This window comes from Tachyglossus aculeatus, chromosome 11, assembly GCF_015852505.1.
Source record: "Tachyglossus aculeatus isolate mTacAcu1 chromosome 11, mTacAcu1.pri, whole genome shotgun sequence".
Classification (NCBI taxonomy): domain Eukaryota; kingdom Metazoa; phylum Chordata; class Mammalia; order Monotremata; family Tachyglossidae; genus Tachyglossus; species Tachyglossus aculeatus.
Window position 1 is genome coordinate 4759791 of NC_052076.1, and position 288358 is coordinate 5048148.

Below are 288358 nucleotides of genomic sequence, written 5' to 3' on the forward strand. Positions count from 1 at the left end.
GTGCACAGCACTGGACTAAACGCTTGGGAAGTCCAAGTTGGCAACATATAGAGACGGTCCTCTACCCAGCAGCGGGCTCACAGTCTAGAAGAGTATATACGTTTGTACAGATCTATTACTCTATTTATTTTACTGGTACATATTTACTATTCTATTTATTTTGTTCATGATGTGCATCTAGCTTTAATTTCATTTGTTCTGACGACTTGACACCCGTCCACATGTTTTGTTTTGTCGTGTGTCTCCCCCTTCTAGACTGTGAGCCCGTTGGTGGGTAGGGACCGTCTCTATATGTTGCCGACTTGGACTTCCCAAGCGCTTAGTCCAGTTCTCTGCACACAGTAAGCGCTCAATAAATACGATTGAATGAATGAACCCCAAGGCGGCTCCTCCTCCTCCTCCCTCTCTCCTTCCCCTTCCTCCTCCCCCGATCTGGGTCAGGGACCAGAGCTATCAGGACCAGGAGAGGCCCCTGCCCTGCTCCCAGCAGACCAGACTGGAGAGGCTCCTAGGGTTCAAGAGAAGCAGCGTGGCTCAGTGGAAAGAGCCCGGGCTTGGGAGCCAGAAGTCATGGGTTCCAATTCCGGCTCCGCCACCTGTCAGCTGTGTGACTTTGGACAAGTCACTTCACTTCTCCGGGCCTCAGTTCCCTCATCTGTAAAATGGGGATTAAAACTGTGAGCCCCACGTGGGACAACCTGATCACTTTGTATCCCCCCCTGCGCTTAGAACAGTGCTTCGCACATAATAGGTGCTTAACAAATGCCATTATTATTATTATTATTAAATCCCACCAGACTCAAGGGCCGGGCTGCCAGGGACAAGGGTGGACCGCCCCAGGGGATTGGCTCTAGGGCAGGGGGAAGGATGAAGGGAAGATTCAGGGTGGCACGGAGCCACTAGGTCGGTTCTCTCCTGCTCCATCCCAAAGGATAATTCCCTGGAATCAGAACCAAATGCACGGCTCTGGCTCCCACAGGGACCACCCGGAGCTGGTGGCCCTGATATACGTCGGCCAGCACAGTCCTACGGTAACTTCACAGTGGAGCCGCACAACCCCGGAGAAGCAGCGTGGCTTACTGGATAGATCACGGTCCTGGGAGTGAGAAGGAACTGTGTTCTAATCCTGCTGCGTGAACTTGGACCAATCACTTCACTTCTCTGTGCCTCGGTTACCTCCTCTGTAAAATGGGGATTGAGACTGGGAGCCCCAAGTGGGTCAGGGACTGTGTCCAACCTGATTAACTTGTACCTATCTCAGGGCTTAGTACGGTGCCTGGCACATAGTAAGCGCTTAACAAATACCATTAAAAACAAACAAAAAACAATCTCTAGGGTAACAACACACCCAGAGAGTAGCATCACAATCCATATTTTAAACTAGTAACAGCAACTCTACAATAACACAACACGGGCTCCAATCCTATGATAACACAAGACGACCCTATGGAAACAGCCAACCCATTATCATCGACTTCGGCATCGCGGTGGTATTTATTGAAAGCCTGCAATGTGCAGAGCGCTGTACTAAGGGCTTGGGAGTGGACAAAAAGAGTTGGAAGACCCGTGACTTTGGGCGATTTTTTGGATACTTCTTGGTCTCAGTTTCTCCCTCCGGGAAAAGGAGACAGTGCCACTATCCACCCCTTCTGAGGTGGGCTGTGAGAATCCCTGCTTAGGCGGTAGATGAGGAATATCAACTGGGGAGAATCGAGATTAATCGGGGAAGGCTTCTTGGAGATGCGATTTCACTGAGACTTTGAGGATGGGGAGGACGGTGGTCTGTCTGATGTGAAGGAGCAGTTCCAGGAGGATGTGAGCCAGGGGTTGGTAGGGGAAGAGACAAGAAATAGGTGCAGGGTGAGGTGGGCTTGTGAGGAAGAAAGATAATGAGCTGGGATGGAGGAGGAGAAAAGTAGGAAAGAGACAGATGGTCTTACACGCAAAGCACAATGGGCTACGGAGTAGAGAATACAATGCAAGTAAAAGATGCAATTCCTGCCTTCAAGGAGCTTACAGTGAAAGGAAGAGTCAATTGAACCCCAATTGCAAACACAAGAGTAGGAACCTAAAACCTAGGACCATCTCCCCACAGGCCCTTCTGGAATAGCATCCAATATAGGAACTCTGTCAAGGCCAAGGGCACCATGGGGCTCTCAAGGGCTCAAGATCAGTCATTCCATCGTTCGTATTTATTGACCACTTACTTTATGCAGAGCACTGTACTAAGTGCTTGTACAATGTAACAAATCACAGAGTCGCCTAACCCCGACTCCTCTCCCGATCTAGAAGGGACCATTCTGAAACTGTCTCCTGGCTGGTCTCCTGGAGTCTCCAATCTAAGGGGATCAAGCCGAAGGAGACTCGAACTGAAAAAAAAATGACTTTTTTTGGATTGGGATGAAGTCACTGGGGATCTTCCCGAAGGAAACTCTGAGAAAAAAAATGACGTTTTTTGGATTGGGATGAAATCACTGCAGAAGCAGCAGCTCCCCGGGGAACTCGTCCAGAAAGGGGATTTTCTTCCTCTCAAATCCGTGAATAGCTTTTTTCCATTCAGAAAGAGAAAAATCACACACAAACACAGCCCCAGAAGCCGCCCTCCGCCCCCCAACGCACACAAACACACAAGTACACATACCCTCAGTCACACAACCACCCAAGCACGCAGCACATCTCAGCACAGATAATACAAGCACAGCGTAAGAAGCAGCTCGGCCTAGGGGACAGAGCACGGGCCTAAGGGTCAGAAGGACCTGGGTTCTAATTCTGACTTCGCCACTTGGCGTCTGGGTGATCTCGGACAAGTCACTTCACTTCTCTGGGCCTCGGTTACCTCATCTGTAAAATGGGAATTAATACCGCGAACCCCACTTGGGACACAGACTCTGTACAACCCGATTAGCTTGTATCCGCCCCAGCATTTAGTACAGTGCCTGACACATAGGAAGCACTTAATACCATAAAAATAGAAAAAAAAAGCACATCTACTTTCACCCTTTATGGCCCTTCACAGGGAGAGTTGCGATTTTTAAGCCTTAAGGGTTTGAATCGAATTGCTTCCCAAAGCTGGCTTTATCATCTTTCTAAAAAGCAAATCACCCTGAGTTCCGCTTTATAATTGTAATATAAATGTATAAATGTACAATATTGTATAATTGTAATATAGCGCTTAGTACAGTGCTCTGAGCACAGTAAGCTCCTAATAAGTACTATTACTACTACAGCAAGTCCCTTGGGAATCAAAGCTGAAAAAGCACAAAGTTTTACTACTAAGCGCAGTTGTTCACTTTAAGAATTTATTTAAGAACACGATTCCCTCATAGAAAGGGAGACATCAGCTTTAATTCAGTCCTGAAATCGGGCCTTCGCTTTCAAATTTACTGCTGATTGTTCTCTCTCTGTGTAATTTAAGGAAAAATGGGCTATTCGGTCTTTCCACTTGGGAATCTGGGGCTTTGGAAATCTCCAAGATTAGCAGGCCTATGGCAGATGTATGTCTCTCCTTTCCAACCAACAGCAAGAGCCTTCGGCATGAGGGTCACGATGTTCCAACTGTCATTACTCAGAGGGTGCTCTGTGCTCTGGAATTCTCCCGGAATTTAGTTTGGAAAACAGTCTTTTAGACTGTGAGCCCACTGTTGGGTAGGGACTGTCTCTATACGTTGCCAACTTGTACTTCCCAAGCGCTTAGTACAGTGCTCTGCACACAGTAAGCGCTCAATAAATACGATTGATGGATTGATTTGGAAAAGACGAGGGAGAGAAGGGAGATGGGGCTTGGGAGGAGGTAGAGAAATGAAAATGTCGTGGGATTCCCATATTTCTAGGAGGCAATGGTCTTTTCGGCCGATACAGACTATAAGCTCATCGTGGGCAGGGAAAGGTGTCTGCTAACTCTTTCACTGAACTCTCCCAAGCACTGTTGAAGCAGCGTGGCTCGACGGAAAGAGCCCGGGCTTTGGAGTCAGAGGTCATGGGTTCAAATCCCGGCTCTGCCAATTGTCAGCTGTGTGACTTTGGACAAGTCACTTCACTTCTCTGGCCTCAGTTCCCTCATCTGTAAAATGGGGATTAAGACTGTGAGCCTCCCGGGGGACAACCCGTTCACCTTGTAAGTGCCCCAGCGCTTAGAACAGTGCTTTGCACATAGTAAGCGGCCCACCTCCTCCCCCTGGCCTGGAATGCCCTCCCTCTGCACATCCTCCAAGCTCGCTCTCTTCCTCCCTTCAAAGCCCTACTGAGAGCTCACCTCCTCCAGGAGGCCTTCCCACACTCAGCCCCCTTTTTCCTCTCCTCCTCCCCATCCCCCCCGCCCTACCTCCTTCCCCTCACTACAGCACTTGTATATATATTTGTACGGATTTATTATTCTATTTATTTTACTTGTACATATTTACTGTTCTACTTATTTTATTTTGTTAATGATGTGCATCTAGCTTTAATTCTATTTGTTCTGACGACTTTGACACCCGTCCACATATTTTGTTTTGTTGTCTGTCTCCCCCTTCTAGACTGTGAGGCCGTGGTTGGGTAGGGACCGTCTCTAGATGTGGCCGACTTGGAGTTCCCAAGCGCTTAGTCCAGTGCTCTGCATGCAGTAAGCGCTCAATAAATACGATTGTATGAATTCATTCCCCTTTAGATTGTAAGCCATTTGTGGGCAGGAAACGAGTCTGTTTTGTTGTCTGTCTTCCCCTTCTAGACTGTGAGCCCGTGGTTGTGTAGGGACCGCCTCTAGATGTGGCCAACTTGGACTTCCCAAGCGCTTAGTCCAGTGCTCTGCACGCTGTAAGCACTCAATAAATACGATTGAATGAATTCCCCTTTAGACTGTAAGCCATTTGTGGGCAGGAAACGAGTCTGTTTTGTTGTCTGTCTCCCCCTTCTAGACTGTGAGCCCGTGGTTGGGTAGGGACCATCTCTAGATGTGGCCGACTTGGCCTTCCCAAGCGCTTAGTCCAGTGCTCTGCACACAGTAAGTGCTCAATAAATACGACTGAATGAATAAGAAAGCGTGCGTAGCCCGGTCCGGTAAGCGGAGCCCAATCCAGTGAGCGAGCGCTTAGTGCAGTGCTCTGCACACAGTAAGCGCTCAGTAAATACGATTGAATGAATGAATGAGTGACCATCCCCCCCGCCCTACCTCCTTCCCCCCTCACAGCACCTGTATATATGTTTGTACAGATTGATTACTCTACTTATTTTACTTGTACATATTTACTATTCTATTTTATTTTGTTAATATGTTTGGTTTTGTTGTCCATCTCCCCCTTCTAGATTGTGAGCCCGCTGTTGGGTAGGGACTGTCTCTAGATGGTGCCAGCTTGGACTTCCCAAGCGCTTAGTACAGTGCTCTGCATACAGTAAGCGCTCAATAAATACGATTGAATGAATGAATGAATGAGTGGCCCTCGGAGAGCAGAGCCTATAGGGGCCTATAGGGGCCGGTTGGCGAGGCCCAGTCTGGGGTGGGAAGCCCAGTGAGTAGAGCCCAGTGAGTAGAGCCCAGTGAGGGCATTCGGTGCCCACCCCCCGTGCCCCCGGGGGTTGGGTTGGGGGTCTGGGGGGATGGAGGGGTAAAGGGGGGTCGGGGGCTCCTTCATTCATTCAATCGTATTTATTGAGCGCTTACTGTGTGCAGAGCACTGTACTAAGCGCTTGGGAAGTCCAAGTCGGCCACATCTAGAGACGGTCCCTACCCACCAACGGGCTCACAGCCTAGAAGGGGGAGACAGACAACAAAACACAACGTGTAGACAGGTGTCATTCATTCAATCGTATTTATTGAGCGCTTACTGTGTGCAGAACACTGTACTAAGCGCTTGGGAACTCCAAGTCGGCCACATCTAGAGACGGTCCCTACCCACCAACGGGCTCACAGCCTAGAAGGGGGAGACAGACAACAAAACACAACGCATAGACAGGTGTCAAAATCGTCAGAACAAATAAAATTAAAGCTAGATGCACATCATTAACAAAATAAAAAGAATAGTAAATATGTCCCGAACGTTTTCCAATGGCTGTTAACACTGTCCAAGTAGTTCTTAACAATCAATCAATCAATCGTATTTATGGAGCGCTTACTGTGTGCAGAGCACTGGACTAAGCGCTTGGGAAGTCCAAGTTGGCAACATCTAGAGACGGTCCCCACCCAACAGTGGGCTCACAGTCTAGAAGAGGGAGACAGAGAACAAAACCAAATCAATCAATCAATCAATTGTATTTATTGAGCGCTTACTGTGTGCAGAGCACTGGACTAAGCGCTTGGGAAGCAAAAGTTGGCAACATCTAGAGACGGTTCCCACCCAACAGTGGGCTCACGGTCTAGAAGGGGGAGAAAGACAACAAAACCCAACACAGTAACAAAATGAAATAGAGTAGATAGGCACAGTGTTGTGATGACCCAGCCAGGAGGAAAAAGTGTCACTAACACCGTCTTATCAATTGTATTTATTGAGTGCTTACTGTGTGCAAAGCACTGTACTAAGCGCTTGGGAAGCACAAGTTGGCAACATCTAGAGACGGTCCCCACCCAACAGTGGGCTCATGGTCTAGAAGGGGGAGACGGACAACAAAACCAAACACATTAACAAAATAAAATAAATAGAATAGATAGGTACAGTGTTGTGATGACCCAGCCAAGAGGAAAAAGTGTCAATAACACCGTCTTATCAATCGTATTTATTGAGCGCTTACTGTGTGCAGAGCACTGGACTAAGCGCTTGGGAAGTCCAAGTTGGCAACATCTAGAGACGGTCCCCACCCAACAGTGGGCTCACGGTCTAGAAGGGGGAGACAGCCAACAAAACCAAACACATTAACAAAATAAAATAGAGTAGATAGGCACAGTGTTGTGATGACCCAGCCAGGAGGAAAAAGTGTCACTAACACCGTCTTATCAATCGTATCTATTGAGCGCTTACTGTGTGCAGAGCACTGGACTAAGCGCTTGGGAAGTCCAAGTTGGCAACATATGGCTGTCTTTTAAATATCTGATGGCGAAAGCCAGGTTTGCTCCCGCCAGGCTCGGAATGTTCCTTGCCCCCTAGCAGGGCCCTAGCAGGGCCGGAGCAGGGCACTGGAGAATTTCATTGTTTGGCTCACCGTCCGGGGCCGCCTTTCCCGCTGAGCCCCTGGCCCTCTCGCTCCGGGCCGAGGCCGCCGGCTCCTTCGTCCTCCTCCTCCTCCTCCTCCTCGGGATGGGTGGGGTGGAATGGGATGGGATGGGATGGGATGGATGGGATGGGATGGGATGGGATGGGTGGGCTGCGGGGCCCCCTCCTCCCTCGTCCCGGGCCGGCCCCCGGCCCCCAGCCCCTAGGCCCCAAACCCTTCTCCTCCAGGACCAGCCCCCGGGCCCCTCCTCCAGGACCACCCCCAGGCCAATCCCCCAGCCCCTTCCTCCACCCCCTTCCTCCACCCCCCCTCCTCCAGCCCCCTCCCCACCCTCCACCCCCTCCTCCATCCTCCATCCTCCTCCCCACCCTCCATCCCCCTCCTCCTCCATCGCCCTCCTCCAGGCCCCTCCCCATCCTCCTCCCTCCCCCAGCCCTTCCCCCCTCCTTCAGGACCATCCCCTCCCCCCTCCTGCAGCCCCCTCCCCATCCCCCATCCCCCCCCCCCCCGCCCAGGACAAACCCAGGCTCCGCCACTTCCCAGCTGTGTGACTTTGGGCAAGTCACTCAACTTCTCTGCGCCTCAGTAACCTCATCTGGAAAATGGGGATGAAGACTGGGAGCCCCCCGGGGGACCACCTGATCACCTTGTAACCTCCCCAGCGCTTAGAACAGTGCTTTCCCACATAGTAAGCGCCTAATAAATGCCATTATTATTATTATTATTATTATCCCCCTCCCCCCCTCCTCCAGCCCCTCCCCATCCTCCAGGCCCCTCCTCCATCCCCCTCCTCCAGCCCCCTCCCCATCCTGCAGGCCCCTCCTCCAGGCCCCTCCTCCAGGACAGTGCTCTGCACATAGTAAGCGCTTAACAAATTCCATCATTATTATTATTATTATCCCCCTCCCCCCTCAATCAATCAATCGTATTTATTGAGCGCTTATCTTGTGTGCAGCCCCCTCCCCCTCCTCCAGGCCCCTCCCCCAGCCCCCTCCTCCATCCCCCCCTTCAGGACAAATCCCGGCTCCGCCACTTGTCAGCTGGGTGACATTGGGCAAGTCGCTCCACTTCTCTGGGCCTCAGCTCCCTCATCTGGAAAATGGGGATGAAGACTGGGAGCCCCCCCCGTGGGACAACCTGATCACCTTGTAACCTCCCCCAGCGCTTAGAACAGGGCTTTGCACATAAGCGCTTAATAAATGCTACCGTTATTATGATCCCACTGTTGCGTAGGGACCGCCTCTAGATGTTGCCAACTTGTACTTCCCAAGCGCTTAGTACAGTGCTCTGCACACAGTAAGCGCTCAATAAATACGATTGATTGATTATTATTATTATTATTATCCCCTTCCCCCCTCCAGCCCCCTCCCCCTCCTCCATCCCCCTCCTCCATCCCCCTCCAGGCCCACCCCCCCCCCCTTCAGGAAAAATCCCGGCTGCACCACTTCTCAGCTGTGTGACTTTGGGCAAGTCACTCAACTTCTCTGTGCCTCAGTCACCTCACCTGTAAAATGGGGATTAATCAACCAATCGATCGTATTTATTGAGCGCTTACTGTGTGCAGAGCACTGCGCTAAGCGCTGGGGAAGTCCAAGTTGGCAACATCTAGAGACAGGCCCTACCCAACAGTGGGCTCACAGGCTAGAAGGGGGACTGATGAAGACTGTGAGCCCCACGTGGGCCAACCTGATCACCTTGTAACCTCCCCAGCGCTTAGAACAGTGCTTGGCACATAGTAAGCGCTTAATAAATGCTATCATTATTATTATTATCCCCCTCCCCCCTCCCCTAGTCCCCTCCCTTCTCCTCCAGGCCCCTCCTCCAGGACCCTCCCTCCTCCTCTATCAATCAATCAATCAATCAATCCCCCCTCCTCCAGGACCCTCCCCCCTCCTCTATCAATCAATCAATCAATCAATCCCCCCCTCCTCCAGGACCCTCCCCCTCCCCCAGGACTGTGAGCCCCCCGTGGGACAACCTGACCACCTTGTATCCCCCCCAGCGCTTAGAACAGTGCTTGGCACATAGTAAGCGCTAAACAAATCCAGCGCTTAGAACAGTGCTTTCCACATAGTAAGCTCTAAACAAACCCAGCGCTTAGAACAGTGCTTTCCACATAGTAAGCGCTTAACAAATACCATCATTATTTTTATTATTACCATGGAGAAGCAGCGTGGCTCAGTGGAAAGAGCCCGGGCTTTGGAGTCAGAGGTCAGGGGTTCAAATCCCGGCTCCACCACAAGTCTGCTGTGTGACCTTGGGCAAGTCACTTCACTTCTCTGAGCCTCAGTTCCCTCATCTGTAAAAATGGGGATTAAGACTGTGAGCCCCACGTGGGACAACTTGATCACATTGTATCCCCCCCCCAGCGCTTAGAACAGTGCTTTGCACATAGTAAGCGCTTAACAAATGCCATTATTATTATTATTATTATTATTATTATTGTCAGCTGTGTGGCTTTGGGCAAGTCACTTGACTTCTCTGGGCCCCAGTTCCCTCATCTGTAAAATGGGGATGAAGACTGTGAGCCCCACGTGGGACAACTTGATCACATTGCATCCCCCCAGCGCTTAGAACAGTGCTTTGCACATAGTAAGCGCTTAACAAATGCCATTATTATTATTATTATTATTATTATTGTCAGCTGTGTGGCTTTGGGCAAGTCACTTGACTTCTCTGGGCCCCAGTTCCCTCATCTGTAAAAATGGGGATGAAGACTGTGAGCCCCACGTGGGACAACTTGATCACATTGTATCCCCCCCCAGCGCTTAGAACAGTGCTTTGCACATAGTAAGCGCTTAACAAATGCCATTATTATTATTATTATTATTATTATTATTATTGTCAGCTGTGTGGCTTTGGGCAAGTCACTTGACTTCTCTGGGCCCCAGTTCCCTCATCTGTAAAATGGGGATGAAGACTGGGAGCCCCCCGTGGGACAACCTGATCACCTTGTAACCTCCCCAGCGCTTAGAACAGTGCTTTGCACATAGTAAGCGCTTAATAAATGCCATTATTATTATTATTATTCTCTGGGCCTCAGTTACCTCATCTGGAAAATGGGGATGAAGACTGTGAGCCCCCCGTGGGACAACCTGATCGCCTTGTAACCTCCCCAGCGCTTAGAACGGTGCTTTGCACATAGTAAGCGCTTAGCAAATACCATTATTATTATTATTATTATTATTATTAGGATGCTGTGAAGGCCCCTGGTGCCAGGGCCCAGGGCTGCAGCTGGCCAGCAGGGGGCGGCATAGCTCCACCAGGACGTACTGGACGCCCCCAACCCCGGGGAGGCCCAACCGATCCCGGGGCTGGAGGACGGTCGGGGTCACTGCCCCCCAGGTTGGGGGGTTGCCTAGGCCCTGGCATTCATTCATTCATCCATTCAATCGTATTTATTGAGCGCTTACTGTGTGCAGAGCACTGTACTAAGCGCTTGGGAAGTCCAAGTCGGCCACATCTAGAGACGGCCCCTACCCACCAACGGGCTCACAGCCTAGAAGGGGGAGACGGACAACAAAACAAAACACATGGGCAGGTGTCAAAACCGTCAGAATAAATAGAATTAGAGCTATATTCAATCAATCAATCGTATTTATTGAGCGCTTACAGTGTGCAGAGCACTGGACTAAGCGCTTGGGAAGTACAAGTTGGCAACATATAGAGACAGTCCCTACCCAACAGTGGGCTCACAGTCTCATTCATTCAATCGTATTTATTGAGTGCTTACTACATATCTATTCTATTTATTTTATTTTGTTAGTGTGTCTGGATTTGTTCTCTGTCTCCCCCTTTTAGACTGTGAGCCCACTGTTGGGTAGGGACTGTCTCTATATGTTGCCAATTTGTACTTCCCAAGCGCTTAGTACAGTGCTCTGCACATAGTGAGCACTCAATAAATACGATTGATGATGATGATGCGTGCAGAGCACTTGGGAAGTACAGGTCTGCCAGTTGTCAGCTGTGTGACTCCGGGCAAGTCACTTAATAATAATAATGTTGGTATTTGTTAAGCGCTTACTATGTGCAAAGCACTGTTCTAAGCGCTGGGGGGAATACAAGGAGATGAGGTTGTCCCATGTGGGGCTCACGGTCTTCATCCCCATTTTACAGATGAGGGAACTGAGGCACAGAGAAGTGAAGTGACTTGCCCAAGGTCACACAGCAGACATGTGGGGGAGGCAGGATTCGAACCCATGACCTGTGACTCCCAAGCCCGTGCTCTTTCCACTGAGCCACGCTGCTTCTCTAACTTAACTTCTCTGTGCCTCAGTTCCCTCATCTGTAAAATGGGGATGAAGACTGTGAGCCCCACCGTGGGACAACCCGATCAACTTGTAACCTCCCCAGCGCTTAGAACAGTGCTTTCCCACATAGTAAGCGCTTAATAAATGCCATCATTATTATTATTATTATGACAAGTCGGCAACATAGAGAGATGGTCCCGACCCACCAACGGGCTCACAGTCTAGAAGGGGGAGACGGACAACAAAGCAAAACATGGAGACAGGGGTCAAAACCGTCAGAACAAATAGAATTAAAGCTAGATGCATATAATAATAATGATGGCATTTATTAAGCGCTTACTATGTGCAAAGCAGTGTTCAAGCACTGGGGAGGTTACAAGGTGATCAGGTTGTCCCACGGTGGGGGGGGGGGTTCACAGTCTTCATCCCCATTTGACAGATGAGGTAACTGAGGCCCAGAGAAATTAAGCGACTTGCCCAAAGTCACACAGCTGACAGTTGGCAGAGCTGGAATTTGAACTCATGACCTCTGACTCCAAAGCCCGGGCTCTTTCCACTGAGCCACGCTGCTTCTCATCGTTAACAAAAGAAATGTCCACCGTGGCTAGGCCATCACCGGTGAAGGCTTCTCACCCAGGAAATTCCTAGGCTTCTCTCTTCCTTTCCTTCTCTTTCTCTCTCTTTTTATTTCTCAACCCCAGAGCTTAGAACAGGGCGTGGCACATAGTAAGCACTTTTAACAAATACTATTATTATTATTATTTCTCTCTTTCTCTCTCTCACACACAGACACCTACCCACCTACCCCCGCCACAGTGGTGAAGTCTTCTGACCCAAGAAATTCCTAGGGCTGGAGAGGGTTACCGATGTGGACAGATGGAGGGACTGGGTTTTCTTTCTTTTTCTTTCTCAATCTTATCTTCTTAACCCCCAGTGCTTAGAACAGTGCTTGGAACATAGTAAGCGCTTAATACCACTATTATTATTATTATTTCTCTCTCTCACACTCAATACCCACACAAAAAAAAAACCCACCATCCCCCTACCTCCTCCACACTGGTGAAGTCTTCTGATCCCAAAAATTCCTACAGCTGGAGAGGGTTACTGATGTGGACAGATGGTGGGGGGGGGACCGGGTTTTCTCTCCCTTTTTCTTTTAACCTGCATCTACCCCAGCGCTTAGAACAGTGCTTGGCACATAGTAAGTGCTTAGCAAATACCATTATTATTATTATTTCTCTCTCTCTCTCTCACACACACACACAAAACCCACCCTCCACCTATTTCCTCCACACTGGTGAAGTCTTCTGACCCCCCAAATTCCTGGAGCTGGAGAGGGTTACTGATGTGGACCGTCTCTATATGTTACCAACTTGTACTTCCCAAGCGCTTATTACAGTGCTCTGCACACAGTAAGCGCTCAGTAAATACGATTGAATGAATGAATGAATGAATGTGGACAGATGGGGGGAACTGGGTTTTCTCTCCCTTTTTCTTTCTCAACCTCTATCTTCTTAACCTGTATCTTACCCCAGCGCTTAGAACAGTGCTTGGCACATAGTAAGCACTTAACAAATACCATAATTATTATTATTATTTCTCTCTCTCACACACACACACACACACACACCAAAAAAAACCCACCCTCCACCTACCTCCTCCACACTGGTGAAGTCTTCTGACCGAAAAAATTCCTAGAGCTAGAGAGGGTTACTGGGGGGGGGGGGGGGGGGGGGGGGACTGGGTTTTCTCTCCCTTTTTCTTTCTCAGCCTCTATCTTCTTAACCTGTATCTAGCCCAGTGCTTAGAACAGTGCTTGGCACATAGTAAGCGCTTAACAAATACCATTATTATTATTATTATTATTTCTCTCTCTCTCTCTCTCTCTCTCTCTCTCTCTCACACACACACACACAAAACCCACCCCCCACCTACCTCCTCCACACTGGTGAAGTCTTCTGACCGCCAAAATTCCTAGAGCTGGAGAGGTTTACTGATGTGGACCGTCTCTATATGTTACCAACTTGTACTTCCCAAGCACTTATTACAGCGCTCTGAACACAGTAAGCGCTCAATAAATACAATTGAATGAATGAATGAATGAATGAATGAATGAATGTGGACAGATGGGGGGGACTGGGTTTTCTCTCCCTTTTTCTTTCTCAACCTCTATCTCCTTAACCTGTATCTTACCCCAGCGCTTAGAACAGTGCTTGGCACATAGTAAGCGCTTAACAAATACCATTATTATTATTATTATTTCTCTCTCTCTCACACACACACCCACCAAAAAAAACCCACCCTCCACCTACCTCCTCCACACTGGTGAAGTCTTCTGACCCCCAAAATTCCTAGAGCTGGAGGGGGTTACTGATGTGGACAGATTGGGGGGACTGGGTTTTCTCTCCCTTTTTCTTTCTCAACCTCTATCTTTTTAACCTGTATCTACCCCAGTGCTTAGAACAGTGCTTGGCACATAGTAAGTGCTTAACAAATACCATAATTATTATTATTATTATTTCTCTCTCTTTCTCACACACAAACACACACACACACACACAAAACCCACCCTCCACCTACCTCCTCCACACTGGTGAAGTCTTCTGACCCCCAAAATTCCTAGAGCTGGAGAGGGTTACTGATGTGGACAGATGGCGGGGACTGGGTTTTCTCGCTCTTTTTCTTTCTCAACCTCTATCTTCTTAACCTGTATCTACCCCAGTGCTTAGAACAGTGCTTGGCACATAGTAAGCGCTTAACAAATACCCTAATTATTATTATTATTATTTCTCTCTCCCACACACACACACACACACACACACACAAAACCCACCCTCCACCTACCTCCTCCACATTGAAGAAGTCTTCTGACCCCAAAAATTCCTGGGGCTGGAGGGGGTTACCCCCTTTTTCCTCTCCTCCTCCCCATCCCCCCCACGCTACCTCCTTTCCCTCCCCACAGCACCTGTATATATATTTGTACAGATTTATCACTCTATTTTACTTGTACATATTTACTATTTATTTTGTTAATGGTGTGCAGCTAGCTTTAATTCTCTTTGTTCTGACAATTTTGACACCTGTCTACGTTTTGTTTTGTTGTCTATCTCCCCCTCCTAGACTGTGAGCCCGTTGTTGGGTAGGGACCGTCTCTAGATGTCGCCGACTTGTACTTCCCAAGCGCTTAGTACAGTGCTCTGCACGCAGTAAGCGCTCAATAAATACGATTGAATGAATATGGACAGATGCGGGGGACTGGGTTTTCTCTCTCTTTCTCAACCTCTATCTTCTTAACCTGTATCTACCCCACAGCTTAGAACAGTGCTTGGCACATAGTAAGCACTTAACAAATACCATTATTATTATTATTTCCCTCTCTCTCTCTCTCCCTCTCTCTCTCACACACACACACACACACACACACACACACACACACACACACACACACACACACAAACCAACCCACCCCCCGACCTACCTCCTCCACACTGGTGAAGTCTTCTGACCCAAAAAATTCCTAGGGCTGGAGGGGGTTACTGATGTGGACAGATAATAATAATAATAATGTTGGTATTTGTTAAGCGCTTACTATGTGCCAAGCACTGTTCTAAGCGCTGGGGGGATACAAGGTAATCAAGGTTGTCCCACGTGGGGCTCATTAATCCCCATTTGACAGATGAGGGAACTGAGGCCCAGAGAAGTGAAGTGACTTGCCCAAAGTCACCCAGCTGACAGTTGGTGGAGTGGGATTTGAACCCATGACCCCTGACTCCAAAGCCCGGGCTCTTTCCATCGAGCCACGCTGCTTCTCTTGCAGATGGGGGTGGACTGGGTTTCTTTCTTTCTTTCTTTTTCTTTTTCTTTCTTTCTTTCCTTCTTTCTTTCTTTCTTTCTCTCTTTCTTTTTCTTTCTTTCTCTCTTTTTCTTTCTTTTTCTCTCTCTCTTTCTCTCTTTCTCCCTTCCTTCCTTCCTTCCTTCCTTCCTTCTCTTTCTTTTTTCTTTCTTTCTTTCTTTCTCTCTTCCCTTTCTCTTTCTTTCTCTTTCTCTTTCTTTCTTTCTCTCTCCTCTTTCTCTTTCTCCCTTCCTTCTCTCTTTCTCTCTCTCTTTTTTCTTTTTTCTTTCTCTTTCTTTCTCTCTCTTTCTCCCTTTCTTTCTCTCTCTTTCTTTTTCTTTCTCTCTTTTTTTACTTTCTCTCTTTCTCCCTTCCTTCCTTCCCTTTCTTTCTCTTTTTCTTTCTTTCCTTCTTTCTTTCTCTTTCTTTCTTTCTTTTTCTTTCTTTTCTCTTCCTTCCCTTTCTTTCTTTCTTCCCTTTCTTTCCTTGCTTTCTTCCCTTTTTTCCTTCCTTTCTTCCCTTCCTTTCCTTTCTTTCTCTCTCTCTCTCTCTCACACACACACACACCCCACACACACTCCCGCCCCCAGATGAAAAAGCACCCAGTCGGGACTCAGGAGACCCGAGTTTTATTCTGACTTCATCACTTGCCTGCCACGTGACCTTGGGTAAGTCACTGCATTTCTCTGCACTTCTGTTTCCTTGTTGGAGAAGTAGGATTTCAACACCCGTTCTCCCTCCCCCTAAGACTGTGAGCCCCTTGTGGGACGGGGATTGTGTCCAACCTGATTATCTTTTATCTATCCCAGCATCTAGTACGGTGCCTGGCACGTAGTAAGCACTTAATAATAATAATAATGATGGTATTTGTTAAGCGCTTACTCTGTGCGAAACACTGTTCTAAACGCCGAGGGCATACAAGGTGATCAGGTTGTCCCACGCGGAGCGCACAATCTTAATCCCCATTTTACAGATGAGGGAACTGAGGCCCCGTGAAGTGACTTGCCCAAAGTCACACAGCTAAGTGGCGGAGCTGGGATAACACATACCAAATAACATAAAATAACAAATAACAGAGTTATTATTTGGGGGGGGGGGGAGGGTAATTGCAGGAGAAATAGAAACGGAGCTCCCTGCCTTCAAGGAGCTTGCAGTCTAATGGGGGAGACGGCAGGGAGGGCAGGACTTGATGAGCTAAATAAAATCTCAATGGATGAGGCCAGCAATCCTCCGGGGCTGTCCTTGTGCCCAGGATTCGGAAATGTCTGGAGACCAAGAGGAAGAAATAGAAAGCTGTTTAGGACAGCTTTATTACTCTATTTATTTATCTTACTTGTACATATCTATTCTATTTATTTTATTTTGTTAGTACGTTTGGTTTTGTTCTCTGTCTCCCCCTTCTAGACTGTGAGCCCGCTGTTGGGTAGGGACTGTCTCTATGTGTTGCCAACTTGTACTTCCCAAGTGCTTAGTACAGTGCTCTGCACACAGTAAGCGCTCAATAAATACGATTGATTGATTGATTGACAGGGATGGCCTTTCTGGAGGCCCAGGGCTGAAGGGACTGTTGATTAGAGAAGCAGCGTGGCTCAGTGGAAAGAGCCCGGGCTTTGGAGTCAGAGGTCGTGGGTTCAAATCCCGGCTCCGCCGCTTGTCCGCTGGGTGACTTTGGGCAAGTCACTTCACTTCTCTGGACCTCGGTTCCCTCATCTGTCAAATGGGGATGAAGACTGTGAGCCCCCAGCGGGACAACCTGATCACCTTGTAACCTCCACCGGGGCTTAGAACAGTGCTTTGCACATAGGAAGCTCTTTACAAATGCCATTATTATTACGAGTCGCAGCGTGGCTCAGTGGAAAGAGCCCGGGCTTTGGAGTCAGAGGTCATGGGTTCAAATCCTGCCTCTGCCAACCATCAGCTGTGTGACTTTGGGCCAGTCACGTAACTTCTCTGGGCCTCAGTTCCCTCTTCTGGAAAATGGGGGTGAAGACTGCAAGCCCCCCGGGGGACAGCCTGATCACCTTGTAACCTCCCCAGCACTTAGAATGGTGCTTTGCACATAGTAAGCGCTTAATAAATGCCATCATTATTAATATTATTCTCCAGGATCCTTCTCTCAGCGCTGCAGTCACTTGTTCTACTCAAAGGGACACACCATGTCCACCCAACGTACGTACCGCCGAGGCTCCGAGAAGCAGCGGGGCCTCCTGGAAAAAGAGCACGGGGCCGCGAGTCCCGAGACCTGGGTTCTAATCCCGGCATGGCCACCTGTCTGTTGTGTGACCTTTCACAAGTCGCTTGCCTTCTCTGGATCCGTTTCCTCATCTGTAAAATGAGGGTGAAATCCTCCCTCCCACTTAGATTTGGAGTCCCAGGTGGGGCGGGGACTGTGTCCGATCGGATCCTAGATCTACCCCATTGCTGAGCACAAAACAGCACTTAAGAGTGGCTAGAGCCTGGGCCTGGGAGTTGGAAGGACCTGGGTTCTAATTCCGGCTCTGCCACTGGTCCGCTGTGTGACTTTGGGCAAGTCACTTCTCTGTGCCTCAGTTACCTCAACTGTAAAATGGGGATGAAGACTGTGAGCCTCCCACGGGACAACCTGATCACCTTGTAACCTCCCCAGCGCTTAGAACAGTGCTTTGCACATAGTAAGCACTTAATAAATGCCATCGTCATTATTATTAAATGCCATCATCATCATCACCACAATTATTATTGCTATTATCATTTCTGGCTAGTGGTGTTTAGGCTGATCACTGGTCAACTCTTCAAGCCTCCCTGGATATCATCCGTTGAGGATCCTTGCTCCCCTGCCCTGTAGAGGGGACCCCCTGCCAAAAGAGCCCGGGCTTGGGAGTCAGAGGTCATGGGTTCTAATCCCGGCTCCACCGCTTGTCAGCTGTGTGACTTTGGGCAAGTCAACTTCTCTGTGCCTCGGTTCCCTCATCTGTAAAATGGGGATGAAGACTGTGAGCCCCACGTGGGACAACCTGATCATCCTGTATCCTCTCGAGCGCTTAGAACAGTGCTTTGCACATAGTAAAGCAGCATGGCTCAGTGGAAAGAGCCCGGGCTTTGGAGTCAGAGGTCAAGGGTTCAAATCCCAGCTCCGCCAATCGTCAGCTGTGTGACTTCAGGTAAGTCACAACTTCTCTGTGCCTCGGTTCACTCATCTGTAAAATGGGGATTAAGACTGTGAGCCCCATGTGGGACAACCTGATCACCTTGTATCCCCCCAGTGCTTAGAACAATGCTTTGCACAGAGTAAGCGCTTAACAAATCCCATCATTATTATTATTAGTAGTAAGCACTTAACAAATACCATCAGTATTATTATTAGTAGTAGTAAGCGCTTAACAAATGCCATCATTATTATTATTACCAAAAACAAATTTCTCCTCGTTCCTGGCCACGTAAACCTTGGCAATTGGCATGGGCTCAAAGGACTCTACGTAGCCCCTACTTGACTTCCCCAGAGACTCCCCCGATTTCCACCAGGCCCCAAACAGTGCCGGCCTCTCTGGAGGAACTTGAACTTGTACTTCCCAAGCGCTTAGTACAGTGCTCTGCACACAGTAAGCACTAAATAAATACAATTGAATGAATGAATGGAATGGCAGGGGTTTCAGTGCTTAGAACAGTGCTTGGCACACAGTAAGTGCTTAACAAATACTGTCATCATCCTTTCTTCTTGTCGCGTCCCCGGCCCTCTGGACTTCCGTCCGGACAATCTGGGCTGCAGACGGACGGCTTGGCCGGCATTACCCGTCAATCCGCCTCGACTACCTCCACGGGCCTCCCCCCGCCAACGCTCGTCATCCTCGAAACAGGAAAAAAACACACCCTAAGGTCATTTGTACAAATACGCCTAATCTCATCTTAGTTCTGGCAAACAACTGTTCTGTTACCACCCCCCTCCCACCGCCTCAGTGAAACGAACCACGTTCTCGCTCTCAGTTTTATTATAAAAATCAACATTTCATTAGTTACAACTCCGCGTACGGCGATGATCCAAAAGGGGTTTGTACAGGGTGGCTTTTTTTTTATACAGTTGACAAGTAAAGCACTTTATTTTACAACAACAACAACAACAAAAAAGTGTTAGTGGATAAACGAGTCGGGCCTGACCAAATGTTGGCCATTATAACATAAATACATCCTTGCAAAGCACGATCGTACCGAAGTCGATGACCGAGAGACACCGGCCGGTTCGAAGACGACGACAGAGATTAAAGCTTACGTGACGTAAAAAACAAAACACAAACCACCGAGGAGAGACAACCCCAGAGCGGCCCCCGGGCTTGGCTTGCACTCAGGTTGGTCCGGCCTAAATTCTCAAAAACCTCCCCCAACCTCCTCAGAAACTTCCATTTTCCCCCCTATTTCACTCCCTGCCTTCCTATCTCGGCTCAGAGGAGCCCCCACCCCTGCCTGGTTCTGATTTCTCTCTCACCGGTTCCCCGGACCAGACATCGATGTCGAGCGTTACGCCCGCCACTCCGGGCCGGAATTCCCGTCCGCTTCCTAGCATCTGGTCTTTTGGGAAAAGGCCCCTTTGAGGACAACAGCTCGCTTCGGATCCCTCCTGGACGGCGCCGTTTTGGGAGCCAGAGTCGGGAGACCGAGGACCGACGCGTCCGTGAGCCTCGGTAGGGATAAAAACCCGCCCGCCCGGACTGAAGGGGGATCGTTCACGTCCTCGAGCTCCAGAGCTGACGTCCCCCTAAACCGGACCTTGGTTCCCCCTAAACTCTTCCTGAACAACAACAGTCAACTCCAATTCTCTTCAAATCCATCCAAGTTTCCAGCTCAGACAGATCCGGAAACCGCTCACGCTACACCGTTCAAAAGCGGGAGGGTACGAGAGTGAGAAGACCTCATCCCTGCCCTCGAGGAGCTCGCGGTCTCCATGGAAGATTGACCAAGAAGCGTCAGGGTCTCGCCAAGAGAGCCGAGCCAACCGGATTCCTTCCCGGGTCGCTGTTTGGGCTCCCCCCGTCAGATCACATCGCCGGCCACCTGCCCCCCAAAAGCAGTCTCGGCCCAGAGAGCCAGCCGGGGTCCGGGTATCTTTCCCAACCATTCAGCGCACCAAAAATGAAAAAGATCTCCGCTGAATTCAGCCATCTAAAGCCCTCCCGAGGCCTGCTCACCCTGGCTTCCTCAACCTGGACGTGACCGTCCGACTATTTCGGATCATCCGTCTGGGATCTCTTGGACGCCACGCAACAGGCTCCCGAAGCATCATGACGCTATCCCTTCCGCCCTCTTCCCTACATCCCAACCATCGGTCCACGGTAGATGAGGAAGCGCTCGGACCCAAGCCCAACAACCAAGCCTTCGGGAGGCTTTTGCGTGCGCGGAGCAGCAGGGTGGATTTGTTCGGAAGTTTTCCCGAACCTGACCTGAAAATCGGGGTCTCATCTGATTTCAAACCCCGTTCTGAAACCGCTGGCTAACCTCCGCTGACTGCTTTCTTCAGGCTGGCCAGCCCTATCCTTGCCCCGACATGAACTGTCAGGGGTGGGGGTTGTAGTGTTGTCAGTAACTGATACGTAGCAGTTGTTTGGGGTGGAGGGTGATGGCTAGTGGGTTTACTCCTGCTCCAACATCCTGGTAGCCCCCCGAGCTGGTTCCTTGCCCCGCTTTTCAGAAAAGTCCCACCTCCAAATCAAGAACCTTTCACAGATCTCATCAACTTCCCCTAGCAAGAGGACAACGGCCCCAAGCCAAGTCACCATCAAATCCCCTGCGGCACCGGAGGGCTCGGAGACCCAGAACCGAGTTCACGGTCCTGGAACGAACCTGCCCTCTGAGCTCACGTGTCCCTGGAAGACTCCCACAGTCCAACGGCCTGACGTCAGAGGAAAACGCACGTGAGGCCTAGTTCTTGCTCGATTCCCAACTCCCCCCTGAAGCCCTCCCGGATGAGGCCCCGAGCTGGTTTCCCGGCGTCAGAGCCAGCGGGGAAAAGGGGACGTAAACCGGCGCGCCACCCCAACAATCCCAGAACCGGCCCGAGATCCCGACTGCTTTCCCTTTTAAAGCTTCCCCTGCTCCACTCCTGCTAACACCCGCCTCCGATTCCTCTCTGGAAAAGTCCGGGGCTCGGCGTCCCGGAAGGCGGCACGGATGCAACGAGGGTGGGGGTTCTGTCCCTCTCCCCCAGCCCCACGGTGGCAGACGGATTCAAACAGACGGGTCCCCCCCGGTCCGTTTGGGCCGAGCACGGTGGCCTTCCGGGCGACCGGGTCACCCGGCTCGGTCACTGGCGGGAGGGTCACACGAGGGAACGCATCACGACACGTGGGGAAATGAACAGAAAAACCACGTGGCTAAGAGCAGCCGGCCCAACGCCTGCAGCTTACGGGGGCCCACGCGACCACGCTACCTTATTCAACTCGCGCCCAGAAAACTGGCCAACTTTAACGCGAACATAGCACGAGTTGGATCGCTGGAGAAACTCGAGCGGTAAAAATGGTCTTCCTTCACCATCATCTCCGAGTGGAAAATGTTTAAATGCTTTTTACTAGGAAAAAAAAAAAAATATATATATATATTTATATAAAAATGACTTTATACTGTGATATACACTTGGAAGTACTGCAAGGATATATGATTCATTTACAATAAACTAACATAAATGGTTAAATTTATGATCCATAAATATATCGTCTATAGTATAAGTCGTAAAAAACATTTTTTTTTTTTAACCTAGTTCTGTGGGCACTGAGAGGTGAAAACATTTCGAAAAGGGACAGTCTTTCTACCCCACCCGGGATGTAGAACTGAGGTTGTCGGGCCGCTGAACCCTCCTGGGGGTGGACGGAGAGGGAGGAGAGGGGAGCAGAAGCCCTCAGACTATGCTCTGTTGTCCCGAGGGAAGCAAGAATCGAGGCCACCGCACATATCCCCGTGCCCCCGGTCCAAACTGAGGCCTGGATCCGAACTCTGGGCAACTGACAGTGCTGGGCTCCGTGTTCCCGAGACTGGAATGGGAAATGGAGGGGAGAGAGAGGGAGGGAGGGATGGAGAGACTGACAGAGATGGGGGGGACTCAGTGTCTCCAGACTGGAATGGGAGGGGAAGGAGGGAGGAGGACAGAGAGGGGAGATGGAGGGATCACCCCCAGGGGTAGAAGCTGAGGGAGACGGGGAAAGGGCAACAAAAAGGCACACACGTAACCCCACAGCAGATCCACCGTGCCCCCTCGGCCCCACCGAACGGAAGCCCCCGCTCTGGCGGCCGGCCTGGAAATGGGCCGGGCATCTCTCCTGCCCGGGCATCTCTCCCTCTCCGCCCTCCTCACCGAGGGCCGGACCCCCGCCGCCTCCTTGGTATCGCCGGGGGCCCCGGCCTCACCTCGCCGGGCCCGCGCCTCTGCCCTCCTCCTCCTCCCCGGGCGCTTCTTCGCTTCACTGGAGCTAAGGCATGTTTACTAGGTGTTCTGTTTGGCAAAAATAAAAACTTTGTGTACAAATTCCTTTGTTTTTTTTTTAAGACAACTTTTATGGCACAAGCAGCAGATTTGCCGTTTTAAGAAAATATATAAATATCCTTTTCTTCTGTACAAATATCTCCAGTATCCCCCCCCCCCGCCCCCCCGCCCATTTAATAACTTTTAACTGTACATGGCCTGCCTCGTCCTTCTCCGGTCGCCCCCTCCCCCCCTCCAGGTCTCCGCCCGTCGGCCTTTCCCGGCGGGCGTTGGAGGCAGGCAGAGGAGGGGGGCCGCTCCTCAGGAGGAGTCCGTGCACGGGGACGGGGGAGGCGGGTAGAGGTGGTGAGAGTAACTCCTCTCTGTGTAGGGGGACGGCGGGCAGCTCTCGTAGTTCTCCTCCGCCGACAGGTACTGGCTGCGGGGGGTGGGGGGCGGGGGCACGGGCTCCGAGTCGTAGTTGAGGTCGCTGGCGTACCCCTTGGCGGCCCCCCCGGCTGTGACCCTGCGGCTGGGCGCGTAGTCGCTGTCGCACACGTCCGTGCTGCAGGGGGTCGTGGGGGGCGCGAAGTGCCGGTAACTGTACGGCCGGTAGCTGCCGGGGAAGGAGGCGGGAGAGCCGAGGGGCGGAAGGGTCAGGCTGCGGCCCCCGGGGGAGCGCCCGAGTCCGGCCCGACGCTCCATCCCGCCAGGAAGCCGGGCTGACCCGTCCGGACGCGCCCGTTCGTATTTATTGAGCGCTTACTGTGTGCAGAGCGCTGGACTAAGCGCCCCGTTAGGACGGGGCGTAACGGGGGGCAGGCGGGGAGGGGCCGGCTAAGCCACTTTGGGGGGCTGACCCGCCCATCCCACCCCTCGCTTCCTGGCGGCTTCCGGCCCGCCCCGCGTCGTATTACCTGTACGACCTGTGAGTGGAAGGGCTGTTGGACGAGTAGCCAAACTCCATGGTGTAATGGGAACGCTCCGTGGCCGGAGACGGAGGCGGGTTCAAAATCTGCAAGGAAAGGAACGCCGCCGATGAGGCACCGCCCGACTCTTCCAACTGGACGCCCCGGACCCCGTGCCTTCTGGCCAGGCCCGTCCCCTCCTCCGGCCCCAAGCCGGCCCCCGTCCATCATTTCCGCAAGTCGCTCTATGACGACCGGAGCTCCTCCGCTTCCGCCGCGGCCTTCCCGGACCAGAGGGATCGCCAAGGCGCCAAGAGCCCTCGGGGGCGTCAACCGGTCACTAAGGGGGCGCGGACGAAAACTCAGAAACTGAGAAGCTTTGGCTGCCCTGTGTTACGGAACGAAGGCCGGGGCCTTCAGGGAGGTCAAATGGGCACTTCCGAGAGGCCCAGATTCCCTTTTGCTAGGCAGTGATTTCTCCTCCCGTCAGTGATTTCCCCATTTTGCACGTACACCGAAGCAGGCCCCCAGGATACGGGATCGCCTCCTGCCTCCTCTCCCAGCCGGAATCCCACCCCTTTAACTCCCTCAGTCTGGGCCCTGGGCCGAGGCGGGATCATCCTGGGGGGTGTTCCTGCTCCTGGAAGAGCAGGGCGGGTGGGTGGGGGGCCGGGGAGAAGGGTGCTCACCGCCGGGAAGTACGTGCCCTTGGTACTCGAGGAGCTGCTGGAGGAGGCCCCGGTGACGTGGGCTCTGTCGTAGGGAGGTCCGCTGCTTCCCCCCATGATGCTGAGGGAGCTGATCACCGATTTCCCCCGGGACATTCCTAGAGGGGGCCGACGGACAGAGAGAGAGAGAGAGACAGACGGATGGCGAGACGTTTAAACGCGTGGAGAGCCAGGGGTAGAAAACCAGTGGGATGATATCTGGCCACCACAGGAACGCAATATCTACTCCCCGGGGCGAAAGAACCAAAGCCTTTACAACTCCTTACTCCTCACCATCTGCCGAGCAAAGCCCCCGCCCAGGAGAGCAGGATGGAATCAGTGGGCCGAGACGTGCCGCCGGGAAGGACGGCCTGGGCGCTTCCTGCGGTAGCCCGGGCTAGAAGTAGTCTAATCTGGGGCGGAGCTGGCTCATTCGCCCATCTGGGGGGACCGAGGACAGGCTACTAACTTTAAACACACAAGGGTGAGATTTCCGCTCTAGAGCAGATGCCAAACACACTTGGACAAAGTCCCGCTGGGGTGGCTAAGGAAATGGCTTTCTCCATTCTTGTTTTTTCTTAGCCCTGAAGCTGGTGGGGGTCGGGGGACTCTTCGGGGCTCCCGCCCAGTGCTCCCCCGGCCACGGAGCGGTCTGCCCCCAAACAGGTCCCGGGTTTACCCCACGGTACCATTTTCGGGCCGCGAGGCACGAGGGACCCCGGCCGACAGGAACAGAGGGTGCCGGGGAACGGGCACGAAACCAGAGGACTACAAGTCCAGACCACTCGGCCAAAACAAACCAACCGAAGACTTGCGCTTCGAAGGGCGGGGATGCCCGCAAGGCTCAAAGGAAAGAGCCCGGGCTTTGGAGTCAGAGGTCACGGGTTCAAACCCCGGCTCCGCCACTTGTCAGCTGTGTGACTTGGGGCGAGTCGCTTAACTTCTCTGGGCCTCAGTGACCTCATCCGTAAAATGGGGATGAAGACTGTGAGCCCGCTTGGGACAACCTGATCGCCTTGTAACCTCCTCAGCGCTTAATAAATGCCATTATTATGATGATGATGATGATGATGGCCATAGGGGCTTCAACTGTCGAGCGCGGGGTGGGTTTCTCGCCCGGGGGGCGGGGGTGGTCCTCAGCAACTCACCCGGCAGAGAGCCGGACAGAGAACTGGGGTGGGGCACGTAGCCGAGGGGCACCGAGGCCGAGCCGTGGACCACGTAGTCGTTGGTCATCGTCTCCCCGTCTCCTTTCATGCGTGGACAAAGCACCCTCTGGCAGATGAAATACATGGCTCCGAACACGAAGATGGTGAGGATGACTCCGATGACCGAGCCGACGGTGTTGGTGGCCTGGGGCGCCGGCTCCTCCGTGGGGTCTGAGACGGGGGACGAGACACCACAGGACGGTTACTGAACAATCCCCAACTGGAGGTCCCCGGGGGACCTGAATTCCAGTTCTTGGCAAAATGCTTAACTCAAACACTTTCGGACGATAACCCGTGAACCAGTAATCTCTCCGGAGGCACGCTCCACAGTGGAGAATAATGACGACGGCACTGACTAAGCGCTTACTATGTGCAAAGCACTGTTCTAAGCACTGGGGAGGTTACAAGGTAATCAGATTGTCCCACGGGGGGCTCACGGTCTTAATCCCTATTTTACAGATGAGGTAACTGAGGCCCAGAGAAGTATTTTATTTTATTAGTATGTTTGGTTTTGTTCTCTGTCTCCCCCTTTTAGACTGTGAGCCCACTGTTGGGTAGGGACTGTCTCTATATGTTGCCAATTTGTACTTCCCAAGCGCTTAGTACAGTGCTCTGCACATAGTAAGCGCTCAATAAATACGATTGATGATGATGATGATGAAGTGACTTGCCCAAAGTCACACAGCTGGCAACTGGTGGAGCCGGGATCTGAACCCAGGACCTCAGACTCCAGAGCCCAGGCTCTTCCCACTGAGCCACGCTGCTTTTCTGGATGCCCTGGGTTCCAATCCCGGCTCCGCCACTTGTCTGCCGGGTGACCTTGGGTGAGTCACTTCGCTTCTCTGAGGCTCGGTTACCTCACCTGTAAAATGGGGATTAAGACCGTGAGGCCTACTTGGGGCAGGGACTGTGTTCAACCTGATTACTTTATACCTACCCAGTGTATAGTACAATGCCCGGCATATAGTAAGCGCTTAAACGCCGTAAAAACATGCCCTGTGGAAGCACTGTAAAGAACGCAAGGCAAACGTTTCCCTTTTTCTGCACAATCTACCTCCATCCCCACCCCAGTCCCTTGCAAAAGACTCGCAGATACAGAAGCACGAGAAGCAGCGTGGCTCAGTGGAAAGAGCCTGGGCTTGGGAGCCAGAGATTGTGGGTTCAAATCCCGGCTCTGCCGCTTGTCGGCTGCGTGACTTTGGGCAAGTCACTTCACTTCTCTGTGCCTCAGTTCCCTCATCTGTCAAATGGGGATGAAGACTGTGAGCCCCATGTGGGACAACCTGATCACCTTATAACCTCCCCAGCGCTTAGAACAGTGCTTGGCACATAGTAAGCGCTTAACAAATGCCATTATTATTTATTATTAGATATAGCAGAAGAAAGAGTTGGGGCCTTATAAATGCAACTAGATCATTGCACATAAAACAGCTATTCATTCATTCAATCAATTGTATTTATTGAGCGCTTACTGTATGCAGAGCACTGTACTAAGCGCTTGGGAAATACAAGTCGGCAACATCTAGAGACAGTCCCTACCCAACAACGGGCTCACAGTCTAGAAGGGGGAGACGGACAACAAAACAACAAAACATGTGGACAGGTGTCAAGTCGTCAGAATAAATAGACTTTTAGATTGTGAGCCCACTGTTGGGTAGGGACCGTCTCTATATGCTGCCAACTTGTACTTCCCAAGCGCTTAGTACAGTGCTCTGCACACAGTAAGTGCTCAATCAATCAATCAATCGTATTTATTGAGCGCTTACTGTGTGCAGAGCACTGTACTAAGCGCTTGGGAAGTCCAAGTTGGCAACATAGAGAGACAGTCCCTACCCAACAGTGGGCTCACAGTCTAAAAGGGGGAGACAGACAACAAAACCAAACATACTAACAAAATAAAATAAATAGGATAGATATGTACAAGTAAAATAAATCAATAAATAGATGAAACAGAAGTAAAGCTAGATGTACATCATTAACAAAATAAATAGAATAGTAAATATGTACAAGGAAAATAGAGTAATAAATCGGTACAAACATATATACAGGTGCAGTGGGGAGGGGAAGGAGGTAGGGTGGGGGGTATGGGGAGGAGGAGAGGAAAAAGGGGGCTCAGTCTGGGGGCGATGGACACACAGGTCTGGAATCCCCGCAGCTCATCAACTAAGCTCAAAAAGCGCTTAGTACAGTGTTCTGCACCCAGTAAGCGCTCAATATGTATGACTGAATGAATCAACCCTCCTTGTTCGTCACCGGCAAACACAGCCACCGAGTGGATTTTGTTCTTTCCAGGTCAAGGAATGGAGAAGGCAGAAAAGAGCTAAGTGTGAGTCTAAGGTAAATGACTCATCCACCGCTCCAGGCCTCCCCGCCACGCCACGGTAAAAAGCAGCGTAGCTCAGTGGAAAGAGCCCAGAGGTCATGGGTTCAAATCCTGGCTGCGCCACTTGTCAGCTGTGTGACTTTGGGAAAGTCACTTCACTTCCCTCATCTGGAAAATGGGGGTGAAGGCTGTGAGCCCCCCCGCGGGACAACCTGATCACCCTGTAACCTCCCCAGCGCTTAGAACAGTGCTTTGCACATAGTAAGCGGTTAATAAATGCCATTATTATTATTATTATTCCCGGGTAATCTCACACTTAGGTCTGGTTGGGGAGTGGGGGCCGTGGGCCCGTCTAGCTTGAGCGCTGTGACTCTCGGCCAAGAGCTTGGGTCAGCGGGGCCCTCGGCACCTGTCGGTCTGGCCGGCTTCCCGTGACCTCCCGGTAATGAGATGCCAAAATCCCTGTATTATTTTTAGCTCCAAGAGCTTTGGAAGTGGAGCGGGGACAGGCCCGGGCGGAGCGGAGAGGGGACCGGTAACGCGTGCGCGCTGGCCGGGGGGGGTTGATTTCTGTTGGGGATTTGGGGCACAATAGGGGGGATGCAGGGGGAGAAAATGGCATCCAGGGCAGGGGCTGACCATCGATCCCCGGGCCTGATCACCTCAGAAAGTCCACCCTGTTGGAGTGTCACGTGCAACTTGGTCCCGGCCAAAGACCCTGAGATGTAGAGTTCTACCAGCTCGCTCTCTTCCCCCCTTCAAAGCCCTACTGAGAGCTCACCTCCTCCAGGAGGCCTTCCCACACTCAGCCCCCTCCTTCCTCTCCCCCACCCTCCCTCCTTCCCCTCCCCACAGCACCTGCATACATGTTTGTACAGATTTATTACTCTATTGATTTTACTTGTACATATTTATTCTACGTATTTTATTTTGTTAATATGTTTCGTTTTGTTGTCTGTCTCCCCCTTCTAGACTGTGAGCCCGCTTTTGGGTAGGGACCGTCTCTATATGTTGCCAACTTGGACTTCCCGAGCGCTTAGTCCAGTGCTCTGCACACAGTAAGTGCTCAATAAATATGATTGAATGAATGAATACTGAGAGCTCACCTCCTCCAGGAGGCCTGCCCACACTGAGCCCCCCTTTTTCCCTCTCCTCCTCCCCATCCCCCCACCCTACCTCCTTCCCCTCCCCACAGCACCTGTACATATGTATATATGTTTGTACAGATTTATTACTCTATTTATTGATTTATTTTACTTGTACATATTTATTCTATGTATTTTATTTTGTTAATATGTTTTGTTTTGTTGTCCGTCTTCCCCTTCTAGACTGTGAGCCCGCTGTTGGGTAGGGACCGTCTCTATATGTTGCCAACTTGTACTTCCTGAGCACTTAGTCCAGTGCTCTGCACATAGTAAGTGCTCAATAAATATGATTGAATGAATGAATGAATACTGAGAGCTCACCTCCTTCAGGAGGCCTTCCCAGACTGAGCCCCCTTTTTCCTCTCCTCCTCCCCATCCCCTCCCGCCCTACCTCCTTCCCCTCCCCACAGCACCTGTATATATGTTTGTACCGATTTATTACTCTATTTATTTTCCTTGTACATATTTACTATTCTATTTATTTTGTTAATGATGTGCATTTAGCTTTAATTCTATTTATCCTGACAACCTGACGCCTGTCCACATGTTTTCTCTTGTCGTCCGTCTCCCCCTTCTAGAGGGTGAGCCCGTTGGTGGGTAGGGACTGTCTCTAGATGTCGCCGACTTGGACTTCCCAAGCGCTCAGTCCAGTGCTCTGCACACAGTAAGCGCTCGATAAATACGACTGAATGAATGACTGTCAGCTCGGTGGCGGGGGAAGGGGTGTCAATCAATCAATTGTACTTATTGAGCGCTTACTGTGTGCAGAGCACTGTACTAAGCGCTTGGGAAGTACAAGTTGGCAACATATAGAGGCAGTCCCTACCCAACAGTGGGCTTCCTACCGATTCCCCTTGAAGCATCATAATTTTCCTGGTCCCTTCATCCTCTGATCGCGGCCCGGCGGCCCACCCCACTGGCAAGGCTCATCTCGATGGAGGAGCGCTTTCTGACTTCCGACTGCAGCCTCGTTCTATTCCGCTCAAGGCACTGAGCAGTCTCTCCCCCACACCACCAATCAATCAATCAATCAATCGTATTTATTGAGCGCTTACTGTGTGCAGAGCACTGTACTAAGCACTTGGGAAGTCCAAGTTGGCAGCGTCTAGAGATGGTCCCTACCCAACAGCAGGTTCACAGTCTAGAAGGGGGGAGACGAACAACAAAACCAAACATATTGACAAAATAAAATAAATAGAATCTAGAATAGAATGGAGGAGCAGTGTGACTCAGTGGAAAGAGCCCGGGCTTTGGAGTCAGAGATCATGGGTTCGAATCCCGGCTCTGCCACACGTCTGCTGTGTGACCTTGGGTAAGTCACTTAACTTCTCTGAGCCTCAGTTCCCTCATCTGCAAAATGGGGGTGAAGACTGTGAGTCCCACATGGGACGACCTCATTACCTTGTTTCCCCTCCCCAGCGCTTAGAACAGTGCTTTGCACATAGCAAGCGCTTAACAAATGCCACTGTTATTATTACTAGAATAGATATGTACAAGTACAATAAATAGAGTAAGAAATATGTACAAACATATATACATATATACAGGACATATACACATATATACTCTGAGAGGAAAAAATAAAACCCCCAAGAAAACCCCCAATCAAAGCAACAGCCCTCCATTTCCACAGGTCTCTCGGCAGACACCGACGATGAGAGCGGTGCGAACACTGAGCTGATGGATCACCGCAAAGCCCACGTGAGGCCTTGAAAGATCTCTTAAAGGGTCTCCCGTGTTGCTCTCACGTTTTTTTTTACAATGGCATTTGTTGCAGTACTTTGTGCCAGACACTGTACTAAGCGCCGTGATAGATACAAACTAACCAGGTTGGACCCAATCCTCATCCCACGTGGGGCTCATAGGCTTAACCCCCGTTTTACAGACGAGAAGCAGCGTGGCTCAGTGGAAAGGGCCCGGGCTTTGGAGTCAGAGGTCATGGGTTCAAATTCCGGCTCCGCCGACTGTCAGCTGGGTGACTCTGGGCAAGTCACTTCACTTCTCTGGGCCTCAGTTCCCTCATCAGTAAAATGTAGAGGCAGCGTGGCTCAGTAGAAAGAGCACGGGCTTTGGAGTCAGGGGTCAGGGGTTGCCAACTTGTACTTCCCAAGCGCTTAGTCCAGTGCTCTGCACACAGTAAGCGCTCAATAAATACGACTGAATGAATGAATGAATGAATCCCAGCTCTGCCAATTGTCAGCTGTGTGACTTTGGGCCAGTCATTTCACTTCCCTGGGCCTCAGTTCCCTCATCTGTAAAAATGGGGATGAAGACTGGGAGCCCCCCGTGCGACAACCTGATCACCTTGTAACCTCCCCAGTGCTTAGAACAGTGCTTTGCACATAGTAAGTGCTTAAAAAATGCCATCATCATTATTATTATTATACAGATGAGATCACTGAGACACAGAGACGTTCGTGTGATTCGTCCAAGGTCACACGGCAGACGGGTGGCAGCTCTCAGGTGCAAAAAAAAAAAGGCGTTCGCCCTCCCTACGGCCCCAGGGTGAGCCGGGATTAGAACCCAGGCCTGCACTCTAACCACTAGTCCATGCTACTGCTTGCAATGCACTCTCCCAAGCCCTTAGTACCCTGCAACTGGTAAGCACTCAGCAAGTACCATTGGCTGATTACTCTCCCATGTGCTTCGCACAGCACTCTGCGCCCAGTACGCATGGATAGTGGTTACAGCACAGGCTTGGGAGTCGGAAGGCCATGGGTTCTAATCCCGGCCCCGCCACTTGTCTGCTGTGCGACCTCGGGCAAGTCACTTTACGCCTGTTACTGCATCTGCAAAATGGGGATTTTTTATTTTGATGGCATTTATTAAGCGCTTACTATGTGCAAAGCACTGTTCTAAACACTGGGTACAAGGTGATCAGGTTGTCCCACGGGGGGCTCAAAGTCTTCATCCCCATTTTTGCAGATGAGGGAAAGCGCTTAGAACAGTGCTTTGCACATAGTAAGCGCTTAATAAATGCCATTATTATTAACGGAGGCCCAGAGAAGCGAAGTGACTGGCCCAAAGCCACACAGCTGACAACTGGCAGAGCTGGGATTCATTCAGACTTTCATTCATTCAGTCGTATTTATTGAGCGCTTACTGTGTGCTGAGCACTGTGCTAAGCGCTTGGGAAGTACAAGTTGGCAACCCATGACCTCTGACTCCAAAGCCCGGGCTCTTTCTACTGAGCCACGCTGTTTTCTTGGGGGTTTTATTGGGGGTTTAGTTTGTGAGCCCTGCGTGGGACAGGAACTGTGTCCAACCTGATTAACTTGTATATATGCCGATGCTTAGTGCCTGGCACATAGTAAGCGCTTAACAAATACCATTATTATTATTATTATTATTATTATTAATAATAAGCACTCAATAAATACCACTGAAGGATTGATAAGATACAGCAATTATCCACCCGGAGCCATCCCGGGCAGGAAACCTCTATCTTGCCCAGAGCACACGCTGCTTGATCAGGGAAACCAAACGGTCCCGAATGAACGTCCCGAGCGGCAGGAAGCTACACGCGAGTTTTTGTTCTCGCCTCGGACGCTGAACTTACAACAATCCAGCTCGTCTGACTTGTCGCTACAGTCCATGTTGTGATCGCATTTCTTGTGTTTGCCGATGCACTGTCCGTTGGCACAGCGGAACTGATCCATTAGGCAGAGCACTGGAAAACAAAGCGAACGTCATTGTCACTCGTCGGGAACCGGGAACAAATCAGGACAACGGTCCCCAACGGGGGGAGGGATAGGGAAGGGAGGGGTGAGGTGAGAGGAATTCTGTGGCGGTTCCACGTGCTTAAGGCGCTGTACTAAGCGCTTGGGAGGGTACACTACAACAACAGACGGACACGTTCCCCGCCCGCAACGAGCTGACCGTCTACAGTGGCTCTAACGCAATGCTCGGCTTGGGGCTTCAGCTTCTGTACACGGGATTTGTTAATAACGACGACGATGATGTTACTTGTTAAGCGCTTACTATGTGCTGGGGTGGCTACAAGCACGAAGCAGCGTGGCTCAATGGAAAGAGCCCGGGCTCGGGAGTCAGAGGTCATGAGTTCAAATCCCGGCTCCACCAATTGTCAGCCGTGTGACTTTGGGCATGTCACTTCTCTGGGCCTCAGTTCCCTGATCTGTAAAATGGGGATTAAGACTGTGAGCCCATGTGGGATAACCTTGCCCACCTTGTACTTCCCAAGCGCTTAGTACAGTGCTCTGCACACAGTAAGCGCTCAATAAATATGATTGACTGATTGATAACCTGATCACCTTGTATCCTCCCCAGCGCTTAGAACAGTGCTTTGCACACAGTATGCGCTTAACAATTGCTATCATTATTATTATTATAAATCAAGTCCCTGTCCCTCGTGGGGCTCACAGTCTCGATCCCCATTTTCCAGATGAGGGAACTGAGGCCCAGAGAAGTGAAGTGAGCCCACTGTTGGGTAGGGACCGTCTCTATATGTTGCCAACTTGTACTTCCCAAGCGCTTAGGACAGTGCTCTGCACACAGTAAGCGCTCAATAAGTACGATTGAATGAATGAATGAATGAAGTCACTTGCCCCGGGTCACAGAGCAGACATGTGGCAGAGCCAGGATGCAAACACATGACCTCTGACTCCAAAGCCCGTGCTCTTTCCACTGAGCCACGCTGCTTCAGTACGGTGCTAATAATAATAATAATTATTATTATGATATTTGTTCAGCACTATGTGCCAAGCATTCATTCATTCAATCGTATTTATTGAGCGCCTACTGTGTGCAGAGCACTGGACTAAGTGCTTGGGAAGTCCAAGTCGGCAACATCTAGAGACAGTCCCTACCCAACAACGGGCTCACAGTCTAGAAGGGGGAGACGGACAACAGACAAAACATGTGGACAGGTGTCAGGTCATCAGAATAAATAAAAATAAAAGCTAGATGCACATTATTAACAAAACAAATAGAATAGCAAGTATGTACAAGTAAAATAAATAGAGTAATAAATCTGTACAAACACATATACAGGTGCTGTGGGGAGGGGAAGGAGGTAGGGCTCTCTCCATCCCCCCCATCCTCTCCATCCCCACCATCTTACCTCCTTCCCTTCCCCACAGCACCTGTATATATGTATATATGTTTGTACGTATTTATTACTCTACTTATTTATTTATTTTACTTGTCCATATCTATTCTATTTATTTTATTTTGTTAGTATGTTTGGTTTTGTTCTCTGTCTCCCCCTTTTAGACTGTGAGCCCACTGCTGGGTAGGGACTGTCTCTAGATGCTGCCAATTTGTACTTCCCAAGCGCTTAGTACGGTGCTCTGCACATAGTAAGCGCTCAATAAATACGATTGATGATGATGATGATGATGTTGGGTAGGGACTGTCTCTATATGCGGCCAATTTGTACTTCCCAAGCGCTTAGTACAGTGCTCTGCACATAGTAAGCGCTCAATAAATACGATTGATGATGATGATGATGATGTTGGGTAGGGACTGTCTCTATATGTGGCCAATTTGTACTTCCCAAGCGCTTAGTACAGTGCTCTGCACATACTAAGTGCTCAATAAATATGATTGATGATGATGATAGGGCGGGGGGGATGGGGAGGAGGGGAGGAAAAAGGGGGCTCAGTCTATCCTAAAGCTCTATCCACTTGGCAATTTCTTTCATCGCTCTGGAGGAAAAGGAATCCTTCCCTCTGGAAAAAAAGGGGGACCTAATAAAGGCAGGGCCCCGGCTCGGCGGGCCACCCGGGCGGTACCTTCGCAGTTCTTCTCGTCCGACTTGTCCTGGCAGTTGGCGTCGGCGTTGCAGCGGAGGGAGCCGTCGATGCACTGGCCGCTGGCGCACTGGAACTCGGCCTCGGAGCACACGGGGCAGTTGAGCTCGTCGCTCTGGTCTTCGCACTCCGTGAAGCCGTCGCACCGCCAGGCGACGGGGATGCAGTCGATCTCCCCCGTGAAGCACGTGAACTGCTGCGGGGAGCACGTCGGGGGCTCTGCAATCAATCGGACCGGCCAGCGATTAGTCATTTGCATTTTTCATCGAATTCACTGAGCGCCGACTGTGTGCGGAGCACTGGACTACGCGCTTGGGAAGTCCAGGTCGGCAACATAGAGAGACGGTCCCTACCCAACATCGGGCTCACAGTCTAGAAGGGGGAGATGGACAACAAAAAAAAACATGTGGACAGGTGTCAAAATCGTCAGAATAAACAGAATTATAGCTATATTCATTCATTCATTCAATCGTATTTATTGAGCGCTTACTGTGTGCAGAGCACTGGACTAAGTGCTTGGGAAGTACAAGTCGGCAACATCTAGAGACGGTCCCTACCCAACAACGGGCTCACAGTCTAGAAGGGGGAGACGGACAACAAAAAAAACCATGTGGACAGGTGTCAAAATTGTCAGAATAAACAGAATTATAGCTATATTCATTCATTCATATTTATTGAGTGCTTACTGTGTGCAGAGCACTGTACTAAGAGCTTGGGAAGTACAAGTCGGCAACATCTAGAGACAGTCCCTACCCAACAATGGGCTCACAGTCTAGAAAGGGGAGACGGGCAACAAAACAAAACATGTGGACAGATGTCAAAATCGTCAGAATAAATAGAATTATAGCTATATTCATTCATTCATTCAATCGTATTTATTAAGCGCTGACTGTGTGCAGAGCACTGGACTAAGCGCTTGGGAAGTATAGAGAGACGGTCCCTACCCAAGAACGGGCTCACAGTCTGGAAGGGGGAGACGGACAACAAAACAAAACATGTGGACAGATGTCAAAATCGTCAGAATAAATAGAATTACAGCTATATTCATTCATTCATTCAATCGTATTTATTGAGCGCTTACTGTGTGCACAGCACTGGACTAAGCGCTTGGGAAGTACAAGTCGGCAACATCTAGAGACGGTCCCTACCCAACAACGGGCTCACAGTCTAGAAGGGGGAGACAGGTAACAAAACAAAACATGTGGACAGATGTCAAAATCGTCAGAATAAGTAGAATTATAGCTATATTCATTCATTCATTCAATCGTATTTATTAAGCGCTGACTGTGTGCAGAGCACTGGACTAAGCGCTTGGGAAGTATAGAGAGACGGTCCCTACCCAACAACGGGCTCACAGTCTAGAAGGGGGAGACGGACAACAAAACAAAACAAGTGGACAGGTGTCAAAATCGTCAGAATAAATAGAATTAAAGCTATATTCATTCATTCATTCAATCGTATTAAGCGCTGACTGTGTGCAGAGCACTGGACTAAGCGCTTGGGAAGTACAAGTCGGCAACATCTAGAGACGGTCCCTCCCCAACAACGGGCTCACAGTCTAGAAAGGGGAGATGGACAACAAAACAAAACATGTGGACAGGTGTCAAAATCGTCAGAATAAATAGAATTATAGCTATATTCATTCATTCAATCATATTTATTAAGCGCTGACTGTGTGCAGAGCACTGTACTAAGCACTTGGGAAGTATAGAGAGACGGTCCCTACCCAACAACGGGCTCACAGTCTAGAAGGGGGAGACGGACAACAAAACAAAACACGTGGACGGGTGTCAACTCAGTAAAATACTGAGAACAGACTCAGTAAAATAAGATCCCTGATCAGAATCAATAACAGCAGGTGGCCCGAGCCGGGGACTGACTTCCCGCAAGAGACATTTCGCCAGCGTAAGAGCAGTTGCTCGAGATGAAGGGAAAGACTTCTAGACCGTGAGCCCGCTGTTGGGTAGGGACCGTATCTATATGTTGCCGACTTGGACTTCCCAAGCGCTTAGTACGGTGCTCTGCACACAGTAAGCGCTCAATAAATACGATTGATTGATTGATTACTATTCTATTTATTTTATTCTATTCTATTCTAAGTGCTCAATAAATACGACTGATTGAAAGCCTCAATCCACCCAGTCAGACGATCGACAACAACCAGCAGGTATCGAGAACGGCCAGCCCTGGGAAGCGTCACAGAATCAAAATGCATTCCCTCGAAGGGGGAATAGACCCAAGGGCGTCCCCGCAAGGGAACCCGACGACTGGGATGAGCATTAAAGCTCTGGAAAGTAGCGCAACCGGCTGCAACACGTTTGGCGACGGGATGGATATGCGGGGCAAACCAGACTCCGACGACAGTGGCTGCCAAAGCACCTGCCCAAAGTGGCTCTCCTCATAAAGATTCAGGAAAACTGGTCGCAGAGCGGCAGCGGGAAGTATAGGGCGTCCATCAGGGACCCCAAAGAGTCCGTCCCGTTCCAGCGCTTCGTAATGCCAAGGCCACTCGGCTCTTTCCTTCTCGGAAATCAGGGAGAGCATCAGACTGCCAGGCATAAACGTAGGGGCCAGGGCCATAACAGGAGCTACATGAACGGGGGGCATATTTGCGGAGCGCTTCCTATGTGAAAAGCACTATTCCAGCGCTTGGAACAGTTCTTTGCACGTAGTAAGCGCTTAACAAATGCCATCATTATTATTATTATTATTATTATTTTTATTCCAAGCGCTTGGGAGAGGACGATACAAATTAGGAAGCGAGGGTGACATGGAAGAGAAACTGATGGAGCAGGCTCGAATCCCCAGAGCACCTAACCTTTAGAAGGGAGGGGAGAATTAGCCCACCTAATGACAGCAACAATAATAATAATAATAATGGGATTTATTAAGCGCTTACTATGTGCAGAGCATTGTTCGAAGCGCTGGGGAGGTTACAAGGTGATCGGGTTGTCCCACGGGGGGCTCACAGTCTTAATACCCATTTTACAGATGAGGTACCTGAGGCCCAATCAATCAATCAATCATATTGATTGAGCGCTTACTATGTGCAGAGCACTGTACTAAGCGCTTGGGAAGTACAAATTGGCAACATATAGAGACAGTCCCTACCCAACATTGGGCTCACAGTCTAAAAGATTGGGCTCACAGTCTAAGAGAAGTGACTTGTCCAAAGTAACCCAGCTGACAAGTGGCGGAGCCGGGACTTGAACCCATGACCTCTGACTCCAGAGCCCAGGCTTTTCCCACTGAGCCATGCCAGTAATGGTATTTATTAAGCACTTACTGTGTGTCAAACACGGCTCTCGGCACTGAGATAGATGATAATAATGATTGTGGTATTTGTTAAGCACTTCTTATGTGCCAGGCTCTGGACTGAACAGCCTAAGCAGGAGGGCGAACAGGCAGTGAACATCCGTTTTACGGATGAGGAGACTGAGGCCCAGAAGTGAAGTGACTTGCCCGAGGTCACCCGGCAGGCCGGTGGCAGAGCCGGGATTAGAATACAGGTCCTCGGTCTCCCAAGCCCAGGCTATTTTCGACTAGTGCGTGCCACAACGGCCCCCACCTCGCCCCAGTCATTCACTCAACCCTAACCCTTGAGCTCTCAAGTTTAACTTGTACATATTTACTATTCTGTTGATTTTATTCACATGTTTGACCCCCATCTTACCTCCTTCCCTTCCCCACAGCACCTGTATATATGTATAAATGCCTGTACATATTTATTACTCTATTTATTTTACTTGTACAAATCTATTCTATTTATTTTGTTTTGTTAGTATGTTTGGTTTTGTTCTCTGTCTCCCCCTTTTAGACTGTGAGCCCACTGCTGGGTAGGGACTATCTCCCAAGCGCTTAGTCCAGTGCTCTGCACACAGTAAGCGCTCAATAAATACGATTGATTGATTGATGTTGCCACTTTAATGCTGTTGGTAGAGAAGCAGCGTGGCTCAGTGGAAAGAGCCCGGGTTTGGAGCCTGTATATGTTTGTACGTATTTATTACTCTAGTTTACTTGTACATATTTATTCTATTTATTTTGTTAATATGTTTTGTTTTGTTCTCTGTCTCCCCCTTCTAGACTGTGAGCCCGCTGCTGGGTGGGGACCATCTCTGTATGTTGCCAACTTGTACTTCCCAAGCACTTAGTACAGTGCTCTGCACAAAGTAAGCGCTCAATAAATACGATTGAATGAATGAATGAACTTGTACTTCCCAAGCGCTTAGTACAGTGCTCTGCACACAGTAAGCGCTCAATAAATACGATTGATTGATTGTTGGGTAGGGACTATCTATATGTTGCCATCTTGTACTTCCCAAGCACTTAGTACAGTGCTCTGCACACAGTAAGCGCTCAATAAATACGATTGATTGATTGATTGATTGATTGACTAGGGCGTGCTGCTTCTGCGCTGCCTGGCTCTCGTCCTGGAGAGATGATCCGGAGGAAAAACAGGGACTGAGGTCAACCTGATTATCCTGTATCTACCCCAGGGCTTAGTACAGTGCTTGCCACTCAGTAAACACTTAATAAATGCCACAATTATCATTACTTTTATTAATGATACTACTAATAATATTATTAGTAGATACTACTACTACTGCTAGTAATATTAGTAGTAGTTGTAGCGGCATTACTGAGACACATTAAACAGGGAGCATGGCCCTCTCCAAAGCCCTATTCAGGCCATTTTCAGAGTGGAAAAAAGAGACAGCAGAAGCAGGGGTGAACTCTACTGAACCGGCGAAAACCATCTCGACGTTAGCGCCGAGCTTCCTGCGGGAATCATCTCGATTTATCCAGGTTGGGCCTCTGAGCCACTTGGAATTTCAACCAAGGAAAACGCAGAACTTCTGGTTTTCCTTTCGGGAGCCTCTCTTTCATGGCCAGGGTGACGCCCTTTTAAGTCCCATGGCCGCATACCACATACAAAGCCTTACCTGGGTTTACGTTTATTCTTATCATGGATCTTGGAGAAAATGGAGCCCAGGGCCTCAAAGTGGCCCCGGTGCCTCAGCTTGGTGCTGGGAAAGGGCGGGGAGAAGTTGGTCGGGGGAGGAAGAGTAGCGGCCCCGAGAGCTGGCATCTGTACAGCGCTCTGCACACAGTAAGCGCTCAATAAATACGATCGATTGATTGATCTGTGACGCTCGGGCGCGTGACCTCCCTCCCCGCCCGCCGATTCCGGTCCGGGCGAAGGTGGAGCCGGGACGGGACCTACCTCCACACGACAGTTCATCCTGCAGCAGAACCAGCTGCACCGGGCAGGAGCAGCGAGTGGTGCCGTCCCCTTTGACGATGCAGATGTGCGAGCAGCCGCCGTTGTCCTGGGAGCAAGGGTGGTGCCCTGGGGAATGAAAAGCGACTCGGATGCAACTTCGTTCATTCAATCGTATTTACAGAGCGCTTGGAAAGTACAACTCGGCAACAATACGTAACTTCCGATGAACTCGCGACTGGAATGCCCCCGTGCCCTGTCGCACCACCCCCCGACTCTTGGGTCCTTCCACTCGCCGCCTCCGGACCCCTCCTGTAAACGTTTCCCGCCCGCCCGGCCGGTCCTTACTGTATTCCTGGACGTTCAGCTCCTTCACGGCGTGGATGTCGCTGAGCTGGGAGATGCGGGCCTGGACCTTGGTCCTCCCTTCGCGGCCCGTCATGTCTATCTTCTCGATCATCTGCTGCTGCTTGTCGATCCAGTACAGCCAGTTTTCGAACACAGTCAGCCCCACCGGCTGCAGGATGTTGGAGTCTTCCAGCACGATCCGATTGGCACCTGGGGCGGGGGAGAGGGCGATGCCAACGGAGCCGGAACCGGGCCTCGCCCACACCTTGCTCCCCACCCCCCTGCAAACCGGAGCTCGGGCGCAAGGGAACGATGGCGTTTCCGTGGCTCTGTCCTGTCCTCCGGAAGGCCCCAAGACCATTTACGGTATCGATTCCATTTGAACCACGGGGAAAATGGTGTTGCTTGGAGGCGGGAGTGGGGCCTGTGACTTCTAGCTGGTGGCCCCGTCTTCTTTCCCCCGGACCCTCCCGCCCACCCAATTTGCTTTCCCCATATCGGCGTCCAAACCCTATTCCGTTTCAACTGGCTTCTCCGGGGGGATGATGCGCAGAAGGTAGGCTAACCAAGGTGAGGAAGGAGAACCCCAGCGGTTCCGTCTCGCCGATCGTGGGCCGGACTTTGGCTCGCCTGACCGCACAGAGGGCCTCCAGGGCCCCTCTGCCACTGGCCAGATGCAGATGGACAAGAGAAGCCAACGCAAGGCAAGCGAAACCTTGAGACTGTGGGCCTCAGTCACCTCGTCTATAAAATGGGGATTAAGACCGTAAGCCCCATTTGGGACCTGGACTGTGTCCGACCCGATTAGCTTGTATCTACCCCAGCGCTTAATACAGCGCTTGGCACATAGGGACCACTTAATACCGTTAAAAAAAACAGATTGTAAGGTGGGCATGAAGCAAAAACGTTATCGTCAGAGCGAGGGGAAACAGACGCCTCCCTGATTTACAGCGGACCACGGAGGCTCGCCCACAGCCTTCTCCAAAGTCCACCAGCCTCTGCCGTTACTGACCTTCCAGTAATGTTACTAAGGTGGGGGGGCTGAGGGGAGGGGACGGGGGGTCGTTAGGGCCATGAAACTGAGAACAAGGTTTCAGCCTAATGGCGGGCCTCTGCAGCTCAGGTTCACTGAGTCCCCTGAGCACATCCAGGTCTGGCCTCTACTTCAGCCCTAAAGGCTAAAGAAGCAAGAGGAAAAAGGCAGGCGAAGGATGTGTGGGTTCAAAAGGGGGACTGAAATGCACCAGGCCAGAGAGGAGAGCAGAGAGGGGGCGATTCAATCCTTCCGGAAGGATCGGGGACCTCTTCCCTCTCCCCACCAGACTCCAACTCCCCCTCCTCCACCGCCAAGCTAAATGCCTTCTCCGTCTCCAGTTTCCAGCCGCCATCGCCGTTCTGCTTGCTGCGGGGGGTTTTCTGCATCTGCCTCTGTCTATTTGCTCTGAAGGCGATCAATTCAGAGCGAGGAAAAGGTCGCAGAACAAGCGGCAAGCCTGCTAACCCGCGCGTTCCCGAGAGACCCCCTCGGCCACAGCCCGTCGTTTGGCCCGAGTCTGGCCGGGGAAGATCGGGGGTTGGGGAGAGGGCCACAACTCCAACCTAGGAATTAGGAGGCGAGGAGGCCGGACAAGAACTCTCGCCCAACAAGACCGTTTTGGGGGGAAAAGATTTCTCGGGTCAGTCTACAGTCAATCCTACCCAAGTAACTGGTGAGGCACAAAGAGTCTTCCTTGGAAGGTACAGAACCTCATCCCAGAAAAATGTGTGTTCTCACTGCCTTGAGGCAGAACCACAAGGGACACTGAGTGGGGAAGATCATCACATGCATGACACGCTACCTAAAAAGCATTCCTTTTTAAAAAATTATATTTAAGTGCTTACTATGTGTCAGGCATTGTAGTTAGCACTGGGGCAGACACAAGGTAATTGGGTCGGACCGACATTCGGCTGCCCGACACGGGGCCCGGAGTCTTAACTGCCATTTTACAGATGAGGTAACCGAGGGCCAGAAGTGAAGGGATTTGCCCAAGGTCACAGAGCTGACAAGCAGTGGAGCCGGGATTAGAACCCGGGTCCTTCTTGACTCCCAGGCTCCAGCCATGCTGCTTCTTGGGCTGAGAAATCACTCCCCCCGAGAGATGGGTGGCACGCTGCCTGACTGTCCACACGGAAGCCAGGGTGCTCCCCTGGGCCCGTGGCCGGACAGAACCGATAGGAGATCTGCCTCCAGGGAGCCCGGAGAAGGGCACGTTAATTCTGTTGTCCTGTCCTCTCCTAAGCACTTAGTCCAGTGCTCTGCACATAGTAAGCGCTCAATAGATACCACTGATTGATTGATTGAGCCTGGGTAGGGAGAGACGTCATCCTTTCTAGACACCTCCCCGACGTCCCAAGCTCCGGTACCTGAGAGATCGCTGCTTTCGATCCTTCGGAGATCGGAGTCGGCCCAGAACAGCTTGCCCAGCTGGCTGTCTAGGGCCAGCGCTACGGGTTTGCTGAGACCGCTGAAAAAGAGGACCTCTCGCTCCGTCCCGTCCAGAGCTGCCCTTTCAATCTTGGGAGACCTTTCCTGGAGGTTGGTGAAGTACATGTACCTGCAGGGTGAGAGGTGAGTCGGGGGGAGAGAAGGGAGAAGAGAGTCTTTACTAATAGCGCTCAGCCAACTAGGTATCGAGTGCCATGCTACGAAGATAATCAGGTCGGACAGCCTCTGTCTCACACGGGGCTCACAAACTGAAAGTGGGGAGGGAGGAGGTTTTAATTCCCATTTTACAGATGAGGAAACTGAGGCCCAGTGAAGTCAAGTGACTCACATGGCAGAGCCGGGAGCAAACCTGAGGATCCTCTAACTCCGAGGCCCGGGCTCTTTCCGACAGCCCCGCCCGGCTTCCCAGATTGGAGCCGGCCCCTGTCCCACACGGCATGTACCACAAAGGCAGAGGCAGGCAAATCTGGGAACGCTGTTCCGTCCGGTAGCTGAAGGTTTACCCCTCCCCGTCGCCCTAGAGCTAATTCCAGTCCTGATCGTTTCTGATCCTTCAGCACCAAAATGCAAGTCGCCTCGTCACGTTCCTCTCCCTTGCCCGGCGCCTTGCCTCATTCATTCAGTCAGTCGTATTTATTGAGCGCATACTGTGTGCAGAGCGCTTGGGAAGTACAAGTCGGCAACATAGAGAGACGGTCCTTACCCAACAACGGGCTCACAGTCTAGTAGGGGGAGACGGACAACAAAATGAAACATGTAGACAGGTGTCAAAATCCTCAGAACAAATAGAATTAAAGCCATATGCACATCAGTAACAAAATAAATAGTAAATATGTACAAGTAAAATAGAGTAATAAATCTGTACAAATATATACACAGGTGCTGTGGGGAGGGGAAGCAGGTAGGGTGGGGGAGAGGAAAAAGGGGGCTCAGTGTGGGAAGGCCTCCTGGAGGAGGTGAGCTCTCAGTAGGGCTTTGAAGGGAGGAAGAGAGCGAGCTTGGCGGATGTGCGGAGGGAGGGCGTTCCGGGCCAGGGGGAGGACGTGGGCTGGGGGTCGACGGCGGGACAGGCGAGAACGAGGTAGAGAGAGGAGGTTAGCAGCGGCTGAGGTGCAGAGGGTGCGGGCTGGGCTGGAGAAGGAGAGAAGGGAGGTGAGGTAGGAGGGGGCGAGGTGATGGATGGACAGCCTTGAAGCCGAGAGTGAGGAGTTTTTGCCTGATTCGTAGGTTGACAAGCAGCCACTGGAGATTTTTGAGGAGGGGAGTAACATACCCAGAGCGTTTCTGCACAAAGATAATCCGGGCAGCAGAGTAAAGTATAGACTGAAGTGGGGAGAGGCAGGAGGATGGGAGATCAGAGAGGAGGCTGATGCGGTAATCCTCCTAACCCCCATTCTCCAGCAACCTTTTATTGGCTCCGGTCGGTCTCTGGGGGGACTCACCCCTTCTCCGGATTCACCACGATGGCCCGGGGCCGGTCCTGCTCCCCTTTCAGCACCACTCCGACCGGCCGCCCGTCCAGCCGGGTGACGTTGATGACGTTGGTGGCCTCGCAGGTCCAGTATATGTAGCGGCTGTAGATGTCGATGCTGAGGTCATAGGGCTGCATATCCAGGTTCTGATTTGGGACTGAGCTCACCACCACCGTCAGGCTCTGGAGAGCGAAGGCGAAAAGACACGGGCCCCCACGGCGTTAACCCGGAGGCCTGCTCCTCTGGGACACAGCGAGGTGGCCTTATCCCAGCCGGGTGCCTCGCTCCGACAAGTTGTCGCCGCCAAGGGAAAGAGCAGGAGCGCAGCGGGAAGCGCGACAGAAGCCAAGACGGGCAGAGCACAGAACGCAGATGCTACTGGCTTGGAAGGACATAACCAGTGCCCTACCTGGGTCATCATCATCATCAATCGTATTTATTGAGCGCTTACTGTGTGCAGAGCACTGTACTAAGCGCTTGGGAAGTACAAGACGGCAACAGGAAGAGGTCCCTCCAGGCTGGGATTCTGTGCCCAGCAGGAGAAATTGGGAACACCAGGAGGCCTGGGAGCTGAAACCCATCACCCTGGCTAGGGAAGGGACCAGCAAACACCCCTATGATTCCCTCCAGTGGGGACCGCTGGGGACCACTTGCCCCTAATCTACCCCCATCCCTCCTGAGAATCGCGGACGCGATTTAGCGATTATTATGTGTCAAGCACTGTACTATGCAATGGGGTAGATACGAGGAAATCAGGTCCCACCAGCTGAGTAAGAAGGAGAACAGGGACTGAATCCCCATTCCACAGATGAGGGAACTGAGGCAAGTTAAAGTGACTTGCTCAAGATCACAGAGCAGAAAAGTGATGTGGGCCAGGACCAGAACCTAGATCAACACTCATATTCGTCTTGGGGGAACAAATTCCAAATCCTTAGAAATGTCCCTTTCATTTGTCCGGAACCCACCACCGCCAAGCTCTGATCTTTCATCCTAAAACGGTCTCAGAAAGTTTTCAGTTTTAGCTGGGGGCAGCGGGGGCCGGCCGGCTGTACCTGACTGCCATCTTCCTGCGCTTTCCTGATGATGTTCTGTCGCGAGTCAATCCAGTAGAGCTGCTTGTCCAGCGGGTCGTAGTCGATGGCCCGGACGTTGCGCAGGCTGTGGATGGGGAGGATGATGTCGGGGCTCTGCTGCTCGTCGATCACCATGCGGTTGATGGCGTTCTTCTGGCTGAACAGCAGGAACATCGTAGGCGCTTAAGGAAACAAAAAAGGCCGATCCATGAGACTCGTCAGGGTCCCCGGGGCTGCCTTGTACATATTTACTATTCTATTTATTTTGTTGATAATGCGCATCTAGCTTTATTTTTATTTATTCTGACGACCTGACACCTGTCCACATGTTTTGTTGTCTGTATGTTTGGTTTTGTTCTCTGTCTCCCCCTTTTAGACTGTGAGCCCACTGTTGGGTAGGGACTGTCTCTATATGTTGCCAATTTGTACTTCCCAAGCGCTTAGTACAGTGCTCTGCACATAGTAAGCGCTCAATAAACACGATTGATGATGATGATGATAGACTGTGAGCCTGTTGTTGGGGAGGGACCGTCTCTATATGTTGCCAACTTGTCCTTCCCAAGCGCTTAGTACAGTGCTTTGCACGCAGTAAGCGCTCAATAAATACGATTGAATGAATGAATGATAGAGTCCGGGGCTGGGATTCCAAAGGACCTGGGTTCTAATCCCCACTCCGCTACTTGCCTGCTGGGTGACCTCGGGCAAGTCACTGCACTTCTCTGGGTCCCAGATATCTCATCTGTAAAATGGGGACCGAGACTGAGAGCCCCACGTGGGACATGTACTGTGACCAACTTGATTAGCTTGTATCTACCCCAGCGCTTAGTACGGTGCCTGTTACATAGTAAGCACTTCATCATCATCATCATCAATCGTATTTATTGAGCGCTTACTGTGTGCACAGCACTGTACTAAGCGCTTGGGAAGTACAAGTTGGCAACATACAGAGACGGTCCCTACCGAACAGTGGGCTCACAGTCTAGAAGAACTTGCGGAAGGTCAAATTCAGAATTTCTTACCATTTAATTAAAAAAAAAAAAAGCCTCTCGCCTTTGGGTTTGCCTCCTTTTGGATCCGAGCTAGTGCCTCGGATGGATCGGCCCAGCCCGACCCAGGCGACCGCTTCCTCGGTGCAGGGAAGAGAGAGAAAAGCCAGAGTGTTCCTCACATTGGGATTCTCGAGGCAGAGAGCTCCGTTTCCAGGCCCAGAAATTCTCCAGTCGGCTGGCGACGGCCCGAGGGATCATCGGATACTTTGCTGCGTGTTCAGCTGTTTTTGATTCTGCCTCCGAGTAACCCAACCTCCCCGAGGCCTCCGCTGGCGCGGTCCGCCATTCCTGACTTGGGGCCCCGTGCTGGCCTGTTGGCCCCGGTGTCTCCTCCCGGAGCTAACTGGGGCCTTCTGAGGACCGGAGCGGGAACTGGAGGGAGGGAGGGGGAGCCTCTGCCGTGCGAGCAGCGCCAGGCTTCGAGAGTGGAACTGGTGCCAAACTTGATTTTGCGCACACCCGATTTGGTGGATTTTACACTTTTTCCTCTAGCCCCTCAGGCAGCGTCCTTTGACTTACAGAATATATCAACTCTGCTCTCAAGGAAGCCCCCAGGACCCCCAGATTTTCCTTTGAGAGCTTCAGGGCCTGGAAGGTCTACTATCTCACTCAGAACCCGCCAGAGAAAAGTGCCGAAGACACGAAGATCAAGATCAGACTCTGGAACCCCTACGGCCCCCCAAAACACACCCGGGCTGAACTCAGACATGCCCAATCACCCTGTTTCCCCACCGAGGTACCCCGGCCCATTGGCGTGCTCTATCATCCAATCAATTAATTAATGAATATAATTTATTGAGCAATTACTGGGTGCAGAGCCCTGTACTAAGCGTTTAATACAGTAGATTTGGTAGACACAATCCCTGCCCTTAAGGAATCTACAGGTGAATGGAAGGCAGACATTAAAATAAAGTACAGATAGGGGAAGCAGCCTAGGACGGGGAAAGGTACATAATTTCTGCCTCCCTTAGCGCTATTGTATATATACCTATTCAATTATACGCTCAATCGTTTCATTTAACGACTCCACGTGTAAATATTTTTGTGTCTGTGTCCCCCCAATTGGAATGTAAGTCCCTTTAAGAAAATGGCATTTGTTAAGCGCTTTCCATAAGCCAGGCACCATACTAAGCGCTGGAACAGATACAAGCTAATAAAGCTGGACACGGTCCATTTTCCCAGCCGGGACTCACAGTCTTCATCCCCATTTTGCTGACGAGGGAACCGAGGCACTGAGAAATGAAGCGGCTTGCCCAAGGTCTCACAGCGGACACGTGGCCGAGCCAGAATTAGAACCCGGGTCCTTCGGACTCTCAAGCTCTTTCCACTGGGCCACGTTGCTTCTCTTACTCCTAATGGCCCGGCAATTTATTTACCAATCCTACTCTATTTTTTTCTCCCAAATGCTTAGTCTGGTGCCCAAGACTTTACAGACAGTGTCCTTTTGGAAAAACAGGGTAAGCAGAAAAATAATATAGTTAAAAACTGAGCTCTTACTGTAAATAGTGAGCTCCTACTGAGAGCTCACCTCCTCCGGGAGGCCTTCCCAGACTGAACCCCCTTTTTCCTCTCCCCCCTCCACCCCCCGACCCTACAGCACCTGTATATATGTTTGTACAGATTTATTACTCTATTTCTTTTACTTGGACATATTTACTCTTCTATTTTGTTAATGATGTGCATCTAGCTTTACTTCTATTGATGCTGATGACTCGACACCCGCCCACATGTTTTGTTTTGTCGTCCGTCTCCCCCTTCTAGACTGTGAGCCCGCTGTTGGGTAGGGACCGTCTCTATCTGTTGCCGACTTGTACTTCCCAAGCGCTTAGTACAGTGCTCTGCACACAGTAAGCGCTCAATAAATACGATTGATGATGATGATGATGATGATTGAATGAATAAATTGAATGAATGAATGAAATACGATGGCAGACTGCTGATCATCTGGGAAAGAAACGGTGAAAACCGTCCTAAATAAGGCAAGCAGAGGTTCGAACCTGACAATTTTTTTTAATGCACGATTTTTTCCCAACACGAATCTTGAGAAATCCTAGCCCTTCTTTTTTAAAATGGTATTTGTTAAGTGCTTACTATGTACCAGGCACCGTTCGAAGCGCTGGGGTAGATACAAGCTCACCCAGTTGGGCACAGTCCATGTCCCACATGGGGCTCACAGTCTTCATCCCCATTTTACAGATGAGGTAACTGAGGCACAGAAGTTAAATGACGTACGCAAGGTCACACGGCAGTCAAGCAGCGGAGCTGGGATTAGAACTCAGGACCTTCTGACACCCAGGCCTGTGCTCTAGCCACTATTTTTAGTATGTTTGGTTTTGTTCTCTGTCTCCCCCTTTTAGACTGTGAGCCCACTGTTGGGTAGGGACCGTCTCTATATGTTGCCAACTTGTACTTCCCAAGCGCTTAGTACAGTGCTCTGCACACAGTAAGCGCTCAATAAATACGGTTGATTGATTGATTGATTGCTTCTCATGGCTCCTTCGCCCTCTTCCCCTCCCCACCAATCTCATCCTATTAGAAGCAGCATGGCTCAGTGGAAAGAGCCCAGGCTTGGGAGTCAGAGGTCATGGGTTCTAATCTCGGCTCCACCACATGTCTGCTGTGTGACCTTGGGGAAGTCACTTCACTTCTCTGAGCCTCAGTTCCCTCATCTGTAAAATGGGGATGAAGACTGTGAGCCCCACGTGGGACAACCCGATCACCTCGCATCTCCCCCAGCGCTTAGATCAGTGCTTTACACATAGTAAGTGCTTAACAAATGCCATCATCATCATCATCATCATCATTATTATTATTATTATTACTGTTTTATTATAACCGAATCTCGGATCGTTACCGAGAGATCTTCTGGAAATAAAAAACTGAAATGAAAATATGGCCTGGGGCATGTTGAACAGCTGGCCTCTGCAGCCCTGGTTTTGCAGTGGGCAACTCATTACAGAGTTAACAGGGAGGAAAAAATTCAGGCTTGGACAAATCTCCTTTGGGGATAAAGCTTCCCCAGCTCTCCCAGCCGGAGTAACGTGTGCTCCCTGTCATCTTCCCATTTGGGAGGATAAGGGATACCATTTAAAGGAAGACCCACTCCTCCGATCGCCCCGGACCCCGAACGGCGAGTGCTTCGGGACTGCATTTTATCAAGTTGCCCGCGACTTTCAGAAGGAAAGACTCGGAAAGCGAGCTGAGTGGCAACTAAGATGAGCACTCTGCAACTACGATAAGATAATGAACGAAGATGCCCCATCACGAGCCAAAGAATTCAATGATCCAGTAGATCAGAAGCCAGAAAGTACTCTCGATAAGCCGAAAAGCCAATACGGAAGCCCTTCGCGACACTCTACAGAGTCCTTAAGTGACTTGTAAAAGCGGCAGTCCTCTCACTACCAGCTCACCACCCGTTTCTGCTTTTCCCTTGTGCCTTTTCACCCGGCAATTTTTAGGAGGAAGAAATTCCCGGGGCCAGTTGCTTTCTCCCCAACAGATAAGAATCTACTGCTTAGGACACAATTATCCCCCACAATAGCCAACTGTGAAGGCACTGAGGACCATTTTTTTCCTCTGGCACATTCACAAGCAGGCGGTCCCCTCGGATCCCCAAATAAGGACCTCTCCTGCAGGGTCTGAGGGTCGCTTAAAACAAGTGATTCCACGTTCAACGAGGAGTGTCCTTCCGGCATTAAATCAGATGCATTAGTGATCAGTTTGCCATCTTGCACTGGCTTCTAGTCAGAGCTGATTTCTGTCTTGTTCCTGTTCTATTTGAACCCCAAACCTCTGAGGTTTAGCCACAGTGGCACCAGTCATGGGAAATTAGGCACCAACTTGGCAGTTGGCCGTGTCCCCCTTTAAGTATTTTGATGCCCACCCCCGTCCTATAGCATTTGTTGGACTTGTATGAAATCCTTATCCTATACTACATGCCCCTCTCTGAAATTGATTTTCATGTCCATCTCCCCCGTAGACTGTGGACCCTGATCACGCCTAGTATCGTACCTTCTCAAACAGTCAGTAAAGTGCTCCGCATGAAGAAAGCGCTCAATAAATACCAAGGGTTCGTTGACTTGATTCACCTGGACTGATACACAGTTCCGAGCCAACCGATTCTCACACCTGGCAGGACGGCTGGGTTTTTGACATACGTCATCTCCACAATCATAAACGTGTCCCTGCTTTTTGAAATAATTAACTTTCATATGCGGCCTTCTAAATGATGACTGACGGTCATAGTCATCCCTTTCCACCGAGGAAAACTTAGGGACAAATGAGAATCCGCCCCGGCTTGATTTAGGGTAAAACCCACTGAGTAGTTCCGGGGAATATCATCCGAGTGAAAAAACTAAATGGAAAATGACTTTGCTGCACAATTAGATTGGGCCGCTCTTACCCGTAAGCCAAAGAGATAGGTGCTCTTTATGGAAAATCTGGGATGCTAGGAAAACCCAGACCAGTCCTGCCTCATTGGCTCAGCTACGCCCATTCATTCAACCGTATTTATGGAGCGCTTACTGTGTGCAGAGCACTGTACTAAGCGCTTGGGAAGTACAAGTTGGTGACATATAGAGACGATCCCTACCCAACAGTGGGCTCACAGTCTAGAAGGAATTTGCTCCACAGTGCAAATTCCTCTGCTGAGGACGAGGACCGGATGAAACTTCGGCACAACCAGCTCTGTGTGCCAAAACACCGGGGGCCGGGTCTGAACCCGGGGCGTTCCCGGCACCCCAACTAGCTCGGAAAGCAGTAGAGTCGGGGGTGCGAGCAGGATGGGCGGGAGTCCCGCGAGGGCCCGGAGGCGACACCAAGCCAAGCCGAGAAGGAATGACAATAATAACCGTGGTAACTGTCGAGTGTTTACTACGGATCAGGCAGTGTTCTAAGCGCTGGGGCAGATACCAACAATCGGGTTGGACAAAATCCCTATCCCACATAGGATTCGCAGTCTTAATCTCCATTTTCCAGATGAGGAACCGAGGTCCAGAGAAGTGACTCACCCAAGGTCACCCGGCAAGCAAGTGGCAGAGCTGGAATTAGAACCCAGGTCTTTCTGAGTCCCAGGCCCGGGCTCTATCCACTAGACCACGGCTACTTATGATCGGACCGCAGACTCGGACCAGGAGCTCTGAGACAAGTAGGATGGAGCTGGAAGAAGACGAGCCCAAACTATCCTTCCTTCCAGTTGAGCAGCAACTATTCCCCGGGGCAGGCACCCTCAATTCTCTCAAGCGGGGAATGAACCCAAAGCAACGGACCGGATCTACCGCATTGGTGGCTGCGGGGGCGTCAGGGATGTGGGGGGTGGCACCTGCAGGTTGAGGGGGCAACTATGGAAACTGGGACTAAGTCAGTAGGTTGTTTCGGGGGCTCCAGGTCTACTGGCCCTAGTTTAATTTTGCGACTGGCACTCCTCCGTGATGGCTAAAAGGCACCGCATCTTGCGCGGGCAGCGTGGGCACCCGTGGATTTGCCACTCGTGGATACCTTTGCGCCCCGAGCATCCCCTGGGCTCCACATCTTCCAAACCCCTATCCCGGTCTGGGGTTCGCTCCAGCGGGGGTGGTCTCCCCCGATGGAGGAACTCGGGTCAGCCCCTCGCGCCCTCCCGCCGCGGTTCATTCATTCATTCATTCAATCGTATTTATTGAGCGCTTACTGTGTGCAGAGCACTGTACTAAGCGTCTGGGAAGTCCAAGTTGGCAACATATAGAGACGGTCCCCACCCAACAGCGGGCTCACAGTCTAGAAGACTGGGGTTCCCTCCGGGGCCCAAGCCAAGCCCATCCCGCTGTCCCCCGAAAACGGCCGTGCCTTGTTTTACCTCCTCCCCGCTGGAACCGACTGTCTTCTCGCTCTTGGGAAACCCAAGGAGCTCCTTCCATCTTTCCCAGCGAGAAGTACCACCATCGCCACCACTCAGGGTCCCCCCCCCCTCGACCCCCAGGAGGCCTTCCCGCGCCAGCTGGCCCTCGGGGAGCTCCGGCTTACCCCGGCACGTCCTGTTGTCCGGGTTCAGGGAGAAGTGGGCTGGGCAGCTGCAGACGAAGCCGCCGACGGGCACGGCCAGGCAGAGGTGGGAGCAGTGCCCGTTGCTGGCCGCGCACTCGTTCCAGCCCGCCTGGCGCGAGGAATGGAAGACCAGGATGTCCATCACGTAGTCCAGGTGGCCCTGGATGATGGTGCGGTTCTGGCCGCTGGTCTTGTTGGCCCGCTCGATGCTGCGGCGGCTCCAGTCCGTCCAGTAGATGTAATCCTGGTACTGAGTCAGGCCGAAGGGGTGAGGCAGGTCGTCGGCTATAACTTCCCGGTTGAGGCCTGGGCGGAGGGGGGAGGGGGAGAAGGGTGGGAGAGAAACGGAGCGCCGCATTGGCCGCGGAAAGAATTTATCGCTCGGGAAACGCCGCGCATCTGCAGACAATTACGAGGGGGGAAAGGAACCTTCTTTAAAAACAACTCGAAAACTAGGCCAGACGGTGGAATCTGCCCATCTGCAGCCTTGACCCCAGGCACCTCGGCTCCGCATTCCTGCTTCACGTCCCCGGGTTTGTTTAAACTCTTGGAAAGTCTATTTTGATAGCGATAATCATTCTTCCCTGGCACCCAGAAGCCTCGATTACTCTTTTTTTGGCTGGGTCAGCTTCCCCGGCTCCCTTCCAGAAAAAGGTGAGACGCGGGACACCGTTCTGCCAGCATTGTTCTCGGTAACAAAACAGGCCACCTCAGGAGCGTGAACGAATCGTGGCCTTTGGCTTCCGTGTCGAGGGAAGGAACGGGCAACTCGCGCCCAGTGAAAACCGGGGCTCGGCTAATTCGCTCGTCTGGGCTGCGGCGGGTTCAGTGCCACGGAGGGAGAGCGGAACCACGCGAGGTTCCCGGCCGCCGCGGACAAATGCCAATTTTGGATGGCTCCGACAAGTCCTGGTTTAGAAAAACTCCATTTTCTGTCCTAAGGGATCTTTAGAGAATGAAACAGTCATCAGGACTGTAAGCTCGCTGTGGGCAGGGAATGTGTCTGTTTCTTGCCGTACTGGACTCACCCAAGCGCTTAGTACAGCGCTCTGCTTACAGTAAGTGCTCAATCAATAGGATTTCAATCATTCATTCAATCGTATTTACTGAGCGCTTACTGTGTGCAGAGCGCTGTACTAAGCGCTTGGGAAGTACAGGTCGGCAACAGATAGAGACGGTCCCGACCCAACAACGGGCTCACAGTCTAGAAATTGAATGAGTGAATACTGTACTATCCCATCTGCTTTTTATGGTATTTTTAAAATGCCAGGCACTATTCTAAGTACTGGGGTAGATACAAGACAATCAGGTTGGACACAGTCCATGTCCCACAATCCTATTTACTGAGCGCTTACTATGTGCACAGCACTGTACTAAACAGTTGGGAAAGGACAGTACAACAATAAACAGACACATTCCCTGCTCCCAGTGAGCTGTATCTACCCCAGCACTTAGTACAATACCTGGTAAGGGCTTTACAAATACCATAAAAAAACTGAAAAAACAATAACTACGATTGATTTTTCCCTCCTCTGTAATTTATTTCATGTCTCCCTCCCCTGTAAATAACAACGATAATAACAACTATGGTATTTGTCAGGCGCTTACTATGTGTCCACATGTTTTGTTTTGTTGCCTGTCTCCCCCTTCTAGACTGTGAGCCCGTTGTTGGGTAGGGACCGTCTCTATATGTCGCCAGCTTGTACTTCCCAAGCGCTTAGTACAGTGCTTGGCACACAGTAAGCGCTCAGTAAATATGATTGAATGAATGAATGAATATGCCAGGCACCGTTCTAAGCGCTGGGGTAGGTACAAGATAACTGGGTTGGACACAATCTCTGTCCTACATAGGGCTCACAGTCTTAATTAATCAATCAATCAATCTTATTTATTGAGCGCTTACTGTGTGCAGAGCACTGTACTAAGCACTTGGGAAGTCCAAGTTGGCAACATATAGAGACGGTCCCTACCCAACGGTGGGCTCACAGTCTAGAAGGACCCCCATTTTACAGATGAGGGAACTGAGGCACAGATAAGTTAAAGGGACGTCCCCAGGGTCACACAGCAGGTAAGTAAACTGCAAACCGTAAGCACCTCGTGAGCAGGGATGGTGTCTACCACCTCCACCGTGTGGTAATAACAATAATGATGGCATTTATTAAGCGCTTACTATGTGCAAAGCACTGTTCTAAGCGCTGGGGAGGATACAAGATTATCAGGTTGTCCCACGTGGGGCTCACTGTCTTCCCATTTTCCAGATGAGGGAACTGAGGCACAGAGAAGTCAAGCCACTTGCCCAAGGTCACACAGCTGCCAAGCGGCGGAGCCGGGATTAGAACCCATGACCCCTGACTCCCAAGCCCGGACTCTTTCCACTGAGCCACGCTGCTTCTCTGCGCTTGGTAGTTTCCCAAGCATTTAGCCCAGGGCTCTGCACAAAATACGCACCTATTAGATGCCACCGAGTAACTGAATGAATGGCCGGGATGGGAACGCGAATTCATCGGCCACCTCCGCGGGCTGCCCTCCCGATTCTCCCGACTCAACTACTGCCCGTGGGCCTCTGGCTAGCGCCTCCGCCTACCGAGCATATTGGACGATTCGATCAGGTTGGTGTCCAGATCCGTCCAGTACAGCCTTCTCTTTGCGTAGTCGATCGTCAGCCCGTTGGCCCGGCCCACATTTGGAACCAACGTGGTGCGCTCGCTTCCGTCCATGGCCGCCCTGTCGATCTTCGGCTTTCCTCCCCACTCGGTCCAGTACATGAATCTGAATGAAAACGCCCGAGGGTTAACGGGAGGCCCTCGAGGAGACGCGGCTGGGTTTTCCGACCGCCACGTGGGGTCACGGGAGTCGGCTGAACGCCGGCCGGCCCGCGGGATCCGTCAAGGAGCGGTCTTTCCGAAACACGGGGTCGTTATGGATGCGATCCCCGCGTCCTAGGCGAATCAGACAAGTGGAGCTGGCCTAATAATGATAATAATTTGCAGGAGGGTCGAATTCCCGGGGATACCCTTGGCCAGAGAACTGCAAACGGCGATGAAATCCTACTCAAAAGACGGGAAGTAAGGATGGGCCTTACTTCCTCCTGGAGCCCGGCCAAATTTGGGGCAGGAGACCCTCCCCCCTAACCAGGGTCCATCTCTGTCCATCTTCCCAGCGACCTCTCTGACAACTACTTTTAGGGGGTCGGACGTTCTCCGGGGATCACATCCCCTCAAGGAAACGAAACCCCCCACCAGAGAACCAGAAAACCAGGAACGGGTCGTCGTCCGCGGGCAAGAACCGAGACTGGGGAGCCGGCCAACGGCTAATAAATCTATACGGAGAATGTGTTCCCTGCGGTCTTTCCGCGTCTGCGAAATGTTTCGCAGCGGAATTTGGGGAAAACAAAGAATCGTGGCCACAAGCGCGTTCGTTTCAGCGCCCTCCACTAAATATTTTTCTCCAGTTCCAGAAAGGAAGTGAGTCAGCTTTCCTTACGGTCTTTCCAGTGATATTCGTTCCACCCAAAACCTCGCAATTGGACCCACACCAACCATTTCCTTCCTCTCGCTCTTGGGACCTAGGTTCCCTACTGGGTGGTTGGGGCCCTCGGATCCAACTGGATCGTGGGCGTCCAGCTCCTGGCTCGGGCCGAATCCCCGGGGCCCGGAGGGGAAAGGTGGAGGCGGGCCAGCACGGTTGTCCCACTGAGGTCCCGTGCCTCGGTCGCCACGGCTACCTGTCTTGGAGCATCTCGCGGGCTGACCGTACAGGCAACTGCCGGGCGATTGCCCAGTTTGCCCAGAAGACACTTGTGTCTACAAACTGTCGGTCTCTTCTGTGAAGACGGGCAGAGTGGGACCCCGGGCGGGAGGAGGATCTCCCGCCCTTCCAAATCTGTCTGGGTCTCGGGAGGAAGCGAGGCCCCTCCTCGTCCCCTCGTCTTACCAGTCGCATTTCATCGCTCGCCGTTGGCAGTTCTCTGGCCGGGGCATCCCCGGGAACTCGGCCTCCCACAGAGGGCCTGGGCCACTGGTTCGCCCAGGGCTGCTGGAGATTTTGAAAACGTCCCTTGGCGCTCAGAGACTCCGCCTTAAGACCCCTGCCCTCTATTCGGAGACCCAGAAATGATCTGGGGACTGCCCGCGGACAGGCCTCACCGTACTCCGTCGCACCCAAGCTTCTCGCCAGTTCGAAGACCTCCCAAATCAAGTTGTGAATCAGTCATCCCCCCCATCCCTAGCAGCTCACGCTCCTACATTTCTGGGCTAAGGCGCCGCCGGGCCCACGTGCCCCGCCGAAAACATCCCTTCCCGGTGGCGAGAATGAAAGGACAGAACGTTTACCCCTCGGCGGGATCGAGCGCCAGGGCTCTCGGGCTGTCCAGATCCTTCCACACCAGAACCTGGCGGTGCTGCCCGTCCAGCTTGGACACTTCGATGCGGTTGGTTCCCGTGTCGGCCCAATACAGGTTCTTCCCCAGCCAGTCCACTGCCATTCCTTCTGGATAATCCAGGCCAAACTCGACCACGTGTTCCAGGGCGCTGCCGTTCATGAACGCTCTGCTGATGGTCTGCGGAAACACAACCGCGCGGAGGAGGCCCCAATGAGCCCGCGCGGGTCACCCCCAAGAACAATGCCTTCTGTTTCGTGGGTGCCGGTTCGTTCAGAAAGGAAGGAAGAAAAGGGACGAGATTTTTACAGACAGGGAAAACGCTTGGTATTGATCCACGATGGCATTCCTGGTGCACAGGGAGAGATGATTCATGCCTGGTTTTAATTAAATCCTTCACTTGCAACAGCGGCCTCAGCAATTTACTGCCAGTTTGGAGGGGAACCCTGTGGCCATGCTAATTCGAACGAGCCAGATGGGAGAATGATATTTCACCGGGCCTATGCATCGTACACTCGTGGCTAATCACCAAATGCTAAACGGCATGAATAACTGCTTGCCCACAGTGAGCCTTCAATTTTTGTTTCTTCATCTCTCCAGGCCAGATAGGCTGAGAATTCTCAATACTCTCCTCTTCGGCCGAGGCATTGGGTTTTGGGTTTTTTTAAAACCAAATCTCACGGTGCCATCACCTTGTTTGCGACGTACAACGCAAATGTTGTACGTTTCCTTCTTCATGGTCCAAAACCCGGGCTCTTTCCGCTGAGCCACGCTGCTTCTCTAGTAGTAATCCCCATTTTACAGATGAGGTAACTGAAGCACAGAGAAGTTAAATAATAATAATAATGATGGCATTTGTTAAGCGCTTACTATGGCTCAGTGGAAAGAGCCCGGGTTTTGGAGCCAGAGGTCATGGGTTCAAATGCTGGCTCTGCCAATTGTCAGCTGTGTGACTTTGGGCAAGTCACTTAACTGCTCTGGGCCTCAGCTCCCTCATCTGTAAAATGGGGATTAAGACTGGGAGCCCCCCGTGGGACAACCTGATCACCTTGTAACCTCCCCAGTGCTTAGAACAGTACTTTGCACATAGTAAGCGCTTAATAAAAGCCATCATTATTATTATGATTATTATTCTCTGGGCCTCAGTTCCCTCATCTGGAAAATGGAGATGAAGAATGGGAGCCCCTCGTGGGACAACCTGATCACCTTGTAACCTCCCCAGCGCTTAGAACAGTGCTTTGCACATATTAAGTGCTTAATAAATGCCATTATTATTCTCTGGGCCTCAGTTCCCTCATCTGGAAAAAGAGGATGAAGACTGAGAGCCCCACGTGGGATATTCTGATCACCTCGTATCCTCCTCAGTGCCTAGAACAGTGCTTGGCACATAGTAAGCGCTTAATAAATGCCGTCATTATTATTATTCTTCTCTGGGCCTCAGTTCCCTCATCTGTAAAATGCGGATGAAGACTGGGAGCCCCCCGTGGGCCAACCTGATCATCTTGTAAGCTCCCCAGCGCTTAGAACAGTGCTTTGTACATAGTAAGCGCTTAATAAATGCTATCATTATTATCCTCTGGGCCCCAGTTCCCTCATCTGGAAAATGGGGATGAAGACGGGGAGCCCCCCGTGGGACAACCTGATCATCTTGTAAGCTCCCCAGCGCTTAGAACAGTGCTTTGTACATAGTAAGCGCTTAATAAATGCTATCATTATTATTCTCTGGGCCCCAGTTCCCTCATCTGGAAAATGGGGATGAAGACGGGGAGCCCCCCGTGGGACAACCTGATCACCTTGTAAGCTCCCCGGCGCTTAGAACAGTGCTTTGCACATAGTAAGCGCTTAATAAATGCTATCATTATTATTCTCTGGGCCCCAGTTCCCTCATCTGGAAAATGGGGATGAAGACAGGGAGCCCCCCGTGGGACAACCTGATCACCTTGTAAGCTCCCCGGCGCTTAGAACAGTGCTTTGCACATAGTAAGTGCTTAATAAATGCTATCATTATTATTCTCTGGGCCCCAGTTCCCTCATCTGGAAAATGGGGGTGAAGACGGGGAGCCCCACGTGGGACATTCTGATCACCTCGTGTCCTCCCCAGCGCCTAGAACAGTGCTTGGCGCTTACCAAATGCCATCCTTCCGGTTAAAGCCGGAGGCCAAATCACGACGGCGCCTGATAAAGCGCCCGGCGGCCCCTCGCTTTCTCTTTTACCTTGAGGGAGATGTCCGTCCAGTAGATCCGGTTGTCCGTCACGTCGAAGTCCAGGGCGGACGCCTCCTTGACCCCGGTGAGGGGGATGGCCACGTTGTTGTTGTTGGTCTCTAGAGAGATGCGCCTGATGTCCGCTCGGCGGGAGAACAGGAGGAAGGCCTCGGGGACGATGCAGGTCTTCATGTCGCTGATGAGCTCCAGGCCGATGGGGCAGGCGCAGCGGAGCCCTTGGGGCCGGTACAGGCACAGGTGGCTACAGCCGCCGTTCTCCTCCGCGCACGGGTTGGAGCCTGCAAGCCAAAACAACGGTGCCGTTTCGGCCGTCTGGGATAGGAAATCCGCGGCGGACCCTCGGCGCCCAATTTGGGCCACTTGCCCGCACTGTGACCGTGGCCAAGTCACTTCTCTGGGCCTCAGTTCCCTCATCTGTAAAATGCGGATGAAGACTGAGCCCCACGTGGGGCAATGTGATCGCCCCTCAGCGCTTAGAACAGTGCTTGGCACACAGTAAGCACTTTACAAATACCAGAGAAGCAGCGTGGCACGGTGGAAAGAGCCCGGGCTTGGGAGTCAGAGGGCATGGACTCTGAGCATTAGACTGTGAGCCCACTGTTGGGTAGGGACTGTCTCTGTATGTTGCCAACTTGTACTTCCCAAGCTCTTAGTACAGTGCTCTGCACACAGTAAGCGCTCAATAAATACGACTGATGATGATGATGATGATGGGTTCAAATCCCGGCTCTGCCCATTGTCAGCTGGGTGACTTTGGGCAAGGCACTTCACTTCTCTGGGCCTCAGTTCCCTCATCTGTAAAACGCGGGTGAAGACTGAGCCCCACGTGGGACAACGTGATCGACCCTCAGTGCTTAGAACAGTGCTCGGCACCTAGTAAGCGCTTTATAAATACCAGAGAAGCAGCGGGGCTCGGTGGAAAGAGCCCGGGCTTGGGAGTCGGAGGGCATGGACTCTGAGCATTAGACTGTGAGCCCACTGTTGGGTAGGGACCGTCTCTATATGTTGCCAACTTGTACTTCCCAAGCGCTTAGTACAGTGCTCTGCACACAGTAAGCACTCAATAAATACAATTGATGATGATGATGATGGGTTCAAATCCCGGCTCTGCCCATTGTCAGCTGGGTGACTTTGGGCAAGTCACTTCACTTCTCTGGGCCTCAGTTCCCTCATCTGTAAAATGCGGATGAAGACTGAGCCCCACGTGGGACAAAGTGGTCGCCCCTCAGCGCTTAGAACAGTGCTCGGCACATAGTAAGCGCTTTATAAGGCCCTGCTGAGAGCTTCAAGGCCCTGCTGAGAGCTCACCTCCTCCAGGAGGCCTTCCCAGACTGAGCCCCTTCTTTCCTCTCCCCCTCGTCCCCCTCTCCATCCTCCCGTCTTACCTCCTTCCCTTCCCCACAGCACCTGTATATATGTATATATGGTTGTACATATTTATTACTCTATTTATCTATTTATTTATTTATTTTACTTGTACATTTCTATCCTACTTATTTTATTTTGTTGGTATGTTTGGTTCTGTTCTCTGTCTCCCCCTTTTAGACTGTGAGCCCACTGTTGGGTAGGGACTGTCTCTATGTGATGCCAATTTGTACTTCCCAAGCGCTTAGTACAGTGCTCTGCACATAGTAAGCGCTCAATAAATACGATTGATTGATTGATTGATTGATTTATAAATACCAGAGAAGCAGCGGGGCTCGGTGGAAAGAGCCCGGGCTTGGGAGTCGGAGGGCATGGACTCTGAGCATTAGACTGTGAGCCCACTGTTGGGTAGGGACCGTCTCTATATGTTGCCAACTTGTACTTCCCAAGCGCTTAGTACAGTGCTCTGCACACAGTAAGCGCTCAATAAATACGATTGATGATGATGGGTTCAAATCCCGGCTCTGCCCATTGTCAGCTGGGTGACTTTGGGCAAGGCCCTTCACTTCTCTGGGCCTCAGTTCTCTCACCTGTAAAATGCAGATGAAGACTGAGCCCCACGTGGGAAAGCGTGATCGCCTTGTAGCTCCCTCAGCGCTTGGCACATAGTAAGCGCTTTACAAATACCAGAGAAGCAGCGGAGCTCAGTGGAAAGAGCCCGGGCTTGTCCAGTGCTAGTCCAGTGCTCTGCACACATTAAGCGCTCACTAAATACAACTGAATGAATTCCTCGAGATCTTCCTACTCCGCTCTCAGGAGAGAACTGGGAAGCACCGAAAGGCTCCAAGAGCTTAGTCTGGTGCTCTGCACACAGTAAGCCCTCACTAAATATGACTGAATGAATTCCTCGAGATCTTCCTACTCTGCTCTCAGGATAGAACTGGGAAGCGCCGAAAGGCCCCAAGTGCTTAGTCCAGTGCTCTGCACACATTAAGCGCTCACTAAATACGACTGAATGAGTTCCTTGAGATCTTCCTACTCCGCTCTCAGGAGAGAATTGGGAAGCCCTGAAAGGCTCCAAGCGCTTAGTCCGGTGCTCTGCACACATTAAGCGCTCACTAAATATGATTGAATGAATTCCTCGAGATCTTCCTACTCTGCTCTCAGGATAGAACTGGGAAGCGCCGAAAGGCCCCAAGTGCTTAGTCCAGTGCTCTGCACACATTAAGCGCTCACTAAATACGACTGAATGAGTTCCTCGAGATCTTCCTACTCCGCTCTCAGGAGAGAACTAGGAAGCGCCGAAAGGCCCCAAGCGCTTAGTCCGGTGCTTTGCACACATTAAGCGCTCACTAAATACGATTGAATGAATTCCTTGAGATCTTCCTACTACACTCTCAGGAGAGAACTGGGAAGCACCAAAAGGCCCCAAGCGCTTAGTGCGGTGCTCTGCAAACATTAAGCGCTCACTAAATACGACTGAATGAATTCCTCGAGATCTTCCTACTCCACTCTCAGGAGAGGACTGGGAAGCGCCAAAAGGGCCCCGGTTCTCCGGCTCGGGCTTTCCCGGGGTCCGCGGCTTCCCACCCCATCCCCGCCAAGGGAGAGCAGCCCGCCGGGCCTCCTGACCGATGATCCGGTGGACGTTGGTGGCTTTCAGGCCCATGAGGTCCGGCAACTGATCGATGATGATCTCCCGCTCGGCGTTCTGCTTGTGCACCCGTTCGATGCTGCGCCGCTGCCAGTCGGTCCAGTAGACGTAGTCTCCGAGCAGCGTGAACCCGAAGATGTGGGGGATCTTGTCCTCCACCAGTACCCGCCGGCCCGAACCATCGGCATTCATCACCTTTGGCGTTTAAAAAAAAAAGGAGGGTGGGGGGAAAGCACAATGGTCAGCCCACGGCCCCTGGGACGGAGGAAAGCCTTTCTCCACGTGACCGCCGGACCTGATACTGATAAAGACGATGGTGTTTGTTAAGCTCTGATCTATGCGTCAATCTTCTAAGAGAGAAGACAAACAGCGTGGCTCAGCAGAAAGAGCCCTGAGGTCATGGTTTCAAATCCTGCCTCTGCCACTTGTCTGCACTGTGACCTTGGGCAAGTCACTTCACTTCTCTGGCCCTCAGTTCCCTCATCTGTAAAACGCGCATGAAGACTGTGAGCCCCACGTGGGACAACGTGATGACCTTGTATCTCCCTCAGTGCTTAGAACAGTGCTCGGCACATAGTCAGCGCTTTACAAATACCAGAGAAGCAGCGGGGCTCGGTGGAAAGAGCCCCGGCTTGGGAGTCAGAGGGCATGGGTTCAAATCCCGGCTCCGCCAACTGTCGGCTGTGTGACTTTGGGCAAGTCACTTCACTTCTCTGTGCCTCAGTTCCCTCATCTGTAAAATGGGGATTAAGATTGTGAGCCCCATGTGGGACAACCTGACCACCTTGTATCCTCCCCAGCGCTTAGAACAGTGCTTTGCACATAGTAAGTGCTTAACAAATACCAAAATTAGTATTATTATTATTACCAGAATTATTATTATTATTATTATTCTAAGCACTGGGGTAGATCCAAGCTTAATCAGCCTGGACACAGTTCCTGTTCCACACGGGGCTCACAGTTTTTAATGGCCATTTGACAGATGAGGTAACTGAGGCCCGGAGAAGTGAAGTGACTTTCCCCAGGTCACAGAGCAGACAAGTGGCAGAGCCGGGATGAGAGTCCTTCTGATTCCCAGGCCCGGACTCAATCCACTATACCACGCTGCTTCAGAGGAATCCAGGCAAGCTTCCCCTCGGAAACTCTCCCGCTCGTCTAGGCAGAACCAACCACCCACAGTGCTTCGGAACCACCGATTCGGGTTGGGATTTCATTCATTCATTCATTCACTCATTCAATCGTATTTATTGAGCGCTTACTGTGTGCAGAGCACTGTACTATGCGCTTCGGAAGTACAAGTTGGCAACATACAGAGACAGTCCCTACCCAACAGTGGGCTCACAGTCTAGAAGGGGGAGACAGAGAACCAAACAAAACATATTAACAAAATAAAATAAATAGAATAAATATGTACAAATAAAATAGAGTAATAAATCTGTACGAACATATATACATATATACAGGTGCTGTGGGGAGGGGAAGGAGGTAAGGCAGGGAGGAGGGGGGATTTAGGCGCTAATTCCCTCCCCTCTGACCCCGAGGCGCCTGGGGCACTCTGGATCGGTTCTGCCCCATCGCTGTCATGAATCAAAAACATAACCCAGAGTCATTTCTCTATCCGATCACGCTTCACTCAGCGGCCCCGATAAACAGCGGAATAAGCGGCCGATAAAAAAGAAGGCTCTCAAACATCCTCCCTCCGCCACGGGCAAAGTTATGGTCCAGGGGTCCCTGGAATTCTGCGCGTGACGCTCTCCCACAAAATGAAAAAGTTTCTGAGCCACTTCCGAGGACCTTTAGGGGAAGAAAAATTAAAAAGGGAAACCAGAGCCTCCCAATTTGAGATCAGCAAATATATACTGAATCTCTAAACCAGGTGGGTTCTTTGAATCCAAGGGAAAACGTGAGACCTTCGGCTTCGGGGACTAATATCCCTTTTCTTCTTGAAGGGACTAATGCAAAGTTTTTTTAGGTTGTCCTGCTGGGCATTTTCCTCCCTCTCCACACCTCACCCTAGGATGCTGTTGGGGGGTAACTCTCATATTGGCTTATTTGTCTGCTAATTCCGTTTTATTGTACTCTCCCAAGTGTTTAGTAGAGTGCTCTGCACACGGTAAGCGCTCGATAAATATAACTCATTGATCGACTGATATGCTCCCTGCCCAAAAAGAGCTCAGTCCAGTCCAGAGATCATCAGTCTCCAAGCTGGCCCCGGGTTCGGGGCAGAAAACCATGAAAAGAGCCCCGAAAATGCAGTAGAAGCTCATGTCTGTGACAGATGACCAAGCCAACCAAAAAATCTGCATTTACAAATGAGCTGAATCCCAGGGCTTAATCTAATGCCTGGAATGCAGTAAGAGCTTAGAAAACACCATTTAGGGAAAGAAAAACAAGAGAAAAAGTGAATCCTAATTTCAATAAGCTTGTGCTAATTTAGTGGATACCCCATCTGCCCAGAGCATTTCGGGGCCCTGGGAAAGTCAGGAGACTCAGAAGGCTCCCAGATGCTGGGAAAAGCAAATTAACTTGAGGAAAAGATGGTGGAATAAGGCAAGGACCCGTTTCAACAGAAAAGGGGTCACCCACTCTCCCTCAACGCGATGATGCTTTTCCTTTTCGTTTTATGGCATTTGTTAAGCGCTTACTATGTGTCAAACACTGTTCTAAGCACCGGAGTAGATCCAAGTTAATCAGGTTGGACACCGTCTCTGTGCCGCATGGGGTTCACAGTCTAAGCAGGAGGGAGAACAGCAGGAGGACTGAGGAACGAAGAAGTTAAGTGGCTTGTCTACAGGCCACAAAGCAAGCAACTGGCAGAGCGGGGATTAGAATACGGGTCCTCTGACTCCCGGGCCGCTTCCTCTTTCCAGAAGCAGCCTGGCGTAGTGGAAAGAGCTCGGGCTTTGGAGTCAGAGGTCATGGGTCTCCCCCTTTTAGACTCTGAGCTCACTGTTGGGTAGGGACTGTCTCTATATGTTGCCAACTTGTACTTCCCAAGTGCTTAGTACAGTGCTCTGCACACAGTAAGCACTCAATAAATACGACTGATGATGATGATGGGTTAGAATCCCAGCTCCTCCACATATCTGCTGTGTGACCTTGGGCAAGTCACTTCACTTCTCTGAGCCTCAGTTCCCTCATCTGGAAAATGGGGATTAAGACTGGGACCCCCCCACATGGGACAACCTGATCACCTTGTATCCCCCCAGTGCTTAAAACAGTGCTTTGCACATAGTAAGCGCTTAACATATGTCATCATTATCATTATTATTATTATTATTATAGAACACGGGAGTCAGAAGGTCATGGGTTCTAACCCTGGCTCCACCACTTGTCTGCTGTGTGTCCCTGGGCAAGTCACTTCACTTCTCTGTGCCTCAGTTGCCTCATGTGCAAAATGGGGATTGAGACTGGGGGCCCCGTGCGGGGCAGGGACTGCGTCCAACCCGATTCGCTTCTGTCCACACCAGTGCTTAGTACAGTGCCTGGCACACAATAAGCACTTAACCGATACCACCAGGCCATGCTTGGTATTGGAGAGGGGACTGGAGGTTTCTGGGCCTCCTACCTGATCACCTTGTAACCTCCCCAGCGCTTAGAACAGTGCTTTGCACATAGTAAGCGCTCAATAAATGCCGTTATTATTATTATTATTACCTTCAGAAAAGGAAGACAGCTGTGGCCGGGGGGGGCGTGTGGCGTGACAGGAATACGTACACCATTTTCAAGGAAACTCGGGTCAGGAGAACGTGGGAAAACAACCCAGTGCTGGTGGGCCGCCATCACACCGGTTCACCCGCCTCAAAATTTTTCTCACAGCAACCACGGTTCGTTAGCCTGTTGCCCGGCTCAGATGTCCAGGCTGTTCTTTGTTGGAGATGACGCAAATCCCAGGAGCTGTCTTGTCCGACGACAACTCAATAGGCAACGAGTTGGGAGAAGCATTCGGGAGAATGGTAAAGATAAGGACGGTAGAGATTCGGCCTGGTCGCTGAAGAGGTGCAACTCAATAGGCAACGAGTTGGGAGAAACATTCGGGAGGATGGTAAAGATAAGGACAGTAGAGATTCGGCCTGGTCGCTGAAGAGGTGCAACTCAATAGGCAACGAGTTGGGAGAAACATTCGGGAGGATGGTAAAGATAAGGACGGTAGATATTTGGCCTGGTCGCTGAAGAGGTGCAACTCAATAGGCAACTAGTTGGGAGAAACATTCGGGAGGATGGTAAAGATAAGGATGGTAGAGATTCGGCCTGGTCGCTGAAGAGGTGCAACTCAATAGGCAACGAGTTGGGAGAAGCAGTCGGGAGGATGGTAAAGATAAGGACGGTAGAGATTCGGCCTGGTCGCTGAAGAGGTGCAAATCAATAGGCAACTAGTTGGGAGAAACATTCGGGAGGATGGTAAAGATAAGGACGGTAGAGATTCGGCCTGGTCGCTGAAGAGGTGCAATTCAATAGGCAACGAGTTGGGAGAAGCAGTCGGGAGGATGGTAAATATAAGGATGGCAGAGATTCGGCCTGGTCGCTGAAGAGGTACAACTCAATAGGCAACGAGTTGGGAGAAGCAGTCGGGAGGATGGTAAAGATAAGGACGGTAGAGATTCGGCCTGGTGCACTCTCAATAGGCAACGAGTTGGGAGAAGCAGTCGGGAGGGTGGTAAAGATAAGGACGGTAGAGATTCGGCCTGGTCGCTGAAGAGGTGCAACTCAATAGGCAACTAGTTGGGAGAAACATTCGGGAGGATGGTAAAGATAAGGACGGTAGAGATTCGGCCTGGTCGCTGAAGAGGTGCAACTCAATAGGCAACGAGTTGGGAGACACATTCGGGAGGATGGTAAAGATAAGGACGGTAGAGATTCGGCCTGGTCGATGAAGAGGTGAAAGAAAGAGCCTGCTTGTACAGAGACAACAGTGGGAAAGCTGCAGTGAGAGGAGGGGGCTAGACTGAGGCTTCTCTGCTGGGCCGAAGAGGCCGAGGAAACCGAAGACCAAGGGGCCCGGGGAGGCTTCTCGAGTTCTCTCCCCTCTACCTTTACCAAAAAAATGCAGATCATACGAGTACAGTCGCCCTGGGCCCTATACTTTCAACAGAAAACTGAGCACCCAAACTAGGAAGTGAAAAAAAAAAGACTATAAGAGAAACAGCGGCAGCTTTGAACTCAGCAAGCACCTTGTTAATGAGCTGCAGTAACAAGTCCTGCCCGCGTCTGACCCGATCCTCTCGCATTCATTCATTCATTCAATCGTATTTATTGAGCGCTTACTGTGTGCAGAGCGCTGTACTAAGCGCTTGGGAAGTCCAAGTTGGCAACATCTAGAGACGGTCCCTACCCAACAGTGGGCTCACAGTCTCGCATCTACCTCGGTGCTTTGCGTAGGAAGTGCCTAACGAATTCCACGGCTATTATTAGTACGAGGAAAAGGGGTCACCCACTCTCCCTCAGCTCGATGACGTTGTCCCTTTTTGTTTTATGGCATTTGTTAAGCACTTACTATGTGTCACACACGGAGTAGATCCAAGTTCTACTTGGAGAACTTGCGGAAGGCAAACAAGTTCCCTCCGGCCCGGACCCGGGACGAACGGGCTCAGGCTATAGCAGGGGAAATTTCGGTCGGACTCGAAGAAGAGCTTCTTGACTACCAAATTAATAAAATAAAAAGGTGGGTGTGGAGTCTCTGAGGAGCTGGGGGACTTTTAAAGAAGGAAACAGACACCACCTGCTCTGGAGAGTTTAATCCTTCATCTGCCTGGAGGCAGGGGCTCACCTAGATGATCCCGAGGTCGCTTCCAGCGCAGACATTTTAGGACTCCTCTTATTGGGTGCTTTTCTCCATCTTCTGTCTTTAAGCACCTGATAGTCACCCTACCCTCAATCTCACCGCGCTTATTTACACATCTGTAATTTATTTATATTAACATCGGTCTCCCTGCCTAGACTGTAAGCTCTCTGAGGAGGGACTGTGCCCACCAACTCTGTTGGTACCTCCCCAAGCGCTTAGTACACACAATAGGAGATCGATAAATACTGCTGACTGGTTGTCTCAGTTTCGATCAATGGCATTCTCAACGGATGGTATTTTAGTTTCCCTTGAAAAACACGACTAGAACCACTGTTGGGTAGGGACCGTCTCTATATGTTGCCAACTTGTATTTCCCAAGCGCTTAGTACAGTGCTCTGCACACAGTAAGTGCTCAATAAATACGACTGAATGAAAGCAAGAGTTCTCAATGGGTTCCTGTCGATTTCCATCCGGAAAATGTAAGCAAACAACCGGGCTGGGCTCTTGATTTAATTCTATTTAGTGCCCATCACAAGGCCCACGCTGCAAATTCCAGGTCTCGCTCATTTAACTCCAAAAGCCGGATCTCCCGGTGAGATTGTTTTTGCTGGGCACAGAATCCAGAATCACTGCCCGATTTGGGAGGGAGGGGTTTTTTTTCCTTGTTTGAAGTAACCCTGCAAGCTCTACTTCAGAAGTGTTACGGGCCTGCCTGACTCCTCCCATTTCTGGATGCACCGTTCCTTCACATTTTTCCTTTTTTGACAAACGAGGTGCTCGAATGCGAGCGAGACGGCCCGCTGGGAACTTGGAAAACTGTTCTGAAAGGAATGTAGAAAATCATAGTGGGGGGGGGGGGGGGAAACCACAAACCTTTCCAAAAGGCCCCTTTGTTTATGCAACATTGGGTTTTGGGTTTTTTTTACTGCCAACTTAAGAGTGCTCCTCACCCCCACTCTCCAACTCTTCCTCAGGGCTAGCAAAAATGTCTTCTGGCCACCAGTGGGGGAAGGTGGGAACCCGGCCAAACTTTGCTGCTTCCGGAAAGGTCGCTCCCGATTTAACACAATAACTCAATTCTCCCACTGACCCCGGGAGTCGGCTCAACCAACACTTTCCAAAGAGCATCAATCCTTTCAGCCCACAAGGAGACCAATCAGCCTAACAACGGTACTTACTGGGTGCAGAGCACTGCGCTAAGTGCTCGGGAGAGTCCACTATGACACTATTGGTAGGCGCTATCTCTGCCCACAAGGAGCTTACGTGATCGGAGAGTGCACTGGCCTAATCCAACCTATTCCTCCCCTCCCCACAGCACCTGTATATATGTTTGTACATATTTATTACTCTATTTATTTATTTATTTTACTTGTACATACTTATTCTATTTATTTTATTTTGTTAATATGTTTTGCTTTGTTGTCCGTCTCCCCCTTCTAGACTCTGAGCCTGCTGTTGGGTAGGGACCGTCTCTATATGTTGCCAACTTGTACTTCCCAAGCGCTTAGTCCAGTGCTCTGCACACAGTAAGCGCTCAATAAATACAATTGAATTGAATGAATGAATGAACCTCCCCTGAACCACCCGGTGCTTTATTTATTCTGGTGACTTGACACCTGTCCACATGTTTTGTTTTATTGTCCGTCTCCCCGTTCTAGACTGTGAGCCCGCTGTTGGGTAGGGACTGTCTCTATATGTTGCCAACTTGTACTTCCCAAGCGCTTAGTACAGTGCTCTGCACACAGTAAGCACTCAATAAATACGATTAAATGAAAGAATGAATGAATGAATGAATCTGTAAAGTGGGGATTAAGTATGAGCCCCACGTGGGACAAGGATTGTGTCCCAGCACTTAGTACAGTGCCTGGCACATAGTAAGTACTTCACAAATCCCATTTAAAAAATGATAAAGTACAAGCACTATAAAAAATTCACAGTATCTCAGTATCGATCGAAGGTCTCCCTTCCTGGATAATAATAATAATAATAATGGCATTTATTAAGCGCTTACTATGTGCAAAGCACTGTTCTAAGTGCTGGGGAGGTTACAAGGTGATCAGGTTGTCCCACAGGGGGCTCACAGTCTTCATCCCCATTTTAATAATAATAATAATAATCATGGCATTTGTTAAGCACTTACTATGTGCAAAGCACTGTTCTAAGCACTGAGGGGGATACAAGGTGATCAGGTTGTCCCACGTGGGGCTCCCAGCCTTAATCCCCATTTTACAGATGAGGGAACTGAGGTAATACTTTATTGAGACTCTACAAACCACAGCTTCGGGCTGAAGCCAAAGGTCGGCTTTCTTCACATGTGCACCCTGTGGAAGGGACCGTGGGTCCCCCATTCGTGTCTGCCGTCACACCCACCCAGATTCATTCATTCAATCGTATTTATTGAGCGCTTACCGTGTGCAGAGCACTGTACTGAGCGCTTGGGAAGTACAAGACGGCAACCTATAGAGACGGTCCCTACCCAACAGTGGGTTCACGGCACGGGGATGGCCATCTTCAAATACCCGTTGGGGTCTCCGGGGCAGAAGGGCCTGGGGAGGCTGAGCAGATGCGGAAAACGAATCAACCCCTGCTTCCCGCAGCCGAGCTCTCTTTGGGAAAGCCGGGGATGGCGCTTTCATTTGGCGACGGCTCCCGGGGTGAGTGGATCTGCTGAGGTGCGGGGGCAGAGTTTGTGTGGAATTGGGAAAAATTCCCAACCCGCGGAACACCACAGGCCGCTTCCTTTAAAACCGAAGACGGCTCGGGCCCGGAGAAGTTGGGCGGGGGTGGGATAGGGCTCTCAATAACCTGATCCCCTGTTCGGTGTGGTGGGGGGCAGATGCGAGGTGCTCGTTTAGACACCCCCCGTCCCATTACTTATATTTTTAGACTGTGAGCCCACTGTAGGGTAGGGACTGTCTCTATATGTTGCCAACTTGTACTTCCCAAGCGCTTAGTACAGTGCTCTGCACACAGGAAGCGCTCAATAAATACGATTGATGATTTTTCTAAGCTAGGAGTCAGTTGGGCAGGAAGGGATTTGTTCACCGGCTCAAAGCAAGTTCGGCTTTCAGCTAATCACGCCAATCCGCCGGGCGGTACTCCGGACCTCGGGGCTAGCAGAGTGGCTAGTGGCACGGGACCGGGAGGCAGAAGGATCTGGGTTCTAACCCCAGCTCCACCACGTGTCCGCTGTGTGATCGTGGGCAAATCACTTCACTTCTCTGTGCCTCAGTTCCCTCACCTGTAAAATGGGGATTAATACCGTGAGCCCCATGTGGGACGAGGACGGCGTCCAACCTCATCGGCTTGTATTCACCCCGAGCGCTTAGAACAGTACCTGGCACAGAGAAAGCGCTCAACGAAAACCACAAATATTATCATTAAGTTGCGACCCACAACGTCACACCTTGAAATTCCCCCATCGAATGAGGTGGGGTCCCGTCATGTTCAATGGGACGTGGTCAAACTGGGGGCTGTCACGGGGGAGAGATTATTTAGGCGGGTCCCCGGCGTGGGGGTGATTTCACGCGTAATGGGATGGGTCGGTGCTTAAACCATTAGTGCCGGGGCCAACCCCGGCATAAAGTCAATTATCCCAACTGGTTCCACATGCCCTGCGCCTTGCAGAAACCCGGGCTTTCATTAGACACCGCTTCAGTCGAGAAGGTGGGGTCCTCGTGGATCCTTATCACAAAATTAAGAGGTGGTTATCGGCGCGAAAGATCACTTTAATGGGCTTGGCCGCGGCCCATTTCGTTACAGTGTGGGTGAAGACCAGACGAACCTGAGAAAGAGACTGATGAGGCTAATATTAATGACGTGCGCCTGGCTGTCTTGCACAATACACTGGCTAAAACTGCCAGACAAGGAACTGCTTTTCCCAAATATGAACGCCTGCGAAGACAAACTTCCTTATTAGGGTCCCGGAGAGAAGGACCCGACACCCGACAGAAACGTAGGCCCGTCCGCGTGGGGACTGGCCTCGGAAACGGACCGTTCGCCAGGTGCCCGGCTTTTCTCGTTCTCGCCCCTCGGTCCCGTCCGTTTGCAATCTGGGGAGCCAAACCTGCTAACACCTTCCACTTCCGTGGTGCCGTGGATTAACACTACGTGATAATAATAATAATAATGACGGCATTTATTAAGCGCTTACTATGTGCAAAGCACTGTTCTAAGCGCTGGGGAGGTTACAAGGTGATCAGGTTGTCCCACGGGGGGGCTCACAGTCTTCATCCCCATTTTACAGACGAGGTAAGTGAGGCCCAGAGAAGTGAAGTGACTTGCCCCAAGTCGCACAGCTGGCAATTGGCGGAGCGGGGATTTGAACCCATGACCTCTGACTCCCAAGTCTGGGCTCTTTCCACTGAGCCACGCTGCTTCTCATGATGATGATGATGGTATTTGTTAGGCACTTACTACGCGCCAGGCACTGTTCTAAGTGCCGGGGGAGATACCAGCTACTCAGGTTGGGCACGGTCCCTGTCCCACGTGGTGCTCAGTCTCTATCCCCATTTTCCAGGTGAGGTATCCGAGGCACAGAGAAAGGAAGTGACTTGCCCAAGGTCACACAGCTGGCTCGTGAATCCATGTTCTACCCACTCCGCCGTGCCGCTTCTCTCCCAGGGGCTTAAAACAGCACTCTGCACACCGTAAGACTTGGTAAATATGATTTGACTCTTCAGCGGACTTGGCTCTGTGGCAGTGCGGCAATCGGTTCCTCCGGGCCCTGTCCGGACTCAGGGTCGCCCTCAGCGTGCCTCAATGGAAAGAGCTCGGGCTTTGGAGTCAGAGGTCATGGGTTCGAATGCTGGCTCCACCACTTGTCAGCTGGGTGACTTTGGGCAAGTCATTTCACCTCTCTGGGCTTCAGTTCCCTCATCTGTAAAATGGGGATGAAGACTGTGAGCCCCATGGGGGACAACTTCATCCCCTTATATCCCCCCCAGCGCTTAGAACAATGCTTTGCACATAGTAAGCGCTTAATAAATGCCATTATTATTATTATTATCGCTCAGACCGGGTTCCCTGATGAAGGGTATTCTTCCGGGTGGAGCCCGAAAGAGCCAATCCACCGCTTGCTCCCAGACAATCCTGGGACTTGCCCTGGGAATGCCTAGCAGACCAAGGACTCCTGGGAGGTTCATTCATTCAGTCGTATTTATCGAGCGCTTACTGTGTGCGGAGCACTGTACTAAGCGCTTGGGAAATACAAGTTGGCAACATATAGAGACGGTCCCGACCCAACAGCGGGCTCACAGTCTAGAAGGGGAGATGACTGGAGCTTGCCAAAGGCCGGCTGCCTCTGAATTACTCTCACGTCGGCCCCCTTCGGGGCTCCCTTGGGCCAAGTTCAAAGGCAGAAGGCACCGGGCAGCCACCCAGATGGAGTGGTCCTCGGGGCTCTCATTTTATACGCGGAGGAACGGAGATCCAGGCTGCCGGATAACGTGAAGGAACACGTGGAACTTTTCGGCACACGGAATGACCTCCCTTGCCCAGCTCTAAGAGGTGAGTGTTACAGAGGGGACTCAGAAGAAAAACAACGAAGAAAGAGTCACGGAGACCAGAACTAAAGGCCCACGATTAAAAAAGAAATGGGGGGGAATTAGCTGCCCGCTGATGCTTTGTCTAGGTGAGAAGCAGGGTGGCCTAGTGGAAAGAGCCCCGGCTCGGATGTCGGAGGATCTGGGTTCTAATGCCGGCTCCGCACTGACCTGCTGTGTGACCATGGGCGAGCCGCTTAACATCTCTGTGCCTCAGTTCCCTCATCCGCAGAATGGCGATCCGATACCTATTCCGCCTCCGACCCGGACTGCGAGCCCCATGTGGGCTCTGATGATCCTGAACCTACCCAAGCATATAGTCCAATGCTCGGACATAAATACTGCTATTATTAGTATTAGAATTCCCTTCAAGGTGTAGGGTGTCTTCCAGAAAGAAAGGAGGAAAATGGGAACCACCTCAAGAGAGTCGATTATCCATTTTCACTTCCCAGGAGGGAGAGGCAGGATCACGGAGGTCAGAGAAAAGCCTTCCCCCGCGGCTGAGCACAATGGGAGCCATCCATTTCTACAGACATTTATCAGCAGTGAAACCTGACCAAGATAAATGCGGGAGCTTTTGAGGCCCAGCCTGCTTCGGCCTGCTGCAGGCTGCCGGAGAAAATGGAAACAAAAGCTCCCTGCTGCATCTCCTGCCAGTCTCTATTAACCTCCGAGGAGCCCCTTTCATTAACGCTGGAGATTCTGGAATAGTGCTGCGAACCTCAAATGTTGGTGGGGGTGGGCGGGGCGGGGGGAGGCGGAGGAATAAAGAAAAATAAGACAAAAGCGGAAGAAGCCGCAAGTCTGACCCCCCAACAAGGGAGTGGGGTTATTTGGGCATAAAATCGAAGGGGAGGGGAAAAGTCCCCATGTAGGGGTCCCAGTGGCCACTGAAATCGGGGTCGGCACGAATAGGCGGAGCCCCCGTCTGATCCGTAGTCACGGCGGTCGCGCATCTTCCAGATGCCAGCTTTGCCACCCCTGTCCTTCTGTCCACCGTTCGCTGTCCCTCTAAGCCCGAGGGGACGGGAGGAGGCTTCCAGCAAACCGCGGGCGCCTTGCTGAAGCTCTCCGCCACTTGCCCCCCAGCCGAATCGGGCCCAGTCCTGGCTGACCATCCCCAGCCCGAAAGGCTCCGATCCCAAACCTGCCAGGGCTGGCCGGAGATCTCGGCAACCGAGTCCAACGGGCGGTATCGGAAACGAGCCATTATTATTATTACTGGGTGCTGGTAGCTCTGGATGCTGCAGTGAGTGATTACTTTTGTTTTTCCAATTCCAAATTGGCAAAATCTCCCTCTTATAATCACTTTTTTTAGAGAAGCAGCGCGGCTCAGTGGAAAAAGCACGGGCTTTGAAGTCAGAGGTCATGGGCTCAAATCCCGGCTCCGCCACTTGTCAACTGTGTGACTTTGGGCAAGTCACTTCACTTCTCTGGGCCTCAGTTCCCTCATCTGGAAAATGGGGATGAAGACTGTGAGCCCCACGTGGGACAACCCGATCACCTTGTAAATTCCCCAGCGCTTAGAACAGTGCTCTGCACATAGTAAGTGCTTAATAAATGCCATTATTATTATTATTATTATTATGAGGACATCACGGTGGGTGTGCCACTGCTGCCCTGCTTCTCTAGCTGGCGGGATGGGGCTTAAAACGATGGGTCCTAACGATGTCCACTCAGCGCGGTCTTCATCGGATCGGGTGCGGCTGGACACCCGCGGGCCGACCTGAGCTTCCGACGGCAGCAGGCAAACTCCAGGACGGTCGGAGTTTGGGCCTCCTGGGCTCCCGAGACCCGCCCTAGACTGTCAGTTCGTTGTGGGCAGGGAATGTGTCTGTTTTATCGTCCTATCCCAATCGTTTAGAACAGTGCTCTTCACACAGCAAGCGCTCAATAAATACAACTGACTGGCTGATGGACCGTCTGCTCCCCGGCTCCCCTAATTCTCAAGGCCCGCCTGGCTCACCACTCAGTAGCTGAGACATCTCTGCTTCTGAACCCGGATAATAATAATAATAATGATGACATGTATTAAGCGCTTACTATGTGCAAAGCACCGTTCTAAGCGCTGGGGAGGTTACAAGGCGATCAGGTTGTCCCACGTGGGGGGCGGTGGGGGGGTTCACAGTCTTAATCCCCACTTTACAGATGAGGTAACTGAGGCCCAGAGAAGTGAAGTGACTTGCCCAAAGTCACACAGCTGACAACTGGTGGAGCTGGGATTGGAACCCAGGACCTCTGACTCCAAAGCTCGGGCTCCTTCCACTGAGCCACGCTGCTGGGGCTCTTCCTAGAAGCGGGGTCGTGTCTTGCGCTTTATTGATGTAGCCAGGTCCGCTGCTCCAGGGCAGCTGGGAGTTACACGTGCCTGGCATCCCTTCCCTGACCGGGCCTGGACTGAGCGAAGGTGGGCAGAAACGAGGGCATTAAGCCCCACTAAAACGACGTCTCCTCCACGAGGCCTTCCCCAACTTAACCTTCATTTCCCCCACTCCCTTCTCCCACGCGTCGCTGATCCGCTTGGATCCGTCCCCATTAAACAACTGATAGTCACCCCACCCTCATTCCCTCAGCCCTTACTGAACTGATTTTCACGACTGCCTCCCTTTTAAGCTCCTTGTTATCTCTCAAGAGTTCAGTATAGTGCTCTGCACACAGTAAGCGCTCAGTAAATACCACCAATTGATCGACTGAGCACCGAGGATTCCGGGGACCAGATGTGCCCATGGGTGGATCCCGGCAGATGTCTGCGACCTGCCGGGAAAATTCCGAGGCGATTTTCTACTTCGGGAAAACGTCTCGGTGAAACCAGCCGCACAGGCCAGAAGGGCAGGTCTCCGGACTCCTAGGTCGAAGCACAGCAGAACCCAAAAGGGATTTCTTCCATTCTAACTTCTCTGACGGACAGAATTCCTTCTTTTCGATTTCAACTCATAATACTCTAACCTAATCCACTCTTCCCACGGGAAATGGCCACACGGTCCAGATTACACAGCCGGGTCGTCTAAAGGAGGGGAAGGGAGAGCGGTCGTGTGGGGAAATCTCCCCGGGTGACTTGGGATCTTTCTTCCGATCACCGGGTGTGGCCACGGCCTGGGGGTCAGAGGGTCTGGGATCTAATCACGCCTCTGCCAACTACTTACTGGGCTACCTTGGGCAAGCCACTTCACTCCCCTGGGCTTCGGTGACCTCATCTGTCTAATGGGGCTTAAATCCTCCTCCCTCCAACGTGAAGATTGTGAGCCCCATGTGGGACAGGGACTGTTTCCAACCTGAAAGACTTAGAGAAGCAGCAGCGTGGCTCAGTGAGAAGAGCACGGGCTCTGGAGTCAGAGGTCATGGGTTCAAATCCCAGCTCAGCCAACTGCCAGCTGTGTGACTTTGGGCAAGTCACTTAACTTCTCTGGGCCTCAGTTACCTCGTCTGTAAAATGGGGACTGACTGTGAGCCCCCCGTGGGACAACCTGATCACCTTGTAACCTCCCCAGCGCTTAGAACAGTGCTTTGCACATAGTAAGTGCTTAATAAATACCATCATTATTATTATTATTGTATCTATCCCAGCATTTAGAACAGTGCTTGATATATAATATGCGCTTAACATATACCACGTTAAAAAAAATAAGCGATTCAAGCCAGAGGACTTGCAATTCAAGGTCTAATTCAAGAGAACTGAACGCTGCCCACTTACCCGGATCGCCCGGCCACTCTGGCCGGGAGGGGCCAGTTGAAAGCGGCCCTGCCATTTCAGGCTAAACTGTGCTCCGACTCCCACAGATCTGCTTGGGCCATTTGGTAATCATTTTGATTCTTTGGCCCGTTATAATTCTTCCTCCCACCCAGACCCCAGACTATTGAAACCAGCTGATCTCCCTGAGGAGAGGACCACCGAGGGGGCCGCTGGCAAATCTTGGAGCTGGCAAATCTAGTCAACCGAAGAGAAATAGCCGGGTTCTCTCGGCCCGAGTGGGCAGGCTGGGCCGCCGGGCTGTTACTGCAGCGGCAGGGATTCGGCACAAAGGAAACTCATCACCTGGCCTTTCCATTCATTCATTCATTCATTCAGTCGTATTGATCGAGCGCTTACTGTGTGCAGAGCACCGTACTACGCATTTCCAGCAGAGACCTAAACGAGGGAACGAGTGGCTGACCCGCTCTCCCCGACAAGTTCTATCCTACTTATTTTACTTTGTTGGTATGTTTGGTTCTGTTCTCTGTCTCCCCCTTTTAGACTGTGAGCCCACTGTTGGGTAGGGACTGTCTCTATGTGATGCCAATTTGTACTTCCCAAGCGCTTAGTACAGTGCTCTGCACATAGTAAGCGCTCAATAAATACGACTGATTGATTGATTGATTGATTGACAAATTCCCATACACACCCGGAGTCTAAGAGGCTCATCACCGTGGCCACTCGGGGAAGGCTTCCGGAAGCGTCCGGCTCGGCCAGCAACTCGGGCCAACCGCGGCCTCCCTCGCTTCTCGAAACGGGGGGCGGTGGCGTGGGGGGACGTTCCCTTCTGGTCCCCCCGCGCCTCCTGAAGCCGGCCTGAAAAGGAGAGCGAGAAGGTGCCACCAACCTCGATCTTGTCCGTTTTGGCATCGCCCCAGTAGATCTTGCCCTCGTCGTAGTCCAGGGCCAGGCCGTTGGGCCAGCCCAGGGAAGTGTTCACCAGCACCATCCGGTCGGACCCGTCCAGAGCCGCGCGCTCGATCTTGGGGTTCTCTCCCCAGTCGGTCCAATACATGTACCTGGGAGGGGAGGGAGAGGGCGGAAGGGTGAGGACCGAAAGGCCGCTTCAAGGCCTCCGCCCCTGAACTCGCCCAGCGGTGGCGGGAGTCTCCCCAGTCGCGGGCCGCGCCCTCGTAACGGAGCCTGCCCGCCTCGGGGGGGGTGAGGCGGAGGTGGGGGTGCCCCGGTATTAACGGCAAATGGGGCCTGTAGGAGCCTGCGCTTAGAGGAAATTGAGCTGAGGCAGAGGGCCGGAACGCCTCGGCGCCGCCAAGCCCTTGGCAAGGCCGTGAGCGGCGGGAGATGGGGAGGGTGAGAAACCGGAGCTCGGACTGCCAGAGCAGACACACCGAGGGACAGCGGGGCGGGGGACGGGAATTAGAGAGTGCGGCAAACTGGGTCAAGCGGGGGGACAGCCATTAGAGGAGCAACCAAAGAAAACAAAGAGAGGGAGGCCGCGGAGGAATGCCCAAGGGAGGGCCCGGAGTCGGGATCCCGAAGCGGGACACCGTCGGGGCGCGTCAAACGTCCACGGGCGAGAGAGGGCCGGTCCTGAGGCCGAGAGACACCGGCGTCCTTTGGAAATCGGAGACACGCACGGGGATGAGAGAACACACACAGTCACACCAGAGACTGAGACACCACTACAGCAGGGAGCCAGACCCATCAGAGCCCTCGTGGAGACTGGAAGAGGCATGGCCTTGATAATAATAATGATAATTAAAAAAATGCAACCAGTAACAGACCCCATCCAAACAGAGAGGGAACAAATGACAGAGCCGAGAATTTCTGGAAAACCCGGCAGGACCAGGGTGCTGTGAGGGATGGGAAAGCCGGCCTCATGAGGCTCTTATGAGAAGCAGCGTGGCTCAGGGGAAAGAGCGTGGGCTTTGGAGTCAGAGGTCACGGGTTCAAATCCCGGCTCCGCCGCTTGTCAGCTGTGTCAGAGGTCACGGGTTCAAATCCCGGCTCCGCCACTTGTCAGCTGTGTGACTTTGGGCAAGTCACTTAACTGCTCTGGGCCTCAGTTCCCTCATCTGTAAAATGGGGATGAAGACTGTGAGCCCCCCGTGAGACAACCTGATCACCTGGTAACCTCCCCGACGCTTAGAACAGTGCTTGGCACATAGTAAGCACTTAATTCTATTTATTCTATTTATTTTAATTTGTTAATATGTTTTGTTTTGTTGTCTGTCTCCTCCTTCTAGACTGTGAGCCCGCTGTTGGGTAGGGACCATCTCTACATGCTGTCAACTTGGACTTCCCAAGCGCTTAGTACAGTGCTCTGCACACAGTAAGCGCTCAATAAATATGCTTGAATGACTAAATGCTATTATTATCAGTGCTTAGAACAGTGCTTTGCACATAGTAAGCACTTAATTCTATTTATTTTATTTTGTTAATATGTTTTGTTTTGTTGTCTGTCTCCCCCTTCTAGATTGCGAGCCCGCTGTTGGGTAGGGAATGTCTCTACATGCTGCCAACTTGTACTTCCCAAGCGCCTAGTACAGTGCTCTGCACACAGTAAGCGCTCAATACGATTGAATGACTAAATGCTATTATTATCAGTGCTTAGAACAGTGCTTTGCACATACTAAACACTTAATTCTATTTATTCTATTTATTTTATTTTGTTAATATGTTTTGTTTTGTTGTCTGTCTCCCCCTTCTAGACTGTGAACCCGCTGTTGTGTAGGGACCGGCTCTAGATGTTGCCAACTTGGACTTCCCCAGCGCTTAGAACAGTGCTTTGCACATAGCGCAGTGGACCTGCGTTCTAATCCCGGCTCTGCCACTTCATCATCATCATCAATCGTATTTATTGAGCGCTTACTATGTGCAGAGCACTGTACTAAGCGCTTGGGAAGTACAAATTGGCAACATATAGAGACAGTCCCTACCCAACAGTGGGCTCACAATCTAAAAGGGGAAGACAGAGAACAAAACCAAACATACTAACAAAATAAAATAAATAGAATAGATATGTACAAGTAAAATGGATGGAGAGGAAAGGCCACTTGTCTGCCGTGTGACCTTGGGCAAGTCGCTTCACGTCTCTGTGCCTCAGTTCCCTCATCTCTAAAATGGGGATTGAGCCTGTGAGTCCTCTGTGGGACCGGGAGTGGATCCAACCTTGTATCTGTCCCAGTAAGGTGGCTGGCACACAGTCGGCGCTTAACAAACACCATAAAAAGAGAGCACTAAATTCATTCAATCGTATTTAATAATAATAATGGCATTTGTTAAGCGCTTACTATGTGCAAAGCGCTGTTCTAAGCACTGGGAAGGTTACAAGGTGATCAGGTTGTCCCACGGGGGGCTCACAGTCTTAATCCCCATTTTACAGATGAGGGAACTGAGGCACAGAGAAGTGAAGTGACTTGCCCAAAGTCACCCAGCTGACAATTGGCGGAGCCGGGATTTGAACCCATGACCTCTGACTCCAAAGCCCGGGCTCGTTCGTTTAGACTGTGAGCCCACTGTTGGGTAGGGACTGTCTCTATATGTTGCCAACTTGTACTTCCCAAGCGCTTAGTACAGTGCTCTGCACACAGTAAGTGCTCAATAAATACGATTGATTGATTTCCGCTGAGCCACGCTGCTTCTGCTTCTCTTATTGAGCGCTTACTGTGCGCACAGCACTTTACTAAGCGCTCCATTTCTGTACTAAGCTCCATTTTCTCTACCTGAGATCCAGTAAGTGGTGGTGGGGAGGTAATGGATAGACTGTGAGCCGACTGTTGGGTAGGGACTGTCTCTATATGTTGCCAACTTGTACTTCCCAAGCGCTTAGTACAGTGCTCTGCACACAGTAAGCGCTCAATAAATACGACTGATTGATTGATTTATGGATGGCTTTTCTTTTGGTGCTTTGTGATTTCCAATACTGGGGTACTCGATGGCACATCAAGGCGAGGGTGAAAGGGTGGTTATGCAAGGGGAGAATGGACAGTGGGAAGAGATAAAAGGACATGGAATACATGATAAATGATGGTTCCTCCTATTTTTCAGTTGATTTATTGTACATCGGGGGAAAAGAATCCCGGTACCGAATCCATTCAAGTAATGTAAGGGTCAACTCTGGTGCCCTCCACGTGGAAGTGGAGCGAGAAGAGTGGACGGTGCTGAAAATTTGGGGGGTGAGAAATTTTGGAAAGCGGCTTCCAGAGCCGGGGGGGAAGAAAAAAGATCCAACTATTCATGTGAGCCGACTTCCTTTTCCTCGAAGATAACGACGAAGTGCGAGCCCCTATTACTTTCCGTAATTACGGCTTGCGGAATGCTGCGAAAGGAATGCAACTCCCCAAAGAGCCACGCTCCGTATTTTGCCTAAGGTCTATCACCTGAGCATTCATTCATTCAGTCAAATGTATTTATTGAGCGCCTACTGTGTGCAGAGCACTGTACTAAGCGCTTGGGAAGTACAAGTGGGCAACATATAGAGACGGTCCCTACCCACAGCGGGCTCACAGTCTAGAAGAGCAAAATTTGCAAGCGCATCATTTAGACGGAGGGACACCAGACGCAGTTCTTCACCTCGAATGATAATAATTACGGTCCTCGTTGAGCACTTACGATGCGCCAAGCTCTTCTCTAAGCATCATCATCATCAATCGTATTTATTGAGCGCTTACTGTGTGCAGAGCACTGTACTAAGCGCCGGGGTAGACACAAGTGAATCAGGTTGGAGACAGTCTTTGTCCCATATGGGGCTCCCAATCTTAATCCCCATTTTTACAGACGAGGTAACTGCGGCCCAGAGGTGTGAGGTGACTTGTCCAAGGTCACGCAGCCGAAAAGTAGCGGAGTCGGGATTAGAACCCAGGTCCTTCTGACCCCCGGGCCTGTGCTCTATTCACTGAGCCAGTCCGCTCTCCCCTCCTCCCATCCCGAGTAGGCTGTACACAGATGTGGCTGCAGTGTTGTCTAAAGGGCCACAACTGCATTTCTGACCACCCGCTTGGCTCTCTGGTCCAAGCGCCTACCGTGGGCGCCCCGGAGAGGGTCCAAAAGGGCAAGACGGGCGTCCAAACCCCGCGGCCGCTCCTTACCCGGCCGTAGGGTCCAGCACTATGGCCCGCGGCTCCTCCAAGTCTTCCGAGATCAGGATCTTCCTCAGCGTCCCGTTGAGCCGGGTCACCTCGATGCGGTCCGTGCCCGTGTCGGTCCAGTAGAGGTTCCGGGCCACCCAGTCCACGGCGATCCCATCGGGGTGGGCGATCTGGGCTGTGACCACGAACTGACTGCCCGACCCGTCCAAGAACGAGCGGCGGATGGCCCTCACTTCGTCGTCGGTCCAGTAGATGTACCCTTCCACGGGGTCGTAGTCGATGGCGATGGCGTGGCGGATGTCCTCCAGCTGCAAGACTATGTCCGTGAAATCGGGGGTGTCCAAGGAAATCCGCCTCAAGTCTGTCCGTCGGGCCAGGAGCAACAGCTCGGTAGCACCTAGATTGAAAAAGACAAACAAAAGCGGGGAGGAAGGACGGCAGAGCATGAAACCACTGCTTAACCGAGTGGGTAGAGCACTTAAATGCATATTTAGCATAAGCCCCAAATTACAACTTTGAGGACCGTTTCATGAAAAACAAATCATTCAAATCTGTCCCGAACTCTTCTGAGATTTATTTTTACAGGATTCGCCTTTGCCTGCTCCCTCAAGAGAGGTGCAGGTCTGTTTGGAAATGATTTAGGAATTCGAGTCTAAGTTTCTTTCCGAGTGCTCTTTCCGAACTCTCCATGGCCTATAACCCCGGTCTTTACGCCCTCAGCTTTCGGTCTGAGAAAGATAAAGATGCTAAGAAAAATAATGTTGGTATTTGTTAAGCGCTTACTATGTGCCAAGCACTGTTGGAAGCGCTGGGGGAGATACAAGGTCAACAGGTCGTCCCACGTGGGGCTCACGGTCTTCCTCCCCATTTCACAGATGAGGTCACTGAGGCACAGAGGAGTTAAGTGAGGCGCGTTTGGGGTGATGGGCCTGATTAGGAACTCGGAGGGGTTCCGTGCTAAAGCTCTAAAAAGGAAGGCCCCGGATCGTCGTGGGCTACTGGTCATTCTGGTTGGACGGACTGGGGTTAGAGCGGCGTGAGGCTCAATGTTCTTAGCCCCGCTCGGCCTATTCATTCATTCGTTCAATCGTACGCTCGGCCTATTCATTCATTCATTCATTCAATCGTATTTATTAAGCATGAGCCCCCTCTTTCCTCTCCCCCTCCCCATCTCCCCCGTCTTACCTCCTTCCCCTCCCCCTACCACCTGTATATATGTTTGTACGGATTTATTACTCTATTTATTGATTTCTTTTATTTGTACATATTTAGTCTATTTATTTTATTTTGTTAATATGTTTTGTTTTATTCTCTGTCTCCCCCTTCTAGACTGTGAGCCCACTGTTGGGTAGGGACCGTCTCTAGATGTTGCCAACTTGGATTTCCCAAGCGCTCAGTCCAGTGCTCTGCACACAGTCAGCGCTCAATAAATACGACTGAATGTATGAATGCACACAGTAAGTGCTCAATAAATATCGATTGAATGAATGAATGAATGCACACAGTAAGCGCTCAATAAATACGATTGAATGAATGAATAAATGAATGCAGAGCACTGTACTAAGCACTTGAGAAGTCCAAGTTGGCAACACAGAGAGACAGTCCCTACCCAGCAGTGGGCTCACAGTCTAGAAGGGGGAGACAGACAACAAAACAAAACATATTTACAAAATGAAAAAAATAGAATAAATATGTACAAATAAAATAAATAAATAAATACGGTAATAAATCCGTACAAACATATATACATATATACAGGTGCTGTTGGGAGGGGATACTGGTAAGGCGGGGGGGGGATGGGGGAAGGAAGGGGCTCAGTTTGTGCCTATGGGGCACGGCAGACCTTAGCACCCCCATTTTTTGCCCCAGTCCTACCACCTGTTTGGGTCCGGGCACCCCAACATCCCTTAGATAGATGGGCTATCCTCAGGGAGACGCAGAGACGCAGATTTGGGTCGGGGCACCCCAACAGCCCTTAGATAAATGGGCTACCCTCAGGGAGACGCAGAGAAGCAGATGTGGGTCGGGGCACCCCAACAGCCCTCAGATAAATGAGCTACCCTCAGGGAGATGCAGAGAAGCAGATTTGGGTCAGGGCACCCCAACATCCCTTAGATGGATGGGCTATCCTCAGGGAGACGCAGAGAAGCAGATTTGGGTCGGGGCACCCCAACAGCCCTTAGATAGATGGGCTATCCTCAGGGAGACAAAGAGAAGCAAATTTGGGTCAGGGCACCCCAACATCCCTTAGATAGATGGGCTATCCTCAGGGAGATGCAGAGAAGCAGATTTGGGTTGGGGCACCCCAACAGCCCTTAGATAGATGGGCTATCCTCAGGGAGACGCAGAGAAGCAGATTTGGGTCGGGGCACCCCAACAGCCCATAGATAAATGGGCTATCCTCAGGGAGGTGCAGATTTGGGTCGGGGCACCCCAACATCCCTTAGATAGATAGGCTATCCTCAGAGAGACGCAGAGAAGCAGATTTGGGTCGGGGCACCCCAACATCCCTTAGATAGATGGGCTATCCTCAGGGAGATGCAGATTTGGGTCGGGGCACCCCAACAGCCCTTAGATAGATGGGCTATCCTCAGGGAGGCACAGCGAAGCAGAATGACATCAGGCATGTTTTAACATGGCCGTGCATGCCACAGGACACGCTGGGGCACGGAGCTGTATGCTCCAACTGTTGTGTGGGTGTGAGCACGCGCAACCCCCCCCCCGCCCCCAGCCCCCGTATGTATACAAACACACGGCTTCCCACGAAATACAATGGCTTTACAGCGCTTGGCTTCAAGCAGGGGTAGGAAAGGTTGCTGATCAGGTCCTAAATGTTTCAGCTCCAGGACAGTCCCCTGGACTGAATCAGACTCAGAAATTCATTCATTCATTCAATCGCATTTATTGAGTGCTTACTGTGTGCGGAGCACTGGACTAAGCGCTTGGGAAGTACAAGTTGGCAACTTCCTCCCTTCAAGGCCCTACTGAGAGCTCACCTCCTCCAGGAGGCCTTCCCAGACTGAGCCCCGTCCTTATCCCCCCTGCCTTACCTCCTTCCCCTCCCCACAGCACCTGTATATATGCATATATGCTTGTATGTATTTATTATTCTATTTGTTTATTTTATTTGTACATATTTATTCTATTTATTTTATTTTGTTAATATGTTGTCTGTCTCCCGCTTCTAGACTGTGAGCACACTGTTGGGAGGGGACCGTCTCTAGATGTTGCCAGCTTGTACTTCCCAAGCGCTTAGTCCAGTGCTCTGCACACAGTAAGCGCTCAATACGATTGAATGAATGAATGAATGAATGACGGTCCCTACCCAACTGCGGGCTCACAGTCTAGAGGGGGGAGACAGACAACAATACAAAACACATTAACAGAATGAAATACATAGAATAAATATGTACAAAGAAAATGAATACATAAATAAATAAATCTGACTGCACCATTCACCCAATTCAATTCAATCGTATTTATTGAGCGCTTACTGTGTGCAGAGCACTGGACTAAGCGCTTGGGAAGCCCAAGTTGGCAACATATAGAGACGGTAACTACCCAACAGTGGGCTCACAGTCTAGAAGGGGGAGACAGACAACAAAGCAAAACACATTAACAAAATGAAATAAATAGAATAAATACGCACAAAGAAAATAAATAAATAAATAAATAAATAAATCTGACTGCACCACTCACCCAATTCAAGTCAATCGTATTTATGGAGTGCTGACTGTGTGCAGAGCACTGGACTAAGCGCTTGGGAAGCCCAAGTTGGCAACATATAGAGATGGTAACTACCCAACAGTGGGCTCACAGTCTAGAAGGGGGAGACAGACAACAAAACAAAACACATTAACAAAATGAAATAAATAGAATAAATACGCACAAAGAAAATAAATAAATAAATAAATAAATAAATAAATCTGACTGCACCACTCACCCAATTCAAGTCAATCGTATTTATGGAGCGCTTACTGTGTGCAGAGCACTGGACTAAGCGCTTGGGAAGCCCAAGTTGGCAACATATAGAGATGGTAACTACCCAACAGTGGGCTCACAGTCTACAAGGGGGAGACAGACAACAAAACAAAACACATTAACAAAATGAAATAAATAGAATAAATACGCACAAAGAAAATAAATAAATAAATAAATAAATAAATAAATAAATAAATAAATAAATAAATAAATCTGGCTGCACCACTCACCCGATTCAGTTCAATTGTATTTATGGAGCGCTTACTGTGTGCAGAGCACGGGACTAAGCGCTTGGGAAGTCCAAGATGGCAACATATAGAGACGGTCCCTACCCAACAGTGGGCTCACAGTCTAGAAGCCTCAGTAGGGCTTCCCTGGGGGGGCTGTCCTGCCCTGGCAGCTCCTGAACAGCAGAATGCCCCAAACGGGCGGGTGGGCGGCCCGGCCCTGGCTCTCCCTGTCCCTTTCCCCACTCAGTGGAACAACTTTCATCTCCTTGTGGGCAGGGAATGTGCCTATTTGTTCATTCATTCATTCAATCGCATTTATTGAGCACTTACTGTGTGCAGAGCACGCACTAAGCGCTTGGGAAGTCCAAGTTGGCAACATAGAGAGACAGTCCCTACCCAACAGCGGGCTCACAGTCTAGAAGGGGTAGGCAGACAACAAAACCAAACATATTAACAAAATAAATAGAATATGTACAAGTAAAATAGAGTACTAAATCCGTACAAACATATATACATATATACAGGTGCTGTGGGGAGAGGAAGGAGGTAAGATGGGGGGGGTGGAGAGGGGGATGAGGGGGAGAGGAAGGAAGGGGCTCAGTGTGGGAAGGCCTCCTGGAGGAGGTGAGCTCTCAGCAGGGCCTGGAAGGGAGGAAGAGAGCTAGCTTGGCAGATGGGCAGAGGGACTGGGGGCATTTCAGGCCCGGGGGAGGACGTGGGCCGGGGGTCGATGGCGGGACAGGCGAGAACGAGGTACGGTGAGGAAATTAGCGGCAGAGGAGCGGAGCATGCGGGCTGGGCTGGAGAAGGAGAGAAGGGAGGTGAGGTAGGAGGGGGCCAGGGGATGGATGGACAGCCTTGAAGCCCAGGGTGAGGAGTTTGTTGTTATACTATACTCTCCCAAGCGCTTAGGGCAGTGCTCTGCACACAGTAATTCATTCATTCAACTGTATTTATTGAGCGCTTACTGTGTGCAGAACACTGGACTAAGCACTTAATGATGGTATCTGTTAAGCTCTTACTATGTGTCAAGTTATATTGCCAACTTGTACTTCCCAAGCACTCACACAGTAAGTGCTCGATAAGTACGACAATGAATGAATGAATAAAGAGCTGTTCTAACTCCTGGGGTAGTGTATATATGTATAGCTCCAGAGCTTAGAACAGTGCTTGCACATAGTAAGCGCTTAACAAATGCTATTATTATTATTATATGTTTGTACATATTTATTACTCTATCTATTTTATTTGTGCATATTTAGTCTATTTTATTCAGTTTATATGTTTTGTTCTGTTGTCTGTCTCCCCCTTCTAGCCTGTGAGCCCGCTGTTGGGTAGAGACCATCTCTATATGTTGCCGACTTGTACTTCCCAAGCGCTTAGTACAGTGCTCTGCACACAGTAAGCGCTCAATAAATATGATTGAATGAATGAATGAAGAGCTGTTCTAACTCCTGGGGTAGTGTATATATGTATATATCCAGAGCTTAGAATAGTGCTTTGCACGTAGTAAGCGCTTAACAAATGCCATTATTATTATTATATGTCATTTTTATGTGCTAGTGATAGGTTTTTATATCAATATCACTTCAATTTACCTTATAAATACACTAATGGGATTGAGTATATATATACACAGTATATATATATATATATATATGTTTGTACATATTTATTACCCTATTTATTTATTTATTTTGCTTGTACATATTTAGTCTATTTTATTCGGTTTATATGTTTTGTTCTGTTGTCTGTCTCCCCCTTCTAGACTGTGAGCCCGCTGTTGGGTAGGGACCATCTTTATATGTTGCCGACTTGTACTTCTCAAGCGCTTAGTATAGTGCTCTGCACACAGTAAGCGCTCAATAAATACGACTGAATGAATGAATATGAGTTAATCAGGTTGGACGCAGTCCCTGTCCCACATGAGGCTCCCACTCTTAATCCCCGTTTTACAGATGAGGTAACTGAGGCCCAGAGAAGTGAAGTGACTTGCCCAGCAGACAAGTGGCGGAGCCGTGATTAGAACCCAAGTCCTCCCGGCCCCCGGGCCTTGCTCTATCCACTAGGCCACACTACTTCTCAGGTTACTGCCTGGACGTCCCCGCCATCCCGGCCCCACCTCTGTGTCCGCATCAAAGCCGAAACTCCTGACAGTTAACTTGAAGGCCCTCGTACAGAAGCAGCGTGGCTCAGTGGAAAGAGCCCGGGCATTTGAGCCGGAGGTCATGGGTTCAAATCCCAGCTCCGCCACTTGTCAGCTGGGTGACTTTGGGCAAGTCACTTCACTTCTCTGGGCCTCAGTTACCTCATCTGGAAAACGGGGATTAAGTGTGTGAGCCCCACGTGGAACAACTTGATTAGTTAGTGCTTTGCACGTAGTAAGCGCTTAATAAATGCCATTATTATTATTAATTCGCCCCAAAACTCTGTGTGGGCAGGGGCACGCTGGCATTTCATTCATTCATTCGTTCAATTGTATTTAGAGAAGCAGTGTGGCTCAGTGGAAAGAGCCCGGGCTTTGGAGCCGGAGGTCATGGGTTCAAATCCCAGCTCCGCCACTTGTCAGCTGGTTGACTTTGGGCAAGTCACTTCACTTCTCTGGGCCTCAGTTACCTCATCTGGAAAACGGGGATTAAGTGAAAACGGGGATTAAGTGTGGGAGCCCCACGTGGGACAACTTGATTAGTTAGAACAGTGCTTTGCACGTAGTAAGTGCTTAATAAGTGCCATTATTATTATTAATTCCCCCCAAAACTCTGTGTGGGCAGGGGCACGCTGGCATTTCATTCATTCATTCATTCAATCGTATTTAGAGAAGCAGCGTGGCTCAGTGGAAAGAGCCCGGGCTTTGGAGTCAGAGGTCATGGGTTCGAATGCCGACTCCGCCACATGTCTGCTGTGTGATCTTGGGCAAGTCACTTCTCTGGGCCTCAGTTCCCTCATCCGTATAATGGGGATTAAGGCTGTGAGCCCCACGTGGGACAATCTGATGACCCTGTATCCTTCCCAGCACTTAGAACAGTGCTTTGCACAGAGTAAGCGCTTAACAAATGCCAATTATTATTATTATTGAGCACTTACTGTGTGCCGAGCACTGTACTAAGCGCTTGGGAAGTCCAAGTTCGCAACATATAGAGATGGTCCCTGCCCAACAGTGGGCTCACAGTCGCTCCACTGCCTTCAGCGTCGTGGACAAGTAATCTGTGGCAGCGACGCTACCTCTGAGGGCAGCTGTAAGAGACGACTTATTGATAACAGGGGTGCGGTCTCCTTGCTCCGGGAGCAGAGAGGCCGTCCCATCTCCTCCCCGGGAGACTTCTGGAAATCAAATAAACAACCATCTGTCTTGGATCGGACAGGCACGGTGCTATGTGGACGCGACGGGCTAGACTCAATGGCCTCTTAAGGTTACTTCCAGCTCCTTGATTTATGGCTGCTGATTTCCAAAAAAACAGAAGCCGTGCCAGCGGAGTTTCTGGGAAAAAGATTGTGAAACAGAAACGGCCGGGGCCGGGCCCCGGGATGAGCCGCAGTGGGCCGTTCTAGAGCTTGGGGCGAGAAGGGGGTCTGCGGCAGGGCCCGCCCAAGTCGGACGGTCCACCCGGGGTCTGCCCGGCCCACTGCGGGAGTCCTGTACATCGTCCCTCTGGCCCACGGTCACTCCCCCATCTCCAAAATCCGGTTCAAATCACCCCACCTCCAAGCGGCCTTCCCTGACTAAGCCCTCGCTCCCCAAGACTGGAAGCTTGTTGTGGGCAGGGATCACGTCTACCTCGTGGAAAGACCACGGGCCTGGGGCTCAGATGCACCGGGTTTCTAATCCCGGCTTCGCCACGTGTCTGCTGGGGGACTGCGTGGCTGCAAGCCCACTGTTGGGTAGGGACCGTCTCTATATGTTACCGACTTCTACGTCCCAAGCGCTCAGTACAGTGCTCTGCACACGGTAAGCGCCCGATGAACACGACTGAATGAGTGAAAGTCACTTCACTGGGCCTCAGTTACCTCATCTGTAAAACGGGGATTAAGACTGTGATCTCCAGGTGGGACACGGGACTGTGCCCAACCTGAGTAGCCTCTATCTACTCGAGTGCTTAGAACAGTGCTTGGCACATAGTAAGCGCTTGATAAGTACTGCTCAGTCCAGTGCTCTGCACACAGTAAGCGCTCAATCAATCAATCAATCAATCAATCAATCGTATTTATTGAGCGCTTACTATGTGCAGAGCACTGTACTAAGCGCTTGGGAAGTACAAATTGGCAACACATAGAGACAGTCCCTACCCAACAGTGGGCTCACAGTCTAAAAGGGGGAGAGGGGGAATAATAAATAATAATGTTGGCATTTGTTAAGTGCTTACTATGTGCAAAGCACTGTTCTAAGCGCTGGGGGGGGGATACAAAGTGATCAGGTTGTCCCATGTGGGGTTCACAGTCTTAATCCCCATTTTACAGATGAGGTAACTGAGGCTCAGAGAAGTTAAGTGACTTGCCCAAGGTCACACAGCAGACATGTGGCGGAGCCGGGATTCGAACCCATGACCTCTGACTCCAAAGCCCGTGCTCTTTCCACTGAGCCACGCTGCTTCTCTACGATTGAATGAATGAATGACAGCTGGGGGGACGGGGCAAGCAGGCTGGAGGCTACGGGCTATTGATGATGATAACAACAATGATGGTATTTCAATCAATCAATCAACGATGGCATTTATTAATGCCCCCTCCCCATCCCCCCCGCCTTACCTCCTTCCCCTCCCCACAGCACCTGTATATATGTATATATGTTTGTACAGATTTATTACTCTATTTATTTTACTTGTACATATTTATTCTATTTATTTTATTTGGTTAATATGTTTTGTTTTGTAGTCTGTTTCCCCCTTCTAGACCGCGAGCCCGCTGTTGGGTAGGGACTGTCTCTATATGTTGCCAACTTGGACTTCCCAAGCGCTTAGTCCAGTGCTCTGCACAGAGTAAGCGCTCAATAAATACGATTGAATGAATGAATGAATGAATGAATGAATGATTATTCTCTCCAAGAGCTTAGTACAGATGCTCCGCACACAGCAAACACTCAATACCACTGGTTGATTCAATACGATTAATTGTCTACTTGCCCTCAATTCTGAGTCACCTAAGCACTTGTTTTTGAATTCCTTTAAGCGTTTTGATTTTCGCCCCAATCCCAGAGCACTTACATATATATCCACCTGTAATCTACTTTATTGTCCCCTTCGCTCTCTAAGTCTGTAAGCTCCTTGGGAGCAGGGACTGTGTATACTTTCCCAGCGCTTAGAACAGTGCTTTGCACATAGTAAGCGCTTAATAAATGCCATTATTATTATTATTATCTTTGCTATCAAACTGCATCCTCCCAAATGCTCAGTCCAGGGGTCTGCACACAGTAAGCATTAGAGAGGCGGCGTGGCTCAGTGGAAGGAGCCCGGGCTTTGGAGTCCGAGGTCAGGGGTTCAAATCCCGGCTCCGCCTCTTGTCAGCTGTGTGACTTCGGGCAAGTCGCTGCACTTCTCTGGGCCTCAGTTACCTCATCTGGAAAATGGGGATTAAGACTGTGAGCCCCATGTGGGACAACCTGATCACCTTGTAGCCTCCCCGGCACTCAGAACAGTGCTTTGCACATAGTAAGCGCTTAATAAATGCCATCATTAATTAATTAATTAATTAATGCCATTGATTGACTGAGTTTTCTCAGGTTTTTTTTTCCCCCTTTGCCTCTCTGGATTCCCCAAACGGAAAAAAAAACCCAAGAGGGACCGAAAGAAATGGCTCTTCCCACGGGGGACAAGGACAAACAACATTTTAACGGTTGGTCTTTCCTGCTTTTTTCCTTTCCACTTGTCCGGTTATTTTCTTATCTGGTTATTTGAGGTTGTTTTTTTTTTCTTCCTATGGTATTTGTCAAGTGCTTAGGAGGTGCCAGGCGCTGTTTTCACCGCCCCTCTCTTGTTTTCCTGATCATTTTCCCCTCAAAGATGAGCAGGAGAAGCATCATGGCCTAGTGGATAAAGCCCAGGCCCGGGAGTCTGAAGGACCTGACCCCATCACGTCACCTGCTGTTTAACCCTGCTTTTCTGGCCCACAGTCACCTCATCTGTAAAATGGGGATTAAAACCGTGAACCCCACACGTGGGACGGGGACTACGTCTAACCTGATTAGCCTGTATCTAGCCCAGCGCTTAGAACGGTGCCTGGCACACAGTAAGCACTTGACAAATACCATAAAAAGAAGAAAACCTCCCAGAATTAATGGACATATTCCCTGCCCCTAATGAGTTTACAGTCTAGAGGGTTTACTGGAAGCGGGACGTCAGAAGGGCTTTGACTGTGGGGAAAGCTGTACAGCCTTTGGCACATACGAAGGGCTTAACGAATACAATTACTGTTATTATGATTATTAGGCAATCTGGGAGCAGCGTGGCACCGTTCCACCTCTCCCCAAACTGCATTTCTCTATTTTTCTCTCCGTCCCCCAGATCGTGGCTCCCGTGGGCCGAACCAGGCCGGGAATCCCTCCAGGGCCGGGGGCTGACCAGGAGAATGATAACAGTAATAATAATAATAATAATAATTGTGGGATCTGTTCAGCGTTCCACCTCTCCCCAAACTGCATTTTTCTATTTTTCCTTCCGTCCCCCAGATCGTGGCTCCCATGGGCCGAACCAGGCCCGGAATCCCTCCAGGGCCGGGGGGCTGATCGGGAACATGATAACAGTAATAATAATAATTGGGGGATCTGTTATGCGTTCCACCTCTCCCCAAACTGCATTTCTCTATTTTTCCCTCCGTCCCCCAGATCGTGGCTCCCGTGGGCCGAACCAGGCCCGGAATCCCTCCAGGGCCAGGGGGCTGACCGGGAGAATGATATCAGTAATAATAATAATTGCGGGATCTGTTAAGCGGGGCTGCTTACATCCGGAAAGTCGCCCGACGACTACTTCTACCCCCAAGAAATAATAATAATAATGACGATGGCATTTGTTAAGCGCTTACTATGTTCAAAGCACTATTCTAAGCGCTCTGGGGGATACAAAGTGGTCAGGTTGTCCTGCATGGGGTTCACAGTTATCATCCCCATTTTACAGATGAGGTAACTGAGGCTCCGAGAAGTTAAGTGACTTACCATGTATATATGTTTGTACATATTTATTACTCTATTTATTTATTTATTTATTTTACCTGTACGGGTCTATTCTATTTATTTTATTTTGTTAGTATGTTTGGTTTTGTTCTCTGCCTCCCCCTTTTAGACTGTGAGCCCACTGTTGGGTAGGGCCTGTCTCTATATGTTGCCCACTTGTACTTCCCAAGCGCTTCGTACAGTGCTCTGCACACAGTAAGCGCTCAATAAATACGATTGATTGATTGATTGATTGATTACCCAAGGTCATCATCATCATCAATCGTATTTATTGGGCGCTTACTATGTGCAGAGCACTGTACTAAGCGCTTGGGAAGTACAAACTGGCAACACATAGAGACAGTCCCTACCCAACAGTGGGCTCACAGTCTAAAAGAGTGGGCTCACAGTCTAAAAGGTCTAAAAGGTCACAGTCTAAAAGGTCACACAGCAGACCTACCCAAAGCTGTCATGCCCCCCGCCTCGCTGGGATCCAACCCATCAGAATCTCCTTTGCCCGCCGGCCTCCGTCAGTGGGAGGACCTCGTCCACCTCCATCCCGATCGCCAACACCCCACCCAGTCGCTAGGCGCCCCGGGGGCTCCTCGATTTGTTCTGAGCTCAGCCCAAGCCCTCTTCTTGGCCACCCAAGACTCCAGCCCCAAATGTTCCAGGCTCGGTCCGCGGCTCTTTCCGAATCACGCGCGGCGAGCAAGTCCCAGGCCCCGCCGAGGAGGAGGCCGGCTGCTTCGACCGGACACTGACTCCTCGCCCTGCCCTGCAAGTCTCTCACTCCCCCGCTACTTTAAGCCCACTTTCCTTTCAAATGACCCTTCTGTTGGACTCTGAGCCCTCGGCCCCGGGAGAGAGAATTATTCAGTAACTGTGACACCACGCGGATTTTTCATCAGGGCGATACCAAAGGTCAAGAGATAAGAGAACCATATTCCGAGCGTCTTTAGGGCAGAGGTCCACCAGTTGGGGCCCCTCACCGGCTGAAGATGGGAAACGGAGCGGGCAAACACGCTGCCCGTGCCAACACGGCCCGGTCCTGGGAGTCAGAGGATCTGGGTTCTAATCCCGGCTCTGCCAATTGTCAGCTGTGTGACTTTGGGCAAGTCACTTAACTTCTCTGGGCCTCAGTTCCCTCATCTGTAAAAGGGGGATGAAGACTGTGAGCCCCCGTGGGACAACCTGATCACCTTGTAACCTCCCCAGCGCTTAGAACAGTGCTTTGCACATAGTAAGCGCTTAATAAATGCCATCATTATTATTAATCCGGGTGACCTTGGGCCAGTCACTTCCCTTCTCTGGGCATGTTTCCTCATGTGTAAAATGGGGGTTCAATACCGGTTCTCCTTCCAACTTAGACTGTGAGCCCCATGGGAGACAGGGACTGTGCCACCCTGATTTACTTGTATCGACTTCATTCATTCAATTGTATTTATTGAGCGCTTACTGTGTGCAGAGCACTGTACTAAGCGCTTGGGAAGTACAAGTTGGCAACCTATTCATTCATTCAATCGTATTTATTGAGCCCTTACTGTGTGCAGAGCGCTGTACTAAGCGCTTGGGAAGTCCAAGTTGGCAACATATAGAGACGGTCCCTACCCAACAGTGGGCTCACAGTCTAGAAGACTGCAGTGCTTAGAACAGCGCTTGAGACGTAATAAGCGTGGAACAAATATTCTAGACTGTGAGCCCACTGTTGGGTAGGGACCGTCTCTAGATGTTGCCAACTTGGACTTCCCAAGCGCTTAGTCCAGTGCTCTGCACACAGTAAGCGCTCAAGAAATGAATGAATGATAATGATAGTAGTAGACACTACTGCTCGTAATGATAAAACTGAAGCGGAAGCCCCCTGAAGGGTGTCCACTGTGGTTATCTAAGACGCGATTCCAAAGAACGGCCCTAGCCAGCAGAACTGGTGGCCCCGGGGGGACAATCTGCTGCCCCTTTCCCACGGCAGCTGGGGGGGCTTCTATGTTCAAATTTCGGTGGGCTGGGAGACGGAGGGAGGCAGGGGAGAGAGAGAAAGAGAGACTACCCACCTAAGAATCCCTGGGCCAAAAAATGCATCTCTTCTAGACTGTGAGCCCACTGTTGGGTAGGGACCGCCTCTCTATGTTGCCAACTTGTACTTCCCAAGCGCTTAGTCCAGTGCTCTGCACACAGTAAGCGCTCAATAAATACGACTGAATGAATGAATGAATGAAAATGCAGGGAGACTGAAAATGGCGCCCCAACGAGAGTAACCTGGGAGCTCTCCGTGCCCCTCCACCTCCCCCCCCAACCCCCACATCGTAATAAAGCTTCTCCTTTCGGGGACCAAGTTCAGTACGGGAAGGGGAGGAGGGCCGCGGCCTCCGAGGGAGGGTTATGGGTGGAGGAATTTCAGGCGGAGGTTCAATTTTTTTCCCCCCTCCTTTCATTTGCATTCCTGAGATCTTGTGAGGGGGCCGGGAGCCAGTGAGGGGATAAGGCCGAGTTGCCGGAGGAGGAGAGGAAAACGAGTCGGCGGCGGGGGGAGCGGGGAGGACGGACAGAGGGCCGGGGATGCAGTGGGGCGAGAGTGCAGGCCGAGAAGGTTTATGGGGGTGGGCCGGGATATCGGGCCAGCTGCAATCTCTCCTGGGCCGGCGGGCCAGTGGCCTTGTGGCCGCCGTTGCCGTCGATTCCGCCTCAGCCCTTCCCGTTCTTGGCTGCCGCTCCACCCCCTCCCAGCAACCCGATCCTGGGCTCCTCCAGGAGGAGAAAGGGCAGGAGGACAAAGTGAAGGGGGAAGGAACCGAAGCGGGCTGCTCAAGCGGAGGCGCCCAGTTTGCGGCCGCCCTGGGCGCCTGGGCCTCCGCACCGCCCTGCCCAAGGTTCCTCTTCCCTGCCGGACTCCGGTCCGTAGAATCACGTCCGCCACCAAAGGAGAGCGAGCCTGCTTTTGCTAAACTTGGGAGTTTTTCGCCACCAAATCACCGCGGCTATCTGGGATGTAAAGTGAGACCTCAGGCCCGGACAAAATACAACCCGGCAATCCCTCTAAGTTTTGGCCGGCCACCATCGCGGCAGAATAAGGTTGCCCCTTCGGGGGTCATGGCGGGAGAAATCATCAATCGTATTTATTGAGCGCTTACTGTGTGCAGAGCACTGTACTAAGTGTCGGTAACACCTCTTCTGGGCCCCAACCCGCTGGCGGGGGGAGAGTGCTCGGGATCAATGGCGCTTTTGGAGAGGAAGGAAGGGATCGGAGGGAGGGAGGGAGACTGGGAGGCACCCAGGGAAGCAGCAGCAGGAATTTCACTCATTAACTCCAAAATTCCCTGCAGTCCCTCCAGTGGGGGAATTCCCACCTAGACTGCTTTCTGGATCAGAGGAAGAGGGGTCGCTTCTTCTCCTGGCTCTCTCCCTTCTCGGGGACACTCGAAAGATCGGCTACTTAGGTTGTGGTCCCAGTAACGCCTGCTGGGCCGTCTTGGCAACGGTTTGGGCCCCAAGGGTTCCTCCCCAGGGTGCTCTCCGAGGGGTGACGGGCACCCGGAGAAACTGTTGGCTAAGGAAGATGGCAAACACCATGGGGTCACCAAGGCCTGCTCATTTGTGGCACTCGGGCCGCTTGGAGAAAACCCTCCGTGCGCTCGTCACAAAGTGTCGTGCCCGGGCCCCGGAGGGAAGCCGACTGGCAAGGAAGAGAGGGGTTGGGGGGCACGGCACAATCCGCCAGCACTCTAATCGATCCGCCTGCGATGCCCGCTTGTCATTCCCAAATTGGAGGGGGCCCCGACATCACCTTCAAGGCAATAATAACTGTGGTACTTAAGTGCTTACTAAGTGCCAAGCGCTGTACTAAGCGCTGGGGTAGATAGGAGGGTTGGACACAGTCCCTGTCCCACAGAGGGCTTCCAGCCTTAATTCCCATTTTTCAGATGAGGTAGCTGAGGTCCGGAGAAGTAAATAATAATAATAATAATGGCATTTATTAAGCACTTACTATGTGCAAAGCACTGTTCTAAGCGCTGGGGAGTCTACAAGGTGATTAGGCTGCCCCACAGGGGGCTCACGGTCTTAAGAGAAGCAGCGTGACTCAATGGAAAAGAGCCCGGGCTTTGGAGTCAGAGGTCATGGGTTCAAATCCCGGCTCCACCAATTGTCAGCTGTGTGACTTTGGGCAAGTCACTTCACTTCTCTGGGCCTCAGTTACCTCATCTGTAAAATGGGGATTAAGACTGTGAGCCCCCCGTGGGACAACCCGATCACCTTGTAACCTCCCCAGCGCTTAGAACAGTGCTTTGCACATAGTAAGCACTTAATAAATGCCATTATTACTATTATTATTATTAATCCCCATTTTACAGATGAGGTAACCGAGGCCCAGAGAAGTGAAGTGACTTGGCCAAAGTCACACAGCTGACAAGTGGCGGAGCTGGGATTTGAACCCATGACCTCTGACTCCGAAGCCCGGACTCTTTCCACTGAGCCACGCTGCTTCTCTAGGTAAAGTGACTGGCCAAGGTCACAGAGCAAACAAGTGACAGAGCCAGGATTAGAATCCAGGTCCTTCCAACTCCCAGGCCTGGGCTGGGCCGCAGAAGGAGAACCGCAATTCCTTCTCTCTACCGTTTCTCCTTCCTCCATCAAAGACACAACCTCTCTCTCCTTTATTTCGGACAGACCGCTCTTCCAAATCTCTCCACCCAAGATCTCCCCGGCCGGTCGATTACTGAGGGCTGGGAGGCACTTGAAATCATCCACTCACGAGAAGCAGCGTGGCTCTGTGGAAAGAGCCCGGGCTTTGGAGTCAGAGGTCATGGGTTCAAATCCCGGCTCCGCCACGTGTCAGGTGTGTGACTTTGGACAAGTCACTTCACTGCTCTGTGCCTCAGTTCCCTCATCTGTAAAATGGGGATTAAGACTGTGACCCCCAGTGGGACAACCTGATCACCTTGTGTCCCCCCAGTGCGCACATAGTAAGCACTTAACACTCCTTCCTCTCCCCCTCGTCCCCCTCTCCATCCCCCCGTCTTACCTCCTTCCCTTCCGGACAGCACCTGTATATATGTATATATGTTTGTACATATTTATTACTCTATTTATTTATTTTACTTGTACATATCTATCCTCTTTATTTTATTTTGTTAATATGTTTAGTTTCGTTCTCTGTCTCCCCCTTCTAGACTGTGAGCCCACTGTTGGGTAGGGACCGTCTCTATATGTTGCCAACTTGTACTTCCCAAGCACTTAGTGCAGTGCTCTGCACACAGTAAGCGCTCAATAAATACGATTGATTGATTGACTAATAATAATAATAATAATGGCATTTGTTAAGCGCTTACTATGTGCAAAGCAATGTTCGAAGCGCTGGGGGGGATACAAGGTGATCAGGTTGTCCCACGTCTTAATCCCCAATCCCCAATTGATTAACAAATACCATCATTATAGAGCCCGGGCCTGGGAGTAAGACGGATCTGGGTTCTAATCCCAGCCCTGCCACCTGTCTGCTACGTATGACCCTGGGCAAATCACTTCACTTCCCTGGTACTTCCCAAGCGCTTAGTACAGTGCTCTGCACACAGTAAGCGCTCAATAAATACGATTGATGATGATGATGACCTGGGTTTCCACATCGGTAAAATGGGGGTTAAGACTCTGAGCCCCACGTGGGACGCGTACCGTGTCTAACCTGCTTACCTTGGATCTACCCCAGCGCCCAGTACAGCGCCCGGTGCACAGGAGATGCTTAGCAAATACGGCACCAAAAATAAACCAAGAGAAAGTTCACTGCCCTTTCTCCTTTCGGGGGCATCGCCAGTTTCACATTTCGGTTGAAGCTGACGGCCTTTCCATCAAGCTCTTCCCGACACCTCACCTACACGTGCTCATGAGCCCACTGTTGGGTAGGGACTGTCTCTATATGTTGCCAATTTGTACTTCCCAAGCGCTTAGTACAGTGCTCTGCACACAGTAAGCGCTCAATAAATACGATTGATGATGATGATGATGACCGATGGCCGTCAGTGGCCGTCCGGTCGCTAGCCGTTCCATCTCCAGACCCTACCCCCTGGACTGCCCTTCGCCCCGGCCCCAACCCCGACCTTGGCTTTGCTTTTTGGTGCGGAGGCCGCCGAGATGCGTCAGCCGGTCGACTTTTCATCTGGGAAACGTTGGAAGGCCGGGACTTTTGGACAACGGAATGGGAGGCATCAGACGGTCAGTGATTTGTAGCTTCACGGCACATCCAGCTGGGTAAACAGGTTCCGAGCCATGACTCTCCTCCGATCCCACTGCCTCCCGTGACCCGGGAGTCCTTCGGAGGACTAGGCGATTGCTTTGCCACGGGGAAAGGTCCCTTCCTGCTCTGCGTGCAAGCCTGCGTTTGTAGTGTGTGTGTTTATGTATATATATTTGTATGTATTTAGAGTATTTAAATACTCTATTTTATTTGTACATATTTATTCTATTTATTTTATTTTGTTAATATGTTTTGTTTTGTTATCTGTCTCCCCCTTCTAGACCGTGAGCCCGCTGTTGGGTAGGGACCGTCTCTATACGTTGCCAACTTGTACCTCCCAAGCGCTTAGTACAGTAAGCGTTCAATAAACATGACTGAATGAATGAATGAATGTTTCATCCCTCCCTCCCTCTCCTTCCCTATGCATTACTCGAGTCCTTTACGGGGCAGACTTTAGCACACTTTAGCCCGGACTTTAGCAAACCGAACGTCCAGCTATCCCAAGTTCTCTGGGGTCCACGATCCACTTCTCGGCCCGAAGCTTCGGAGCCTCTTAGCCAGGGTCCCCAACCAGGCCAGGAATCCATCCTTTTATGTCTTCCGGAGAGTGGGGCCGGAACGCTGGCCTCCCCTCTGCCGCTGCGTGCCCGCAACTGACATTTTTATCTAATGCCAACCTACTCACTGGATCTCTATCTCGCCACCGAACTCTCGCCCACGACCTACCTCCTATCCGACAGACGACCACTCTCCCCCCTCTTCAAAGCCTTACTAAAGGCACATCTCTTCCAAGAGGCCTTCCCCGCCTAAGCGCTCTTTACCTTTTCTTCCACTCCCTTCTGCGTCTCCCTAACTTGTTCCCAGTATCCGTGCCCCCTCCCAGCCCCACAGCACTTATGTCCATATCCGTAATTTATTTATGTATATTAATGTCTGTCTCTCCCTCTAGCTCATCGTGGGCAGGGAATGTGTCTATTATATTGTACTCTCCCAAGCGCTTGGTACAGTGCTCTGCACACAGTAAGTGCCCATTACACACGATTGATTGATTTTCTTCTCCTAATGGTGGGATCTTTTTCCCCCTGCTTAAACATTTCCGTTCTTTCTATGGAAAGCACTTCCTGAGGGCTACGCGCTGAGGGAGAGCCAAAATAATCAGGTCGAGTGCCCAACGCTGTGCTAAATCCTGGAGTCAACTCGGGACAACGAGATAGGACCCAATGCCTGTATCCCGCAGGGCACTGCAGAATTTCCGACCCTTCATGATCCCATCTAGGCCAGATGGCAGCCCCAACATGAGGGAAGCCTCCTGGGCAGTCCAACTTCCTCAAAACTTAGAGGGGGGCTCTACTTTTTTGTGGCATTTAAGCGCTTACTATGTGTCAAATACTGTCCTAAGCGCTGGCTAATTAAGTTGGACATCGTCCCTGTCTCTTACGGAGCTCACAATCTAAGAAGGGGGGAGAGAATGCGTATCCCCATTTTAGAGTTGAGGAAACTGAGGCCCAGAGAAGTGACTTGCCCAAGATCGCACAGCAGACAAAAGGCAGAGCCAGGATAAGAACCGAGGCCTATGCTCTATCCATTAGCCCACGCTGCTTCAGATTTGCAAATATTCTTTCATCATCATCATCATCGATCGTACTTATTGAGCGCTTACTGTGTGCAGAGCACTGTACTAAGCGCTTGGGAAGTACAAGTTGGTAACATATAGAGACAGTCCCTACCCAGCAGTGGGCTCACAGTCTAAAAGGGGGAGACAGAGAACAAAACCAAGCATACTAAGAAAATAAAATAAATAGAATAGATATGTACAAGTAAAACAAATAAATAAATAGAGTAATAAATATGTACAAACATCTATACATATATACAGGTGCTGTGGGGAAGGGAAGGAGGTAAGATGGGGGGGATGGAGAGGGGGATGAGGGAGAGAGGAAGGAAGGGGCTCAGTCTGGGAGCCCCTTCTTTCCTCCGGGAGCAAGTTTGCCAACAATCTCCTGTCTGGTGGGATCAGGCCTTTGATTCTTCTTCCATTTTCCCCCCCTTGTGAATGGAAATGGACCTTGGGGAAGGGGCTTCCAGGCCCCCAGGGGTGGGGGGGTCAGAGGAGGAGGAGGGAAGAAGTGGCTGCTCCTACTGCCGGGCCAGCTCTGGACTAGTTGCTTTCCAGTTTGGGGATTTGTCTTGGGAGCCGTTAGGCTGGTCACTGCCTTCCAAATGAACGAACGAGAAGCGGCGTGGCTCAGTGGAAAAAGCCCGGGCTTTGGAGTCGGAGGTCATGGGTTCAAATCCCGGCTCCGCCAACTGTCAGCTGGGTGACTTTGGGCAAGTCACTTCACTTCTCTGGGCCTCAGTTCCCTCATCTGTAAAATGGGGATCAGGTCTGCGAGCTCCCTGTGGGACAACCTGATCGCCTTATAACTTCCCCAGCGCTTAGAACAGAGCTTTGCGCATGGTAAGCGCTTAATAAATGCCATCATTATTATTCTTCTAGACTGTGAGCCCGCTGTTGGGTAAGGACCGTCTCTCTATGTTGCCAACTTGGACTTCCCAGGTGCTTAGTACAGTGCTCCGCACAGTAAGCGCTCAATAAATACGACTGAATGAATGATTAGCAATACCCAGGAACATCATCCTGGACTGTTTGAAAACTTCCTTCCTTCCTTCATCATCATCATCAATCGTATTTATTGAGCGCTTACTATGCGCAGAGCACTGTACTAAGCGCGTGGGAAGTACAAATTGGCACCGAATGCTTACCCGCCCCCTGCCCGGATTTCATGGCAAAGCCCACGGAACCATTCTGGCACTGCCACGGCACTATGGCCAAAAACCCACACACAGACGCCGAAGATCGACAAAGTGTAACTGATCCTTGCCCTGTGTTCTTGGCCAACAGGAGCACACTCTTAGAGGGAGGAAGAAAACAGCTAAAGCCTGACCAGTTGAGGACCACAAAAAAATCTAGTGAAATCAGAGGTGCCAACAAAATACTGAGAATCTTTCATTAAATTCCCAAGCAGCACTTTGAAAAAAGAACCATCGAAGCCAAAGTGAACTCGGTTTGGCTCGGCAATACAAAAACCCCCTCGGGAAATCGCTCATTTCAAAATCAGCCCATCCGCACACAGCCTCATTTCCACACACCTCTTTTTGGTTAAAAAAATATCCGCGCTCGCCCCACGCAAAGCCATAACCGCCCCGACCGCCACCGATCCCGCCGTCGCAACCGGAACCTTGGAGGAGAGAAAACCGTGGCCGGTCCTTTCCGAACAACCCTCCTAAGAAAAATCAACGTTCGTTCCGTAACTCTTCCCATCAGCCGGGCACCTTGAAACCGTTAAACAAGCCTCCTTGGCAAAAATCATCGCTTGTTCTGTAATTCTGCCCAGCGACCGGGCACCTCGAAACCGATTCCTTTGCTAAGAGCGGCCAAAGGCGGAGTGCAATCTGGGGGGCAGCTCACCTTAGGAAGGAGTTTAAATGGGGGGAGGGATTTCAGCCAAGGGGGGTCCTACGGGGTCTTACCGTCTTTGCAGGTCTTCCCATCCTCAAGGAGTCTCACCCCCGTGGCACAGGCACACTGATAGAAAGGCTTGCTGGGAGCCATCAGGCAGAGATGGGAGCACCCTCCGTTGTTCGTCCCGCACGGGTTGGTCGCTGTCGAAAGGAAATAATAATAATAATAATAATAATAATAATGGCATTTATTAAGCGCTTACTATGTACAAAGCACTGTTCTAAGCGCTGGGGGATACAAGGTGATGAGGTTGTCCCACGTGGGGCTCACAGTCTTAATCCCATTTTACAGATGAGGGAACTGAGGCACAGAGAAGTTAAGCGGCTTGCCCAAGTCCCCACAGCTGACAAGTGGCGGAGTCAGGATTCGAACCCATGACCTCTGACTCCAAAGCCCGTGCTCTTTCCATTGTGCCACGCTGCCGTCGGTACCGCTCACGACGGGCGGCCCGCGATCGCCACACGCGCTGCTCTCACCAACTCGACTGCGGGGGCAGAGAACGTGTCTAGTCTACTCACTCCGCTGTCTGACCTTCTCCCAGGCGCTTAGTACAGTGGGCCAGGAACTTATCTACCAACTCTGTTATACCCTACTCTCCCAGGCGCTGAGTACAGCGCTCTTCACAGGCACAGTAAGCGCTCAGTAAATACAATGGACTGATTGACTGCTCTTCTCATAGACAGCACTGACTAATGGAGGGGAGGAGGGCTGGGAGCCTCCCAGCGTTTTGTTTTGTTGTCTGTCTCCCCCTTCTAGACTGTGAGCCCGTTGTTGGGTAGGGACCGTCTCTAGATGCTGCCGACTTGGACTTCCCAAGCGCTTAGTACAGTGCTCTGCACACAGTAAGTGCTTAATAATACTACTACTAATAATAATAATAATAATAATGGCATTTGTTAAGCGCTTACTATGTGCAAAGCACTGTTCTAAGTGCAGGGGAGGTTACAAGGTGAGCAGGTTGTCCCACAGGGGGCTAGCAGTCTTAATCCCCATTTTCCAGATGAGGTAACTGAGGCACAGAGAATAATAATAATGATAATAATAATAATAATAATAATAATAATAATAATAATGGCATTTAAGCGCTTACTATGTGCAAAGTACTTCTAAGCGATGGGGAGGTTACAAGGGGATCAGGTTGTCCCATGGGGGGGCTCATAGTCTTAATCCCCATTTTACAGATGAGATAACTGAGGCCCAGAGAAGTTAAATGACTTGCCCAAAGTCACACAGCTGACAATTGGCAGAGCAGGGATTTGAACCCACGACCTCTGACTCCAAAGCCCGGGCTCTTTCCACTGAGCCATGCTGCTTCTCAATACGATTGAATGAATGAATGGATGGACGGTTCCTTATTGATTTAGATTAATGTCCGTCTACCCCGCTAGACGGGAAGCTTGTTGTGGGCAGGGATTGTGTCTGTTTATTGTTGTATTATACTCTCCCGAGCGCTTAGTACAGTGCTCAGCACACAGTAAGAGCTCTTTAAATACAACTCCCCCTTCTAGACTGTGAGCCCACTGTTGGGTAGGGACTGTCCCTATGTGTTGCCAACTTGTACTTCCCAAGAGCTTGGTGCAGTGCTCTGCACACAGTAATTGCTCAATAAATACGATTGATTGATTACCTCCTTCCCTTCCCCACAGCACCTGTATATATGTATATATGTCTGTACATATTTATTACTCTATTTATTTATTAATTTTACTTGTACATTACCTAGTCTATTTATTTTATTTTGTTAATATGTTTGGTTTTGTTCTCTGCCCCCCCCCTTCTAGACTGTGAGCCCACTGTTGGGTAGGGACTGTCTCTATATGTTGCCAACTTGGACTTCCCAAGCGCTCAGTCCAGTGCTCTGCACACAGTAAGCGCTCAATAAATATGATTGATTGACTGACCGTCTCTATATGTTGCCAACTTGTACTTCCCAAGCGCTTAGTCCAGTGCTCGGCACACAGTAAGCACTCAATAAATACGATCGATTGATTTATTGACCGTCTCTATATGCTGCCAACTTGGACTTCCCAAGCGCTTAGTCCAGTGCTCGGCACACAGTAAGCACTCAATAAATACGATCGATTGATTTATTGACCGTCTCTATATGCTGCCAACTTGGACTTCCCAAGCGCTTAGTCCAGTGCTCGGCACACAGTAAGCGCTCAACAAATACGATTGACTGATTGATTGACCGTCTCTATATGTTGCCAACTTCCCAAGCGCTTAGTCCAGTGCTCGGCACACAGTAAGCGCTCAATAAATACGATCGATTGATCGATTGACCGTCTCTATATGTTGCCAACTTGTACTTCCCAAGCGCTTAGTCCAGTGCTCGGCACACAGTAAGCGCTCAATAAATACGATCGATTGATCGATTGACCGCCTCTATATGTTGCCAACTTGTACTTCCCAAGCGCTTAGTCCAGTGCTCGGCACACAGTAAGCGCTCAATAAATACGATCGATTGATTGATTGACCGTCTCTATATGTTGCAATACGACTGCATGAATGAATGAACAACTGGATGGCTGAATGAACGAACGAAAGGGGAGAGAGCGGCGGGTAAGCAGAAAAGGGGCTCTTCCGAGGTTCTCAATCACCTAGACGGAAGACAAGTCCCGGAACTGGGACAAACCGGAGGACGAGTTACGGCTGGCGTTCGGTTCGGCGGGGTGCCCTACTTCCTCCGCCGCCCGGGTGAACAGCGGCTGCCATTCAAGAATAATACCTAGAAAAACCCCACCTTAACAGAAACGAGAGACACAAGCGATCCATTGTCTAACGGCTTGGCAGAAGGCCTCTCCTCTCCTTCCCTCCCCGCTTTTTGAAGCCCGAGACCCAGGGCGCGCGGCGGAAGGGAGCAGGCTCGATGGGTTCCGAGGCGGGGAACGTGCCGGCCGCCCCGCGCGCCCCTCCGGGTCTTCCTGAAGCTTCCCCAGGAGCGCTCCAGGAGGAGCAACCGGAGCCTTCCTCCCTCTCCTCCTCGCTGAAACACCGGTCGGAGCGCGGCAAATCCGTTCCAACTTGCGGGCTGAGAGGGGAGCGGGGTCGCTTACCATTTGGCTGCCTCTTCTGGCTGAAAGCGTGGATATCCATGGGGGAGAAGATGTTGGAATGGATTTCGCGCAGGCCTTCCCCGGTGTACTTGTTGCACGCCAAGATGGAGTGCGTGTTCCAGTCGGTCCAGTACAGCGTGTCCTCAAACAACGTCAAGGCGAACGGGTGGGGAAGGGAACCTTTAACCACCGCTTGCCTGCGAAGACAAACCGGGGAAATTCACCCGAGTGAACCCGGCGGGTTTCTCTACCCCCGCTTCGGCCGGATTTCGCGGCCACACAGCCCACGCAGGGCGCAAGCGCCATAGAAGATACACGCCAAAGGAACGACTTTGGTTCTCTCCATTTTCAAAAAAGCGCCCACGGAGAAAGATGCATTTACAACTTGGGATTCCAAGGTGCTGTATTCTCCCGAGCGCTTAGTACAGTGCTCATTCAATCAATCGATCGATAAAGCTGATTTACCTTTCTGGGATGAAGGGCTGGCAGTCCATTTTAGCCCCACAGCAGGCAGCACCGATACACATTCCTTTCTTTCTTTTTTTTTAAAGGCATTTGTTCATTCATTTAATCGTATTTATTGAGCGCTTACTGTGTGCACAGCACTGTACTAAGCGCTTGGGAAGTACACGTTGGCAACATACAGAGATGGCCGCTACCCAACAACGGGCTCACAGTCTACCACGGGGAGACAGACAACAAAACAAAACATATGTTGCCAACTTGTACTTCCCAAGCGCTTAGTACAGTGCTCTGCACACAGTAAGCGCTCAATAAATATGATTGAATAAATGAGGCCAGGTGTCAAGCCGTCAGAACAACCGCACTTGTTGTTACGCACTTACTACGTACCAGGAACTGTACTACGCGTTGTACATGCAGGATAACTACTTGGATACAGTCCATGTCCCACAAGGGGCTCACAGTCTTAACCCCCATTTTGCAGATGAAGTAACCGAGGCCCAGAGAACTGCAAGGGCTCGCCCCTGGCCACCCAGCAGACAAGAAGCGGAGGCAGGATTAGAACTCAGACCCTTCTGACTCCCAAGCCTGTACACTCTACATTAGGCCCCACTGCTTGGGGCTGAGTATCGGGGCGCGAGATGGGGGAGAGCTTCTGATACGCCAGGCTCCCTGGAGGCGGTTCCCTCCGGAATCGAGAGAAGCAGCGTGGCTCAGTGGAAAGAGCGTGGGCTTTGAGGTCATGGGTTCAAATCCCGGCTCCGCCAGCTGTCAGCTGTGTGACTTTGGGCAAGTCACTTCACTTCTCCGGGCCTCGGTTACCTCAACTGTAAAATGGGGATTAGGACTGTGGGACAACCTGATCACCTTGTAACCTCCCCGGCGCTTAGAACAGTGCTTTGTACATAGTAAGCGCTTTATAAATGCCATTATTATTATTATTTTTAGTATTAATCCCAATGCCCCCGTGTCAGCTAAGAGAAGAGCAACGACACCACTTTTACGTATATATGTTTGTACATATTTATTACTCTATTTATTACTTATTTATTTAATTATTATTTATTTATTACTCCATTTATTTATTTATTTTACTTGTACATGTCTATTCTATTTATTTTATTTTGTTAGTATGTTTGGTTTTGTTCTCTGTCTCCCCCTTTTAGACTGTGAGCCCACTGTTGGGTAGGGACTGTCTCTATATGTTGTCAATTTGTACTTCCCAAGCGCTTAGTACAGTGCTCTGCACATAGTCAGCGCTCAATAAATACGATTGATGATGATGATTTATGGCAAGTCTATATTTGGCCAATAAAGCAACTCTGGGCCCGAGGACGACTTCTCTGGCTCTGTTATCTGCGGAGCATTCGTGCAAGCTGCCCACGCAAAACTCGGAGGACTTTAAACCAATCTAGATTGATCGAGGGGTGATTTAAAACTACCTCACTGAACACCGGCACTGGCGTTTATTTCCTGGCCGTGGACCCTGGCCGGAAACCGGAGGTGAAGCGGGGCGGAGAGGGCGGGATGCAGAGGGAAGGGCCTTGAGGGAACAGGGAAACGAAAGGGAGAGAGAGGAAGGATTTGAGGAAGGAAAAGGTTTTCGCTTTTGCTGCTGCTGCTCTTCCCTCCCTTCCTCTGCGGTCTTCCCCAGGCCTTCGGGGCTGGGTGCGAGAGGTTGCTCCCACCCCGACTCCAAAGCCCCACGAGGAGGGGATGTTCCGTCCCGGCTGGGGAACGGGCCGCGGCCCCCGAGTAGCGTGGGCGGCCCCCATCGCCACCCCATCCTCGAGGGGACCCGCGTCGGGTGGGGTGAGAGACGTGGCGGGGGACGGCCCCTTTGGCCAGGGAACCGCTGGTGGCTGGCCCGGTGCTTATATAATAATAATAATGATAATGGCATTTATTAAGCGCTTACTATGTGCAGAGAACTGTTCTAAGCGCTGGGGAATTTACAAGGTGATCAGGTTGTCCCACGTGGGGCTCACAGTCTTCATCCCCATTTTACAGATGAGGGAACTGAGGCCCAGAGAAGTGAAGTGCCTTGCCCCAAGTCACACAGCTGACAAGTGGTGGAGCCGGGACTTGAACCCATGACCTCTGACTCCAAAGCCCGTGCTTTTTCCACTGAGCCACGCTGCTTCTCTATGTATATGTATATAATGTATACATATATAATATATATGTACACACATACACCTATACGCATGTATTACATTCTATTATACATAGATAATATATATGTATGTGTACACATGCATGTGTATATATGTGCATATCACGTAAATATTATATATTCAATTCAATTGTATTTATTGAGCGCTTACTGTGTGCAGAGCACTGGACTAAGCGCTTGGGAAGTCCAAGTTGGCAACATATAGAGATGGTCCCCACCCAACAGTGGGCTCACAGTCTAGAAGGGGGAGACAGACAACAAAACAAAACATACACTGTTTGAACCCATGACCTCCGAATCACAAGCCCGGGCTCTTTCCACTGAGCCACGCTGCTTCTCCAACCCCCATTTTACAGATGAGCTAACTAAGGGACAGAGAAGTGAAGTGACTTGCCCAAGTGGCGCAGCCGGGATGAGGAACCAGTAAGCGCTCAGTCTGTGCGACTGACAATGAATGTAATCTTTTTCTCCAGGGGGACAAGGTGGGCATTGGCCTCCATGGGTGTAATCGGTCGGTCGTATTTATTGAGCATACAATTGAACAATATTTAATACACAGTCCCCACCCACAAAGAGTTTACACTCCTTCCTCTCCCTCCCCTCCTTCCTCTCCCTCTCCATCCCCCTCACCTTACCTCCTTCCCCTCCCCACAGCACCTGTATTTATGTATATATGTTTGTATGTATTTATTACTCTATTTTACTTGTACATATTTATTCTATTTATTTCATTTTGTTAATATGTCTTGTTTTGTTGTCTGTCTCCCCCTTCTAGACTGCGAGCCCGCTGGTGGGTAGGGACCGTCTCTATATGTCGCCGACCTGTAGTTTCCAAGCGCTTAGTACAGTGCCCTGCACACAGTAAGCGCTCAATAAATACGATTGAATGAATGAATGAATGAATGAATGAATTGCCAGGTGAAACCTCCCCTGGTTTGGCCCCCCGGCACAGCTGGGGCTGGGACTCCATCGAACCTCCAGGCTCTCCCGTTCGGATCATCCGCCCGGGACCCTCGCACCCCGGCTGGGCGGTCCCTCCGGACACCCGTCTGGACGCTATTTTCCGATCTGAAAGAGGAGAGCCCATGTTCTCCTCAACAGCCTCTGTACTGGGCTGGTGGCACCTGCTGCTTCTCGACAGTCCAAATGCCGCTGATGTTGATTTTTGCTGTAAGCCCTTCGGGGCCAAACCGCGTATCAGAGAGAACAGCGGGTTTCCTGCTCAGGTCGGACCCCTAATAAAGCTCTTTTGTTCAGGCTCTTCTACGGGGGTGGTCCTCATGCCTTCCTCGACATTAAATCAATCGTCGGGCCCCACTGCACCTCGGCGGAAAGTGGAAAGCTGGCAGACAACTGCGGCTGACCGAATGGCTGCCATCTTTTCTTTATTATTTAAATGGTATTTGTTAAGCGCTTACTACGTGGGCTGTAATAATAATAATAATGGCATTTATAAAGCGCTTACTATGTGCAGAGCACTCTTCAAAGCGCTGGGGAGGTTACAAGGTGATCAGGCTGTCCCATGTGGGGCTCACCGTCCTAACCCCCATTTTCCAGATGAGGCAACTGAGGCCCGGAGAAGTGAAGTGACTTGCCCAAAGTCACACGGCTGGCAATTGGCGGAGCCGGGATTTGAACCCATGAACGCTGACTCCTTCCAGTGAGCCACGCTGCTTCTCGGCTGTACTAAGCGCGGGGGTAAGACGCAAGCTAATCGGGTTGGGTGCAGTCCATGTCCCACATGGGGCTCACAGGCTTAATCCCCCTTGTCACAGATAACAGGCCCAGAGATGTGAAGTGACTTGTCCAAGGTCACTCAGCAGGTAAAGTGGCAGAGACGGGATTAGAACCCAGGTTCTTCTGACGCTCAGGCCTGGGCTCCGTCTGCTAGACCACGCTGCCTTCTCTTCGAGAGAAATCAAGAAAGGGGAAGGCCTTTTGGGGACGGGGCTTAGAGAGGATGAGAACGAGACAAAGTGACAATAATGCCAAGCCCTGCGGTCAACAACCACAACAGCACAACGAAGGATGGCACTTGAGTTTCTGTGAACCTTTTTGTCTTTTGGGGATTTTTTTTTATGGCATTTGTTTAGCCCGTACTATGTGCCAGGCACTGTCTTAAGCACTGGGGTAGATCCAATGTGTCTGCTTATTGTTGTATTGTACTTTCCCAAGCTCTTAATATAGTGCTCTGCACATGGTAAGCACTCAGTAAGTACTAATGAATGAATTAATTGAAACTAATCAGGTTGGACACCATGCAAGTCCAATAATAATAATAACAATAATAATAATGTCATTTATTTTATTTTTATGGCATTTATTAAGCGCTTACTATGTGCCAAGCACTGTTTTAAAGCGCTTACTATGTGCACAGCCCTGTTCTAAGCGCTGGGGAGGTTACAAGGTGGTCAGGTTATCCCACGGGGGGGCTCACAGTCTTCATCCCCATTTTACAGATGAGGGAACTGAGGCCCAGAGAAGTTAAGTGATTAGCCCAAAGTCACACAGCTGATTAGTGGCAGAGCTGGGATTTGAACTCATGTCCTCTGATTCCCAGGCTTTAAACACTAGGCCCTACGGCCCCTTCGCTGTCCTTCCAGCCACACCCTCCCACGCTCCCCAAAGGCGAATGTCCCCCTCAGTGGCACTGTCCTTGAGTATAAAGGGCAGCTCTATACATCAACGATGCCAAGGCCAAAGAGGAACTGGTCTAGAAATCCCAATTTAGACCTACTGGGATCTTCTGTGTTCTCATTTTTTGTCCAGCTGGGGACTTTCCATCTTGGTGTGCATTTTGCAAGACGCCTCAGAGTCCCTGCCTTCCTCTTATTTTGTCCAGGGCGGCGGACAAATTCAGACCAGTTTTCCCCGCCAAGTCTTGATTTCCCACCGCCGCCGCCTCCCGGGCTGGGCGGCGCGGAGGGGGAGAGGAAAGGGGGAGGCCGCTCCGGGAGACCACAGAAGCCGGGAGGCCCAGCAGCTGTCGGGGTTCAGCTGTCGCCGAGGTCAGCCCTCATCCCCCCACCCGGCTTTCAGAAGTACAGTGCTCTGCACACAGTAAGCGCTCAATAAATACGATTGACGATCCTGACGATCACGCCACGGTGGGCGCTTCCCACCGCCCGGGACCCTAGGCTTCAGGAGTAATTCTGTGGAGGGTGACTTCCAGTGGGTTATTTCGCGACAGGATTGTAGGATAGTACAGTGCTCTGCACATAGTAAGCGCTCAATAAATACGATTGATTGATTGACTGATTGATGGAAGAGGTCCTAAGGGTGAGCCAAAATCCCAGGAGGTGGAGCAGAACCCAGTGGGCACGGGATGGGGGAGAAAAGTGGCTTCGTCAAAGCAAATCTTCTGAGGAAGAAAGCAGATTAACAGCTTGGTAAGAGGCTCGGGGTGAGGCTTTGAGAGGGTGGTTGTCCGGTACAGTGCTCTGCACATAGTAAGCGCTCAATAAATACGATTGATGATGATGCTCCCCACGACAACGAGGTCACGACGTGTCGACGACACAGAGGAGGCCCACGGGCACGGGATTCCCGCCCCCCGGTAAGCCCGAGGGGTCTGTTCACGGGCCGTCACGGGAGACCAGCCCACCCCTGGCCGTCTTCCCTCCCAACAGACAGCGAGCTGGGAAAGCTGAGCTCCTGGTAACCGAGACAGTGGCCTGGAGCGGTGAGGCTCCTGAGGATTCCCTGCTCCAAGAACCGCTTTCCCATGTAATGGTCTTAATTTTGGAATTGTGTTTTAATAGCTGCCATTGTTTGCCATTTATTTCTTTTTCTATGAGTCTGACCTCCCCCACAGAGGCTGTGAGGGCCTCATGCAGGACAGGATCCAAGTCGGAGAAACGATGTCGCCTACCGGAAAGAGCCGGGGCTGGGGAGCCGGAGGTCCTGGGTTCGAACCCTGGCTTTGCCACCTGTCTGCTGTGTGATCTAGGGCAAGTGACTTAACTCCTCTGGACCTCCATTATTCTCATCTGTAAAATCGGGATTAAGACTGTGAGAAGCAGCGTGGCTCAGTGGAAAGAGCCCGGGCTTTGGAGTCAGAGGTCAGGGGTTCAAATCCCGGCTCCGCCAATTGTCGGCTGTGTGACTTTGGGCAAGTCACTTCACTTCTCTGGGCCTCAGTTCCCTCATCTGTAAAATGGGGATTAAAACTGTGAGCCCCCCGTGGGACAACCTGATCACCTTGTATCCCCCCAGCACTTAGAACAGTGCTTTGCACATAGTAAGCGCTTAATAAATACCATTATTATTATTATTATATGGACTGTGTCCAACCTGATTATCTTACCTCTACCCTGAGCTTAATGCAGTGCCTGGCACATAGTAAGAACTTAACAAATACCAATTTACAGAAAAATCTGAGCCATCCCCTTGGACTGGACTGAAAGCTGTAAGTTCCTTGGAGTCAGGGATTGTGTCTGCCAACTGCAGTACACTCTCCCAAGTGCTTAATAAGTGCTCTGCACAAAAGATGCTCTCGATAAGTACCACAGATTGACTGTTTATTTATCTCTACCCCAGCACTCCACACAAGTCTAATCACTTTATACTCATCCTGAGCACTTCTGAAGGGCTGCTGGAAACTACTTTTTAACCCACTGCGTGACTGAGAAGAGCGGTCATCCAACCCCAACCCCAAGGGCAACATCAAGAAGAGTGGATTCCCCCGCAGAGGACCACTTAGTCCAGCACCGAACCTCCACCTCCCAGCCTCTCTAACTGGCACAGTGCAAGCACTGCCTAACGCCAGACTGAATCGCCGCCCACGGAGAACCAACCGGTCTGAATAACTGAACTCTCCCGGGGGGCACGCTAAAAAACTCTTAGACTGAGAGTCCCACGTGGAACGGGGACTGTGTCCGATCTCCCCACAGCGTATATACTTCCACGCTTAGCACAGGCTTAAACCACAAGAGAAAGCCTGGTCCCAATCTCCTACGGTTGACTTTTGTATCGGTCAAGGCCACCACCGAGAGCGAATCCCTCGTGGGTAGCTCCTGTGGCCCAAAGAACCCCACTGGTGGCCCCCTGGTCCTTTTCGCGTTGGGCACCTGTGACTTCTGCCTTGCAGCATGTGGTTATGGCTTGTGCTCGCAACCTGGAGTTTTTTTCGACTCTGCCTCCTTGCCACGCTGTCCTGCCTTCGAGACATCTCTACTTGGATACCCTGTCACCACCCCACCCAAACCCTGGCCTTCCCCTGACTTTCCCATCACTGTAGACAGCACGTCCACCCTTCCTGTCTCACAACCCCATTACCTTGGCATTATCTGTGACTCCTCTCTCTCATTCAACCCACGTATTAAACCTATCACTAAATCCTCCCGGTTCAACCTTCACAACCAAAATCCCTCATTCATTCATATTTATTGAGCCCTTACTGTGTGCAGAGCACTGTACTAAGCTCTTGCAAAGTACAATTCAGCAATAGAAAGAGATAAACGCTGCCCACACCGGACTTAAAGTATAGAAGCGGGGAGACAGACAGACATCAAATATACGTTTGACACGTATTTGACATCAAATACACGTTCCCTGCCCACAACCAGCTTACAGCCCAGAGCGGCTGATGTGAATAAAGAAATTACGGGTCTGTATGTAAGTGCTGTGGGGACCTGTGGGCTGGAACTTATCAGCATCGATAGTTCTAAAAGGTTTCCATTCCTGCATTTCCTTTTCCAAAAAAGATGAGGGCCAAGGATCTCTGGGCCCCCCAGGTTTGCCGGCGCCGATCAAAACGCGGAGGCGGGAGCCTGAAATGGGCCAACCTTGGGTGGGAAATTCGGTCAAAAGGTGAAAATTGGGCCTGTCGCATTCTGCATGCAGTTAAGCGCCCAACAAATCTCACTGACTGACCGCTCGGTTGATCGATTCCACGGTCCCAGGGGCGGGAACCTATCTGACCCCGAGGATTTCCCAGCACGGTGGGACCCGGAATTTGGTTTCCAAAGAGGACAGATGAAAATCCCTCTGGGTTTCAGAAAATGACACCGATTTCTTCTCCGGAGGATTTAGCTGTTCATGGCAAATTTTCTTACCGGTCAGTTCCATCCAGGTTCGACTTATGGATGAAGTTAAGTTTAGCATCTGCCCAGTAGAGTTTCCGCTCCTTGTAATCTAAGGTGAGGCCATTTGGCCAGTAAATGTCCGTGTTGATTATGACGTGGCGGCTGGAACCATCCATGCCGGCCCGTTCTATCTTGGGCACTTCTCCCCAGTCAGTCCAGTACATGTACCTAAAATCACAAAGAGAACAAAACACTAAGATAACAAGCAACTCTCTGGTACATTGCAATCACAACGACTTAGCCGGGCTTTTTTTAGACTGGAGGGGCAGTCGCCGGCGCTATATTTTCTCCCGTAATTACATATTCCAGCGAGAAATAAAATAAAAGCATCCAGCTTTTTGGGTCAGGCCCTTCGCTTGTGCCTGACTTTTGGTCAAGGCGCTTGAGAGGGGATTTGGAAAAAATCTGAGCAGGCCTCGAAGAAGCAGCGTGGTTCAGTGGGACGGGCACGGGCTTTGGAGTCAGAGGTCATGGGTTCAAATCCCGGCTCCGCCGACTGTCAGCTGGGTGACTTTGGGCAAGTCGCTTCACTTCTCTGGGCCTCAGTTACCTCATCTGTAAAATGGGGATTAAAACTGTGAGCCCCCTGTGGGACAACCTGATCACCTTGCAATCTACCCAGCGCTTAGAACAGTGCTTTGCACATAGTAAGCGCTTAATAAATGCCATTATTATTATTAGAACAGTGCTTTGCACATAGTAAGCACATAACAAATACCATCATTATTATCATTAAGAGCAGCAGACGGACGATACATCCTAGAGAAAAACGTCCAGCAATCAACTGATCGGTGGTATTTATTCATTCATTCATTCGAAAGTATTTATTGAGCGCTTACTGTGGGCAGAGCACTGGACTAAGCGCTTGGGAAGTCCAATTTGGCAACAGATAGAGATAATCCCTACCCAACAACAGGCTCACTGTCTAGAAGGGGGAGACAGACAACAAAACAAGTAGACAGGTGTCTACGTTTAGAATTATATTTAGTATTGTATAGTATATATATACTGTATGTTTATATTATATGGTATTATATTTAGTGAGCGCTTATTGCGTGCAGAGCACTGTACTAAGCGCTTGAGAGTACGATATGACGGAGTTGGGAGACACTTTCCCTTGCCCATGACGAGCTTACAGTCTAGAGGGTTAAAGGTCGGTATGAGTGTCCTGGCTTGGAGAGTGATTCATCAGCAATTCGCCCTCTTGGTACAACTTCAATCCATTTGTGATCTGTGCCCATCATGGGCCAACTTTCCTTTCATCCTTGATAATAATAATAATAATAATGGCATTTGTTAAGTGCTTATTATGTGCCAAGCACTGTTCTAAGCGCTGGGGGGGATACAAAGTGATCAGGTTGTCCCGCGTGGGGCTCCCAGTCTTCATCCCCATTGTACAGACGAGGTAACTGAGTCTCAGAGGAGTTATGTGACTTGCCCAAGGTCACACAGCAGACATGTGGTGGAGCCGAGATTCAAACCCATGACCTCTGGCTCCAAAGCCCGGGCTCTTTCCACTGAGCCACGCTGCTTCTCTTGATCTGGCTCCTGCCCCACTCCCTCCTCCTCACCCTCACCACGACTTGGCTCTGGCCCGATGAATGTTATCTTCCAACTCCGCTGTAATAATAATAACAATGATGGTATTTGTTAAGTGTTTACTATGTTTCAAGCACTGAGAAGTGAAATGACTTGCCCAGGGTCACCCAGCAGACAAGTTGGAGAAGCAGCATGGCTCAGTGAAAAGGGCATGGGCTTTGGAGTCAGAGGTCATGGGTTCAAATCCCGGCTCCGCCACTTGTCAGCTGTGTGACTTTGGGCAAGTCACTTAGCTTCTCTGTGCCTCAGTTTCCTCATCTGTAAAATGGGGATTAAGACTGTGAGCCCCATGTGGGACAACCTGATCACCTTGTAACCTCCCCAGTGCTTAGAATAGTGCTTTGCACATAGTAAGCGCTTAATAAATGCCATTATTATTATTATTATTATTATTATTGTTATTATTATGCGGCAGAGCGGCATTAGAACCCAGGTCCTTCTGACCCCCGGGCCCAGCTCTATCCACTAAGCCACCCTGCTCCCAAGCTTCTTCCCTGCATCTGTATATATGTATATATGTTTGTACATATTTATTACTCTATTTATTTATTTTACTTGTACATACCTATTCTATTTATTCTATTTATTTTATTTTGTTAGTATGTTTGGTTTTGTTCTCTGTCTCCCCCTTTTAGACTGTGAGCCCACTGTTGGGTAGGGAATGTCTCTATATATTGCCAACTTGTACTTCCCAAGCGCTTAGTACAGTGCTCTGCACACAGTAAGCGCTCAATAAATACAATTGATTGATTGATTGATCTGTCAGATATCTGTATCTGTAGTTGAGGGATTTGTATTTTGTTTCGTAAACAAGGTCTCTTAACAAGAGAGGTTCAGGAAAGAAAAGAAAAGAAGCCCCATCAGCCAAAAAACAAAAACCAAACAAACAAACAAAAAAACCTCAAAAGTTTCTCTCAGGGCGCTGGCCAAAGAGTATGAGATAGAAGATGAGGGGAGAAGGCAGAGGAAAATTAGAAAGGGTAAGGAAGAGGCCCAGTAAGGGGAGGAATGGTGAAAAAAGAGGAAAAGAAGTTGCAGAGAACGGAGAAGGGAGCGGAGCCAAAACAGGGGAGGGAAAGGGAAAAGTAGAGAAACAATGGAGAGAAGAAGAAAGCAAAGGGATAGAGTGAGGAGACGAAGGGAAGAGAAGCAAAAAAAAAAAAAGCCTAGAGTTTACAGGCAACCCACCGACAAATTGCAAATTAAGGCTCCGGATGTCGGAAAACCAAGTGGCAATCACCGATCTGGTTTGGCCACACCACATCTACGGGCAGGCGGCCTTAAACAGCCTTTGAAAAGCAGCGGGGCCTAGTGGAAAAAGCCTGGGCATCAGAGGATCTGGGTTCTAATCCCAGCTCTGCCCATTCCTTGCTGTGTGGCCTTTGGCAAGTCAGTTCACTTCAGTGAGCCTCAGTTTCCTTACCTGTAAAATGGGGATTCAATACCTGTCCTCCCTCCTACTCAGATGGAGAGCCTCATGTAGGACAGGGACGGTGTCCAACCTAATTAACATGTACCTGCCCCAATGCTTACAAAAGAGTTTAACACACGGTAAGCGCTTAATAGATACCATGAATAAAAGAAAGAAAAAAAAAATTCCAAGGAAATCACCTCTGCACCTCCCCTCCCTCCCAACCTTCTCTGCCTTCATTCATTCATTCAATTGTATTTATTGAGCGCTTACTGTGTGCAGAGCACTGGACTAAGCGCTTGGGAACTACAACTTGGCAACATATAGAGACGGTCCCTACCCAACAGCGGGCTCACAGTCTGGAAGCGGGAGACAGACAACAAAACAAAACGTATTAACAAAATAAAATAAATAAAATAAAAATAAGTGCCTTCCTCTGGGGTCCCTACCCAACAATGGGCTCACAGTCCAGAACAGGGAGACAGACAACAAAACAAAACATGTAGACGGGTGCCTACATTTAGTATTATAAGTTTCTCCACTTCCTTGAAGGCAGCGAACGTCTTATTTACTTTCATCATCATCATCATCAATCGTATTTATTGAGCGCTTACTATGTGCAGAGCACTGTACTAAGCGCTTGGGAAGTACAAATTGGCAACATATAGAGACAGTCCCTACCCAACAGTGAGCTCACAGTCTAAAAGGGGGAGACAGAGAACAAAACCAAACATACTAACAAAATAAATAGAATAGATATGTATTCACTCTACTCTCCCCCAATAACTTCAGTCCAGGTCTCGGCACCCAGTAGGTGTTCAATAAATACCGCTGTTGGACGGATTGCTAGATAAAAACGATCCCAGAGATGGGGCAGCCTTCCACACTAAGGAGAAGACTAGGATTCCTCCAACTAGAAAGCAGGCCGAGTGGGGTCACGACGGACGTTTCCCACACGCCGGAGGGTGTAGAAAGGGCCCCCACACAACTGTGGTTCACCGAATCCCACAACGGGCGAGGGGAGGCCGTGTGGAGCTTGACTGTGGTATGGACGGTGACAAACGCACGGATGCACTCTTTCACCCTGTGGCTGGCGAGCAGGTGGAAGCTGTTCGTCATCAGAAATTGTGTCGACTGAATGTGTTCGGAGATCCCGGAAGGGTTTCGACAAACTCATGAGTGATACGTCCATAACGGACCACTTACCATGATCCACTAAGATGAACATCACACATCGCCTTCAAACATCCCGTCACTACGGCCCAACGTGGAATCGTGGGCTGGATGGACTCTTGGTCTGAGTCAATACTGGCATTTCTAAATTTCCCACATTCTCAACCCCTCCTATAACTGGAAGACCCGTTTATTTCTGACTACAGATTTCTCTAGGATGCATGGGGCGGGGCCTGAAAATATATTTCCCAGCAAAAAAAGGTATAGCGTATTCCAGGATATCCGCTGCTATGTACGATCAATAGCATTCATTGTTTAAAAACAAAAGACAGGCTGAAAACTGGAAGTGTGGGAAAAGTACATAGTTTTGCATCCTTTTTTTCAGCTCAGAGTCTATCTCTCGTAACAGTCTCCCGGTGATGCAAATATCCTCTCTCGAAAGGTATGTGGGTATACACACCTACACACTTCAAGATAAGTGTTTCGGGAAGGCTAGCAGGAAACGATGAAGGACGGGGCCTCCTGATAGAATTGGAGGCTACTTCTGTATCTCCGAGATGCTTCCCCCGGGATCTCCTCAGAGACAGGTTGACAAAAGCACATCCATAATGTTTGAGGACTATTCAAATTGAGAGTGCAACCCACCAATTAATCAACTGTATTTATTGCGTGCTTACTGTGTGCAGGGCGCTGTAGTAAGCGCTGGGGAGAGTACGACACACTGAAACACGTAAGTGCCTATTAGAACCACCGCACTATACTGTTACAGATTATAACAACCACACTAGTCTTGTCCCCAAGTGAATCCCACACTGCAGATTAAGAAATCCCAAAAAACTCTATGGCTACGCTGCCAGAATGATTGCAGGTGGAGAGTGGGGCGTTCTGGGAGAGAGGTCATGGGTTCCAATCCCGGCTCCGTCAATTGTCAGCTGTGTGACTCTGGGCAAGTCACTTCACTTCTCTGTGCCTCAGTTACCTCATCTGCAAAATGGGGATTAAGACTGTGTGCCCCCCGTGGGACAACCTGATCACCTTGTAACCACCCTGGCGCTTAGGACAGTGCTTTGCACAAAGTAAGCGCTTAATAAATGCCATCATCATTATTACAATTATTATTAGATGTGTCCGAGGTGTCTCTATGAGGCAGAAATGACAACGGCATAAAACTAGATACTCTTCCAAGTGCTTAGTACACTGCTCTGCACGCAGTAAGCATGCAATAGGATGGATGGATTGATTGACTTCCCCTGGCTGTAATCTACTGTAAAGTCGATATCCCCTGAAGACTGTGAGTTCCTTGTGGGCAAAGGATCGTTTCTACCAACTCTGCTGAACTGTACTCTCCCAAGCGTTTAGTAAAGTGTTCTGCACACAGTAAGCGCTTAATAAATGCAATCAATTGATGAGGACGTGGGATCCACTGACCTTGTTCGCGTATAAGCTGAAATGACTACCTCTCTCACTAGCTCTGGTTCACTCATTCAATCGTATTTATTGAGCACTTACTGTGTGCAGAGCACTGTACTAAGCACTTGAAAGGTGTCCGTATCCTGTTTGAGGGCTGCAGAATGCAGCCTCTAGATGGTTATTTATGTTAATGTCTGCCTCCCCCTCTAGACTGTAGGTGTCTTGTGGGCAGGGAGCATTTCTACCATCTCTAATAATAATAATAATAATAATAATAATAATAATAATGGCATTTATTAAGCACTTACTATGTGCAAAGCACTGTTCTAAGCGCTGGGGAGGTTACAAGGTCATCAGGTGGTCTCACAATCTCTGTCGTGTGGTTGTTTCCCAAGCACACAGTAAGCGCTCAATAAACACCACTGATAGACTGATGCCAAGCTCTTTGTGGGTGGGGAATATGTCTATCAACTCTGTTGTGCTGCACTCTCCATAATAATAATAATAATAATAATAATGGCACTTATTAAGCACTATGTGCAAAGCACTGTTCTAAGCGCTGGGGAGGTTACACGGTGATCAGGTTGTCCCCCGGGGGGGCTCACAGTCTTAATCCCCATTTTACAAATGTGGGAACTGAGGCCCAGAGAAGTTAAGTGACTTGCCCAAAGTCACCCAGCTGACAACTGGGGGAGCCGGAATTTGAACCCATGACCTCTGACTCCAAAGCCCGGGCTCCTTCCACTGAGCCACGCTGCTTCCCGATACGCGCTCAAATACCACTGACAGACTGACTGAATGACTGAATTAGGGGGAGGTGTCTGCTGGGGCCTCAGACCGGCTGCAGGAAGAACGGCCAAGGACAAAGACGAGGAACCGACAGGAATTTTTGTGGAACAGAAAGAAAAAGGGCAGAGCGGAGCCTGTCGGGATTTGAGTCCAAAAACAAAGGAAAGGAATTTCAGCCCTGGAACGCTTCCCACGGGCCAAAGCCAGACGCGGGGAACCACTCCCTCTCCCCCACTAGCCCTTATTCTTAGATTGGGAGCCTCCTGGGGACCAGAGATCGTGTATAATTCTCACCCGTGTGTTTTTCTCCCCTAGTATAGGGTTTTGCACATGGTAGGACCCTGAATGAGTCACGGTCCCTAAGCAGCTTCCCCAGAACAGTGATTCTGCTGCCACTTATTGTTTTCAGCCCTTGCATCACTGAGGTAATAGCAATAATTAATAATTGTGATATTTATTAAGCACTTGTAACGTGCCAGGCACTGTACTAAGCACTGGGGCAGATAAAAGGTAAACGGGTTGGACACAGTCCCTGCCCACAAAGAGCTCAGAGTCTTAATCTCCATTTTACAGATGAGGGAACTGAGGCAGGGAGAAGCGAAGTGACTTGCCCAAAGTCACACAGAAGACACGTGGCAGAGCCGGAATTTGAATCCAGGCCCTTTTGACTCCAAGGCCCGTGCTCTAGCCGCTGGGTTGCACTGCTTCTCTGATATCATCATCATCATCATCATCATCAATCGTATTTATTGAGCGCTTACTGTGTGCAGAGTATGCACGTAGTAAGCGCTCAATAAATACGATTGATGATGATGATGATGCACAGCACTGTACTAAGCGCTTGGGAAGTACAAGTTGGCAACATATAGAGACAGTCCCTACCCAACAGTCTAAAAGGGGGAGACAGAGACAAAACCAAACATACTAACAAAATAAAATAAATAGAATAGATATGTACAAGTAAAATAAATAAATAAATAAACAAATAAACAAACAAACAAATAAATAAATAAATAAATAAATAAATGAATGAATAAATAAATAAAATAAATAGGTAGGTAGGTAGGGCATCCAATTGACTCGGATGGCAACAAAAATCTGCTCTGCCGACGTCGAAGGAGAGTCAGCCGGAAATCCAAACCTATGTAAATCAGATGGAGTGGTTTTCTTTCTTTTTTCTCAAGAACACGAAAACGTTTCTTTCCCCTCACAAGGGTTTAGAAGGCATTCCCTCTGATGGATTACAAAGGCTGCACTTTGGGGAGCACAAGCTAGTGATTAGTTATGTCACACCCTTCATTTAAGAACACTGAAGCTTATAGGCTGCCTAAGGTAAGACAAGTTTGGTTGGATTTTTGTTTCCTGGAACATGTTTAACAATATTGTGTGGTTTTGTACAGTTTTCCCTAGTTCCTTTTAAATCCCAGTGGGTCTATGGCTTTCGGGAGAAATCCGAGTGAAGTTCTGCAGTACCCTAACGTCCACAAAGGCAATGAAGGAAACTGTTTTGAAGTCATGTATGGGGTGCTGTAAATAGTACGTTCACTGTGGGCAGGGACCATCTACCAACTCGGCTGTCACTGTGTTCTCTCGAGCGCTTAATAAAGTGCCCTGCACATGGTAAGCGCTCAATAAATTCCACCGATTGCACCGTGCTACCACCCAGCTTGCCCATTTCGTTCCCTTAATGCCACCCTTCTCAGTGTACCTCCATCTCGTCTATCTCGCCGCCGACCTCTCGCACCCGTCCTGCCTTTGGTCCAAAATGCCTTTTTTCTTCCTCTCCGACAGACAATTACTCTCCCCACTCTTCAAAGCCTTATGGAAGGCCCATCTCCTCCAAGAGGCCTTCCCTGACTAAGCCCTCCTTTCCTCTTCTCCCACTCCCTTCTGTGTCCCCTTGACTCGCTCTCTTTATTCATCCCCCTTTTCCAGCCCCACTTCACTTATGCACATACCTGTAATCTTATTTATTTCTATTAATGCCTGTCTACCCTCTCGGGGTCGCACCTGGAGACTTTCCAGTCCCCTACCAGTCTCGGCTACGGGAGGGAGAGCCAAGCAGAGGCCTACCCATTCCATTCCTAGCTTGGGAAGTGGCTGGCGAGTGGAAGGCGATCAGCTACAAGTCAAGCAGCGCCATGGGAGAAAATCGAGGGCGGAGACTCAAATTTACCACGTGGAAGGCGGCAAGGGTAAACCACTTCTGCATTTTTACCAAGAAAACTTTACGGATATACTAGCAGAATGATTGCAGAGGGAGAGCGGGGCGTTCTGGGAGGGATGTGTCCGTGGTGTCGCTATGGGTCGGAAACGACTCGACGGCATAAGATGAGACAATGCTTGCTGTGAGCAGGGAATGTGTCTGTTATACTGTACTCTCTCAAGATCTTGGTACACTGCTCTGCAAGCAGTAAGCGTTCAATTAATACGACTGACTGACTAATGGTCCTTCAGGACGTCTGGCATCACGATCGCCACATCCTCAAATCTTCATCCGGTGTTTCACACAGGTTCCGTGACCCCTCCGGTGCTGCACGCGCCCCAACGGAACAGACGTGGTCCCTACCCTCAAGAACAGGGGTCAGCAACCTTTTTGGGCAAAAGAGCCTGACAAAATGAAACCCTTTTAGCAGCGGCTTCTCAAAGAGCCAATCACTCGACTTATACCTCAAAACAGCTCGCTCTGTACCTCAAAACAGCTTGCTTTGTGTGTGTGGGGGGGTACAATTATGAAATCACTGAAAGGTAATTTTATATGAACTTTTAAACGGAGGTTTGGAGAGGGAAAGGGGGAAAAATGAAGGGAAAAGGGAGGAGGGGAAAGAAAGAACTTCCCAAGCGCTTAGTACAGTGCTCTGCACACAGTAAGCGCTTAATAAATACGATTGAATGAATGAATGGAAGAAGGAAAGTCGGGGAATAATAATAATAATAATAATGTTGGCATTTGTTAAGCGCTTACTATGTGCAAAGCACTGTTCTAAGCGCTGGGGGGAAACAAAGTGATCAGGTTGTCCCATGTGGGGTTCACAGTCTTAATCCCCATTTTCCAGATGAGGCAACTGAGGCTCAGAGAAGTTAAGTGACTTGCCCAAGGTCACACAGCAGACGTGGCGGAGCCGGGATTCGAACCCAAAGGTAAAGGGGAAAGGGGGAACTCTTGGTTGCTTTCAAAGCACATAAATATTGTGGTTTTTCACATTCAACCAACTTGCTAAAAAACCAACAGTTATTTTAGATAGTACCACCATCCACCCTCTAGATTGTAAGCTTGTGTGGGCAGGGAATGTCCCTGTTTACTGTTGCACTGTACTTTCCCTAGAGCTTAGTACAGTGCTCTGCACATAGTAAGTGCTCAATAAACACGACTAAATGAATGAACGTATTTTAGTTGTTCTCTCTTGAGCCTGAATGGAGACTCTGCCTGTTTCAACTCTCAACTGTGGGGCTTGAGAGCAGGGCCGACGGGGAACAGGGGGGATCGGTGGGGTGAGGTGGGGAGGGGGAAACAGGGTGAAGGGAAGCTGGCTGCTCTCCATCCTCACTACCACTAACCGGTCCAGACTCGGTTTGGACCCCGGGTCCCCCCGGGGCAGCCCAGCGGGCGGTGACGATAGGGAGAGGGCAGAAAGAGTCTGAAATACTGCTGGATCAAGCGGGCGGGCATGCTGCTCTCCATCATCATCATCATCAATCGTATTTATTGAGCGCTTACTGTGTGAAAAGCACTGCACTAAGCGCTTGGGAAGTACAAATTGGCAACATATAGAGACAGTCCCTACCCAACAGTGGGCTCACAGTCTAAAAGGGGGAGACAGAGAACAAAACCAAACGTACTAACAAAATAAAATAAATAGAAACAGTCTCCCCGAGCCACCTTCTACGGAAGCTACTATTACTAGAGAAGCAGCGTGGCTCGGTGGAAAGAGCCCGGGCTTTGGAGTCAGAGGTCATGGGTTCAAATCCCAGCTCCATGTGACTTTGGCCAAGTCACTTCACTTCTCTGGGCCTCGGTTCCCTCATCTGCAAAATGGGGACTGTGAGACCCGTGTGGGACAACCTGATCACCTTGTAATCTCCCCAGTGCTTAGAACAGTCCTGTATGTATGTGTATATGTTTGTACGTATTTATTGCTCTATTTATTTATTTATTTTACTTGTACATATTTATTCTATTTATTTTATTTTGTTAATATGTTTTGTTCTGTTCTCTGTCTCCCCCTTCTAGACTGTGAGCCCACTGTTGGGTAGGGATCGTCTCTATATGTTGCCAACTTGTACTTCCCAAGCGCTTAGTACACTGCTCTGCACACAGTAAGCGCTCAATAAATACGATTGAGTGAATGAATGAATGCTTTGCACATAGTAAGCACTTAATAAATGCCATCATTATTATTATTATTATTAGAGAAGCAGGGTGACCTAGTGGATAGAGCAAAGACCTGGGAGTTAGAAGGACCTGTATTTAATCCTGCCTCCGTCACTTGTCTGCTGGGGGACCTTGGCAAAGTCACTTCACTTCTCTGGGCTTCAGTAACCTCATCTGTAAAATAGGGATTAAGACTACAAGCCCTCTGTGGGAGAGGGACTGTGTCCAACTGGATTAGCTTGTATCTCTCCCAGCGCTTAGAACAGTGGCTGGCACATAGTAAGCGCCTAACAAATACCACAATTATTATTAGTAGTAGTATTAACATTATTATTACAGTCGGGGCCATGGGACTGCAAAAAATTAGTACTCTCTGAAAGGAAGAGGACCCCACCCGGTCTTGGCTTTTCATGCTGAGGCTGTCATGCCCAAATTCAGGATATCAGCAAGTTTTTCTTCTGCACAGAGCTCTTCCCCAAAATGGGTGGCCCCAGTCTGACACCTCTAAAAAAACCAACTGATTTTCTTCCACCATGAATCACTGATTCCACCGATTTTTCAAACAAACCCATACATCGATCGGCAACCGGAAAGTGGTTTCTTAATGGGGTCTTTTCTCGCATGGAGTTAAAGAAGGCAATTCAACACAACCATCGGGAGGAATAATTCCTTAAGCCCATTTTGTTCCAATGGAAAACAGAAGATAAGTGCCCTGCCTTCAAGGAGTTCCCAATCTAAAGGGGAGGGGAGACTCTCAACACAAAGAGATAATACAACTTTGGAGTAAAGAAATAAAAAAACTTCCAAAAATAGAGCAATCACAGGTGAAAAAACTTCAAACAGCTCGAAGGTGAATCGCTCCTCCCTGGATTGAAGGTTTCTGTAGGCCCAGAGTCCTAAATTTTCCCAGCATTTTATTCCAACTTCTCCTAACTTCCAGTTCGAGGGGCAGTTCTGGTTCGTATTTATTGAGTGCCTACTGTGAGACGGCACCATACTAAGTGCTTAGGGAAGTACAATACGACAATAAAAAGTGACATTCCCTGCCCACAACGAGCTTCCAGCCTAGAGGGAGGACCGTAGTGCTGTCTAAAATAACAAAAATAGCTCTTGATTTTTTAATGAGTTGGTTTAATAAGAAAAACCATGAGGCTGGCTTGTCTCCTGTTGCTGCTGATTCTCTACTGCCCTTATCTCTGCCACGTTGTTTTAGATTTCTGCGTTCTGAAAAGTTTTCTTTTTTCCCTGTGTTATCTATGGTTTCTCTTCCTCAGGTCATAAGGAGTAGCTTTTCAGGTTTCCTCCTGATATTCAATTTCCTCCTATGCCCCATCTAGTAGAGGGGGTAGGAGCTGTAAGTAACTGCTTCCATTGTGCGTGGCGGTGGAGCAGTTTTCCGGGTTTCTTCCCTGTTATTCATTCATTCATTCAATCGTATTTATTGAGCGCTTACTGTGTGCAGAGCCCGTCATCCAACCTCCTCGTGTGCCCCATTCGACAGAAGGCGTGGGTGCTGTAAGCACTGCTTCCATCCTGGTGGCAAGACTGTTCTCCCCTTCGTAACTGTGAGCTCGTTGTGGGCAGGGAATGTGACTGTTATACTGTTAAGCTGTACTCTCCAAAGTGCTTAGTACAGTGCTCTGCACACGGTAAGTGCTCAATAAACATGAATGATTGCCGGATTGAGCTTTTCATGTATCTTCTTGTTACCCAACCTTCTCATACCCCCCATCCGAAGCAGCGTGGCTCAGTGGAAAAGAGCCCGGGCTTTGGAGTCGGAGGTCATGGGTTCAAATCTCGGCTCCACCAACTCCCAGCTGTGTGACTTTGGGCAAGCCCCTTAATTTCTCTGTGCCTCAGTTACCTCATCTGTAAAATGGGGATTAAAACTGTGAGCCCCCCGTGGGACAACCTGATCACCTTGTAACCTCCCCAGCACTTAAAACAGTGCTTTGCACACAGTAAGCACTTAACAAATACCATTATTATTATTATTATTATCCGACAAAAGGCAGTAAGCACAGTTTCCTTCCTGGTGGTCTCACTGCATTCCCGGACCTCGTTGTCTGTGACCCTTTTGTTCGGTGCTAAATATGGCACCTAGATGGCCAGCTAAGGTCTTTGGGTCTGGGCTGAACGCACAAGTGATGACCACCTAGCACATTTTTGCCAGGTCACATTTTCGTCTGTCTCCCCCCACCACTAACAAGAAGGGGGCGGGAAGTGGTGGGGGGAAGAGGCGGACAGAAGCAGCCTGGGCTACTGGAAAGAGCACAGGCCTGGGAATCAGAGGACCTGGGTTCTAATCCCGGCTCCGTCGCTTGCTTTCTGGGTGACCTTGGGCAAGTCACTTCTTTGTGCCTCAGTTCCCTCCTTCACAAAAGGGGAGAGTCAACAGCTGTTCTCCCTCCTACTTGGCCTGGGAGCCCCACTTGGGACAGGGACTGTTTCTGACCTGATTATCTTGGATCTCCCCTATAATAATAATGATGGCATTTATTAAGCGCTTAAAGCACTGTTCTAAGCACTGGGGAGGTTACAAGGTGATCTGGTTGTCCCACAGGGGGCTCACAGTCTTCATCCCCATTTTCCAGGTGAGGGAACTGAGGCCTGGAGAAGCGAAGTGACTTGCCCAAAGTCACACAGCTGACAAGTGGCGGAGCTGGGATTTGAACCCACGACCTCCGACTCCCAAGCCCGTGCTCTTTCCACTGAGCCACGCTGCTTCTCAAGTGCTTAGCACATGAAAAGCACTTAACAAATACCACAATTATTATTATTACCGATGACACAGATGTTTACTAAACCCTCGGTTCTCTGCCAAGAACTGTGCTAAGACCCGGGGACCTTCTAGACTGTGAGCTCACTGTTGGGTAGGGACCGTCTCTATATCATCATCAATCGTATTTATTGAACGCTTACTGTGTGCAGAGCACTGTACTAAGCGCTTGGAAAGTACAAGTTGGCAACATATAGAGACAGTCCCTACCCAACAGTGGGCTCACAGTCTAAAAGGGGGAGAATTGTACGTTGCCAACTTCTACTTCCCAAGCGCTTAGTACAGTGCTCTGCACACAGTAAGCGCTCAATAAATATGATTGACTGATTGGGTGGATGCACGATAATCAGGTTGGACACAGTCCCTGTCCCACATGAGGTGGCAAAGTCCAGGAGGGAGGGAGAACAAATATCTGATCCCTGTTTTACAGATGAGGAAACTGAAGCCCAGAGAAATAGAGTGACTTGCTCAAGGTCTCACACCAAGAAAGTGCCACAGTTGGGACTAGGCTGCAGGCTTGCTGATTCCCCGTCCAATGCTCCTTCCGTAAGAGCCCGCGGCCGCTTCCTTGCACGAGTGGGCAAGAGAAGCTTTTCTCAAAAACGCTCGCCCTCAGGAATGGAAGTGTCACCGTCAGACACAGCAGCTAAGAACCGAAGGGCAACTCTACTCTAAAACAGAAAGAAAAAAACACCGACCCACATCAAATTCTGTTCAAAGTTCTCTCAAGGTGGTGGGCAACCCCGGCACTCGAAAAACAGATCTGGGGGAAATCGGCTGACGGAGCCGATCCCAGCCCAGAGCACGGGCCTGGGAGTGAGAATGACCTGGGTTCTAATGCCAGCTCCGCCACTCGTTGGCTGTGTGACCCTGGGCAAGTCATTTCGCTTCTCTGGGCCTCAGTTACGTCATCTGGAAAATGGGGATTAATGCTGTGAGCCCCATCTGGGATATGGACGGTGGCCAACCTAATTAGCTCGCATCTACCCCGGCTCTTAGAAAGATGCCTGGCACATAGTAAGCACTTAGCAAATACCATCGTCGTCATCATCATCATCCTTCCGTTTCTGAAGCGGTTCCCAACCGGCCTATCCCACGGAAAGCTGAGGTGAAACCAGTTTGCTCGACATCAAAATGGAATGATTCGCCTTCCGGGCTCAACACTGCCTGCCACGCAAACAACAACATTCACACCCAAAGACACTGTGCTCTCTCAGCGGGTAAATTTGCCACCCACATCCAGTGAAACCGGGAGCATGTTTTATTGCCCATTATCAGCATTCAGGTAAAGGGCTGGCAGAGAGTTTCCAGCCAAATCATGTGAGTAACCTGTCCTCGGCCTGCCTGTCCGGACAAGCCGCTTCAGCCAACCCTTCGCCGATGTTCTGATAAGGAAGACATCACCTGTGGAACAAACCCAAGTGAACGGCTTGTTTTCGTCTAGTTGTCCCTGACTGCGTTACACACTTGGAGAGCTTCGGGAGGCCGGCTGGCTGAGCATCCACTTTGGCCGGTTCCCAATTCGGTGTGGTCACGGTGATGAAGGCTGGCGTGCAGAACACACCCAGAGGATCCCAAACTCTCGTTTTTATCATCAGTGCTCTTTTGAGCACTGACTTGGAACACAACAAGCTGAAAATTCTCCCTCACCAAACCTTTATTCAGAATTACTGAGCAGGGTCTCTGAGTGACTTGGAGTCTCTCGGGCTCTCTCTTTCCTTCCTTCTCTCTCTCTTTCTTCACCGCCTCCCACTCCCTTCTCCCTCTCAACCAGGTCATACTCAGCAGGGATATGGCCAAAAGGCAGGCAGCAGAGGAAAGGAAAGAACAGTAACCAAGGAGGCCGGGTAATCAAAAAAATAAGATGATCGACTGTGTAAAATGGGGATTAAACCTCTGAGCCCCCCGTGGGACAACCTGATCACCTTGTATCCTCCCCAGCGCTTAGAACAGTGTTTTGCACATAGTAAGCGCTTAACAAATACCATCATCATTATCATTATTATTATTAAAGAACTGAGTTTGAAGCACAGAGTAGTAAATGATTTGAAAGTCTTGGGAAACAAGACTTGGGAAACAAGAAACAGGAATTAAACACAGCCCCCCCCCCCCCCAAAAAAAAAAAAAAAACCCAAAACCCTGCTTACCCATGCTGTTATTTTCTGGTCATAAAGGTGAAAGGGCAAGTTTTAGTCTTAAAAAACATTTAACCCTAAATAGCATTATCCAGGCACTAGCCCCAGGCTGCACTTAGTCCTTCTTTACCTTCAACCTGACAGTTTGGACACAGGTGACGAAGCACCAATTACATTCCCCGGCCACACAACTGCCCTTCAAATATTTCCTTCCAAAAAACTGAAGGACTGAGAGAAAACCAGGCTATGACCACAACCCAATAATTAGGAAGCTTTCTTACTAAAGTCCTGCCCTTTATTAAAATTAAAAGGCCTGAAGTCAAAGCTCCCTACCGACTCTCCATTTAATTTCTCACTTACTAGACAGCATTGTATTTGGGTTGTTCAGTACAAGAAATGGATTTAAAAAGTCACTGAAACAAGATTGCAAGAAACAGATTACTGGACACTGCTCTTCTGCAAGTATTTTGGTTTGGGTTGTTTGTTTTTGTCACTTTAAGGTGTCCCAGAAAGAAAGGAGACTAAGGAAGGAGAATAGTTAGAGCACAAGGTCTATCCCAGAGATATGAAAATGCACAGTACGTAACAGTTCCGATACCCGGACGGGTTTTCTGACAGTGATAATTCAAGCGCTAAAATCCATCCCCTATTAGCCCAAAGACAGTTTTATTAATATCAGAGGAGAAAAACATCCCCAACCTTAACAGCTTGTCACCTAAAGAGACACAATGAACACCCCCCCACACTGCCCACCCCCTACACGTCCATACAGAATCCCACAGTTAGTTGATTGGCAGCATTCCTGGGTTCACTTGCCCTGCTTTTCCCTTCCAGTTCCTGGGGCCAGATCTGCCCCAGCGCTTAGTACAGTGCTTAACACATGGTAAGCCCTTAACACATGCCAATTTTTAAGAAATGGTCAGCTAGAAATGGTTCGAATTTGCAGGGGGGGGGGGGCGGTGAGTGAGAGAGCATCCACGACTGCCAGTCCAGATCTGGGATCAGGTCCGAATGAAGACGGCCACCAAAATACACCGTTTGCCTCAAGCGAGAGTATAAACTCTAGGAGTGATCGGTAAAAAAAATAAAATAAAATAAAGATACTTACAGTCTTGGGAAAGTATTGAAATTCCACGTATTCCCCCTCCTGTTCACCCATCAAAAAATTAAAAACTCCAGCAGCTGGAAAAATATATTCTGCATATCTCCCTCCGGTCATTTTGACTCGGGGCACACTGAAGGAACACCACCGAAAGTAAATGGAGATCAGGCTCCAAACTAAGCCTGTATTGACCAAACTCCGGCCATGACGTGGGAGTCCAAGACCAGTCGGAGTTTGGGCACGGTATGCTGTCCGATGAAGCTATTGCTGTGTCTCATCTGATGGACAATACGTGTGGCGTGGACACAGATTTCCTTCCCACAAGGTTCCATGAAAATCTAGTTCTCTGTTTTGGGAAAACCGGGTATGCTTTAAGCTCTGGACAGGACCACCGTGGTCAAAACTTAAACCGCAAAAGAAGCGCTGACCATGTTGTGATAAGATAACGGTATTTATTGAGCACTTACTGTGTGCAGAACACTGTACTGAGCGCTTGGGAGAGTACGATATAACAGGGTAGGTAGACACGTTTCCCTGCCCACAAGGTGCTTACAGCCCAGAGGGGCAGAAATTAAAATATATTACGGATATGGACAATAAGTGCTGTGGGGCTTGGGTAGGGGGGAGCGTGAATAAAGGCGACAAATCATCATCATCAATCGTATTTATTGAGCGCTTACTGTGTGCAGAGCACTGTACTAAGCGCTTGGGAAGTACAAATTGGCAACATATAGACACAGTCCCTACCCAACAGTGGGCTCACAGTCTAAAAGGGGGAGACAGAGAACAAAACTAAACATACTGACAAAATAAAATAATAGAATAGTGAAATGCGTTTTAATTTTTCCTCAAAGTCACTGTAAGAGTTCTCTCATTTCCCCCTTTGTGGATGGAGGTACTATACCTGAGGTGTGGCAGTTGAAGGAAGGTTGTGGTCAGCACGGGCCACGGGCCCGAAAACTGGGATTCTAATCCCACCCCTGCTAAAATACTTGCTGTGTAACATTGGGCAAGTCGCTGAACTTCTCTGTGCCTCAGTTCTGTTCTCCTATCTACTGTGAGCCCCAAGCGGGACAGGGATTGTGTCCAATCTGATTGACTTGTATTACCCAAGCCCTTAGAACAGTGTATGACACATAGTAAGCGCTGAACAAATACCATTAAAAAAAGAGAGGGAGAACATGCAGAAGGGAAGGAGAATGGGAAAAAGGACTCTCATGGAGGAGATGTGATTTGAATAAGGCTTTAAGGATGGGGGAGAATGTGTCCATCCCCTAATGGTGTTAGAAATGGATTTTAATGGGAAAAAACAGAAGGCCAGATGATCTGCCAGAGCCAGTCAAAATCCGCCCAAGAAGATACACCACACGCTCAAATGGAACAAACTCAGAAAATAACTGAATCCATGCAGCATGGCTCAGTGGAAAGAGCCAGGGCTTTGGAGTCAGAGGTAATGGGTTCAAATTCCGGCTCCGCCAGTTGTCAGCTGTGTGACTTTGGGCAAGTCACTTCACTTCTCTGGACCTCGGTTACCTCATCTGTAAAATGGGGATTGAGACTGTGAGCCCCCGGTGGGACAACCTGATCACCTTGTAACCTCCCCAGAGCTTAGAACAGTGCTTTGTACATAGTAGGGGCTTAATAAATACCATCATTACTATTATTACTAAAGCCAAAACCTTCCTTCAACTGCCACACCTCAGGTATTCATTCATTCATTCAATCGTATTTATTGAGCACTTACTGTGTGCACAGCACTGTACTAAGCGCTTGGGAAGTACAAGTTGGCAACATATAGATACAGTCCCTACCCAACAGGTATAGTACCTCCATCCACAGAGGGGGAAATGAGAGAACTCTTAGAATGACTTTGAGGAAAAATTAAAACGCATTTCACTTTACATTTTTCAAAAAACTCCTTAAGGAGCACTCGAAGGGTCAGACAACTATTCTGGCACAATTAGGAAGCCTGAAGAAAGAAAACACACTCAGTCTTTAGCAGCCATTTCCAAAATGAAGCATCTTTTTATTGTCCCACACATGGGATGCATGTGTATGCAGCCTGGAGTCCTTACCGTGGCGATACCACCTTTCTCCAAAGGGCTCAAAACATCGAATGAGTAATTTTGCGGAGGAGGATTAGGGTAAAGATAAATGACCCATTCTTCTTTGCTCTTGTTGCCTCTGCTAGTGTAATCACCCTTTCTTTCCCTGCAAAGTTGTTTCCATCATGTAGACTGTCAGCTCCCTGTGGGCAGGGAATGCATCTATCGACTCTGCTCTGCTGGACTTTCCCATGCTCTTAGGACAGTGCTCTCTCTGCTCACAGTGCTCTAGACTGTGAGCCCACTGTTGGGTAGGGACTGTCTCTATATGTTGCCAACTCGTACTTCCCAAGCGCTTAGTACAGTGCTCTGCACACAGTAAGCGCTCAATAAATACGATTGATTGATTGAAATAGAGACTGCCGATTGCCCATGATGGCTGAAGCCCTAAGGGGTTTGGTGGCCAAGGTTTAAGGCAGATACTGTCCTGCACCTCTTGACGGAGAAGCAGCGTGGCTCAATGGAAAGAGCCCGGGCTTTGGAGTCGGAGGTCATGGGTTCAAACCCCGGTTCCGCCACTTGTCAGCTGTGTGACTCTGGGCACGTCACTTAACTTCTCTGGGCCTCAGTTACCTCATCGGGAAAATGGGGATTAAGACCGTGAGCCAAAATGGGAATTAAGACCGTGAGCCCCACGTGGGACAACCTGATCACCTTGTAACCTCTCCAGCGCTTAGAACAGTGCTTTGCACATAGTAAGCATTCATTCAATCGTATTTATTGAGAGCTTACTGTGTGCAGAGCACTGTACTGAGCGCTTGGGAAGTACAAGTTGGAAAGCATACAGCACCCAATATTCCCAGGCAGTGTCCCATTCAAGTACTAACCAAGCCTGACCCTGCTTAACTTCCAAGATCAGACGAGATCGGGAGCGTTCAGGGTGGTATGGCCGTAGACAAGTAAGTGCTTAAGTAAACGCTTAATAAATGCTATCATTATTATTATTATTATTAGAAAGGTACTTGAGAAGCAGTGTGGTTCAGTGGGAAAGAGCCCGGGCTTTGGAGTCAGAGTTCGTGGGTTCAAATTCCGGCTCAACCAATTGTCAGCTGTTTGACTTTGGGCAAGTCACTTCACTTCTCTGTGCCTCAGTTACCTCATCTGTAAAATGAGTATTAAAATTGTGAGCCCCCCGGGGGACAACCTGATCACCTTGTAACATCCCCAGCACTTAGAACAGTGCTTTGCACATAGTAAGCGCTTAATAAATGCCATTATTATTATTATTATCATACTTTTCCAGTTTCTAGTCAACAAGTGTTTAGTACAGTGCTCTGCACATAGTAAGCACTCAAAAAAACCGTCTACATGTTTTGTTTTGTTGTCTCTCTCCCCCTCCTAGACCGTGAGCCCGTTGTTGGTTAGGGACTGTCTCTATATGTTGCCGACTTGTACTTCCCAAGTACAAGTCTTAGTACAAGTGCAGAGCTTAGTACAGTGCTCTGCAAACAGTAAGCGCTCAATAAATACGACTGAATGAATGAATGAATAAATACCACTGACGATGACGCTTTCTCCCCGTATAGAGGGAACAAAACAGCCCCAGAACCAAGCAGGGAACTCAAGAAGTCACCTGTGTTCTTTGGCCTTCGGCCAAAAGTCCACACACGCAAACTCACGGGAGATTTTTGGGGGGTAAGCGAGTCCATCTTTGGGGGTGATGAGGGGTCCCTGAGAAACAGAATCCCCCACGTGAACACATGGTCCCATTTCACCCCCTGCCGTAACATGAAGTAGGCACATACGTCCTCACGGGGCCCAAATCTTTCACAATCTTCGATGAGATTTTTCACTGCAGAATTTCGGTTTTGGATGACTAGCGGTTGTTTGCTCGTGGCCAAGCTTCAAAGGGGAAAAAAATACCACAGATGCAGAAAGGGCTTAAACAAAAACCAGACCTCCGCACATTCCCATCTTCCGACTGAGTTCCAAAGCTATATCATTTTTGCTTCTAGCCCAAGTTGTGCTAGTGACTGAGGCAAGCAACGAGCTCACGAAACACTGGATTTTGACAAGCTCCTCCACGCAACCGCTCTCTGACGCTTCATTTTCCCATGAGTGGACGCTGGAATGATACTGATACTTGCCACCGGCTTAGCTGTTTGGGGAGGACTCATTTGATACTTCATTACTCATCTGATACTTCGTTTTCGTTAGCCAAGACCACCAACTAACGCTGCATTATTTGCTGCTTGAAAAACACCCGGAGAACTCTGCATGAAATCAATCAATTGTTGTATTTATTTTATCACTTTCTGCGTGCAGAGCGATTGGCAGGATGACATAAAATAAATGATGGGATTTGTTAAGCGCTTACTATGTGCCAGGCGCTGAACTAAGTGCAGGAGTGGATAAAAGCAAATCGAGTTGGACTGTCCCTGTCCCATGTGGGGCTCACAGTCTCAATCCCCATTTCACAGATGAGGTAACTGAGGCCCAGAGAAGAGAAGTGACTTACCCAAGGTCACCCAGCAGACAAGTGGAGGAGCCAGGATTAGAATCCATGGATTTCTGACTCCCATTCATTCATTCAATTGCATTTATTGAGCGCTTACTTCTGCAAAGCACTTGGGAAGTACAAGTTGACAACATATAGGGACGGTCCCTACCCAACAGTGGGCTCACAGTCTAGAAGTGGGAGACAGAAAACAAAACATATTAACAAAATAAAATAAATAGAATAAATATGTACAAATAACCTCCCAGGCATGGGCTCTTTCCACTAGGCCTCGCTGCTTCTCCAAGGCATGATGTTCCCTGCCCACAACGAGCTTACAGTCTAGAGAAACAGCAAGGCCTAGGGGACGGAGCCCGGGCCTGGGAATCAGAAGGTCATGAGTTCTAATCCATGATCTGTGGCTGGCGGGGGTGGGTGAGGAGGTGTGTAAGAGAAGCAGCATAGCTCAGTGGAAAGAGCCTGGGATTTGGAGTCAGGGGTTCAAACCCCGGCTCCACCACTTGTCAGCTGTGTAACTTTGGGCAAGTCACTTCTCTGGGCCTCAGTTACCTCATCTGTAAAACGGGGATGAGGACTGTGAGCCCCCCGAGGGACAACCTGATCACCTTGTAACCTCCCCAGCGCTTAGAACAGTGCTTTGCACATAGTAAGCGCTTAATAAATGCCATTATTATTATTATTATTATTATTACAGATGAAGAGGCGGGGATGGAGTGACATCTAGGGATCTAGGGATGGGAAGGATGGGAGGGATTCCCGGTAAGGTGGGGTGGCCTGGGATAGGGAAAGGAGGCCGCGATCGGGGGTGTGGATTGAATTTGAGAGTGGGAGATCGGCTGCGGCTGCCGGGTCCCTGTTTGAAGAACGTGGCCCCACTTGCTGAATAGTGCAGTACATCCAGCGCTTAGAACAGTGCTTTGCACATAGTAGGTGCTTAACAAATACCATTATTATTATTATTGTCTCTAGGGGCACATGCAACTTGTCCAGCGGCATCAGAGAAATTTCCAAGGAGAAGAGGAGAGCCTCTGGCCAGAATTCCTTGGACACTTCAAGAGAGCAAACAAGACTTCAAGAACCCCTCATGCAGTCCCTCCAAAATCACCTCCCAACCGCCGGGAAACCTCACCTCATCAGATCCACCCATGAGCTCAGGAAAGGTGAAGACAAGCCAGTAAATCGGTGCAGGGTTTAAATTTTATCTCTGCTTTCTAGTTCATATGAAAGTAGAGGCAATGCACATTGCATAGAGCTGTTATTTTATTATGAATTTCATTTTTATGTGTTAGTGATAGGTTTTTATATCAATATCACTTCAATTAACCTTATAAATACACTAATGGGATTGAGTGCATATATATATACATATATGTTTGTACACATTTATTACTCTATTTATTTTACTTGTACATATTTATTCTATTTATGTTATTTGGTTTATATGTTTTGCTTTGTTGTCTGTCTCCCCCTTCTAGACTGTGAGCCCGCTGTTGGGTAGGGACCATCTCTATATGTTGCAAACCTGTACTTCCCAAGCGCTTACTACAGTGCTCTGCACACAGTAAGCGCTCAATAAATACGACTGAATGAATGAATGAGTACAGAATCCTGGGTAGCTGTGTTAAAAGTGGGATATCTGGGCTTTGGTTTGGGAGCCAATCCCCCCACTGATAATATGAAAAAATAGGTTTTTGACTTGAGACACGGTTTTCAGGAACTTAACGGACCGAGACCCGCCTGCTCAGTTATCTACTGTCATTCATTCATTCAATCGTATTTATTGAGTGCTTACTGTGTGCAGAGCACTGTACTAAGCGCTGTGGGGCTATTTTTTTAATGGACAAAAAGCTCCCAAACAGTCGATTTCCAGGTCCAGATCTGGCGGCGATGGAACGGTTTGTCCAGATTGAATAGCTCTTCACGATGAAGATGAGGATGAAGACCTCTCCCCTCTAGACTGTGAGCTCGCAGTGGGCAGGGAATGTCACTGTTTATTGTTGCACTGTACTTTCCCAAGCGCTTAGTACAGGGTTCTGCACACAGTAAGTGCTTAATACATCAGACTGAATGAAGGAATGATTGCCTCGACACTTTCTCCCTTCATTTAGACTCCCCTTTTAGACTGTGAGCCCACTGTTGGGTAGGGATTGTCTCTATGTGTTGCCAATTTGTACTTCCCAAGCGCTTAGTACAGTGCTCTGCACATAGTAAGCGCTCAATAAATACGATTGATTGATTGATTGATTTAGAGAAGCAGCGTGGCTCAGTGGAAAGAGCCCGGGCTTGGGAGTCAGAGGTCACGGGTTCAAGTCCCGGCTCTGCCAATTGTCAGCTGTGTGACTTTGGGCAACTCACTTAACTTCTCTGGGTCTCAGTTCCCTTGTGTACAATGGGGATTAAGACTGTGAGCCCCATGTGAGACAACCTGATCACCTTGTAACCTCCCCAGCACTTAGAACAGTGCTTTGTACATAGTAAGTGCTTAATAAATGCCATTATTATTATTATTATTTACCTTTTCCTAGAGTAAAAGTTTGCTCTCCTACCCGATCATGGTATTTATTCACTCCTGCTATGACATGTTGGCTTTCCTGCTGGTGGAAGCAGTTAAGTACAGAAAAGCGACACATTCCTTGCCCACATGGAGCTTCTAATTTAATAGGGGATAGTCATCACCCCTCCCCATCCCCACGGCACTCATACATCCATATCTGGAAAGAGCCCAAGCTTGGGAGTCAGAGGTCATGGGTTCTAATCCCGGCTCTGCCACTGGTCAGCTGGGTGACTTTGAGCAAGTCGCTTAAATTCTCTGTAAAATGGGAATCTTCTCTGTAAAACTCATCTGTAAAAAGGGAATGAAGGCTGTGAGCCCCATGTGGGACAACCTGATTACCTTGTATCTACCCCTGTGCGGAGAACAGTGCTTGGCACATAGTAAGCACTTAACAAATACCATCGTTATTATTGTTATCCATAATTTCTTTATTTATATTAATGTCTGTCTCCCCTTCTAGAATGTAAGCTTGTTGCGGGCAGGGAATGTGTCAGTTTATTGTTGTATTGTACTCTCCCAAGCGTTTAGTACAGTGCTCTGTACACAGTAAACACTCAATAAACATGACTGAATAATAATATATAATCCCCCTCTAGACTGCAAGCTCACTGTGGACAGGGAACGTGTCTACCAACTCTGTTGAACTTGCACTTGGATTTGCACTATTAATTCACCTTTCCCTCAGCCCCACAGCACTTATGTATCTACCTCTAATTTACTGATTTATGTAGGAGAAGCAGCGTGGCTTGGTGGAAAGAGCAGGGGCTTGGGAGTCAGAGGTCATGGGTTCTAATCCCGGCTCCGCCGCTTGTCAGTTGTGTGACTTTGGGCAAGTCACTTCATTTCTCTGTGCCTCAGTTACCTCATCTGTAAAATGGAGATTAAGACTGTGAGCCCCACGTAGGACAACCTGATTACCTTGTATGTACCCCAGAGCTTAGAACAGTGCTTGGCACATAGGAAACACTTAATACTATTATTATTATTATTATTATTACTATTATTATTATTATTAATGTTTGTCTCCTGCTCCAGACTGTAAGCTCGTTGTAAACAGCAAATGTGTCTACCAACTCTGCTGTACTGTCCTGTGTGTTTTTAGTATATGACCTTAAAGAAGCAGCATGGCCTAGTGGATACAGCATGGGCCTGGGAATCAGAGGACGTGGGTTCTAATCCTGGCTCCGCCACTTGTCTGCTGGGTGATCTTGGACAAGTCACTTCACTTCCGTGTGCCTCAGTTACCTCCTCTGTAAAATGGGGGTTACGACTGTGAGCCCCATGGGGGATACGGGCTGTGTCCAACCAGGTACGCTCATATCCCCCCAGGGTTTAGAACAGTGCTTGGCACATCCCTTGCAACCTCTTAGAACAGTGCTTTGCACATAGTAAGTGCTTAATAAATGCCATTATTATTATTATAGTAAGCACTTAAAGGATACGCTGTTATTATTAATCAATCAATCGTATTTATTGAGCGCTTACTATGTGCAGAGCACTGTACTAAGCGCTTATTATTAGAGTGTTCTTAACAGAGGAAGCACTCAATAAATATTGATTGATTGAGGAACAACGGGTAGATGGACTGGGCAGAGGAGAGAAATTAACTTCAGCAAGTGTCGGTAACCCCTTCACAGCTCAAAGGGGAGGCACGGGTGCACTGGATTGGCAGGGAGGGCGAGGAGAAACGGAGGGTGGCTTGGCATTCAAAACATCATAGAAGCTACCGCAAATAGGGGATGTGCCACAGTGGTTTCCGGGGCCGGCCGCCTTGGCGATCGCTGTGGCTGAGGGGCAAACTGCGCCATTCAATCAATCAATCAATCAATTTATTGAGCGCTTACTGTGTGCACAGCACTGTACTAAGTGCTTGGGAAGTCCAAGTTGGCAACATATAGAGACAGTCCCTACCCAACAGTGGGCTCACAGTCTAGAAGGGGGAGACAGAGAGCAAAACATATTAACAAAATAAAATAAATAGAATAGATATGTACAAGTAAAATAAAGAGTAATAAATCATTCGGCCGAAGAGGACGTGTTGGCCAATCCCATGCGCACTGAGCACCAAATAATAATAACGACAGCTTTTATTAAGCGCTTACTATGTGCAAAACAGTGTCCTAAGTGCTGGGGAGGTTACGAGGTCATCAGGTTGTCCCACGGGGGGCTCACGGTCTTCATCCCCATTTTCCAGATGAGGTAACTGAGGCCCAGAGAAGTGAAGTGACTTGCCCAAAGTCACACAGCTGACAACTGGCGGAGCCGGCATTTGAACCCGTGACCTCTGACTCCAAAGCCCGGGCTCTTTCCACTGAGCCACGCTGCTTCTCTTACCAAAGGCAAGCACCGTAGGATGCCGCCTCCTGGGCTAATGCCAGGCGGGGTGGAGTGGTTCACCCAGGGACTCTCGCATCTAGGCCTTCGGATATTTACCGATGAACCGGCTTCTGATCTTCTAGGTGTGCTCCAATTGGGCTGCTTTAAAACAATGACTAAAGGATCAAAGATCAAACCGCAGGCAGGCCACGGGGGCCACAGGAAACCTCTACGTCACCTCCTGCTTGCCAAAACCTCCACCAAAGCAGGACTACTTAGCTAAACCAGGGACCTGAAAGAGAAAGTGACGACGCCTGGTTCGCCCGAGCCCCGTATTTGGCTCCAAGGACTAAGGAAAGGCAGGGGGCTCGAAGAGGGAACCGGCCAGTAGCCTCCCCTTCTCCCAAGGCCCTGAGGTTATGGGTGCTGGACCAGATGAGGAAATCCCTCTACGAGGCCCGAGAGCAAGTCAGTTTAGGAAAAGATGCCCTTTGCTTCCACTGCACTGCTCTCCGAGCCAGCCTTGAGTGAATTCTTGGTTTAGAGCCAATTCATCCATTCAATCGTATTTATTGAGCACTGACTGTGTGCCCAGCACTGCACTAAGCGCTTGGGACAGTACAATATAACGACAGACACATTTCAGCCCACAATGAGCTCACAGTCTGGAGTGGGGGGAAAAGACATTAATTAGACGGTGTGGGTGTTTGGTGAGCTGCTTGACCCCAAAACGATAATTAATAATTGGGGTATTTAAGAGTTTACTACGTGCCAGTTACTGTACAAAGCGCTGGGGTAGATGCAAGAAAATGGGCTGGACACAGTCCCCGTCCCACATAGGGCTCGCAGTCTTAATCCCCATTTTACAGATGAAGGAACTGAGGCCCAGAGAACTGAAGTGACTAGCCCAGGGGAAACACATCCTGATTTTGCTGAAAAACGATCGACAGCAGAGTGAAGTCTGGATTGGAGTGGGGCAGGACAGGAGACAGGGAGGTCAGCAAGGAGGCTGATGCAGGATTAACATGGTGGCAGTTTGGATGGGCCCACTGTTGGGTAGGGACTGTCTCTATATGTTGCCAATTTGTACTTCCCAAGCGCTTAGTACAGTGCTCTGCACACAGTAAGTGTTCAATACATACGATTGATTGATTGATTGATGGAGAGGAAAGGGCAGATTTTAGCAATGTTGTGAAGTTTGAACCGACAGGATTTTGTGATAGATTGAGTATGCGAGTTGAATGACAGAGGAGCGAAGGATAATGACAAGGTTATGGGTTTGTGAGACAGGAAGGATGGTGGTGCCATCTTTAGTGACGGGAAAGTCAAGGGGAGGACAGAATTTGCGTGGGAAGATAAGGAGTTCTGTGTTTTTAACATATTAAGTTTGAGGTGATGGCAGAACATCCAAGTAGGGATGTCTTAAAGGCAGGAGGAGATGCGAAACTGTAGAGAGGGGCAGAGAGCAGGGCCTGAGATGCAGATTTGGGAATCACCCACAGAGAGGTGGAAATTGAAGCCATGTGAGCAAGTGAGAACTCCAAGGGATTGGGCGTAGATGGACAATTCAACGGGACCCAGAACTGAGACTTGAGGGACCCCTCCCAAGTTAGGAAGTGGGAGGAAGATGAGGAGCCCATAAAAAAGACTCAGAATGAGCAGTCAGAAAGATAGGAAAAGAACCAGGAGAAGACAGTGTCAGTGAAGCCAAGGTTGGATAATGTTTCTGGGAGAAGACTGATTGATTGATTGATTGACTGGTGGAGGTGGAGAGAAGCCTCATCTCCCCCCTCCTGCAACCCCAGGATCATCACATACTCATTCATTCATTCAGTCATATTTACTGAGCGCTTACTGTGTGCAGAGCACTGGACAAAGCGCTTCGGAAGTACAAGTCGGCAACGTATAGAGACGGTCCCTACCCAACAACGGGCTCACAGTCTAGAGGGGGGAGACAGACAACAAAAGAAAACATGTAGACGGGTGTCAAAACCGTCAGAATAAACAGAATTATAGCTATATGTATATCCTTAATAAAAGGGAGTAGTAAACATGTACAAGTAAAATAAACAGAGATTTACTTAGAGAGAATAGAGAAAATAAACGTTATTTTTGGCTGCTCTCCTGTCCTCTATCTCCCTTCTGCTGGGAAAGGGGAAGAAGCGCACGGGCAGGGGAGGAGCCAATTCTCCACCCAAAAACCTCAGCTGGCTCCCACCAGGTCGGACCAATGGGACCGGTATTCGGTCTCTGACGGGGGCACCAAAACTATCTGGATTCGAGGTCCGGGCTCTTTCCCGTAAGCCGCACTGTCTTCGGTCACAAGACAAGAACGATAGGCCCGTGTCCACGGTGGGAACTGCAAGGCCCACGTCCACCTCCTCTCCCTCCACCCCTCTTTGCTCATCCCTTTCACCCCACCACTTTCCAGGGGTGAGCAAAAATGTCCCCCATTCTCAATCCACGCCTCAAGCCCAGGAAGCGAATCAGGTTGGGGAAGTGACTGTGGAGTTTCTTCCCCCATGGCCCCCGGTTTGGTCAGCTTCCGACGGGTGCCCACAGGTCCCTCTGCCCGTCGCGGCCCAGTGTTCCCAGCCCCGGTGGGGAGCGTCCCAGAGGGCTTGGCACAGGGTCTGAGCTCCAGGGGACAAAAGGCAGCCCCCTCCTCTGGAACTACAGAAGCAGCGTGGCTCAGCGGAAAGAGCCCGGGCTTTGGAGTCAGTGGTCGTGGGTTCAAATTCCGGCTCCGCCACTTGTCAGCTGTGTGACTTTGGGCAAGTCACTTAAGTTCTCTGTGCCTCAGTTACCTCATCTAGAAAATGGGGATTGACTGTGAGTCCCCCGTGGGACAACCCAATCACCTTGTAGCCTTCTCAGCACTTACACAGTGCTTGGCAAATAGTAAGTGCTTAATAAACGCCATTATTAAACTCCGTCCCCAGCCGCCAGCCGCCACGGTCATCCATCGAAGCTTCGCTCGCAGAACGTTTGGAAAATTCAGGAAGTGGACTGCTGGCCCCACCAGAATCACCCATTCCTATCCCCCCATTACCATGCTGACTCCCTAGTGGTAATAATAATAGTAATAGTATTTCTTAAGCGCTTACTAAGTGCCAGGCACTGTACTAAGCACTGAGGTGGATACAAGCAACGCGGGTTGGACACAATCCCTCACCCACGTGGGGCCCCAAGGCTCATTCCCCATTTTACAGGTGAGGTGACTGAGGCAAAGAGAAGTGAACTGACTTGCCCAAGGTCATGCAGCAGACACGGGGTGGAGCCGGGATCAGGACTCACGAACTCTAACGCCCAGGCCTGTGCTCTTTCCACGAGGCCACGTTGCTTCTCTTGAGGCCCAGAGGGCCTGGTCGGTACAAATTCCCAGGGCGCAGACACCACCCCACTAACTCAACGGCGTTATTTCCACATCGGGTTTACGGGAGGGCTCGGCCAGCTTGTCTGTATCTCATAACCCCATGCTCTTGGAGCTGTGGTTAGGCTCGCATTCTTCCTGAGAAGTTTTCATGGACTTTCTCTGGAAGGCACACAGCATATTTTTTTCCCCCCATGAGTTAATCTGGAAATAATCTTCCCTATTTGACAAGTGATGAAATCTATTTCAAATTACTTTTCCACTAAAACCACAAACTATGATGCAAATCTAAGGCCTAGGACACTGGGAGTATTTGGGGCCGGAGAAAAGAAAGTTTGTCAGCCGGATGGTTAGTCCACCCTATCGCCGTTGCTCTGCGTGAACTATGATTTGACCCCCGTGGCAATCTCTTTTGGGGGGCTTCTAGTTATTGAGCTCAACGGTCGGAAGGTGCGGAATGTGCTATTGGGCAGATCTCCCCTTCTCTGCGGGGACGGAGAAGCTGAGGGAGGGACCTTACGAGGTCCTGCATTATACCGATGAGTCACCCAGCCCGGGCTTTGGTCTCCAACACCGATCAATCAATGCTATTTCCTGAACGCTGACCATCTGCCCAGCACGATACGAAGCGCTGGCCATGGGCCACTGGGTGACTAAAACACCCAAACTCACCCTCCTGGGTTTGGGCAACTGGAGCCCATCACCTGTTTGGAGTGAAATATACTGAACCCACAAATCCTCTCCCCCTTCTCAGTCCCACAGCACTTACGTACATATCTGCAATGTCGGTCCCCCCCCAAGACTCTAAGCTTGTTGTGGGCAGGGAATGTGTCTGTTTATTGTTATATTTTACTCTCCCAAGTGCTTAGTGCTCTGCACACAGTAATGTGTGACGATATATATGTATATATGTTGGGTAGGGACTGTCTCTAGATGTTGCCAATTTGTACTTCCCAAGCGCTTAGTACAGTGCTCTGCACATAGTAAGCGCTCAATAAATACGATTGATGATGATGATATATATGTATATACATACATACGTATCATCACACAGTAATGTGTGACAATACATACGTATATATGTATATATATGTATATACATACATACATATGTATATATATATGTATATATGTATATCCTGTATATATGTTTGTACATATTTGTTACTCTATTTATTTTACTTGTACATATCTATTCTATTTGTTTTATTTTGTTAGTATGTTTGGTTTTGTTCTCTGTCTCCCCCTTTTAGACTGTAAGCCCACTGTTGGGTAGGGACTGTCTCTATATGTTGCCAACTTGTACTTCCCAAGCGCTTAGTACGGTGCTCGGCACACAGTAAGCGCTCAATAAATACGATTGATGATGATGATGATGATGATAACGATAATGGTATCTGTTAAACGCTTGCTATGTGCCAGCACTGTATTAAGTGCTGGGGTGGATACAAGCAAATTGGGTTGGACATAGTCCCTGTTATGTTGCCAACTTGTACTTCCCAAGTGCTGAGTACAGTGCTCTGCACACAGTAAGCGCTCAATAAATACGATTGATTGACTGATCGATTGATTGATTGTCCCTTGTGTGGCTCACAATCTTGTAGCTACCGCAGGGTTTAGTACAGTGCGTGGCATATAGTGTTTAATAAATCCCACAATTATTATTACCGAGGTGCGCAAAGAGACAGGAGAGACTGGGGGCAAGACCAGGCCACATAATCCCTCCCCAAAAACACCTGCTAAGGGACAACAATGATAATAATAACGCATGGTATGTGTTATGGGCTTTCAACTTCAGGGAATGAATTAGGCACTGGGGTAGATACAAGATAGTCAAGTCAGGCAAAGTTCCAGTCACCCGGCCATAAGGCTTACCGTCCAGGTAGGAGGGAGAACAAATATTTAATCACACTTTACAGGTGAGGAAACTGAGGCCCAGAGAAGGTGATTTGCCCAAGGTCGCACAGCAGGCAAGTGGCGGAGCCCGGATTAGAACCCGGATCCACTGGCTTCCGGGCCTGTGCTCTCCGAAGCCACAAAGCCACACCGCCTTATAATGGAGACCAACTTCCAACTGGTTTGGATTTAGTCCCAGTCATGGGGGTGTCCCAGAACAGAACTCTTGGTTGCAGGGAAGAATGACAAACATCCTCTTTTTGGTGTGAAAACCCTCTCCGCGTCGCCCCCGCGCAACTCCTCTCAAAAAAAGGGGGACCCTGGCTTTGGATGCCTTCCCAAATCCTTTGGTCAGGAATCTTCCCACCCCCCAACTACCCCGGCCAAGCCTCTTCCCCTCTACCCTACCCTTCAGTTTGTGGCATCCTAAGCAAATTAAAGCCGAAAGGAAGCTGAAGGAATAAGAATTAGCGTGGCCCAGTGGAGAGAGATTGGGAGCCTGGGAGTCGGAAGAACCTGGGTTCAAATCCCTGCTCTGCTCCTTGTCTGCTGTGTGACCTTGGGCAAGTCACTGCACTTCTATGTGTCCAACCTGATGATTACCTGGTATCTACTCTAGCGCTTACAACAGTGCCTGGCACATAGTGCCAGTGCCTGTCATATATTTTTTTTAAAGTTGCCCCCTTCAGTTCCTCATCTGAAAGACCTTCTCACTGTTGACCGTTACCCATTGTTGATCATTCTCTAGACTCTAAGATCATCATGGGCAGGGATCGTGTCTGCTAATTAAATTGTATTGCACTCTCCCAAGTGCTTAGTACAGTACAGTGTACATAGTAAGTGCTCAGTAAATACCACTGACTGACTAGTATACTATATATATACTAATATACTATATACTAATACTTATACTATACTAATATACTAATATAATATACTTTTAACTGACTGATTACCCAGGCCCTAAGAATCCGCGATTTTCAGACCCTGCCTATTGACTCTCCCTCCTGCTCCCATTTCGGACGTTTCTCCAATGAAAGGGAAAACCTCCATCCGCCTATTCTGAGTTGAGGAGCTTAAACTCCAGCTGCTTCTCTGGTATCTTTGTTCACCTTTCCAGGTGTGTCTGTGGTTAATCCCCCGGTGCCCCTCCTTGTTCTTCAGTCCTAAACCCTTTGGGGGCCAGTATACAACTGATGGATAGATTGACTCCTAATAGTAGTAGAAGAAATAGTGTTTATTACATGCTGACCTTGGACAAGTCACTTCTCTGTGCTTCAGTTTCTTCACCTGTGAAATGGGGATTAAACCCTGCTCCCATTTTCTTAGATGCTGAGTCCCATGTGGGACAGGGACTGTATTTAACCTGATGACCTCGTGTCTACCCCTTATCTATACCTCATCCCCGTGTATTTCTTTCCCAGCACTTACTACGGTGTTTTAACCTGATGACCTCGTGTCTACCCCTTATCTATACCTCATCCCCGTGTATTTCTTTCCCAGCACTTACTACGGTGTTTTACATAGAGAAATAACAGTTACGGTATTTGTTAAGTGCTTACTATGTGCCAAGCTCTGGGGTTGCCACAAGATCAAGTTATATACAGTCCCTGTCCCACATGGGACTCAGCATCTAAGAAGATGGGAGTAGGGTTTAATCCCCATTTCACAGATGAAGAAACTGAAGCCCAGACAAGTGACTTGTCCAAGTTAAGCATGTAATAAACACTATTTCTTCTACTTCTACTATTAGGAGTCAATCTATCCATCAGTTGTATTTATTGAGCGCTTCCTGGGTGCAGAACACTGTACTAAGCACTTGGGAGAGTACGATAAAACAAGAGTTAATAGACATGTGCCCTGCCCACAGACAGCTGTCAGTTTAGAGGAACTATTTCAATTACTCCTCCTCCTCCTCCTCCTCCTACGGCTATTGCTAACGGTGATTTTGAAGTTCCAGCTACCCTAAAACCGTTTTAGTTACCTTTTTCGTTCAATCCTTAGTTCACTACCTGAGCATACCTGGAGACTGACTTCCTTAGGAAGCATTTTCCACCTGTCCACATGTTTTGTTTTGTTGTTTGCCTCCCCCTTCTAGACTGTGAGCCCATTGTTGGGTAGGGACCGGACTGTCTCTGTATGTTGCCAACTTGTACTTCCCAAGCACTTAGTACAGTGCTCTGCACACAATAAGCGCTCAATAAATACGACAATGAATGAATGAATTTTCCAACTGAATTACCACCATCCGAGGTCATCCTCAGAACTTCGCTATCTATTCCATTTATCTGGGTCATTTAGACATTTATATATTCATTTTGTCCCATCCTTTGGTGGCTACAAGTTGTAGCTGTGTTCTTTCTCCTGCTTTCACCGAAGGTACATTCTTCCCACATGCCTGATACAGCGTTCTCCACTCAGTAGGTGCCCCCAAAATACTAAGGAAGGAATATACAGAATCCTCAAAATGCTCGTGACTTGCGTCATTCTCCAGGACGGTGTCCGATCCGATTACCCTGTATTTCCCTCGGCACTTGGTACTGAGCTCAGGGCACAGTAAGTGCTTAACAAATACCACAATTATTATTATCACCATTATTAACAAAAGCCACCATAATTAGAGGAAGCCTTATGCACACATCTGTAATTTATATTAATGTCTGTCTCCCCCTCTAGACTGTGAACTTGTTGTGGGCTGGGAATATTTCTACCAACTCTCTTACCCTGTATTCTCGCAAGCGGTTAAGTATGGTGCTCTGCACATAGTAAGCGCTCAATAAATCAATCAATCGTATTTACTGAGTGCCTACTGTGTGCAGAATTCTGTACTAAGCACTTGAGGGAGTACAACAACACAACATGTTCCCTGAGCACAAGGAGCTTAACACGACTGAACGATTGATTCCAAAGGAGAGTTCACAGCCCCAAACCGTCAAATTTCCTGCATTCCTGCATCATTAATGAAGGCAGGAAGACTGCCATTGCAAGGGAAGCTAAGGCGTTTGGCTAACAAAAGAAAGCTGGCCAAGGGGAGCCCACAGATACACGTGTCCCCATCTCTTCCCGCCTGAGGATTTGTTGTGGCCCAGCCTTCAAAGAGGATGAAGGGTGGAGTGGCCAGAGGCCAATAGGAGAGAAAAAGGCAAGGGATTTGGGTTAGAGTTTCAGGACTTGGGAGCCACCGCCCAGCCAGAAGGGAAATAGTGGGGGAGAGGGGTGGAAACCTGAACTTCTCGTTGGTGATGGCCTGGTGGAAAAAGCACCTGAGTGGACTGGCCAGGAAAGGGGAAGGGAAGTTAGGGATTATGTACTCCACATTTGTGGGGAATACAATTATTAGCACAACCAACCACCTGCTGGGGATGGTTGAGGCAAGGAGGGAGCAGAACCGCACTGCCACAAGGCAGTTGAGAAAGAACCGAGAAGCAGCCTGGCCTCCTGCATAGAGCACGGGCCTGGGTTCTAATTCCAGCTCCGCCACTTGTCTGCTCTGTAGACCTTGGGCAAGTCACTTCATTCATTCAATTGTATTTACTGAGCGCTTACTGTGGGCAGAGCACTGTACTACGCACTTGGGAAGTACAAGTTGGTAATATATAGAGACGGTCCCTACCCAACAGCAGGCTCACAGTCTAGAAGGGGGAGACGGACAACAAAACAAAACATATTAACAAAATTAAATAAATATTATTAAATAAATTAAATAAAATTTAATTAAATTAAATAAATTAATAAATAATTAAATTAAATAAATAGAATAGTCTTTTAGACTGTGAGCCCACTGTTGGGTAGGGACTGTCTCTATATGTTGCCAATTTGTACTTCCCAAGAGTTTAGTACAGTGCTCTGCACACAGTAAGCACTCAATAAATACAATTGATGATGAAATAGAATAGTAAATATGTACAAGTAAATTACTTGTATAGAGTAATTAATCTGTACAAACATATACAGGTGCTGTGGGGAGGGGAACGAGGTAGGGCGGGGGGATGGGGAGGAGGAGAGGAATGGCGGGCTCAGTCTGGGAAGGCCTCCTGGAGGAGGTGAGCTCTCAGTAGGGCTTTGAAGGGAGGAAGAGAGCTAGCTTGGCGGGAGGGAGGGAGGGAGGGCATCCCAGGCCAGGGGGAGGACGTGGGCCAGGGGTCGACGGCGGGACAGGCAAGAACGAGGCCCAGTGAGGAGGTTAGCGGCAGAGGAGCAGAAGGTGCGGGCTGGGCTGGAGAAGGAGAGAAGGGAGGTGAGGTACTTCTCTGTGCCTCAGTTACCTCATCTGTAAAATGGGGGTTAAGACTGTGAGCCCCACGTGGGACAACCTGATTACCTTGTAACAACCCCAGTGCTTAGAACAGTGTTTGGCACATAGTAAACGCTTAACAAATACCAACATTATTATTCTCTGTATCTCAGTTACTTCATCTGTAAATTAGAGACGAAGACTGGGAGCCCAATGTGGGACAGGGACTGTGTCCGACCTGATGAGCTTGTATCTATCCAGACACTTAGTACAGTGCCTGGCACCTAGTAAGTGCTTAAAGAATACAATTATCATTATTATTATTATTGGAAGAAAGTCCAAACTGGTTCAGATGGACAACTAGGTCACTGGATAATTGGCAACCGGACAACTAGATTCATCCTCCCCATCCCCCCCAACCTTACCTCCTTCCCCTCCCCACAGCACCTGTATATATGTTTGTACGTATTTATTACACTATTTATTTATTTCTTTTATTTGTACATATTTATTCTATTTTATTTTGTTCCTATGTTTTGTCTTGTTGTCTGTCTCCCCCTTCTAGACTGTGAGCCCACTGTTGGGTAGAGACCGTCTCTAGATGTTGCCAACTTGGACTTCCCAAGCGCTTAGTACAGTGCTCTGCACACAGTAAGCGCTCAATAAAGACGACTGAATGAAGGAATGAATGAATGAATAGCCAGCAAAACCCCTCCCTAGTAAAGTGAGTGTCAGGCTATATCTCTCTGCTGCTCCTCATCAACTGCGTTGGCCGTGCACTGATCACTGTCCTGGCCCTTGGAAACAATCAACGGAAAGAAAAAGCTAGATGCCTAAAGAGGAGTTCATACCTTTTCCCCCTCCCTGTTCCCATTCTCCACACCTCTGTTCTTCCCCACTTCAAAGCTCACTCCTGAAAGCTCACCTCCTCCAGGAGGCCAACCCGAGCGCTTAATAATTATAATGGTATTTGTTAAGTGCTTACTATGTGTCAAGCACTGAGCAACTCAGACTGGACACCTCCCTCCCACATGGGGCTCACAGTCTTAATCCCCATTTTAAGGCACAAAGAAGTTAAGAGACTTGCCCAAGGACACCCAGCACACAAGTGGCAGAGGTGGGATTAGAACCCAGGTCCTTCTGACTCCCAGCCCTGGGCTACTGCTCTGCACGTAAGCCCTCAATAAATACCACTGAACCCTCACCTCCAACTTTCCGGAACTCTGCCCGAAGATCACAAAACTCCCCGTCCCCCACCCTGATAACCTCGGTCGGCTCGGACTTCATTCAATCGTATTTCATTCAATTGTATTTATTGAGCACTTACTGTGTGCAGAGCACAGTACTAAGCGCTTGGGAAGTACAAGTTGGCAACACATAGACAGTCCCTACCCAACAGCAGGCTCACAGTCTAGAAGACTGACTTGACTTTCCCGCACATCTAATCCACTGCCAGGTCCAGCCAATTTTTCCAGGATAATCTCTCCCAGATCCACAAGAAACTCTACTGGATCCCTACCTCTCGGTTCCCTCCGCCTCTGACCTCGGCCGGGCTCTGGCTGCCTGGCGCCTGGTCTATTGAGAAGCAGCATGGCTCAGTGGGAAGAGCCCGGGCTTTGGAGTCGGAGGTCATGAGTTCAAATCCCAGCTCTGCCAATTGTCAGCTGTGTGACCTTGGGCAAGTCACTTCACTTCTCTGGGCTTCAGTTCCCTCATCTGTAAAATGGGGATTAAGACTGTGATCCCCCCGTGGGAAAACCTGATCACCTTGTAACCTCCCCAGCGCTTAGAACAATGCTTTGCACACAGTAAGTGCTTAATAAATGCCATCATTATTATTATTATTATAATTATTGCATCACTGGCCTCCTGGCCAGGGTTCCAGCCTCTCCCTATTTCAGGCTCAGGACAGCAAGCATCATCTTTCTTAAACTCTCCATCTAATCGTGTCACTCCCAGTTGCCTCAGGGATTAAATCCAAACTCCCAATCCTCCAGTCGCCCTCCTGACCAATTTTCCCATCTACCCTCTGCTCAATATACAACCGTATTTATCGAGTGCTTACTGTATACAGAGCACTGAACCAAGTCAATAACAGAGTCAATAGATGCTACCAGGAACACTCTCCCACCTGCTCCTTACCAAACCCGCGCTTAGTACAGTGCTCTGTACTAAGTGTTAGGTTATAAAATCCTTGAGGGTAAAAATATCCTCTTTTCGTTGTTTTTTTTTACTTTCAAACGTATCACAGCACTCAAAACTGCATAAATTGGGCACTCAATCAATCTGATGAATGAATGAATAAATGAACGAACAAATACACATCAGGTTTATCTTTACTGGGCCATCATCAACATCAAACTAGCATCCACTGTGGCCTGGCTAAACCTGTTCTTGAAAGAAATATTCAAGGGAGAAGGGAGCTACCACTCCACCAAATCGGCAACAGGAATTGAGGGAAGAAAATACAAAAGACTATGAGTGTTTTAAAACTATTTAATCGCATGCCAGTATTGTTTTTATCCCATTCATTCCTGGTGTCATTTATCTCCCACTGTAACAATAAACAGAGCAGCTCTTATAGAATACCAGTCCTCAGCTGTTCGTCTGGACAGCTTGTGAGCATTCTGAAATATAAACAAAACTGCAGGATGCAAATAGTGTCCTAATCTGCAAGTTATCAAATCGGTCCTGATAGATCCCCGCTTCTCTCCCTATTTTTCAAGCGGGGGTCGGAGGGGGGGAGACACCAAAGAAATACTAAAACCACTACCAGGCCCCACCCCATTACTTCCATAAGGAAAGCTGCCCCATTTTTAAAAAACAGCAGGGCCTAGGGAAAAGAGCATGGGCCGGGAGTCAGAGAAACTGGGCTCCATTACTGACTTTGCCAAATGCTGGCTGTGAAACCTGGAGCAAATCACTTAACTTCTCTGAGCCTCCATTCTCCTGTTCTCCCTCCCGCTTAAACTGGGAACCCCCAAGCGGGACAGGGACTCTGTTCGACCTAATTAGCTTGTGTCTAGCCCAGCGCTTAGAACAGCGTCTGACGCAGAGAAAGTGCTTACCAAATAACCAACGAAACCGTCCTGCGCCCGTACATCAAACGACACTCGGCGGACTTACCCTCTGGCGGGATCTAAGGCGATGGCCCTGGGTTGATCCAGCTCTTGCCAAAATAAAACTTTCCGCAAAGATCCGTCTAAATTGGAGACCTCGATCCGATTGGTTTCCGAATCCGTCCAGTAGAGTTTCTCGCCCAGCCAATCGCAGGCCAGGCCGTCGGGGGACAGGAGTCCGGAAACCACCACGTTCTGCACGCTCTCGGTTTGGTTCAGCTCGGTGCGCTTAATGGCTTCTTCGCTGACGTCGCTCCAGTAGATCAACCCGTGGACGAAGACGAAGTCCACCGCGGCCGCGTCTTCCAAGCCGCCCACCAGAACCGTGGCGTTCTCCTTGACGTGGGTAGCGTCCACCAGGCGCAAGTCCCTCCTATTTGCATAAAGCAACAAAGGAGCCCCTTTAAAGGAAAAAAAAAAGACAAAGGGAATGTAAATCAGGAGGGAGCTCACGCATTCTTAAACATAAAGCCATCAACCACTCCTCACTATTTCGAGGTTAAAATCCCAGGCAGGGGCCCACATCAGACCGTCCGGCCCTGGAGCTGGGTGGATGGAGTGTGGAGAAGTGAAGAGCAGAGGTGGTCACCGTACTTTACTGCTAGCACCAAATCAATCAATGGTATTTACTGAGCGCCTACTGTATTAAGCGCTTGGGAGAGCATGCTACAACAGAATTAGCAGACATGTTCCCTGCCCATATGGAGCACCCAATCAATTAATTGATTACTTAATTAATCGGCCCTGGGGTTAGGACTCTGCACAAGACTCTCAGGGGGACATGCAGGTTGGCCACAGGAGGGTCCGTTTAGGAGCCCCTGCCTTTCCTCCTGGTTTCCCAGTGTGAAAGACCCACTGGAGGGGCTGTCCACACCAACATCTCCAACCCACACTTGAGGGGATAAAACAGCTTCCCAGCGACAGGATAATAATAATAATGTTGGTATCTGTTAAGCGCTTACTACATGCCAAGCACTGTTCTAAGCGCTGGGCCATAGAAGGGGACCAGGAAAGAGAGAGAGGTACCAAAAAAAAGTTAGAAGGAGGAAAAAAACAAAAAAGGAAAACAAAGACAACAGAAGAGGAAAGAGACAAAAAGGAGAAAGATAGAGGAAAACAGGAAACACACAGAACGGGTCCCAAGGAAAAAAAAAAAGATACAAATAAAATCCTCCAGACTGTTAGCTCATTGTGCGTGGGGAACTGGGTCTACCAACTCTGCTGTACTGTCCTCTCCCAAGAGCTTGGTACAGTGCTCTGCACAGAGTAAGCACTCAACAAATATCACTGATTATGATGATAAAATGAGAGAAGAAAGAAAGACAGAGTTAAGGAAAACATAAGGAGAGGAGTCAGGAGACAGGAGAGTAAGACAAGGTAACAAAAACTGGGCTGAAAACGTGCAGTTGATCTGAGAGAGGATGGATACGTGAAAAAAAGCAAGTAGGTATTGGAGGAAGGGTGGGGAAGGTGGTAGCCTGTGAGCTCGCTATGGGCAGGAAATGTTACTATTGTTGCATTACTTTCCCAAGCGCTTAGTACAGTGCTCTGCACACAGTGTTTAATAAATACAAATCAATGAATGAATGAATGGTGAACTGGCAGGTAACTAGGTGGGACACTAGGTGAGTAGGAAAGTAGAATGAACATAGAGGCGGGATGGAAAAGAGGGTGAGGGTTATTAGAAGGGATGGGTGAATGCCAGAGCTATCAACAGGTGGTCAGCAGTTTCAAGATACTTGCACCCATGGTAATTACTTCTAAACCAAACAGTCCAAAAGGTCCTCCTTACACTTAGACTGCTGGAGAGAATGAGTTTTTATAACCCATAAGATCAAGGACCCAGCACCGGCTATCTCTCTTTTCTTGATTTTCTGTGTTTTCACAAATGTTCCGGTCATTCATTAACTTTCATATCAGGTTGCTACCAGAAACCTGGCTTGGTGCGAATTTTCCCGGCTGGCTCCCTGGGAGTTTGCTGTTTACATCTAAATATCGGACGCATCTAGGTCAAAAGGTGCTGGGAATCCACGGAGAGTAGGGAAGGAGAGGGCTGCACAAAAGCTGGGGAATTGGGAAAACATAATTCAACTTGGCCTTCCAGATCCTGTCTTTCCTACCCAGAGCTACAGTTCTTTGCCTGCCCCTCGAACCAGAACTGTCAGAATAAAAAATAAGCAGAACCCATTCAAAGATGATAAATTCCTTGCGCAATTTTCTTTGCCGTCCACCCTCCTCATTTGATACAATCTGATGCCCAGCAAGTCACTGGAGCATTTTCTCAAATTAGAACAATATCCAATTGCTAAAATGATTTCCATTACTTCAACTGAGCTTTGCAGATAGATTAAAATACTTTCCTTCTGCCTCTGACGTTTGTCTGCCTGATGGAAAGTTGAAGGGGGCAAGGATTGAGGTAGGAGCCAGGGAGGAGTGTGTGTGTATGTGGGGGGGGGAATCAAATAATGTTGCAATAACCCCCCGATCATTTCTCCCTGGAACTGAAAGTATCAAGTGAGGCCAAGCCCAAGAATCGTATCCACGAAAGAAGGCAACTTCCCAGAGGTCAAAAATAGATAGGCACAATCACTCACTCGAGCTGCTATAAATAATGACCCAACTAACCACTGAAAGCAACTTATTCTTGTGTTGGTCAGTCTAAAAGAAGCCCTTACCTACCAAATCAATGGTAGTATTACTCGAGCGCTTATTATGTGCCGAGCACTGTACTAGGCACTTGGGAGTATATGATCCAATACAGTTAGTAGACACGATCCCCGCCCACAAGGAACTTAAGCATTCAAAATTTTCCTGGAAAAATCCTGGGGACACACTTGCCCAGAAGGCAAAAAAAACCCCAAATGTCTGAAATCTCAAATTCTACACCATATTATCATCACCACCACCACCATCATCAATAATGACCTGTTGGGCATCTAGCCCTGTCCTAGGCACACTGGCAACATGTACTAAAAGTAGAAAACAAGATCCCTGCCCTCAGGATCTTCTACTCTAATAACAGGGGTTAGACACAGGTGACACGCATTCGATGGCGACAAAATGGAAAACCTACAATTTATCGGATTTATTGAGTGATTACTATGTGCAGAACGCTAAACTAAGCACTTAGGAGAGTACGATGCAACAGAATTAGGAGGCACGTTCCCTGCCCATAACAGGCTTACAGTTGGGGAGTGTTATGGGTGACTAATGGGTTGACCTGATTAATAATAAGAATAACTGTGGTATTTGTTAAGCGCTTACTGCGTGCCAAGTACAAGCAGATACAAGCAAATCGGGTTGGACTCAGCCCCTGTCCCACGTGGAGCTCAGAGTCTCATTCCCCATTTGACAGATGAGGTAACAAGTACAGAGAAGTGACTTGCCCAAGGTTATGCAGCAGACAAGTGGTGGAGTCTGGATTAGAACTCATGACTCCCCAGGCCTCCAGAGCTATCCACTATGCCGTGCTGGGGAGATTGTCTGCTAATTCTGTTGTACTGGATTCTCCCAAGTGCTTGGTACAGTGCCCTGCACATAGTTACTCTATTTTGTTACTCTATTTATTTATTTATTTTACTTGTACATATCTATTCTATTTATTTTATTTTGTTAGTAGGTTTGGTTTTGTTCTCTGTCTCCCGCTTTTAGACTGTGAGCCCACTGTTGGGTAGGGACCGTCTCTATATGTTGCCAACTTGTACTTCCCAAGCGCTTAGTACAGTGCTCTGCACACAGTAAGCGCTCAATAAATACGATTGATGATGATGAGTAAGCGCTCCGTAAATACGAATGATTGATTGATTAGGATTCCTACCAGAGGTAGTTTTATTTTTCAATCCATCAATCAACCGCATCTATTGAGTGCTTACTGTGTACACAGCACTGGCCTAAGCGTTTGGGCGAGTATGAAATAACAATGTAACTGAGTTGGTAGACACAATTCCGGCCCATTTTTTAAGAGGATTTCCGAAGGTGGGGAGGTTTTGGGTTTGGCTGATTGGGGGAGGGAGGGGTGGCAGGGAGAAGTTGCATGCAGAGAGCAAAGGGGTGTGCAGTGAGTCAGAGTCAGGAGAGACGGAGAAAGCGCAAGTGGCCTTCAATAATAATAATAATAGTAATAATAATAATAGTATTTTTAAGCGCTTACTATGTGTCAGGCACTGTTCTAAAGCACTCCCATGGCAGTTTTCAAGTCCACCTCCCACCGGAGGGGCAGCTGGCGGAAGACAGCGTGTTTGGTCTAGCCTGTCCGACTGCAAAGGGGTATTCTGACCACTCCTCCGACTGCCTTATTTTTATCTGGCACTATTACTGGAGGACGGGGAAGTTGGGACAGGGAAACGGGAAGGGTCTTAGAATAAGGAGAGGAGACAGACAACCCCAAAATTCCAAAAACATTTCAAAATTCTCAGGTGCTCTGGTGCTCACCGCTATTTATGCATCAAAACACACACCTGGTTACGGCACCCAAAAACTCCCCCAAAAGACTACATCACGTTTAATCTAGACTGTGAGCCCACTGTTGGGTAGGGACCGTCTCTGTGTGTTGCCAACTTGTACTTCCCAAGCACTAAGCACTCAATAAATACGACTGAATGAATGAATGAATCTCTTCCCAAAACCTAATTTAGGTTCGAGAAACTATTTGGTCTTGAGAAACTTTATACACTTTTAATTTGGTTGGGAGTATAAGAAATGATTTGGGATAGTTCTGGAATGCACAAAACCTGAAATGTAGATGGACTACCAGGGTAACACCCTGCCCAATGATTTTTAAGAATCCTCGCTTTCCTTCGTTTCCCCACATTTACCTATGACTCACCGACTATCGAGAAACATCCTAATTGCCAGGGGCTTGCGGAAAGGTTAGTAGAAGCTTCCCTATTGCTGCTGCTTATAACAATAATAATTGTGGTATTTGCTAACCGCTTACTATGTGCCAGGCACTGTACTAAGCAAAGGAGGAGATACAAGTTTATCCATTCATTCAATCGCATTTAATGAACACTTACTGTGTGCAAAGCACTCTACTAAACCCTCGGGAGAGTACAATACAACAACAAACAGACACATTCCCCACCCACAATGAGCTGACAGTCTGGAGGGGGAGACTGACATTAATATAAATGAATAAATAAATAACAGATATATATATATATATTATATACACATATGTGCTGTGGGGTTGGGTGGGAGGATGAATGTAGGGAGCAAGTCAGGGAGACGCAGAAGGGAAATTTATCAAGTTGGACACAGTCCCTGCCCCAAATGTGGCTCACAGTCTCAATCCCCATTTTACAGATGAGGTAACTGAGGCCCAGAGAAGTGATTTGCCCAAGGTCACACAGCAGACAAGTGGTGGAGCCAGGATTAGTAGCGAGGACCTTCTTACTCACACGACTGTGCTCTATCCACCAGGCCATACTGCTTCTCTAAGTCACTTAACTTCTCTTTGCCTCAGTTACCTCATCTGTAAAACGGGGATTAAGACCGTGTGCCCCATAGACTGTGATCAACCTGATTATCTTCTACCTACCCCAGCATTTATTTAATCCAGCGCCTGGAGCATAGTAACAAACTCCATACAGGGGATAGGATGTGAGGTATGGGTAGCAGAGAAAGGAAAAAAGCCGGCTTTTCTGACCTATCTTGCACTTCCCCCAGCACTGAGAACAGTGCTGGACATATAGTAAACACTTAGATAAAATAATAATACTAACAATAATAAAGATCTTTGCATTTCCACCTTCTACGAGGGAGACTGGTTTGCAGCCCAAAGCTAAATTTTTAAATGCTACAAAATGATTCCTTCTGTTTATATTTCTCACTTAAAAGGATGCAAGTTGATCTCTCAACCCCAACCTTTCCCTTAGATATCACTTCCAAAATCATTCCTTCCTACTTAGACTGCCATTTCCCATATGGGACAGAGCCTTTGTCTTACATCTACTCCAGGGCTTAGTTCAGTGCTTGGCAAACAGTAAACGCTTAACAAATTTCATATTAAATATCTTTGTTTTGCTGGTCGATGACCCATACAAAGTGTTCCATGAACTGAAATACGTAGATTATATTCTACCCAGTAGGATCACATTACTCCAGTACAATGGCCTTCTAATCCATAAGGACCCATGCCACCGTTTCCCATATTCACTCCCGAATCCGTCTCCAGTGTGCCACGGATCCAGTGGAAATAATCGAAGAAAAAGAATGCGTAATGTGCCTCTCAGAATAAGCTTTTCAAGATACAGAAAAGCCCGCCTTAAACTAATAAACTAAAAAGTAGTTTTCTACGATTTCTAAGCAAACTGTAATCAAGCCTCTTCATTCTAACACTTCGCCATCGGCGCCGTCCTCGAATACCAAGGCCGACTTTATAGCCGACCTCATTTCTAGATCGTCCATCTACCCAACTATGAGTTAGTGAATACTCGGAGCAGCCAGAGGACTTGATCCCGGATTAAGGTGGGCTGAGGGTGGAAAGCAGAGGGCCCGAGAGGTAGCGATCGTTTCGATCGACTCTAAATGGGCTTTGAAAATGGTTAAATGCTGAAGGTGAGTCAGGCTGCCAGGCTCCCCGCGTGTAGGGGAAGCACTGAACGGGCCCTGCACTGAAAGAGACGTGAGACCCTGGGGCGGGGAGGGGCAACGTACCCTCTACTGCTAACACACATACCGCTGCCCTCCTGCTTAATATGCCACTGCCCAACTTGGAAGTTGTGCTAAAAATACACACCAAGAGGGGAGCGGTGTCCAATATGCTGCTTGCATCAGCATTTCTAACATATCAACACACGCACACATACACCCCTTTCCCAGCACCGTGCACGATACAGCCAAACTAGGCAATGCCAAACAAAAAAAAAAGGGGGTGAAGGGCATCGGGGCGGGCAGGGGAAGAAATAGGACAAGGCCACGGCAGGGCTGAAGGGTCACGCCACAAATGTGGAAACGAATTGGCACTGCCCTGGTACAGAATGCACACGGCAGCGGCCGGCACGTGGGGTTGGGTGCGTCGGTTAAAACTGGTTAAGAAACGTTAAAGGAATGCTTTCGATGGCGGTAGGGTCCAAATAAAAGAATTCCAGTTGTTCAACGGGAGGGTCCGTTGCCCATATTCAAATACCAATCTCAAACCTAAACAGTTCTGTTTAATGACTGCCTATGAAAAAAGTGAACTTTCCCCCATGAGAAGACAACGGTAGCGATTGAGGGGAGGCTGCTTCTTTAATAAGCATTGATAGCTAGATTGCCCTTCCCTGTGGTGCTCTCAGCACTTGTAAATGCCATATGTGCCTGCGTTCAAGCGCGATTTACACTCACGCTGGTCAATGTAGACCCCGACTAGTGGGACCGGTGGAAAGATCCTCGAGAAGACAACCACTAAAAACGAGCCTTTGGAAACGGGGCTGGCTGCACGGCTTCTTTTCCCTAAAATGGAGTCTGCAGCACACGCGGCCGGGGTCTCCCGGCCTCGGACTAACCGGGGCTGAGGTCTGAGGGGCCGCGGACTGACACGGAGCCAAATGGAGCTCGGGGAACAGATGTTAAACTCACTACATTCCCAAGAACAGTCTGGTTCCACCCATCAGAGGCCCCAGGCTCAGAATCCGTCCGGGCCCGGGGCTCCCCCAGCCTCGGACATCCAGTAAATCCAACGGTAGTCCGACTTGCAACAGGAGATTCCCTGAAAAGTTTCCCGGAGCCCCCCGGCCTAGTGTCCACTGGAGTGAGGGACACCATCGACGCTGACCAGGAGTGGGAATCCCAATTCAGGGTCACCCTTGTGATCGGCTGGAAATGGACCCAATCTAACAAGAGGCACTGTTGCCTAGTGGATACAGCATGGGCCTGAGTTCTAATCCTGACTCTTGCACTTGCCTGCTGTGTGACCTTGAGAAAGTCACTTCACTGGGCCTCAGTTACCTCATCTGTAAAGTGGGGATTGAGACTTGGAGCCTCATATGGGACAGGGACTGTATCCAACTTAATTTGCTTGTAGCTACCCCAGCGCTTAGTATAGTGCCTGGCACCTAGAAAGTGCTTAACAAATACCGTAAATAAAAATTAAAATAATAATAATACTCCTTAGGTTCACGAAGACACTTTAGCGCATGACACCTCCTGGAAACAACACTGGCATTTTGCTCAGAGTAGGCATGAGTCCAAAGAAGTGTCCTTTGCAAGGCATTGCAATAGCTCATTATGGGCAGGGAATGTGTCTGTGGTTTACTGTGCTCTCCCAAGCGCTCAGTATATAATGAGCGTTCAGTAAATACCACTGAATGATTGATATTGTTCCAAATTGCATACCAACTCATTTATACACAGCTCTTTTGCTCTACTGTACACTAAAGTCATCACCATCTTAGCTGGATGGAAAGTATTATTTAAATAAGTAACTCAGCCATTTCAATGACAGTAAAATATGAAAATAGTGCATTAGGGAATGCTTAATACCACGTTTTATTGATGTCTGTCTCCCCCGCTCTAGACTGTGAGCCCGTTGTGGGCAGGGAATGTGACTGTTTACTGCCGTACTGTCCTCTCTCAAGCGCTTAGTACAGTGCTCTGCATTCGTTCAATCGTATTTACTGAGCGCTTACTGTGTGCAGAGCACTGTACTAAGCGCTTGGGAAGTACAAGTTGGCAACATATGGAGACGGTCCCTACCCAACAACGGGCTCACAGTCTAGAAGCAAGCGCTCAATAAATACAAATGAATGAACGAATCAATGACCATCTCAAGCAATCACTAAGAGCATCGATGGGGGGCACGAACTAAACCAGAACTAAGGACGGAAAAATGTTAGTCTCGGTCATTTACCACTAACACTTGTACCGAATCAACATCATAAAACCAACTCCAAATCATAACTCTACTCTGAACTCTTCCTGCTTTCAAGACATATCTGATCTTCAATAAGGAAGGCAAACTATGCCCAGTGATAAACTTGATTTTTTTAAAAAGAATTCTACTACCCCGACCTCTTTTTACCTGCAAAATGTATCCCCTTTAATCAGAGGTTTTACGGCTGTGGGGAACCCCAGGGATGAAATCCACCCTCCCATCCACCATTCCATCTTGACCGTCACAACAATGTCTGGAACTAAAGGTCTTGAATTTTTGTTTGTTCAATGCTCACATTTAGATGGAGAGATCTCTGAGGAGCAACCCCTTCCCTTTTCCCCTTCTAACAATCAAGGGTGTTTACTGAGCACTTTGTGTTCAGAGCACTGAACTAATGGGAAAGCGCACTATAACAGAGTTGGTAGACTCAACGCCTGCTCACAAGGACCTTCCAGTCTACAGCGGAAGACAGACGATACAGTCCGTCAGACACCCTCTTTGTCTTCACAAAGTACAGTACTTGGTGAAGAAAACATTTAAACGCTTGCGATAATGACAAGAAAACAAAACGGAACCACCCCAGAACAAGGTTACTTCTGAGCAAAAACTACAATCCCCAACCCTAAAATTTGACAAACATGTGTCTAAAAGAACTTGCAGTTTACGAGAATCCCCAGATCTGCAAGTTGACAGATGCCAACACGAGGATGTTAACGCCGAAACGTTCCCTTCAAAAAAGTTTGATTGCATACACTCTCATGTCCATGCCTCCCGCCTCCCCACCCCAAAATCTATCCCCTTCTCACTTTGTCCTCTCTCCACCCCACTAGATGCCCCCTTTCCTCACACTCACAGGCATCTGCATGCACTCACACTCACACCATCTCTCCTTCACCCCCCAACACACAAAATCTCTCACTGCCAATCTATCATTCCCAATTATACACAGAGTGCCTAGCACGCAGGATCTGTTCCATCCGCTCTGGTCGCACAGATCCCCCCACGCACGATCTCTCCTTCGCACACTTCCACACTCACACCCAATCTCTCTCCGGCTCACAAACACCCACTCACTCACTCTCACGCCTGATCTCTCTTCTCACACAGCTCTCTCCCCCTCACACACATACTCTCGCTCACACCCAATCAGTCAATCGATGGTATTTACTGGACGCTTACTGTGTGCAGAGCACTGCTCTAAGTGCTTGAGAGAGTACAAGAGAATTAGCAGACGTGTCCCCGGCCCATAATGAGCTTACAGTCTAGAGGCCGATCTCTCCTCTCACAGATCTCCCCCACGCACAATCTCTCTCTCTCAAACACACACAGACATTCACTCACACCCAATCTCTCTCCTCTCACAGATCTCCCCCACACAATCTCTCCCTCTCTCTCTCTCACACAGACACACATACACACTCAACTCTCCCACACCCGATCTCTCACAGATCCCCCTCGCACAATCTCTCCCTCCCACCCAATCTCTCTCCTCACAGATCTCTCCCTCTCACACACACACACACACACACACACACACACTCACTCCCACCCAATCTCTTCTCACAGATCTCCTCCCAACAATCTCTCGTCTCAGACCTCCCCCAAACCCCATCTCTCCCTCTCCCTCTCCCTCCCACCCGATCTCTCTTTCTCCTCACAGATCTCACCCACAATCTCTCTCCCACCTGATCTCTCTCTCCTCAGATCTCCCCCCACGATCTCTGCCTCTCTCTCTCCCACCCGATCTCTCCCTTCTCACAGATCTCCCACACTCAATCTCTCTCCCCCACACAATCTCTCTCCCACCCGATCTCTCTCCTCACAGATCTCCCCACCCACAATCTCTCCCTCCTCACAGATCTCCCACACAATCTCTCCTCACAGATCTCCCCTACACAATCTCTCTCCTCACAGATCTCCCCCCAACAATCTCTCTCTCCTCACAGACCTCCCCCAAATCCGATCTCTCCCTCTCCCACCCGATCTCTCCCTCCTCAGATCTCCCCCACAGAATCTCTCTCTCCCACCCGATCTCTCTCCTCACAGATCTCCCCACCACATCCTCCCCCTCCCACCCGATCTCTCCCTCCTCACAGATCTCCCCCACACAATCTCTCTCTCAGCCACAGTCTCTCCCTCCCACCCGATCTCTCTCTCTCCTCACAGATCTCCCCACCCACAATCTCTCTCTCTCTCTCTCTCCTCACCGATCTCCCCCACACCCGATCTCTCTCTCCTCAGACCTCCTCCACACAACCTCCCTCTCCTCACCCACCCGGTCTCTCTCCTCCCAGATCTCCCCACCCACAATCTCTCCCTCTCTCCTCCCAGCTCTCCCCACCCACAGTCTCTCCCTCCTCACAGATCTCCCCCACACAATCTCTCCCTCTCTCCTCACAGGTCTCCCCCCACCCCCGGCCTCTCCCTCCTCACCCCCCATCTCTCCCCCTCTCTCCCACCCGATCTCTCTCTCTCTCTCCTCACAGATCTCCCCCACCCGATCTCTCGCTCCTCACAGCTCTCCCCCACACAATCTCCCTCTCCTCCCCAACCCGATCTCTCCTCACAGCTCTCCCCCACAACCTCTCCCTCCCTCCCGATCTCCCTCTCTCCTCACAGCTCTCCCCCACAATCTCCCCCTCTCTCCCACCCGATCTCTCCCTCTCCTCACAGCTCTCCCCGACACCCGACCTCTCCCTCCTCATAGCTCTCCCCCACAATCTCCCTCTCCTCGCCCCCAATCTCTCCCTCCTCACAGATCTCCCCCAAACAATCTCTCCCTCTCCCCCCAGCTCTCCCCACCCCCGACCTCTCCCTCCTCACAGCTCTCCCCCCACCCCAATCTCCCTCTCCTCGCCCATAATCTCTCCCTCTCTGCTCACAGCTCTCCCCCACAGCCTCCCTCTCGTCGCCCACAATCTCTCCCTCTCTCTCCCACCCGCTCTCTCTCCCCTCCCAGATCTCCCCCAAACAATCTCTCCCTCCTCACAGCTCTCCCCACCCGCAATCTCTCCCTCCCACCCGATCTCTCCCCCCCACACAACCTCCCTCTCCTCGCCCCCAACCTCTCCCTATCTCCTCACAGCTGCCCCCCCACACACACACACGCACACAACCTGCCCCCCTCTCTCCCGGCACGCCGACCCCCCACCCCGGGGGTGCTCCTCCTCCTCCTCCTCCTCCTCCCGTCCGTCCCTCTCCGCCCGCGCGGCGGGGCCCGGGCTCACCTCTGAGCAGGGCCCAAAGGCTGCAGGCCAGCAGGCCCCTGAGCGCGGGCCCCATGGCGGCGCGCGGCTCCTGGGCCCGTCAGCGGGGCCGGGGGCCGGCGGGGCCCCGGGAGGGGCGGCGGGAGGGGCGGGGGCGGCGGCGGCGGCGGCTCAGCTGGCTCATGCCGGTCGGGGCCGGCCGGGGCGGCGCTGGGGGCTGCGAGGCGGCCCCCGGGCCCTTTCTCCGCTCCCGCCCTGGCTGTCCTCTGGACTCCCCCCCGGAGAGCGTCTCCCCCATCCCCCGGGCGCGCGCGCCCCCCCTCCCCCCCCGCCGCCGCTGCTGCTACTGCTCCTCCCCCTCGGCTCGGCGCCGCGCTGCCCCGCGCACGCACGCACGCACGCACGGCCTTACGCACGGACGCACGCACGCCGTGACGCACGGCCCCGCCCCCCGTCCCGCGCATTGATTCGCATCACGGCCGGGTCTCCTTCATTCCGCTCGACGCCCTCATTCATTCATTCATTCATTCATTCATTCATTCATTCATTAGTACTTCATTCATTCGTATTTCATTAATTCATTCATTCGTACATCAGTCATTCATTCGTACTTCATTCATTCATTCGTATTTCATTCATCATTCATTCATTCGTACTTCATTCATTCATTCGTATTTCATTCATCATTCATTCATTCGTACTTCATTCATTCATTCGTCTTTCATTAATTCATTCATTCGGACTTTTGTCATTCGTTCGTACTTCATTCATTCATTCGGACTTCATTCATCATTCATTCATTTGTACCTCATTCATTCATACTTCATTAATTCATTCATTCGTACTTCAGTGATTCATTCGTACTTCATTCATTCATTCGTATTTCATTCATCATTCATTCATTCGTACTTCATTCATTCGTACTTCATTCATTCATTCGTCTTTCATTAATTCATTCATTCGTACTTTTGTCATTCATTCGTACTTCATTCATTCGTATTTCATTCATCATTCATTCATTCATACATTCGTGCTTCATTCATTCATTCATGTTTCATTCATATTTCATTCATTTGTATTTCATTAATTCATTCAGTCGTACTTCATTCATTCATTTGTATTTCATTCATCATTCATTCATTCGTACTTCATTCATTCGTTCATATTTCATTAATTCATTCTTCATTCATATTTCATTCATTCATTCGTATTTTATTCATTCATTCAAACAATGATATTTAATTCATTCATTCATTCATATTTCATTCATTCATTTATATTTCATTCATTCATTCAATGGTATTTCATTCATTCATTCAATGGTATTCCATTCAGTCATTCAATGGTATTTATTGTGCGCTTACTTCTTTCATTCAATTGTATTTATTGAGCTCTTACTGTGTGCAGAACACTGTACTAAGCACTTGGGAAGTACAGGTTGGCAACATATAGAGACAGTCCCTACCCAACAGTGGGCTCACAGTCTAGAAGGGGGAGACAGACAACAAAACAAAACATATTAACAAAATAAAATAAATAGAATAAATATGTACAAATAAAATAAATTCATTCATTCATTCATTCAATCGTATTTATTGAGCGCTTACTGCGTGCAAACCGCTGGACTAAGCGCTTGGGAAGTACAAGTTGACGACATCTAGAGACGGTCCCTACCCAACAGCGGGCTCACAGTCTAGAAGGGGGAGACAGACAACAAAACAAAACACATTAACAAAATAAAATAAATAGAATAAATATGTACAAATAAAATAAATAGAGTAATTAATATGTACAAACATATATACGTATATACAGGTGCTGTGGGGAAGAGAAGGAGGTAAGGCGGGAGTATAGGGAGGGGGAGGACGGGGAGGTATTTATTGAGCGCTTACTGTGTGCAGAGCACTGTACTAAGCACTTGGAAAGTACAATTCATCAACAGATGGAGACAAATGAAATATAACCACTGCATTACTCTTGGTTATGGTATACTAGCTGAAAAAAAGTCCCTCCGAATCATCCATTTTCTTGCATTTTCATTCATTCATTCATTCATTCATTCAATCGTATTTATTGAGCGCCTGCTGTGAGCAGAGCACTGTTGGAGAAGCAGCGTGGCTCAGTGGAAAGAGCCCGGGCTTTGGAGTCAGAGGTCATGGGTTCAAATCCCGGCTCCGCCACTTGTCAGCTATGTGACTTCGGGCAAGTCACTTCACTTCTCTGGGCCTCAGTTACCTCATCTGGAAAATGGGGATTCATTCATTCATTCAATCGTATTTATTGAGCACTTACTGTGTGCACAGCACTGTACTAAGCGCTTGGGAAGTACAAGTTGGCAACAGATAGAGACGGTCCCTACCCAACAGCGGGCTCACAGTCTAGAAGATGAAGATTGTGAGCCCCCACCCCCCCCCAGGGGACAACCTGATCACCTTGTAACCTCCCCAGCGCTTAGAACAGTGCTTTGCACATAGCAAGCGCTTAATAAATGCCATTTGGAGAAGCAGCACGGCTCAGTGGAAAAGAGCCCGGGCTTTGGAGTCAGAGGTCATGGGTTCAAATCCAGACTCCCCCACTTGTCAGCTGGGTGACTTTGGGCAAGTCACTTCACTTCTCTGGGCCTCAGTTACCTCACCTGTAAAATGGGGATGAGGACTGTCAGCCCCCCGGGGGACAATCTGATCACCTTGTAACCTTTCCAGAGCTTAGAACAGTGCTTTGCACATAGGAAGCGCTTAATAAATGCCATTTGGAGAAGCAGCGTGGCTCAGTGGAAAAGAGCCCGGGCTTGGGAGTCAGAGGTCGTGGGTTCAGATCCCGGCTCCGCCAATTGTCAGCTGGGTGACTTTGGGCAAGTCACTTCACTTCTCTGTGCCTCAGTGACCTCATCTGGAAAATGGGGATGAAGACTGTTAGCCCCAAGTGGGTCAACTTAACCACCTTGTATCCTCCCCAGTGCTTAGAACCGTGCTTGGCACATAGGAAGCGCTTAACAAATGCCATTATTATTATTATTATTATTCATTCATTCAATAGTATTTATTGATCACTTACTGTGTGCACAACACTGGAATAAGCGCTTGGGAAGTACAAATAGACAACATATAGAGATGGTCCCTTCCCAATAATGGGCTCCCAGTCTAGAAGAGTCTAGAAGTCTCTGCTCCCCACTGCCCCCATTCATTCATTCATTCAATCGTATTTATCCCAGCTCTGCCAATTGTCAGCTGTTTGACTTTGGGCAAGTCATTTAACTTCTCTGGGCCTCAGTGACCTCATCTGTAAAATGGGGATGAAGACTGTGAGCCCCCCGTGGGACAACCTGATCACCTTGTAACCTCCCCAGCGCTTAGAACAGTGCTTTGCACATAGTAAGTGCTTAATAAATGTCATTATTATTATTATTGAGACTTTACTGTGTGCGGAGCACTGTACTAAGCGCTTGGGAAGGGCAAATCGGCAACATAGAGAAGGTCCCGACCCAAAAACAGGCTCACAGTCCAGAAGGTAGGAGGCAGACAACAAAGCAAGTAGACAACTTGTTTTCTGTTTTGTTTTCCCCTCCCTCCTTCTGCCCTACCCCCTTTGCCTCCCCCACAGCACTGATGTCTACTTGTACGTATTTTGTTAATGATGTGTCTATCGTCATTAATAGCGCTTAGTACAGTGCTCTGCACACAGTAAGCACCCACTAAATGCGATTGAATGAATGAATATAACTATAATTCTTCTCGACTGTGAGCCTGTTGTTGCGTAGGGACCGTCTCTATATGTTGCCAACTTGTACTTCCCAAGCGCTCTGCACACAGTAAGCACTCAATAAATACCATTGAATGAATGAATATAACTATAATTCTATTTATTCTGATGCTATTGACACCTGTCTACTTGTTTTGGTGTCTGTCACCCCCCTTCTAGACTGTGAGCCCATTGTGGGGTAGGGACTGTATCTGTTGCCGACTTGTACTTCCCAAGCGCTTAGTCCAGTGCTCTGCATACAGTAAGCGCTCAATAAATACCATTGAATGAATATAACTATAATTCTATTACTCTGATGCTATTGACACCTGTCTGCTTATTTTGGTGTCTGTCTCCCTCCTTCTAGACTGTGAGCCCATTGTGGGGTAGGGACTGTATCTGTTGCCGACTTGTACTTCCCAAGCGCTTAGTCCAGTGCTCTGCATACAGTAAGCGCTCAATAAATACCATTGAATGAATATAATTGTACTTCTATTTATTCTGATGCTATTGACACCTCTCTACTTGTTTTGGTGTCTGTCACCCCCCTTCTAGACTGTGAGCCCATTGTGGGGTAGGGACTGTATCTGTTGCCCACTTGTACTTCCCAAGTGCTTAGTCCAGTGCTCTGCATACAGTAAGTGCTCAATAAATACCACTGAATGAATGAATATAACTATAATTCTATTTATTCTGATGCTATTGACACCTGTCTACTTGTTTGGGTGTCTGTCTCCCCCCTTCTATACTGTGAGCCCATTGTGGGGTAGGGGCCGTATCTGTTGCCCACTTGTACTTCCCAAGCGCTTAGTCCAGTGCTCTGCACACAGTAAGCACTCAATAAATACCATTGAATGAATGTAAGCACTCAATAAATACCATTGAATGAATGGATATAACTATAATTCTATTTATTCTGATGCTGTTGACACCTGTCTACTTGTTTGGGTGTCTGTCTCCCCCCTTCTAGACTGTCAGCCCATTGTGGGGTAGGGACTGTATCTCTTGCCCACTTGTACTTCCCAAGCTCTTAGTCCAGTGCTCTGCACACAGTAAGTGCTCAATAAATACCATTGAATGAATGAATGAGGTGGAAGCCAACAAGGAGGCCGCATTCCCGGGGGACTCTTTTTCCTCACGCTGCTTTCTCGGGACTGTGTGAGGCGAATGAAAAGAGAAGCAGCAGCGGAGCCACACCGGCCTGGGAGCCGGAACTACTTCTTTCCTCACGTCGGCCTTCGTCTTGGGCCGTCGTGGGGAAGGGCGCTCAGTCTAGTGATAAACGCTCAATAAATACGATTGATTGAATTAATAACCACCTTTTTCCCCATTAGTGGTATTAATAATAATGATGATGGTATTTGTTAAGCGCTTACTATGAGCCAAGCACTGTTCTAGACTGTGAGCCCGCTGTTGGGTAGGGACCATCTTTAGATGTGGCCAACTTGTACTTCCCAAGCGCCTAGTACAGTGCTCTGCACACAGTAAGCGCTCAATAAATACGATTGAATGAATGAATTGGAGTCAGAGGTCATGGGTTCAAATCCCGGCTCTGCCAATTGTCAGCTGTGTGACTTTGGGCCAGTCACTTCACTTCTCTGGGCCTCAGTTCCCTCATGTGTAAAATGGGGATTAAGACTGTGAGCCCCCCGTGGGACCATCTGATCAGCTTGTAACCACCCCAGCGCTTAGAACAGTGCAATGCACATAGTAAGCACTTAATAAATGCCATTATTATTATTATTATTATGAATGGATGAATGAATGTTCTAAGCTCTGGGGCATTCATTCGTTCAACTGTATTTATTCAATTCAATTCAATCGTATTTATTGAGCGCTTACTGTGTGCAGAGCACTGTACTAAGGGCTTGCAAAGTCCAAGTTGGCAACATATTATTGAGCGCTTACTGTGTGCAGAGCACTGTACTAAGCGCTTGGGAAGTACAAGTTGATCACATCTAGAGACAGTCCCTACCCAACAACGGGCTCACAGTCTAGAAGGGGGAGACAGACAACAAAACAAAACATATTAACAAAATAAAATAAATAGAATAGTAAATAGATACAAGGTAACCAGAGAAACAGTGTGGCGCAGTAGAAAGAGACTGGGCCTGCGAGTTAGAGGTCGTGGGTTCAAATCCTGGCTCCGCCACTTGTCTGCTGTGTGACTTTGGGCCAGTCACTTCACTTCTCTGGGCCTCAGTTCCCTCATCTGTAAAATGGGGATGAAGACTGTGAGCCCCATGTGGGACAACCTGATTATCTTGTATCCCCGCCAGCCCTTAGAACAGTGCTTGGCACATAGTAAGCGCTTAACAAATACCATTATTATTATTATTATTCATTCAGTGGTGTTTACTGAGTGCTTACTGTGTGCAGAGCACTGGACTAAGCGCTTGAAAAGTACAATTCGGCAACTGATAGAGACAATCCCTAACCAACACAGCCTAGAAGGGGGGAGACAGACAACAAAACAAGTAGACAGGCATCAAAGCCATCAAAATAAATAGAATTATAGATATATACACATCATTAATAAAGAATAGAGTAATAAATATGTACAAATATACAGAAGTTCTGTAGGGAGGGGAAGGGGGTAGAGTAGATGGAGGGAGTAGGGGCGATGGGGAGGGGAGGAGGAGCAGAGGTAATCAGGGCTCACACTTTTAATCCCCATTTTCCAGATGAGGGAACTGAGGCCCAGAGAAGTTAAGTGACTTGCCCAAGGTCACACATCAGACAAGTGGTGGAGCCGGGATTAGAAACCACATCCTCTGACTCCCAATCCCGGGTTCTTTGCTTCCACTAGTGCAGACCATATGCAGGGCACTGTACTAAACGCTTGGGAGGGGACAACAGAACTGATGCCTGTCTACTCGTTTTGTTTTGTTGTCTTTCTCCCCCACTTCTACCCACTCAGTTTTTTATATCGTACTCTTCCAAACATTTAGTACACCACCCGGCACAAAATAAGCGCCCACTACATACCATTAATTAATTGATTGACTAATTGCGCTGTGAGGCTGGGCTCTCCGTCCCTGCTACCCCTAGCAGGGGGGGGGCACAGCCTTGGAGCCCCCCCCGATGTAGCAGTGAGCACTTGTTTGGGTGAAGGAGCATCCCCAGGTTCAGAAGAGTTTTATGGAAACAAAAACAATCAAACAGAAAACCCCTCTTGGGCTTCATCATCATCATCAATCGCATTTATTGAGCGCTTACTATGTGCAGAGCACTGTACTAAGCGCTTGGGAAGTACAAATTGGCAACATATAGAGACAGTCCCTACCCAACAGTGGGCTCACAGTCTCAGTAGGAGCTTTAGAGACAGAGGTTTGAACAAGGACCAGCGTGACCTAGTGGAAAGAACAAGGGCCTGGGAATTAGAGTGCAAGCGCTTAGTACGGTGCAAGCGCTTAGTACAGTGCTCCGCACACAGTAAGCGCTCAATAAATACGATTGATTGATTGATTAGAGCAGCCGGGATTAGAACCCAGAACACTACGTGTGTGCTGTGTGAGCCTGTTGTTGGGTAGGGACCGTCTCTCTACGTTGCCAACTTGGACTTCCCAAGCGCTTAGTACGGCGCTCTGCACACAGTAAGCGCTCAGTAAATACGATTGAATGGTCTTGGGCAAGTCACTTCACTCAACTACCTCGTGAGGATTCATTCATTCATTCAATCGTATTTATTAATAATAATGATGGGATTTATTAAGCGCTTACTATGTGCAAAGCACTGTTCAAAGCGCTGGGGAGGTTACAGGGTAATCAGGTTGTCCCACGGGGGACTCACAGTCTTAATCCCCATTCTACAGATGAGGGAACTGAGGCTCAGAGAAGTTAAGTGACTTGCCCAAGGTCACACAGCAGACGTGGAGGAGCTGGGATTCGAACCCATGACCTCTGACTCCAAAGCCCGGGCTCTTTCCACTGAGCCACGCTTTATTGAGCGCTTACTGTGTGCAGAGTGCTGTACTGAGCGCTTGGGAAGCCCAAGTTGGCAACATAGAGAGACGGTCCCTACCCAACAGTGGGCTCACAGTCTAGAAGGGGGAGAGGATTAAGGCTGTGAGCCCCATGTGAGGCATGAGATGTGACCAAACTGATTATCTTTTATTTACTGCACTGCTCAGTACAGTGCCTGACCCATAGTAAGCACTTAACAAATACAAAGTATAAAAAGTACATACTTTGTACATCCAGGAGGCCTTCCCAGACTGAGCCCCTTCCTTCCTCTCCCCCTTGTCCCCCTCTCCATCCCCCCATCTTACCTCCTTCCCTTCCCCACAGCACCTGTATATATGTATATATGTTTGTACATATTTATTACTCTATTTATTTATTTATTTTACTTGTACATATCTATTCTATTTATTTTATTTTGTTAGTATGTTTGGTTTTGTTCTCTGTCTCCCCCTTTTAGACTGTGAGCCCACTGTTGGGTAGGGACTGTCTCTATATGTTGCCAATTTGTACTTCCCAAGCGCTTAGTACAGTGCTCTGCACATAGTAAGCGCTCAATAAATACGATTGATGATGATGATGATGAAGTAAAAAAAAGTCTCCCCCAAGGCAGCCAGAATCCAGAAGCTAGTAAAAAGATACCAGGCCTAGGTGTCAGGATATCTGGATTCTAACCCTGCCTCTCCCATTACCTGCTGAGTGGCCTTGGATAAATCACTTAAATTCTCTGTGCCTCAGTTTACTGATCTGTAAAGTGAGGACAAAATACCCATTTTTCTTCCCTCTTAAACTGAAATCCCCATGTGGGACAGGGACTGTATCTAATCTGCTTGCACTGAAGCCAAGGGCAGGGCTCCTTCAAGCACTTAGTACAGTGCTCTGCACACAGTAAGCGCTCAATAAATATGATTGAATGAATGAATAGTAAATGCTTGATGCAAGCCCTAGTGGATAGAGCACAGGCTTGGGAATCAGAAGGACCTGGGTTCTAAATCAGCTCCGTCACTTCTCAGCTGCGTGACCTTGGACAAGGCACTTAACTTCTCTGAGACTCAGTCCCCTCATCTGTAAAATGGGAGTTAACCCAGCGCTTGGAACAGTGCTTTGCACGTAGTAAGCGCTTAACAAATGCCATCATCATCACTGTGAGCCCCATGTGGATTCTGTCCACCTGTATATATGTATATATGTTTATACATATTTATTACTCTAGTTATTTATTTTACTTCTACATATCTATTCTATTTATTTTATTTTGTTAATATGTTTTGTTTTGTTCTCTGTCTCCGCCTTCTAGACTGTGAGCCCACTGTTGGGTAGGAACTGCCTCTATATGTTGCCAACTTGTACTTCCCAAGCGCTTAGTACAGTGCTCTGCACACAGTAAATGCTCAATAAATACGATTGATTGATTGATTGTCCCCTGGTGTCCGTTTTTCCGAGATTGGCTCCTTTTCTCCATGGAATATAGAGTTTCCTTATCTCTCTCTTTCTCTCTGTCTCACTCTTTCTTCCCCCACCCATATCAGTCTCTCTCGCTCTCTCTCATCTGGGGGGAATTTTTTTTCCCCACCCTGAGATACACATTTTGAAAGCCTCCTAGGGGGATTGCATTTTAATTTTTCCAGCCTCATTCAGTACCAGCCCCGTACTTCAATCCGCAATGTTCTTAAATTCTGATTTTTATATTGTCTATGTAAGGTGTTTACCAGACAGTGTAGGGATTTGAAATGTAACTGATAATAGGAGACCCTCGGTAACTTGCATATAATAATAATGGCATTTATTAAGCACTTACTATGTGCAAAGCACTGTTCTAAGCGCTGTATTTGTACAGATTTATTACTCTATTTATTTTACTTATACATATTTACTATTCTATTTATTTTGTTAATGATAATAATAATAATAATAATGGCATTTATTAAGCACTTACTATGTGCAAAGCACTGTTCTGTGCTGTATTTGTACAGATTTATTACTCTATTTTACTTGCACATATTTACTATTCTATTTATTTTGTTAATGATAATAATAATAATAATGGCATTTATTAAGCGCTTACTATGTGCAAAGCACTGTTCTAAGCGCTGGGGAGGTTACAAGGTGATCAGGTTGTCCCACGGGGGGCTCACAGTCAATCCCCATTTTACAGATGAGGTAACTGAGGCTCAGAAGTTAAGTGACTTGCCCAAAGTCACACAGCTGACAAGTGGCGGAGCAGAAATTTGAACCCATGACCTCTGGCTCCAAAGCCCGTGCTCTTTCCACTGAGCCACGCTGCTTCTTGTGATGTACATATAGGCTGCCAACTTGTACTTCCCAAGCGCTTAGTACAGCGCTCTGCACACAGTAATCGCTCAATAAATACGATTGAATGAATCCCCCCCTTACTTCCTTCCCCTCCCCACAGCACCTGTGTAAATGCATATATATTTGTATGCATTTATTACTCTATTTTATTTGTACATATTTATTTTATTTTGTTAACATGTTTCGTTTTGTGTCTCCCCCTTCTAGACTGTGAGCCCACTGTCGGGTAGGGACTGTCTCTATATGTTGTCAACTTGTACTTCCCAAGCGCTTAGTACAGTGCTCTGCACACAGTAAGTGCTCAATAAATACGATTGAATGAATGAATGAATGAATGAATGAAATGGACTGAGACCAACTTGATTATCTTCTAGGTTCCTCAGCGTATAGTACAGGGCCTCGCACAGAATAAGCGCTTAAAAGAATACCCTTAAAAATCCTCCAAATACAACCATGTTAGAGGAAAGTTTAGAAACTCCAGCACCTGTGAGTGTTACTGCAAATGTGCTGTTTTAAGCGGAGATGAATGTAGCCATTCGCTTCCCGCGTGGGTGACTTAAAATTGCTTCAAGAGTCGCGTCTTAAATGTCTCCCCTGATTCATTTTTGGTGTCTCTTGGGGCTTTCAAGGTTTTCCAGGCTTCTTTCCCCCTCTGCTGCCCACTGCTTGAACTTCCTCTGGTAATAATAATGTTGGTTTTTGTTAATAATAATAATAATAATAATGATGGCATTTGTTAAGCGCTTACTATGTGCAGAGCACTGTTCTAAGCGCTGGGGGGATACAAGGTGATCAGGTTGTCCCACGCGGGGCTCACAGTCTTAATCCCCATTTTACAGATGGGGTAACTGAGGCTCAGAGAAGTTAAGTGACTTGCCCAAGGTCACACAGCAGACATGTTAAGCGCTTACTATGTGCCAAGCACTTTTCTAAGCGCTAGTATAACAATAATAATGGCATTTATTAAGCGCTTACTATGTGCAGATCACTGTTCCAAGCGCTGGGGAATTTACAAGGTGATCAGGTTGTCCCATGTGGGGCTCACAGTCTTAATCCCCATTTTCCAGATGAGGGAACTGAGGCCCAGAGAAGTGAAGTGACTTGCCCCAAGTCACACAGCTGACAATTGGCAGAGCCTGGATTTGAACCCATGACAAGGTGATCAGGTTGTTCCACGGGGGGCTCCCAGTCTTAATCCTCATTTTCCAGATGAGGTAACAGGCCCAGAGAAGTTAAGTGACTTGCCCCAAGTCACACTACTGACGAGTGGCGGAGCTGGGATTTGAACCCATGACCTCTGACTCCAAAGCCCGGGCTCTTTCCACTGAGCCACGCTGCAAGGTCGTCAGCTTGTCCCACCTGGGGCTCACAGTCTTAATCCCCATTTTACAGACGAAGGAACTGAGGCCCAGAGAAGTGAAGTGACTTGCCTAAAGTCACACAGCTGACGTGAGGGACCCAGGATTAGAACCCATGACCTCTCACTCCCAAGCCCAGGCTCTTACCACTAAGCCACGCTGCTTCTCTAGTAGTCAGCAAGTTGGTCACTCAATCATATTTATTCTCCCCCAAGTGCTTAGTACAGAGCTTTGCACACAGTAAGCACTCAATAAATACGACTGAATGAATGAATAATAATGAGGAGAAGAGACCACCTTACCCTCAAGTCCCCCAGTGAATATCATCTCCCCCTCTCCATCCCCCCATCTTACCTCCTTCCCTTCCCCACAGTACCTATATATATGTATATATGTTTGTACATATATATTACTCTATTTATTTAACTTGTACATATCTATTCTATTTTATTTTGTTAGTATGTTTGGTTTTGTTCTCTGTCTCCCCCTTTTCGACTGTGAGCCCACTGTTGGGTAGGGACTGTCTCTATATGTTGCCAACTTGGACTTCCCAAGTGCTTAGTACAGTGCTCTGCACACAGTAAGCGCTCAATAAATATGATTGATTGATTGATTCAAATCCCGGCTCCGCCAATTGTCAGCTGTGTGACTTTAGGCAAGTCACTTCACTTCTCTGGGCCTCAGTTACCTCATCTGTAAAATGGGGATGAAGACTAGGAGCCCCCCATGGGACAACCTGATCACCTTGTAACCTCCCCAGTGCTTAGGACAGTGCTTTGCATTGTCCTTCCCTTCCCCACAGCACCTGTATATATGTATATATGGTTGTACATATTTATTACTCTATTTATTTATTCATTTATTTATTTTACTTGTACATTTCTATCCTACTTATTTTATTTTGTTGGTATGTTTGGTTCTGTTCTCTGTCTCCCCCTTTTAGACTGTGAGCCCACTGTTGGGTAGGGACTGTCTCTATGTGATGCCAATTTGTACTTCCCAAGCGCTTAGTACAGTGCTCTGCACATAGTAAGCGCTCAATACGATTGATTGATTGATTGATTTGCACATAAGTGCTTAATAAATGCCATTATTATTATTATCTTGCCACAGCCCTTGCCCTGCCTTTCCCTCCCCACAACCAGACGCACCAAGACAGCAAAGAGAGCCAAGCCAAAAGGGAATTAAACCATCTGCCCTGTCTTCTCAAGGATACTTCCCTAGGAACAATAATAATAATAATAATAATAATAATAACAACAACAAGGGCTAGGAACTCGATTTGAAAGGTTGGAAGGGTGGAGGGGAAGAGCACGTTCTCGCACCCACCAGGAATTCAGCTGTCCAGCTGGATTCAACAGTTCTGGTCCTTCATCGTCATCACCGATGGCGTTTATTGAGCTCACCCTGCCCGGATCTATAGCCACGTGTTTATTCAATTCTGGATCGGCAAGGTGGGACAATCGTGGGACACCAGAGCTCCGTGGATTCCTTCAAAGGGAAACGATGCGGTGGAACCAGCCGTGTGATTTTAATCACACTCGAATCTGTTCAGGAAATCACGCCAGCAAGTTGTACTGGTTCATCTTAGTCTTTCCCTACAAACTGGAAGCTCTTTTGCTACGCTGATTCCTCGGGCCGTAACAATAATAATAATAATCACAATAAACCATGGTACTTACGCTCTTACTATATGCCAAGCACTGTTCTAAGCGCTGGGGTAGTTCCCCGTTACTCAGGTTGGACACAGTTCCCATCCCACACGGGGCTCACAGTCAAAGTGGGAGGATGGAGGATTTAATCCCCATTTTACAGATCGGGTATCTGAGGCCCGGAGAAGTGACGTGACCTGCCCAACCTCACCCAGCAGACACGTGGCAGAGCGGGATTAGAACCCAGGTCCTCCGATTTGCAGGCCCGTGCTCCTTCCCTAACTCACGGTTCCCCAGGAACGGCCACTGGAAGGGGGCAAGATCCCTTCAAATTCACGGGCCGAGGACCGCGCAAGAACGCGTCCTCGCTAAATGCCCAGGTAGATTCCGTTGATCAGATAATCCAGCCTGGAGTAGCGTTTTCTCTGAAGGGACTCGAAGAGCTTGCGGCCAAGGATGGCGATGCCAACCGCCAGGAAGGAGACCCCAGCGACCAGCGCCCCGAGGAGGGCCCACTTATCTAGCTGGAGGTTGGATCCATCCACAGAGGCCTCATCAGGGTGGGAGCGTTCGAAAGCGGCCTTCCCCGAGTCCCAAGGGCCAACTGGATGGACGGCAGAGGTAGCCAAAGCACCTGAAAGGGAGGTGTTTTGAGCGCCCGTGTCGGCAGCTGTAACGGAGGGGGTGGTCCCAATGCCCGCTGTTTCTGAAACCGCTCGCCCACCTGGAGGAGTAGGGGTGGCGGATGAGACCACAGGAGTCTGGGATAGACTCAGGGGGCCAGCAGGGCTGGTAGACAGAGGTGGGACAGTGGCTGTCGGAAGGGTTTGGGAAGGGACAAGGGATCTGGGAATAGTTGGATTCTGTTCTGGGGCAGATTGAAGGGGAGGAGATGTGGAGGTAAGGGCTGACCCTGGGGTCTGAGAAGGAGGAGAGGGGGGCATCGGAGGAGCCGTTGACCCCGTGGTTTGAGGAGGAGGAGGAGGAGGAGCAAGAGTAGAGGTTGGCATATTGGGATGAGAATGAGCAGGGGCGGTAGAATCGGGAGAGCCCTTTTGGGGCAACAGCTTAGCTATTCCCTGTTTCTGGGAAGATCCCAGACCGCCGGCTGTCTTTTCGCTTGGGGGAATCTGAGCGCGCCCGTCAATCTCGTCCCATTGTTTCCTCGAGGCATTGGGTAATCCAGATGTCTTAGAAATCTCTCCTTCCCACGAAACGGCCGTGGAATTCGTCCCCGGAGGACGTCGTGGGTCAGATGTGGCTGCTTGCGCAACAGATTTAACCCCCACTGGTTCACCTTCCGAGCTTCTGTTTTTATTTGGCAAGTAGGTTTTGTCCAAGGGTGGAAGATCTGAAATGCAGAGCAAAGATGCCACCGTGAAAAGCATTTTCTCTGCTCCTATCTATCTGCACACTGCTGAATTGAACGAAGCAAATAACACCTTTTATTCACCCCTCCCTCAGCCCCGCAGCACTGACGTACGTATCTGTGATTTATTTATTTATAGTAAAGTCTGCCTCCCCCTCTAAACTGCAAGCTCGTTGCGGGTAGGGAATCTACCAACCCTGTTACATTGTACTCTCCCAAGCGCTTAGTACAGTGCTCTGCACAGAGTAAGCGCTCAATAAATACATTGATCAATACCATCCCTGCCCTATAGGAGAATTAAATCTCAGACAGACAACAGTGTTGTAGCAATCAATCAATCGTATTTATTGAGCGCTTACTGTGTGCAGAGCACTGTACTAAGCGCTTGGGAAGTACAAGTTGGCAACATATAGAGACAGTCCCTACCCAACAGTGCGCTCACAGTCTAAAACTGAAATGAAGGACCTCCAGACAAACTAACGCATATTCACCAAACAGTCGATAACTGTTTTGGGGGCTTCTGAGTCCTTAAATGCCTAGGCGGCAGTGAAAGACGGGAATAATAATAATGATAATTATGGTATTTGTTAAGCGCTTACTACGGGCCTGTTCTAAGCGCCGGGGCAGATACAAGGTGATCAGGTTGTCCCACGTGGGGCTCACGGTCTTAATCCCCATTTTACAGATGAGGTAACGGAGGCACAGAGAAGTAAAGTGACTTACCCAAGGTCACACAGCAGACAGGTGGCGGAGCTGGGATTAGAACCCATGTCCTCTGATTCCCAAGCCTGTGCTCTTCATCATCAATCGTATTTATTGAGCGCTTACTGTGTGCAGAGCACTGTACTAAGCGATTGGGAAGTACAAATTGGCAACATATAGAGACAGTCCCTACCCAACAGTGGGCTCACAGTCTAAAAGGGGGAAGCGCTCAATAAATACATTGATCATTTATGTCTTGGCACGCTAGGCCATGCTGCTTCTTGGAAGTAAGCGGGGGGATCGGGGTGGGGGCACTGATCTCTACCCTAGCACTTAGTAAAATGCTTGACATAGAGTAAGCACTTGAATACCTCGATGATTATTTTTATTTTACCTGGGAGTCAGAGGACCTGCGTTCTACTCTCAGTTCCACCACGCGTCTGCAGTGTGACCTTGGGTAAATCACTTCACTTTCTCTGGGCCTCAGTTACCTCACCTGGCAAACGGGGATTAAGACCGTGAGCCCCTTGTGGGGCGCGGACCGCTTCCGACCTGATTAGCCTGTGTCTACAGAGCTTAGTACAGCCCCTGGTACATAATAAGCACTTTAATTCCATTAAAAAAACCTGGAGAGAGCAGAAATTAATGGGGGAAAACCTCCTGGAGGTGATGTGACTTCAGAAATGCTTTGAAGATGGGGAGAGCTGTGGTCTGCTAACCATGAAGGTGGATAGAAAGCATGAGTAAGATGTTTCAACTCTGTTATATCGTATTCTCCCAATAATAATAATAATAATAATAATAATAATAATAATAATGGCATTTATTAAGCGCTTACTATGTTCAAAGCACTATTCTAAGCGCTGGGGTAGATACAAGGTGATCAAGTTGTCCCACGGGGGGCTCACAGTCTTAATCCCCATTTTACAGATGAGGTAACTGAGGCACAGAGAAGTTAAGTGACTTGCCCAAAGTCACACAGCTGACAACTGGCAGAGCCGGGATTTGAACCCGTGACCTCTGACTCCAAAGCCCCTGCTTTTATCACTGAGCCACGCTGCTTCCCAAGCACTTAGTACAGTGATCTGTACACTCTGAGAACTCAATAAACACCACTGATTGATTGATGTCAGTGATGGGAGAGATGACTGAGTGCCTTAAACCTGACAGTCATGAGTTTTTGTTTGATGCAGAGGGGAAAGGGTAACGACCGGAGGTTTCTGAAGTGAGGGGAGGCATCTTCAGAATTATTCCACAATATGTCCATTAATATTATTATTATGCTGGACACCCTGTTTAACATTAGACAGCTCCTTCCTAAAACCCACCCTCCTTCAACAAACCTTCCCCAATTAAAATTTCCACCGCCCTGAGTCGGATCAACCCAAAATGCACTAGTAACTTAGTGGAAAGAGCCCGGGCTTTGGAGTCAGAGGTCACGGGTTCAAATCCCGGCTCTGCCAATTGTCGGCTGTGTGACTTGGGGCAAGTCACTTAACTTCTCTATGCCTCAGTTCCCTCATCTGTAAGATGGGGATGAAGACTGTGAGCCCCATGAGGGACAACCTGATCACCTTGTAACCTCCCCAGTGCTTAGACCAGTGCTTTGCACATAGTAAGTGCTTAATAAATGCCATTATTATTATTATTATTATTATTATATAGTCATGTCTACCCTAGCTTAGCATTCATGATTGTGTACATGTTCAATTGTATATTCATTCTGATTCCATGTTTGTAAATCTCCCCTGTCACCCCCTTAGTAAGCATCCTGTGCCCAGGGAACATATCTCATCCATCTGTGGTACTTTCCCAAGCACTTAGTACAGTCCATTGCACCCACTGGGTGTTCAGTAAGTACCATTATCTAATAATGATGGTATCTGTTAAGCGCTTACTAGATGTCAAGCGCTGTTCTAGACACTGGGGTAGATACAAGATAATCAGGTTGGACACAGACCCTGTCCCCCATGGGGCTCACAGTTTTAATCCCCATTTTACAGAGGAGGGAACTGAGGCACAGAGAAGTGAAATGACTTGCCCAAGGTCACATGGCAGACAAGGGGCGGAGCCGAGATTAGAACGCATGTCAGCCGGGTGACTTTGGGCAAGTCACTTCACTTCTCTGTGTCTCAGTTCCCTCATCTGTAAAAGGGGGATTAAGAGTGTGACCCCACATGGAACAACCTGATCACCTTGTATCCTCCCCAGCGCTTAGAACAGTGCTTTGCACATAGTAAGCGCTTAACAAGTACTAAAAAAAAAATAAAACAAATAAGAATTAGAACGCAGACCCTCCTGAGTCCCAAGTCATCATCATCATCATCAATCGTATTTATTGAGCGCTTACTATGTGCAGAGCACTGTACTAAGCGCTTGGGAAGTACAAATTGGCAACATCTAGAGACAGTCCCTACCCAACAGTGGGCTCACAGTCTAAAAGGGGGAGACAGAGAACAAAACCAAACATACTAACAAAATAAATAGAATAGATATGTACAAATAAAATAAATAAATAGAGTAAAAAATATGTACAAACATATATACAGGTGCTATGGGGAAGGGAAGGAGGTAAGATGGGGGGATGGAGAGGGGGACGAGGGGGAGAGGAAGGAAGGGGCTCAGTCTGGGAAGGCCTCCTGGAGGAGGTGAGCTCTCAGCAGGGCCTTGAAGGGAGGAAGAGAGCGAGCTTGGCGGATGGGCAGAGGGAGGGCATTCCAGGCCCGGGGGAGGACGTGGGTCGGGGGTCGATGGTGGGACAGGCGAGAGCGAGGTACGCTGAGGAGATCAGCGGTGGAGGAACGGAGGGTGCAGGCTGGGCTGGAGAAGGAGAGAAGGGAGGTGAGGTAGGAGGGGGCGAGGGGATGGGCAGCCTTGAAGCTCAGGGTGAGGAGTTTCTGCCTGATGCGCAGATTGATTGGTAGCCACTCCTCTACCATTATTACCTTAGACTCACAGGCTACCTTTGGGACTGCCCGTACACCCCCATATCTTCGACAGTTGCAGAAATCAGGGGGGAAAGTGCCGTGTTACCTCGAGTCCTCCTGTAGCTCACCAGGCCTCTGGCTGGCTTCATTGGGCAGGCTTCCTCACTGGGGCAGTAGAACAGGTAACAGTTTTGTTGGTTGACGATCTTCCGGGTGTCAAAAATGATCAAATTGCACTCCTTGTCCCCTGTGGAAAAAGAGACTTGGGAATCAGAGTTATCCCGAAGCTGGCCGGAGCAACTACTTCCTGCCGCCTGGTGAACCGGCCAATCCATTCATTCATTCATTCAATCGTATTTATTGAGCGCTTCCTGTGTGCAGAGCACTGTACTAAGCGCTTGGGAAGTACAGGTTGGCAACATATAGAGACGGTCCCAACCCAACAGTGGGCTCACCTTTAATCCCTCCCAGAAACCTCGGCTGCCTTTTTGTATCGCTATCTCATCTGTAAAATGGGGATGAAGACTGTGAGCCCCCCGTGGGACAACCTGATCACCTTGTAACCTCCCCAGTGCTTAGATCAGTGCTTTGCACATAGTAAGCGCTTAATAAATGCCATTATTATTATTATCCCCAGCCCCTTCCCCTGAGGAAAAGCCTGAAGCGTTTGCCAAAAACTAAATTGGGTTCAGAAATATTTGGTATCCTATTTGGAAAACTTATTTAGGGCTCTGAACTAAAACTTATACCTTTACACCACACCTTCTAGACTGTAAGCCCGCTGTTGTGTAGGGACCGTCTCTATACGTTGCCAACTTGGACTTCCCAAGCGCTTAGTACAGTGCTCTGCACACAGTAAGCGCTCAATAAATACGATTGAATGAATGAATAGTAAATGCTTAATGCCTGCCCTAGTGGATAGAGCACAGGCTTGGGAATCAGAAGGACCTGGGTTCTAAATCCGCTCCGTCACTTCTCAGCTGCGTGACCTTGGACAAGGCACTTAACTTCTCTGAGCCTCAGTTCCCTCATCTGTAAAATGGGAGTTAACCCAGCGCTTGGAACAGTGCTTTGCACGTAGTAAGCGCTTAACAAATGCCATCATCATCACTGTGGATTCTGTCCCCTGGTGTCCATTTTTCCGAGATTGGCTCCTTTTCTCCATGGAATATAAGAGTTTCCTTATCTCTCTCTCTCTCACTCTTTCTTCCCCCACCCATATCAGTCTCTCTCACTCTCTCTCATCTGGGGGGAATTTTTTTTCCCCCCCTGAGATAAACATTTTGAAAACCTCCTAGGGGGATTGCATTTTAATTTTTCCAGCCTCATTCGGTACCAGCACCGTACTTTAATCCGCAATGTTCTTAAATTCTGATTTTTATATTGTCTATGTAAGGTGTTTACCAGACAGTGTAGGGATTTGAAATATAACTGATAATAGGAGACCCTCAGTAACTTGTATATAATAATAATGGCATTTATTAAGTGCTTACTATATGCAAAGCACTGTTCTAAGCACTGTATTTTACTCTATTTATTTATTTATTTATCTATTATTTATTTATCTATTCTTTATTTATCTATTCTTTATGTACATATCTATTCTATTTATTTTATTTTGTTAGTACGTTTGGTTTTGTTCTCTGTCTCCCCCTTTTAGACTGTGAGCCCACTATTGGGTAGGGACTGTCTCTATATGTTGCCAACTTGTACTTCCCAAGCGCTTCGTACAGTGCTCTGCACGCAGTAAGCGCTCAATAAATACGATTGATGATGACGATGATGATGTATTTGTACAGATTTATTACTCTATTTTACTTGTACATATTTACTATTCTATTTATTTTGTAAACGATGTACATATATGTTGCCAACTTGTACTTCCCAAGTGCTTAGTACAGCGCTCTGCACACAGTAAGCGCTCAATAAATACGATTGATGATGATGATGATGATGTGTTCGTACAGATTTATTACTCTATTTTACTTGTACATATTTACTATTCTATTTATTTTGTTAATGATGTACATATATGTTGCCAACTTGTACTTCCCAAGCGCTTAGTACAGTGCTCTGCACACAGTAAGCGCTCAATAAATATGATTGATGATGATGATGTATTTGTACAGATTTATTACTCTATTTTACTTGTACATATTTACTATTCTATTTATTTTGTTAATGATGTACATATATGTTGCCAACTTGTACTTCCCAAGCGCTTAGTACAGCGCTCTGCACACAGTAAGCGCTCAATAAATACGATTGAATGAATGAATTACGATCATAATTCGAGTTATGATTTCTTTCAGGCTTATGTAAAGGCCTTTCAACTGCTAACAGGAAGTTCAAGAGCTTTTATGGAAAGTCTAAGGTAAAACTGCATTTAGGCATGATCCTAAAATGCCTCAGGAACAAATGTTAGGAAGAACGCTTGGGGAGATCACACCAATGGTCAGGGAATGTATCTACCAACGCTGCTGTATTGAACTCTTCCAAGCGCTTAGGACAGTGCTCTGCACGCGGTAAGTGTTCAAAAAAAATGGATCGATAGCTTGAATCCATGGGCGGGGAGCATGTTTACCAACTCTGTGGTAGTCAATCAATGGTATTTATTGAGTGCTTACTATGTGCAGAGCACTTTACTAAGCATTTGGGAGAATAAAACAGCATTAGCAGGCACACTCCCCTGCCCTAATGAGCTTACAGTGCTTTGCACATAGTAAGCGCTTAATAAGTGCCATCATTATTATTGTTATTATTATTACAGTCTAGAGGGAAAGACAGTAATATTAACAAGTATTTTATTATTCATTCAATCGTATTTATTGAGTGCTTACTGTGTGTAGAGCACTGTACTAAGCGCTTGAATATATAATACTGCATATATTGCGCTTATAATATATAATTTAACAATGTATGTACAATGCCTGGCACTTAGTAAGCACTTAACAAATACCATTATTATTATTATTATTATTATTACAGTCTAGAGGGAGAGAAAGACAGTAATATGAACAAGTATTTTATAATATATAATTTAACAATGTATGTACAATGCCTGGCACTTAGTAAGCACTTAACAAATACCACTATTATCATTATTATTATTATTATTACAGTCTAGAGGGAGAGAAAGACAGTAATATGAACAAGTATTTTATAATATATAATTTAACAATGTATGTGCAATGCCTGGCACTTAGTAAGCACTTAACAAATACCATTATTATTATTATTATTATTATTATTATTATTATTACTATTACAGTCTAGAGGGAGAGAAAGACAGTAATATGAACAAGTATTTTATAATATATAATTTAACAATGTATGTACAATGCCTGGCACTTAGTAAGCACTTAACAAATACCATTATTATTATTATTATTACTATTACAGTCTAGAGGGAGAGAGACAGTAATATGAACAAGTATTTTATAATATATAATTTAACAATGTATGTACAATGCCTGGCACTTAGTAAGCACTTAACAAATACCATCATTATTATTATTATTATTATTATTACAGTCTAGAGGGAGAGAAAGACAGTAATATGAATAAGTATTTTATAATATATAATTTAACAATGTACGTACAATGCCTGGCACTTAGTAAGCACTTAACAAATACCACTATTATCATTATTATTATTATTATTACAGTCTAGAGGGAGAGAAAGACAGTAATATGAACAAGTATTTTATAATATATAATTTAACAATGTATGTGCAATGCCTGGCACTTAGTAAGCACTTAACAAATACCATTATTATTATTATTATTATTATTATTATTATTATTATTATTATTACTATTACAGTCTAGAGGGAGAGAAAGACAGTAATATGAACAAGTATTTTATAATATATAATTTAACAATGTATGTACAATGCCTGGCACTTAGTAAGCACTTAACAAATACCATTATTATTATTATTATTACTATTACAGTCTAGAGGGAGAGAGACAGTAATATGAACAAGTATTTTATAATATATAATTTAACAATGTATGTACAATGCCTGGCACTTAGTAAGCACTTAACAAATACCATCATTATTATTATTATTATTATTATTACAGTCTAGAGGGAGAGAAAGACAGTAATATGAATAAGTATTTTATAATATATAATTTAACAATGTACGTACAATGCCTGGCACTTAGTAAGCACTTAAATACCATCATTATTATTATTATTATTATTATTATTATTATTACAGTCTAGAGGGAAAGACAGTAATATGAACAAGTATTTTATAATATATAATTTAACAACGTATGTGCAATGCCCGGCACATAGTAAGCACTTAACAAATACCATCACTATTACAAATGCTGTGGGGTTGGGTGAATATCAAATAATAATGATGGTATTTGTTAAGCGCTTACTATGTACCTTGGTTCCAAAGGTCACAGATCCGAGTATATAGATGATGCCGAAGAATGAGTGTACTTTCCCCAGCACTTTCCACAGTACTCTGCACACAATAAGGACGGAATAAGTATCACTAATCCATTAAAAGACTGAATTCCATGTGGATGACGGTAGATGCGATTTTATTACAGCCCTGTAAACCTGAGGCTGAGGTTCAGCCGTTGTCATCCAAAGTTAGTCAGTCAGACAGTCCTATTTACTGAGCGCTTACTGTGTGCAGAGCACTGTACTAAGCACTTGGGAGCATACAATATATCAACATAACAGTCACATTCCCTGCCCGCAACAAACTTACAATCTAGAGTGGGAGACAGACATTCATTCAATTGTATTTATTGAGCGCTTACTGTGTGCAGAGCACTGATATACAGACATTAATATAAATAAATAAAATAAGATATGGAAATCAGTGCTGAGGGGCTAGGAGGCAGATGAGACACCAACAGCTTACTGGAATCTGAACAGGATGACATTACTCTATTTATTTATTTGTACATATCTATTCTATTTATTTTATTTTGTTAGTATGTTTGGTTTTGTTCTCTGTCTCCCCCTTTTAGGCTGTGAGCCCACTGTTGGGTAGGGACTGTCTCTATATGTTGCCAATTTGTACTTCCCAAGCGCTTAGTACAGTGCTCTGCACATAGTAAGCGCTCAATAAATACGATTGATGATGATGATGATTAAATCCTTCTTGGGTGATTTCTTCCCATTTCCCTTCAAACTGAGGCCTTTTATTTTCCCAAGGAATTCTCATCTCAATCATCAATCAATCAATCAATCGTATTTATTGAGCGCTTACTGTGTGCAGAGCATTGATATACCGACATTAATACAAATAAATAAAATAAGAGATATGGAAATCAGTGCTGAGGGGCTGGGAGGCAGATGAGACACCAACAGCTTACTGGAATCTGAACAGGATGACATTAAATCCTTCTTGGGCGATTTCTTCCCATTTCCCTTCAAACTGAGGCCTTTTATTTTCCCAAGGAATTCTCATATCAATCATCCTATTTCATCCTCCACAATATCCCCAAGCTGTGCCCTAGGACAGAACAGATACTTTCTTTAGGTCCGAGGAGAAGCAGCGTGGCTCAGTGGAAAGAGCACGAGCTTTGGAGTCAGTGGTCATGGGTTCAAATCCCGGCTCTGCCAACTGTCAGCTGTGTGACTTTGGGCAAGTCACTTCATTTCTCTGGGCCTCAGTTACCTCATCTGTAAAAAGGGGATTGACTGGCAGCCTCCTGTGGGACAACCTGATCACCTTGTAACCTCCCCATTGCTTAGAACAGTGCTTTGCACGTAGTAAGCACTTAATAAATGCCATTATTATTATTATTATAAGGGGCTGGGAGCCAGGAAAGCTGGCTTGTTGTTCCAGCTCTGCCCTCTAGCCTGCTGTGTGACCTTGGGCAAGTCACTACCCTCTCTGGACCTTAATTTCCTCATCTGTTAAAAGGGATAAGACCCCTACCTATTCTTCCTAACCTCTCCGTTTGTGAGGTTTGAGTGGAACAGAGACTGGGGCTCCTTTGACAGGCTTGGGTTTCCCCCATCTCAGTCCTCAAAACATTGTAAGTGCTTAATGAATATCACTGCTATTATTATTATTATCATTATTATTTTTAAAGCCTGCCTGAAGCAGGATGAAAGAGCCAGGGTTGAACGATCACACATTCCAGTTAAGCGGGGAAAATCAATCAATCACTGGTATTTATTGAGCACTGACTGTGAGATGATGATGACGGGATGATGATAGTGGTGGTAATTAAGTGTCTTTTAGTCTCACAGTCTTTTAGACTGTGAGCCCACTGTTGGGTAGGGACTGTCTCTATATGTTGCCAACTTGTACTTCCCAAGTGCTTAGTACAGTGCTCTGCACACAGTAAGCGCTCAATAAATACGATTGATGATGATAATTAAGAGCATACTGTGTGCCAACCTCTGTTCTAAGCATTGGTATAGATACAAATTAGATTGGACACAGTCCCTGCCCACACTCTTAATCCCCATTTTACAGCTGAGGTAACTGAGGCCCAGAGAAATGAAGTGACTTGCCCAAGATCACACAGCCGATGCATGATGGAAATAGGACTTCCAGTCCCATGCTTATCTACTAGAGAAGCAGCGTGGCTCAGTGGAAAAGAGCATGGGCTCTGGAGTCAGAGGTCATGGGTTCAAACCCCGGCTCCGCCAATTGTCAGCTGGGTGACTTTGGGCAAGTCCTTCACTTCTCTGTGCCTCAGTTACCTCATCTGTAAAATGGGGACTAAGACCATGAGCCCCCCATGGGACAACCTGATCACCTTGTAACCTCCCCAGCGCTTAGAACGGTGCTTCGCACATAGTAAGCGCTTAATAAATGCCATCATTATTATTATTATTACTAAGCCATGTTGTTCTCCCTAAGTGTCTGACACATATTACCTACTTAAACTAGTTGTGGGCAGGGAATAAGTCTGTTATAGTGTACTTTCCCAAGAATTTAGTACGGTGCTCTGTACGCAGTTAAGTGCTCAATAAAACAATAGTTGAATTGTCTAACAAATACCACAATTATTCTTTATGATGTATTAGAACCTAACTGGTGGGATGAATGAGTTACCGGAAATGTTTTTCGTCAGACAGCAAGCGTTGAGGCAGGCTTCTTCCGTGGCCACGTACTCCGGCTCAGTGCTTCGGATCCCCCGTGAGAAGGCCGCCTGGATGTCGACGATGACGTCCTCCTGCCTCTCGACAGGGCAGCTCTGACCGGCGGCGGCGGGGTCCAGCCCCAGGCCCGCCAGCACGGCCAAGGCCAGCGCCCACTGGACCCCGCGGGTCATCTCTCCGCTTCGGCCGTGGCGCGCCCAGCCGGCGTCGATTTGGGAGGGAACGCTCCAGGGACGGATTTCTCTGGACAAATGAATGCCGACGGTGGAAAATGGTTACAGGGCTCCTCCCGCCTTGGGTACACATATGCCGGTCTGCTCCGCTCAGCAGGATAAACCAAGCTGGGTCTGGGAGCGGGAAACAAAGTAGACTTGCTCTCGACCTCGCTCTTTGGGCCTCTCAATAGATCGATCAATCAATCGTATTTATTGAGCACTTACTGTGTGCAGAGCGCTTGGGAAGTCCAAGTTGGCAACGTATAGAGACAGTCCCTACCCAAGAGTGGGCTCGCAGTCCACGGGGCACCCACGAGGGCTGGACAAGGCATCACACCTCGCCCTAGAGAGCTGGATTGGGGTGAGGATGGGGAGGGACTTCTTGGGCCACCAATCAATCAATCAATCGTATTTATTGAGCGCTTGCTGTGTGCAGAGCACTGCACTAAGCGCTTGGGAAGTACAAGTTGGCAACATATAGAGACAGTCCCTACCCAACAGTGGGCTCACAGTCTAGAAGGGGGAGACAGAGAACAAAACCAAACATATTAACAAAATAAAATAAACAGAATAAAATAAATAGAAATAAATAAATAAATAATAGATGATCAATCAATCAATCATATTTATTGAGCACTTACTATGTGCAGAGCACTGTACTAAGCGCTTGGGAAGTACAAATTGGCAACATATAGAGACAGTCCCTACCCAACATTGGGCTCACAGTCTAAAAGATAGATAGATAGCTAGATATAGATAGATAGAGACAGAGATAGATAGATAGATATAGATAGATAGGTATAGATAGATAGATAGATAGATAGCACCACCCTGCTCCACACTGGCTGACTGGCAGACTCTCCACATCCTGGTCATCTCCCGGCCCCATTTGGGCCAGTTGGCTTCCCATTCATTCATTCAATCGTATTTATTGAGCGCTTACTGTGTGCAGAGCACTGTACTAAGCGCTTGGGAAGTACAAATCGGCGACACATAGAGACAGTCCCTACCCAACAGTGGGCTCACAGTCTAGAAGGGGGAGACAGAGAACAAAACCAAACATACTAACAAAATAAATAGAATAGATATGTACAAGTATGATAAATAAATAGAGTAATAAACATGTACAAACATATATACATATATACAGGTGCTGTGGGGAAGGGAAGGAGGTAAGATGGGGGGGATGGAGAGGGGGACGAGCTACTAAGCGCTTGGGAAGTACAAGTCGGTAGCGTATAGAGACGGTCCCTACCCAACAATGGGCTCACAGTCTAGAAGGGGGAGACAGACAACAGAACAAAACATGTAGGCAGGTGTCAAAATCGTCAGAACAAATAGAATTAAAGCTAGTTGCAAGACCATAAGCAAAGAACATGCTTGAAGATGGGCGGCATAACATAGGGCAAGGTAGAAAAGCTGCGGGGCCTAGTGGAAAGAGCCGGAGCCTGGAAATCTGAGGACCTGAGTTCTAATCTCGGCTCTACCGCTTACCTGCTCTGTGTCTTTGCACATGTCACAACTTTTCTGGGCCTGGTTCCTCATCTATAAAATAGTAGGGATTCAATACCTATTCTCCCTCTCCCTTCAAATAACAATAATGATGGCATTTATTAAGCGCTCACCATGTGCAAAGCACTGTTCCAAGCGCTGGGGAGTTTACAAGGTGATCAGGTTGTCCCAAGGGGGGGCCCACAGCCTTCATCCCCATTTGACAGATGAGGCAACTGAGGCCCAGAGAAGTGAAGTGGCTTGCCCAAAGTCACACAGCTGGCAAGTGGCGAAGCCAGGATCCCATTCCCTCCCTGCCCCACACTGGCTGAGAATCTCGCCGCTGACCTTGCCCACATCCTGCCTCTGACCTTGAACATCCTCCCTTCTCATATCCGACAATCACGCTCCCCCAATTTAAAGCCTTATTGAATGCACATCTCCAATCAATCAATCAGTCGTATTTATCGAGCGCTTACTGTGTGCAGAGCACTGTACTAAGCGCTTGGGAAGTACAATTTGGCAACATATACAGACGGTCCCTACCCAACAGTGGGCTCACAGTCTAGAAGGTCTCCAAGAGACCTCTCCTAAGCCCTCTTTCCCTCTTTTTCCACTCCCTTTGGCATTGCTCTGACTCGCTCCCTTTATTCACCCCAACCCCACAGCACCTATGTCCATATCTGTAATTTATTTATAGAGAAATAGAAATAAATCTATAATATAGAGAAATAAATCAATCTATTTATTCATAGAGAAGCAGCGTGGCTCAGTGGAAAGAGGTCATGGGTTCGAATCCCAGCTCTGCGACATGTCTGCTGTGTGACCTTGGGCAAGTCACTTAACTTCAGAGCCTCAGTTACCTCATCTGTAAAATGGGGATTAAGACTGTGAGCACCCCGTGGGACAACCTGATCACCTTGTAACCTCTCCAGCGCTTAGAACAGTGCTTTGCACATAGTAAGCGCTTAATAAATGCCATTATTATTATTATTATTATTATTATTATTATTATTATGTTCATCTCCCCCTTTAGACTGTAAGCTGGTTGTGGGAAGGGAATGTGTGTTTTAATGTGATGTTGTACTCTCCCAAGTGTACTCCCCAAGCGTGCTCCTCTGCACACAGTAAGAGCTCAATAAATATGATTGATTGATGGGCAGAGAAAGGGACAGAGAGAGGTGAACAGATGGATGGGCACAGAGGGATGGACACGGAGAAAGATGGGCAGAGAGACGGACAGAAAGGCAGAGAGATGGAGAGACACCGAGACAGAGAGAGAGAGAGAGAGAGAGAGAGAGAGAGAGAGAGAGAGAAGCGGCGTGGCTCAGTGGAAAGAGCCCAGGCTTTGGAGTCAGAGGTCATGGGTTCGAATCCCAGCTCCGCCACAAGTCTGCTGTGTGACCCTGGGCAAGTCACTTCACTTCTCGGGGCCTCAGTTACCTCATCTGTAAAATGGGGATGCAGACTGTCAACCCCCCGTGGAACAACCTGATCACCTTGTATCCCCCTCAGCGCTTAGAACAGTGCTTTGTACATAGTAAGCGCTTAACAAATGCCATTATTATTATTATTATTATTAATGTCAGGGTCCCAGTGATCCACATTTGAACTCAGGACTCCCTCCTTGTCAGCGGGGTTTGATTTCACGGAGCAAGAGGAGACGACGGGTCAGTTCAGCTCTCCCAGCCTTTCAGCCACCAGAGACCCCTGCTTCCCCTACCTTTCTTTTATCATCAATCGTATTTATTGAGTGCTTACTGTGTGCAGAGCACTGTACTAAGCGCTTGGGAAATACAAGTTGGCAACATATAGAGACAGTCCCTACCCACCAGTGGGCTCACAGTCTAAAAGGGGGAGACAGAGAACAAAACCAAACGTACTAACAAAATAAAATAAATAGAATAGATATGTACAAGTAAAATAGAGTAAGAAATATGTACAAACATATATACATATATTCTTTTAATCCCGAATAACCTCAGTGGGCCTCATCTGGAAAATGGGGAGACTAACGCATGCCCCTTCCCACTTCACAGGAATGTTGTACGAGTAAAACGAGGTCTGTCCGTCCATGTCCCGCAGCCCCGGACTGAGGGAGGCTGTCCGTCCATGCCCTCAAAATTCTGGAGTGGGAAAGGCTGTCCGTCGTCCGTCTGTCCATCTGTCCCCCCCTCAGGTCTGGGATGCAGGTGAGGGGGCAGGATTGTCTGTTACCTCATCCACTGGGCATCAGTCCCGGGGCTCGGCCTGGCCCTCCTGCTCTGGCCCGGTCCCGTCCAGCCTCCGCTGCGGCCCTGGATTTGCGGAGAGGAAATTCCCGTTTCCGCTGTGGCCCTGCAAAGTTTGGGAAGCGGATGCAGGGGGTGGGGCGGAGGAGACCAGCCAGCAGACCGGTCCAGCAGCCCGGGCCACTTTGCCTGCCTCCCGCCTCACCCCGCCCAGCCGGACCTGCTCCCCTCCTTCTCCCGGACCTGCCCCTTCCCTCTATGATTACCATTACCATAATCATAAAAATGGCATTTCTTAAGCGCTTCCTATGTGCCAAGCACTGTTCTAAGCACTAGGGTAGATGCAAGGTAATCAGGTTGAACACAGTCCCTTGTCCCACACTGAGCTCACAGTCTTAATAATAATAGTGGTATTTGTTAAGCTCTTACTATGTGCCAAGCACTGTTCTAAGTGCTGGGGTAGATACAAGGTGATCAGGTTGTCCCACGTGGGGCTCATGGTCTTCATCCCCATTTTACAGATGAAGTAACTGAGGCACAGAGCAGTGAACTGAGTTGCCCAAGGTCACACAGCAGACAAGTGGTGGAATAATAATAATAATAATAATAATGGCATTTATTAAGCGCTTACTATGTGCAAAGCACTGTTCTAAGCACCAGGGAGGTTACAAGATGATCAGGTTGTCCCACGGGGGGCTCACAGTCTTAACCCCCATTTTACAGATGAGGGAACTGAGGCACAGAGAAGTGAAGTGACTTACCCAAAGTCACACAGCTGACAGTTGGCAGAGCTGGGATTTGAATCCCTGACTTCTGACTCCAAAGCCCGGGCTGTTTCCACTGAGCCACGCTGCTTCTCTGGGCCTTAATCAGGGCCTTCCTTCCTTCACGCTGCACTGAGAACGGGAATTTGAACCCACGACCTCTGGCTCCCATGCCCGGGCTCTTCCCACTAAGCCACGATACTTCTCTGGGCCTTAATCAGGGCCTTCCTTCTCCCTCACCTGCCCTTCCCACCTCACAACTTCCCACGCCTGCTTCTTTCTCCTCCTGCAAAGGCCGTGGTAGTAGTGGACAGAGCAGGGGCCTGGGAATCAGAAGGTCATCCATCAATCAATCATATTTATTGAGCGCTTACTGTGTGCAAAGCACTGTACTATGCGCTTGGGAAGTACAAGTTGGCAACATATAGAGACGGTCCCTACCCAACAGTGGGCTCACAGCCTAGAAGGGGGAGACAGAGAACAAAACCAAACGTATTAACAAAATAAAATACATAGAAAAGATATGTACAAGTAAAATAAATAAATAAATAGAGTAATAAATATGTACAAACATATATACAGGCACAGGTCATGAGTTCTAATCCCAACTCCGCCATTTGTCTGCTTTGTGACTTTGGACAAGTCACTTCACTTTTCCGTGCCTCTGTTCCCTCGTCTTTAAAATGGGGACTGAGACTGTGAGCCCCACATGGGACAGGGACTGTGTCCAACCTGATTTGATTGTAACCACCCCGCGCTTAATCAATCAATCTTATTTATTGAGCGTTTACTGTGTGCAGAGCACTGTACTAAGCGCTTGGGAAGTACAAGTTGGCGACACCTAGAGACAGTCCCTACCCAACAGTGGGCTCACAGTCTAGAAGGGGGAGACAGAGAACAAAACCAAACATATTAACAAAATAAAATAAATAGAATAGATATGTACAAGTAAAATAGAGTAAAAATATGTACAAACATATATACATATATACAGGTATACAGGTAATACAGTGCCTGGCAGATAGTAAGCGCTTAGCAAGTACCGTCATTATTACTATTCTCTTCCGCGTTACCTAGACTGACTCCCTTTGCTCTTCCCCTCTCTCCCTGCCCCACAGCACTTATGTATATATCTATAATTCTATTTATTTATATTGATGTCTGTTTACTTGTACTGATGTCTCTTTCCTCCCCTGCTCTAGACTACAAGCACGTTTTGGGCAGGGATTGTCTCTCTTTATTTGCTATATTGTACTTTCCAAGCGCTTAGTACAGTGCTACAGTAAACGCGCTTAGTACAGTGCGATGCACACAGTAAGGGCTCAATAAATACGATTGAATGAATGACTACGATTAAATGAGTGAATGACTGTGAGCCCGTTGTTGGGTGGGGACTGTCTCTATATGTTGCCAACTTTTACTTCCCAAGCGCTTGGTACAGTGCTCTGCACACAGTAAGCGCTCAATAAATATGATTGAATGAATGAATGAATACTTTTAGTGGATAGAGCCCGGGCTTAGGAGTCAGAGATCATGGGTTCTAATCCCACCTCTGCCACTTGTCTACTGTGTGACTTTGGGCAAGTCACCTTACTTCTCTGGGCCTCAGCTCCCTCATCTGTAAAATGGGGATGAAGACTGTGGGCCCCACGTGGGACAACCTGATGAGCTTGTATCCCCCCCCAGCACTTAGAACAGTGCTTCGCACATAGTAAGCGCTTAACAAATACCATTATTATTATAACAGTGCATCGCACATAGTAAGCGCTTAACAAATGCCATTATTATTATTGGGAATCAGAAGGTCATGGGTTCTAATCCCAGCTCCGCCACTTGCCTGCCGTGTGACCTTGGGCAAGTCACTTCACTTCTCTGGGCCTCAGTTTCCTCATCTGGAAAACGGGGATTGAGACTGTGAGTCCCCTGTGGGACAGGGACTGTGTCCAACCTACCTAGTCTCTGCCCCAGCGCTTAGAACAGTGCTTGGCACATAGTAAGGGCTTCACAAATACCAACAGTATTATTCTAGACTGTGAGCCCACTGTTGGGTAGGGACCGTCTCTATATGTTGCCTACTTGTACTTCCCAAGCGCTTAGTACAGTGCTCTGCACACAGTAAGCGCTCAATAAATACGATTGAATGAATAAATATTACTATTATCATTATTATTATTACAGTCCCCACCTCCTCCACCTGTAACCTGCCAGTCTCCCGGGACCAGTGGGAGGGAGTGTGCAGAGACCCTTTTATAGGCGGGATCGGTGGGCGGGAATTGGTGGGCGGGGATTGGTGGACGGGGGGGGCTTGGTGGACGAGGATTGGTGGACGGGTTTGGTAGGCGGGGCTTGGCGGATGAGGTATGGTGGACAGGGATTGGTGGACGGGTTGGTGGGCGGGGCTTGATGGACGGGGATTGGTGGGCGGGATTAGTAGGATATGTTTGGTGGGCGGGGCTTGGTGGACGAGACTTGGTGGGCGGGGATTGGTGGGATCGACTTTGTAGGCGGGGCTTGGTGGACGAGGTTTGGTGGGCGGGGATTGGTGGGATGGGTTTGATGGGAGGGGCTTGATGGATGAGGATTGGTGGGACGGTTCGGTGGGCGGGGCTTGGTGGACGAGGTTCGGTGGGCGGGGCTTGATGGACGGGGATTGGTGGGCGGGGATTGGTAGGATGTGCTTGGTGGGCAGGGCTTGGAGGACGAGGTTTGGTGGGCGGAGATTGGTGGGATGGGTTTGGTGGGCGGGGCTTGGTGGACGGGTTGGTGGGACTGGATTCGGTGGGCGGGACTTGGTGGGATGGGTTTGGTGGGCGGGGCTTGGTGGAATGGGTTCGGTGGGCGGGGCTTGGTGGGCGGGGATTGGTAGGATGTGTTTGGTGGGCGGGGCTTGGAGGACGAGATTTGGTGGGCGGGGCTTGGTGGGATGGGTTTGGTGGGCGGGGCTTGGTGGACGAGGTTCGGTGGGCGGGGCTTGGTGGACGGGGATTGGTGGGACGGGGTTCTGTGGGCGAGGATTGGCTGGCGGAGATTTGTGGGCGGGGCTCTTCCCGTCCCGGAAGGCGCGCGCGAGCCCCGGCGCATGCGCGGGGCGGAGGTCCGCCGGCGGTCCGTCTGGGCCCCCGTCGCCATGGGCAACGAAGCCAGCGCCGATGCGGAGAGCCGGCCCACTGAAGCGGGGCCCTCAGGTGGGTCCGCGACCCCCGACCTTCGACCTCCCCCTGACCCCCCAGCCCCCTCCCGGTCATGGGTTCGAATCCCGGCTCCGCCACTCGTCATTTGTGTGACTTTGGGCAAGTCACTTCACTTCTCTGGGCCTCAGTTACCTCATCTGGAAAATGGGGGTGAAGACTGTGAGCCCCCTGATCACCTTGTAACCTCCCCAGCGCTTAGAACAGTGCTTTGCACATAGTAAGCGCTTAATAAATGCCATTATTGTTATTAGGACTACTTCACTTTTCTGGGCCTCAGTTCCCTCATCTGTAAAATGGGGATTAAAAGTGTGAGCCCCCCGTGGGACAACCTGATCACCTTGTAACTTCACCAGCGCTTAGAACAGTGCTTTGCACATAGTAAGTGCTTAATAAATGCCATTATTATTATTATTATTATCATTACAACTTCACTTTTCTGGTCCTCAGTTCCCTCATCTGTAAAATGGGGATTAAAAGTGTGAGCCCCCCGTGGGACAACTTGATCACCTTGTAACCTCCCCAGCGCTTAGAACAGTGCTTTGCACATAGTAAGTGCTTAATAAATGCCATGATTATTATTATTATTATTATTATCATTACAACTTCACTTTTCTGGTCCTCAGTTCCCTCATCTGTAAAATGGGGATTAAAAGTGTGAGCCCCCCGTGGGACAACCTGATCACCTTGTAACCTCCCCAGCGCTTAGAACAGTGCTTTGCACATAGTAAGTGCTTAATAAATGCCATTATTATTATTATTATCATTACAACTTCACTTTTCTGGTCCTCCGTTCCCTCATCTGTAAAATGGGGATTAAAAGTGTGAGCCCCCCGTGGGACAACCTGATCACTTTGTAACCTCCCCAGCGCTTAGAACAGTGCTTTGCACATAGTAAGCGCTTAATAAATGCCATTATTATGACTACTTCACTTTTCTGGGCCTCAGTTCCCTCATCTGTAAAATGGGGAATAAAAGTGTGAGCCCCCCGTGGGACAACCTGATCACCTCGTAACCTCCCCAGCGCTTAGAACAGTGCTTTGCACATAGTAAGCGCTTAATAAATGCCATTATTATTATTATTATTATTATTATTATTATTATTACTACTTCACTTCTGGGCCTCAGTTACCTCATCTGTAAAATGGGGATTAAAAGTGTCAGCCCCCCGTGGGACAACCTGATCACCTTGTAACCTCCCCAGCGCTTAGAACAGTGCTTTGCACATAGTAAGTGCTTAATAAATACCATTATTATTATTATTACTACTTCACTTTTCTGGGCCTCAGTTCCCTCATCTGTAAAATGGGGAATAAAACTGTGAGCCCCCCGTGGGACAACCTGATCACCTTGTAACCTCCCCAGCGCTTAGAACAGTGCTTTGCACATAGTAAGCGCTTAATAAATGCCATTATTATGACTACTTCACTTTTCTGGTCCTCAGTTCCCTCATCTGTAAAATGGGGATTAAAAGTGTGAGCCCCCCGTGGGGCAACCTGATCACCTTGTAACCTCCCCAGCGCTTAGAACAGTGCTTTGTACATAGTGAGCGCTTAACAAATGCCATCATCATCATCATCATGCCAGGCAGGACTGGCACAGCCGGCCCACCTGCCTTGCGGGCAGGGGACGAGGCCGTTCTGGTGTCGTAGTGGACTCTCCCCAGCGCCTAGTCCAGTGCTCTGCGCACAATGGGGAGGGACCGTCTCTATATGTTGCCAACTTGTACTTCCCTAGCGCTTAGGACAGTGCTCTGCACACAGTAAGCGCTCAATAAATACCACTGACTGACTGAATGAATGAATGAATGAATAAGCACTCAATAATCATGCTGGTATTTGTTAAGCGCTGACCCTGTTCACTCATTCATTCAATATGTTGCCCATTTGTACTTCCCAAGCGCTTAGTCCAGTGCTCTGCACACAGTAAGCGCTCAATAAATACGACTGAATGAATGAATGAATAAGCGCTCAATAATCATACTGGTATTTGTTAAGCGCTGACTCTGTTCATTCATTCATTCAATATGTTGCCAACTTGTCCCAAGCACTTAGTCCAGTGCTCTGCACACAGTAAGCGCTCAGTAAATACGACTGAGTGAATGAATGAATAAGCGCTCAATAATCATGCTGGTATTTGTTAAGCGCTGACTCTGCTCATTCATTCATTCAATACGTTGCCAACTTGTCCCAAGCACTTAGTCCAGTGCTTTGCACACAGTAAGCGCTCAATAAATACCACTGAATGAATGAACAGAGTCAGCGCTTAACAAATACCAGCATGATTATTGAGCGCTTATTCATTCATTCAATCGCATTTATCGAGCGCTTACTGCATGCAGAGCACTGTACTAAGCGCTTGGGAAGTACAAATGGGCAACAGATAGAGACGGTCCCTACCCGACAGGGGGCTCACAGTCGAGACGGGGGAGGCAGACAACAAAACAAAACATGTAGACAGGTGTCAAAATCGTCAGAATAAATAGAATTATAGCTATATTCATTCATTCATTCAGTCGTATTTATTGAGCACTTACTGCATGCAGGGCACTGGACTAAGCGCTTGGGAAGTACAAGTTGGCAACATATAGAGACGGTCCCTACCCAACAGTGGGCTCACAGTCTAGAAGGGGGAGACAGACAACAAAACAAAACACGTAGACAGGTGTCAAAACCAGTCAGAATAAATAGAATTATAGCTACGTGCCAAGCACCGTTCTGAGTGCTGGGGGAGATGCAAGGTGATCAGGTTGTCCCACGTGGGGCTCACAGTCTTCATCCCCATTTGACAGATGAGGTCACTGAGGCACAGAGAAGTTAAGTGACCTGCCCAAAGTCACAAAGCTGACAAGCGGCGGAGCCGGGATTAATAATAATAATAACAATGGCATTTGTAAAGCGCTTACTATGTGCCAAGCACTGTTCTAAGCGCTGGGGGGATACAAGGTAATCTGGTTGTCCCACATGGGGCTCACAGCCTTAATCCTCATTTTACAGGTGAGGGAACTGAGGCACAGAGAAGTTAAGTGACTTGGCCAGGGTCACACAGCTGATAAGTGGCGGAGCCGGGATTAATAATAATAATAATACTAATAACAATGGCATTTGTTAAGCGCTTACTATGTGCCAAGCACTGTTCTAAGCTCTGGGGGGGATACAGGGTAATCAGGTTGTCCCACATGGGACTCACAGTCTTAATCCCCATTTTCCAGGTGAGGGAACTGAGGCCCAGAGAAGTGCAGTGACTTGTCCAAAGTCACACAGCTGACAAGTGGTGGAGCTGGGATTTGAACCCATGACCTCTGACTCCAAAGCCCGGGCTCTTTCCACTGAGCCACGCTGCTTCTCTGTGACTTGCCCAAGATCACACTGCAGACAAGTGGCAGAACCCGGATTAGAACCCAGGCCCTTCCGACTCCCGGGCCTGTGCTCTTTCCACCAGGCTTCTTCACCCAAGTGAAATTTGTCTGGAGTATTCGAAGTTGGTTCAGCATCCCAGGGGAGACCTGAATTCTCTTTCTGAATTCCCTTTCTAGACTGTGAGCCCACTGTTGGGTAGGGACCGTCTCTATATGTTGCCAACTTGGACTTCCCAAGCGCTTAGTTCAGTGCTCTGCACACAGTAAGTGCTCAATAAATACGATTGATTGATTGATTGATTTCTGCCTTTGCCCTCCATCAGGGAGTGATCCTGGGCCTCATCATCATCAGCGTGGCTCAGTGGAAAGAGCCCGGGCTTTGGAGTCAGAGGTCACGGGTTCAAATCCCGGCTCCGCCAATTGTCAGCTGTGTGACTTTGGGCAAGTCACTTCACTTCTCTGGGCCTCAGTTACCTTTTTTTTTTTAATAGTATTTATTAAGCGCTTACTGTGTGCAAAGCACTGTTCTAAGCGCTCGGGAGGTTACAAGGTGATGAGGTCGTCCCACGGGGGGCTCACAGTCTTCATCCCCATTTTCCAGATGAGGGAACTGAGGCCCAGAGAAGTGAAGTGACTTGCCCAAAGTCACACAGCTGACAAGTGGCGGAGCCGGGATTTGAACCCATGACATCTGACTCCAAAGCCCGAGCTCTTTCCACTGAGCCACGCTGCTTCTCGGAAAATGAGGATTAAGACTGTGAGCCCCGCATGGGACAACCTGATCACCTTGTAACCTCCCCAGTGCTTAGAACAGTGCTTTGCACGTAGTAAGCGCTTAATAAATGCCATTATTATTATTATTATTATTATCATCGATGCTCTTTATTGAGCACTTACTATGTGCAGGGCACTGTATTAAACACTTGGGAGAGTACAATACAAAGTAGAAATGTTCTCTGCCCCCAGTGAGCCTCAGTTTCCTCATCTGAAAAAGGGGATTCAAAATCAGGGCTCACCTCCCACGCGGGTTTAGCCTAGGACTGTTGGAGCTGTAAGGCCTTATAATCTTACTTTTCCAGCAAGCTGAAATGCCAGGCTGAAGGGACTAATTCGCTATTCCTTTTCCAGCGTCCCCTTCTCCAGCCAAGCAGAGAGCAAAAATGGACAATTCAGAATCAGGGCTCACCTCCCACGGGGGTTTAGCCTAGGAGTGTTGGAGCTATAAGGCCTTATAATCTTACTTTTCCAACAAGCTGAAATGCCAGGCTGAAGGGACTAATTCGCTATTCCTTTTCCAGTGTCCCCTTCTCCAGCCAAGCAGAGAGCAAAAATGGATGATTCAAAATCAGGGCTCACCTCCCACGTGGGTTTAGCCTAGGACTGTTGGAGCTATAAGGCCTTATAATCTTACTTTTCCAGCAAGCTGAAATGCCAGGCTGAAGGGACTAATTCGCTATTCCTTTTCCAGCGTCCCCTTCTCCAGCCAAGCAGAGAGCAAAAATGGACGATTCAAAATCAGGGCTCACCTCCCACGGGGCTTTAGCCTAGAACTCTTGGAGCTATAAGGTCTTATAATCTTACTTTTCCAACAAGCTGAAATGCCAGGCTGAAGGGACTAATTCTCTATTCCTTTTAGCACAAATGGACGATTCAAAATCAGGGCTCACCTCCCACGGGGGTTTAGCCTAGGACTCTTGGAGCTATAAGGCCTTATAATCTTACTTTTCCAGCAAGCTGAAATGCCAGGCTGAAGGGACTAATTCGCTATTCCTTTTCCAGCGTCCCCTTCTCCAGCCAAGCAGAGAGCAAAAATGGACGATTCAAAATCAGGGCTCACCTCCCACGCGGGTTTAGCCTAGGACTGTTGGAGCTATACGGCCTTATAATCTTACTTTTCCAGCAAGCTGAAATGCCAGGCTGAAGGGACTAATTCTCTATTCCTTTTAGCAAAAATGGACGATTCAAAATCAGGGCTCACCTCCCACGGGGGTTTAGCCTAGGACTCTTGGAGCTATAAGGCCTTATAACCTTAGTTTTCCAGCAAGCTGAAATGCCAGGCTGAAGGGACTAATTCGCTATTCCTTTTCCAGCGTCCCCTTCTCCAGCCAAGCAGAGAGCAAAAATGGACGATTCAAAATCAGGGCTCACCTTCCACGGGGGCTTACCTAGGACTCTTGGAGCTATAAGGTCTTATAATCTTACTTTTCCAGCAAGCTGAAATGCCAGGCTGAAGGGACTAATTCGCTATTCCTTTTCCAGCATCCCCTTCTCCAGCCAAGCAGAGAGCAAAAATGGACGATTCAAAATCAGGGCTCACCTCCCACGGGGGTTTAGCCTAGGACTCTTGGAGCTATAAGGCCTTATAATCTTACTTTTCCAACAAGCTGAAATGCCAGGCTGAAGGGACTAATTCTCTATTCCTTTTAGCACAAATGGACGATTCAAAATCAGGGCTCACCTCCCACGGGGGTTTAGCCTAGGACTCTTGGAGCTATAAGGCCTTATAATCTTACTTTTCCAGCAAGCTGAAATGCCAGGCTGAAGGGACTAATTCGCTATTCCTTTTCCAGCGTCCCCTTCTCCAGCCAAGCAGAGAGCAAAAATGGACGATTCAAAATCAGGGCTCACCTCCCACGCGGGTTTAGCCTAGGACTGTTGGAGCTATAAGGCCTTATAATCTTACTTTTCCAACAAGCTGAAATGCCAGGCTGAAGGGACTAATTCTCTATTCCTTTTAGCAAAAATGGACGATTCAAAATCAGGGCTCACCTCCCACGGGGGTTTAGCCTAGGACTCTTGGAGCTATAAGGCCTTATAATCTTACTTTTCCAGCAAGCTGAAATGCCAGGCTGAAGGGACTAATTTGCTATTCCTTTTCCAGCGTCCCCTTTTCCAGCCAAGCAGAGAGCAAAAATGGACGATTCAAAATCAGGGCTCACCTCCCACAGAGGTTTATCCTAGGACTCTTGGAGCTATAAGGCCTTATAATCTTATTTTTCCAACAAGCTGAAATGCCAGGCTGAAGGGACTAATTCGCTATTCCTTTTCCAGCATCCCCTTCTCCAGCCAAGCAGAGAGCAAAAATGGACGATTCAAAATCAGGGCTCACCTCCCACGGGCGTTTAGCCTAGGACTCTTGGAGCTATAATGCCTGATCATCATCATCAGTCGTATTTATTGAGCGCTTACTATGTGCAGAGCAACAAGCTGAAATGCCAGGCTGAAGGGACTAATTCGCTATTCCTTTTCCAGCGTCCCCTTCTCCAGCCAAGCAGAGAGCAAAAATGGACGATTCAAAATCAGGGCTCACCTCCCACGGGGGTTTAGCCTAGGACTGTTGGAGCTATACGGCCTTATAATCTTACTTTTCCAGCAAGCTGAAATGCCAGGCTGAAGGGACTAATTCGCTATTCCTTTTCCAGCGTCCCCTTCTCCAGCCAAGCAGAGGGCAAAAATGGACGATATCGTCGTGGTGGCCCAGGGGACGCAGTCTTCGCGGAACGTCAGCAACGATCCCGACGTCATCAAACTGCAGGAGATTCCAACGTTTCAGCCCCTTTTGAAAGGTAAAAAAAACCATGGAGCTCTAAGGGACTGGAAGAGAAGCGGCGTGGCCCTTTGGAAACAGCACGGACCTGGGTTCTAATCCTGACTCTGTCCAATAATAATAATAATGGCATTTATTAAGCACTTACTATGTGCAGAGAGTACTGAGGAGGTTACAGGGTGATCAGGTTCTCCCACGGGGGGCTCCCCGTCTTCAGCCCCATTTTACAGAGGAGGTAACTGAGGCACAGAGAAGTGAAGTGACTTGCCCAAAGTCACACAGCTGACAATTGGCAGAGTCGGGATTTGAACCCGTGACCTCTGACTCCAATAATAATAATAATAATGATGGTATTTGTTAAGCGCTTAGTATGTGCAAAGCACTGTTCTGAGCGCTGGGGAGGTTACAAGGTGATCAGGTTGTCCCACGGGGGACTCACGGTCTTCATCCCCATTTTACAGAGGAGGTAACTGAGGCACAGAGAAGTGAAGTGACTTGCCCAAAGTCACACAGCTGACAATTGGCGGAGCCGGGATTTGAACCCGTGACCTCTGACTCCAAAGCCCATGGTCTTTCATTCAGTCATTCAGTCGTATTTATTGAGCGCTTACTGTGTGCAGAGCACTGGACTAAGCGCTTGGGAAGTCCAAGTTGGCAACATCTAGAGACGGTCCCTACCCAACCGCGGGCTCACAGTCTAGAAGGGGGAGACAGACAACAAAACAAAACATATTAACAAAATAAAATAAAGAGAATAAATATGTACAAGTGAAATAAATAAATAGAGTAATAAATCTGTACAAACATATATACATATATACAGGTGCTGTGGGGAGGGGAAGGAGGTAAGACGGGGGGGAATGGTGTAGGGGGAGAGGAAGGAGCATATCCCCACTAGACTGTACACTCGTAGTGGGCAGGGAACATTTCATTCATTCAATCATATCTATTGAGCGCTTACTAAGTACTAAGCGCTTGGAAAGTACAATTTCATTCATTCATTCAGTCGTATTTATTGAGCGCTTACTGTGTGCAGAGCACTGGACTAAGCGCTTGGGAAGTCCAAGTTGGCAACATCTAGAGACGGTCCCTACCCAACTGCGGGCTCACAGTCTAGAAGGGGGAACTCTCCCAAGCGATTAGACCAGTGCTTGCACATAATAAGCGCTTAATAAATGCTATCATTATTATTATTAAAGCAGCATGGCTCAGTGGAAAGAGCCCGGGCTTTAGAGTCCGAGGTCGGGGGTTCAAATCCCGGCTCTGCCAGTTGTCAGCTGTGTGACTTTGGGCAAGTCACTTCACTTCTCTGGGCCTCAGTTCCCTTGTCTGTCAAATGGGGGGATGAAGACCGTGAGCCCCACGTGGGACAACCTGATCACCTTGTATCCCCCCAGCGCTTAGAACAGTGTTAGGCACATAGTAAGCGCTTAACAAATACTATCGTTATTAAAGCCATCAAGCAAATCACTCAGGCAGTGGGCAAACACTGTGGGAGGTAAAAAGGGAGGAGGGTTTGAGTGGAGGATATGGAAAAATCACAAAAATCCCAAGAAAGGGCAAGAGTCTCAATTCTTCAATCATTCTACTTTGCACATAGTAAGCGCTTAATAAATGCCATCATTATTATTACTAGATTTTTCTGTAAACCTGAAAAAATCCCGATCTTTCAGATCGTCTGACGTGGCTTACGGTTTGTTTCCATTCTTTTTTTAACTGACAGTGTTTCAAAGCTCCAGTTATTTTCCAAGCGCTGGGAGATCTTCTTCAGTCCCCTAATTAACAGAGAAGTCACTTACCTTCTCGGTGCCTCAGTTACCTCATCTGTAAAATGGGGATGAAGTCTGTGAGCCCCATGTGGGACATGGACTGCATCCAACCTGACGCAGGCTTATATCTCGAGACCGAAAGCTCACTGTGGGCAGGGACTGTCACTCTTTATTGCTGTATCGTACTTTGCCAAGCACTTAGTACAGTGCTCTGCACATAGGAAGCGCTTAATAATAATAATAATAATAATAATAATAATAATAATGGCATTTATTAAGCGCTTATTATGTGCAAAGCACTGTTCTAAGTGCTAACAAGAACAGTGCCCAGCGCTTAGAACAGTGCTTTGCACATAGTAAGCGCTTAATAAATGCCATTATTATTATTATTAATAAGCAGCAGCAATGTGGCTCAGTGGAAAGAGCCCGGGCTTGGGAGTCAGAGGTCATGGGTTCTAATTCCGTCTCTATATGTTGCCACCTTGTACTTCCCAAGCGCTTAGTCCAGTGCTCTGCACACAGTAAGCGCTCAATAAATACGATTGAATGAATGAATGAATCAATTCCGGCTCCGCCACTTGTTGGCTGTGTGACTTTGGGCAAGCCACTTCTCTTCTCTGTGCCCCAGTTACGTCACCTGTAAAATGGGAATGAAGACTGTGAGCCCCACGTGGGACAACCTGATCGCCTTGTATCCCCCCCAGCGTTTAGAACAGTGCTTGGCACGTAGTAAGCGCTTAACAAATACCATCATCATTATTATTAATAAATACGATTTGAGTGACTTAATCTTCCCCAGCGCTGAGTGAAGCATGTGGCACGGAGTAAACATTTAACAAAAACCGTAAAAAGAAAACAAAACCAGTTAAGTCCTGATACACTCAGAGGGATTTCATTCAGTCATTCAGTCGTATTTATTGAGCGCAAAAACCAGTTAAGTCCTGGTGCCGGTACACTCAGAGGGATTTCATTCATTCATTCAGTCAATCAATCAATCAATCAATCGTATTTATTGAGCGCTTACTATGTGCAGAGCACTGTACTAAGCGCTTGGGAAGTACAAATTGGCATCACATAGAGACAGTCCCTACCCAACAGTGGGCTCACAGTCTAAAAGGGGGAGACAGAGAACAGAACCAAACATACCAAGGATAGAAATGTACAAAATAAATAAATAAATAAATAGAGTATTTATTGAGCGCAAAAACCAGTTAAGTCCTGGTGCCGATACACTCAGAGGGATTTCATTCATTCATTCAGTCGTATTTACTGAGCGCTTACTGTGTGCAGAGCACTGGACTAAGCGCTGGGGAAGTCCAAGCTGGCAACATATAGAGACGGTCCCTACCCAACAGTGGGCTCCCAGTCTGGAAGGATTTCCTTCTTCTTGAAATTTCTGGCCATTTTTTCCCCTCAAGATGGCCTCTTCGCCCAGGATCCCGTTAGCCGGCCGCGTCTTGCCGGCCGGTCCTGCTCTTTGCTGGCTTTTCTGCCACTAGATGTCACGACGGTATAAAGTACCCGTTGGGCTGGTCGAAAATATCCTTCCAGCCTCACCCGGAGGAGCTCGATTTGGAAATCCGAGAAAGAAGACTTGCATCGTGAAACCCGCTGTAGAGACACCTGATCTAACCCAGCTGACCAGTTCCCTGGCTCATTCATTCATTCATTCATTCATTCAATCATATTTGATTTGCCTTTTAGACTGTGAGCCCACTGTTGGGTAGGGACTGTCTCTGTGTGTTGCCAACTTGTACTTCCCAAGCGCTTAGTACAGTGCTCTGCACACAGTAAGCGCTCAATAAATACGATTGATGATGACGATGATGATTTGCCCAAGGGCAAACAGTGAAGGGTTGGTGGAGCCGTGGAAACTCGTTCGGTCCATCTCCATCTGTCTGTGGCGAGAGAGAGAGAGTGTGTGTTTGTGTGTCTTCAAGGCCCTACTGAGAGCTCACCTCCTCCAGGAGGCCTTCCCACTGCCTCCCCCTTTTAGACTGTGAGCCCACTGTTGGGTAGGGACTGTCTCTATATGTTGCCAATTTGTACTTCCCAAGCGCTTAGTACAGTGCTCTGCACATAGTAAGCGCTCAATAAATATGATTGATGATGATGATGATATGTTGCCAACTTGTACTTCCCAAGCGCTTAGTACAGTGCTCTGCACACAGTAAGCGCTCAATAAATGATTGATTGATTGATTGATTCCCAGACTGAGCCCCTTCCTTCCTCTCCCGCTCTCCATCTCCCCATCTTACCTCCTTCCCTTCCCCACAGCACCTGTATATATGTATATATGTTTGTACATATTTATTACTCTATTTATTTTACCTGTACATATCTATTCTATTCATTTTATTTTGTTAGCATGTTTGGTTTTGTTCTCTGTCTCCCCCGTTTAGACTGTGAGCCCACTGTTGGGTAGGGACTGTCTCTATATGTTGCCAACTTGGACTTCCCAAGCACTTAGTACAGTGCTCTGCACACAGTACGTGCTCAATAAATACGATTGATTGAGTGATTGATTGATTGTGTGGTACTCTCCCAAACTCTCAGTACAGTGCTCTGCACTGCCTGTATACCTGTATATATGTATATATGTTTGTACATATTTATTACTCCATTTATTTATTTATTTTACCTGTACATATCTATTCTATTCATTTTATTTTGTTAGTATGTTTGGTTTTGTTCTCTGCCTCCCCCTTTTAGACTGTGAGCCCACTGTTGGGTAGGGACCGTCTCTATATGTTGCCAACTTGGACTTCCCAAGCGCTTAGTACAGTGCTCTGCACACAGTAAGCACTCAATAAATATGATTGATTGATTGATTGATTGATTATCTGTCTAGATGGTGAGTCCATTGTTGGGTAGGGATTGTTTCTATTTGTTGCCAAATTGTACTTCCCAAGCACTTAGTACAGTGCTCTGCACACAGAAAGCGCTCAATAAGTACAATTGAATGAATGAATCAATCAATCGTATTTATTGAGTGCTTACTGTGTGCCGAGCACTGTACTAATCAATCGATCAATCAATCGTATTTATTGAGTGCAGAGCACTGTACTAATCAATCAATCAATCGTATTTATTGAGCGCTTACTGTGTGTGGAGCACTGTACTAAGTGCTAGGGAAGTACAAGTTGGCCACGTATAGAGATGGGTCCTACCCAACAATGGGCTCACAGTCTATTCTATTCTATTTATTTTATTTTGTTAATACGTTTGGTTTTGTTCTCTGTCTCCCCCTTCTAGACTGTGAGTCCACTGTTGGGCAGGGACCGTCTCTAGATGTTGCCGACTTGTCCTTCCCAAGCGCTTAGTACAGTGCTCTGCACACAGTAAGCGCTCAATAAATACGATTGATTGATTGATTGATTGATAGGAGGGGGAGACAGACAACAAAACAAAACATGTGGACAGGTGTCAAGGCACCAGAATAAATAGAAGTAAAGCTAGATACACATCATTAGCAAAATAAATACCACAGCTCCATCTTGGCCAGGAGCCTATTCCTTATAAATACGATTGATTGATTGATTGATTGATTGTTATAAAGACACGTTCCCAACATATTTCATCCTCCCTTAAGAACACGTGAAACGCCAATGGTCCTGCCCACTTGGGAAAATTTAAATTAGCTTTAGTTCACTACGTGAATTGTTTCGTAAAATATTTATGCTCTTTCAAACATAGAAAGGTGTCAATTCAAAGATGCCCGTATCAATCTTGCTGAAAGTTCCTAGAAACTCACGAAGGATTATTTATTTGGGCAGATATCTGCCACTGAATTTCCAGAGTGATCTCTTTCACCCCATTTCAATACAGTTTCAGTAAAAGTCCATTTCGGTCACGAGTTTGTCATGGCCTTGCACTCTCCCCTGCGCTAATAATAATAGTAATAATAACGACGGCATTTGTTAAGCGCTTACTATGTGCAAAGCACTGTTCTAAGCGCTGGGGAGGATACAAGGTGATCAGGTTGTCCCACATGGGGCTCACAGTCTTCATCCCCATTTGACAGATGAGGTGACTGAGGCCCAGAGAAGTTAAGTGATTTGCCCAAAGTCACACAGCGGGCAAGCGGCAGAGCCGGGATTTGAACCCATTCATTCGTTCAGTCGTATTTACTGAGCGCTTACTGTGTGCAGAGCACTGTACTAAGCGCTTGGGAAGTACAAGTTGGCAATGTATAACCTCCGGCTCCCAAGCCCGGGCTCTTTCCATTGAGCCAGGCTGCGATAGCGAATCGTCATCAATCGGGGTGATTTTCGCTTTGAATCAAGAGGGAGATGGATGCAGGGAAGCTTCTTTGTCCCTAGATCTGTCCGGAATCTTCCTCCTTTCACCCCCGGTATCCCAAGGGATGCCCTTTTCTGTCCATTGTAGCAGGAGAGGCTCGGGTCTGATTTGGGGGAGAACTTCTAGACTGTGAGCCCACTGTTGGGTAGGGACTGTATATGTTGCCAACTTGTACTTCCCAAGCGCTTAGTACAGTGCTCTGCACACAGTAAGTGCTCAGTAAATACGACTGATTGATTGATTCCAGACCGATGGGTCGTTGGACATAGGGAAGGGTTTCTGTGGGATCTTTAAGAAAAAGATAGATGTCTCCCTTCTAGGTTCGTTTGGGGCAGTCCTGGGGTGCGGGAGGATGAGAAGCGGCAAGCAGCGTGGCTTAGCGGAAAGATAACAGGCTTTGGAGTCAGAGGTCATGGGTTCGAATCCCAACTCCGCCACATGTCTGCTGTGTGACACTGGGCAAGTCACGTAACTTCTCTGAGCCTCAGTTACTTCATCTGTAAAATGGGGATTAAGACTGTGAGCCCCACCCAATCACCTTATATTCCCCCCCAGCGCTTAGAACAGTGCCTTTTCATTCATTCATTCAATCGTATTTATTGAACGCTGACTGTGTGCAGAGCACTGTACTAAGCGCTTGGGAAGTACAAGTCGGCAACATCTAGAGCCGGTCCCTACCCAACAGCGGGCTCACAGTCTAGAAGGAGGAGACAGAGAACGAAACATGTGGACAGGTGTCAAGTCGTCAGAACAAATAGAATTAAATGGACATAATAAATAATATTAATATTATTAATATAATTATATATAATATATATTAATATAATATTAAGAGCAAAGCACTGTTGTAAGTGCTGGGGGGATAAAATGTGATCATGTTGTCCCATGTGGGGTTCACAGTCTTAATCCCCATTTTTACAGATGAGGTAACTGAGGCTTAGAGTAGTTAAGTGACTTGCCCAGGGTCACACAGCAGACTTGTGGTGGAGCTGGAATTCGAACCCATGACCTCTGACTCCAAAGCCCCTGCTCTTTCCACTGAACCACGCTGCTGCTTTAATAGCATTTATTAAGCGCTTACTATGTGCAAAGCACTGTTCTAAGCACTGGGGTGGTTACAAGGTGATCAGGTTGTCCCACATGGGGCTCACATTCTTAATCCCCATTTTACAGATGAGGTAACTGAGGCCCAGAGAAGTGAAGTGACTTGCCCAAAGTCACCCAGCTGACAATTCGCAGAGCCGGGATTTGAACCCATGACCTCTGACTCCGAAGCCCGGGCTCTTTCCACTGAGCCACGCTGCTAACAAATGCCATCATTATTATAGCCTAGTGGCGCTATCACCAGCGCTTAGAACAGTGCTCTGCACATAGTACGCGCTTAATAAATGCCATCATTATTATTATTATTATATAAATTTCTCTTTCCCCCTCTAGACTGTAAGCTCCTTGCGGGCAGGGAGCGTGCCCACCATCCCTGTTTTATTGTACTCTCCCGAACGCTTAATACAGTGCTCTGCACACAGCGCTCGATAAATACGATTATGGACTTGGACGCAAGTGAATGAAGAAACTTGCCGAGAGACCAGGAGCCCGAATAAACCGAGTGAGGTTTTTCTGTCAGGCAGAGCTCCCAGCAATGGCAGACAGTGACTCTCCCTTGCTTCAAAGCCTCATTGAGGGCACAAATCCTCGAAGAGGCCTTCCCTAAGTCCTCCTTTTCTCCTCTACCACTCCCGACTTGCTCCCTTCATCCATCCCCCCTCCCGGCACCGCGGCGCTTATCAATCAATCAATCAATCGTATTTATTGAGCGCTTACTGCGTGCAGAGCACTGTACTAAGCGCTTGGGAACTACAAGTTGGCAACATATAGAGACAGTCCCTACCCAACAGTGGGCTCACAGTCTAAGAGGGGGAGACAGAGAACAAAACCACGGAGAACAAAACCTTATGTCCATATCTGTCATTTATTTATTTATACTAATGTCTGTCTCCCCCTCTAGACTGTAAGCTCGTTGTGGGCAGAGAAGGTGTCTGTTTATTGTTCTCTTGTACTCTCCCAAGCGCTCAGTCCGGCGCTCCGCACACGGTCAGCGCTCCATTCACTCAATCGTATTTATTGAGCGCTTACTGTGCGCAGAACACTGGACTGAGCGCTTGGGAAGTCCAAGTCGGCAACGTATAGAGGCGGTCCCTACCCAGCAGCGGGCTTACAGTCTAGAATAAATGCGATGGACTGAATGAATGTACGGTACCTGATCATTTCCCCGTCTTCGCAGGGCTTCTGAGCGGCCAGACGTCCCCCACCAACACCAAACTGGAGAAGCTGGACTCACAGCAGGTGCTGCAGCTCTGCCTCCGCTACCAGAACCACCTCCATCAGTGTGCCGAAGCGGTGGCCTTCGACCAGAACGCCCTAGTTAAAAGAATCAAAGAGGTAGAAAAACGTCCTGGATGCTTCCCTTCCCTAGGAGAGAGGGAGCGGGGCGCGTCGCCGGGGCGCGAGGCGAGGCTTCGGAGCGGGTTGGAGCCGTAGAGGTGGTCAGCTCTTTGTGGGCGCATTGCCCGCTGTTGGGTAGGGACCGTCTCTATAAGCTGCCAACTTCTACTTCCCAAGCGCTTAGTACAGTGCTCTGCACACAGTAAGCGCTCAATAAATACGACTGAATGGATGAATGAATGAATGAACCCGTCTAGCAACTCTCTTATTTTGCTGTTGGGTAGGGACCGTCTCTATAAGCTGCCAACTTCTACTTCCCAAGCGCTTAGTACAGTGCTCTGCACACAGTAAGCGCTCAATAAATACGACTGAATGGATGAATGAATGAATGAACCCGTCTAGCAACTCTCTTATTTTGAGCCGACAGTCGAGAGGGGCCTCCGAGGACCCCCAGGATTCCGCCCTCACCCACCAAAAGGCAAACCCGGGAGCCTCGACTTCTGCAGCAGATCCTAGACGAAACCACCCTCGGAGGGACTAGGGAGTTGAGTTGCTTAAGGTTTTTCCAAGGAGGATTTAGTTTCTCTGTTTCCTGTCCACGGGCCGGTGCCGCTAAAAGGTCTCTAAGAATCAATCATCAATCATTTGTATTTATCGAGCGCTTAGTACTAAGCACTTGGGAAGTCCAGGTTGGCAACATAATAATAATAATAACAATAATAATAATAATAATGGCATGATCGAGCGCTTACTGTGTGCAGAGCACTGTACTAAGCACTTGGGACGTCCAAGTTGGCAACATAATAATAATAATAATAACAATAATAATAATAATAGCATTTATTAAGTGCTTACTGTGTGCAAAGCACTGTTCTAAGCGCTGGGGAGGTTACAAGGTGATCAGGTTGTCCCACGGGGGGCTCACAGTCTTCATCCCCATTTTACAGATGAGGTAACTGAGGCCCAGCTATTTATTTATTTATTTATTTTACTTGTACATATCTATTCTATCTATTTTATTTTGTTAGTATGTTTGGTTTTGTTCTCTGTCTCCCCCTTTTAGACTGTGAGCCCACTGTTGGGTAGGGACTGTCTGTATATGTTGCCAACTTGGACTTCCCAAGCGCTTAGTCCGGTGCTCTGCACATAGTAAGCGCTCAATAAATACGATTGATTGATTGATTGATTGAAGTGACTTGCCCAAAGTCACCCAGCTGACAGTTGGCGGGGCCGGGATTTGAACCCGTGACCTCTGACTCCAAAGCCCGGGATCTTTTCCACTGAGCCACACTGCTTCTCCCAACATATAGGGATGGTCCCTACCCAACAGCGGGCTCACAGCCTAGAAGGGGGAGACAGAGAACAAAACATATTAACAAAATAAAATAAATAGAATAGATAGGTGCAAGTAAAATAAATAATAAATAAATAGAGTAATAATGTTGAGTCGGCTACGCACACTTCCAAAACGAGTGTTGAAATTCATCGTTTCCAGATGAACAAAGCAGAGGATGTAGTTGGGATCAAAGAGCCACTGACTGATATTATTCCAGACGTTTCCTGGCAACCCAATTATAGAGGTCCGAGGAAGTAACCTGATGTTATAGGTGATGAAAGGTGGAAGGAAATGAATTACCCAAGGGAATATGGATTAATGAAAACTCAACCTTCGGAGCAGCTGAAACCTCCTAAATGATAGCGTCCGTAATCCCCCCCGAATCCTGATCCAAAAGAAACTCAGCTGTAGCTGTTGCTGTGTGGAAAAAAGAAGTAGAAAAGAGTTGTGTGCACACCTGTATCGCCGAGTCAGTGAGTCCTGGGGATTAAGGGTCTTGAGGATTCAGAGTTTTTAATCAGTCGCTCCATCAATGGTATTTGTTGGGCGCTTTTTGTGTGCAGAGCTTGGGACCAAGCGCTTGAGAGAGGACAATACAGTATAGTTGGTAGACACGTTCCCGGCCTACAAGGAGCTTGCGGTCTAGGGCGGGAGGCAAATATGAAAATAAGTTATGGATCATCATCAATCGTATTTATTGAGCGCTTACTATGTGCAGAGCACTGTACTAAGCGCTTGGGAAGTACAAATTGGCAACATATAGAGACAGTCCCTACCCAACAGTGGGCTCACAGTCTAAAAGGGGGAGACAGAGAACAAAACCAAACATACTAACAAAATAAATAGAATAGATATGTACAAGTAAAATAAATAAATAAATGGATATGAGAAGCAGCATGGCTCAGTGGAAAGAGCCCGGGCTTTGGAGTCAGAGGTCAGGGGTTCAAATCCCAGCTCTGCCAATTGTCAGCTGTGTGACTTTGGGCAAGTCACTTAACTTCTCTGTGCCTCAGTTACCTCATCTGGAAAATGGGGATTAAGACTGTGAGCCCCCTGTGGGACAACCTGATCGCCTTTAACCTCCCTAGCGCTTAGAACAGTGCTTTGCACATAGTAAGAACTTAATAAATGCCATCATCATTATTATTATTATTATTATTATATGTACATAAGTGCTATGGGGCTGAGGGTGGGGTGTCTATCAAGGTTTGGCCATTATCCACATCCTCCTGTCTTCTGGAGGCACCCCCCTGCTCTGATTCAGGAAGGAGTTCTTAGGTACATATCTGTAAATTTATTTATCCCTTTGCTCTCCCCACCCCTCTCAGCCCCAAAGCACTTATGTAATAATAATAATAATGATTATTATTATTATTGTATTTGTTAAGCGCTTACTGTGTGCAAAGCACTGTTCTAAGCCAGGTGGGGAGGATACAAGGTGATCAGGTTGTCCCACGTGGGGCTCACAGTCTTCATCGCCATTTGACAGATGAGGTAACTGGGGCCCAGAGAAGTTAAGTGACTTGCCCAAAGTCACACAGCTGACAAGCGGCAGAGCCGGGATTAGAACCCATAACCCCTGACTCCCAAGCCCGGGCTCTTTCCACTGAGCCACGCTACATATCTGTAATTTTATATGTTCGTATTGATGTCTTTCTCCCCGACTGTAGACTGGGAGCTCATTGTGGGCAGAGAATGCCAATGTTTATTGTTGCATTGTTCTTTCCCAAGCACTTAGTACAGTGCTCTGCACATAGTAAGCGCTCAACAAATCCGACTGCATGAAAATTTAGGGACCCGCAGCTGTTTATGTTGCACTGTGCCCCTGATCCCAAACACCTCTTCTTTTTTTTCTTCTGGGCCTCCATGATCTCATCTGTAAAATGGGGATTAAGACTGGGAGTCATTCATTCATTCAGTTGTATTTATTGAGCACATACTGTGTGCAGAGCACTGTACTAAGCGCTTGGGAAGTACAAGTTGGCAACATATAGAGACGGTCCCTACCCAACAGCAGGCTTACAGTCTAGCGGGCTCCTTGTCCCATAGGACTGATTCACCTAGTGCTTAGAACAGAGCTCCAAACCTCACAAGGAAAAAGCAGAATAACAATAATAATAATTGTGGTAATTGTCATGTGCTTCCTATGTGCCAAGCACTGTACTAAGCACTGGGGTGGCCACGAGCAAATCGGGGGGAACACAGCAAATTGTGGGGCTCGCAGTCTTTATCCCCGTTCTACAGAGGAGGTAACTAAGACCCAGAGAAGTGAAGTGACTTATCCAAGGTCACTCGGCAGACAAGTGGAGGGCCCGGTATTAGAACCCGGGTCCTTCCGATTCCTAGACCCGTGCTCTATCCAAACTAGGGCACGCTGCTTGTCTTTTGAGCACTTTACTAAGCGCCGGGGAGAGTACAATTTAACAAGATAACGGAGTTGGTAGACGCGTTCCCTGTCCACAACGAGCTTACAGTCTAGAGGAGGAGACGGACATTAATATAAATAAATTACGGCCATGTCCGTAAGCGCTGTAGGGCTCAGGGAAGGGTGAAAAGAGGGTGCAAATCTAACTGCGAGGGCGGCGTAGGAGGGAGTGGGAGAAGAGGAAATGAGGGCTTAGGGAAGGCCTCTTGGAGGAGATCATCATCATCATCAATCGTATTTATTGAGCGCTTACTATGTGCAGAGCACTGTACTAAGCGCTTGGGAAGTACAAATTGGCAACATATAGAGACAGTCCCCACCCAACAGTGGGCTCCCAGTCTAAAAGGGGGAGACAGAGAACAAAACCAAACATACTAACAAAATAAAATAAATAGAATAGATATGTACAAGTAAAATAAATGGAGTAATAAATATGTACAAACATATATACATATATACAGGTGCTGTGGGGAAGGGAAGGAGGTAAGATGGGGGGGATGGAGAGGGATGAGGGGGAGAGGAAGGAAGGGGCTTAGTCTGGGAAGGCCTCCTGGAGGAGGTGAGCTCTCAGCAGGGCCTTGAAGGGAGGCTTTGAAGGGGGAGAGAGGCATTTTCTGTCGGATATGAAGAGGGAGGGTGTCCCAGGCCAGAGGCAGGACGTGGCCAAGAGATCAGCGGCAAGAGAGGCAAAATGGAGGTACAATGAGTTAGGTTGGCGTTAGTGCGGGCTCAAAGTGGGACAGCAGCAGTAGACTTCAGCTCTGCCGTCCCGGAAAGCGGGAAAGCCGGCAGGGGATTGTTGGGGGAGCGTCGTTGTGTGGCTAGGAGATTCCCCACTTGGGTTGTTCCAGCCCTCTGTCTCCCGACCCTACTGAGAGCTCACCTCCTCCAGGAGGCCTTCCCAGACTGAGCCCCTTCCTTCCTCTCCCCCTCGTCCCCCTCTCCATCCCCCCATCTTACCTCCTTCCCTTCCCCACAGCACCTGTATATATGTATATATGTTTGTACATATTTGTTACTCTATTTATTTTACTTGTACATATCTATTCTATTTATTTTATTTTGTCAGTATGTTTGGTTTTGTTCTCTGTCTCCCCCTTTTAGACTGTGAGCCCACTGTTGGGTAGGGACTGTCTCTACTTGTACATATCTATTCTATTTATTTTATTTTGTCAGTATGTTTGGTTTTGTTCTCTGTCTCCCCCTTTTAGACCGTGAGCCCACTGTTGGGTAGGGACTGTCTCTAGATGTTGCCAACTTGGACTTCCCAAGCGCTTAGTCCAGTGCTCTGCACACAGTAAGCGCTCAATAAATACGATTGATGATGATGATGACCGTCTCTAGATGTTGCCAACTTGGACTTCCCAAGCGCTTAGTCCAGTGCTCTGCACACAGTAAGCGCTCAATAAATACGATTGATGATGATGACGACCGTCTCTAGATGTTGCCAACTTGGACTTCCCAAGCGCTTAGTCCAGTGCTCTGCACACAGTAAGCGCTCAATAAATGCGATTGGTGATGATGACGACCGTCTCTAGATGTTGCCAACTTGGACTTCCCAAGCGCTTAGTCCAGTGCTCTGCACACAGTAAGCGCTCAATAAATACGATTGATGATGATGATGACCCTCCGGACTGGTTTGGAAAGGGATCGAGCCCGGCCCTGATCCTTGCCGCTCGCTCCCGTTAACCAGATGTCATCTACAAAGAGTGACTTCATCCCCAACATGGATTTTCCATGGAATTTCCAATGGAAATTTTTCATTTCCCCGTCATGGAAAACAGACGCCTTTAGGCAAATAATTGATTCTGCCCCCCACCCCTTTCCTTCAAAGCAAAGGATTACTTCACAGCTCCCATAAAACACGGGGTGGCACGGACTGAAGAGAGCGGTCTGTCTAGTGAGCCGGTGGCTTTTCCTGTTAACTGTTTGGATGTCTCTCCCCCACCCAGCCTCCGAGAGCGAGAATCAAAGAGGCTGACTGGCCTGGAATTTAGCGGGTCTGGATTTTCTGGCTCAGAAGCCCAGGGGAACGGTAGCTGACGGGAAAAAAAAGTCGGGTCTCGGGTCGAAATCCAGAACAATGGCCAAGCCAGCCGTGAAACTCATAATCCCCTTGGAGGTCAAGGTGGGCTGATCCAAAGGCCCCGAGAAGCAGCGTGGCTTAGTGGCTAGAGCACAGTTGCCAACTTGTACTTCCCAAGCGCTTAGTACAGTGCTCTGCACACGGTAAGCGCTCAATAAATATGATTGATGATGATGAAGACCTGGGTTCTAATCCCGGCTCTGCCGCATGTCTGCTGGGTGACCCTGGGCAAGTCGCTTCACTTCTCTATGCCTCAGTGACCTCATCTGTAAAGTGGGGATGAAGACTGTGAGCCCCACGTGGGACAACCTGATCACCTTGTATCCCCCCCCCACCCAGCGCTTCACACATAGTAAGCGCTTAACGAATGCCATCGTTATTATTAGGAGAAGTAGCGTGGCTCAGTAGGAAAGAGCCCGGGCTTTGGAGCCAGAGGTCATGGGTTCAAATCCCGGTTCTACCAATTGTCAGCTGTGTGACTTTGGGCACTGAGGGAACTGAGGCCCAGAGAAGTTAAGTGACTTGCCCAAGATCACACAGCTGACATGTGGCGGAGTCGGGATTCGAACCCATGACCCCTGACTCCAAAGCCCGTGCTCTTTCCGCTGAGCCACGCTGCAAAGCGCTGGGGAGGAGGCAAGGTGTTCAGGATGTCCCTTGTGGGGCTCACAGTCTTCACCCCCATTTTCCAGATGAGGGAACTGAGGCACAGAGAAGGTAAGTGACTTGCCCAAAGTCACGGAGCCGGGATTTGAACCCGTGACCTCTGCCTCCCAAGCCCGTGCTCTCTCCACCGAGCCACGCTGCTTCTCTGATAATTATGGCGTTTGTTAAGCACTTACTAGGTGCCAAGCACTGTTCTAAGCGCCGATGCATCAGCCTCTTGGCCTATCTCCCGATCTCCTGTCTCTCTCCTCTCGAGGCCGTACTTGACTCTGCTGCCTGGATAGGAAGCAGCGTAGCTCAGTGGAAAGAGCCCAGGCTTTGGAGTCAGAGGCCGTGGGTTCAAATCCTGGCTCCGCCACTTGTCAGCTGGGTGACTTGGGGCAAGTCACTTGACTTCTCTGGGCCTCAGTTCCCTTTATCTGTAAAATGGGGATGAAGACTGTGAGCCCCTCGTGGGACAACCTGATTACCTTGTGTCTACCCCAGCGCTTAGAACAGTGCTTTGCACATAGTAAGCGCTTAATTATTATTATTATTATTATTATCATTCTTCTAAAAATCTGTTCAGTTCACATCTCCCTCAAGACACTGCCAGGGGTTGCCCACCCACCCATCTTTTAGACTGGGAGCCCACTGTTGGGTAGGGACCGTCTCTATATTTTGCCAACTCGTACTTCCCAAGCGCTTGGTACAGTGCTCTGCACTCAGTAAGCGCTCAGTATATACGATTGATTGATTGATTGATTGATCCCCTGGATCCCTAGCGGCCTCTAGGAATACCTGGAAGTTTGGGAAGTTGTAGTCGCTGGATGCTTTCCCTTTCCCCCCCTTGGTGCTCCTGATTGCGGTCAACGCTGGCGGGGCACCGTGCGATGTGGGCCGAGATGAAACTGGGGGGTCCGTCTGCCCACCTGTCCATCCGGCCGGGCGAACCAAGCGGAGCGGGGGCCACCCACCTGGGTGGACACGGACAATTCCCGGCTCAGCCAGGGGCTTTGACCTGTTCGGATAATGAGAAATCAGTCATTTATTGCGCAGAGAGCACTGAACTAAGCGCCTGGGAGAGGACAGTATAACAGAGGTGGTAGACACCTTCCCTGCCCACAAGGAGCTTGCCATCTAGAAGGGGACACCGGCAGCGTGGCTCAGTGGAAAGAGCCCGGGCTTTGGAGTCGGAGCTCAGGGTTTCAAATCCCGGCTCCGCCAATTGTCAGCTGTGTGACTTCGGGCAAGTCACTTCACTTCTCTGGGCCTCAGTTCCCTCATCTGTAAAATGGGGATTGAAACTGTGAGCCCCCCGATGGGACAACCTGATCACCTTGTAACCTCCCCAGCGCTTAGAACAGTGCTTTGCACATAGTGAGTGCTTAATAAATGCCATCATTAAATTACGGATATGCACATAAGTGCTGTAGGGCTGAGAGCCGGGTGAATAAAGTCCCGCCTCCGCCAATTGTCAGCTGTGTGACTTTGGGCAAGTCACTCCACTTCTCTGGGCCTCAGTTACCTCATCTGGAAAATGGGGATTAAGACCGTGAGCCCCCCCCCCCCCGCCCCCCCGCCATGGGACAACCTGATCACCTTGTAACCTCCCCAGCGCTTAGAAGAGTGCTTTGCACATAGTAAGCGCTTAATAAGTGCCATCATTAAATTACAGATATAATAATAATAATAATAATGGCATTTATTAAGCGCTTACTATGTGTGAAGCACCATTCTAAGCGCTGGGGAGGTTACACGGTGATCAGGTTGTCCCTCGGGGGGCTCACAATCTTAATCCCCATTTTACAGTTGAGGTAACTGAGGCCCAGAGAAGTGAAGTGACTTGCCCAAAGTCACACAGCTGACAGTTGGCGGAACCAGGATTCGAACCCATGAACTCTGACTCCAAAGCCCGGGCTCCTTCCACTGAGCCACATAAGTGCTGTAGGGCTGAGAGCCGGGTGAATAAAGGCGGCAAATCCAAGTGCAAGGGCGAAGCAGGAAGGAGTGGGAGAAGAGAAGCAGCGTGGCTCAGTGGAAAGAGCCCGGGCTTTGGAGTCAGAGGTCATGGGTTCAAATCCCGGCTCCGCCACTTGTCAGCTGTGTGACTTTGGGCAAGTCACTTCACTTCTCTGGGCCTCAGTGACCTCATCTGTTAAATGGGGATGAAGACTGTGAGCCCCCTGTGGGACCAACTGGTCACCTTGTAACCTCCCCAGTGCTTAGAACAGTGCTTGGCACGTAGTAGGTGCTTAATAAATACCATTTAAAAAAAAAAAAGCTGACCTTTAGGGTCAGTGACTGCACCTCACCACTGCTCTCCCTCCCTCCATCCCTCCCCCGGCACTTCCCGTCAGCCACGAGAAGTGGGTGGACAATGGTTGGGGGGGCCAGGCCCGCTGACGCCCGCGCCTGGGCTCTGTTGGGTAGGGACCGTCTCTATATGTTGCCAACTTGTACTTCCCAAGCGCTTAGTACAGTGCTCTGCACACAGTAAGCGCTCAATAAATACGATTGATGATGATGATGATGATCTAGGAACCCACACACGCTTGCTGCCACTCAGACACAGGCCGACCCATGCTGATGTAGAAACACACGCTGATCCGGCCAACCCCTCTCACACTCACATCTAGACACGTGGTCACAGACAGGCACACACTTCTGACATCCATATAGTGGACAAACAGACATGCAATCAATCAATCAATCAATCATATTTATTGAGCGCTTACTCTGTGCAGAGCACTGGACTAAGCGCTTGGGAAGTACAAGTTGGCAACATATAGGGACGGTCCCTACCCAACAGTGGGCTCACAGTCTAGAAGGGGGAGACAGAGAACAAAACCAAACATACTAACAAAATAAAATAAATAGAATAGATATGTACAAGTTAGAGTACATGCACTGACCAAGGCATCTTCATAGACACTCTCTCTCTCTCTCTCTCTCTCTCTCTCTCTCTCTCTCTCTCTCTCTCTCTCTCTTTCTCTCAGTTGTTGGATTCTCTTCTAGACTGCGAGCCCGCTGTTGGGTAGGGACTGTCTCTATATGTTGCCAACTTGTACTTCCCAAGTGCTTAGTACACTGCTCTGCACACAGTAAGCGCTCAATAAATACAATTAAATGAATGAATATGTTGCCAACTTGTACTTCCCAAGCGCTTAGTACAGTGCTCTGCACACAGTAAGCACTCAATAAATACAAATGAATATGTTGCCAACTTGTACTTCTGAAGCGCTTAGTACAGTGCTCTGCACACAGTAAGCGCTCAATAAATACAATTGAATGAATGAATGAATATGTTGCCAACTTGTACTTCCCAAGTGCTTAGTTGAGTGCTCTGCACACAGTAAGCGCTCAATAAATATGATTGAATGAATGAATATGTTGCCAACTTGTACTTCCCAAGCGCTTAGTCCAGTGCTCTGCACACAGTAAGCGCTCAATAAATACGATTGAATGAATGAATGAATATATTGCCAACTTGTACTTCCCAAGCGCTTAGTTCAGTGCTCTGCACACAGTAAGCGCTCAATAAATACGATTGAATGAATGAATGAATATGTTGCCAACTTGTACTTCCCAAGCGCTTAGTACAGTGCTCTGCACACAGCGCTCAATAAATACGATTGAATGAATGAATGAAGATGTTGCCAACTTGTACTTCCCAAGCGCTTAGTCCAGTGCTCTGCACACAGCGCTCAATAAATACGATTGAATGAATGAATGAAGATGTTGCCAACTTGTACTTCCCACACAGTGCTCTGCACACAGTAAGCGCTCAATAAATACGATTGAATATGTTGCCAACTTGTACTTCCCCAGCACTTAGTACCGTGCTCTGCACACAGTAAGCGCTCAATAAATACGATTGAATGAATGAATGAATGAGTTCCTGTGTAGGCAAACACAAAGTTAACGAAGAAGCAAAGAAAACCAAACCTTGACGGGAACACGATAGAGTTGTTGCCCAAGCCCCTTGACTTTTCGACTAACACCTCACCCAAATGTTGATTTCTGAACTAAACCTCACCCTCCAGGCCACAGAGCCGCGGGGCCGGGAGGCGGGCGGCCGGCCCGGCCGGGATTCGGCCTCGGCCCACGCCAAGTCAAAACGGGACAACCGAGGGGGAAAGGGAAGGCGGATTCCTGCCCCGCGCAGCCCCTGCTCCCCGTCCCCCGGGCCCACCCCCCGAGAATGAGCGCGTCTGTGTTTTTGGAGGGCGGGCAGCGGCTTGTGCGTGAGGGCGTGGGTGTCAGTATGCATGCGGCGAGGCCAAAGCTTGGACAAAGCCCACATTTAGTGCCGTCTGCTTGTCCTTTGCCGTTTTCACGTGGGCCCGGAGCGGGGCTGCCGACAGAGGAGCGGCCCGGCCCCGGTCGAGTCTGCGGGGGGACAAAACTGGACCAATTCAAGCCCGGCGTGGGCAGAAATCCCAGAGCCCTCGTCTCCGAGGCAGGCGGGCCCGTGGGCGCGCACTGGGCCTAGTCTCCGGCTCTCCTGACTGCTGGGGGATGGGGGCCCGAGGGTGCGTGCCCGCCTTGGTGCACGTGGTCCACGTGTGCACTCGCGTGCGCGGGCCGGTGTCCCCGTGTGCTTCCGGGATGGGTATCAAGGGCAACGGGTTTGGAGGATTGAGCTAAAACGGGAGAGGGGTTGGGAAGGGTCGTTCTGGCCGAAGCCACCTTTGCGGAAGGAGACGTCGAGGCAGAAGGTGGCGATTATGGCGGCGTGGGGCCGCCTAACGAGCCACGCCGTTGGTTTTAGGGATTCCGTCAGGCTCCTAGGGGAGAGTTTCTAGGCGTTGGATTGAATTCCCTTCCATTCTGGCAGGCCCTGTGTACTAAGCTCTGTATTTATTTTATTACTCCCCCTCGTCCCCCTCTCCATCCCCCATCTTACCTCCTTCCCTTCCCCGCAGCACCTGTATATATGTTTGTACCTATTTATTACTCTGTTTATTTTACCTGTGTCTGTATTTATTTTATTACTCCCCCTCCCCCTCGTCCCCCTCTCCATCCCCCCATCTTACCTCCTTCCCTTCCCCACAGCACCTGTATATATGTTTGTACATATTTATTTTACCTGTACATATCTATTCTATTTATTTTCTTTTGTTAGTATGTTTGGTTTTGTTCTCTGTCTCCCCCTTTTAGACTGTGAGCCCACTGTTTTGGGTAGGGACTGTCTCTATATGTTGCCAACTTGGACTTCCCAAGCGCTTAGTACAGTGCTCTGCACACAGTAAGCGCTCAATAAATACGATTGATTGATTGATTACTATTCTATTTATTTTATTCTATTCTATTTATTTTATCTATTCTATTTATTTTATTTTGTCAGTATGTTTGGTTTTGTTCTCTGTTTCCCCCTTTTCGACTGTGAGCCCACTGTTGGGTAGGAACTGTCTCTATATGTTGCCAACTTGGACTTCCCAAGCGCTTAGTACAGTGCTCTGCACACAGTAAGCGCTCAATAAATATGATTGATTGATTACTACTCTATTTATTTTATTCTATTCTATTTATTTTATCTATTCTATTTATTTTATTTGGTCAGTATGTTTGGTTTTGTTCTCTGTCTCCCCCTTTTAGACTGTGAGCCCACTGTTGGGTAGGGACTGTCTCTAGATATTGCCAACTTGGACTTCCCAAGCGCTTAGTCCAGTGCTCTGCACACAGTAAGCGCTCAATAAATATGATTGATTGATCGATTGATTACTATTCTATTTATTTTATTCTATTCTATTTATTTTATCTATTCTATTTATTTTATTTTGTTAGTATGTTTGGTTCTGTTCTCTGTCTCCCCCTTTTAGACTGTGAGCCCACTGTTGGGTAGGGACTGTCCCTATAGGTTGCCAACTTGTACTTCCCAAGCGCTTAGTACAGTGCTCTGCACACAGTAAGCGCTCAATAAATACGATTGATTGATTGATTACTATTCTATTTATTTTATTCTATTCTATTTATTTTATTCTATTCTATTTATTTTATCTATTCTACTTATTTTGTCGGTATGTTTGGTTTTGTTCTCTATCTCCCCCTTTTAGACCGTGAGCCCACTGTTGGGTAGGGACTGTCTCTATATGTTGCCAACTTGTAATTCCCAAGCGCTTAGTCCAGTGCTCTGCACACAGTAAGCGCTCAGTAAATATGATTGATTGATCGATTGATTACTATTCCATTTATTTTATTCTATTCTATTTATTTTATCTATTCTATTTATTTTATTTTGTCAGTATGTTTGGTTTTGTTCTCTGTCTCCCCCTTTTAAACTGTGAGCCCACTGTTGGGTAGGGACTGTCTCTATATGTTGCCAACTTGTACTTCCCAAGCGCTTAGTACAGTGCTCTGCACACAGTAAGCGCTCAATAAATATGATTGATTGATTGATTACTATTCTATTTATTTTATTCTATTCTATTTATTTTATTCTATTCTATTTATTTTATCTATTCTATTTTATTTTGTCAGTATGTTTGGTTTTGTTCTCTGTCTCCCCCTTTTAGACTGTGAGCCCACTGTTGGGTAGGGACTGTCTCTATATGTTGCCAACTTGGACTTGCCAAGCGCTTAGTACAGTGCTCTGCACACAGTAAGCGCTCAATAAATACGATTGATTGATTGATTACTACTCTATTTTATTCTATTCTATTTATTCTATTCTATTTAGTTTATCTATTCTATTTATTTTATTTTGTTAGTATGTTTGGTTTTGTTGTCTGTCTTCCCCTTCTAGACTGTGAGCCCACTGTTGGGTGGGGACCGTCTCTATATGTTGCCAACTTGTACTTCCCAAGCGCTTAGTACAGTGCTCTGCACACAGTAAGCGCTCAATAAATACGATTGATTGATTGATTACTACTCTATTTTATTCTATTCTATTTATTCTATTCTATTTAGTTTATCTATTCTATTTATTTTATTTTGTTAGTATGTTTGGTTTTGTTGTCTGTCTCCCCCTTCTAGACTGTGAGCCCACTGGTGGGTGGGGACCGTCTCTATATGTTGCCAACCTGTACTTCCCAAGCGCTTAGTACAGTGCTCTGCACACAGTAAGCGCTCAATAAATCCAATTGATTGGTTGGTAAATATAAGATAATCAGATCAGACAGCAGTCCCCATCCCATCCAGTGCTTGCCACGTAAGGAGAAGGGAGAACAGGAGAAAAGGTGTGTAATCCCCATTTTAGAGACGAAGAAACTGAGGCGCAGTGAAGTTCAAGTGAACTGCTTCAGGTCACTCAGTAGGGAGGTAGCAGAGCCTGGTTGAGAACCCAGGTCTCCTGATCCCCAGGCCTGAGCTCTTTCTAAGCGCTCAATAAATACGATTGATTGATTTCCCCTAAACCTTCCCTAATGCAGAGCCATCGAAGCCAGGAGCAACCCTCTAGGGACTCGGGGAACATTCAGAAAATCTCCATTTCCTACCTTTCAGTCGGCCTTTCGGGGTAAACGGACCCAAACCAATTCCTCTAGCCTAATTAGGAGTGAGAGGCGGAACATTAGACCCAGTGAATGCACAAGTAGATGAAAAATAAATAGATCAATTCACGATAGCAGTGCAAGCACTTAGTACAGTGCTCTGCACACAGTAAGCGCCCAATAAATACGATTGAATGAATGAATGATAGGACGGCATGACTCTAAAGGGGTGCTGGGGGCGCACGCACGTGGGGAATCAATCTGTACATATTTATTACTCTTTATTTATTTATTTTACTTGTACATATCTATTCTATTTATTTTATTTTGTTAGTATGTTTGGTTTTGTTCTCTGTCTCCCCCCTTTTAGACTGTGAGCCCACTGTTGGGTAGGGACCGTCTCTAGATGTTGCCAATTTGTACTTCCCAAGCGCTTAGTACAGTGCTCTGCACATAGTAAGCGCTCAATAAATACGATTGATGATGATGAGGCGGCTTTTGAGGAGGCTTTGAAGGGTGGGACTGTTTAGGGTGCGGTTTGTTGAAGCCAAGGGGGAGAGGAGGGAAGAGGAACAGCTGAATGATGGTTTGGAGACCGGAGAGTGTGGGCCGCTGAGGAGAAAAGAGCGGGAATGGAGAGGGCAGCCGGAGAATCAATCAATCAATCGATCGTATTTATTGAGCGCTTACTGTGTGCAGAGCACTGTACTAAGCGCTTGGGAAGTACAAGTTGGCAACACATAGAGACGGTCCCTACCCAACAGTGGGCTCACAGTCTAGAAGGGGGAGAAGAGTGGTGGGAAACCAAGGAGTCGGTGGGGAGATCGAGCGATTACACAGAAGAAGCTGCACCTGGCCCACATAGAGCCCCCGGGGGGTCTCGCCACGCCCCCAGTCCCATATCCACCCTAGAATGGGGCCCACCTTACTTGATAATCCAAGCGTTTGTCCTATCCCACCTTGATTAATAATAATAATGATAATAATAATGATGGTATTTTTTAAGCACTTACTATGTGCAAAGCACTGTTCTAAGCGCTGGGGGATACAAGGTGATCAGGTTGTCCCACGACGGGCTCACGGTCTTAATCCCCATTTTCCAGATGAGGGAACTGAGGCCCAGAGCAGTGAAGTGACTTGCCCAAAGTCACACAGCTGACAATTGGCGGAGCCGTGATCTGAACCCCTGACCTCTGACTCCAAAGCCCGGGCTTTTTCCACTGAGCCATGCTGCCGATCAACCTCCCTGATCGCCCTGCTTCCTGTCTCCTCTCCAGTCCATACCTCAGTCAATCAATCGTATTTATTGAGCGCTTACTGTGTGCAGAGCACTGTACTAAGCGCTTGGGAAGTACAAGTTGGCAACAGATACAGTCCCTACCCAACAGTGGGCTCACAGTCTAGAAGTCTACATCACTCTACATCACTCTGCCGCCCGGCTCATTTTTCTACAAAAACATTCAGCCCATTTTCCCCCACTCCTCAAGAACCCCCAGGGGCTGCTCATCCACCTCCACATCAAACAGAAACCGCTCACCATTGGCTTTAAAGCATTCGGTCACCTTACACCCTACCTCACCTCTCTGCTTTCCTCCAACCCGGCACCACACATCTCGCTCTTCCAATGCCAACCTACTCACCGCACCTCCATCTCACCCCCGCCCTCTCATCCACGTTCTGCCTCCGACCAGGAACGCCCCACCTCTTCATATCCGACGGACAATTACTCTCCCCATCCTCAAAACCTTATTGAAGGCCCGTCTCCAAGCAGCCTTCCCTCTCGTTTCCTCTTTTCTCACTCCCTTCTGCGTCCTCCAGCCCCCCGGCACTCACGTACGTCATTTATTTACATTAATGTCCGTCTAGACCGTGAGTTCGTTGTGGGAAGGGGATGTGTCTGTTATATGGTCGCACTCTCCAAAGCCCTTCGTATCGTGCCCCGCACCCAGTAAGCACCCGATAAATACGGCTGATTGATTGCCCACCGGTTTCCGCCTCCCCAGATGGATCTGTCGGTGGAGACGCTGTTCGGCTTCATGCAGGAGCGGCAGAAACGCTACGCCAAGTACGCCGAGCAGATCCAGAAGGTGAACGAGATGTCCGCCACCCTCCGCCGCATCCAGATGGGCATCGACCAGACCGGGCCCCTCGTAGACAGGCTCAACTGCCTGCTGCCCCAGAGCGAGAGGCTGGAGCCCTTCAGCCTTCACCCCGACCGCAAGCTCCAGTCCTAGCCGCCGCCCGGGGAAGCCGAGGCCCTGGGGGGGCCGGACCGAAGCCCGGGGGCAGCCGGGAATCCGAGACTGTGGGAAGGGGAACCGGGGAGGCCCCGGCCCTCACCCTCGCTTGGCTGAGTTTAGAAGAAGCTGTCGAATGAATGGAACTTTCACCCCAGTGTCCGCGTGGTTTGCTGACCTCTGACCTTCGGCATCGCGTCCCCCACCACGGCTTCTCGGCCCCCGCTCCAAGCACCGCCGGCCTCGGTGGCTGCCGCCCACCCCCAACCATCCTGTGGGGTTGGGGAGGGGGGTTCCGAGTCCGGTTCAACTTCAACCCCCCCCCCCTCCACCCACCCCCGGCCCACGACAGGTCTCTTCCGGCACCACCTGGTCTGCCCCTCCGCAGAATTTCTACAACCGTCTTCCTGCCAATATCCTGACAATCGTCTTCCTGCCCATATTCCTAACAAACCCAGTTGGGGCCAAAGAACCCACCTCTCCTGCTTAGAGGCAGGAGTCCTCAGGTGAAGGGTCGATAAAAGGGGCAGGGGGCCAGTCTGAGCCAAACCCACTTACCCATTACGGGTCAGGATGGGAGAGCGGCAACCGTGGCCTGGCCAGAACAGCCAGGGCCGGAAGGGTCCCGGGGGGTGGGGACATCGGGCAAGGGTAGCCATCACCCCATTCATACCCGAGTCAGGTCGGCAGGGAAGATCTGTGCGTCCGCCGGGCCCGGGGCCCCTCCGATTCCAACCACACGCAGCGCTTCTCTAGAAACAGTACCAGTTCTGATTTTATTTCAACATATTAACATACATGTAACGCTCACGACACGTCGAAATGAGAAACACAATTTTGAACCGTGAAAGAGCTGGTCTTCCACCAGGCAAACATCTTCATACCAAACACCGCTCGTCCTCTTTTCTAAAAAGGCCAACAGGCGGGTGGACGGGTGGGGCTCTCCCCCCATCCAATAGCTTTGTGTGGACAAGAACGGTGTGAGTGTTTGTATGTGTGAAAGAGAGGGACAAGGGGAAGGCCAGCACGTGCCCGTTCAGCCCGCGGCCGGGGACCACGGCTCATTTCACAGCAAGCCCCGGGGCTACCCGCATCCAGGCGGCTTTGGACCCAGCCGCCATCTGCACGCCCAGGGACCACTCCACCATGGCTACCGTGTCCTAGGAGAAGATGGAGTACTGGCCTCATCCCTATTCCCAGCCCCATCCCCCCGGGCTGGGAATCATTAACCCACCCCGGGAGTAGGACCGGCCTCTGACTCAAGGTGAGGCTCGGACGAACCATTCAGTTGCGGGGTAAGGACAAGGGGAACTCCAGCTAAAACTTTTCCGAAGGCGCCCGTCGCCACTGGAAAACTTGCCCCGGTTTCTGCTGTGGCACTGGGAACCTTGTAGTGATGCCCGCTCTGAGAGCCTGTATTCTTTCCTCCCTCCTGGGCCTGCTCCCTTTATCTTTTGAAACTGGGGCAACCTCAGCCCGAGGTGGGGCTTGGCTTCCAACCTAGCAAGCCCCACCTGCCCGGCCAGTGTCCGGCATTTCCCTCCCCATGGTCCGGATCGAACAACCGGCCGTGCACACGTGTCTCGGTGAGTGGGCAAAAGGGAGAGACCACACCATCCCATCCCACTCCACCACAGCCCTGTCGCCTCCCGGGCCCTCTCCGAGCAGGCGCTCTTACCTGAAGCGAATTCCCTGTGGTTGGTGGGGGTGGCGAGTCCCACGATGAGGACGGCCCTGCTTTCCTACCTGGCTCCTGCAGTCAGGCCACTGAAGTGACTCGCCTGCCCCGCTCCCGCCTCCACTTCCTCCTCCCTCATCGGAGAACCCGGACCGGCCCACGCCCCCGGGCGACCTCGTGGGAAGCCGGCCCGGATCGGCCGCAAAGGGCAGCGACCGACGGATGGGGCCGAGAATTCAACGGTTTCACCGTCTCAGCGGGCCTTAGGGCCCCCGACTGGGCAGCCGGTGGCTGGGGGTGATGGTCACTACTGGGACCAGTGGCCAGTGCTACAGGGACGGGCCAAAAAGTGATGGTTTGAGGGCATCCTGTCTGGGAGGGGAGGGTCTCCCTTGCGAATTGTCTGACAGGCTGGAATCCAAACCCTCCACCGGGACTGGCGTCCAACCTCCTTCCCTCCTCACCGGGGCTGAGCCCGGCCTTGGCGGGAACGGGCTACTTGGGCACCCCCGCGCCCGGCACAAAACCACCTTCACCCCACTCTCTCTTCACCCCACGTGCACCCAGGATGCCCTGCCCTGGGGGGCCCATTCTGCCCCCCACCAAGGGACAACGTGCTCAAGATTTGGCTGGAGCCCCTGCCCGCCGGCCTGTCTGCCCACCTACCCGGGGAGGAGGAGGAGGAATTGGCCCACCCAGCCGAATGGACACAGGGGTGGTGGGGGGAAAGAGTGATGCTCGACTCAGCCCCCAACTTCCAACCACTGGGGATCAGGCCCCACTCTTCCGATCAATACACACACTCACCCGGACATCCGTACACGCACGCACACACCCACCCACGCATATATATTTCAGATTTACAGGGAATTTTCTGGCGAGCCAGGAAAGAGGAAGGCGGCGGGCGGAGCGTGGCGCCCACCCTTCCTCCCCGCCACCCAGCCAAGGTGGGTCCCCCTCAGGACACCTCGATGATCTCCATGCTGCCGGAGAAGCTGGCCTGGCCGCCCCCCGCCCCCAGCTCCTCCCGCGCCCGGCTGTCCGCCAGGATGCTCTCCCCAAATTCCATCTGGCAGCTGCGGCGCTTGAACTGCTTCTCAAAGGAGCTCTCCTCGTGCCAGCTCCGGCGCGAGTCGGCCCGGTCCCGGGGCTTGGGCCGCCGGCGCACGGCCAGGGCCGGGTCCCCGCCTCCGCCGCCCCCGGACAGCTGGCCGCAGCTGTAGGCCGAGCCGCCCCGGTACAGGGCCGAGGCCGAGCAGAAGCGGGAAGGTTCGGGGGCGAAATACCAGCCGGAGGCGGCGGGCGGGGGGCCCTGGGGGTCCCAGCTCTCGAGGCCCCGTCCGGCCACCGAACTGGCCGGGGGCTGCCGGCTGCCGTGGAAGCCCAGGGTCCCACCGGAGCGGTAGTTGTCTTCCACGCTGCCGCTCCGGTGCAGGGGGGTCGGCGCAGGCCGCGGGGAGGGCGGGCCCCGGACGTCCCGGCTCTCCGGCGGCCGGGCGGAGGGGCCGGCCTCCTCCTTGTCCGGGCTGCTCTCCGGCGTCTGCTCCGACACTTCCTGCACCGGGGAGAACTGGCCCAGCTTGCCGCTCCCCTCCAGGGCGCCGGGCGGCTTGTACGGAGCCACGGCCTCGGAGGAGGACGAGGAGGAGGAGGAGAACGAGCCGTGCCGGGAGCCGGACGTCCCGGACACCGACTTGATGTCGAGGGAGAACGAGCGCTTGAGTTTGTTGCTGTCTTCCAGTCTGTCTGAGGCCACGCGCAGCCCGTTGACGCCCTCGAGCAGAGCGGCGTCGGCGTCGCGGTCCTCTCCGCCGCCGGCCGGCCCGCCGCCGGGCTCGGAGGCTGGCGTGGGGTCGGGGGTGGCCCCCGCCCGGGAACCCGCCTCGCTCGCCCGCTCCAGGTGCCGGAGCTGCAGTTTGCTCCTGGGCCCGAGGGCCCCGGCCTGGCTCTGGATCTTCCTCTCGTAGTCCAGGAGCTGGCCGAGGAAGTTGAAGTTGGGGGAGATGGTCGGCCTCTTCTCCTTGACGAACCTGGCGGGAAAGGGGAGACCGTGAGGCGGATCGAAGCGGGCTTCCCGGAGGGTCCAGCTGCCCGGCAGGAAGCGCCCCTCGGCCTCTCAGAGGGATCAGGCCTCTCGGGGACCAGGCCCAGGGTGGAGGCAGGCGGGGGGGAACAGGCCAGGGTCTCCAGCAGGAAGGCCCTGGCCCCTATGCTCAACTGCGTGGGTCCCACCAACCAAGAGCAGGCTGAAAACAGAAAGCCAGCCGCCTCCCGATAGCTCTCCAAGATATCCTGGCAGCCGAGCTCCAGCTGTTCCTCGGCTCCCAGCCGGGCCTCACGGGCTCTTCCTCGGGCGGATTCGGGGGCAGCTGAGTCGGGTCGGCCCCCTCGGGGCAGAGAAAAGCAGTGGGAATATGGTACGGCCTGTCCCGTCCCCGGTAACAGATATTCTGGAGTGGGGCAGGGAGCTACTCTGGCCCCTGCCCTGGTCACAGAGTCTATTGGACCAAGAGGACCACGAGCCCCGGGGTCCACGGACCCCCGTTCCCCTTCATTACAGAGAGGACGGTGGCGGGATTTTATTGACCCTTCTGCCGTGCCCATTTCCCCCCGGCCCAGTGGGAACCTAACCAGAGGATTTGGGTTCTAATCCCAGCTCCTCCACTCGACCGTGGGCAAGTCACTTCATTTTTCTCAGCCTCAGTTTCCTCAACTGTGAAATGAGGATTCGATACCTGATCTCCCTCCTACTTAAATTGGTAGCCCCACGTAGGGCAGGGACTGTGTCCGACCTGATCGATCTGCGTCTGCTCCAGCGCTTAGAAGAGTCCTTGACACATGGTGAGCGTTTAACAAATACCGTGGAAAAAAAAAGTGGCTCCTTTGGAGGGCTGGATTTTACATTTTCCTTTCTTGTGGTGTGCGACTGTGTTGTACATGCCTGTCCTGTCCCCCTCAGGCTGTGAGTCTGGTGGGAACTGAGGTCAGGTCTGAATGGACAACCCCGGGTCCACCCCAGGGCCCGGGCATCATCCCTAAACACGGTAATGACCAAGATGACAACCCCGGCAGTAGCCTCAGAGTTCCTTAACCCGCCCCAGCATCCCTAGTCCCACCACGTCTCTCCGCTCCTGGAGGTCATCCTGGCAACTTTCGGGTGCCTCGGTCTCCCCTCCAATTCCAAATGCTGGCAGAGAGGACCCGCCTAGCCCGTCTCTTCCTCATCTTCCTCCTAGGGCCTGGGTTGGGGGGAAAACAGGGGGCAGCCCACGCAGTGACCATTTACAGGGTGCCACAACCAGGCTTTCTCTGGCTGGATGAGGGATCAGAAGGCAGAGCTGGAGGAGTTGGTCCACACTGACCATCCACGGGGGCAGCTGCCCAGCCCAAGTGCCTGCGTCCTGACGGGCCCGACTCTTCTTGAGCTCCAGGCTGGCCCAAACCCTTCCCTCTCACCCTCCCTCCCTCCCCTCGGCTCAGAGTGGACCGCATTCACAACCGCCTCATCCCCAAGTCCCCTCTCCGCCGCTCACCTGTACGCCTCGTCCAGGGACACGTCCATTCTCTTCATGATGTAGGCGATGGCGATGGTGGCCGAGCGCGAGATTCCCGCCAGGCAGTGCACGAGCACACAACCATTGCAGGCCTTGGCTTTTTCTGTGGGGTGAGGCGGGGTCACGGGGATCAATGGCGGGGGCCGCTCCTTCTGCCCACCGGGAACCAACCTCCCATCCCACCCCACCAGGACTGCTCCCGGAGCCCGGGGAAGTCTCCTTGGGGACATAGGTATCAAGCGGTCGGCTGCTCCCTGGACCCGAGGGAGCGGCCCTGCTCATCCCCTGCCACTCTGCCATGGGCTGAAAGTGGTCTTTCCAGGAGGGTGGGTCATTTGGTGGTCTTCCCGAGGACCAACCGCTCTGGTAACCGAGCCTGCACAGCCTCCGCCATCAAGGAGCCGGGCTGGAGAAGGCCGGGGCAGGAAGGGAGCCCCGGACTCCAACAGACATCCCCCTTCTTGGCCACTTTCAGCGGTCAATCAATCAATCAATCAATCGTATTTATTGAGCGCTTACTGTGTGCAGAGCACTGTACTAAGTGCTTGGGAACTACAAGTTGGCAACATATAGAGAGACAGTCCCTACCCAACAGTGGGCTCACAGTCTAAAAGGGGGAGATAGAGAACAAAACCAAACGTACTAACAAAATAGAATAGATATGTACAAGTAAAATAAAAAATAAACAAATAGAGTAATAAATATGTACAAACATATATACAGGTCCGTGGCCTGCCCATGCCTGAGCCCTCTTGGTGATGGGCTCCAGACAGTCAGTCATTCAATCGTATTTATTGGGCGCTTACTGCGTGCAGAGCACTGTACTAATCACTTGGGAGAGTACAACATTCACTCATTCATTCCATCGTATTTTTTGAGCGCTTACTGTGTGCAGAGCACTGGACTAAGCGCTTGGGAAGTCCAAGTTGGCAACATATAGGGACGGTCCCTACCCAACAATGGGCTCACGGTCTAGAAGGGGGAACATAACTACCACATTCCGTCCTCACAACGAACTTACAGTCTGGAGAGGGAGACGGGCATTAATATAAATAAATTACAGACATGGACATAAGTGCTGTGGGGCTGGGGGTGGCGATGAATAAAGGGAGCAAGTCAGGGTGATGCAGAAGGGAGTGGGAGAAGAGGAAAGGACGGCATGGTCAGGGGAGGCCTCTTGGACGAGATGGGCCCTCTGTCAACATCATCATCAATCGTATTTATTGAGCGCTTACTGTGTGCAGAGCACTGTACTAAGCGTTCCATAAGGCTTGAACGGAGGGACAGTAATTGTCTGTCGGATTTGAGGAGGGAGGGCGTGCCAAGCGAGAGGCCGGCGGCGAGACAGATGAGATGGATTCCCCCTTCTAGACTGTGAGCCCACTGTTGGGTAGGGGCTGTCTCTATATGTTGCCAACTTGGACTTCCCAAGCGCTTAGTACAGTGCTCTGCACACAGTAAGTGCTCAATAAATATGATTGATTGATTGATTGATGGAGGTACGGTGAGAGGGTTGGCATAGAGGAGCCAAGTGTGTGAGAAGGGTTGTAACAGGAGGATAGCGAGGTGTGGGAGGAGGGCGGGGACAGGCGTGGGCAAATCCACTCCCACTGGCCCGGCCCACTCTGGGGAATGGGCACGGGCCCGGCAGGAACAGAGTTAGGCCAAGTCCCCGTGGATCCAGCCAGCCCAGCATATCCCCTGATCCCGAACGAGGCCCAACAGGCTCCATCCCACCCAGCGACCCCCCACCCCGGGGCCCCTGGAAGATTCAGCACGACGGGGCGGGGGGGAAGGCGCTCACCGATAAACTCCACCGACCGGTCCAGCCACGGCAGGATGGTCTCACAGAAGCTGTCGTTCACCGGCACGCGCAGGAAGTGGGACTCGGGGATAAAGTCGGGTTTCGGGCACGTGTTGCTGGCGTTGAGGACGAAGCCGATACCGTTCTGCTGCATCAGCTCCTGCGGCCGGGGAAGAGCGGGGGGGGGGGGCGGGGGACACGACTAGGCTGTCACCGGGAACGACAGGTAGGGGAGGTGGCAGCAGGGTTTCGGGGGCAGAGCACGCGCGTGGGAGCCAGGAGACCCGAGTTTTGCACCCAGGCCCACCACTGGCCTCCCGCAGGACCTTGGGAAAGTCATGTCCCCTCCCTGGACCTGCTGCTCCCTCTGCAAAAATGGGGGGGAAGAGCCTTGCCCTCCCCATCTCAGAGGCCCGTGAAGGACAGCAATTGTGTCTGGTCTGATTATCCCATACCTGCCTCAGTGATGATGATGATGGCATTTATTAAGCGCTTACTATGTGCCAAGCACTGTTCTAAGCGCTGGGGAGGTTACAAGATGATCAGGTTGTCCCACAGGGGGCTCACAGTCTTGCTTAGCCCAGTGCTTGGCCACTCAGTAACCACCACATAAAAACCAAGGTTTTCTGGAAGGTAAAACCTCTTGACAAGCTTCTAACTTCCCACACATACAACCTGACCCCCATCCCCACAATCAATCAATAAATCGTATTTATTGAGCGCTTACTGTGTGCACAGCACTGGACTAAGCGCTTGGGAAGTCCAAGTTGGCAACATATAGAGACGGTCCCTACCCAACAGTGAGCTCACAGTCTAGAAGCGGGAGTACAAGCACCCCTCCCCACATAATAATAATATATTATTAATAATAAATAATAATAATAATGGTATTTGTTACATGCTTACTATGTGCAAAGCACTGTTCTAAGTGCTGGGGAGGTTACAAGGTGATCAGGTTGTCCCACGGGGGGCTCACAGTTTTTAATCTCTATATGTTGCCAACTTGTACTTCCCAAGTGCTTAGTACAGTGCTCTGCACACAGTAAGCACTCAATAAATACGAATGAATGTACTAAGCGCTTGGGAAGTACAAGTTGGCAACATAATAGTAGTAGTAATAATAATAATAATGGTATTCGTTAAGTGCTTACTACTTACTGCTCTAAGCACAGGGGCAGATACAAGATAACTGGGTTGGACACAATCCCTGTCCCACATAGGGCTCACAGTCTTAATTCCATTTTCGAAACGAGGTAACTGAGGCACAGAGGAGTTAAGTGACTTGCCCAAGGTCACAGAGCAGATAAGTGGCAGAGCCAGGATTAGAACCTAGGTCCTTCAGACCCCCAGGCCCATGCTCTATTCACTAGACCACACTGGTTCTCTTAGTTGTGCTTACTATGTGCCAAGCCCTGTGCTAAATCCTGGAGTAGCATGGCTCAGTGGACAGAGCACAGGCTTTGGAGTCAGAGGCCGTGGGTTCGAATCCCGGCTCCGCCACACGTCTGCTGTGTGACCTTGGGCAAGTCACAACTTCTCAGAGTCTCAGTGACCTCGTCTGTAAAATGGGGATGATTGTGAGCCCCACGCGGGACAGCCTGATCACCTTGTATCCCCGCAGCGCTTAGAACAGTGCTTTGCACACAGTTAAGCACGGCTTAACAAATGCCATTATTATTATTATTAGAAGCAGCGTGGCTCAGTGGAAGGAGCACAGGCTTTGGAGTCAGAGGTCATAGGTTCAAACTCCGGCTCTGCCAATTGTCAGCTGTGTGACTTTGGGCAAGTCACTTAACTTCTCTGTGACTCAGTTAACTCATCTGTAAAATGGGGATTAAGACTGTGGGCCCCCCCTGGGACAACCTGATCACCTTGCAACCTCCCCAGCGCTTAGAACAGTGCTCTGCACATAGTAAGCGCTTAACAAATGCCATTATTATTATTATTAGATACAAGAGGATCAGATTGGACACGGTCCAGCTAACCCAGGGAGGAGCTAAAAGTCGGCAGCCCCAACGTGGCCGTCAGTGAACGGGGAGGAAAGCCCGGGCCGTATCCCGAGCTGCCGGCAGTGGACAATCCCGCCCCGCGGGCCCACCTTGTTGAGGACGTCACGCTGACAGCCGAGGAACAGGTGTGTCAGGATGCGGGTCGGACCGGCGCTGGCGACGGGCAGGCAGGGCTGGGAGATGCAGCTGGGGACCAGAGCGGACTTCCCCTCACACAGGCCGGGAAAGCAGCGGGAAAACTCGGCAAAGCCACCTGGGGACAATCGGGGACAACATCACCTGGGGAAGCCTCAGGCCGGCGGTGAGGAGGGCGAGCTCTCATCCGCACAACCGACTTTCCTTTCCCTTCTTCCTCCCCTGAAGTTTGTTTTGTGTCAGACATCCCACTGAAAGTTCGTTATGGCATCTGTTACGCCCCTGGTATGTGCCAAGCGCCGCGCTGAGCTGCGGGGCCGATACGGATCGGACAGATCAGATCCAGGCCCCGTCGCCATGGGGCTCCCAGGATAAGGGAGCAAGAGAGGGAAAGGCAGATGCGGCAGCAACAAAGCAGCAGAGTCAACGAGACAAGAAAATAATATCCACGTACGGGGAGGAAGCAATCTTGGAGATGACAGGCCCAAGATGCCCCTCCGCTCCAGGGAAGCTGTCCGGGAGAAGCAGCGTGGCTCGATGGAAAGAGCCCGGGCTTTGGAGTCAGAGGTCATCATCATCATCAATCGTATTTATTGAGCGCTTACTATGTACAGAGCACTGTACTAAGCCCTTGGGAAGTACAATTTGGCAACATATAGAGACAGTCCCTACCCAACAGTGGGCTCACAGTCTCAAAGGGGGAGACAGAGAACAAAACCAAACATACTAACAAAATAAAATAAATAGAATAGATATGTACAAGTAAAATAAATAGAATAATAAATATGTACAAACATATATACATATATACAGGTGCTGTGGGGAAGGGAAGGAGGTAAGATGGTCACGGGTTCAAACCCCGGCTCCGCCAACTGTCAGCTGGGTGACTCTGGGCAAGTCACTTAACTTCTCTGTGCCTTAGTTACCTCATCTGTAAAATGGAGATTAAGACCGTGAGCCCCACGTGGGACAACCTGATCACCTTGTAACCTCCCCAGCGCTTAGAACAGGGCTTTGCACATAGCGCTTAATAAATGCCATCATTATTATTATTATAAGTAGTAGTCGTAGTTAATGATAATAATGGCATTTGTTAATCACTTACTATGTCCCAAGCACTGTACTACACCCCGGGGTAGATACAAGATCATCAGGTCCCACATAGGACCCACGGTCTTTGTACTGAATTGAGTCCCCATTTTGCGGATAAGGAAACTGAGGCACAGAGAAGTGAAGTGGCTAGCAAGAAGTGGGAGCTGAAATGTGAGGGGGAAGGTAAGGCAGAGCCCTGAAGCTCTGACATAGGGCAGGCAGGTCTTCCGGAGCTATTTACGATGCTAGTCCGGGTTCCAAAGCAGGTACTTGGCAAATAAGCACGTTGTGGGCAGGGAATGTGTCTGATTATTGCTCACTCATTCAATCGTATTTATTGAGCGCTTACTGTGTGCAGAGCACTGTACTAAGCGCTTGGGAAGTCCAAGTCGGCAACATATAGAGACGGTCCCTACCCAACAGCGGGCTCACAGTCTAGAAGGGGGAGACAGACAACAAAACAAAACATATGGACAGGTCCCACGCGCTCAGTACAGTGTCTTGCACACAGTAAGCACTTAATAAATCATCATCAATCGTATTTATTGAGCGCTTACTATGTGCAGAGCCCTGTACTAAGCGCTTGGGAAGTACAAATTGGCAACGTATAGAGACAGTCCCTACCCAACAGTGGGCTCACAGTCTAAAAGGGGGAGACAGAGAACAAAACCAAACATACTAACAAAATAAAGTAAATAGAATAGATATGTACAAGTCAAATAAATAAATAAATAGAGTAATAAATAAACAGAGTAATAGTAATAAATACCCTGGGCTCCTTCCACTGAGCCACACTGCCAGGAAGGTCCAGATCCAACTTGTACTTCCCAAGCGCTTAGTCCAGTGCTCTGCACACAGTAAGCGCTCGATAAATACGATTGAATGAATGAATAAATACAGCCCGGGCCAGCCTGGGTGGGGAGGCCCAGTTTTTTCACTGATATTTGTTAAGCACGGATTACGCGCCAGACACTGTACTAAGCGCTAGGGTAGACTCAAAACAATCAGGTTGGACAAAGTCCCCATCCTCCTCAGGGCTCACAATCTTAATCCCCATTTTACAGATGAGGCAGCATGGCCTAGTAGATAGCGCACGGGCTTGAGCATCAGGAGGACCTAGGTTCTCATTCGGGCACCTCCACTAGTCTGCTGTGTGACCTTGGACGCGTCACTTCACTTCTCTGGGCCTCAGTTACCTCACCTGTAAAATGGGGATTAACACTGTGAGACCTATGTGCAACAGGGGCTGTGCCCAACCTGATTAGCTTGTATCTGTGCCAGAGCTTAGTACAGTGCCTGGCACATAGTAAGTGCTTAATGAATACCACTGGAGGGAAATAAGGCACAGAGAAGTTCAGGGACTTGACCAAGGTCACACACAGCTGGTAAATCATTGAGGCAGAATTAGAACCCAGATCCTCTGACTCCCAGGACTGTGCTCTTTCCACTAGGCCACACTGCTTATAATAATAGTATTTGTTATGCACTTACAATGAGATCTTGGGCAAGTCATTTAACTTCTTTGGGCCTCAGTTCCCTCATCTGTAAAATGGGGATTAAAACAGTGAACTCCATGTGGGATATGGACTGCGTCCAACCTGATTAGCTTGTGTCCACCTGTGCCTGGTAGATGGTAAGAGTTTAATAAATACCATTTAAAAAAAAAACAACAACAAAAATCACGAAGGACCCATTGCCTGCCAAGATGACCGGTGCCAATGCTGTGCCGCGAGGCTGTGACCCAGGCGACCATTGTCCTGATAAGTCAGCAAACCTCACCGCCGTGTTAATAATAATAATAATGGCATTTATTAAGCGCTTACTATGTGCAAAGCACTGTTCTAAGCGCTGGGGAGGTTATAAGGTGAAGCAGCGTGGCTCAGTGGAAAGAGCACGGGTTTTGGAGTCAGAGGTCATGGGTTCAAATCCCGACTCCACCACAAGTCTGCTGTGTGACCTTGGGCAAGTCACTTAACTTCTCTGAGCCTCAGTTCCCTCATCTGTAAAAATGGGGATTAACACTGTGAGATCCACGTGGGACAACTTGATCACACTGTATCCCCCCCAGCGCTTAGAACAGTGCTTTGCACATAGTAAGCGCTTAACAAATGCCATTATTATTATTATTATTATTATTAATCAGGTTGTCCCATGGGGGCTCAGTCTTAATCCCCATTTTACAGATGAGGGAACTGAGGCCCAGAGAAGTGAAGTGACTTGCCCAGAGTCACCCAGCTGACAACTGGCAGAGCCGGGATTTGAACCCATAACCTCCGACTCCAAAGCCCGGGCTCTTTTCACTGAGCCACGCTGCTTCCCATTTTTCGGTATTCCTGCCGGCCCCGGCCACCTCCGGGAATGCTCTGGATGGTTCTTTGGCCTGAAGGCCCAGCAGACATTCCCCACTCTGCTACCCTGCTCTTGGAATCAGGAGGCCTGGGTTCAAGCCCTGGTTCTTTCTGCGGGCCGGGCCACAGATAAAATGAAAGAGCACTACAGCTCCGGAGGCATCCGCTTAGTACAGTGCCTGGCACAAAGTAAACGCTTAACAGATACCATAATAATAACAATAATAATAAAGTCTGGAGGCAGGGGGATGGACTCGGTGACTTCTCCAAGGGCCTCCCAGTCCGAGGCTCCTCTGATTTGGTTGGAAAGCCCGAGGGATGGACGTTATGACTGTCCCTGTATATATATACCTGTATATAAAGCCAACTGTCAGCTGTGTGACTTTGGGCAAGTCACTTAACTTCTCTGTGCCTCAGTTACCTCATCTGTAAAATGGGGATTAAGACTGTGAGCCCCCCGTGGGACAACTTGATCACCTTGCAACCTCCCCAGCGCTTAGAACAGTGCTTTGCACATAGTAAGCGCTTAATAAATGCCATTATTATTATATATGTTTGTACATATTTATTACTCTATTTTACTTGTACATATTTATTTCATTTTGTTAATATGTTTTGTTTTGTTGTCTGTCTCCCCCTTCTAGGCTGTGAACCCGCTGTTGGGTAGGGACCGTCTCTATAGGTTGCCAACTTGTACTTCCCAAGCGCTTAGTCCAGTGCTCTGCACACAGTAAGCGCTCAATAAATACGATTGAATGAATGACTGTCATCCTCAGACTTCTTCTCCACAAGACTGGGGACCCGGAGACCTGAGTTCGAATCCTTTCTCTGCCACTTACCTGCTGAATGAGTTGGCAAGTCACTTAATGTTTCTGGGCCTCTGTTTTCTCATCTATAAATGGGGATTCAAAACTGTTGTCCCCCGCCCCCCACTTAGACCATGAGCCTCACTGTCGGACAGGGACCGTGCCTGACCTGATTATCTTGGATCAACTCCAGTGCTCAGCACAGTGCTTGGCACATAGCAAGTGCTTAGTGCCACGGTCATCATCATCGTCCAGGAAGGAGAGGGGCAGAAATGGGGGGCGGGTGGTACCGGCAGGGAGAAAAAGGTGAATAATCCAGGTGGTGTTTGGTTGGACAGTGTTGACCTATGGGTCCAGCAGGGTATCTGTACTTCCCAAGCGCTTAGTACAGTGCTCTGCACACAGTAAGCGCTCAATAAATACGATTGAACGAGTGAATGAATGAATCTGAGGCCTGATTTTTAAGGGACCAGGACGGAGGTTTTATCGTGTGGCCCGGCCCAAAGGATGCCCCATACTAGACGTAGGAGAGGGAGTGCCCTTGTGAACCTTGGGAGGGAACCACAGGGACAGAGACGCGACAGGACACGGGAGAACTAGAGAGGTTAAGACAGAGTTACTCAGAGGGGGAAAGAGACTAGAGGGGTAGTAAGAGATGGAGACACAAAAGCCCGGAGACAGTGAGACCCAGACAGCAGAGAGAGTCGGTGGACGTGCGAGACATTGAGGCTTGTTGGGTGAGAAGCGGAAATTACTCTGGTTAGGGGCAGAAAGCAAAGCCAAAAAAATGAGGAAAAATGTCTTCCACTTTTGCCCATTTCTGCCGGCAACAATGGTTCTCCCCCCACCCGTCCGCCACTCCCCAAACACCAGAGAATCGTCCTTAGTGGGTATGGGATCCCGAATGGGAGGTGGCTCCCCCAGCCTCAGTGCCCCCGGGACTCTGACAGGACCCTTCAAGGCCCTACTGAGAGCTCACCTCCTCCAGGAGGCCTTCCCAGACTGAGCCCCTTCCTTCCTCTCCCCCTCGTCCCCCTCTCCATCCCCCCATCTTACCTCCTTCCCTTCCCCACAGCACCTGTATATATGTTTGTACATATTTATTACTCTATTTATTTTACTTGTACATATCTATTCTATTTATTTGATTTTGTTAGTATGTTTGGTTTTGTTCTCCGTCTCCCCCTTCTAGACTGTGAGCCCACTGTTGGGTAGGGACTGTCTCTATATGTTGCCAAATTGTACTTCCTAAGAGCTTAGTACAGTGCTCTGCACACAGTAGGCGCTCAATAAATACGATTGATGATGATGATGATGACCCGAGAAGCCCAGGCAGAGGTGAGAAGACTGAAGATGGCAGGTGGCTCTGGAGTCCCTTCCACCTCAGTCTCCGTCACAGGCGGGCGCGCGTGCGAATGCTGCTTCTTGGGAAATTCGCCCAGCACAGGACATTTGTGGCCCGGGTGAGTTTAAGGAGCAGAACTCTCTCCCTTCCCTACCGAGCCCCAACAACTACCCCCCGCCTCACCTGGCTGAAATTCAGGACTGGCATAGGCCGGGGACCTTTTGGGCAGGGGGCAACTGGAGCTCACAGGATGTTGGGTGAGTTGGGTGGCAGGGGATGGAGGCGAGAGGAGAGAGGACCCAAGCAAGAGGCTCCAACGGGAGACAGCTCACCCGCTAGCTGACGGCATTGTGGCCGACTGGGAGTCAGAGGACCTGGGTTCTAATCCCGGCTCTGCCCCATGCCTGCTGTAAATCATTTCACGTCTCTGGGCCTCCGTTTCCTCATCTGTAAAACGGGGATTAAACCCTTCTCCCTCCTACTTGAGGGAGTCCTTCTCCCTCCTACTGCTCCCTGAGAAGCAGCGTGGCTCAGCGGAAAGAGCCCGGACTTTGGGGTCAGAGATCATGGGTTCAAATCCCGGCTCCGCCAACTGTCAGCTGTGTGCCTTTGGGCAAGTGACGTCACTTCTCTGGGCCTCAGTTACCTCACCTGGAAAATGGGGATTAAAACTGTGAGCCCCCCGTGGGACAACCTGATCACCTTGTAACCTCCCCAGCGCTTAGAATAGTTCAAATCCCGGCTCCGCCAACTGTCAGCTGTGTGACTTTGGGAAAGTCACGTCACTTCTCTGGGCCTCAGTTACCTCATCTGGAAAGTGGGGATTAAAACTGTGAGCCTGATCACCTTGTAACCTCCCCAGCGCTTAGAATAGTGCTTTGCACATAGTAAGTGCTTAATAAATGCTATTATTATTATTATTACTTATACTGGGGGTCCTGTGTGGGACAGGGACTATGTCCTAAATGATGAGCTTGGCCTATAGTAAGCTCTTAAAAGTAGAACCACCTGTTGGTGGGGTTTGGGATGGGCAACAGTTCGAGAGTGGCGAGGAGGCGGCCTTCAAATGCCACCAGATGATTTGAAATTGATTCAGAAACCTCTCACTTTGCTAGGGAATCCCCCTCAGGCAAGCGTGCCCTCCGAATCTCACCGGCGAGGAGGTGAACCGAGCGGAAACTCTTCTCCAGTTTCCCCAGAAGCACGGTGAGAAAGCAGTCTGCGGAGAGCGAGGCCACATCTTGGGAGCTGTGGTCGTACACCACCACCTTCTGATCCGGATCGACTTCGACCTGAAACGCCAAAGCACAGGGTGTAAGCGGGAGGGAGGATGCGGGGGGGGAGGAGGAGGCCGGGGCGGACAGCGCTCCGCTCCACGCTCTGCTGGTATCGCAGCATCCTAGGGACGCTGACTGAGTGACTGCTTCCTCTTTCCAGGCTTTATAATTAGAATTCAAATTTGTTCAGGGCCAAAATCTGTGCATCCCCAACCTCCTCCTGGGTCCAACCGGCTCACTTGCGTGGAAACAGCAATTTTAAAAGGGAAAGGGCGGACACACCGCCATTTGGGATGCCACAGCTTCTTCACGGGCCAATCCCTCCGGACACATTCTGTGAGAGACCACCGGCCCCCTGCCCCGAGTCCATCGGGGTGAAACGAGAAGCAGTGTGGCTTAGTGGGTACAGCAGGAGCCTGAAAGTCAGAAGGACCCGGGTTCTAATCCCAGCTCTGCCACTTGTCTGCTGCGTGACCAAGGGCAAGTCACTTCACTTCTCTGGGCCTCAGTTACCTCGGCTGTAATGTGGGGATTAAGACTGTGAGCCCCATGTGGGACAGCCCACTGTTGGGTAGGGACTGTCTCTATATGTTGCCAATTCGTACTTCCCAAGCGCTTAGTACAGTGCTCTGCACATAGTAAGCGCTTCAATAAATATGATTGATGATGATGATGACAGAGACTGGGTCCAACCTGACAAATCTGTACTTACACCAGTGTTCAGTACAGTGCCTGGCACCTAGTAAGAGCTTAATGTCATTACTGTTAATTATTATTAATAATAATAACATCTCAAACGGTCCAGGCATTGAAAACCAGTCAATTGTTAGAGAGTAATCCCCGGGAAAAAAGGAACACAGTACTTCTTGGGAAGGGCAAGGATGTGTGGGAACATTTCAACCTTGCGGGGGAGGACTGACCATCTGGCCGATTCCCCGCCTGTGGTCTCTGACTGTTTCCACCCGGACAGTCCCCGTGTCACGGGCGTCCCACTGGCTGGACCTGTAAAAGTCAGGCAATCCCCGACACACATGCAGCCGGCCTTCCGTTAGACTGTGAGCCCACTGTTGGGTAGGGACTGTCTCTATATGTTGCCAATTTGTACTTCCCAAGCACTTAGTACAGTGCTCTGCACATAGTAAGTGCTCAATAAACACGACCGATGATGAAGGCGCCGCTGACGCCGAGCCTGCCTCTGGAAGTGACACTCCCTTGCTCACCGGCACATTCTGCCCAGGAATTCCCAGCCGGGCCCCTTTCCCGGCCCCCGCCACCCTTGGGAGCAGTGCTCCCACGCCGGCAGTTAGGACGTGAAAGGAAACTCCCAACGCCAGCGGGGAATCGGCTCTCGGCGCGGTAGTGGTGATGGTTTGCGGCAAACTGTCCACACTCTCCCCCGGTTCCCTCGTGCCCAACAGCAGGTAGGCTGTGACAGCTTCAAGGGGAGAATGGGTACAGCCTGTGGTTGTGGAACCGATTCCTTCCAGTGCCAGCAACCCGGGCAGCCCTACGGATGGGAAGAGCTCAGAACGGCGTGGCCTGCTGGAAAGACAGGCCTGGGAGTACTTCCCAAGCGCTTAGTACAGTGCTCTGCACACAGTAAGCGCTCAATAAATACGACTGAATGAATGAATGAATGAGTCGGAGAACCTGGGCTCTAATCCCAGGACAGCCTGCTTTGTGACCCTGGGCAAATCACTACTCTGCAGTTCATTTTCCTCATCTGTAAAACGGGGATTCAATACCTGTTTTTTTCCCCTCTTCCTTAGACTGTGAACCCCATGTGGAATAGGGCTTGTGCCTGACCTGATTACCTTTTCAGTCAACCCCAGCGTTTAGTACAGTGTGTGGCACAGAGTAAGCACTTAAACATTATTATTATTAGAGAGAGATGTGGGCATTCACCACAAGCCCTATTTAACTTCCACTGGAAGTCAGTTCATGAGCCCCTGGAGGGCCAGGGGCCACGGCTAACGCTTAGTACAGTGCTCTGTGCACAGGAAGTGCTTAGTAAATAGTATTACTGCTTGCCAGGCAGTGGGCACCCCACACCTAAACACATGGCTGGTACCCAGAATTGTACGCTATGTCAGTACCACCTAGGCATCAGGGCAAGGAATGAGCCCGCCAACTCTATTTTATTATACTCTCCTGAGCACTTGGTACAGTGCTCTGAGCGCAATAAGCACTCAATGAGAAGCCACTTGGCCTAGAAGTTAGAGTTTGGGCCTGGGAATCAGAAAGACTCGTCTGCTGTATGACCTTGGGCGAGTCACTTCACTTCCGAGAGGGCTTCCCTGACTAAGCCCTCCTTTCCTCTTTTCCCACTCCCTTCCGCGTTGCCTTAATTTGCTCCCTTTATTCATTCCCCCTCCCAGCCCCACAGCACTTACGTACATATCTGCCATTTTATTTCTTTACATTAAGGTCTGTCTCCTCCTCTAGACTGTGAGCCCGTTGTGGACAGGGGATGTGCCTGTTATATTGTTATAGCGTCCTCTCTCAAGCATTCAGAACAGTGCTCTGCACACAGTAAGCACTCAATAAATATGACTGACGACTGACTCCCCTGTGCCGCGGTTCCCGCATCTGTAAAATGGGGATGAAGACTGTGAGCCCCACGTGGGACAGCCTGATTAGTTTATACCTATCCCAGCGCTTAGAAAAGTGCCTGGCACAAAATGAGCACTTAAATAGCATAACAAAAAGAATATAATAATGTTGGTATTTGTTAAGCGCTTACTATGTGCAAAACACTGTTCTAAGCGCTGGGGTAGATATAAGGTAATCAGGTTGTCCCACGAGGGGCTCACAGTCTTCATCCCCATTTTCCAGATGAGGGAACTGAGGCCCAGAGAAGTGAAGTGACTCGCCCAAAGTCACACAGCTGACAAGTGGCAGAGCTGGGATTTGAACCCACGACCCCTGACTCCAAAGCCCGGGCTCTTTCCACTGAGCCACACTGCTTCCCCATCAATATACCATTGATCGATCTGATAATAATGGTATTTGTTAAGCGCTTACCAGCGCTGTGGGGATACAAGGCCACGTGGGGCTCACAATCCTAATCCCCATTTTACAGATGAGGTAACAGAGGCACAGAGGGGTTAAGCGACTTGTCCAAAGTCACACAGCCGATGAGTGCTGGAGCTGGGATTCCCGGGATTCCTCCACCCCCCTGTCATTTCAGAGATTCTCCCCGCCAAGTGGGAAGGGGTCTGGGCGGCTCCTGTGGGTCTTTCCTCCGGGATCCGGTCCACCCCCGCGGGGAGGAGGTCGGAGGGGCGCGCGGGGCCCACCTTGTGTTTGGCCGAGTGCTGGATGAGTTCGGTCACCTGCACTTTGTCCTGCTGCAGCCGGCGCTTCATGAGCTTGGAGCAGTTGATGTTGACGGCTTCCAGGATGTGGGCCGTGTTGTAGTCCACGAAGGGCCGGCTGTCGATCAGCAGGACCCGCTCCGCGCCGCTCTCCAGCAGGGCCACCAGAGTCTCGGTCACCATGTCCGGGCCGGCCGCCGGCCTCGCCGCCATCGTGCCGCGGGGCCGGGCTCAGAGGCTCAGCGGGGCGGACGCCGGCACCATGGCGGGGGTCAGGCTGGCGGAGGGGAAGGGACGCCCATTATGAGCCCCTCTGCGCCCCTGGAAGATGTCTCTCTCTCTTTCCCTCTCCTTCCGGGCTCCCAGGGACCGTTACAGAGGGCTCGGTCCGTGCGGCGGCCGCTCCCGCTGGACTCGAAAGGATGGGATGTCAGGAGAAGACATCCCCCAATCCTCTAGCCGCCGGCCCTCTCCGTCAGGCTTCGGCTCCGCTTCCTTACCTCCGACAGACTCCCCCTGGTTGGGGCAGAGAGCCGCAGTGAGACGTGGAGAAAGTAAAAGGCAAGGGGACTGCGGGGAGAGGAAGAGAGGAAATCAGATTTCAAAGTATCTGGCGCATCCTGTAATATTTTCATCAGGACTCCGGTTCCACACGGCCTACTGGCCTGGGAGTCGGAAGGACCTGGGTTCTAATCCCGGCTCCGCCGCTTGTTTGCCGGTTGACCTTAGGCAAGACATTTTGCTTCTCTGGACCTCAGTAACATCATCTGGAAAATGGGGATTAAGACTGAGAGCCCCACGTGGGACGGGGCGGTGTCTAACCTGATTACCTTGTATCTACCCCAGCACTTCGGACAGTGCTTGACACACAGTAAGTGCTTGACAAGTACCATCATTCATTCATTCAATCATATTTACTGAGTGCTTACTGTGTGCAGAACACTGTACTAAGCGCTTGGGAAGTACAAATCGGCAACATACAGAGACGGTCCCTACCCAACAATGGGCTCACAGTCTAGAAGGGGGAGACAGACAAAACAAAACATGTGGACAGGTGTCTAGAAATAAAGCTAGATGAACATTAACAAAATAAATAGCATAGTAAATATGTACAAGTAAAATAAATAGAGTGATAAATCTGTACATATATACAGGTTACCCCATGTGTATAATGGAAATTAAACTGGTATATATTACTTGGACCACAGCTTCATCTGGGATACCATGTGGAAAAGGGACCAGGTCCAACCTAATTAACTCGTATCTACCCCAGCCCTTAGAACGGTGCTTGACACATAGTAAGCGCTCAACAAATACCAAAAAAAAAAACAAAAAAGCCCAGTGGACTCTTGCAGAGGGAGAGTAAGCAATGAGCCAAACAGCTGCCGCCATCTCTGCCCTCCTGAAGCTTCCACTCCCCTGCAGCCCCTGGAAACCCACCAGAGCGCGAGCAGCACGGCCTACTGAATAAAACAGGCCTGGGAGCCAGTTTCTAATCCCAGTTCGGCCTCTTGCCCGCTGAATCACCTTGGCCAAAGTCACTTCATTTCTCTATGCCTCAATTTCCTCAACTACAAAAAGGGGACTCAATTATCCTGCTTCCTTCCTCTCCCCCTCATCCCCCTCTCCATCCCCCCCATCTTACCTCCTTCCCTTCCCCACAGCACCTGTATATATGTATATATGTTTGTACATATTTATTACTCTATTTATTTTACTTGTACATATCTATTCTATTTATTTTATTTTGTTAGTATGTTTGGTTTTGTTCTCTGTCTCCCCCTTTTAGACTCTGAGCCCACTGTTGGGTAGGGACTGTCTCTAGATGTTGCCAATTTGTACTTCCCAAGTACTTAGTACAGTGCTCTGCACATAGTAAGCACTCAATAAATACGATTCATGATGATGATGATGGTTTGGGTTCCAATGGCCCAGTGAACCCCGTGTGCAGATGCAGAATAAATCTGACTCAGAAGATACGGCACGAATTCCGGGTTATCTTTAGCTCACTCGTGGTTTCCAGCCCTCTGACGACTACTCCTAAGCTCGTCATCTCCCGATTTCTCAGGAACTCTCTTCCCAAAACCCTCTCCTCCGAAGGAGTGGAGCGGAGGAAGGGTAAATGCCCACCACGCGAACACTGCCCGTCTTCACGGCGTAGAGGATCGAGCTCGGGCCTGGGATCCAGAAGGGCGGCACTGAGTAAATACTCCTGGTTAGCACCATCACATTCACTTCTCTGTGCCTCAGTTCCCTCATCTGTAAAATGGGGACTAAGACTGTGAGCCCTACGTGGGACAACCTGATCGCCTTGTAACCTCCCCAGCGCTTAGAACAGTGCTTTGCACATTGTAAGCGCTTAATAAATGCCATATTATAATTATCAACTCTCCCCCCTACTTCTACTGTGAATCCTGTGTGGGATGGGGACTGTATCGAACCTGATTAATAACAATAATGATGGCACTTTTTAAGCGCTTACTATGTGCAAAGCACTGTCCTAAGCGCTGGGGAGGTTACAAGGTGATCAGGTTGTCCCACCGGGGGCTCACAGTCTTCATCCCCATTTTTACAGATGAGGTAACGGAGGCACAGAGAAGTGAAGTGACTTGCCCGAAGTCACACGGCTGACAATTGGCGGAGCCGGGATTTGAACCCATGACCTCTGACTGCAAAGCCCGGGCTCTTTCCACTGAGCCACGCTGCTTCTCTAAACTTGTACCTATTAACTTGCTTCTCTAAACTTGTACTTATTGCTTCTCCAAACTTGTACCTATCAATGCTTAAAACAGTGCTTGACATATACTAAGTGCTTAACGAATACCATCAAAAATAAAAAACCTCAATAACCAATCCCACCCCAAGCTCTCGGCTCCCTGCTCTAGGTCCCTGAAGTCACGGGGAGTAGGCGGAAACTGAAGCAGGAGGGATTGGGGTTGGATTCATTCATTCATTCAATCGCATTTATTGAGCGCTTACAGTGTGCAGAGCACTGTACTAAGCGCTTGACTGGGGGCAACCTCAAAGTGGTAGAGTCTCCGGACGAGGGGATCGTCCAGGACAGAGCAGACCCCGGCCCGAAAGTGGCAGGCCCCCAGCTGGCCGTCCAAACCCTGGCTGGACAATGTTATATTGTACTCTCCCTAGAGCTTAGTACAGTGCTCTGAATGACAGTAAGCGCTCAGTAAGTACCACTGACTGACTGACTATATACCTGTATATATGTTTGTACATATTTTTTACTCTATTTATTTATTTTATTTGTACATTTCTATTCTATTTATTTGATTTTGTTAGTATGTTTGGTTTTGTTCTCTGTCTCCCCCTTTTAGACTGTGAGCCCACTGTTGGGTAGGGACTGTCTCTATATGTTGCCAATTTGTACTTCCCAAGCGCTTAGTACAGTGCTCTGCACATAGTAAGCGCTCAATACGATTGATGATGATGATGATGATGACTGAATGCCAAGTCTCATGCCAGCCAGCTGTGATTTCACCTCTACCACCACTCTGAAGCGCAATCATCAATCGAATTTATTGAGCGCTTACTATGTGCACAGCACTATACTAAGCGCTTGGGAAGTACAAATTGGCAACATAAGCGTAATGAGAAGAGCCCGGGATTGGAATCCAGAACAAATGGTTTTTTTGTTTGTTTGTTTTTTAAAATTGTATTCATTAAGCACATACCGTGTGCCAGCCAAAGCACTGAAGTGCTGGAGTAGATATAAATTACTCAGATCAGATGCAGTCTATGCCCCCCTTTGGGGGCTCACAATTTTAATTTCCATTTTACACATGGGGTAAACTGGGGTCTTATCCGGCCTTTCCCTCAGTTCCCTCATTTGTAAAATGGGAATAAAATACCTGTTCTCTCTCCCCTTTAGACTGTGGGTCCTATGTGGGACAGAGATCGGGTCAAATCCGATGATCTTGTAGCTACCCCAGTGCTTAGCACTGTGTTCGGCACACACGTGCTTATTATTAATTATTATTATAAAGGAGCAGGAAAGGCCTTTTAGTTTATTGATGATGATGATTACTGATTATTAATAATAATCAATAAACCAAAGGGCCTTTCCCACTCTCTTATTGGGAAAGCCAACCCCCAGCTGTACTGAGGAGCAGCATGGCTCAGTGGAAAGCATTAATTATTATTATAAAGGAGCAGGAAAGGCCTTTTAGTTTATTGATGATGATGATTATTGATTATTAATAATAATCAATAAACCAAAGGGCCTTTCCCGCTCTCTTATTGGGAAAGCCAACCTCCAGCTGTACTGAGAAGCAGCGTGGCTCAGTGGAAAGAGCCTGGGCTTTGGAGTCAGAGGTCATGGGTTCGAATCCCAACTCCGCCACATGCCTGCTGTGTGACCTTGGGCAAGTCACTTAGCTTCTCTGAGCCTCAGTTACCTCATCTGTAAAATGGGGATGAAGACTGTGAGCCCCATGTGGGACAACTTGATCACCTTGTATCCTCCCCAGCGCTTAGAACAGTGCTCTGCACATTGAAAGCACTTAACAAATGCCATCATTATTATTATTATTACTACTGCTTGAAGCCCCAGAGTTTTCTAAAGGAAAGTTGCCAGCGGGAAGCTGGGCTTGGGTATTGGCCACTGACCCCTCTGCCTCGGGATGCCCCCTCTCCCTTGGCCACCTCAGGGACCCCCTGCACTGCTGGGCCTCTATAGGTTGATAACTTGTACTTCCCAAGCGCTTAGTCCAGTGCTCTGCACACAGTAAGCGCTCAATAAATACGAGTGAATGAATGAATGAATGAATGGGCCTCGGGTTTCCCCACCGGTTCCAAGAGAGCTCACCTCCTCCAGGAGGCCTTCCCAGACTGAGCCCCCTTCTTCCTCACTTTTAGACTGTGAGCCCACTGTCGGGTAGGGACTGTCTCTATATGTTGCTAACTTGTACTTCCCAAGCGCTTAGTCCAGTGCTCTGCACACAGTAAGCGCTCAATAAATACGATTGATTGATTGATTCCTCTCCTCCTCCCCATCGCCTCCGCCCTACCTCCTTCCCCTCCCCACAGCACTTGAATATATATTTGGACAGATTTATTACTCCATTTTACTTGTCCATATTTACTATTCTATTTATTTTGTTAATGACGTGCATCTAGCTTTAATTCTATTTGTTCTGACGATTTTGACACCCGTCTACACGTTTTGTTGTCCGATTCCCCCTTCTAGACTGTGTGCCCGTTACTGGATAGGGACCGTCTCTATATGTTGCCGACTTGTACTTCCCAAGGGCTTAGTACGGTGCTCTGCACATAGTAAGTGCTCAATAAATACGATTGAATGAACGGATGACCTAACCGTGGTGGCCGCCCAGGGCCCGCATCGGCCGCCTCTTCCACCCCGACGGGAGTGGCTACCCGAGGGCCACGACCAGGGGGAAACCAGTTTGGCAACTCTATAGTCCAAGGCCGAGCCCTGGCAGCGTTGCGGGGAGGGGACTCCCTCGGCTGACCGGTTTGGGCAGGTTTTTAACCTACCGCTGCCCGGTGCCGGACTTTGGATCGGCGGGTGGCGGCTGAAGTCCAGGCTCTGCCCAAGGAGTGTGGCCGCCGGCCTCTCACCCGCTTGTCGGCCGGCAGCGCTGCCAGTGCCAGCGCCCGGCGGCTCCAAAGCGGTCGGAGCTGTGGCGGGGAGATGCCCGGAGAGCAAAGGTCAAAAATAACGAGGCAGGAACGGGCCAAAGCGAGCCGCCAACCTGGGGTGGAAGCAGGAAGGTTAGAGTCATAAGCCAACCTTAAGTGCCACCCCTAAATCACCAATCAGTGGTGTTTATTGAGCACTTACTGTACACCGGGCACTTGTAGGACGCTCTTGGGAGAGCCCAATACAACAGCAATTCCCTGCTCACACTGATCTTACAGTCTAGAGGGGGGAGACGGACATTAATACAATAATAACGGTATTTGTTAAGCACTATGTGTGTCAAGAGTTGGGGTAGATACAAGCTATTCAGGTTGGACAGAGTCCCTGGCCCACGTGGGGCTCGCGGTTTAAGTCTAAACTTTAAAGTGCTGGAACTGGGGGGGAGCAACTTGGGGTGCCCCCCCCAAGCCACAAGTGGGTTCTGTCCCTAGTCTGATCATCATCATCAATCGGATTTATTGAGCGCTTACTGCGTGCAGAGCACTGGACTAAGCGCTTGGGAAGTACAAGTTGGCAACATATAGGGACAGTCCCTACCCAACAGTGGGATCGCAGTCTAAAAGGGGGAGACAGAGAACAAAACCAAACATGCTAACAAAATAAAATAAATGGAATAGATATGTACAAGTAAAATAAACAGAGTAACAAATATGTACAAACATATATACAGGTGCTGTGGGGAAGGGAAGGAGGTAACATGGGGGGATGGAGAGGGGGATGAGGGGGAAAGGAAGGAAGGGGCTCAGTCTGGGAAGGCCTCCTGGAGGAGGTGAGCTCTCAGTAGGGCCTTGAAGGGAGGAAGAGAGCCCGGGCTTTGGAACCTGATCGCCTTGTATCCTCCCCAGCGCTTAGGACAGTGCTTTGCACATAGTAAGTGCTTAACAAGTACCAAAATTATTGTTATTAATACCATTAAAAAGTATGATTTTTAGTAAGGCTTTGAAGGTGGGGTGAGTGGTGGTTAAAGGCTGTGGGTGGGAAAGGGATTTCCTTTTTCGTCTCTTATGTGCATTGCAGATGATCAGCCCTAGTCAATCAGTCAGCTGTTTTTATTGAGTGCTTACTGTGTGCAGAGCACTGTACTAGGCGCTTGGGAGAGTACAATATATTCTAGACTGTGAGCCTGCTGTTGGGTAGGGACTGTCTCTATATGTTGCCAACTTGTACTTCCCAAGCGCTTAGTACAGTGCTCTGCACACAGTAAGCGCTCAATAAATACGACTGAATGAATGAACGAATCAGAGGTCATGGGTTCAAATCCCGGCTCCACCAATTGTCAGCTGTGTGACTTAACTTCTCTGTGTCTCAGTTACCTCATCTGTAAAATGGGGATTAAGATTGTGAGCCCCCCACCCCCACCCCGTGGGACAACCTGATCACCTTGTAACCTCCCCAGTGCTTAGAACAGTGCTTTGCACATAGTAAGTGCTTAACAAATGCCATTATTATTATTATTATGCCCAAGCAGTGACCCCCAATACTCTCCACTGGCATCCTGCCGGGGTGACCCGTGTGTGGTCATCCCTGGGGTCTACTAGGTGTCAATCACGGTGACCGGGGCAGAGGGGAAAATCATCCATGCCCGTGTGGGTGCTATTCTCCTGGCTCGTAGGAGGTGGGGGTCACCACATGACCAGTGGGCGTCTCTCGGCTGTATCACGGGATCAGGGATTCAGGTTCAAAGTTCAGCTCCCTGGGCGGCGGGGGACACCAGGCCAGCCAAAGATCCCGGGAGCAAGGCTTCTTCCCGCCGGGGAGAGGAGGAGGGTCCGGCTGGGTCCTCTGCGGAACCTGCCCATGGAGGCAGCCCCCTCCCCTCTGACAAAGGGGATGTCAGATGTGACATGGTACAATCAATCGTATTTATTGAGCGCTTACTTTGTGCAGAGCACTGTACTAAGCGCTTGGGAAGTACAAGTTGGCAACATATAGAGACAGTCCCTACCCAACGGTGGGTTCACAGTCTAAAAGGGGGAGACAGAGAGCAAAAGCAAACATACTAACAAAATAAAATAAATAGAATAGATATGTACAAGTAAAATAAATAAATAAATAGAGTAATAAATATGTACAAACATATATACATATATACAGGTGCTGTGGGGAAGGGAAGGGGGTAAGATGGGGGGGGATGGAGGGGGGACGAGGGGGAGAGGAAAGAAGGGGCTAAGTCTGGGAAGGCCTCCTGGAGGAGGTGAGCTCTCAGTAGGGTCTTGAAGGGAGGAAGAGAGCTAGCTTGGCGGATGGGCAGAGGGAGGGCATTCCGGGCCCGGGGGTCGATGGCGGGACAGGCGAGAACGAGGCACGGTGATGTGAAATGGTGATGCTCGGCATGCTGACTCATAATTGGAAGGGACAGAACGGGTGGGTTTGGCGGTGGGTTCCCAGAAAAGCCCAGGGCAGGTGAACCCCCTGCCCACCCCCTTGATTCCAACCACAAGAAGCGGCGGGAACCGGGCGCTCCTGGGTTCACAGCCAAGCCCACAGCTCATTCATTCATTCAATCAATCGTATTTATTGAGCGTTTACTGTGTGCAGAGCACTGTATTAAGCTCATGGGAAGCAGCGTGGCTCAGTGGAAACAGCACAGGCTTGGGAGCCAGAGGTCACAGGTTCTAATCCCGCCTCCGCCACTTGTCGGCTGTGTGACTTTGGGCAAGTCGCTTCACTGGACCTCAGTTACCTCATCTGGAAAATGGGGATTCAGACTGTGAGCCCCACGAGGGACTACCTAATCACCTTGCATCCCCCCCTCAGTGCTTGGAACAGTGCTTTGCACATAGTGAGAGCTTAACAAATACCATTATTATTATTACCTAATCACCTTGCATCCCCCCTTAGTGCTTAGAACAGTGCTTTGCACATAGTGAGCGCTTAACAAATACCATCATTATTATTATTATCCCAAGAACCGATCCAGGGAAGGAGCGGGAGGGATCAGCACCTGTAACCCAAGATGGGGGGATCCACTGGTCCCAGGCCCCGACTCCGGGCTCAGCTCCGTCCCGGGGGCCAGAACTTCCAGGTTGTGGTCAGAGCTTCCCAGAACTTCCAGGTTGCGGTTGGAGCTTCACCCAATTCAGGGACAGGGCCAGGGGCCACGCTCCCTCCCATCCACCCAACCGACCTACTCCTGAACTTCCAGTTCAGCCAGCAATTCCGGGGCTGGGGAGAATCCATCCTCTCCCACTCACCTCTGGTCTGCAAGGGCATACGCTCCACCCCTTTAACAGCTAAACCCCTGGGCCCTTTGCCTGGAGACAAAGGCTCCAGAGGTGGATCCGGCCTGGTCATTCCTTCAGTTGTATTTACTGACCGCTTACTGTGTGCAGAGAACTGTACTAAGCACTTGGGAGAGTACAATACAACAATAAACAGACACACTCCCTGCTCACGGCGAGCTTACAGTCTAGAGGGACTGGTCCTGGCTGAGTCTCCAGAACAACGGCCTCAATCTGCTCTTTGGTGGGGACCGTCTCTATATGTTGCCAACTTGTACTTCCCAAGCGCTTAGTACAGTGCTCTGCACACAGTAAGCGCTCAATAAATACGATTGATTGATTGATTGATTGACTGATCTGCTTCTACCACGACCGGCCCGACCCCTGACGAGCCACCCTGGCAACCACTGCAACATCATGGGGCAAACCGCCACCAGATAACTACCCCAGAAGTGAGGCGGGAAGGCCTCGTCCACATTGGGTGTTCAGTAAATAATAATAATTGTGGTATTTGTCAATCGCTTACGATATGCTTACACTGTACTAAGCGCTGGGGGGGGATACAAACAAATCGGGTCGGACGCAGTCCCGGTCCCACAGTCTTGATCCCCATTTTACAGATGAGGTAACTGAAGCACAGAGAAGTGAAGCGACTTACCTAAGATCACTTAGCAGACCAGTGGAGGAGTCAGAATTAGAACCCATGACCTTCTGACTCCCAGGCCCAGCCTCTATAATAATAATAATGATAGCATTTATTAAGCGCTTACTATGTGCAAAGCACGGTTCTAAGCGCTGGGGAGGTTACAAGGTGATCAGGTTGTCCCATGGGGGGCTCACAGTCTTAATCCCCATTTTATAGATGAGGTAACAAGCCCAGAAAAGTGAAGCGACTTGCCCAAAGTCACACAGCTGACAATTGGCGGGGCCGGGATTTGAACCCATGACCTCTGACTCCATAGCCCGTGCTCTTTCCACTGAGCCACGCTGCTTCTCTATTCACTACGCCACGATGCTTCCATCATGCCTCCAGCTACGTAGCCCAGAGAGCCCGGTGGCAAATTGGGGCTGGACCCCAGCTATCGCCCAGAGTCGCCGTCCCAGGGAGACTCTCTTGCCTCTTGCCTGAACGCAAGCAGGTCTCAACCAATCAACGGTATTTATTGAGCACTTACTCTGTGCTGAACGCTGTCTCACACCCCAAAGCCTCCTCCCTGGTCAGTCGTGGGGGGCAGGGGACACCCCTTCCACCAGCCCATCCGGCAACCCCAAGGCTCCCTTCTCCAACACCCCCTCAGCCCACGCTTATCCCATCACTCCCAGCAAACCTCTTCGATGGGCCGATCCTAGATTTGCCTCAGATTCCTTCACCTCCCACCCACTGTTCGCCGCCTCGACTTCCCTCTGCCTGAAACACGTCCCCTCCCTTCAATCAATCAATCATATTTATTGAGCGCTTACTGTGTGCAGAGCACTGTAATAAGCGCTTGGGAAGTACAAGTTGGCAACATATAGAGACAGTCCCTACCCAACAGTGGGCTCACAGTCTAGAAGGGGGAGACAGACAACAAAACCAAAACTACTAACAAAATAAAATAAATAGAACAGATATGTACAAGTAAAATAAATAAATAGAATAATAAATATGTACAAACATATATACATTTATACAGGTGCTGTGGGGAAGGGAAGGAGGTAAGATGGGGGGGGATGTCGGAAAAGCCCCCTCCTCCAGGAAACACTCCCTGATTCATCTTCTCCTCCCCAGTCACGCCATTCCTGCGGCCACTTCAGCCCTCAGGGATATTCCCGCTCGCTAATTCATCTTTGATTCACCGTTTCACTCGTGTCTCCAGTCTCAGTTAGCCGAAGCCTTGAATTTAAACCTTCCACTTCCCCTGTCTTGAATTGAGATCTACCACTTCCCCCGTGGCACCTCGTGCTCCTGGAGGATCACGGCTTTTAGTTCTGCCTTGTCCTCAAGGACTCCTGTTCACGCTGACCCGGAGAGGCCCCATCCCAGCCGTCGCCGTGGCCGCCGTCGCCGCTCAAAGAAGCTTTTAAGGGGGACTCACCTCACCATGGCAAGAAACAGCAGAAATGGTGGCCCCCCATTTTTACCCTGAGCTTGACTTCTGGTGGGAAACGCACTTCCCAGGCTGTGGTACCAGACCACAGATCCCAGAAACAGATCCCAGATCCTTGGGACAAGGAGCCATTGCTTCTTCCTCTACTCGAGTCATCACTAGAGCGGGGCGAAACAGGGCAACGGCCCCAGGCCCCGGGTTTTAGGGGGCTCAGCCTCTCCCTAGGTGACTGGCAGAGTCCCTTCCTCGAGAAAAAAGGAGACGGAGGGAACCTAGGGCCAAATTAGTTGTTGGAACCAAGGGCTAAAGGTCTCGATTGGGTGGGGTGTCTGTTTAGGGACTGGAATTACCAACTCTGGTAAATAGTTCCCTTCCTAAAACCTTTCCCTAAGCCCAGGCCCCTTTAGCTCTGCTCCTACACCTCCCAGTCTTCATCTTCAGAGACTCTCATTTCCAAACAAGAAGGAATTGATCTATTTTGGATTCCACTTGGGAATTTTCCAACTCTAGTAATAATAATAATAATAATAATGGCATTTATTAAGCCCTTACTATGTGCAAAGCACTGTTCTAAGCGCTGGGGAGGTTACAAGGCGATCAGGTTGTCACATGGGAGGCTCACAGTCTTCATCCCCATTTTTACAGATGAGGTAACTGAGGCCCAGAGAAGTGAAGTGACTTGCCCAAAGTCACACAGCTGACAATTGGCAGAGCCGGGATTTGAACCCATGACCTCTGACTCCCAAGCCTGTGCTCTTTCCACTGAGCCACACTGCTTCTCACTAGTGCGGCCTAGTGAAAAGAGCATGGGTCCAGGAGTCGGAGGACCTGGGTTCAAATCCCAGATCCGCCATGTAACTTAGTACAGTGCTCTGCACACAGTACGCGCTCAATAAATACGATTGATTTATTTGGAGTCAGAGGTCATGGGTTCGAATTCCGGCTCCACCACATGTCTGCTGTGTGACCTTGGGCTAGTCACTTAACTTCTCTAAGCCTCAATTCCCTCATCTGTAAAATGGGGATTAAGACTGTGAGCCCCGCGTGGGACAACCTGATCACCTTGTATTCCCCCCCAGCGCTTAGAACAGTGGTTTGCACATAGTAAGCGCTTAATAAATACCATTAAAAAAAATACCATCAGAATAAGTAGGATTATAGCTATATACACATCATTAATAAAAGAGAACAATAAGCACTTAGTACAGTACCCTGCACACAGTAAACACTTAATATATTTGAACTGAATACATGTTATATGGCGCACTCTTAGAGGAGCAGCGTGACTTGGTGGCAGAGAGCTCGGGTCACTTGGCTTCTCTGGGCTTCAGTGACCTCATCTGTAAAATGGGTAAGACTGTGAGCCCCACGTGGGACAACCTGATGACCTCGCATAGTAAGCGCTTAACGAATACCACAATTATGAAATATTACTATTATTACCGTGGTCCCTGTGGGCCTCACAGTGTGGTAGACCCCCTAAGCTATCTTACATCTCCCCCTCTAGACTGTAAACTTGTTGTGGGCGGTGAACGTGACGGCTAATTCTGTTGTACTGTGCTCTCCCAAGCACTTAGTGCGGTGCTCTTTACATAGAAAGCACTCAATATTCAATTGCTACCGATTATTATGATTATTATTATACTGTAGCATGGCCTAGTGGATACAGGACAGGCCTGGGAGTGTCAGAAGGACCTAGTTTCTAATCCCAGCTCCGCCACTTGTCATCATCATCATCATCATCATCAATCGTATTTATTGAGCGCTTACTCTGTGCAGAGCACTGTACTAAGCGCTTGGGAAGTACAAATTGGCAACATATTGTCAATTTGCGTGGCCTTGGGCAAGTTACTTCTGTTCTCTGTGCTTCAGTTCCCTCATCTATTATACGAGGATTAAGACTGTGAGCCCCATGTGGGACAGGGACTGCGTCCAACCCGATTAGTTTATATCTACCCCAGCGCTTAGAACAGTGCCTGGCACATAGTAAGAGTTTAACAAATACCCAATTATTACTACTACTCCCCCAAACACTTAGGAATAATAATAATAATAATAATAATGGCATTTATTAAGCGCTTACTATGTGCAAAGCACTGTTCTAAGCGCTGGGGAGGTTACAATAATAATAATAATAATAATGATGATGGCATTTGTTAAGCGCTTACTATGTGCAAAGCACTGTTCTAAGCACTGGGGGGATACAAGGTGATCATGTTGTCCCACTTGGGGCTCACAGTCTTAATCCCCATTTTACAGATGAGGTTACTGAGGTTCAGAGAAGTTAAATGACTTGCCCAAGGTCACACAGCAGACATGTGGCGGAGCCGGGTGACTTGCCCAAGGTCACACAGCAGACACGTGGCGGAGCCGGGATTCGAACCCATGACCTCTGACTCCAAAGCCGGTGCTCTTTCCACTGAGCCATGATCAGGTTGTCCCAGGGGGGCTCATAGTCTTAATCCCCATTTTACAGATGGGTCGACTTGTACTTCCCAAGCGCTCAGTACAGTGTTCTGCACAGTCAGCGCTCAATAAATACGATTGAATGAAGGAATGAATATGTTGTCGACTTGTACTTCCCAAGCGCTCAGTACAGTGCCCTGCACACAGTAAGCGCCCCATAAATACGATCGAATGAATGAATATGTTGTCAGCTTGTACTTCCCAAGCGCTCAGTACAGTGTTCCGCACACAGTCAGCGTTCAATAAATACGATTGAATGAAGGAATGAATATGTTGTCGACTTGTACTTTCCAAGCGCTCGGTACAGTGTTCTGCACACAGTCAGCGCTCAATAAATACGATTGAATGAATGAATGAATGAATGAAAGGAAGATGTCTCCCATTTCCACTGCATTGGACTTTCCCTAGAGTTTAGTACAGTGCTCTGCACAGGGGAAGTACTCAATAAATATCACTGTTGGACCCAATTCACAGCTTTGGAAAGGGCATTGCCTCTGCCAAACGCTGTGAAACAAACTGAGTCCTCAGTGAGCAGACAGAGAACCAAAGTGGGGCTCTTGCTCAGTTCTATGAGCCAACTTGTTCTTCCCAAGCGCTTAGTACAGTGCTCTGCACACAGTAAGCGCTCAATAAATACGATTGATTGATTGATTGATTCTACGATCTAGAACAATTCTCCGCTCCTGAGTGGTGGCGACGGGGAGGAGAATGTTGTGTAATAATAATAATAATAATAATGATGGTATTTGTTAAGCGCTTACTATGTGAAAAGCACTGTTCTAAGCGCTGGGGGGATACAAGGTGATCAGGTTGTCCCATGTGGGGCTCACAGTCTTAATTCCCATTTTACAGATGAGGGAACTGAGGAACAGAGAAGTGAAGTAATAAATACGAAGTGATTTTATTATTATTATTGTTATATTGTTATTATTATTGAAGTAATCAATAAATACGATTGAATGAATGAACGAAGTGACTTGCCCAAAGTCACACAGCTGACAACTGGCAAGCCGGGATTTGAACCCCTGACCTCTGACTCCAAAGCCGGGGCTCTTTCCACTGAGCCATTGTGTAAGTGATAAATTATCAGTCTTCCGAAGTTGCAAAATTCCAAGTAGGATTTGAACCCTTATTGGTTAAAGGGGGAAAAAAAATCAGTTAAAAAGTCTGGATTTGGGAGGGGAGGCGGGTAAAGGAAAACATGTAAATGATACTTATTTGAACACCAAAAAAAAAAAAAATCAGTAGGGTCACGGTCACCCTGGGTGGATTTTGATGATGAATCGAAATGGAAGGGAAAAGTCTTTTTTCCGTCAGGGAATGGGGGGAGAGGAGCTGGTTTAAAAAAAAAATAATAAGGAAACAATTGTCCACAGGCATCCAACTTTCTAACCGGCTCCTGAATGACAATGACCCAAAGCGGCATTTTTCTTGGGCGGTTAGAAAGTTGGATGCTTGTGGACAATTGTTTCCTGATTATTATTTTTTTAAACCAGCTCCTCTCCCCCCATTCCCCGACGGAAAAAAGACTTTTCCCATCTATTTCGATTCGGGTTCGGATTTTGTGGTCACCACTTCCTTATCCGAATTGGAGCTGGGGGGCAGGGGAAGGAAGAGGAGGGGGAAGTGAGAGGGTTTTCTGGGGGGGAGGAGAGAATTCCCCTAGAATTTGTTTCAATAGTTGCGTTGGAGGAGGGGGAAGGGGACACTCGGACATTTTTCAGGATTAAAGAACTGGGGTCCTGAGCTTGGGGTTACATTAAGGGGGAGCATCGTATACCCTAGGGAAGAAGAGACCCTCCCCAAAACACACATCATCATCATCATCAATCGTATTTATTGAGCGCCTACTGTGTGCAGAGCACTGTACTAAGCGCTTGGGAAGTACAAATTGGCAATGTATAGAGACAGTCCCTACCCAACAGTGGGCTCACAGTCTAAAAGGGGGAGACAGAGAACAAAACCAAACATACCAACAAAATAAATAGAATAGATATGTACAAGTAAAATAAATAGAGTAATAAATATGTACAAACATCTATACATATATACAGGTGCTGTGGGGAAGGGAAGGAGGTAAGATGGGGGGGATGGAGAGGGGGACGAGGGGGAGAGGAAGGAAGGGGCTCAGTCTGGGAAGGCCTCCTGGAGGAGGTGAGCTCTCAGTAGGGCCTTGAAGGGAGGAAGAGAGCTAGCTTGGCGGATGGGCAGAGGGATTGGGGGCATTCCAGGCACAAATACACACAAATACACACAGACACACACAAACACACACACACGGAGAAGCAGCGTGGCTCAGTGGAAATAATAATAATGATAATAATGGCATTTGTTAAGCGCTTACTATGTGCAGAGCACTGTTCTAAGCGCTGAGGGGGGATACAAGGTGATCAAGTTGCCCCACGTGGGGTTCACAGTCTTAATCTCCATTTTACAGATGAGGTAACTGAGGCTCAGAGAAGTTAAGTGACTTGCCCAAGGTCACACAGCAGACATGCGGCGGAGCCGGGACTTGAACTCATGACCTCTGACTCCAAAGCCCGTGGTCTTTCCACCGAGCCACGCTGCTTCTCTAAGAGCCCGGGCTTTGGAGTCAGAGGGCATGGGTTCAAATCCCGGCTCCACCAACTGCCAGCTGTGTGACTGTAGGCAAGTGTCACTTCACTTCCCTGGGTCTCAGTTACTTCATCTGTAAAATGGGGATTCATTCATTCATTCAATCGTATTTATTGAGCGCTTACTGTGTGCAGAGCACTGTACTAAGCGCTTGGGAAGTACAAGTTGGCAACACATAGAGACAGTCCCTACCCAACAGCGGGCTCACGGTCTAGAAGACTAAGATTAAGACTGTGAGCCCCCCGTGGGGACATCCTGATCACCATGTAAGCTCCCCAGCGCTTAGAACAGTGCTTTGCACATAGTAAGCGCTTAATAAATGCTATCATCATCACCATCACAGACACGCACAAATACACACAGACTCACACACACACTGAAAACACTCAGGGATCAGAGCCTTCGAGGCCTCCAAGAAGCTGTTGAATCATTACACTCCGGGTTTGGCAGCTCACATTTCCCAAATCAACTTTTGCAATCTAAATTCAGCCCTCCATTTTGTCCGCCCTGATTGCAACAAATTACTTCACCTTTTAAATTATTACGGGCGGGTCGGGGGAGAGAAGGGATGATTGCCTTTCCACCTCTCTGCTTTTTTAGGAAAGGAGGCCGGGGGGGTTGGTGGTGGGTTTTAATTAGGATTAAGGCACAGCATCCGAGCTTCTTTTAGACTGTGAGCCCACTGTTGGGTAGGGACTGTCTCTATATGTTGCCAACTTGGACTTCCCAAGCGCTTAGTACAGTGCTCTGCACACAGTAAGCGCTCAATAAATATGATTGATTGATTGATTGATCTTCTGGGACATGAAAAGGAAGAGGGTGGGCCCAGGTTCCCGGGGTGGGGGGACCCAAATTTCTCCCAAAAGGGGGAAGGTCTCCCTTTCCCGGTTGGAAACCAGGTGGGAACCCCTAAAAAGGGGTGGGGGGGCACCAGGCTCCCCTCGAGCAGGTGCCTCGGGGGTCCCCTGGGGTCTGGGCTGGAAATGAACAGTGCTTTGAACATAGTAATTGCTGAATATCAGCGCTTAGAACAGTGCTTTGCGCATAGTAAGCGCTTAATAAATGCCATCATTATCATTAATTAATTCATTCATTCAATCAATCGTGTTTATTGAGCGCTTACTGTGTGCGGAGCGCTGTACTAAGCACTTGGGAAGTCCAAGTTGGCAGCATCTAGAGACGGTCCCTACCCAACAGTGGGCTCACAGTCTAGAAGGGGGAAACAGGGAACAAAGCATATTAACCAAATTCATTCAATCAATCAATCATATTTATTGAGCGCTTACTGTGTGCAGAGCACTGTACTAAGCGCTGGGGAAGTCCAAGTTGGCAACATATAGAGACGGTCCCTACCCAACAGTGGGCTCACAGTCTAGAAGGGGGAGGCAGGGAACAAAACAAAACATATTAACCAAATTCATTAATGCATTCAATCGTATTTATTGAGCGCTTACTGTGTGCAGAGCACTGTAGTAAGCGCTTGGGAAGTACAAGTTAGCAACCTATAGACAGTCCCTACCCAACAGTGGGCTCACAGTCTAGAAGGGGGAGACAGAGAACAAAACATATTAACAAAATAAAATCAATAGCACAAATAAAGTAGAGTAATAAATTCATCCAAACATACACAAATAAAATAAATAGAATAGTAAATATGTACAAATAAAATAAATAGAGTAATAAATCCGTACAAACATATATACATATATACAGGTGCTGTGGGGGGGGGGGGGAAGGAGGTAAGGTAGGGAGGGGGCGAGGGGGGATGGCATTAATAAATGCCATCCTCATTATCATTATTAAATAAGCTGGAAAAATCCCCTCCCCCTCTTCTTGAAAGACCCTCTCCCCCCAAATCCCAGCTCCTTTTGGGGGTCGTTGGGTGGGAAGAGGGGAGGGAAGGGGTCAGGGGGAGCAGGAGAAGTGGGAAATAATTCATTCATTCATTCAATGGTATGTATTGAGCGCTTACTGTGTGCAGAGCACTGTACTAAGCGCTTGGGAAGTCCAAGTGGGCAACACACAGAGACAGTCCCTACCCAACAGTGGGCTCACAGTCTAGAAATGCCATCATCAACATTATTATTACTATTAAATAACCTGGAAAAAAGCCCCCTCCCCCTCTTTTTGGAAGACCCTCTCCCCCAAAATCCCAGCGCCTTTTGGGGGTCGCTGGGTGGGAAGGCGGGGGAAAGGGGTCAGGGGGAGCAGGGGAAGTGGGAAATCATTCATTCATGCATTCAATAGTATTTATTGAGCGCTTACTGTGTGCAGAGCACTGTACTAAGCGCTCGGGAAGTCCAAGTTGGCAACATCTAGGGAAGGCCCCTACCCAACAGTGGGCTCACAGTCTAGAAATGCCATCATCATTATTATTATTATTATTAAATAAGCTGGACTAAAGCCCCCTCCCCCTCATCGAAAGACCCTCTCCCCCCCAATCCCAGCTCCTTTTGGGGGTCACTGGGTGGGACGGGGGGGAAAGGGGTCAGGGGGAGCGGGGGAAGTGGGAAATCATTCATTCAATCGTATTTATTGAGCGCTTACTGTGTGCAGAGCACTGTACTAAGCGCTTGGGAAGTCCAAGTTGGCAACATACAGAGACAGTCCCTACCCAGCAGTGGGCTCACAGTCTAGAAATGCCATCATCGTTATTATTATCATTAAATAAACTGGACTAAAGCCCCCTCCCCCTCTTTTTGGAAGACCCTCTCCCCCCCAATCCCAGCTCCTTTTGGGGGGTCGTTGGGTGGGAAGGGGGGGGAAGGGGCAGCAGGGGAAGTGGGAAATGATAATAATGCTGATGATGCTGGCGTTTATTAAGCGCTGACTATGTGCCAAGCAGCGTTGTGGGCGCTGGACGGGGCGGGGGTGTAGCGGGGGGGGGGTCCCCGCTCCCAGCCGGGTCCCCCCTCCCCCCCTCCCTTCCTCCCCTTACCGTGTCCCGGTGGGGGGGGGGGCCGTTGGGGGGGTCCCGTTGGGGGGGGTCCGTCCGGGCGGGGCCCCCGAGCCGGGGGAGGCTGCGCGGCCGAGGGGCAGGAAACTTCAGCGGGGATGAGGTCACCGGCCTAAGAATAGCGCCATGACGTCATCCGGGACCAATCCGGGACGCGGGGACGGGCGGGGGAGGGGGAGGGGGGAGAGGCCCCTCCCCTCCCCTCCCCTCCCCTCCAGGCCCCGGCCCTCCCCCTTTTCCTCCCCCCTTTTCCCTCTTTCCCTTTCCTCCCCCCTTTTCCCTCCCTCCCTTTTCCCTCTCTCCCTTTTCCCTCCCTCCCTTTCCCTCTTCCCCCCTTTTCCCTCCTCCCCCTTTTCCCTCCTCCCCCCTTTTCCCTCCTCCCTCTCCCCCTTTTTCCCTCCTCCCCGTCCCCCCTTCTTTTCCCCTCCTTTCCCTCCTCCCCTTTCCCCCCTTTCCCTCCCCCTTTTCCCTCCCTTTCCCTCCCCTCTTTCCTCCCCCCTTTTCCCTCCCTCCCTTTCCCTCTCCTTCCCCCTTTCCCCCCTTTTTCCTCCCTTTCCCTCCTTCCATTTTACCCCCTTTTCCCTTCCTTTCCCTCCCCATCTTCCCCCCTTTCCCTCCCCTTTTCCCTCTCTCCCTTTCCTTCCCCCTTTTACCCCCTTTTCCCTCCCTTTCCCTCTTCCCCCCTTTTCCCTCTTCCCCTCCTCCCATTTTACCCCCTTTCCCTACCCTTTTCCCCCTTTTCCCTCCCCCCTTTTCCCTCCTCCCTTCCCCCCTTTTCCTCTCCCCTTGTACCCCCCTTTCCCTCCACTTCCCCTTCCCCTTCCCCTTCCCCCTTTTCCCCCCCTTTTTCCTCCCTTTCCCTCCCCCCTTTCCCCCCTTTCCCTCCTCCCCAGGGCTGAGTTGCCTCCTTCACCCCCTCTGCTCCCCCCTCCTCCCACCTCTCCCCTTTCCTCTCCTCCTTCCTCTCCCCCGTCTCCCCCTGCTCTGCTCCTCTCCAATCAATCAATCAATCAATCGTACTTATTGAGCACTTACTGTGTGCAGAGCACTGTACTAAGCGCTTGGGAAGGCCAAGTTGGCAACATCTAGAGACGGTCCCTACCCAACAGTGGGCTCACAGTCTAGAAGGGGGAGACAGAGAACAAAACCAAACATATTAACAAAATAAAATCAATAGAATCCTTCCTCCCTCCCTCCTCCCTCCCCCTCTTCTAGCCCCTCACCCCCTCCAGCTTATCCCCCAACACACACACACACACACACACTTCAACTGGGAGAGAAAAGGGGGAAAACTCACAAAGAGGAAGAGGAAGTTTAACACCCATCTCTCAGTGAAGAAGGGCCTGGGGCTTAGAGGCAGTGAGAAGCAGTGTGGCTCAGTGGAAAAGAGCCCGGGCTTTGGAGTCAGTGGTCATGGGTTCAAATCCTGGCTCTGTCAGCTGTGTGACTTTGGGCAAGTCACTTCACTTCTCTGGGCCTCAGTTCCCTCATCTGTAAAGTGGGGATTGACTGTGAGCCCCCCTGTGGGACAACCTGATCACCATGTATCCCCCCCAGCACTTAGAACAGTGCTTTGCACATAGTAAGTGCTTAACAAATGCCATTATTATTATTATTATTATTATTATTATTATTATGGGTTCAAATCCCAGCTCTGCCAACTGTCAGCTGTGTGACTTTGGGCAAGTCACTTAACTTCTCTGTGCCTCAGTTCCCTCATCTGTAAAATGGGGATTGACTGTGAGCCCCCCGCGGGACAACCTGATCACCTTGTATCCCCCCAGCGCTTAGAACAGTGCTTTGCATAGTAAGCGCTTAATAAATGCCATTACTATTATTATAAGTTCAAATCCCAGCTCTGCCAACTGTCAGCTGTGTGACTTTGGGCAAGTCACTTAACTTCTCTGGGACTCAGTTCCCTCATCTGGAAAATGGGGATTGACTGTGAGCCCCCCGCAGGACAACCTGATCACCTTGTATCCCCCCAGCGCTTAGAACAGTGCTTTGCATAGTAAGCGCTTAATAAATGCCATTACTATTATTATAAGTTCAAATCCCAGCTCTGCCAACTGTCAGCTGTGTGACTTTGGGCAAGTCACTTAACTTCTCTGGGCCTCAGTTCCCTCATTTGTAAAATGGGGATTGACTGTGCGACCCCCATGGGACAACCTGATCACCTTGTATCCCCCCAGCGCTTAGAACAGTGCTTTGTACATAATAAGCGCTTAATAAATGCCATTATTATTATTATTATTATTATAAGTTCAAATCCCGGCTCTGCCAACTGTCAGCTGTGTGATTTTGGGCAAGTCACTTAACTTCTCTGGGCCTCAGTTCCCTCATCTGGAAAATGGGGATTGACTGTGCAACCCCCGTGGGACAACCTGATCACCTTGTATCCCCCCAGTGCTTAGAACAGTGCTTTGTACATAGTAAGCGCTTAATAAATGACATTATTATTATTATTATTATTATTATTAAGAGGTATGTGGACAGGAGGCCTTGGCCACAGGGAGGGGACTCCCCTGCTGCCACCCCCCAGTAAAGGAGAAGAGTAGAAGTCTGCCACTGTCGAGGTGACCTGGTCCTCACAGATGTAATAGGCGTTTCTGGCTCCGGTCTTCTATTCATTCATTCATTCAATCGTATTTATTGAGCGCTTACTGTGTGCAGAGCACTGTGCTAAGCGCTTGGGAAGTCCAAGTTGGCAACATCTAGAGACGGTCCCTACCCAACAATGGGCTCACAGTCTAGTGGCTCCCAAGGGATTCCCAATCTAGTGAGCAGAACGGCCTAGTGGGAAGGGCACGGGTTCTCACCCTGGCTCCACTGCCGCTGCTCAAATCACTTAACTTCTTTGGGCCTCAGTTTCCTCATCTTTAAACTAGGGATTGAAGACTGGGGATTTAACAGATTGGGAGCCGGAAGGGAGGCAAGACCGCCACGCGTCTGCTGTGTGACCCTGGGTGGGTCACTTCAGTTCTCCGCACCTCAGTCTTCTATTCATTCATTCATTCAATCGTATTTATTGAGCGCTTACTGTGTGCAGAGCACTGTGCTAAGCGCTTGGGAAGTCCAAGTTGGCAACATATAGGGACGGTCCTTATCCAACAGTGGGCTCACAGTCTAGTGGCCCCCAAGGGATTCCCAATCTAGTGAGCAGAACGGCCTAGTGGGAAGGGCACGGGTTCTCACCCTGGCTCCACTCTCAGTGCTCAAATCACTTACCCTCTTTGGGCCTCAGTTTCCTCATCTTTAAACTAGGGATTGAAGACTGGGGATTTAACAGATTGGGAGCCGGAAGGGAGGCAAGACCGCCACGCGTCTGCTGTGTGACCTTGGACGAGTCACTTCACTCCTCCGCACCTCAGTTGCCTCAGCTGTAAAATGGGGATTAAGACTGTGAGACCCACGGGGGACAGGGACTGCGCCCAGCCAGATTAGCTTGGGTCTACCCCAGTGCTTAATACAGTGCCTGGCGCATGATAAGAGGTGCTGATTGGTATTTATTGAGCGCTTACTGGGTGCAGAGCACTGTACTAAACGCTTGGAAGAATACAACAGACGTGGTTGGCACATGCCCTGCCCAAAATGAGCTGACAGTCTAGAGGTTTCCAGTTGTTGAGGGGGCGTGGGGAGGTGTGAAGGCACTGTAACCCCAAAAGAGGTTTAGGGGTGGGACCCCCCCCACGCCCACCCACAGCTACATACGCGCACAAACACAAAATCCACACAGCCTTGCAGATCATCATCCTCATCAATCGTATTTATTGAGCGCTTACTATGTGCAGAGCACTGGACTAAGCGCTTGGGAAGTACAAATTGGCAACATATAGAGACAGTCCCTACCCAACAGTGGGCTCACAGTCTAAAATGGATAAGATGGATAAGAGCTTAATGAATACCATAAAAATAAAAGACCAAGGCAAACTTTTTGGTCCAGAGAGGATCATCCCAATAAGGATTTGGGATACAGGGGCGGCTTCTTGGGTCCAGGGTTGTGGCAGGGATGGGGCTGCTGAATGGTCAGTAGGTCTCTTTTGGAGATGGGTCATGCTCCCCTCTCCTGTGGCCTTTGAGGGGGAACAAAGACCTTGCAAAGTCAGGGAGATGGGGAAATGATCTTCCAAAGGAGAGCGCTTGGTTGCTAGGCAACTGGCGTTTAGCTAGAATCAGCCTAATTCCATCTCACAAGACTCTCTGGGAGTGGGGAAGGAAGACGGATCCCTTCCACCCCCTCTCTCCCCCCCAACCAAAATTTGGGAAGGAAGAACTCCACTCCCTCTGAAACCCAGCACGGCTTAGTAGAAAGAACCCCTGCCTGGGAGTCGGGGAACTTGGGATAATAATAATAATGGCATTTTTTTTAATAGGCATTTATTAAGCGCTTACTATGTGCAAAGCACTGTTCTAAGCGCTGGGGAGGATACAGGGTGATCAGGTTGTCCCACGTGGCGCTAACAGTCTTAATCCCCATTTTACAGATGAGGTAACTGAGGCCCAGAGAAGTTAAGTGACTTGCCCAAGACCACACAGCAAACATGTGGCGGAGTCGGGATTTGAACCCATGACCTCGGACTCCAAAGCCCGTGCTCTTTCCACTGAGCCACGCTGCTTCTCTAAGCGCATTTATTAAGCGCTTACTATGTGCAAAGCACTGTTCTAAGCTCTGGGGAGGTTGCAAGGTGATCAGGTTGTCCCACGACGGGCTCACGGTCTTAATCCCCATTTTACAGATGAGGGAACTGAGACCCAGAGAAGTGAAGTGACTTGCCCAAAGTCACACAGCTGACGATTGGCGGAGCCGGGATTTGAACCCATGACCTCGGACTCCAGTGCTCTTTCCACTGAGCCACGCTGCTTCTCTATAGAAAGGTAGATTGTATAGGGTAGATTTGTTTCGTTTTGTTCTCGTCTCTATATGTTGCCAACTTAGACTTCCCAAGTGCTTAGTACAGTGCTCTGCACACAGTAAGCGCTCAATAAATACGATTGGATGAATGAATGAATGAATGAATGGGGAAACATGGACCGAACGTTTTTACAGAAAATTGATCCAAGCAGCGGAGTGAATCAATCAATCAATCATATTTATTGAGCGCTTACTGTGTGCAGAGCACTGGACTAAGGCTTGGGAAGTCCAAGTTGGCAGCATCTAGAGACGGTCGCTACCCAACAGTGGGCTCGCAGTCTAGAAGGGGGAGACAGAGAACAAAACAAATTAACAAAATAAAACAAATAGAATAAATATGTGCAAGTAAAATAAATAAATAGAGTAATAAAGTGAAGTATGGACTGGAGTGGGGAGAGGCAGGGGTAGTGGGGAGAGACAGGAGGCAATGCAGATTGACAGAATAGTAATCCAAGTTATAATTTTTATTATTGTATTTGTTAAGCATTTACCAACCCCTAAGTACTATACTAAGCCCTGGGGTAGATACACGAGAATCATCATCTTCTCAAGTAGATGCATGAGAAGCAGCGTGGCTCAGTGGAAAGAGCCCGGGCTTTGGAGTCAGAGGTCATGGGTTCAAATCCCGGCTCCGCCAAGTGTCAGCTGTGTGACTTCGGACAAGTCACTTCACTTCTCTGTGCCCCAGTTAACTCATCTGTAAAATGGAGATAATAATAATAATAATAATGATGGCATTTGTTAAGCGCTTACTATGTACAAAGCACTGTTCTAAGCTCTGGGGGGATACCAGGTGATCACGTTGTCCCGCGTGGGGCTCACAGTCTTCATCCCCATTTTACAGATGAGGTAACTGAGGCTCGGAGAAGTTAAGTAACTTGCCCAAGGTCACACAGCAGACATGTGGCGGAGCCGGGATTCGAACCCATGACCTCTGACTCCAAAGCCCGGGCTCTTTCCACTAAGCCACGCTGCTTCTCTATGGAATGAAGACCGTGGATGAAGACTGTGACTCCCTGTGGGACAACCTGATCACCCTGTAACCTCCCCAGCGCTTAGAACAGTGCTCTGCACATAGTAAGCGCTTAATAACTGCCATTATTATTATTATTATGATGTTAGATCCAATCCCTGTCTTATAATGAGGCTCATAGTCTCAGTAGGAGGGAAAATCGGTACGGGTACCCATTTGACGGATGAGGAAATTGAGGCACAGAGAAGTTAAGGGATTTGCCCAAGATGAAACAACAGGCCCTCTTAACTCCCAGGCTCCTGCTCTTTCTATTAGATCACCCTGCTTCTAAAACACTAGGACATGATCCTGGCCCACAGGGAGTTTACAATCTAAATTAATCGTATTTATTGATTTAGATTGATCGATTGATGTAAAGGAACTCTACTCCTCTGAGTTTGACAGGGCTCAGCGTTACACAACCCCTCCACCCCCCAAAAAAATTTCAATTCCCTTTCACCTCATGTAGACAGCTCTATTCAGGGTGTCAGAATACTGAGCAGTCTTTGGGGGCTGAAAGGTATGCCCTCCCTCTTCATATACATCAAACAATCAATCAATCAATCAATAGTATTTATTGAGCACCTACTGTGTGCAGAGCACTGTACTAAGCGCTTGGGAAGTACAAGTTGGCAACGTATAGAGACAGTCCCTACCCAACAGTGGGCTCACAGTCTAAAAGAGGGAAACAGAGAACAAAACCAAACATACTAACAAAATAAAATAAATAGAATAGATATGTACAAGTAAAATAAATAGAATAATAAATATGTACAAACATATATCCATATATACAGGTGCTGTGGGGAAGGGAAGGAGGTAAGATGAGGGGGATGGAGTGGGGGACGAGGGGGAGAGGAAGGAAGGGGCTCAGTCTGGGAAGGCCTCAAACAATCATTCTCCCCGTCTTCAAAGCCTTATTGAAGCAGCGTGACTCAGTGGAAAGTGCCTGGGCTTGGGAGTCGGAGGTCATGGGTTCTAATCCCGGCTCGGCCACTTATCAGCTGTGTGACTTTGGGCAAGTAACTTAACTTCTCTGGGCCTCAGTTACCTCATCTGCAAAATGGGGGTCACACAGCAGACAGGTGGCAGAGCCGGGATGCGAACCCATGACCTCTGACTCCAAAGCCCGTGCTCTTTCCACTGAGCCATGCTGCTTCAGTACGGTGCTAATAATAATAACTATTATTATTATTATTATATTTGTTATGTGCTTACTCTGTAACAAGCACTGTTCTAAGCGCTGGGTGGGGGGGATACGAGGTGATCAGGTTGTCCCACGGGGGGCTCACAGTCTTCATCCCCATTTTCCAGATGAGGGAACTGAGGCTCAGAGAAGTTAAGTGACTTGCCCAAGGTCACACAGCAGACATGTGGCGGTGCTGGGATGTGAACCCATGACCTCTGACTCCAAAGCCCGTGCTCTTTCCGCTGAGCCACACTGCTTCAGTACGGTGCTAATAATAATAATTATTATGCTATTTGTTAAGCTTTATGTGCCAAGCACTGTTCTAAGCGCTGGGGAGGGGATACAAGGTGATCAGGTTGTCCCACGGGGGGCTCACAGTCTTCACCCCCATTTTACAGATGAGGGAACTGAGGCCCAGAGAGGTGAAGCGACTTGCCCAGAGTCACACAGCTGACAAGCGGCGGGGCCGGGATTAGAACCCATGACCTCTGACTCCCAAGCCCGGGCTCTTTCCATTGAGCCATGCCGGTTCTCTGCTTTGCACGCAGTAAATGCTCCATAAAATAAGATTGGTTATTGAGCCCCCTCCTTCCTCTCCTCATCCCACACGCCTTACCTCCTTCCCCTCCCCACAGCACCTCTATATATGTTTGTACATATTTACTACTCTATTTATTCATTTTATTTGTACATATTTATTCTATTTATTTTATTTTGTTAATATATTTTGTTTTATGGTCTGTCTCCCCACTCTAGACTATGGGCCGTCTCCATATGTTGTTAACGTGGACTTCCCAAGCGCTTAGCACAGTGCTCTGCACACAGTAAGTGCTCAATAAATACGACAATGAATGAATGAATGGTTGATTGACTGAGAAGCATTGTGGCTCAATGGAAAGAGCCCGGGCTTGGGAGTCAGGGGTCATGGGTTCAAATCCCGGCTCTGCCAATTGTCAGCTGTGTGACCTTGGGCAAGTCACTTAGCTTCTCTGTGCCTCAGTTCCCTCATCTGTAAAATGGGGATTAAAACTGTGAGCCCCCATGGGACAAACTGATCACCTTATAACCCCCCCCAGCGCTTAGAACAGTGCTTTGCACATAGTAAGCGCTTAATAAATGCCATCATTATTATTATTATTACTTAGCTTCTCTGTGCCTCAGTTCCCTCATCTGTAAAATAAGGATGAAGACTGTGAGCCCCCCGTGGGACAACCTGATCACCTCGTATCCTCCCCAGCGCTTAGAACAGTGCTTTGCACATAGTAAGCGCTTAACAAGTGCCATTTTATTATTATTATTATTATTATTATTGATTTTGTTGGGGTTACAGAGGGTTATGGCTCAGGAGGGTGTGCTGCCACCCAGTGGTCAAAAGCAGCAAATGGTAGGTGGCGGTAGGAAGGCTATTTTGCATATTCCCCGCCCCTACCCAGGGGCTTCTGGGTACTAACAATAATGATGATAATAATGATAATAATAATAATGATCGTAGCATTTGTTAGGCGCTTACTATGTGCCAAGCACTGTTCTAAAAGCTGGGGAGGATACAAGGTGATCAAATTGTCCCACGTTGGGGGCTCACAGTCTTCATCCCCATTTCACAGATGAGGGAACTGAGGCAGAGAATGATAATAATTGTCCCACGTTGGGGGCTCACAGTCTTCATCCCCATTTCACAGATGAGAGAACTGAGGCACAGAGAATGATAATAATAATGATAGCATTTCTTAACCGCTTATTATGTGCCAAGCACTGTTCTAAGCGCTGGGGAGGATGCAAGGTGATCAGATTGTCCCAAGTGGGGCTCCCAGTCTTCATCCCCATTTTACAGAGGAGGGAACTGAGGCACAGAGAATGATAATAATAATGATGGCATTTATTAAGCGCTTACTATGTGCCAAGCACTGTGCATTCATTCATTCATTCAATCGTATTTATTGAGCGCTTTCTGTGTGCAGAGCACTGTACGAAGCGCTTGGGAAGTCCAAGTTGGCAACATCTAGAGACGGTCCCTACCCAACAGTGGGCTCACAGTCTAGAAGGGGGAGACAGAGAACAGAACAAAACATATTAACAAAATAAAATAAATAGAATAAATATGTACCAATAAAATAAATAGAGTAATAAATACCTACAACCATATATACACTGTTCTAAGCGCTGGGGAGGTTACAAGGTGATCAGGTTTTCCCAAGTGGGGCTCACAGTCTTAATTCACATTTTGCAGATGAGGTAACTGAGGCACAGATGATGATGATGGCATTTATTAAGCGTTATGTGCCAAGCACTGTTCCAAGCGCTGGGGAGGTTACAAGGTGATCAGGTTGTCCCACGGTGGGCTCACATTAATCCCCATTTTCCAGATGAGGGAACTGAGGCCCAGATGAAGATGATGGCATTTATTAAGCGCTATGTGACAAGCACTGTTATAAGCACTGGGGAGGTTACAAGGTGATCAGGTTGTCCCACGGAGGGGGGCTCACATTAATCCCCATTTTCCAGGTGAGGGAACTGAGGCCCAGAGAAGTGAAGTGACTTGCCCAGAGCCACACAGCTGACAAATGTCAGTCAGTCAGTCAGTCAGTCTATCATACTTACTGGGATCCTTGTCCAGTTTCCCCTGCCCCATGAGTTTGCAGAGTTTGGCGCCATTTAAGGAAAAGAAAAAACTGCATACCTTGTATAATAATAATAATAATAATAATGTTGGTATTTGTTAAGCGCTTACTATGTGCAAAGCACTGTTCTAAGCGCTGGGAGGAACACAAGGAGATGAGGTTGTCCCATGTGGGGCTCCTAGTCTTAATCCCCATTTTACAGATGAGGGAACTGGGGCACAGAGAAGTTAAGTGACTTACCCAAGGTCACACAGCAGACATGTGGGGGAGGAGGGATTCGAACCCATGACCTCTGACTCCCAAGCCCGCACTCTTTCCACTGAGCCACGCTGCTTCTCTAGCCACACTGCTTCTCTACCCCAGCACTTGGTACAGTGCTTAGCACCTAGTAAGCACTTAAATACTGCATACCTTGTATCTACCCCAGCACTTAGTACAGTGCCTAGCACCTAGTAAGCATTTAAATACCATAATGGTATTTAAATGAGTGGGTAGACACATTCCCTGCCCAGAGTTTCCAGTTTATGTCTGTGCCTCAGTTTTCTCAGCTGTAAAATGGGGGATTGAACTGGCAGAGCCAGGATTCGAACCCATGATCTCTGACTCCAAAGCCCGCCCTCTTTCCACTGAGCAACGCTGCTTCTGTACGCTGTATTCTTCCACGCTGTATTTGTTGAGCACTTACTCTGAGTCAGATACCGTGCTAAGCACAGTCCCCGTTGGATGCCTGTCCCTCAGGGGGTTCACAGTCTTCCTCCCCATTTTACAGATGAGGCAACTGAGGCATGGAGAAGTGAAGTGGCTTGCCCAAGGTGACACAGAAGACCAGGGGCTGAGCCGAGATTAGAACCCAGGCACTTACGAGTCCCAGACCCTTTCTCCATCCACAAGGCCAGTCTTCTAGACTGTGTGCACACAGTAAGCGCTCAATAAATATGTTTGTACGTATTTATTACTCTATTTTACTTGTACATATCTATTCTATTTATTTTATTTTGTTAATATGTTTGGTTTTGTTCTCCGTCTCCCCCTTCTAGACTGTGAGCCCACTGTTGGGTAGGGACCGTCTCTGTATGTTGCCAACTTGGACTTCCCAAGCGCTTAGTCCAGTGCTCTGCACACAGTAAGCGCTCAATAAATACGACTGACTGATTGATGTCCCTAACTCTCCCCCAAGTGACCCAACAAAGACCATTCAACATCCCTGATTCTTCCATCCGTGACTCTCCCACAGTGATCCTCCCTTCAAGGCCCTGCTGAGAGCTCACCTCCTCCAGGAGGCCTTCCCAGACTGAGCCCCTTCCTTCCTCTCCCCCTCTTCACCTCCCCATCTTACCTCCTTCCCTTCCCCACAGCACCTGTATATATGTATATATGTTTGTACAGATTTATTACTCTATTTATTTTACTTGTACATAGCTATTCTATTTATTTTATTTTGTTAGTATGTTTGGTTTTGTTGTCTGTCTCCCCCTCTTAGACTGTGAGCCCACTGTTGGGTAGGGACTGTCTCTATATGTTGCAAATTTGTACTTCCCAAGCGCTTAGTACAGTGCTCTGCACATAGTAAGCGCTCAATAAATACGATTGATGATGATGATGATCCAGCACAGGCTCCTCATGATCCAAACCCTTTCTGAACCTGATCACACTTCTAGCCTGCCCAACGTCAGCGCTTAGAACAGTGCTTTGCACATAGTAAGCGCTTAATAAATGCCATCAAAAAAAAAAACTTCCTGTCGGAAAAAATTCCGCATGCTGGCTGCCGTCTGGGTGAATAAGGATTTCCTTGGATTTGCTTTGAACCTATCGCCTAACTCAAAAATGCCTCTCAGTGGGCTCATATTTCCCCTAAATTTGTCTGTGAAATGGGACCACACAGAACTTGAATTAGGAGACCCCCCCTAACAGCTGTAGCAACCCCGTACCACCTGGATTCTGATTTCTAATCCTGCCTTCAGCTGTACATCAAGGTTTGCGAACGAGGAACAAACGGTGAGAAAAGTAGGGCCTGGGTTCTAATCCTGACTCTACCACTTTCATTCATTCATTCAATTGTATTTATTGAGCGCTTACTGTGTGCAGAGCGCTGGACTAAGCGCTTGGGAAGTCCAAGGTGGCAACATATAGAGATGGTCCCTACCCAACAGCGGGCTCACAGTCTAGAAGGGGGAGACGGACAACAAAACAAAACGTATTAACAAAATAAAATAAATAGAATAAATATGTACAAGTAAAATAAATAGAGTAATAAATCTGTACAAACAGATATACATATATACAGGTGCTGTGGGGAGGGGAAGGAGGTAGGGTGGGGCAGATGGGGAGGAGAAGGGGAAAAAGGGGGCTCAGTGTGGGAAGGCCTCCTGGAGGAGGTGAGCTCTCAGTAGGGTTTTGAAGGGAGCACAGTAAGCGCTCAATAAGTATGACTGAAAGAAGGAACAAATACTAAAATTATTATTATTATTATTAACAACAACAACAACAACAAAAAGAACCCAGGCTGCCTCTCCTAGAACTGTCTTCTAGAGTGTGAGCCTGCTGCTGGGCTCTAAGTTGCCAATTTGTCCTTCCCAAGTGCTTAGTCCAGTGCTCTGCACCCAGTAAGCGCTCAACAAATACGATTGAAAGAACAAATACCAAAATTGTTATGATTATTATTAACAACAACAAAAGGAACCCAGGATGCCTCTCCCAGAACTCTCTTCTAGAGTGTGAGCCTGCTGTTGGGCTATAAGTTGCCAATTTGTATTTCCCAAGCGCTTAGTCCAGTGCTCTGCACTCGTAATCACTCAATTAAATACGACTGAAAGAAGGAACAAATGCCAAAATTATTATTACTATTAACAACAACAAAAAGAACCCAGGATGCCTCTCCCAGAACTCTCTTCTAGAGTGTGAGCCTGCTGTTGGGCTCTAAGTTGCCAACTTGTCCTTCCCAAGCGCTTAGTCCAGTGGTCTGCACCCAGTAAGCACTCAACAAATATGGCTGAAAGAACAAATAACAAAAATTGTTATGATTATTATTAACAACAACAACTAAAAGAACCCATAATGCCTCTCCCAGAACTCTCTTCTACAGTGTGAGCCTGCTGTTGGGCTCTAGGTTGCCAACTTGTACTTCCCAAGCGCTTAGTCCAGGGCTCTGCAGTCAGTAAGCGCTCAACAAATACGATTGGAAGAACAAATACCAAAATTGTTATGATTATTACTAACAACAACAACTAAAAGAACCCATAATGCCTCTCCCAGAACTCTGTTCTACAGTGTGAGCCTGCTGTTGGGCTCTAGGTTGCCAACTTATACTTCCCAAGCGCTTAGTCCAGGGCTCTGCAGTCAGTAAGCGCTCAACAAATACGATTGGAAGAACAAATACCAAAATTGTTATGATTATTATTAACAACAACAAAAAGAACCCAGGCTGCCAATCCCAGAACTGTCTTCTAGAGTATGAGCCTGCTGTTGGGCTCTAAGTGGCCAATTTGTCCTTCCCAAGCGCTTAGTCCAGTGCTCTGCACCCAGTAAGCGCTCAACAAATACGATTAAAAGAACAAATCATCATCATCAATCGTATTTATTGAGCGCTTACTGTGTGCAGAGCACTGTACTAAGCGCTTGGAAAGTACAAGTTGGCAACATATAGAGACAGTCCCTACCCAATAGTGGGCTCACAGTCTAAATACCAAAATTGTTATGATTATTATTAACAACAACAACAAAAAGAACCCAGGCTGCCTCTCCCAGAACTGTCTTCTAGAGTGTGAGCCTGCTGTTGGGCTCTAAGTTGCCAACTTGTCCTTCCCAAGCGCTTAGTCCAGTGCTCTGCACCCTGTAATTGCTCAATAAATATGACTGGAAGAAGGAACAAACACCAAAACTATTATTATTAACAACAACAAAAAGAACCCAGGCTGCCTCTCCCAGAACTCTCTTCTAGAGTGTGAGCCTGCTGTTGGGCTCTAAGTTGCCAATTTATCCTTCTAGACTGTGAGCCCACTGTTGGGCCACAAGTTGCCAGTTTGTATTTCCCAAGCGCTTAGTCCAGGGCTCTGCACCCAGTAAGCACTCAATAAATATGACTGAAAGAAGGAACAAACACCAAAACTATTATTATTAACAACAACAAAAAGAACCCAGGCTGCCTCTCCCCGAACTGTCTTCTAGAGTGTGAGCCTGCTGTTGGGCTCTAAGTTGCCAATTTGTCCTTCCCAAGCACTTAGTCCAGTGCTCTGCACCCAGTAGGCGCTCAATAAATATGACTGAAAGAAGGAACAAATACCAAAATTATTATTATTAACAACAACAAAAAGAACCCAGGCTGCCTCTCCCAGAACTCTCTTCTAGAGTGTGAGCCTTCTGCTGGGCTCTAAGTTGCCAACTTGTCCTTCCCAAGCGCTTAGTCCAGTGCTCTACACACAGTAAGTGCTCAACAAATACGACTGAAAGAACAAATACCCAAATTGTTATGATTATTATTAACAACAACAACAACAAAAAGAACCCAGGCTGCCTCTCCCAGAACTCTCTTCTAGAGTGTGAGCCTGCTGCTGGGCTCTAAGTTGCCAACTTGTCCTTCCCAAGCGCTTAGTCCAGTGCTCTGCACCCTGTAATTGCTCAATAAATACGACTGGAAGAAGGAACAAACACCAAAACTATTATTATTAACAACAACAAAAAGAACCCAGGCTGCCTCTCCCAGAACTCTCTTCTAGAGTGTGAGCCTGCTGTTGGGCTCTAAGTTGCCAATTTGTCCTTCCCAAGCGCTTAGTCCAGTGCTCTACACCCAGTAAGCGCTCAACAAATATGACTGAAAGAACAAATACCAAAATTGTTATGATTATTATTAACAACAACAACAAAAAGAACCCAGGCTGCCTCTCCCAGAACTGTCTTCTAGAGTGTGAGCCTGCTGTTGGGCTCTAAGTTGCCAATTTGTCCTTCTAGACTGTGAGCCCACTGTTGGGCTATAAGTTGCCAGTTTGCATTTCCCAAGCGCTTAGTTCAGTGATCTACACCCAGTAAGCGCTCAATAAATACGATTGAAAGAACAAATACCAAAATTGTTATGATTACTATTAACAACAACAAAAAGAACCCAGGCTGCCTCTCCCAGAACTCTCTTCTACAGTGTGAGCCTGCTGTTGGACTCTAAGTTGCCAACTTGTCCTTCCCAGGCGCTTAGTCCAGTGCTCTGCACCCAGTCAGCACTCAATAAATATGACTGAAAGAAGGAACAGACACCAAAACTATTATTATTAACAACAACAAAAAGAACCCAGGCTGCCTCTCCCAGAACTCTCTTCTAGAGTGTGAGCCTGCTGTTGGGCTCTAAGTTGCCAATTTGTCCTTCCCAACTGCTTAGTCCAGTGCTCTTCACCCAGTAAGCGCTCAACAAATACGACTGAAAGAACAAATACCCAAATTGTTATGATTATTGTTAATAACAACAACAAAAAGAACCCAGGCTGCCTCTCCCAGAACTCTCTTCTAGAGTGTGAGCCTGCTGCTGGGCTCTAAGTTGCCAACTTGTCCTTCCCAAGCGCTTAGTCCAGTGCTCTGCACCCTGTAATTGCTCAATAAATACGACTGGAAGAAGGAACAAACACCAAAACTATTATTATTAACAACAACAAAAAGAACCCAGGCTGCCTCTCCCAGAACTCTCTTCTAGAGTGTGAGCCTGCTGTTGGGCTCTAAGTTGCCAATTTGTCCTTCCCAAGCGCTTAGTCCAGTGCTCTGCACCCAGTAAGCACTCAACTAATACGATTAAAAGAACAAATACCAAAATTGTTATGATTATTATTAACAACAACAACAACAAAAAGAACCCAGGCTGCCTCTCCCAGAACTCTCTTCTAGAGTGTGAGCCTGCTGTTGGGCTCTAAGTTGCCAATTTGTCCTTCTAGACTGTGAGCCCACTGTTGGGCTATAAGTTGCCAGTTTGCATTTCCCAAGCGCTTAGTCCAGTGCTCTGCACCCTGTAATTGCTCAATAAATACGACTTGAAGAAGGAACAAACACCAAAACTATTATTATTAACAACAACAAAAAGAACCCAGGCTGCCTATCCCAGAACTCTCTTCTAGAGTGTGAGCCTGCTGTTGGGCTCTAATTTGCCAACTTGTCCTTCCCAGGCGCTTCGTCCAGTGCTCTGCACCCAGTAAGCGCTCAACTAATACGATTAAAAGAACAAATACCCAAATTGTTATGATTATTATTAACAACAACAACAAAAAGAACCCAGGCTGCCTCTCCCAGAACTCTCTTCTAGAGTGTGAGCCTGCTGTTGGGCTCTAAGTTGCCAATTTGTCCTTCTAGACTGTGAGCCCACTGTTGGGCTATAAGTTGCCAGTTTGCATTTCCCAAGCGCTTAGTCCAGTGCTCTGCACCCTGTAATTGCTCAATAAATACGACTGGAAGAAGGAACAAACACCAAAACTATTATTATTAACAACAACAAAAAGAACCCAGGCTGCCTATCCCAGAACTCTCTTCTAGAGTGTGAGCCTGCTGTTGGGCTCTAATTTGCCAACTTGTCCTTCCCAGGCGCTTCGTCCAGTGCTCTGCACCCAGTAAGCGCTCAACTAATACGATTAAAAGAACAAATACCCAAATTGTTATGATTATTATTAACAACAACAACAACAAAAAGAACCCAGGCTGCCTCTCCCAGAACTCTCTTCTAGAGTGTGAGCCTGCTGCTGGGCTCTAAGTTGCCCATTTGTCCTTCCCAGGCGCTTAGTCCAGTGCTCTGCACCCTGTAATTGCTCAATAAATACGACAGAAAGAAGGAACAAATACCCAAATTATGTTTATGATTAAGAACAACAACAGAAAAAAAGCCCGCCCCAGAACGGCCTCCCTTTCTCCTCAGGCTGGCCAACCCACCCGCCCCGCGAAGCACTGTGGGAAATGTAGTCCCGTGGAGGGGGCCTCTCGACGCTCCATGGGGGGCGCGCGCAGGGGCTTCTGGGAGTTGTAGGCGCCCGCCGCCGGCCCTCCGGAGGCGGGGGGAACTACAATTCCCAGCAGGCCTCACCGGAAGGGCGGGCAGGTCAGGCCCCGCCCCCTTCTCAGGCCCCGCCCCCTTGGGGGAGCTGTCATGGGCGAGGGGGCGGAGGCCTCGGGAGGCCTGCAGCAGGACCGGCCGGGAGCGTACTGAGCGACCCCGGCCCAAGGAGGACGAGGAGGAGGCGGTTAAGACGCTCCCCCTGCCCCTCCCCCCAGCGGACATGGATGACACCAAGGTAGGGGAGAGAGACACCCCTTCCCCACTGCTATAAACAATCCTAAGGATGGTATTTAATAGGCGCTTCCTATGTGCTAAGCGCTGGGGGAGATACAATAATCATAGTGGCGTTTATTAAGCGCTTCCTATGTGCCAAGCACTGTTCTGAGCACAGGGTGATCAGGTTGTCCCACGGGGGGGCTCACAGTCTTCATCCCCATTTGACAGATAATAATAATGATGGTATTTGCTAAGCCTTCCTATGTGCTAAGCACTGGGGGAGAGACAATAATCATAATGGTGTTTATTAAGCGCTTCCTATGTTCTGAGCACTGGGGAGGTTACAAGGTGATCAGGTTGTCCCACAGGGGGGCTCACAGTCTTCACCCCCGTTTGACAGATAATAATAATGATGGTATTTGTTAAGCCTTCCTATGTGCTAAGCACTGGGGGAGATACAATAATAATAATGATGTTCATTAAGCACTTCCTATGTGCCAAGCACTGTTCTAAGCACTGGGGAGGTGACAAGGTGATCAGGTTGTCCCACAGGGAAGCTCACAGTCTTCATCCCCATTTGACAGATAATAATACTGATGGTATTAAGCGCTTCCTATGTGCCAAGCACTGTTTTGAGCGCTGGGGAGGTGACAAGGTGATCAGGTTGTCCCACAGGGGGGCTCACAGTCTTCATCCCCATTTGACAGATAATAATAATGATGGTATTTGTTAAGCCTTCCTATGTGCTAAGCACTGGGGGAGATATAATAATCATAATGGTGTTTATTAAGCGCTTCCTATGTGCCAAGCACTGTTCTGAGCACAGGGTGATCAGGTTGTCCCACGGGGGGGCTCACAGTCTTCATCCCCATTTGACAGATAATGATAATGATGGTATTTGCTAAGCCTTCCTATGTGCTAAGCACTGGGGGAGAGACAATAATCATAATGGTGTTTATTAAGCGCTTCCTATGTGCCAAGCACTGTTTTGAGCACTGGAGAGGTTACAAGGTGATCAGATTGTCCCACAGGGGGGCTCACAGTCTTCATCCCCATTTGACAGATAATAATAATGATGGTATTTGTTAAGCCTTCCTATGTGCTAAGCGCTGGGGGAGATACAATAATCATAGTGGCGTTTATTAAGCGCTTCCTATGTGCCAAGCACTGTTCTGAGCACAGGGTGATCAGGTTGTCCCACGGGGGGCTCACAGTCTTCATCCCCATTTGACAGATAATAATAATGATGGTATTTGTTAAGCCTTCCTATGGGCTAAGCACTGGGGGAGATACAATAATCATAGTGGCGTTTATTAAGCGCTTCCTATGGGCCAAGCACTGTTCTGAGCGCTGGGGGAGGTGACAAGGTGATCAGGTTGTCCCACAGGGGGGCTCACAGGCTTCATCCCCATTTGACTCATAATAATAATGATGGTATTTGTTAAGCCTTCCTATGTGCTAAGCACTGGGGGAGATACAGTAATCATAATGGCGTTTATTAAGTGCTTCCTATGTGCCAAGCACTGTTCTGAGCGCTGGGGGAGGTGACAGGGTGATCAGGTTGTCCCACAGGGGGGCTCACAGTCTTCATCCCCATTTGACAGATAATAATAATGATGGTATTTGTTAAGCCTTCCTATGTGCTAAGCGCTGGGGGAGATACAATAATCATAGTGGCATTTATTAAGCGCTTCCTATGTGCCAAGCACTGTTCTGAGCACAGGGTGATCAGGTTGTCCCACGGGGGCCTCACAGTCTTCATCCCCATTTGACAGATAATAATAATGATGGTATTTGTTAAGCCTTCCTATGGGCTAAGCACTGGGGGAGATACAATAATCATAGTGGCGTTTATTAAGCGCTTCCTATGGGCCAAGCACTGTTCTGAGCGCTGGGGGAGGTGACAAGGTGATCAGGTTGTCCCACAGGGGGGCTCACAGGCTTCATCCCCATTTGACTCATAATAATAATGATGGTATTTGTTAAGCCTTCCTATGTGCTAAGCACTGGGGGAGATACAGTAATCATAATGGCGTTTATTAAGCGCTTCCTATGTGCCAAGCACTGTTCTGAGCGCTGGGGGAGGTGACAGGGTGATCAGGTTGTCCCACAGGGGGGCTCACAGTCTTCATCCCCATTTGACAGATAATAATAATGATGGTATTTGTTAAGCCTTCCTATGTGCTAAGCACTGGGGGAGATATAATAATCATAATGGTGTTTATTAAGCGCTTCCTATGTGCCAAGCACTGTTCTGAGCACAAGGTGATCAGGTTGTCTCACGGGGGCACTCACAGTCTTCATCCCCATTTGACAGATAATAATAATGATGGTATTTGTTAAGCCTTCCTATGTGCTAAGCACTGGGGGAGATACAATAATCATAATGGTGTTTATTAAGTGCTTCCTATGTGCCAAGCACTGTTCTGAGCGCTGGGGGAGGTGACAGGGTGATCAGGTTGTCCCACAGGGGGGCTCACAGTCTTCATCCCCATTTGACAGATAATAATACTGATGGTATTTGCTAAGCCTTCCTATGTGCTAAGCACTGGGGGAGATACAATAACCATAGTGGCATTTATT

At 49.0% G+C, this 288358-nt stretch overlaps 4 protein-coding genes, 1 long non-coding RNA gene, 1 other non-coding gene and 1 pseudogene across 6 annotated transcripts; 3 read left to right on the forward strand and 4 right to left on the reverse strand.

The window, feature by feature from the left end:
* Window positions 1-22814: 22814 nt before the first annotated feature.
* Window positions 22815-165946, reverse strand: LRP6 (LDL receptor related protein 6). Its single transcript, XM_038753603.1, has 23 exons — window positions 165860-165946; window positions 153786-154179; window positions 114924-115121; window positions 106230-106426; window positions 103182-103313; window positions 82082-82478; window positions 77878-78049; window positions 61954-62170; window positions 58945-59234; window positions 56684-56910; window positions 54937-55121; window positions 52332-52658; window positions 45262-45464; window positions 44180-44391; window positions 42656-42846; window positions 40253-40462; window positions 39908-40033; window positions 34666-34902; window positions 32472-32582; window positions 25385-25615; window positions 24219-24355; window positions 23539-23636; window positions 22815-23237 (listed from the first exon to the last, which is right to left on the reverse strand). Exons 1-23 carry the CDS (start codon window positions 165912-165914, stop codon window positions 22943-22945), a joined length of 4842 nt encoding a protein of 1613 aa, XP_038609531.1. The 5' UTR covers window positions 165915-165946; the 3' UTR covers window positions 22815-22942.
* LOC119934188 lies at window positions 99579-103020 on the forward strand. Its single transcript, XR_005452874.1, has 2 exons — window positions 99579-99628; window positions 102553-103020. It is a non-coding gene; the product is annotated as an uncharacterized LOC119934188 (long non-coding RNA).
* On the forward strand, window positions 123328-123465 carry LOC119935414. The gene has a single exon (XR_005453298.1). It is a non-coding gene; the product is annotated as a small nucleolar RNA SNORA7 (small nucleolar RNA).
* Window positions 134607-134725, reverse strand: LOC119935230 (annotated as a pseudogene).
* A 13132-nt stretch (window positions 165947-179078) lies between the features above and the next one.
* Window positions 179079-194986, reverse strand: MANSC1 (MANSC domain containing 1). The gene is made up of 4 exons (XM_038754471.1): window positions 194883-194986; window positions 190913-191202; window positions 183967-184107; window positions 179079-180213 (listed from the first exon to the last, which is right to left on the reverse strand). Exons 1-4 carry the CDS (start codon window positions 194885-194887, stop codon window positions 179231-179233), a joined length of 1419 nt encoding a protein of 472 aa, XP_038610399.1. The 5' UTR covers window positions 194888-194986; the 3' UTR covers window positions 179079-179230.
* A 3765-nt stretch (window positions 194987-198751) lies between these two features.
* Window positions 198752-230580, forward strand: BORCS5 (BLOC-1 related complex subunit 5). The gene is made up of 4 exons (XM_038754330.1): window positions 198752-198845; window positions 205629-205772; window positions 214106-214263; window positions 230195-230580. Exons 1-4 carry the CDS (start codon window positions 198788-198790, stop codon window positions 230423-230425), a joined length of 591 nt encoding a protein of 196 aa, XP_038610258.1. The 5' UTR covers window positions 198752-198787; the 3' UTR covers window positions 230426-230580.
* A 596-nt stretch (window positions 230581-231176) lies between these two features.
* DUSP16 (dual specificity phosphatase 16) lies at window positions 231177-255444 on the reverse strand. The gene is made up of 7 exons (XM_038754207.1): window positions 255305-255444; window positions 249776-250363; window positions 246353-246491; window positions 239563-239726; window positions 237465-237624; window positions 235640-235763; window positions 231177-234136 (listed from the first exon to the last, which is right to left on the reverse strand). The coding sequence occupies exons 2-7, from the start codon at window positions 250004-250006 to the stop codon at window positions 233065-233067; spliced, it is 1890 nt and encodes a 629-aa protein (XP_038610135.1). The 5' UTR covers window positions 250007-250363; window positions 255305-255444; the 3' UTR covers window positions 231177-233064.
* Between the last annotated feature and the right edge of the window lie 32914 nt (window positions 255445-288358).

Excerpts from the sequence above, each read along its gene's own strand:
- LRP6 (XM_038753603.1), bottom strand. The coding sequence starts at position 165,914 with ATGGGGCCCGCGCTCAGGGGCCTGCTGGCCTGCAGCCTTTGGGCCCTG. Across the intron at positions 154,180-165,859 it reads CCTTTGGGCCCTGCTCAGAG|GGGCTCCTTTGTTGCTTTAT; the intron begins GTGAGCCCGGGC and ends TTTCCTTTAAAG. Across the intron at positions 82,479-103,181 it reads TGGGAAGACCTGCAAAGACG|GTGCTACCGAGCTGTTGCTC; the intron begins GTAAGACCCCGT and ends TTTTCAATCTAG.
- MANSC1 (XM_038754471.1), bottom strand. Across the intron at positions 184,108-190,912 it reads TCTGACGAAAAACATTTCCG|GGGACAAGGAGTGCAATTTG; the intron begins GTAACTCATTCA and ends CTTTTTCCACAG. Across the intron at positions 180,214-183,966 it reads GAGCTACAGGAGGACTCGAG|ATCTTCCACCCTTGGACAAA; the intron begins GTAACACGGCAC and ends TCTGCATTTCAG.
- BORCS5 (XM_038754330.1), top strand. The coding sequence starts at position 198,788 with ATGGGCAACGAAGCCAGCGCCGATGCGGAGAGCCGGCCCACTGAAGCG. Across the intron at positions 205,773-214,105 it reads GTTTCAGCCCCTTTTGAAAG|GGCTTCTGAGCGGCCAGACG; the intron begins GTAAAAAAAACC and ends CCGTCTTCGCAG. Across the intron at positions 214,264-230,194 it reads TAGTTAAAAGAATCAAAGAG|ATGGATCTGTCGGTGGAGAC; the intron begins GTAGAAAAACGT and ends CCGCCTCCCCAG.
- DUSP16 (XM_038754207.1), bottom strand. The coding sequence starts at position 250,006 with ATGGCGGCGAGGCCGGCGGCCGGCCCGGACATGGTGACCGAGACTCTG. Across the intron at positions 246,492-249,775 it reads AGCACTCGGCCAAACACAAG|GTCGAAGTCGATCCGGATCA; the intron begins GTGGGCCCCGCG and ends TTGGCGTTTCAG. Across the intron at positions 239,727-246,352 it reads CTCGGTTCACCTCCTCGCCG|GTGGCTTTGCCGAGTTTTCC; the intron begins GTGAGATTCGGA and ends GATTGTCCCCAG.